The sequence below is a fragment of the Sarcophilus harrisii genome, chromosome 1 (genome assembly GCF_902635505.1).
Source record: "Sarcophilus harrisii chromosome 1, mSarHar1.11, whole genome shotgun sequence".
In the NCBI taxonomy this organism is placed as follows: domain Eukaryota; kingdom Metazoa; phylum Chordata; class Mammalia; order Dasyuromorphia; family Dasyuridae; genus Sarcophilus; species Sarcophilus harrisii.
Genome location: NC_045426.1, coordinates 25276761 through 25559288, shown reverse-complemented (window position 1 = coordinate 25559288; position 282528 = coordinate 25276761). Strand labels below are relative to the sequence as shown.

Genomic DNA, 282528 nt, shown 5'->3' with positions numbered 1-282528 from the left:
AACTTTTTATTTTTATGAAAGGTACCAACTCATTTCTTTTTATTTTCCTTTGGCTAGGGCTAGGGAACCGCCAGGGAGGAGAGTCCCTGTAATAATACCCATCTGCCACTGACGGTCTAAAAGTTGCTAAGGGCACTGAGAGGTTACATGATTTAGTGGGCTGGACTGTCACCCAGCTGATTGCATCAGAGCCACCACTTAGAACTCCAAGTTCTACTCTCTATATTGCCTTTAAATTTTTTTATGACAAGGAATAAACTAATTACTCTCACCAAAAATAGCTTAAGAACCAGACAAGAAGAAATATGACTGAGTTCTAACTAAGTAGGGACATCTGGGTTCTGTTTTAGGGCACTAAATTTGGAAGGTGTATATGAAATCACTTTCAGTCCTTTGGAAGGTAAAAACAGTAACATTTAGCACTTAATTACCAAGAATAATTAATTAAATATGAATTACCAATTTTAGGCCCTCCCTGCTCCCCAAATTGCGGTCTCTTCCCCAATCCCTTCCCAAAGGTGCCCTGGTCTCTGTAGTCACTAGGACAGGACATGGGATCCTTCCCACTTTGCCAGTTGTGACTATGCAAATAGTATTTGAAGCCTTGGATTCCACCTATAGTTTTATAGATGTCAGACAAAGCCCTCGATGTGGAGCTTGACATTTACCTCCCCCCACTAAGAAAAAGCAAATCCATCCAAGTAGCTGTCAGAGGGCTGGACAAGGAACCCAATGCTATCAAGTAACCTTGGCTACCCAAGGACTAGAGACGGCAGTCCAGCCCCCTGGAAGGAGGAGGAAGGGGGGGTGGGGGGTGAAAGAAACAGCATCTGGCTCCAGTTTGCTTTACCTCCACGAAGGACAAAAGATGACTCCCACAGCTGAAATGCTCCAGCCCGAGAGCGGGGCCAAGAATGCAAGGCTCTTAGTTAGACCTACCGGAAGGAGCTAAAGTGGACGACCTCATCAAGCTCCTCTACTTATTGGTTCCACATGTTGGAAATCGGGACATGACAGATCCACCAAAGTGAGATTTTTGCATAGTGATGAGAGCACCTGGGGAATGGCCCCATCGGGCATTTTCTTGGCCTTTTCCAGATTACTCTGCTAATGTGCAAACTCCAAAGCAATAAGTCTCCCTGGATTTTCAGAAGGACCACATTCAGCGGGGCCACGGATGCATGTAAGCCTAATGGAGTATGACATCTCGGCTCAGCCAGATACTAAATTAAAAGATTATTTCTCCTTGACACCAATTTTTAATTGTCACCCCCTCCCACTCTTGAATTATGGGAAAACACTGGTTTTGTTTTTCGGGGTTGGGTTTTATTTTTTATTTTTTTGCACGTGGCTCTTTTCATCTACACCTGCACGTATCATCTTTAATTATAAAGAAGAATGAGGTACATGTACCTTTACCAATTGTTTGGGCAGCCAAGGGTAAACACCTGCACCAAGGACTTTCCACAGCAGAGTGAAAGAGGTACCCCTTCTACCCCCGTGTTCTCCAACAGTCAGGATCTGATCCAGAAAATGCCCTTTGTGGAAGGAAGGCTGTTTATAGCAGGTGAGGAGGGAGGGTAAACATAAGGACATATCACTTTAAAGAGTCTTTCCCAAAGCCAGATAGATGTGAAGGGGGAAATCGCCACCAAAATGAGTTTGGGCTTCAGCTAAGAATTTTGCACTGGGGTCCTTTCCCTAGCGAGTTGCTTTGTTGTCATTGAGAAGTCCATCTGTAAACAAGTTTTCCCAAGTTTACCTATTAAATTAAGCAGACTCTGTGTGTGGGCTGACCTGGAGCACCGATTATAGGGGCAGAAGACCTCCTAGATGCTACCCTAGAAACTCTGAACAAGTCCCTCAGACTCTCCCTGCTGGGACTTCGGGTTCCGGTTGGTGAGTTTGGACCTTCCTTTGCCTAGTCCCTGGCCCGGCTCACCAATTCCCAGCCAACTCTAAGCAAATGCTGCATTCGTACCCTCCTTCCCAGCCTTCCAGCTCTAGCTCCCCACATAGATTGCATAGAACATAAGCTACTTGAGGGAAGGGATTGTCTTGCTTACTATTATTTGTACACTCAGCTCTTGGCCCCGGAAGAATAATCGCAAGGAGGATGGGTAGATATCATTCTAGCCCAGCTGTCTTTCTCTGTGGGGAGCAGAGTGGCCAGCCTCTGGTACCTGAGCCCTGATAAAAATCCGAGTCTTCTTTGGGGAAGGGAAAGGGATAAAGACTCTAGAGAGAATTTATCCACAACTCCCCTGAGTCTCGTCTGGGTAGCCCCAGATGGACACACATGGGAAAAACATATATCTATATAAGTATACACATAACGTGTACGGAAAAGGATGGGGATAGACAGGGATAGGGACACACATACACACACACACACACACACACACACACACACACACACACACCTAAGGAGACCTTCCGAACACTGATACCTTTGGCAGAGAAGAACACCTTTTTGAGTGAGTTAGGGAATGATTCAATCAATCAGCTCCAGTGATGTGCAAACAAGATTGTTTGCAACCCTGAGGTGAGAACATCTTTGATGGGGTCAAGAAAAGAAAAGCAAGACTGGCTCATCAAACAAGCCATCCAAGCCTCCAGCAGAGGCATTCACACCGTTCACCCCCAATGGGCTCCACTCCATCAATGGAGGGAGCTCCAGGTTTGGGAGCTGAGGATTCCTGTCTCCACAGCCTCTGAGAAGGCAGACAGACTGTACGTATTCCAGGGGTAGGGGAAAAATGAAGACAGAAAATGAAAGGTGGAAGATCAATTTGGAGAACCTATTACATATATAAAGTGTTCAATTTTCTGTGACCCCATTTGAAGTTTTCTTAGTAAACATAAAGAACTTGTTTGGCCATTTCCTTCTTCAGCTCATTTTATATTTGAGGAAACTGAGGCCGAATTAAGTGACTTGCCCAGTATCACCCAGCTCATGTACCACTCATGAAAAGGAAGAGTGAGGGCTAACAAATGGGCGCTGCTGAAGCTGCTATTGTATCCATAAAGTATTAGAAGAAACAAAAGAAAGCCTCTTGTGCATTGGGATCCTGGATAGAGGATTTGCAAGGGAAGATGTAGACAAGAGTTGCCTGGGAGAGCAGGGTTTGGATGTGTCACAATCTGGACTAGGGGAGAATACCCCCATGCATAGCACAAGTACTAGAGGATTGAATAATTAATAAGATCCCAACTCTATAAATTTTAAAATTTGAAAAGAGAGAATATGAAATAGGAACTAAGATCGGACTGTATCAGTACATTTCATCCCTGATCAGCATTTACTCTAGTTTTTTTTCTTTAATATCTTGCTTTCAATGAAGCCCAACGGGAGCAGTGGGAGGGAGAGCAGGGAATCTTTCCTTTTTGCCTTGGCACAGAGCAGCACCGAAGTAGTGCTGGGTGAAGAGTGAAGCAGTGAAGGGCACTGGTGCTGAACGCATGTTACTGCCCTGAAAGAAAATGTTTCCCTCCCATCTAGTCATATAACCATTGCTAATGCTCTCTGCCAACATTCTCTTTTGTCTCAGCTGAGAAGCCCTTAGATTGCAGCCATGGCATCCCTGATATGGTAGGTATACATGTTATTTCCTCCATTACAATGTGTGGTAAAAAACAAACAAATGAATGAATATAAGATATACTGAGAAGAATGCTCAGTTTAGCGCCTGCTAATGAATAAATTCTTGTGGATTGATTGCAAGTTTTTGTTGTTGTTGTTGCTGTTTTTTGAGGCAACTGGGGGATTAAGTGACTTGTCCAGGATCTGAGTGTCCTGAGTGCTTGAGACCAGATTTGAACTCATGTCCTCCTGACTTCAGGGCTGGTGCTCTAACCACTGCACCACCTAGCTGCCCCTGATTGCAGTTCTTTTAACCATACAATCCCTTCCCAAAATGTTACTTCAGGGAATTGAACACTCCTGGGGATTTCAATTACTTTTTTTTAAAATTATCTTTCTTGTCAACCATGGTCCTTGGATCCAATTCTAGGCTGTTCCATCTGCAGGCCCTGGGCACAGCTTCCCATTGGGCCAGGGCTGAAGGGCACATCCCCAACCAGGCCATTTTCAGATTTTCCCTTTGTTTTGGCTCTGGGAAAGCACTCTAGACTGTATTTTCCTTCTCGAGACTTCTATTTCCAATGCCGTAATGTTGACATGAAGCCTTCTGTTACGCTATTATGTTGTCTTTGACTTCTCAGCCTGAGCTGAAGAGAAAGGACGAAATCACCGAACAATTTGCGTTCATTAGGCCCTACTGTGAAAGAACATGACACTTCTAGGCATGGATTGCTTTTTAACATATCGCTGTGCTTGGCTTTTGCTGCTGAAAAGGCAAAGGCTAATTCAGTCTCACCTGCCCCTGCCTCTGAAGGGAGGTTTGTCAGGGCATCGGGGTCGGACACTAAGTACTTGTCAGGTGCTGGGATGACGGCTGCCTTGATGGATCGCTAGCAAAGCTGACTTCATTGGAGAGCCATGTCTCCGCAAATAGGTGGCTCTCCTTCCGGTGACTGGCAGACAGCAGGAGAGTGGAGTCAAAGGACCAAGAATGAGCAGGGGTCCCAGAGTTAGTGGGATGCTCCAGTTGGCTCTCAATGAAGCAGTGGGAAGTCGGAGCTGCACAGGGGGAAGGAAGTCACAGAATCCCTTATCCCTCTAGCTCTGGCAGAATACACAGAGTGGGTCTTGTTCTTGGTTAGAGACCCCTCAGGCAGCATTCAGTCTGGTCTTAAGATTCTGGATCTTAGCAGATGTTGATCCAGAAAGCTGGTCTGAAGCTGTCATGGCGGAAGTTGTTGAGCAATTAGGGAAGGGCCATTTCCCATCCTGTGTCTATTAGCCTTCTGCTTGAAGACAACAAAGGCAGAGCTCCTATGCTAAGATTAATTGGCAGTAAACAAACCAATCTGAAGGATGGGGCTGCAGAAGAGAGAGGGCTCCATTCATACAGGCTCAGAGCCTGGAAGACTTGGATTTGACTCATCACAAAAATGTGACCTTGGACAAGTCTATTAATTGACTTCTCTGAACCTCATTTTCATCATCTATAAAATGAGGATCTTGGGGTTTATGAGCTTGACTTATCAAGGTCTATGATCTTATAATCCTTGGGAGGCTGTGATTTCCAGTACTCCATGTCCTAGGTGTGAAGTTATTAGCCTGGGAAGGATGGTAACATATATTAGGAAAGACCAGCCCTGAAGCGTGAATGGATATCAAATGGTAGGGCTGGGGGTGTTTTATACCAAGGTAATGACATTCTAAAGTTTACACAAAACATACAATTACATGTGTAGTGGAGAATGGCCAATGGTACCCAGCCTTGATGAAGTGTGCAGTACTGAGTGTGAGGAAACTCCTCTCCCCCCTCCCTGGGTATTTTGTAGCATGGCCAGGTATCCCATGACTGCCTCCTCTGCCAGACATATGGTGAAGAAAGGCTCTTCGTCATTGGTTACCAAAAGACCTATCAAAGAGCAACATGAGCCTCTTTAGACTCTCCCCCCCTCAGAGGAATATGTTATATCTCAAGAATACCTGACACATTTTTTTGCCCCTTTATCATCTTCTGCCTTTAGGTGAAATATTGGATTTTGGAAAGATCAGAAGTCTAATGATGGGAGTCCATACTAGAGTCGACTAGCAGATTAGATGAGTAGAGTATCAGAGCATCTCTGGGCAGGCACAAGGGCCCATCCTAGTAATAGATCAATCCTGAAGCCAAGATGAGTGACGCCCCTCCCCAAACAGATATTTAAAATTTGAAAGTAAACTCTGTGGGGACAAATGCTTTGAGACTCCTCTCTTCACAGACCATGTGATAGGAGTCGGGGAGAAGGGATTCCGGGAACTGGTTTTATTTTCATTCTTGCCATATTTCCTCAGCAAATACCGTTCTGTAAAAGTAGATTGGTCTATGACCAATAAATTGTACTGAGGTGCTAATCACTGAGGGGAGAGGGCATCTCTCTGACATATGGAAAATATTAACTTTAGTGATTGATATTGAAGAAATTGCACTGCAATGGAAGATTTAAGCAATAAGCATTGGGAAATATACTTGAAAAGCCACAGCCTTGCTTAAAGGGACTCTATTCCAAGAAGTGTGAGTTAGAATAGGAATCTTGTCTTTTTAATGCTACACATATTTTTCTTTTATTGACAATTCCCAGGCAGTATCCTTTATACAAAGAAGTATTGTTAAACAAAACAAAACAGCACTTGGGCTATTTCTGACAATGAATACCTTCTTATGCATCCCTGAGTCACCATCTTTCTACCTCAGTTCATATAAGTCTTCCCAAATTTCTCTTAATTCATTATATTTGTCATTTCATCATTCAGTCAAAGTATGCACCCTAGTCCTAAGCAAACACATAAGAAAGGAGGTAGTAAGAGCTAGAAAGAAGCCTTCTGGCCACTAAATTTTACCTCTTCCACTAAAAAAAAAAAACCCACAAAAAAACAAGGTTAAGAGTAGATGAGTCACCCATGCTGTCATGATCAATTGTGGCAGATCTTGGACTGGAACCCAATTTTCTTGACATTGAGTTCCATGTTCTTTCTATTGCATCACTCTTCCTTATGTTAGTTTCAAATAAACAGATGTTCAATAAGGAGAGAGAGGGGAGGGAGGGGAAGGGATGGGGGAGAGACAGATACAGACACACACAGAGACCAAGACAGAGAATCATACAGAGAAAGGGGTGAAGGGAAGAAGGGAGAGAAAAAAAAAGACAGAGAGAGAGAGAGAGAGAGAGAGAGAGAGAGAGAGAGAGAGAGAGAGAAACATACAGAGAAAAAGACAGAGAGAGAATTGTACAAAGAAAGGGGTAAAGGGAAGAAGGGAGAGAGAAATACAAAGAGACAGAGACAGAGGCAGGGACAGAGAGACAGGAACAGAAAGGCAAAGACAAAGAGACAGACAGAGACAGAGGGAAAGAGAGATAGAGACAGAGACAAAGATACAAACAGAGAGACAGCAAGACCTTCCTTCCTACCCTCCACGTACCATCCCCAGACTAAAGGGCTTCTCAGATACAGATACAAGCTTGACAGTGGGTGCAGCATTGGACTTCAAGTCAGATAGATGTGAGGTCATATCCCATCTCAGACACTGACCCTGGCTGCATGGCATTTATCTTTCTGGACCTTGTATTTCTTACATACAAATCAAGAGACTTGGACTAGATACTCTCTGAGTTTCTTTCCAGCTCAAAATCTATAATCTTATGTCATCAATGGTCTTTCTTGGCCAAGCTCCTTGAAAAATCCATTTATAATTGGAGTTTCTGTATCTTCTCTTCTCACTCTCTTCTTAATTACCTGCAGTCTAACTTTCAGCCTCATCATTCAACTGAAACTATGCTCTCCAAAGTTACCAATTATCTTTTAACTGCAAAATCTAAGGGACTTTTTTCAGTCTTTACCCTTCTTGAATTCTTGCCAGGGATCCATCACTCTTCTTCCTGGGTTTTCTGGACACCTCTCTCTGCTGGTTTTCTCCTGTCTGTATGACTGCTCCTTCTCTGTCCCTTTTGCTGGATCTTTATCCCGGTGCCCTCTGATAACCATGGATGTGCCATAGCGCTCAGTCCTGAATCTCTTTTTTCTTCCCTCCATATTCTTTTATTGATCGTATCAGTTTCTGTAGATCTGATTCCTATACAGATGACTCTCAGAGCCATTCCTCTAACTCTAATCTCTCTTCTGACCTCCAATCTCATAGCTTCAACTGTCTATTGGATATCTCTAAATGGATGTCCTCTGGGCATTTTAAAGTCAACATATCCAAAACTACACTCATTTTCTTATCCACCATCACTCTCCTTTTTTTATTTTAACCATGTTACCATCATGGTGGTCTCTTTTGCAATAACAGGGGAGTCAAAAAAGGGGGTGAGTTGGAGTGGGGTGGAGACTCAACTCTCTCCTGGCTTCCTTTAGACCTCAGCTCAAATTCTACTTTCCCCAAGATTATCTCTAATTTATCCTGTCTATATCTTGTTTCACATAGTTGTTTTTTTTAAGTTATCCTCCCTTCTTCATTAGCTACTTGAGGAAGTATTATTTTTTTCCCTTTCTTTCTATCTCCAAAGTTTAACACTGTACCTGGTACACATCAGGCATTCAATAAATGCTTGTCAACTTTAACAGAGTTTCAGGTAACTGAACCCCCTGGTCCATTAAAACATAGATTCAGACACTGAAATCTCAGTGCCAAAAGGAAAACAAACCTTAAGCAAGATCACCCCTTCTTTGGTTTAATACTATGATGTTTCATTCTGTATTCATTCAGATTCTCCTGGAGCTCTGAATATAAATCAAAGTAACTGGGATTCCTTTCCATTTGAACCCCATCCTTGCTACTCACGGCCTGTGTCACTTTAAGTAAGTGACCTAGCCTCTGAGTCGACTTTTCCTCCTCCAAATTGAGAATTTGTGAGCAGATGACTCAAAGTCCACATTCCCATGATTCTTCTTAGTCCCAATCTATAACATAGGCCACTAGACCCACATGGCTCTGGAGGAGAAAGTGAGACCCGTGCCCTTGGACAGCCCTCCCTAACTTAAATCCAGTTTACTTGCCTTTCATAGCATCACCTCCCTGACATCCTGGTCCTCTTCAAGAACAAACAACAACTTATCTCCTGGGACCTAAATAGCCTTCAAATCCCAGACCTGGAAGGTCCTTTCAAGACCATCTCGTTAAATAACCCTTATTCTGAAGCACCAAATCTCCTTGCAATCTGGAAGTCCATTCTACAAAGCTGTGGAAGAAGCAACCTGAAATATGCTCTTAGCTTCACCTTTCCTTCCCTTACCTGCCCGGACTAGGACGGAGTAGAGGAGCCAATAAGTTCTCATTTGCTGATTGATTGCATTGGGTGAACATTAGATTACATTCAGATGCCCTGCAAACATGTCAACAGTTGGAAATACTTATTCTTTTCAATTAGGGCAGTTATTTTCTCCAATATTTCAACTAAAGTACACAACTCGTGTGGTATGGTTGAAAGCATGGGAGATTTGGAGTTGGGAAAGACTGGGATCTGAATTTCACTTATGACATGTATGAGCTGGGTGACCTTGGGCACTTATGTGAAAGCCTCAGTGTCCTCATCTATAAAACGAAGACAGTAGCAGTATTTACGTTGTAGGTTGTAGTGAATAACATATATGATAATGTATGTGTAAGTGGTTACAGAATATCTGTGAATGGTCCAAAGTCTCTCCAAAATATTTTGATTACAAATCAAAACAACATTCCCAGAATGTTGTTCCACACAGGGAAGTGCACAGATTCTTAAAATCATTTTATTTTTATATCATCTTCAGTTTCAAAGACAGGCTCCCCCACCTACCAGCAAACCTCCCATCATAACAAATAATTTTTTCATAGAGGGAGAAAAATCAATCAGTTCAGCAAAGCTAATCAACACCTGAACCAGGTCTGATAGTATTTGCGATGTTTCTCCCCCATAGACTTCTGAAAAGAAGGAAGGGAGATCCATTTCCTCATTTTATTTTCAGGATCAAGCTGCTTGGTCATCATATTATAGTACAACCAAGTTTATTTATTTTTTTATTATAGCTTTTTATTTACAAGACATATACATGGGTAATTTTTCAGCATTGACCCTTGCAAAACCTTCTGTTCCAACTTTTTCCCTCTTTCCCCCCACCCCCTCCCCTAGATGGCAGGTAGACCCATACATACTACAACCAAGTTTAGCTTTTTTGTTCCATTTCCATTCTTGTAGCTATCAAGTAAATTATTTTTCCCGGTTCTGCTTATTTCATTCAGAATCAGTTCATAGAATCTTTGTAATGCTTCTCTGAATTCCTTACCTCCCTCATTTATTATAAAAAACCATATTTCATCTTCTTCCCTCCCCAGTTTGTTAGCTATGATGCAATCAAAAGACATCTATTTATATATAATTTTTATTTTATATTTTAACATATATTATATACATGTATGTATTATGTGTATATAAAATAGCCATGTATGTATATAATAGCCATGATGCAATTAAAAGACATCTATTTATATATGATTTTTATTTTATATATTAACATATGTTATATATAATTATATATATATGTATTGTGTATATATAAAATAGATGTTCTTTGCATCATGGCTAACAATCTGGGCACAGGAAGGAGATAAAATATTGCTGTGCTATAATAAATGAAGAAGTTGAATATATATCTATATATAAATCCACTCTCCTGCTCTTGCCAACTCTTCTTCACACATCTTCACCAATATGGAGAGAGTGCCAAACCAATAAGCTTTGGGACTGGGGATACATATAGACAGAAATGATAGACAGATACAGAAATACATAGGCAGATTGGCCGACAGAGCACTAGATAGAGTTCCAGGCCTGGAGCCAGTAAGAGCTGAGTTAAAATCTGGTCTTATACTTACTAGCTGGGTGACCCTGGGCAAGTCACAACACAGTATAAAATGAACTGGAGAAGGAAATAGCAAACCACTCCAGTATTTTTGATAAGAAAATAACAAATGGGGACACAAGAAGTCAGAAACAATTAAAATGACCAAACAACCATATCACACACACATACATATGAATATGTATATTGTGGGTAGAAACACACATATGTGTATATAAATATAGTATATATGTGTGTGTGTGTGTGTGTGTGTGTGTGCGTGTGTAAACATATCAGTTTTTATCTTTACTCTCCTAAAATACAATTATTGGCAATCAAATAACTAATCATAGTGTTCCATGCTCTTCTTAGCCTAAATCCAGCAAATCAGTCAGAAAGAGAGAAAGAAATGGACCAGCCTGGCTAATCTGCCAACTATCCAATGGGTGACTGGGCAAGTCATGGAAAGCTAATGTTCCTAAGCTCAGTGTATTTTATGTTCTCTCCTCAATTCCTTCACTCGCCACGCTTTTCTCTCAAAATGGATTTCAAGCAAGCGTGCACTGTATTTATTCAGCACAGACTTTTGTGGGGCAGAGGAAAATAAAGAGCCTTAGGGGTATATATAGCCTATCATATGGTCTCATTTCTACTTGTGCTCATTTCCTACATTATCAGAGAAACAAATTCTGACCTAATGAGCAAGAGTAACTATTTTCACCCAGTGACACATCATTTGTCAAGCATATGGCTGTAATCTCATTAGCGTGATATATCTCCTGAGGTCTCCTATGGAGAAGAAATGTCATGTTTTCTATTTCTTTAGGCCATTCTGGTGTTGAAACCTGCTGTTAGGTCAAAGTATTAGGAATTCCCATTTTTCTATCGCTGCACCCAAGAATATCTGCAAACAGACAGTTTCTTAAATCCCCACTGTCCCATTTTAATTGGGGTAGAAAACCAACATCTTGCTTCAAGCGATGATAAAAACACAATATTCCAGTTCTCCTCTTTCGAATAGCCTAAGGTACAAACAACCCTAAATGCACAAAATATCTGGAAAAGGAAATATATACATACACACATATACAAAACGCACAAACACTCATACATACACATTTTGATCTTTTCCCTCCAAACTGCTAAATTGATGAATTTTCTGTCTCCTTCCATTTGTATTTTCTGACAAAGCTGCATAATCAATTACTTGAGATTTCCCTGATGTGTTTCTAAAGTTTAAAGCAAATATTCTGATATATTAGCTAGCCATCAAGCCAATAGAATGAATTTCACAAGCATCTCTCCCCAATCCTCAAATCCTTAGTTATTAGCATTTCATAAAAGCATTATTAAGTTGAAATATGGATGAGAGCAAAGTGCATCATATCCAATATCTCTCTTAGAACACCTGTACTTGGGCATTTCCAAGTGACTCTGGCATGCAGAGGGGGAGAACTCCCCTTGATCTGAACCCAGAGGAAGATCTCACAGGAAAGAGACTGGTAGCAGGCAGTGTAGTATCTTAGATGATCTTAATACCTTCTAGGTGGGCACAAGACAGGTGATGTTTTTGCTTGTTGTTCGTAAAGGATAAAAGCGCAGGTTTAGAGTTGGAAGGAAATTTACTACTTATAAAATCCAATTTTTTCACTTAAGTGATGAAAAATTTAAGACCTAGAGTTGGAAAGTCAGTCAATCAATAAACTTTTATTAAGTGCTTACTATATGTCAGGCACATTGCTGATTTTTGCTGGGAATACCAAGAAAGGAAAAAATTAAAATAAAACTATAGTCTCTGCTCTCAAGGAATATACATTCCTTTAAAAAATATTTTTAGTGATTTTTTTGCTTTTTTTTACATCACCAAAATTTCCCCCACTATTCTTTTCTCTCCTCTTCCAGACATCCATCTCATATAACAAAGAAAATGTTTAAAAACAAAAAAGAAATAGAAGAAAAAAATCACAAAACTGATCACACCTTTCAAAGGAATAGGAATAGTCTCCTGTTGCTTATTCTTCATAATTTTTCAGCCTTCATTTTCAATTGCCCTGTGGTTGTTGTTCTTAATGTTTCTTCATTGTCACTGTGCGCATCGTTTTCCTGGATTTCTTCCTAGGTTTTGCATCAGTTCAAATAAATCATCCCATGCTTATTGTGTTTGACATGTTTATTATTTCTTATAGCATAGCAATCCTTTGTGACATTCACGTGCTACCACGTGTTCCCCAGCAAATGGGCATCTCAGTCATTTTTCCTTGATCTCTTTCTGCTATCTCCTTCCACAGAACCTGGCAGAGATTCTCTCTCTTTATCAGACACATACTCTTTCCTCACCTCTAAACACCACTCAATGCAGGTGCAGCTTCTTCCATAAACATTTTATGACAGACTCCATCAGTAATAACCGTCGCTCTTGGACCCCAGATTTGTTTTGCAACTGCCTTTTGTACATTTGTGCATCACATTTATCTGTGCTAATGTTTTATTCACCTTCATGTACACTTCACGAGAGACTTTGCTCTCTTCCAGTCCTTTAGAATAATTCTCTACAAGTAAAATCTTAAGAAATGTTTGTTGAATGAATGAATGAACACTTTCAACATAGAATCATAAGTTTAAAGCTAGAAGAAACTTACAATTTATATAAACTTCCTCATTCTAAAGATAAAAATATTGAGTTTAGTTGTGATTCAACCAAGGTCCCATTAGAAGAGGGAAATGAAGATTGGGGGGAAGATGTTTGACTTGCTGGATCGCAAAAGGACCCAGCTTCAACTCTGAATTCTGTGTCTTTCTGTCCATGTCTTTATTTCTGTCTTTCCATCTCTTTTGTTGTTTTTCTGTCTCTCTGTGTCTTTCCATTTCTCTCTGTCTCTCTCTTTTCCACTTGCTAAATAGATATCAGGAATCATTTGGAAGGAAGAGATCAAACAACTGTTCTTGAGAAGAAATGGAAAGAGCAATTCACAGCTTCATTCACAAGAAGAGCTCCTTTATCTTCCTGTTTTTTGGACACAGCCGCTACCGTTTGTGAAATATGTAAGAGCTCTAAACTCCCCAAAACTGAATTAAAAGGAAAGAATGTAATTAAGATCTCATCTGTAGGGCTCGGGCCCCAATTATCTTCTCCAAAAGGAATGGAGGATCTTAGAAGTATAGATTTTGAGTTGACAGTGACTTTTAGAGGTTAATGACTCTGCCTCATGTTGCAGATGAGGAAAACAAGATCCAAAGATATTAAGTCACTTACTGAGGGTCACGTAGCTGGTGGTTGTTAAGGCTGGGGCTCGAATGCAGGCATTCCTAAGTCCAAAATGAGTATTTTGCTCACTGAGGCACATTACCTTACCGGACAAGGTGGAAGCTTGGGTCACTCTGCTAGGTTGCTTAGCTAATTCGCTTTTTTGTTCCATGGCCCAATTATCCAATATTATTATAGAAGAGTGGTAATGTAGGTAATATTCCTCCAGCATTTTCATATTTGCAAAGTACAGTCTTCACAACAATCTGGGAATAAAGTAATAAAAGCAATGTAGTCCCCATTGCTTAGATGACAAGACTGGGATTCATTCTGAGAGCTAATTTTTGTACAACAAAGGGAAATTTTAGGTGAGCTTAGAATGATTTCCACAGGTCTTAAGTGACAACACCTGGCTCTCTTTCCCTTTGGAAGATGAATAGAATTAAGACAACTCTGAGGTACCACTCTCCACCCCTCTGAGACTGGCTAGGATGAAAGGGAAAGATAGTGATGAATGGTGATGGGGATGTGGGAAAACTGAGACACTATTTCATTGTTGGAGTTAAGAACTGATCCAACCATTCTGGAGAATAATTTGGAACTATATGCAAAGGGCTATCAAGCTGTGCAGACCCTTTGATCCAGTAGTATTTTTGCTGAGCCAGTATCCCAAAAAGATCATAAAGAGGGAAAAGAACCTACGTGTGCAAATATGTTCGTAGCAGCCCTTTTGTAGTGGCAAGGGGCTGGAAACTGAGTGAAAGCCCATTAATTGGAGAATGGTTAAATAAGTTATGGGATATGAAGATTATGGAATACTATTGTTCTATAAGAAATGACCAGCAGGATGATTTCAGAAAAGCCTGGAGAGACTTACATGAACTGATACTGAGTGAAATGAGCAGAACCAGGAGAACATGGTACATAGTAACAGCAAGATTATGGGATGATCAATTCTGATGGACGTGGTCTTTTCAACAGCAAGGTAATTCAGGTAAGTTCCAATGGTCCAGTGATGGAGAGACCCCATTTGCATCCAGAGAGAGAAAGTGGAGACTGAGTGTGGATCACAGCAGTATGTTCATTTTTGTTGTTGTTTGTTGGATTTTATTTTTTCTCTTTTTTGACCTGATTTTTCTTGTGCAGCACAATAATTGTGGAAATAAAGTATAGAAGAACTGCACACATTTAACATCTATTGGATGACTTGCTGTCTAGGGGAGAGGGTGGAGGAGAACAAGGGAGAAGAAAAATTTAGAACACAAGGTTTTGCAAGGGTGAATGTTGAAAGTTACCTATGTGTGTGTTTTGAAAAATAAAAAAGCTTTATTTAAAAAGAAAGATGAATAGAAAATCTATCCAGAAGCAGGAAAATCTAAGAGGAAAAAGGAATTCTGGGCTAGGCAGAAAAGGAGTTCCTTTTTCTGATTAGATGTTATAAGTGCTTTAATTTACTCTCAAGGTCAGAGTCAGCAAAATGTGCTCATTTTAATTAACTGATGCCATTTCATTGTCATTCTTATAGTATCTATTGTTTGTTCCTGAAGGACCTTGCTAAAAAGGCACATGCTGTCTGGGTTCTCTCTCCCAGCTGCTCCAAGTCCATGTTGGCTCCTACCTGGGTCCCTTTCACTACAGGATCATAGAGTTAGAGGTGGAAGGGATGTTAGAGATCATCTGGTTCAGCCTCTCCATTTTACAAGTGAGGAAACTGAGACCTGGAGCATTAAGTGGCTTGCCTAAGGTCACACAGCTAGGATTGCACAGCTAGGATGTAAGCCCTAGATTATCTCTCATACTATACAAAAAGCTGTCAAACTAGCCAAATTAATCAGAGCCAAATTAAAGTGTAAATGGGGGGTGTTTAACAAATTTTTAAGAATGTGATAAAATATAAAATGAATTTTCAGATTTCTAAGTCAATATGCAGGCTGCAGGTATCCATTCTGATTTGAGTTTGAAATCACTATGAGACAGCATTTGTACTGCACCAGCATAATATGTTGTGGGACATTTAGGATCTTCTCCCATTTGGTAAAGCCCAGAGATGGAGGTCTATGAGACAGAGACAGAGACAAAGAGACAGAGAGGAAGAGAGAAACACATGCACATACAGAGAGAGAGAGAGAGAGACAGAGAGAGACAGAGAGAGAGAGAGAGAGAGAGAGAGAGAGAGAGAGAGAGAAAGAGAGAAGAGAGAGAGACAGACAGATACACACACACACAAAGAGAGAGAGAGAGAGAGAGAGAGAGAGAGAGAGAGAGAGAATAGTTAGTAGATAGAAAGATGACTAATGAATACAGAGATAGATAGGTAGATAAATAAATAATGAGTAAGTAGATAGATAATGAATAAAATAGAACAGATAGTAGGATTGATAGATAAATAATAAATAGGATAGATAGAAAGATGAAAGTGAGAGAAGGAAGAGGAAGGGAGGGAGGGAGAGAGAGAGGAAGAGGGAGGAAGGAGGAGAGGGAGGGGAAGGAGGAGAAAAATAGAGAAAGGGAATGACAAGAAACAGTGATAAAGATGATGGTGGTGAGACAAAAAAAATAAAATAAAAGCAGAGAGAAGGGGAGACGGAAACAGAGAGAAACATAGACCAAAAGAGAGACATAGAGACAGACAAAGACAGGGGAGAGGAGGGGAAAAGGGAACAAGACACAGATTCAGGGAAGACCAGAAAGATTAGCTTGAGAGGACAAATATTCTGACGTCACCCCACTTGGATATTCTATCTAGAGCATCTTCTCCAGATAGATTTGTTTAAAACCTCAAAGGCTTTTCTGTTTCCCTTTTTCTTGTCCATGTTTCTCATTTTTCATAGGTCCCCGAGGCATCTTGCTTACTTCTAAGACTGGTCTCCACTCTCTGAACTGATTCTCACAGGAGATGGCTTGAACTGAATGTCAGAGAAACAGTCTGGGAGCTAGAAGGGGCCTCACGGATTTATCTGGTAGATCCAGATTTGGGGGTTTTTTGAGGGGGATTTTTTAGAGGGAGAAAATTTTAAGGTCATATAGCCATGCCCAAGGTTATGTAGCTAGTTAGTCAATGGCAGAACTGGGAAAAGAAGCAGCCCAATATGGAGGCGAGAATTAACTGTAGAGTCAGAGAAACTTCACATCTCTGATGCTCACTTACCATCCCCATTGTTTGGGGAAAATCCCTTCTGGGACTTAGTTTCCCCTTTTGTAGAGTGAGGAATCGGCCCAGATGGCTTCTGGGACTTCCTCCATCCCCAGATTTATCTGCCCCCAAAGCTTTTGGTTTTCCTTCCCCACAATCATAGGGTGCTTCCATTGACCTCAGCCCTCTTCCTGTTTTCCTTTTAAATTCTCTACCACCTGGATATGCATCCTCATCTGACCCACCCTTCCTCTCCCATCCTTGCTCTTCCCGGGGTCCTCTCCTCATCAGGCCTTGGGCCCACAGTGGAAGCAACCTTTGTGGATATTGGTTTGTTGCTGTTTCCCTTGCCCTTCCCCACTCCCAGAGTTCCCTCTCTGGGTACTAACCTCTTCCCCTCCTTTGACTTTGGAATCTCATCCCCACACCCTTTTGGCTCATAAGGCTAGAATACTCCTCCAAAGGTCAATTGGGCCATCCATGGTCGGGCCCAAGCATCCGAACCACCCAGGTAGATGGGAACCATTGTGATTTTCAGAGACCCCCTGGGAACATGATGGTAGCCCCTCCCTGAGCAGTCCATTCCTGGAGCCCCTCTCCTGCTCGCTGTCAGGAAGTTTACTTTATATCTTACATAAGTCAGAGAGCTCATAATTGGCACTCACTCTTGTTATTCATCCCAGGTTCACCCAAACCTCGTTTCCTCTCCAGAAGCCGAGAAGTTGGCTCTCCCCGCCGCTCTGTGTCTGCTGCTCCGGGGAGCGAGGAATCTGGCACAGGAATTGATTCCGATCCTAGTATCGGAAGGGCTGCCAATCCGGAATGACCCCAATTCTAAATTACGCTAACAGCCCCGGAGAAGAGAGGGAGTTATCTCCAAGAAGCATCTTTCCCATGAGCACGGGGTGGGGAAATAACATGCTCATTTGCCTGACTGGAAAAGATAGTTGGCACTGGCTATTTGGTCTCTCTGGCAATAGCATTATGCTATAACTTCATTAAAAAAAAAAAAAAAAAAAAAAAAGACCAACTCAAGAGCCATTAGTCTCTGAGTTCCAGGACCTGTAGGGAGGCAGCCAGGTTCCCCATGGTTAGTGCTAGTAAAGGGCTGGCACAGCCAGGGAGCAGACAGGCCCACCCACAGCCAAGGCTCGGAGAGGGCAGCGGAGAGCCAAAGTGAACCCCACCGCCTGCAGGGGACCCTCTCGCTTCTCCATCACGAATGTCATCCTCCCAAGTCTGCTTCTACTCTCTGCCAGCTTTTTTTCCATTGAATCTTGTGTTGTGTGTTCAGGGAACAGGAATTAATTTTAATGAGCAAAACATTATTAGGAAGCTTAAGTTGTTGGAGAAACACCCTACTATACTATATTCCAAGGTGATTTTTAGCTTTACTGTCCCCTTTTATCTCCCCAGAGCATGGAATTTTTTTTGTTTTGTTTATTATAGTTTTTTATTTACAAGTTCTATGCATGGGTAATTTTACAGCATTGACAGCTGCCAAACCTTTTGTTCCAATTTTTCCCCTCCTTCCCCCCACCTCTCCCCCAGATGGCAGGATGATCAGTAGATGTTAAATATATTAAAGTATAAATTAAATACAATATAAGTATACATGTACAAACAGTTATTTGAGCATGGAAATTTTGAACAGAAAAGCAAGAGAAGAATAACAGATCCTGCATTATGGCTCAGCCTGGATATATCCTTTGATAGGGGGATAAATCTGTGATCTTATTAAGGAGGATACTCTCCTTTCCCCAGCATTGCAGATCAATTAGGGCCATTATTCTTCATTTCTTTGCATAGATAAAAGCAAAGGTGCATCTATCCAATATGTTTAATCAAAGACTCTTAATCTGAGATCCACAAACTTTGGATGGTTAATATTTTGATAATGACATTTCAGTGGAATTGGTTTCCTTCATAATCCTATGTATTTTATGTTATGCATTTAAAAACAATAGTGATCCACGGACTTGCAGAGGAGTCCATGACACAATAAAAATTGGAGAATGTTGGTGTAGGTTTTGTGGAACGAGAGCTGTCCAGCTTTTATCTATCATTTTTACTATGGGATGAGGCCGTATCTTATTTTCTGGTAAAATGGGTTCTTGGTGAGTTCTTCTAAGCTACTTCTCATCCCCATACTACTATTAAAAACATGCTACTGCTTATTTAGACAAACTCAGCATTTTTTGAGTACCCCTTCAGTCCAGCAGCAATTTTGATTCTTCTGAGACCATGGTGCTCCATGATATATATCCAAATAGCTTAAGCAGAATATTGGTTTTTAAAAGATGGACTTTTGTAGTGAAGAACAGATTGAGATCATCCCTAGCACCATATATTCTCTTTGACAAAATCTAGCTCACTGTTCTATCCAATTTGGGATCCAGATGACTCCTTCTGCAGTGTCTATTAGCATTAAACTAGCACTGGATTAACATAATTGATTGTCCATTCAGTGATCAGGCCATAATTTGGACAATATCCCTTTGTAATCCACTCGGTTTTTCCTGTGTAGATCACTAAGCTGATCACGATGGATTTCATCCTGTAGTTTTTCATGATTTGATGTAATTATTTTTTGGGAAGCTTCATCTTCTACAAGGAAATACTTTGCATTGAAATTTTTTAGCCATGATGACTGGAAATACCTTTAATGAGCATATATTACCTGTGCTGTGCCTCCATCAAAGCTTCGGTGAAGGAGTTTATCTTTGTGTTTTGTTTATATTTATCATGAAATCTCTTCTCAGCCCTTCAAGCATAATTGACCCAGCTATCAACCTTATCAGAAGTACTGTGACTTGTCAATAAAGCGTTGGACCTGGAGATGGGGGAATGAGCTTTGAATCCTGCCTCAGGTATACAATAACACGAGGATATAACAAGAAATTATATTTTAGGTTAGACAAAACCAGTTAAGTAGGGCAGTTGTACTGGGCGATGGAATGGTCAATTGACATGAGAAGACAAAAAGGAACAGGAATGGTGATAAAAAAAAAAAGAGAGAGAGAGAGAGAGAAAGCATGACCCATCATGTCAGTGATCCAAGACAATCCCCTAATAATCCCTATGGCTCTAACTATGATTAAGTGTCTTAACACTTTAGATACTCTGCTTTCTGCTCTGGAAAAATGGACATGTTACTTGTGCTATGGAGTGTAACTGCACTACCAGGATGCAAACCTTAAAGTGCTATATAAATGCAAATTATTATTATCATAATAAATGCTGAATGATATAATAGAAGGAACACACTGGCTTTGGCATCAGAGGCTCTGGGTTTCAATTCTACCTCTGACAACTATTTGTATGACCTTGACTTGCCATTTTTGTCCTCTGTACAAATAAAAGTGTTAGACTAAGTGGCCTCTAAGACCTCCCTTCTAGACCTAGATATGTGATCTTATGATCTCCACTCCTACCTTTTTTCCTAGTAAAGGGAATCTTAATTTGGGATCCCATTAATTGATTTAAAATTTTGTCAACTACATTTTAAAATCAAAAAAGCTCTATTTCAAAATTTCAAAAAAATTAAAGAAAATTTAAAATGTTTTCTGTCTTCCTATGTAGTTTATTTTATGCATCTAAAAATACTGTTTTGAAATAAAGTCCAAATATTTCTCCAGGCTGCTATTCCATGACACAAAAAAGGTCAAGAACTCCTGTCCTAGTCCATTCGTCTTTTTCTGGCTGTTCCCTACTCAATCTTGACCCAATGACCAGCCATAATTTATAAATTACTTACACCATTCTGCCAACATGACCCATATGGACTAATTGTTTTCTTGCGATCTCATTCCTTTATTTATACCACTGCTTGGAGTCGTTTCCCCCTACAGATCTGTCTGCCACCTTTCCTGATTCCTCTAGTGAAAAGCCATTTCTCCTTTCTGAATTTCTCAAACTACTCTCTTAAAACATAACTTATACATTTATATTATTGTGAATTATCTTATTATCTACACACTTATCATATTATGAATTACCTTATAATTATTTGTGTCTTTCTTTGTCTTGCTCTCCCTGGTAGACTATTAGCTCTTTGAGGGAAGGGATGGTCTCTTTTTAATCATGATAGAAAACATGGCACAATCAGCACACATACAACACATTTGTTTAACTGGATTAAATCACCAATTTTATAACTCCTATTTCTTGTTGCCAGCTTGCTCCAAAAACATTGTAACAATTAACAGTTCCACCAACAATAAAACAGAGTGTCCCATAGCCCCGCCAACCTTGAATTTTGTTGTTTTTAACTGGTTTGCTAGTTGGATGAGCATAAGGTGACATTTCCAAGTTGTCTTAATTTGCATTTCTCTGGTGATTGGAGTATGAACACATTTTTAAGTAAAATCTATTTTTAACCTTTTCATTCAGGCCTTTTATCAACTGTTCCATCCAGGTGAAAGTCCCATCTGGGGTACCTTTTGAATCATGGCATAAGGTGAGAGAGCCACCATCCTCTCCCCTTCCCATACTGCCTCTGCATCCTTGTATTGCAGTCTGGATGCCACATGGTAGGAACAGGCTGCAGAACAGAGAAACTAAGAGAGGGAAGGGCCTAGTGATCTCACTGTATAAGGATCACTTAAAGGAATGGAGAATGCCTTAGCCTGTCACTAAAGACAGAACAGTCATCTTTAAATCTTAGATTAGTTTTTCTTGACCCCAAAGGGCAGGTATAAAAGTGATGGGCAAAAATCACAAAGAGGCAAATTCAGATTCAAAAGGAGAATAGAATTCTAACCATTTAGAGCTGTCCAAAAGTATAATGGGAAGCCACGGGGTAGGAAAGGTCTAGGCGGAATGATATGTCATGCTGTATGTAGTATTCCACTCTACAGAGGTTTAGAAAAGCCAGGAAAAACCATAAACCAGCAGATCAGCTTTGAAATTTTATAATGAATTAATTATAGATTTGAAAAGAAAAGTGAATCCTACTTAATGATTCCTAGTGTCATATACAATCCCCTTTTCCTGTTACATAAATATATGTGTATATGTGCATACATATGTACATATACACATAAATCTATACATACACATATATAATATGTGTATATAAATATGGAAATACTCATTGTATTTGAGATTTGTTCATTCCAGAATAAAATAAAATAATTTTTTCCCAGTTTGTCTTCACCACAAAATGTTTCCCAGTAGCTTCCAAAATGCTTTGAGCTGATGTGAAACCATCCAAAGGAAACTTGTTAGGGAAAACTAGGAAGCTAGCTAATTCACCAAGGAAATGTTCACCACAGCAGCAATTTTGGCTTGTGACCTAATGGTACCTTGACAGCATCTTGATGAAGATCCATCCGAGAGAAGTACTTGTCCAGGAGTCCAGTCAAAAATGGATGGTTCTATAAGTCCCTGTTGCCCTTGCAACGTAATTTAGACCCATAATTGGGTCTGAAAGCCTATTTGACTTAAATCTTTTCAAAAGAAAATGTTCTTCACCTTAGTTGTTAGGAAACATGAATTAAATCAGCTTCACTCAAAAAATCCCCCCTTCCTTTATACTTTGCTGTTTAATTAGCAATGAATAACCTCAAAGAATTTCTCCTGACTACTACAGTGCTTGATGAAGACTGTTTTATTTTGGTGCCTGATTTTCTTAATTTCTTGCTGTTTTGCATCTGGCTTTGTTAGTCATTGGGTACAGGTTTAGGTTTTTTTTTTAATTATTTCTCCACTCAGCATAACAGGTGATTGGGGGAAAAAATCATAAAAACAAGCCTTAGGACAGCATATGCTGAAATTGGCAAGGTTTATTTTTCCTTAAGGGGAAACTATTGTTCTGCCCAATGAGGTGATTTGTCTTCTTCATTCTGAGTACAATTGAACAATGGGCTGACAAAGAACCTACATAACAAGCAATATTCTTCCTTAAAATATAGGGAGTTTCTTGGAATTTATGATAAGAGTTCATTACAGTGCCTGGTACCCAGTAGGCATTTAATGAATGTGCTGTTGGGTGATTGGTTGATGGATTCAAGTTCCCAATCAAATTTTTCTTCCTTACAGAAATGTATTCCAGAGTTGGGAGAGGTCCACAGGGATCTCCAGGCTGTTGCTACAGACGAATCCCCCAGAGAGTCTGAATTTCCATTCCTGTAAATATGAAAAGATCGGTTACCTATAGAAACATTTTCCCATTGGGTGATTGTGTGTGTGTGTGTGTGTGTGTGTGTGTGTGTGTATGTTCCAATTAGAACAACTTTGTGTGATGGTCATTGGTTAAAAGGAACATTCATTAACAATCAAGAATGGATTGAAGTGGGAAAGTCGGGGCTTTCATCTTAGGCAATTCTGATGATCAGCAGGATTTCTACAAAAAATTAAGTTGGTTAACGACTCGGTGGGAAGATTCATTGCCCTATGTGTGTCTGGAGCAGCCAGAAAGTCCTGTAATGAAAAGTCAGAGTAATTGATGAAGCTGCGGACCAAATGGATTCCCTTTGTAGCACCCATGGCCAAAAGCCCAATTGGGATCCGGCTTTCCTGTTCATCGGAGGCTCACCAGGCCGAGTTGGGAATACTGTAACTTTATCAAAATATCAGCCTCAGCTCCAGGAAAGACCTTTTCCTTGGGGACTGGAGCTTATTGACTTCTCAGAAAGGTAGACTATGTACTTTATTCATTTATTCAGCGACCTGGGACCTAAAAGAATCAGGGGATTTGCTTCCCTCTGCCCACAACTGAAAGATTTTGATTTGGTTCCTCTAAGCGCTTTCTCTGCTTTTGACCAAAAAGAATCAAAGCCCCTCAAAATGAGATAAATATAAGCCGGGGTCACCTATGAGCGGCCCAGGGACACTGACAGGAAGACAGTGCTAAATTGCGCTTGCCTGTCATCCTGAAAGAGGAAACGAACCTATCTCGTTTCCAAGGGGACGGACAGCCTTGTCTTAATAAGCCAGACGATGCTGTGCTATTGGGGTGAAAGAGCTAGGGGAGGAAAGGACGCCCGGGAGCTTGACTCCTGGAAGTCTGTTTTTCAGACGCTTATCTTTGAGGCTCTTGTTGGTGTTAATCACTTATGAAATGATTAGGAGACCATTTTTCACAGCCAGACTGACTCCAAGCAGCAGTGAAAAAGACCTCAGTTCTCTTTCCGAGTAATCTTGGGGTATCAGACTTCTCAATAAGCTAGGGAAGAATGGCCCAGTGAGCAAAATGCAGATTGTACGAATGTCGAATTAAATGGCTTCTATCCTGATGAAAAATTAAGCGCATACACACACACACACACACACACACACACACACAATATCATCTTTGGAGTCCTATCTATGTAAAAGTTCCTGTACTTCAACCATTCAGGCAATTAACCTGGAGATTTCTTTCTGTCTTAAAATCAACAAAACAACAACAACAAAACCTCAACTTTGAGTTATTTTTTTGTCTCCTAATTTCTCATCATGTGGGCGCAAAGTATGCTATATCATGTGTCTTTCTTGTGTGGACTCTGGCCTAAGGTACTTGTATTATTCTAACTGGGCCTGAGGCCAGAGTCCCAGAACCTTCTTTGTAGCTATTAAAACTTTGGTTGCATCTCAAATTTCTTCTTCTTCTTCTTCTCTTTCTCTCTCAGATGATCTTTGGCACAATTTCTACAGTCATGCAGCCGGCAAAAAGAATTTTCATAAAGTGTTAAAGCAACCATGAAAATAAACACTGGCCCGTATGGCTACGGCCCAAAAGGGCATCAGGCCGGGTCTAATGAGTGGCAGGCCCCAGACTTAATGAAAACCAGGGATCTAGTCTAGAGAAATATTGCTGATAGTCTGAATTTTATTTTGATTCCTTTTCTATTTGGTTTTCAGAAGATTTTGTCTTTTGTGGGAATCTTATCTTGAATTTCCTGCTCGACCTAGGAAAATGAGAAAAAGTAAAAGGAAATAGAATAGCTAAAAAGGAAAGCAAGTCCTCAAAGGCAAAAGCAAAACAGTTCCTGCCCTCAAGGAGCTTACCTTCTATCTGAAAAGAAAGTATATGTATGTAATTGTGAAGCTGTAAGCTAGGTAGTGCCTCAGTGGGGAGAGTGCCAGGCTTGGTGTCATTTTCCTGAGTTCTACTCCAGCCTCAGATGTGTGTGAACCTGGACAAGTCACTTAACCCTATTTGCCTCAGTTTCCTCATCTGTAAAATGAGCTGGAGAAGGAAATGCCCCACCACTCCAGTATCTTTGCTAAGAAAACCTAAAATGGGGTCACAAAAGAGTTGAATATATGAGTAAAAAAAAATAATGACTAAACAACTTAGTATGAAAAGAAGTTCAGACCATCCTTCTCTCAAGCCAGGGCTCTCTCTTGGACAGAAAATGTCATCTGCATCCAGGAAAAGAACTAAGGAGACTAAATGTATATCAACACATACTATGTTCACTTTTTTTTTCATTTTTTTCTCTTTCCTATGTTTTTTCCCTTTTGCTCTAATTTTTCTCTCCCAACATGATTCAGAAAGCAATGTGGATTTAAAAGAAATAAATTTACTAGGAAAAAAAGCAAGGGCTCTCTCATTGGATGCTTTCTCTGTCCCTTCCTCCATTTTCTCTCTCTCTCTCTCTCTCTCTCTCTCTCTCTCTCTCTCTCTCTCTCAGAGAAATAAATTTCTCTTTCTCTTTATTTCTCTATTTCTTTCTCTCTCTTTATTTCTCTTTCTCTCTGCCTCTCTCTCTCTTTCCCTCTGAATCTCTCTCATTCTCTCTCTCTCTGAATCTCTCTTTCTTTCTATTTCTCTCTCCAGCAAGTGCTCCTCATCCTGATATGTTTGTTTCTCTAATTATAATGATGATCTGTCTTTTCTTCTTTCCATTACCTTAAATAAGAACACAGTGACAAATGATCTCTACTTAGATGAAGCAGAGATCTGGCAATTTAACTGGCAGTCATCATTCCATACATGAAAGGTCAGGATGAAGTGGAGTGATTGCAGCCCCAAAGGCTATGGGAAGAAATATTACAGGGAGGAAGAATTTTGCTCCAGACCTGCGCTCAATTCCAAACAAACATTATTTTGTTCATTCGTCTCTCAATTGATAAGTACCTACTTTGTTGTCTCAGAAGTGAAGCTAGGAATACCTTTCTTTTTGTCTTTAACCTCCTTGGGAGATACACATTCAGTAATGGTAGCACTAGGTTGAAGATATAAATAGTTTCATGATTTTTTTTCCATAATTGTTTTTCAGAATGATTGGACTGATTCAAAGCTTCATCAACTATGTATTAATATATATTGTTCTGTAAGAAATGACCAACAGGATGATTTCAGAAAGGCCTGGAGAGACTTACATGAACTGATGCTGAGTGAAATGAGCAGGACCAGGAGATCATTATATACTTCAACAACAATACTAGATGATGACCAGTTCTGATGGACCAGGCCATCCTCAGCAATGAGATCAACCAAATCATTTCCAATGGAGCAGTAATGAACTGAACCAGCTATGCCCAGAAAAAAGAACTCTGGGAGATGACTAAAAACCATTACATTGAATTCCCAATCCCTATATTTATGCCCACCTGCATTTTTGAAAAAAATTTCTGAAATCATCCTGTATTTTTGAAAAAAGAACTCTGGGAGATGACTAAAAACCATTACATTGAATTCCCAATCCCTATATTTATGCACACCTGCATTTTGGATTTCCTTCACAAGCTAATTGTACAATATTTCAGAATCTGATTCTTTTTGTACAGCAAAATAACGTTTTGGTCAGGTATACTTATTGTGTATCTAATTTATATTTTAATATATTTAACATCTACTGGTCATCCTGCCATCTAGGGGAGGGGTGGGGGGGTAAGAGGTGAAAAATTGGAACAAGAGGTTTGGCAATTGTTAATGCTGTAAAGTTACCCATCCATATAACCTGTAAATAAAAGGCTATTAAATAAAAAAAAAAAACTATGTATTAATATAGAGGCAGTACTCCTCCAAGACCCTAGGACTTTAGGAGAACAGACTCTGTAAAAGTCCAAGACATGTTATTAAAATAAACTCAATTGGACTTCCATTGACTAAGACATAGTATAGTTAAGGCTTGTTCAAAATTTTTATCATATACTCAGAAACATATCAGGTGATACATGTGACAAATTGAGCATCAGTGTGTCTCAATTCACCTTGTCTGGTTTGGATTTTCTTTTCCTTGATGTCAGTCAATTAACAAGCAAGAATTTCTTGTACCCTGGGCACTGGGGCTGTCACTTAAGTAAACAGACAAAGGCTCCAAAGAACTTCGGGTCTAATGTGTCAGTCCCTACCCTCCGACTGCTAACATTCTAGCGGAGACACTTAAGCCCAATATTATGTCACAAACAGATTTGCATACCTAGCATTAGATCAGCAACCAAAGGTTTTTATTGTTTATTTTTTATATGTGGTATAGTCATTTTTTGCTCTGAATGAAATTTCTTATATTAGTCAATCAATCAATCCTTTAATCAAAGTGTTATTGAGCATCAATTTGCAACTTGCTCTAAGTATAAGAGAGGTAAAGATGAGGAAGGAAATACCATGATTATTACTCAGAAAATTGTTTAACTGACAATCTGGAAGAGGCACTGAAGACTCTCTTAATTAATCCTCAGATCCATTTACTTTATTGATCACTCATGTCATTATCAAATCTTTCATAGGAGTCGATGCCTTCCCAAAAAGAAAAAAAAAATCTCTAGATGGTTACAACCATTTAAAGAAATTTACATTAAAGTTACAAAACATTTCTTAGTTTCCTAAGCCACAGCAAAACACTAGATGATAAATATAATTAATTTATTAATTCCTTTATCTCCTAAAAGGATGCAGGGCCCAAGATTCCTTTCCAACCAGGTTTTATTGCTTAAACAAAGCTCTATAAAAAGGGGAGTTACTGAAAAATGAAGGGACAGTGGCCTAACTTGAAACTGCAGATGCAAATGAGAATTTATTAACAGTGCCCAAAAAAGAATCTGTTTGTGGAGCTAACACTTCTTCTTTGACACAATGCAGTAAACACAATATGGTGACACAAAGCACTTAAGTAAATACCAACTCTAATAATAACCGGGACTCTATTGGACAGTATTTTTTAACATGTATATGTTTACTGGGAAAGGTAGCCACCTGCTTCCAAATAATAACCTTTGATGCAGAGGAAACAGAGCGGGCTCCATTTTATTCCACAAACATTTAAGGGCCCACCCTGGACAAGGCATTATGAGAGACCCTCTAGAAACAGAGACAAAAATGAAAACAGTTCTTGTTCTCAAGGAGCTTAAATTCATTCTACTGAGGAAAACAACACAGAGAAATAAATGCTAAACATATACAAAGTAAGAAGGTCATTTCACGAAAAGGGAAATCAATCAATCAACAAGCCTTTATTAAACACTCACTAGGCTCTTGATCAGGAAGATCTCGTGGCAAAGGTGACACTGGAAAGAACAGAGTTAGAGACTCCAAGAGATGGAGGTGAGGAGAGAGTATTCCAGGACAAGGAGATGGACAGCTTGGGTAATGTATGGAAAGAGCATGAAGAAGCCCTCAGCCTCTTCTTAGAGAAAGCAATAATTTCATAAGTCCCCTTCAGAAGCCCCTGTGTTGATGGAGGGGTCCCCAGCTTCAAGAACTCTGTAAAATAGCAATCATCACCCAAATTCCCCCCACTAGAATCCTTTCCAATAAAAAGAATGGTTTGGGCAAGACAGAATGAGGGTTGAAAAGAGAACACCTTCCCTTCTCTTTCTTTCCTTCTACTCTGTCCAAAGTTACCAACGATCTCTTAGTTGATAAATCCAGTGATCTTTCCCCATTCATTCTCCTGGATCTCTCTGCAGTCTTTGACATTATTGAGCACTCTTGCCTCCTTGAAACTCTTTTCTCTCTGGGTTTTTGGGATACCTCTTTCCTGGTTCTCCTCCTTCCTCTCTGACCACTTCTTTTCCTTGTCTTTTGCTGGATCCTCTTCCAGACCCCACCATTTAATCATAAATGTCACTTTGTTTGGTGATGTCATCAGTTCCCATAGACTTAAATTTGATCTCTATGCTGATGATTTCCAAATCTGTCTTTCTTGCCCCCCAATCTCTCTGCTGACCTCTAATCTCATCTCCAACTGCCTCAACTTGAACTTGATGTCCAGTAGACATCTTAAACTCAATAGGTTCAAAATTGAATCCGTTATCTCTGTTCTCCTCCTAACTCCCTCATTGCTGTCAAGGGCAACGACCATCCTCCCAATGTGTGAGGCTCTAAACCTAGGCATCCCAGACTCTTAACTCTTTCACCACCCCTACACATGCCAGGTCATTTCACCTCACTACATCTCTCAGACTATCCCCCTTCTCTGACACTGCCATCATCCATGTGCTGATCATCATCACCTCACACCTGGATTAGTGCAGCTGTCTCCTGGGGGGTGGGTCTGCCTGCCCCAAGGCTCTCCCTACTCCCATCCATCTTCCATTCAGCCACCAAAGTGATTTTCCTAAAGTGCAGGTCAGACCATGCATCCCATTTACCCCTATTAATAAATCCCCTTCATTCTCTATTTCCTCCAGGATCAAATACAAAACTCTATTTGGCATTTAAAACCCTTCATAACTTAGCTTCCTCCTACCTTTCCAGTCTTCTTACACCTTCTTCCCTACCACATACTCTTTAATCCATGACACCCGTGATTCCTTGGCGTTCCATGAACAAGACACTGCTCCTCAGGCCTCAATTCCCCCTGCTGCCTTCCCCACACTCCTCTGAGAATCAACTAAAATTTCTATTTTCTACCTGAAGATTTTCCCAATCCCTCTTAATTCTGGTGCCTTTCTTCTGTTAGTCAGTCAATCAATAAGCTTTTTATTTATGTGTGAAAGGCACAGTGCTAGGCTCTTGATCAGGAAGGTCTCATGGAGATGACACTGGAGAGAATAGAGCTAGAGATTCCCAGAGATGGAGGGGAGCAGGGGGCATTCTAGGTCCAGGAGACGGAGAGCTTGTGCAGTGGATGGAGGAAGGAGAGAGGTCGTCAGCATGAAGACGCCCTTGGCGTCTTAGAGAAATATATGTATTGGAAATAGCTTGTTTGTATATATCTATTTGCTTGTTGTCTCCTCCGTTCTATTGTGAATTCCTTGAGAGCAGGAACTGTCTTTCGGCCCTTTTTAACTCTACCAATTAACAAAGTGTCTGACACATGATGCATGTTTAATTAAGTGGCACTTAATAAATGTTTATTGACTGTTATTCAATCTACCTCAATGAATATTTATTCAGTGCAAGGTCCAGGGCCCAGCATTGGACACATAAGGATGAGAAATATCTATTCTCTCACCTCAAGAAACTATCAATCTAATAGAGGAAATAAGAGGGCAGTAGGGATGATATAATATGTGACTAGCACAGCTCCCAGGCTACTCCTCCTAATGCACTGACGTACCAATGTCAGACTCCTGTAATAATCAGCCGAGAGATAGCAGAAACATTTCCTAAGATGATATAGTAAAAACAGTAATTACAAAACATCTACCCTTAAATCTAGCTCTGGGATCAAACCCAGGGAATAATGATAGTGAGGGAGGTGTTTCAAAGGCTGCCATAACTTCTGCTACTCCAGCACCTGGAGGCCCTGAATCTCTGGAGACTCCTTACACAGCCCTCCTTGTGTTCAGCTGAGAAACTTTGCCATGTGTGTCCCCAGGAGGTCCCCACACCTCCCTTCCTGGCCTCCTGGAGCCCCGCTCCTCAAAGATTCTTCCTCCCTCAAGGGACCATCTCTTCCTAACTGCCGATTGGTGTGTCTTTCACTGTGCTAATGGATGCCACGGTCATTTGGGATGAGGAAGATGGAAAAAAAATCACAAAATGCTCCTAAGCCTGGAATCTCTTGAATTTTGAAATCCATTAAGGGTTTTGCTATATAAAGTCAAATAAGACATAAATAAATATTAGAAACAACTTAAGTGAATATATGTGTGTGTGTGTGTGAATTTTATATGTTTACTGTTGTGTGGATGGGTATTTGTTTGGTTTCCACAGTTATGAAGGCTGAATTGGAGAAATGGGACTTGAACCTTCAGGGACGTGGGTTAGTGGCCAGAGTGAAGGTTATGGCCCCCAGCAGAACATAAGCTCCTTAGGGGCAGGCAGGGATTGGGTTTTGTGATAGGGAGCTGAGATGTGAAAAGAATTGTTTGTTCTTTCCACTGTTGAAGCCCCCTCAGTACATTCACATTCTTGTGCCCCTCTCAAGACACCACAAGATCCTGCTTGACCAGACCTTGCTCCCTCTCTGGAACTCGCCCGCTTTTGGTGCTGAAAAAATGCCTTTGTTTGGTGCTCAAGCTCTGATGTAAGAAAGAACCAGGAGTGGTGGGGACTCTGCTTTAGGGTCTACATAAACTTGCTGAGAACTTCTCACATTTGTACTCCCTTGCTGACGCCATTTTGGTCAACATTGGATATGTCCTTTCTCATGAGAAAGTAATAAGTTCCTTTTTGCCTCTCCTAGGGCAAGTCTCTGATTGATTAATTGAAAGGGAGTGGGGGCAGTGGTCCTTATCACACACCTGTGTCTCTGAGAGGCTGTACCATGAGCGACAGCCACACCTGGATGAGAGCATCTCAAGGTGGAGGGTCACCAACAGGCTTCACACCCATCACTGAGTCAAGGGGATGTCTGCCAAACATATGAAGACTAACAGGCAGATGAGAACAATTTGGAGGAGGCTAGCAAGAGTGATGTGGGGTGCTTAGGGTTCAATCAGACTCTGAAGATACTATATCCTGGTGACTTATTTCTTGCTACTGAACTCCCATGATCTGGAAGAGAGAATGAGGAGAAGGACTTTGTGCAATTCTGTCTTACTTAAAATCCAATTCACTCACAAGTCAAGATATCAATCACCGGTCCTCTTCAAAAATGAAGGATGAACAGCAATGAGTGTACAGGTGAGTACAGAAGTCTGAATTCCAACTGAACAGAGCTCATGAAAAAGCCATTCTGTTACCATAACCAAGTAAAACAACATCCCATCAAAAGAGTAACAGCCTCTCTTTTTTTCCTAACATGCAATTGGAAAATTCAAAACCTCTCAGGAGTTACAGAAAATGAATTTCACAAATGAATGGACACTCTAACTCCCCAAAGAAGAGTCAGAAAGGTTCCATTGATTTTTTTTTTAAACAACCGAGCGATTCGTCTCCCTTAACCATTTCTAACCGAAAGCTGATCTTTGACTAGGTATTTAAAGCCCAATAGGGTAAAAATTGTGACTATCGGACTTTCATGAAGACATATAAACAGCTAGAAAAGTGGATAAATCTGGGCGGTTTTATTATTATTATTATTATCAACCTATGGTGCTTTATAGAACCAGGACCCAGGATTAGCCTCCAATTCAGTGTACTATTAGTTGAGTGATTTCTGCATCAATGTCACAGAGATGGGAAAAGTAGACCTTCAGCGCAGTCTAAATAATCCTTCGCTAAGTGCACTTTTGAGAGGCGCCCATTGGGATCCCAGTTTCAAGAACTTCAGCTCTGAAGAGCAATTGATTGAAATAACAGGGAGAGGGGGGAGATGAGGCAATCAGAGCCCAAACCCAGATCCTTTGTCATGCGATGGTGACCACGGTAAACAGACACGAGATCTGGCATTCTCCTCGTGGGTGTGCATTATGAACCCGCTGCCAGCTGATGGATTAGAAGGGGCTGGGAGCACTGCTTCTGCTTGGGTTACCATGGTGATCTCAGGAGTCATAAAAACAGAGCTGTCTAAAGTCACACCTGCTAGCGCATGGGTATCAATACACAAATATAAGCTGGAGGGGTAAGTATATGTCATTTTATGCCAACTGAGGGCTCCGCGGCTTGGGGACAAGAACACCTCGGATTCAAATCCCACTTCTGACCCAAGCTGTGATCACAGCAAGGAACCACCATCCTGAGTCTATAAAGTGGGCTTAAGTGACATTTAAGTCTCCTATTGCACTAAATCTATGATCCTATGAATTAGGGGAGATGGCGGGAGTGGGGTTCCTGAACCTTGACTGTATTGGAATTCATGGGAATATTTATAGATAGTGAAATATAAAATAGACAGACCTGTCAGTTTGTATAAGTCGGTATTAATTGAAAAAGTGAGATGAGTCCTAGAGTCAAAGACTGTCTATTCCTGGGCAAATGATTTAATCTAGCTAGTTAAAATGGGTATTATTATAGCAATCATCTCCTAGGGTTGTTGTGAGGATTAATGAGGTAATGCAGATAAAGTGCTTTACAATTCTTAAAGAGCTATATAAATGCCACCTATTATTATTAGGGTTCTTGGATATTATTAGTTGTCCATTGGCTGAAACTGGGACTTTTGTTTATTTTGATTGTATCTCTGTATCACAGATGCCTCTTTCTCAAAAGGATTGATAAATTTCTGGCCCTCCATAAATGGGGAAAAGAGGGAGGAAGTGGGAAGGATTCCTGCTTTCAAATGTAAGTCTGAGTAGATAGAGCATCAATCCTGAAGCTCAGGAGGACCTGAGTTCAAATTTGACCTCAGACATAAATTTGAGGACTTCAGTATTGTGAAACTTAGTCATCCTTGGACATCCTTGGACAAGAATAATTTTAAGTGTGTATTGTAATTAATCACTGGAAGTGGAGCAAAGAGATCTGGACATAATTGCTAGCTCTAGTACTTACTAACTATACCACTTTCAGCAAGGCATTTAATGTGCCTCAGTTTTCCCACATGAAAAAATGAAAGAATTGAGCATCTGCACAGTTTCTCAATTTCTGTAATTGATGCTCTGTCATCTTGAAGCATCTCTTTTTAAAAAGAGAGGAAAAGATGCATTTCTGTATTTTATTTGAAAAAAGAATTACATGTGGTCTCTTGTTGTGGATCTGTGATGGGGAATTTCCAATGCATTCTGTCTCAGACCCTGCACGGTGACTTCTATGGACTCAGAGAAGTGTCTGGGGTACCAAGAGGTTAAAGTCACATGGTCAACATGGAGGAGAAGTGAGCCTTGATCCCAAATCTTCCAGTCTCTGAGCCCAGCTCTCTAGCTGCTTCTCAACAGGAACATTAGAATTCAGAACTTTAAAACCCAGACTCCGAGAGCACAGGGTCTTTAGCCTATAATGTCAGAGCTAAAAGACACCTTGGACCCTAGGAAGTTATCCCCTGTTGGGCTCCATTTTGAGAGAGCATAAACATCTCAAGATGTCAGCTAAATTCATTCAAAGACACTTCTATTAACAATACTTCAGGGTGTAATTTTCCCTGCTTATTACAACCAAGCTGATGGTCTTTGAAAAGCGTTGTGACAAAAAATATTCACTCTATGACCAAACTGGTCATGAGTCATTCAGAACTTAGCTGGGGCTGCTATTGAACCATAATCTATTATCTCACTGTTTTTTCAGTTTAGCTGAGACTGCTAGACCTAGTACCCTTCTGTAAGTGTTTGATACACTGAGTCATAGACTAGGACTTCCCTGGAGAATACCTGTACCTGACCACAGGCTAATCTTGGAGTTGGGAAGATCTGTCCCTGACGCAGACTAGCCATGATTCCTACAGTCAAGCTGAAAAGACCTGAGCATGTTTATAGGCTTGTGTGAAGGAGCCAGTAGAGAAGGGAGTCAACAAAATGCATGAGAGAAATGGGCTAAAACCCCAGATGGGCAAGTACCAGGGACTGTAAATATAGCTCTTTTTTGAGGGATGAAACAGGGAGGGAGGGCAATGCTGACTTAAGAATGGAGAAGGGAAATGAAAGAAGTTTCTGTTTGATGGCCTCAGTCATCTCTGGAAAATCCTATGTCATTTTTGGTGGATGTTTTGTCTTCTAACGGCTTCAACTTGCTGGGGAAAACATTTAAATGATGTTAGATAGTTAGGGAAAATTTTATTGGTCCAATGTCTTTGTATTATGCTGATGTTTTTAAAGGAAGAAAAGAGGTTCTGTTCCAAGACATCTCCAAATGTGATAATAGCTAACATTTATATAGTGCTTTCTATGTGCCAGGCATTTTACAATTGTTATCACATCTGATCCTCATAACAACCCGAGGATTGTTAGAATAGAAGAAAATAGAAGCTGTTATTATCTGCATTTTGAGGGGTGAGCATGAAGAATGAAGGTCAAGGGAACAGAGGCAAACAGAGATTCAATCGCTTGCCCAAAATCAAGCAGCCAGTACGTGAATGAGGTCAGATTGGGAGTCTTCCTGATGCTAACCCAGGTGCTCCAACCACTGCACCATCCGCCCGCTTATCTAGGTTGTATCTAGAACATGCATAAAAGAGATCGCCAGGACCAGAGAAAAAGCCATTTTTGCAGCCAGACTGGTATCACTGACCTAAAAAAAAATGGAGCTCTCCTTCTCCCATGTTGGTCCTTTTCTCCAGCTTGAATTCTAATTTCGCTCCCTTCCCCTCTTGGAAAAAAAAGTTTCCTTTCAAATACACTGTTGGGGCGTCCAACAGTGGATAACTTCCTAGGGTCCAAGGTGTCTTTTAGCTCTGACATTCCCACACCCCTTTACCTGAGGCCTTTCCAGATCCTTCTGCTTTTTTGGCCTGCCCCTCTCACCCCCCACTCTCTAGCCCCCTACCACATCACCATATATCTATTTAGTACCTAACATGTGCAAATTGTTTCCCTTCCCTGATAGACTCCAAGCTCCCTAAAGACAGGAATTGTTTTACTTTGGCACAATGTTCAGCCCATGGGACCAGAGGGGCTTAGGAGGTATTTTCTGGTTCATCGATTATTATCAAATATATTAATTATTTCATCCAAACAAGCCCATCCTCTTTAGTGGATTTTTGTCCAGCACCTCAACTTCCCCCGCCAGAATGAAAACTGGCTTGGGATAACAGATAGGAGGAGGTTAGTGCCCTTGACAGAGAGATTTTCCCAAAGGCCTTAGTGCTCAGCCTCTCTAAAAAGTGCTAAATCTCCAGTTATTTACTTTCAAGAACCGATGGAGGAAAAATTTCCATGATGTTGATCTCTTGATCAACCTGGAATCCACAAGATTCACAAATCTATGAATAGATTTCAGGGAATTGAATGGAGAAAAATTACATCTGGATTCTCATCAGCCTCTAAGTGAAACTCTTTTTTCCTCCATTATAGGAGGTCCCAAAAATCTCTTGTGTAGTCCCTATTAAAGCTTTAAAACTGCACTGAGACATTGGGGACATCCTATTTTTAAAGCATTAAATAGGAGAACCCCAAGATAGAGCATTGGTTAGAACCTAATGTCCATCTGAATCCCTCACATGGAAGTGACCCCTGGTTCTCCAGAGTTTCGCCATTAAAGTACAAACCCTTCAGATCCTGCCAGATGGGATGGGCCAAGGACGGACTAACTAGGTTTCTGTTTTTGTGAGCCTGCCCTAGTGAGATTTGAGGCTCATCATCAAAAGCCTGTCCACTGGGTGATGGATTTTCCTTGGCCACAGTAACCAATGAAGCCTGTGTACTGAGGCCCGTAATGACCACCATCTGCCTCGGAGCAGGGATTGCTCACCCCAGGCAAGATCACAGGGTTTTTGAAGGGCTGAATTATAGAGTGCATCCAAGTTGAGAGCAGCCCATTATCTATTTTTGTTTTCCATTTAATAACACGAGGGAAAAAAATCAGTCCAAGAAGAAGGTATCCCACTAGAAGGGTGGGAATCAAAGGTGAAAGAAATGAAATCATTTAAACATTTTTTTTTTTGCTCAGAAATATCCCAGCTAAGAAAAGGCCTGTGCTGACAAATGTAACATTAGCACATTGTATCAACATTCCATGTGCTCAGAAATCCAATTTATTTAGGCTGTAAAACCAGTATTAACCCTCTTCACACCAAGGAAACATGGTCTGGTTTCTATCACATGATTGAAAAGGCTCTATTAGGACCTGACATGGTGGGAGCTGGTGAAAAGTTCAGTGATTTTCTCCCTCCTCCTCCTCCTCCTCTCCCTAGTTACTGCCTAGCCTTCCCTCCACCCTTCCAGCCAACTCCCTTTTCTTTAACCGATTTGATTTTCCTTATATTCTCTGACCTTTTGTCAGTCCTACCTGTTGCAGACTTCTCCAGTTCCCCATCTCTCTGTTACAGCTTCCGTCCTTGTCACTGCTTAACCAACCAGTCCCAAAGTAAAAAGAACTGATTCTGCTGCTCAGGCTGATGTTGGCTGTTTCAGCTTCCACAGTCACTGAACATTTAAGCATCCTACTTTAAGCTTTCCGGCTTGAGAATTATCCAGGCCCTGGATCCATAATCCTCCTCCCCCCCATAAAGTACCAAAATGCAGATTCTCTGACTTCTAAAACATGGGCATTTTGACTTTGGATGGTTGGTTCAACATCTCAGTCACTGTTTGCTCATCTATAAAAAGCGGAGGCTAGATGACTTAATTTTTTATTATTTTTATTTTTAATAGTATTTTATTTTTCAAATACACATAATGAAAGTTTTCTACATTCATTTTATTTTATTTTGCTGAAGCAATTTTATTTTGCCCAGGGTCACACAGCTAGGCAGTGTTAAATGTCTGAGACCAGACTCGAATTCAGGTCCTCCTGACTCCAGGGCTGCTGCTCTGAATTTTATATTTTATATTTTATGTTTTTTATATTTTATTTTATATTTTATATTTTCTTGCTGACGCAAGTGACTTCAGCATTCATTTTAGTGAGACTGTGTGTTCCAGATTTTTCTTCCTCCTTCCTTACATCCCTCCTCCCCAAGACAACAAGCAATCTAATAAAGATTAAATATGTGCAGTTCTTTTTACCATATTTCCATATTTTAGACTAGACTTATTAAATAGATGGCATCCTCTAGCTTCAAAAAAATAGGGATTTTGTTTTTTGTCCACATCTTCTGTACTGAGCACAATCTGGCATTAGATAAATGATGGATTACTGGATTTTTTTTTGATGATTCCTAGACTATGTAGGGAGCCTGCGTGAGAAAGTGGGAAATACTCTGAATTTGGAGTCAGAGAAGCTGAGTTCAAATTCTACCATTTCTCTGGTCCTCCGGTTCCTTTTCTCTGAAATAGGCAGTTAGGGCTGGGTGGTCTCTGAGGTACTTTTTAGCTTTAAAGCAATCATTCTAGCAAAGTGGGATCAGGAAGCTGAGTGAAATCAGAGATCATTTTTATAGGTATAAGCAAGTATGAATGTAACGAATGAATCCATAAAAACCATCCTGTGTGATAGGCAGTGGTAAGTGTTGGGTTGCAAATCCAAGCACACAATGGATCCTGACCCCTGGAGTTTGGAGTCCAGGAGGAGGAAAACCACCATATGGGATGGCTAGATAGAAGTGGGGGGGGGGGTTAAGGATGACCAGGAAGTGACCCATCTCCAACGCTGCTCTCCCTCCCCCTCCCACAGTGCAAGCATTGCTCCCAAAGCCATCCTTTCCCTGTTACTGGATAATTACAGGAAATCCTGGCTCTGATGTCCTTGGGGGGTAGGGGGAAGGGAGGAGAATTTTGGAAAAAAAAAAAAGTCATGCTCTTTTGCTTCTGCCCCCTTTCTCTGCATCTGGCTCGGTGCCTTGAATTTGCATTCTCCCCTGCTCCTATTTCTGTAGTGACAGCTCCTTCCTCCCCCGGCCCAGGCCCCCGCCGCCCACCGCCACCCACCGCTCCTGGGATGGGCAATGGGCTTTCCTGCCGCAGCTGCTCCCTCCCCAGCCTTTCGAGGCGTCAGAGCTGGGAGCTTCCTAACTAATTAAAATCTCTTTGGGTCTTGCTGCTGTTGTTTCTCTCTCTGATTTTCTCTGCAGCCTTTCCCTTATCTCTAGTTCCCATCTGAAGATGGGACCTTTCTCTGAGCAGTCTCTCACCCACTCTTCTTACTAGGAGGAGAAAGTCCCTATGGGAAAATCTTAGCTTTTTGGCTTGGATTCAGATCCTGCCTTGGTCCCCTACTTCCTGTGTGACCATGGACAATCAATTAAAAAAAACAGTTATTAAGCACCTACTATGGGTGCTAGGGTACCCCAAAAATTCCTACTCTCAAGAACATGGATTCAAATCCCCGTTTTCATGTGGAAGCCATTTAATCTCTCTCATCCTGTTTTCTTATCTGTAAGATGGTTGGGCTAGATGTCCCCGAAGCTTCCATCCAGCTCCGAATTTATGATCTCATGATTTAGGGCCCTGTGGGAATAGATCTGACGCTCCCACATCAGACTTGGGTTTTTAGGGCACCCCGGTCTGCCTTGGGTAAATTTTTCTCTCCTTTTCTAGATGTCCCATTCTCAAAATGTAGGCTACAGTTAGGTCTGTTTTTAGGCAAAAAGAAGTGTACGAGAACCAGGCTTCAGGAAATGGGGGTAGGATGTGTGGGGTAGCAAGGGAGGAGCTCGATGGTGTTAGAAGCGACTGCTTTATTAGGAATAACCCATCAGTGACACAGCAAGGATCAAGCTGCTTCCAGGGACAAAATTAACTCCCTCTAACGTGATAGACTGGAAGCAAATCATATTTTGCTTTATTAGACTGAAGCAAACACAGTCTGTTTTCATTTTTCTTACTCTCTTTCGGCTCGGCTGAAATATGACAAGGCCCGGGAACAATGTGTCTCGGCCACGGCCCTCGTTTGGGCTCCCATTCACGACACAGCTGATATCCTGGGCACATCCATCAATATTATTGACTGGGCCAGATCTGGAGTCGAAACGATTTCAGCCATGTGATTTCGCTGCAGCCAGCCCCACAAAATGGTGGATTGGGGATAGGCTGTCTGAAGACTGTCTTTTCCAAGATTCGTTTGGGGAAAACATTCGGAATCTTAAAAATAGAACTCAGAGACTTCACAGCCAGGAAGATGCTTAATTAGATTCATATAGGAGTTACCAGCTGTTCGGCAGCCCAGCAGAAATATTTGAGGTCTCTTCTAGCTTTAGGCAGAAGTAGGAACAGCCCCTCCTTCCGCCTGCCTGAGCCCAACATGCTCCTTAGTCCATATGATTATTCTCTTTCTGAAGGTCAGACAGGGCCGGAGGTCCATCCTCAAAGCACTGGGCTCCCAGTTTCTTCATTCCTCTTCTCCTTTGTTCCTGCTGAACCCACCCAAGTCACACTGGACTCAGTCCAGCCCTCTAAGGTCTGGGTCCCCTTGCACCTAATCCCTCTCTGGCCCCTTCCCAGTCCTGTGGCTCAGACCGCCGCTATGTGGACAATCTTCAGGATTTCTTCTTAAATAAGGCTATTATGGTGTGGAAGAGCCCGGATGTACAACCTTCAGAGCATGGAGCATCTCTGGGGCTTCACAGCGCTGTACCGGCCAGGACCGCTAAATCAAGGCAGACCCACGAGCTTCGAGAGTCGACCAATCTAAGCTATACTTTACCCCCTCAAGTGTCCTATCGATTCTATTTTCTGGCTCCTTTGGGCTCCCATAATTAGTAGAGATGGGTCCAAGCTCTGGGTCCAGGGGAGCGGACCAATGAAAGCCTTGGCCTTGGATCATGTTCAATACCCTGGGCCCCCACGTCCCCACACGATGATATACTGTCTGCTTCAGAACACAGAGATACCCACTGTTTCCCACAAGCTTATTTCTGTGGTGACAAATAGTCACTCAATGTGGCGCTGAGCCTGAACCGAGTGTCCCTACAAAAGGCTCCAGTGAACAAATTCTCTCTTCTCCCTGGTGGCCAAGAAGACAGGAACTTCTAGGTTGGAGAAGGGAAAGGGAGCATAGAGGCCCCCAATACTCCCTGAGCTGCCTTAACTACCCACCCAGCCACCATGTACCCTTGGACATGTGTGTTCCCATTTCTTCTGTTTCTGCTGGGTTTGGTCTTTCCTGATCTTAGGTGAATTGGGATCAGAAATGGAACAGAACCGGTTCTGAGCTTGTGAGCTTTGAAAGACTGAAAAGGGGCGTCAGATGGTGAACAACTGGAGTCTGTTAGTAGCCACGGCAGCCAAGTCTACTGATTGAGGAGCCAGCCCGGAGGAGTGAAGGAAGAGCTTCTTCCAGGCAAGTAGTGAATCTACCCAATGGTCAAGACAAGGTGCCCCAGAAAGGAAGAGGCTCATCCCTTGGCTAGGCCAGACCAAGAAGTGAACTTGAAGGGGAAACATCTGGGTGTCCAGATAACACAATGGAGAGAACACCGATCCTGGAGTCAGGAAACCTGAGTTCAAATTCTATCCCCGGAACGCACTAGCTACTGTGTGACCCTGACAAGTCACTTAACTGCTGTCTGCCTCAGCTTTCTCATATATAAAATAGTCATCGTAATAACACCTGACTCAGATCATTACAAGTATTAAATAGAATAATTTATATAAATTGCTTTGCTTGCCCGAAGTACAACATATGTGTATGTAAAATAAAATAAATATATACATGCTATTATGAATATATTATACTATAACCACTTTAAATTGCCTGCCTTGAAGTACAATTTACAAATAAATGCAAATAAGTACAAAATATAAATATATGCATGCTATTATTAATACTACCACTGTATTATAACCACTTTAAGTTGCCTGCCTTGAAGTACAATGTATAAATAAGTACAAAATATAAATATATATGCTATTATTACTACTATTATACTATAGCTACTTTAAATTGCCTGCCTTGAATTGTAATATTTAAATAAGTACAAAATATAAATATATATGCTATTATTATACTCCTATATTAAAACCTTTATGTATATATCATATGTATGTGTACAAAATATAAAAATATACGTGCTATTATTACTATTATGCTCATAACCACTTGAAGTTGTTGGTCTTGAGGTACAATATATAAATAAGTGAAAATAAAATAAATATATGTGCTATTATTATTAATGCTATGATACTAAAATCACTACGTTTGGATCCCTTCTTTCTAGGGATTTAAGTGTATAGAGGGATTGAGTGTACTCCCTTTGAATGGACTTCAGTCCTTGCTATATTTTTTCATTCAGTTCTCCTTTGTAAAAGCTAAGTGATGTTTATTGGTGAAATGATATTAGGCATGAAGCTTCAATGGGGGCTTGGGAATGAGAATATACTGGAAGCCATCTCTCTAGCCCCTCAAAGTTACCCCCCCCCAGCACCCTCAGGGAGCAGTGGTTAGCTGTGCTCTAGTGGCCTCATCTACCAGTGAGGGGAGAACTGGGAGAGCTTACCTAGAGACCGGGGCTCCAGATCACTTTGGCCCACCTTCATACTTAGCTCCTCTGGTTTCAGGGTTTTTTTCCCCATAATCTTGGTCTGGTTATCTCTGCTCTTAAGTAGGAAGCATTATCAAACAAGTGAGCTTCAACAAGAAGAGTAATTGAGGTGGGGGGAGTCTCTAAAAATATCACACAGACTCTCCATCTCCCACACGCCTTCCTCCATACCCAGAGCCCGACTAGTTTACACCATGACAGATGATGTTCACCAGCACCAATAGACACCTGATGACACTAAGGGGCCCCCAGCTTCTCACTCTCTCTTGAAATACCATACTCTGTTGTTACCTAGATCAAGGATTCTTCGCTAGAGATTTGCAGACTTTTCCAAATGTTTTGATGATTATCACAGATATAATTGTTTCCCTTTTCAATGCTATATGTTTTGTTTTATGCATTTTGATACCTTATTGGGTATCAAAAGCTCCACTAAACTTCCAAAGGCAGCCAGGATGGAAGAGCTGAGTTCAAATGTGCCTCTGACATCTACTAGCTGTGTGATTCTGGACAATTCATTTAACCACTCTGCCTCAGTTTCCTAAAGTGTAAAATGGGAGAAACAGCTTCTACCTCGCTGTGTTGTTGTGAAGATAAAATGAAATGTTAGTAAAGTTCTTAGCACAATGCCCATCATACATTAAGCAGCTTAAAAAATGCTTGCTGCCTTCCACCTCCTCTCCTCAAAGGAGTCTAGGTTGCATATACACATACACATACACACACAAGGTCAAGAGTCTCTGGATTACAGAGAGAGAACTATGGAGACTGAATGTAAATCAACACATGTTATGTTCCCTTTTTTTCTTCTTTTTCTCTCATTTTTCCCTTTTGTTCTCAATTTTATCTCCCAACATGATTCATAAAGAAATGTGCATTTTAAAAATTAATATATGTGAATAATCAGAAAAGAATAAAACAATAAAAAAATGAATCTCTGAATTAGATGGACAGGCCTGTCAGACGATGAGGGACGGGTTGCCTTGAAAGGTGGTACCAAGTGATCATTCAATCCTCATCTCTTGTACCCACCTCCCCCCAAAGATTCTCAAAGTCAATATACATTGAAGTGTTCCTCCAGTGAGACTCTCACCTGATAGCATTTTTACAGACCAATCCCTTCTTCTCTGTGGCTCCTTTATTATTTCCTTGGACTCCTTTTCAAAATGATGGTTAATTTTTTAACAAGAAGATGTTCTCCACTAAATGCACCCCACTGCCCCCCCAGTCCAATGCAGTGCACATTTATTCATGACAGGAGCCAATTGGACTTGCTCAGTTTCAAACATGCTAGGCTGCTTTCTAAACCCAAAGGGAAGCTGTCCCAGGAACAGAAGCTGCCCGTGGTAATAATTCAGGTAGAGAAAAAATGATGGGGCTCCAGAATTTAGAGGATTCAAGAAAAACAGGCAGAAATAATGTGGGGGATGGGGGAGAGATATTATTGCAAGATTTTAGCAGCCAGCATTTGAATTTTCCTTAATTATTCCTAAAACTCAGGCCAAACTCTCTCAAACACAGATCTTTAACCTTCTGAATCAAAGACCTCTTTGCAATCTGGTGAGAATAAAATACCCAGAATTACAAAGGAAAGCAAAGGTTAATGAAAATAAAGAACTGATTTTTTCCCCCATCCAAGTGCACAGACTCCCAAAATCTATCCATGGACTCAGGGGTCTAGAGGAAGCAGAGCAGCCTCTGTCTTTTTCTGTTGAAATGTTTTTATTCCCCCTCCCACTTGCGCTGCTTCCAAACACTGGATCTGTTTGTGCTCATTTTGTGCTCAGTTCTGGGCAGTAAGTTTTAAAAGGGACTAATTGGAAAGCATCCAGAGGAGCTTGGTAAGGATGGTGAAGAGCTGGGAAATTAAATCACATAAGGATTATTTGAAGATGTTGATCATCATGGTTGGTGGGGGGGAGTGTGAGGGGGGAAGGCACAGGAGGAGAGAAAGTTAGGACTTCCACATGAACACCAATGAACAGATCTGGAGAGAAAAAAGCCCCTTTGGGAAAGATGGGGTACAATAATAATAATAACTAATATTTATTTATTATTCAATATATAATTTTAATCATTATGATATCCTTCAAAGTGCTATCCTGAAATATAAATGGTTTATTATAATAATAACTAACATTTATATATCACTTTAATCATTATGATACCTTTATAAAATGCTATTTATAAACATAGTTTGTTGTAATAACTAACATTTATTTATTATTATAGTAGCATTGTAAGGTTCATAATATTTTATTAAGGTTTGTACTCTTTTTTTTTTTTTTTGATCCTCACCGTAATGCGGGGAGCTAGGTAGTGTGATCCTCATTTTACCAATAAAGAAACTGCTTTGGTTAGGCAAGTTGCTCAGGGTCTCACCGCTAATCCACGTCTGAGGCAGAATTGGCCTTCCTGCGTCCAGATCCCTACCACGCCATCAGCTGCCGGGTGCCAAGACCACTTCCTAGCACCATAGGAAGAAAGAAGTTCATAGCAATAGTCCAAATCTGAGGAAGTCGGAGTGAATGGACACCCAAGGAGAGAGGCAGATTCTGGCAAAAAGATCCCTTGACTCATGCAACTTGTCTGCCTGCCAGCCAAAGTCCTCCTTCTCTTTGCTGCACTGACCTTGTCTTGCTTTGAACTCCATCTCCTTGGGAGCCAGACTGACTTCCTTTTTGCTTTTCTATCCTCAGCACCTTAGTACAATACCTGGCACCCGGCGGGCATTTTATAAATTCTTGCTGGACAGTTGGGCTTGGACTCTGGCCTCCAGTGCCTCCCCAGGACCCAAGGAGGAGGGTCAGGGGGCTAACACTGTAGAAGACCCCTCCCAATTCTCTCATTGCACAACAATTTCTACATCCCCTCCTTGAGTTCTGCAGAGGGGCCATCATTTCCATGACTGGGAATTCTGGAACAACATAATTCCCTTTCCTTTTCATTATTAAGATTTGACAGATGGAATTTGAGTTATAAGTGAGTCCACTGATAGGAAAGCTAGGAGACCATGTAGGTGACAAATCACAAAGCTCACTCTCAATGAAGTTTCCAAGCTCTTACCAGGACAGATTTTGAGAATGGCCACATCTAACCTCCGTCACCTAGAGGCTCTCTGGTCACTGGTCAGTTTTTCGTTTATCCGTTACTTGGGGGAGTCCATAAGCTATGCCATAGTAGTGAGTACCCAGCCAGGGGTCGGGAAGAACTGAGTTCAAATCTAGCTTCAGACACTTACTAGATGTGTGATCCCAGGCAAGTCAGTTTGCCTTAGGTTCATCATCTGTGAAATGGGGCCAAAAATAGCAGCCCTGCCGAGGTTGTGAGGATCAAATGAGATGCTTAACGCAGGGCCTGGCACGTAATAAATAAATATTAGTTATCCTCAACTATCATTATTATATATTATCTTATAGAAACTAAACCATTCCAACAGACTAAAGTGCTTTTGCACTGAGCATCCCTCATACAGGGATTGTCTGTGCTCAGTTGTCTGTACTCTCTCTCCCTTCAAATTATTTTATATTTGCGGGCCTTGTAACTAATGATATTGGCTCCTTGAAGGAGGGGCCTATTTCATTTTTGTCCTTGTACATGGTAATGCTTATAAGAAGCTTTTTGGTTGATTAACTGAGGGCAGAGATGACTTTTTGGTTTTGTTTTTTGCATCCTCAGGGCCCAGTACAATGTCTGGCACATAGAAAATATTAAATAAAGATTGGCTGAAATGGTTTGAATGGAGTGGAGTTGAATTGCACAGGGGGAATTAACAGACAAAAATCATAGTTTGTGTAAAAGGGAGGATTTGAATGTGACATTTTAACCGCATGCCACAGTAGGCTAAAGGGGAGTTCCAGTCCCTGAGATTTGGTACATTCTTTCTGCCTATTGGACTATGAATGACATGCTGCCACAAAAAGTGATAAATCAAGAGTTAAACCCCACAGTTGAGAGGTTTTAGGGCACCTTACCACCACCACGGCTCTTGATCAGGTGAGGAGAGAAGAGACCACAGGCCCAATATTTTTTGGGGGGAGTAGAAATGTGATCTAGGTCCAGCTTTGTGTGGGAAGGGCAATGTCTTTGTGTAGTCAGGGTATTGAAATTTTTAATTAATGAGCTAACTGAAACTAAACTGGGGCTACTGTGCAAACAGAAAGATGTAATTCAGCACTCATACAAATTGTTGGGAAGGTTGTCTTTGCCTAACATATCAGATTACAGGAGCCATGGAGGGCCAATTTAGTGACCATCTCAGCCCCTTCTAATCGGTCCAGAAGGGCCATAACAAAGGCAGATGGTTCTAGACGATGGCCTTCATGGTTCTGTAGCTGTGCTACCTAATTCTTCACTCTTTATGCAAACCTACCAGGAGAGGTAGAAACCGCTTCTGCCTGTTCTTTTTCAGAAGCTCCTGAAGAAGAAGATATAACTACCTGAATATTATGCTCCTAGAACGAGGTTAATTAAACAATTGTGGAGCCTATTAGAGCTAGAGAAACAATAGGGGAGAGGGCTGGCCTTGGTCAAAATCTACTTGTCAATCAAACAATTAATAAACACTAATTAGAAACTAACTACATGCCAGGCACTGTACTAAGTGCTGGGTATGCAAAAAGAGGCAAAATATAGCCCTCAAGGAACTTACGATCGAATGGGGAGGACATCAAGACCCTTCACCAGATTATAAATTGTAGAGAAGGCACTACATTGGTAGAAGAAATTTTCTCATTTAGAAGTTCTCCATATCTAGGAAATCACAAGTCTGGTCTCTTTTCTTGTGTTTATATAAAGGAACTTCTGTACTTATAAAATGCTTATTAAAAAAAAAAATTCTGATAGTCCAAGGGTGGGAGTTTAAGACTGAAATGTAGAAGAGGGCACAGTTGGACATATGTTTCTCTAAGAAATGCAAATCTTGTGAAATGACGAGCTTAGATAGCAAATGAGAAAAGGGGGCCATGAGTTACATTAAGGCTGAGAACTTCTCAGAGACTCTCCCTCCCTTTAGACCCAAGAAGACTCGGTCTTTGGATAGTAGAGATCTCAACCAACCAAAGCTCCATGTTTTCAAGTATCAACAAAGTCACCCAAAGTTGCAGAGGTAGTCAATTTTACCAGGCAAGTGGGAAGCCTATAAAATTCACAGATGTTCTTAAGTCTTTGAAAAATAAAAGCCGTAATACCTGGTGGTTTGGGAGCTTTGAGTTTGAGAGCACGGACCAGATGGCTGAGCTGATGGGGTGAATCAGCCTGGGGATGAGTGAGAGTAAAAGCTCTCTCACCATCTCTTACCTGTCATAATTGGACTCCTGCTCTTCAGAAGTGCTCAGGCCATGGGCAATGGGAGTGGTCCAAGCCTACTGTCCTCTGAGCTTCCAGAACCTCTCCTGGTCCCGTGACAAATGACTTGCAGATGGGCCAGAAGAACTCGGCTATTGTGCTTCTATTGTGTCAGAACCTGGTGCAGACACGGGGCCAAATATGTGTCCTCCACAATTTAGCGTAATTGGGAGGAGGATTATGTTTTCGGCATGGGGAACAGCCAGTGCAAAGTCACTGAGATAGGAAGTGGAGTGTGAGTCTAAGTAGGTCAGATTAACTAAACCGTAGAGGAAGGAGAGGAATGTAAACTAAGGTTAGAAATGGGGGTTGGGACCAGATTGTGGAAGCTTTCAAAAGCCACTGGAGATTATGGAGTAGGGGACATGACACGGTCAGACCCTGAATCTATGGGACAGCACACAGCTGACTCCATCTGCTCTCAGTGTCGATCATTTGCTTCCCAAGCTTCCCAGGGGAATAGACATTCAGTGTGGGTCTGGTCCCATCTATGGCCGCCATCTATCTGGAGAACTTGAAAGGCAGCAAGTGACTCAGTCATGGTCTGAGCAGAAAATGGGAAATAGTTTGGGTTTGAGTTAGGGGCTGAAACAAAAGTTTCCCATCTCTTGTCTTATAAAGTACTTACTAATGACTACGGCTAAATTATGGGGTATGAGGAAATTAGCTTTTTGGTGGGGAGGAAATCTTGATCCAGGAATAAATAGGATACTGATCCGCACCAGTCAGAGAAATAATTTCCAAACACAGTCTCATTTTCTTCAAGCCAGGTATAATTAAGAGAGAACAAGTTCCAAAAGTGACGGGGTGAAGGCTTCTCTTAATGTAACTTCCCTTTCCCCACCTGATCTCCTCTTGTGGCAGCCATGGGTAACAGCTTTGCTGTTGTGGCCCTAAAGGAAAAGAATGAAAGTGCTTTGCCTGGAGAAACAATGAGTGATTTAAGTACATTCTAAATACTTGAAAGACTCTAATGGAAAAGACTTGATCTGTGCTATTCCCCAAAATGGACTGGCTGTTTCATAAGCTAGTGTGTTCTTTATCATAGAGGATATTCACTGGGGAGCATTTGCTCCCTCTCCACAAGTAGAATGAGTTGCCTTGAGAGGGAGATCTTTTAGCCTTTTAGAAGCTCTGTAAGCAACGGTTGGATGACCACAGTCAGTTATGTTACAGTGAGGATTCCTTTCCAGTATGGGCTGAACTGGATGCCCATTGGGAGCCTTATGACTCTCGAGTTCTGTGGTTCTGTTTGGGGTGTTGTAGATGGGATTACTGCACTGGGCTAGACGCAGGGGTCCTCAAACTACGGCCCGCGGGCCAGATGCAGCAGCTGAGGACAATTATCCCCCTCACCCAGGGCTAGGAAGTTTCTTTATTTAAAGGCCCACAAAACAAAGTTTTTGTTTTTACTATAGTCTGGCCTTCCAACAGTCTGAGGGACAATGAACTGGCCCCCTATTTAAAAAGTTTGAGGACCCCTGGCGCCGCCACTAGAGGGTCACTCTGTATAACGTCTGAGGCCTCCTACAACATTTAGAATCTATGATTGTAGATACTTGTTAACTTTCTATCTTTTTTTAGGTCTGTGATCTAAAAAATATGAATACTCAGCCTTACATGACTTTTCATACTGTGCAATTCTTGGCTAGGTCCTATCTCAAAACTTCTGCAGAGGTTACCAACCTATAGTTTAAAAGGCAAGTCATAGATAAAATGTTCTCACCCAAACAAAGGTCTTCCCAAGCCACTTTTCATCCATAGTGCCAGTTCCCTGGAGTTTGAATAAAAAGGGTTTCATGGGGAGGATGTATCTTCTACAATTGAAAATAAGCCTTCCTGATGCTAATCTTGAGGATGTCAATGGTGGATGTCATCATTATATGGCCAAATGTACAATGGGGCTGCCATATGAAAGAATGTTCCAGGTCACTGATGATAGAGAAATGAACATCAAAACAACTCTGAAATTCCACCTCAGACCCAGAAAATAGGCAAAGGAGACCAAAGATGGGAATAGTTAGTGTGGAAAGAGCTGAGGAAATAAACCCAAACTCATTGGTAGAACTATGAACTGAGTAAGACTTTCTAGAAAGCATTTTGGAATTAGGCTTTTAAAAAGTGACTGAAATGTTCATACCTTTTGGCCCAGAGACCTCACTACTATGTACCTTAGAGAAGTGGAAAACAGAAATAAAATTCCCATGTATATCAAAGTTAATTAGGGAGTGGATAAGCAGATTGTGATATGGGAATAGAACAGAAAGTTATTTTACCATCAGAAATGATGAATATCAAGAATTCAGAGATACGTGGGAAATTTTATATGAAGCAAAATAAAGTGCACAGAACCAGAAAGGCAATATTCATGATTCTGATCCCATAAATCAGAAGAACAACAACAAAAGAAATTGAAAGGTATGTAATTATGCAGTGTGATACAGAGGAAAGAATGATCAATCTGGACTGTGGAGATCGCAGTTCAAACCCCTGCATACCTTGGGCATTTAACCTCCCTCACCTCAGTTTCCTCATCTGTAAAATGAGTAGATTAGATTAAATGAGATCCCTTCCAGCTCTGAATCAATGGTTCCATAAACAAGTTTAGCTCCCCCCCCAAAAAAAAAAAAATGAGTAGATGTGACTCTCTCTCTTCCTCTATGCCAAAGTGAAGGACTCTTGATATAAAACACTGTATATCCCATCAGATTTGACTAATATGTTGGCTAGTTTGACAAGCTGCTCTTTTGCTTTCTCTTTTTCCTTTTCTTTGTAACAAGGGACAGCTTCTTGAGTACAGATGGAGAAAAGGTACAATTAAGAAATGAAGGTGATATAAAAACAAAATACATAACTTAAAATCTTAAAAAGGAACATATGGTTACTAGTTATTTCCCATGGCAGATCTAAAGTCAAAAAGCAATTCTTAGACTGAAATGTTTATGTGAATAAATCAGTGAAATGATCAGACATTAGAAAACTTAAGTAAGGAGCCAAAGAACCATTTCCTCCTTCCCCCAAATAAGTGAACTATCCACTTATTGGCCATAGCCATTGTCTCAATAACCAGTGTAGATTTAAATAATGAGCTAGTGTAATTGCATGAAAGCAATATTTCCTGGTTTTTATGAATCAGTGATGTGTACGAGGGAGGAGGAAGTGATGAGAAATGCATGTACTCTTCTCTGCTCATCTCCGACTCCTAAGTGATTTTAGGAAAGTATTTGTGTTTCTGAGAGTTTAAATGAATAATCTGTGGCTATGATTTGACAGCTCTGGTGACAGAAAGGATATATATCATCCTTTGTTTCCTTAAAATGTTAAAAGAACAACTACTGTCATCAAATAATGAATCAGGGCTCACATTTGCAAGGTACAATCCTAAGGATTATGAGTAGAATAATCCCCCTAAATGTCACGATCCTTGTTGAGGAGGAATTTATCCTTCAAAAGCAGTAAAGTCTTTACAAAACTATGCAGAAAGGCCTTTTTAATAAAACCTATAGGAAAAGGTAAGAGTTTCTTCTTTTTTTTTTTAAAATCCTCACATGACTATTATTTTTGGAAACACCCATTTCTCTTTCTATTATGTAAATTCCCTCTTTCTGGTTTCTAAGCTCCCTGCCTTGCTAAAGACTAAGCCATTTGACCCACTAAAGAAAAGAATTAGTATTGAGCCATAATTAAGAGCCAGAAATTATGGATTTCCAGGAATATCCTCAGACATTTTTCCCTTAGAACTCATTCTAGCCTTACAGAAATAAGTCTGTTGTGAGTTACTATGTTATTGGAATGGGTTATGATCTTCACTCGCTACTAACTGTCCATTGTTTCTCTTTCATAGGTTGGACTTTTAAGATTTATGGGGAGTATTTACTATATATTTAAAAGTCTGTTTTCTTCACATTCACTGGCAATGGTAGAAGCCAGAGAAAATATTTCTTTGGGATTCACTTTACATATGTTATAGAATGTATAAAAAAAGATCAGAAGAGAAAATGGATTTTTTTTAAATGAAAGGTAAGGCTAAAAGGAAAGCATACATTGAAAAATGAACAGTTATATAGATGGCACATTGTGGTGTGTAGTGCACAGAAAGCTGGTCTCATGTTCAGATCAATAAGCAGTTATTAAGTATCTAGTATAGGCCAGGCAGGCCTAAGGAGAAAGGAGAAACTTGCTAAGGAGAAAACACAATACAAAACAAACAAGAAATCAGTCCTTGGTCTCAAGGAACTCACGGTTGAATATGGGAGAATAAAATGTAAAAAAATACATTTAAACATGATAAATACAGGATAAATTGGAGATAATCTCAGAGGAAAGTCATTAGAATTAAGGAGCACTGGGAAAGACATTTTGTGGAAGGCCGAATTTTAAATGAGACTTGAAGGAAGCCAGGGAAGCCAGGAATCAGGCATCAGGGTCCGGGCATGTGGACTAGGGACTGGGGAGCTGGTGAAAATGCTCTGGAGTATTTAGCCCAGTGCAGTAGATGCACAGAGCACCTAGCCTGGAGACAGGAAGACTTATTTTCATGAGTTCAAATCCAGCCTCAGACACTTCCTAGCTGTGTGACGTTGGGTAAGTCACTTAACCCTGTTTGCCTCAGTTTCCTCATCTGTAGAATGAGCTGGAGAGGAAATAACAAGTCACTGCAGGATCTTTGCCAAGAAAATGTCAAATGGGGTCACAGAAGAGACTGAAAACAGACAAACAGATCTGAAAATTATCTGAATAATGAGCTGAATTCATGGGAGCTGATGAGAAGACCAAGTGAAATGGTACAGAAGCAGAAAAGGAGGCTCAGGACAGAGTCTTGGGAGACACCTACCATTAACAGGAGTGACTTGGGTAAAGATCCAGCAAAAGAGACTCAGAAGTAACCACCAGACACGCACGAGAACTAGAAGACAACGTTGTCCTGAAGGAGGAAGGAGAGATCCACACTCCAAGGGCTGCAGAGAAGTGGAGGAGCCGAGATGGAGAAAAAGCCATTAGATTTGACTCATGAGAGCATCAGTAACTTTGGAGAAGTTCAGTGGCAAAGCCAGAAGCCAGAATGCAGAGAATTCAGAGAGAGAAAAAGAGGAAATTAGAAAGCCTTCTATATAAGCATTGGGTCAGATCCAGCCTCTACCATGGACTGGCCTTGAGATACTGGTCAAGTCACTTAACTTCTCACAGATCGCAGGCCAGTTTCTAATATTATAAATAGTAGAGGTGTCAACCTTCATCCTTAGGGAGAATTACCCTAAGAAATCCCCACACTGATGAAGTTTCAATCAAAATTCAAAGAGCATCTTGGTCTAGAAGAGTAATTCTCCAAATTGTGACAAAATCCAGATACAGCTATTTAGTTAATTAAGACCAAAACAACCCATTTTATTTAAATATCTAAGCAATTGAGGTAGATCATTTATTTTTAATATTCTCTATGGAAAGTTCTGTATTTCATTTTGCATGTCCCTCTATAGTTAGAGAGTCAACAAGCATTTATTAAGCACTTGCTAAGTGCCAGATACTGTGTTAAAAGCCAGGAACACAAAGCAAAGTATCTCCAAGTGAGAAGGAGTGCTAGCTATTATTATCATTACTTAGCCTCTTTTGCGTTTCCTTTTCCTTGTTTATAAAATGGAGATAGCTCTAACATTTACTTCAGAAGGTTGTCTGAAGACCAAAGGAGATAACCTATGTAAAATACTTTGCAGACCTTAAGGTACTTTATGAATTCTATTGATAACAATAAGAGTAATAATGTAAATGCAATCAAATAATATACTCTGGTGAAAGGTATTTTGAGCTAAATGGCAAATTGTTTCAGCTAAAGCAGAATTTTTAGCTCCAAGGATGAAAGATGTTACATAAACGTTATGATTACTATGATGAAGATTATTAAAAATGCCTGCAGGAAAGACACTCAGTACATTAACATGCAGCACCAAACTTGGATAAAATGAAGATAATAAGGATTACTGCAAGATACAGATCATACATTCTTAGCTGTGTTCAAGTTGATGGCGAGTCTGGAGTCCAGCTTTGGCAGATAAAATGAAGGGAGAATGGAAGATGTGAGAATAGACAGATAACAATATATGACAGGAAAACTCCGCGATTCAAGCTGAAAGAGAAAGCCTTTAAAATTCTCAGCTTTAACTAGAGACCAAAAGCAAACAAAAAACCCCTAGAATTAGCTTCAAAGAAAGTATAATAGAAGATTTGCAAATCAGAAATGTGGAGTGTCAATTTTTTAAAAGCCAGCTTTGTGTTTGTGGGACAACAAGATTGATTTCTAATTAAGGAAGGAAGAACAAAAGAATAAGTTGAAGGAGAAATACACAAATGGAAGGAAATAAGCTTTTCTGCCTGTCTAGTGAAGCTGAGAATTGATGGAGTGAGCCAAACACTGCCCTCTTGCAATTCCTTCGGTGCCCTGCCATCTCCCTTTGCTGAACCTTTGCCCTGTGGTCCTTCCCTTCTAGAATGCCTCACCCACTCATTTCCCCTTTTATTTTCCCTGGCTTCCTTCCGGACTGGATTCAGATGCTGTGAGAGCCCATTCCTGGCCCCTCGGATCTCAATGCCTTCTCAAGATTGCCTTCTCTCTGGTCTGTCTATAGTGTATAGATTATTTGTATGCTGTCTTCTCAATTTGAATGAGGGCAGCAGGGGATGTTTTTGCCTTTTTTGTGTCTTCAGCACTAAGCACGATAGCACACTGCTTGTCATGTATATGTGATTAATAAATTATCTGTTTATTATTATTAATTATCTATTCATCAGTGGGGGGAAGGTGAGGCAGTCAGGGTTAAGTGACTTGCCCAAGGTCACACTATTAGTGAGTGTGTCTTACTAGTATCAGTGTCTGAGGATGGATTTGAAGTCCTTACTCCAGGGGCAGTGCTCTACCCACTATGCCACCCAGCTGCCCTGTTATTCATCAGTCTTAACGAGGAAACAAATTAAGAGGCAAGGCTGTTATTCATGATCCAGATAAGCAGTGAGGAAGAAAACAGGAGCATTGCCTTTTATCAGGGAAGGACTTGAGGAGCTTTTAATCTAACCAATCATTTCACAGATGAGAACATTGATGTTTAAAGAGAGTAGATGATCTGTCCAAGGTCACATAGGAAGTGGGGAAGCTAGGATTTTAGCTGATTCCAAAGCCACAGCCCTTCCCACAATGCTACCCTCCCCTAGCACACAGAAGTTAAGAAGATTTGGGGGGGAGGGGCTGGGCTCATGGATGTAGGGTTAGGTGGGGTCTTAAAGGTCTTTTCTCTTAATTTGTTGTCGTCATTCATTTCATTCCTGTCTGACTCTCAGTGACCCCATTTGGAGTTTTCTTGGTAAAAATGCTAGAATGGTTTGCCATTTTCTTCACTTGCTTTACAGCTGAGGAAACTGAGGCAAACTAGGGTTAAGTGATTTGTCCAGAAACACAACGTTAGAAAATGCCTGAGGCAAGATTTAAACTCAGGTCTTCTTGATTCCAGGCCTGGAGGTCTATCTTCTGAAATCCACTCATCTTTCCTATTCACTCTCCACCTAGATTTCCTTTTAAAAAAAATTTTTTTTTAATTCAGTCTTCCAACATTTATAAGCTGCCTTCTATTTCCCCCATAAATTGAAAGGGAAAATTTTTTTTCTTCTTTTATTTTGTTTATAAATATGCACAGTTCAGCAAAAACAAATTCCCACATTGATCCTGTCTATGTCATTTCTGTTTTTTAAGTTCATTCTCATCTTGGCAGAAGGTGGGTGGTGTTTTCCTTTTTAGGACTTTGGGACTCAGTAGCTTTATTCCTATGTTGATCAGAGTTCCAGAGTTTCTTCAAAGTTGTTTTTCTTTGTAATATTGTCCTTAATGCTGTTGTATGAATTATTCTCCTTGCTCTGCTCACTTCCCTCTGCCTCAGCTCACAGATAATCCCATTTCAGGGGAGACACTGAGGCCTCAGGAGTTTGAATGCTTTCCCCAAGGTCACATAGGCGGTGACTGGGATTTCAAAGTGCTGGGAATTACAGAAAACCCAGATTTTCCTCTCTCCTCCCCATAGCTTTTTCTCTCTTCACTGAATCCTCTGGGCCTTCTGGCTCTTCTCCCCGAAGGACTTGTTGCAAAGTCCCAATTCAGGCCAATCTCTCAAGAGGCAGAAAAAGAGAATGATTCCAACTTCCTAAATCTTCTGCCAAGCCCTAATCTTTCTCCAGTAATCCGCAGCTCCCTGGTCGATAGTAGCTTGGGTGTTCTCTTCATGAAGGTTTGGAAAGTGGTCTCGATTACATAATGATGGGACAGTTTGGCTAGGTTGCCTGCAGGGATAGGAGTGCCCTCTGGGAAGAAGATAGTAATGTGGTAGTTAAAAGGTAGTGCTGGAAATAGCAATTGTAAAAAAAATTTCGAAGCAAGTTTCTCTGATGGAATATTATTGTTCTCTGGGAAATGATGAGGAGGATGCTCTTAACTTAATTTTTCTTGAGGGTTTTTAGGGTGGGAGATCTATGTTTTCTTTTACAACTTGACTTTTAGGGAAATGTTTTGCATAATTTTATATATGATTTTTTTAATTGTGGGTGGGGATAAGGGAGAGAACTTAGAACTCAAAATCTTTTTTTTTCTTTTTTTTTTTTTTATTTAATAGCCTTTTATTTACAGGTTATATGTATGGATAACTTTACAGCATTAACAATTTGCCAAACCCCTTGTTCCAATTCAAAAATCTTTTAAAAAATTAAAAAGAAATAATTGTTTCAAATGTATCTAGAAAAAAATTATTAAATAAATAAATGAAATAAAAGTTAGTGCTAGAGCCATGGGTCATTTTAATGCCTTAAATTCTGCCCTTTCCAGTCTTACTATGGCCTCAGCAGCTGACCTTCTTGGAGCCACTGTTGAGAGTTGGGTGAAAGGTGGATACTAAAGATGGATGAGCATCTCTGAAAAGCAAGCCCTCACACCAGAGGTACTAGTTCTCCCTGAACACTCCACACACCCTCGTAAAGCCATCTCAACAAGGTGGGCTAAACTGGGCTGAGGGTAACCAATAGGCCTCAAACCTAATGCTGAGTTCAGGGGAATGTCTATCTCAAGAATATGAAAACTTCCCCTCTCAAAATGAATGAATGAGAACAATTTGTTGCAATGACCACAAACACAGTTGCAACAGACATTTGGGGTGCTTGGAGCACAATCAGACCATTTCCAGATCATGCTGACTTTTGTCTTGCCACTGGACTTCAATGACTCTGGAAGAAAGAGTGAATTGATGACTTTGTGCAACTCTGTCTCACTTAAATCCAATTCAGGAACAAGTCAAGACATTAACTGGGATGTTATGGATCCCTTCAAAAACAAAGGATGAATAACAAGGATCATCTTAAAGCAAGAATTCTGGACTAATTTTTCCATACACCAATTGGGCAGTCTGATGAAGTCTACGAACCCCTGCTCAAAATAATGTTTTTTACATTACATAAAACAAACTACAGAAGATTACAAAAAGAAATCTATTGAAATTCTGTTATCAAATGATTTCATTTAAAGTTCACAGATCCCAGATTAAGAACTCTTGTTTAGACTTTGTGATACCAAGGAGACGAATGTTGGAGATGGTTGGAGATGGTGCTCTTAAAATCAAACTTTATAAAAACAGACCTAATAACAGAAATTGGGTCTCTATGAGGAGTTCTTTAGTTTATTTTCTCCTTTCTGCTTATTTTCCAAAGCATGGTGATGCAGAACCACAGATGTGGTCAGTTGAGAGATAATGCAAATTACTGGATGATCAGAGAAAGGAGAGACAAATAGTGGTGGTTGGTGGCTCCCTGCTGAGGGAGTATTGAGGCAGTCCTTTGTCATCTGCTTAATAATAATAGAGCTCTTCTATCTTCTCTGGGAATGGATCCAAGATCTGACAGAACCTCCTAAGTTTTGTCAAACTGGATGAGTACTACCCACTTCTGAGGATTTGCATGGGCACAGATGATACTGCCAGAGGCAACCTAGAAAACATGCTACAGATTACAGATTCTTGGTCAAGACACTGACGATTTGTAAGACACCGGTGGCATTTTAATCACTGCAGCCAAACAAAGTCAAAGGCTTTGAAGAGAAAGGCAGGTTTGAGAAGGGGACAATTGGTAGTAAATAGGGTGCCTGAGAACAGGATTTAGATAGTGGATTATGATTTAAAATGTAGCCATGATGGGCCCCTGGCCAGAGATGGAGTGTACCCAACAAGGATAGATGGGAATTTATTTGCCAGTTGTAGAGGTAATCAAAAGGATTTTAAAATGAGAAGTATAACCAGATGATGCTTGGAGGCAGATAACCAGCTGCCCAGCCTCCTAAAATCATCCCTAGGGCCCAGCTATACACTGGTGGTCAATCACTTCCCGGCTCTACCTCTTTCACTTACTCTCTCAGACAGTATATCCCTCAGTCTCTTGGTTTTATGCTTACCTACTGGTCACTTTTTCCTTCTCTTCACAGTGCATCATCACTCAAAACCCTTTCTGCAAGCATTATCATCTTAATATTTTAAGGATGGAATAAAAGTTAATAAAAGTAAAAGCATTATTTGCAAGAATCAACTGTATATTCCATGGACCCATATCATCCTAAAGACAAAAACTCTTTTAGACTAGAGTTTGTCTCCTCTCCCTTCCCAGACGCAACACCAGATAGGGGTTGAGAGCTAGTCTGGAAGTTCAGTGCCTTATTTTAGACTTCCTGTCTCCTCATGAAAGGAAGCCAGACACATGCAGTTTACTCACAACTAATTATCTAACTTGTGATTTGAGAATGTTGGAAGCTTTCAATGATTCTCATGTTTGCAGCAGCATGGAAAGTCAGAAACCCAAGATCATTTCCTGCTGTCCCAGGGTCTCTCGCCTACATGGTCTGCTTATGTCTATGTTGGTGCCCTCAATGTCCAGCAAAGAAACAAACTGTTTTGCCCTTTAAAAAAAGGATAAAAGGTGTCTCTAAACTTTGAGAATCCATGTGACATTATCTGGCTTTCACAAAAAAGCACGCTGACAATGGGGAAAGAGGAAGGGAAGAAACAAGCATGACCATGGCCACCATTATAGCCGCCTGCACATACATCCCTTTCACAATTTGCTTACAGTTCTCACCTCACATCACTGCTCTCCATCTGCTGTCCATGTTGGCCCAGAAGGCAAAGGAACAAATAAATGGTGCTATACCAGAGCATCAGCAAGAAAACCGGATTATCTCAACTACAAAATGGAGAAAGGATGGAAGGAAATTGTTTATGTATTATCTGCCAATTTAATGTAGGAAGAAAAATAGTTACAGAGATACCCAGAAACTCACAGCACACAAATCCAAGAAAAGAGCCAGCAATAAAACCATGGCCTCTGAGATCTACAGGCAGCTGTCTCAAGTCTCTGCAAAAGAGAAGGTAAATTAGAGACCCTAAGTTGTGGAGACAAAGATGACCTCAGGAGACTTGGTGAAATAACTCATGACTGCAGTATGGTTCTGGATGGGGAGCAAAATGGGGAGCAGAGCAGCACTGAACTACTCTTGTTAGTAAATCCAGGAGCCAGAAGAAAGAAGCATATGGCAAAGAGAATTTGGGCAACGAGCAATAGTGGCAAAAGCTGATATTGTCAATGAGCTATACCACAGAGCACCTGGACAGAAAGAGGAAACTCATGGTAGTTTGGGAGACTTATCCCAAGTCTGATACAGAGACACAATGTAGTAGAGTTGAGAACCTAAATCATATATATATATATATATATATATATATATATATATATATATATTCTAGAGCACTCTCCATTTCTCTCTCTCTCTCTCTCTCTCTCTCTCTCTCTCTCTCTCTCTCCCTCCCTCCCCCTTTCTTTCTCTCTATGTCTCTTTCTTCCCCTCTTTCTGTCTCTCCTTCTCTCTCTCCCTCTTTTTCTGACTCCCTCTCTCCTTCTCTCTGTTTCTCTCTCTCTTTTTCTGCCTCTCTTTCATTTCCCTGTCTCTCTCTCTTCCCTCTTCTATGCCTCTCTTTTTCTCCTGCCCTCCCTCTGTCAAAGCTGCTAATAATTTCTTGACTTGCCTTAATGATATTTCATGTTTCAAAATGGAAGAGAACCAAAGGAAGCTAATATTCTGGATCTGATTCTCACCAAACAGAAAGGAACTGCTATTTAGAGTAGTAGGATGGGAAGAAGTCTCTAATCCACCTTGGAATTTATAACATAAAAAAGAGGAAAGTCAAATACAACCCGAGGCACTCTATAGATTTTAGGAGAGCAGACTTTGAAGAGTTCAGAGTTCAGAGGAAAGATAGGTTGGATTCATGGATTAAAATTTTACATAGAAATCTAGCCCAGGAGGACTGAGAATCTCTCAAGAAGGAAATCCTGAAGACACAAGGGAAACAATTCTGTTGAGAAGGAAAAGACAAAGAAATAGATGGGGATGTGCAGGAAAATTATCCCCTGATGTAGACTGTAAAAGACATGTGTGGAAGATAGAAGCAAAGGATAGAAATGGAGAATAAATACAAAAATGTGTTGCCATCCTGTAAGAACAGTGTTTAGAAGTGTTATGTCAGATTGGGCCACACAAGAAGATGGTGGTTTGTTTTAGTTAGGTTTTGTGGGAGTTTAGCAATATTCAGGAAAAGAAGCATCTTAAAACAAGAAAAGGATGATTGTTTGGGATGAATGAGACAGTGATAACAGACAGAGAGGAAAATTTTAAGTAGCATTCACCTCATCTTTGACTTCAGTGAGAGAAAATGGACACAGGACTGGGAAGAAGAGTCAAAATAACAAACCTAATGTTGATATTTGGAGATAAACAGGGAGATTTAGAGCATCTCACTGCCTTCGATGGGTCCGAGTCACCAGGCTCTTCTGAAATTATGTCCTGAATTAATGAAAGCATATGTTCAGTACTACCAGTACCTCAAGAACAGGTAGATATGATCATGGACCCATTGGCGATGATCTTTGAAAGATAGTGGAGAATAAAAACAATACCGTTGGACTGAAGAAGGACAAATGGCCCCGGTTTCAAAAATGCATCTGTAAACGATAGGCCAGTGAGTTTAACTTGGAGTCTTAGCAGAATTCAATGATACATTTTTAAAGATATGGTGAAGGAACATATGGAAAGAGAAACTTGAAAGAATTTACAGTTTCCATAACCAGTCAATCCAAGTAAGATGGAAATATGGTTGCCATTGTCTCCGAGTGTGTGCCAGTTCCCTTGCCTTAGGGCGTATCTCCAAAATGTGTAGAGTTGCAAGCTGACGTATGACACTAGCTATGAACAGAGGCAGCCTGGGTCTAATTGCCCATTTCTGTTACTTTATACTCCACTATCTCTGAACCTCATTTCTCCCTCTCTGCTTCTGGCATCTTAGTAGCTGGGGAGATAAGGCAATGATTTTGCTATATTCCAGTGATTCCCTTCTCCTCTTCCTAGAGATTTGCTTTGAGATTTTTCAGCTTTTAAGTTAGTCATAACCTTGTTTCTGGGATGATCCCTTGGCATATAGCCTAGACCCTCATGGCACTAGCAAAATTATATAAGATGGGGCCCAACAGATATATGTCAGGAATGTTGCCAAGTAAGTGAGAGCTTTAGAGATTTACACACCCATTTCTTTAGGGGGTCAGGGGAGAGGGAAAGCTCCCATACTCCTTTGCAGGCAATTTTGGTTGTATTTGTATTGATCAGATCAAAGCTTTCTTAAAGAATAAAACCTTGGATTCTACAAGGAAGGTAAGTAACAAGGAAACAAGCATTTATTTGTAATGGACTAGACACTGACCTAAGAGCTTTACAAATATTACCTCAAAATAATCCTGAGAGGTAGGTAGTGTTATTATCCCCATTTTATAGAAACTAAGGCAAATAGAGGTTAAATGAATTGCCCAGGGTAACATAGCTAGTAAAGTGTCTGAGGTCAGATTTTGAACTCAGATCTTGCTGACTCTAGGCCCAACCTAGTTGTTTATAAGAGTATTAAAAGGGGGAAGCAATTCTTGAATAAGAAAGCTCACCTATAAATTAGGCAAGTTATTCAAATATTCTAGGATTCAATTAAAAAGAAATGGCTACCTTTTTGGTTCTTAGTCATCCCAATACAGTGTTATAAAACATGGAGAACTGATACCTTGAATCAGAAGGGAGGAATCCAATAAGCTGGTGACAGGTCAGAGATTTGGGATAAATAAGTGTAAAGCCTTCTGCTCGAGTCCAAAAAATTAATCTCAAGTCGTAAAGGGGAGAAACATGGCCAGGTCACAACTTGTCTGAGAAAGGAGTTTTAGTAGCTTGAAATAGTGCAATCACAAAAGAAGAGAAAAAAAAATCTCAAGTAATGTTAAATTACCTAGCAAGATAACAGCCTCCCAGTTCTCTGTCCTGATCAGGTCACATCTGGAGAATTGTGTTCAGCTTTTAGTGACATGTGAGCCCCAGAGCTACCAACAGAAAATAATTAAGATGGGGAAGGACCTCAAGGTCATGTCTGTTGGGATTGCTTGGATTGGAAGGAACAGAGGTTGCTTCTAGTCTAGAGGACTAGAGGACATCAGAGCTATCTTCAACTGTTTGAGAGGTTTTCATTGGGATAGAGGAGATTCCTTTTAATTCAGGAGGAAATAGAAACTGCTTGTTGGAACTTGGGCTGAAGTTATACCTTGTTCTGACAAGTTCTAACTTTTCTATTCTATCTCTTGGGTGGAAGAGGTGGATCATAAGATCATAGGACCATAGATTGAGTCCAGAATCTTTTAAATCAAGCCCAATCTTTCATATTTCAGAGGAGAAACTGAGGCCCAGAAAGATTATCATATTCCTAGCTAATAAAGGCATAATATAGAAAATGAATTCATGTCTTCCTGACTGCAATTCTATCACTCTATAAGGAGCAATGTTCTAGTACTTAGAGATATCCAAAAAAAAAAAAAAATGGAAAGGGCATCTTTGAGAGGCAGAGGGTTGCCTCTCCCTCCCTAGAAATCTTCTAGCAAAGATTGAGTGACCACTTTGCAAACACCAGTTCATTTGCCAGTGCCTCTCAATTTAAAATAAATTATTTTTATTTTTTTCTTGAATTGGTTCCCTCCTATTTTAAAATTAAAGTATTGGCACATATCTATCCCCTCCCAATTTTTTTTCAAAAGGGAGAAAATAACTCTTAAAACCTCACCTTTGAGAAACTCTTCCAGGACCCTCTTAGTGTTAGTATCTTCCCTGTGAAATTATATCCATCTTGTCATATATGTGATAGAACTGAAATGTATACCTATATGCACATATATATCCATATATGATCTCCATACATATAGGTCACACATATCTATATGTATAGAGATTATTTATATAAATAAATAGATATAGTTACATATAAATAGATAAGATTAGATAGATAGATAAATGATGGATTAGATAGATATAAAGATATGTATATATGGGGCAGTTAAATGGCCCAGTGGATAGAACGTTGGGTCCGAAGGAAGAAAGACCTAAATTCAAATCTAGCCTCAGACACTTGATGGCTAGGTGACCTTGGACAAGTCACTTAGCTCTGTTTATCTCAATTTCCTTATCTGTAAAATGAATTAAAGAAGGAAATGACAAATCATTTCAGTATATTTGCCAAGGGACCCCCAAAAAGGGTCACAGAGCTGGACAAGACTGAAAAGAACAATAGTAGCAGATAGACAAGAGTGACAGATCTCTCATTTGAAATTTGGCTCCCTTAATAGAGTGTGAGCTCCTTAAGAGTAGGAGCTATCTTTTGCTTTTCTTTGTACCCCAGTGTTTAACACAGTGCTTTGCATATAGTAGATATTTAATAAATGCTTGTAGACTTTTTGACAACACTCCCTTTAAAGAAATTAAATAAGTTAAAGTGAATTCATTTGGAATATTTTGTGACATCCTTTTCCTACCCCAGGGATCCCCCAAGCTGGGTCATAAATCACTGATTTATTGCTGTATGTTTAAAACATCCAAGTAAGAGCAAGGACACTGGCAGTAGGGGTTCCAATCCAAACAGGTTCCCAAACTAGGACTAACTAAAGCAGACTGCAGATGTCTGTCCGGCCAGGGAGCTACTCTTGAGGCAAGAATGGCTGGGGGGGTGGGGAAGGTGGGGGGATAGTTCTACACATTCTGGATCTTCAGATTCAAGATATCTCATGTGACAAAAAAAACCCCAACAACTGCTATACAGTAAGTGGAGCGTGACTTCAGACAGATTCGGCTGGTACAAACTTTCTTAAAATAAAGCAGAATGTGTGGCATTAAGTGTTCTCCTTTAAAAAGAGAGAGAGAGAGAGAAAGAGAGAAGGAATTCTAAAAATTCCCAAGCAGTTGGCTGAGCTGCATGGTCCAGGAAATCTACCAGCAAGCTTGCCTTGGAAAAAAAAAAGAAAAAAAGAAATAAAAGAAATAAAAAAGGAAAAAGAATGAGACCCCACAGCCCATTGTATGGAGGTCCAGAGCAGTCATTACTTGTTCTAAAAAAACACATTCAACAAGAGACTATCTTATTAGAAAATAGACGCCATGAAATAAATTTGTCTTGCCACATTTTGCACGCTCTTACAAGGCTTGCATTTAGTGAAAGGAGAGAAAAATGTAGCCCTTTAGGGAATGTTCACATAAACCTATGCCAGAAAAGCAATAAAAGCCACAGGGGACATTTTTTTTTTTTATTTTAAGATGCTGGTGGATCAGTGGGAGGACACAGGGACTCCTGTAAGCCAGAAATCTAGAAATAGCCATAGGGAGGGACGTCTTGGGTTTGCTGACCACTAGAAAATGGACCTGTGGCCGGTCCCAGCCTCATCATTTGGCATCATTTGTGTCCCTCCCTCCGAGAGGCAGCTCACTGTAGTAAAGAGGGTGTTCAACTTGGACTTTGGAAGACCTGGATTCAAATCCTACCTTATGCACTATCTGGTTATGCAAGTAACATAAACTCTCAGAGCCTTTTTCTTCATCTTAAAAATAAATACCAATAACGCCTCTTTCACAGGGTTGTGAGAGTCCAATGAGATAATATATGTAAAGTATTTTGCAAACTCTGAAGTGCTCTGTAAATGTCAGCTTTCGCTCCTGCCAGGTGGATGTTGGCTAGCCTGTGTGTTTGTTCAAGGCTCTATTTGAATGAAAAGGGAGCATGGCTTGAGATGGGCACCGGAGGAGTGGCCTCCAAACTACTTCAAGGAAACAAATTCCTGAAAATAAATGGTAAGGAGAACGTACATTGCCGGAATCAGATTTAGATGTGCGAATTTAAATACACACTGGGCTGGTGCCTCCATCTCATACTCCCCACAAAAAAAAGCACGTGTCTACATTCCCGAATCAAAGTGGGCATTACTTCATTGGAACTCTAGCTCCTTTACTGCTTTTTCCATTAAATGTGCGCTGAATCTTGCCTGAAGTCATGATTGCTGGATAATCTAAATTGGGCTAATTTTGGCTTCTCACTGGGAGTCTGAACGGATATTTTTTTTATGAGCTACAGTCAACAAGCAGACATTTTATGTCCCTCTCAGTATTGTTTTATTTATCTCATATAGATGTTCTGGCTGATGAAAAGACCCACATACATATATACATATAAGGGCAATTGTGTAAATACGTACATACATGCAAGTATATACAATTTAAATATATGTATGTACACATAGAGATCAATGTACGTGAGTATGTTTTGTTCATAGTAAGCTCTCGATAAAGGGCTAATAAATGAATGACCATGTTCAGATTTCTGCAAAATCTTACCTTCTCTAATAATCTTAACTTTTCCCTCTTCATTTTCTAAATTTTAGTGGCTTTCCTTTGTGGATTCTTTCCTGTTTAACCTGTAGTTTATCTGTATGTAATTTTGATGCTATCTTCCCCATTAGATTGTGGGCTCCTTGAGAAAAGGGACTGGTTTTTACCTCTCTTTGTACCCCCAAGTGCCTAGCACAATGTCTGGCATGTAATCGTGCTGAATAAATGTTTGTTGATTGATTAAAGTCTAATGTTTAATGTAGTGATGATAGGTCAGAGAAACAAAGTGGTGTAGAGACCTACGTCTGGGGGCAGAAAGACCTTGATCAATGAGCCCTGCTTCTGACATATCCTGGCTGTGCTTCTCAGACTAAGTTGAAAAGCCTCTCTCCCAGCACTCCAAGCAGCTCTCTAGGCTTCTAGGTTACACAGAGAGAGAGCTGACCTTCATCGGTGAATTTTCCTCAATAGAAGCTCTTAAAAGCAATGAAAACACAGGTCATATTCAAAGTCCCTGGCAACAATTTACATTTACGGAGTGCTATGCTGTAGGCAAAGGGCTACCTTCAAAATAATCCAGCAAGGACTCTGCCTAGATGAGGAAACTCATGTTCAGAGAGGTTATGGGGCTTGCCTCTGATTGCAGTTAGTGAATATTTGCTCTGAGGCTCCAGCCAGGTCTTCTGGATGCTTGCCTGTTGTCCATTCCCTTGGAACCAAGGGAAACGAGTGAGGGAGGAAGGGAGAAAGGAAAGAAGGGAGGGAGGAAGGAAAGAAGGGAAGAAAGGAAGAAAGGAGAGAAGGAGGAAAAAAGGGAGGAAGGGGGAGGGAAAGGGAGGAAGGAAGGAAGGAAGGAAGGAAGGAAGGAAGGAAGGAAGGAAGGAAGGAAGGAAGGATTGGAGGGAAAAAGAGAGGAAGGGAAAAAGGGAGGGAGGAAAAGGAAGAGAAGAAGAGAGGAAGAGAGGAAGGAAGGACGGAAGGAAGGAAGGAAGGATTGGAGGGAAAAAGAGAGGAAAGAAAAAAGGGAGAGAGGATGAGAAGAAGGAAGGAAGGAAGGAAGGAAAGAAGGAAGGAAGGAAGGATTGGAGGGAAAAAGAGAGGAAGGAAAGAAGGGAGGGAGGAAAAGGGAGAGAGGAAGAGAGGGAGGAAAGAAGGAAGGAAGGAAGGAAGGAAGGAAGGAAGAAAGGAAGGAAGAAAGGAAGGAAGAAAGGAAAGAAGGAAGGAAGGAAAGAAAGAAGGGAGGGAGGAAAAAGGAAAGAGGAAGAGAGGGAGGAAGGATGGAAGGAAGGAAGGAAGGATGGAAGGAAGGAAGGAAGGAAGGAAGGAAGGAAGGAAGGGAGGAGGAAGAAAGGGAGGGAGGAAAAGGGGAAGAGGAAGAGAAGGAAGGAAGGAAGGAAGGAAGGAAGGAAGGAAGGAAGGAAGGAAGGGAGGGAGGAAGAAAGGGAGGGAGGAAAAGGGGAAGAGGAAGAGAAGGAAGGAAGGAAGGAAGGAAGGAAGGAAGGAAGGAAGGAAGGAAGGAAGGGAGGAAGGAAGGGAGGGAGGAAGGGAGGAAGGAAGGGAGGGAGGAAAAGGGGAAGAGGAAGAGAAGGAAGGAAGGAAGGAAGGAAGGAAGGAAGGAAGGAAGGGAGGAAGAAAGGGAGGGAGGAAAAGGGGAAGAGGAAGAGAAGGAAGGAAGGAAGGAAGGAAGGAAGGAAGGAAGGAAGGAAGGAAGGAAGGAAGGAAGGAAGGAAGGAAGGAAGGAAGGAAGGGAGAGAGGAATTGCAGGCAGAAAAAAGCTGCCTGAATGTTTTAATCAGGAAGATCTTAGTTCAAATCCAACCTCAGATGCTTTTTAGCTGTGTGACCCTGAACAAGTCACTTAATTTCTGTCTACCTCAGTTTCCTCATCTGTAAAACGGAGGCAATAACGGCACAGGGTTGTTGCAAGGGTCAAAAAAGATAATTGCCAAGAGTTTAGCACGCGCTTGACACATAGTAGGTGCCACAGAAACCCTAGTCCTCGTCTTTATTCTCTCTGATGCTGGTGTCCAAGGGTCTCCGCAGACCCCCTGGCCCTCGGGTTTGCAGCCTTTAGCGCCTCGCTCTCTGGGGGCAGACCGACAGTGAGACCCCCGCGCCGGCGCCCCTTTCTCTCCCTCTGGGGCGGCCCCCACCCTCCCGGCGGATCTGCCTCCGCAGTGGCCCCCCCCATCTCGGCAGGACGAGCGGGGGTCTCGCCAGCTCGCGCTCTCCCCTTCTGGGGTCTGTCTCCGACCCAGCTCCCGGGGTCTCCTGCTCTGTTTGCAAACGACCGACTGGTCATTGCTGCCCTCTACTGGCGGTCACCGGGGACACAGAACTCGGGGCTTCTGCAACTGAAAACATCCTTAAAACGGGGCCGGGGTCATTTGGAGACCTCGGAGCGTAATCTCCGGTTTTACAGAGGAGGAAACTGAGGCACGGATATAAGTGAGCCACGTTGCATAGTTCTAAGAGTCCAGTATCATCCCCCGAACATTCTGCTGCGCGCGGACGACAGAGCGGGGAGCTCCGGGACGGGAGCAGTGATTCTTTTTTGTGCCCCCAGTGCCTAGGACAGTGCAGACCTCAGCCCGGGATGGAATGACTGAAGCAGCACAGTGTAAACCCCCTGAAGCCCTTGCTCTTAATCAGGCACCTCTCAGTGATGGAGCAGACACTCCCGGGGGGAGAACCACCAACAGGGACACCTGGGAGGCTTTGAGGGGAGGGGATCTGCCCGGGCTCCTCAGGCTGGACCCCAGCTGAGGGACAGCCTTTCTGCACTGGGCTTTCTCATCGGTAAAAAGGACCGGGAGCACGCGTTTCTTACTCACACTCTCCCAGCAGGTAAATATCGAGTCAGGAGTCCGAGTCCCGGACTGAATGAGCACATGCTCATAATTACCCGGAGGTATCTGAATATCAAGTGCAAGGAATGAACCGGATCCTCTGTGTTATAAGACATCTACTATGTTGTTTGTAAACAATAGCTGACACTTTATAATATAGAATGCTTTCTTTTACTACCGTTATCTTTTATCCTTAAAACAACCCTGGGAGGTAAATGCTATTGATAAAAGTAAGATTTTCTTAATCTTATACAGGGATTTTCTTACATCTAAATACAGCATTTAGGTTCGCTAGTTTTTATTTCTTATTGGTATATTTTATTTTAGCTGAATGTTAAGGAGTTTTGATCAGATGCCATGGTTTCTTTCTACCTTTAAATACCTCCAGCTAATTATGACCCAAGAATCGCTCCTTGTTTTTCTTCCTGGGCCTGAATCCTGGGTTTTCCACACCTTGTTGTATTCTTCCGCTCCTCTCACTGACCACTTCTTGATTTCTTTTGCAGGGTAATTAGCCGCAGCTTAGGTGGCTCAGTGATAAAAGAGATGAAGCCAATAGGATTAAGTGATTTGCCCAGAATCACCTAGCTAGTAAGTTTCTTTCTTTTTTTTCTTTGAGGCAATCTGGTTAAGTCTGCTTTGAACTCAGGTTCTCCTGAATTCAGGGCCAGTAAGCCCTGTGCCATCTAGCTGCCCCTCAGCTAATAAGTTGGATTTGAACTTAGGAAGATGAGGTTTTTGATTTCAAGCTCAGTGCTCTGTTCACTGAGCCGCTTAGCTGATACGTATATGCTCACATGTGTGTATGTATGCAAATATTGCCATAAACTAGAAATTTCATATCATATCAAAGAATGAAATTGATATGATATGTCTATCCATTGTAAAGTGGAATTCAACAGAAAAAAGTTTGGAGATGGGGGGGGAAATAGGGGAAAAGATAACGAATTCTGTTTTAGACCATTGAGTTGGAGATGCTCGGGGGCCACCTTGACAGAGAAATTTACCATGGGGATGATATAAGGCTGCAGCAGAGTTGAGGGCAAGGGTTGTACAACTGGGAGTGAGTTAGGGGCTGGAGTGCAGGCGAGTCCAACGTGCGGCCCACAACATTCCCAAGTCAGGCTGAACCAGATTAAAATGTGATTGAGAAATATTTAATACAATTTTTTAAAACCACAATAAAGCATTATACTATAACATTTTAAAACTAAGTTGATGCATGATCTTGAGGGATCCTCATTGGCCCCATTTCCATTTGAGTTTGATACATCTGGGATTTTCTGGGCAAAGATCTTGGAATAATTTGCCATCTTCTTGTCCAGTTCATTTTATAATTGAGGAAATTGAGGCAAACAGGGTTAAGTGCCTTGCCCAGGATTATACAGTTAGTATCTAAGGCTAGATTTGAATTCAGGGCCACTGTATCACTTAGCTGTAAATTACCCTGCAAAAAAAATCAAGAGGTGGTCAGGTTGGTAAGAAGAGCAGAAGGCTATATTGGGGTCAGGAAAACCCAGGAATCAGGTGCATGAAGAAAACAATGAGCGGTTCTTCGGTCATATTTAGCTTGAGGTATTTAAAGATATAAGGAAACCATGGGACCTGATCAAAACTCCTTAATGTTCAGCTAAAAAATAAAAACTAACAAATTTAAATATAGTCCCCTTTCAAAGAAAATCTTACTTTTATATAAGTGTCTTGGTTTGCTTTTATACAAAAGACCAGGGGTGACTCCAGAAAATGGCTCCAGAAAACCCCCTTCCCTTGGAGTGAGGGTTTGCTTACAGACTTCAGTTCCTGCATGACAATTTGATTTACCTGTTCTGTTGTGGCACTAGTACCCAGCTTACCCATATATTTGTCTGTATATCCATGGATAGTTGGAGTGATTTTAAATGTGAAGAACATAAGGGGGTCTTACTGATCCCTCACTATAGTAGTAAGGGGGATTAATAGAAGAGAATTCCATGAGATAGGATTCCATTGCTTTGTAAAGAACTGAGATCGTAGGCCAAACCAAATCTGCTTAAAATAGCTCTCCCTCTTTCTCCTCTTCTTCCTCCTCTTCATAGCTAATATTTATATAAGGTTTACAAAGTGCTTTACAAATATAATCTCATTTGATGCTCACAACGACCACAGAAAGAAGGTACAATTATTATTCTCACTTTACAGATGAGGAAACAGAGGCAGAGAGAGGTAAAGAGGTTTGTCCCTAGCAGGGTTGCTAGGATTTATTGTAGGATTTGAACTCAGACCCTCTGATTCCAAGTCTAACATTCTCTCTAGTATGGACACTGAGCTGCCTCCGATTACTTATTGAAATAAACAAGTGCCACCAGGCAAGAGAAATGGAACCCTGAGAAAGCCAAGGTAAGTCATGTTTTATCATGAGATCTGGACCGAAGCGCTCGAGCCCCATGACGTGTGTCAGGAGGAAAACGATGAAAGAGCCGAAGACATTGAGTATCATTTATCCCTCCAGAGTGTTCCTTTGGAAAGGCATGATTTAGGAGAGGGGGGAAATGAGCATGGTAAGTCAATTGATCATTATGCTACAATAACACGAAAGTCTGTGAATTCCAAGCAGATGTTCTATTTAAAGATCCCATTCTATGTGGTATAATCAATAACTGCCTCACAGAAAGGGTGTTGAAGTGAACAGAGATAACCGTGCACACAAAACATTCTTGGACGTACGCAAGGAAACTGTAATCAGTGCCTCTCACATAAAGTCTTAGAAATTCAATGAAAAAGCTGAAAGTGCATGTAATTAAAAGTGTGCATCACCATAGCAAGGCTGATAAAGTTAATTATACAGTAAGAAGAACATTTTTTTAATGCAAGGAATATGGTGGTAATCACAGTCAGCAGCCCAAAGGTCCAGCATGAGGAGCTGTGTACATTTTGCACACAGAGAAAGAGAGCAATTTTTAAAAACAGTGCATCCCTTTCAGCCCAAATTACCTAACTTAAAGAGAGAACAAAAATGCTTGAAAGGAAGGGGAGGCATGAACTGCCTGCAAGGATATCTAAATAAAACCAGGTTCAAGTGGAAATTGGCTTGTAACACTGATAAAGAAGGAACAAAACCCAATTTTTAAATAGGCCCCAGCATCAAGGACACTTGAACTGCAAAGAGCTTTATAACAGAATAGTGCATGCACTCATTTAACCCCTGGCCTTTTGGAATAAATACATTTTAATTTCCAAGGAACTATCTCAAAGAAAGAAGATACTGAGCATTTTTCTAGTACCTAAAATTTATTTCCTCTTAGAAGATGAAAAATGAATCCTTCACGTAGGCTTCTAGCTTTGAGAACAGTCATCAGTTAATCCATTCAATTCTATTTAATAGCTAGAATTACAAAATTGATCGGATGGACTGTTTTCTGGTCAATATCAGGACAGTCAATCATTTACGAGCCTTTATTTTGATCAATAAGACAACCCAGTCAGAATAGCTTTTCAAAATGCTATTGATTTCATAGCAATTAGTGGTAATAATAGCTAAAAAAACCCCAACAAGATTTGATCTGAAAAATGGTCTAAATGAGCAGCGTAGACGGACAGCAGGCATAATAGTTGTGATGATCAGCTTTGTCTCTGGAGTTTTTGTTGCTGGGGCTTCTTTGATTTAAGATGTTTGCAAAGTGTTAACTGGAGTTGAAAATCCATGGTATATACAAGGGTGTCTCAAAAGCTTTAAGCTTTAATAGTTCAAAATTATTCTAAGAGTTTTGGGACAGCTTTTATAACCTCCGCCTGAAAAAGACTAGAGAAAATTATAAAATACTCTGTATTCAGGTCTGTATAATACTTGTTGTTAGTCTAGGACTCAGAACCGTGAACTAAATCTTTTATAAAACTTTATTAGAATGAAGAGATTTAGCAAATAATTCTTCCTGGATGTCCAAATGAACACAAATGGAATGGTTTGTTTGTGGTGCCCCAATTGTAAGTCAGAATCATTGGAGGTGAAATTTATTACATTATCCAATATTTTGCTGCAGGGAAATTTCTTGATGTTTTATATGTATTTTTTGTGGTTGCTGCTGAATTCAATTTCTCTATCCCCCGCCATTATGAAGTAATACATGACCCTTTTATATAAATTATGCAACATGAACTTGTAATAAAGCATGATTTGATTGGGAGAAGACTCTTGGGAGCGGGGTGGGAGAACAGAGAGTCACTGGTTGGAATATGTATAAAGTCTTAGCTTATGAGTTACACGGTGGGGAAGAGTAGGATATGTTCATACATGTTTAGTCCTGTGGGGCAACTGAATGTATAACACACTGGTGTTTATAGCAGTATGCTGGGTATCATTTGGCAAACAACACTGCTGTTTCAAATTTCTTTTTCTCAAGCTTTTTATACATTGTAGATGTCGTGAATGATTTACATTCTCAGCATGTCCTGTGTGTCAGTCCCATAGATTGCTTGGATTATGTGTGTGGTGAGCTAACTTTTAAAACCCAGAAATGAAAATTTATTTCTCCGGTTTATAGGTTGTAAAATATTCAGGGGGCTCCTTACTTGTGTTAGCCTACTTACTGGCTCGGTTGATGGGTCTTATCACAGCCAGTGATATGGAGGAAATAATTCCATTCAACAGGTGGCTATTTTTGCTTAATAAATATATTCGGGATCGCCTCCAATCTTAATATATTGTTGGCTAGCCAAATCTACCCTTTGCTCTGAGATCTGCATCACTCGACAAAGAGCTCTCCTGCAAGAATTGGGATGTAGAAGATGAAGTTGGTGATTCTCACAATAAGGATGAGCCTTTGAGGTACACCTGGTGGGCCAGAGAAGGCAATCAGCATTTATTAGGCACTTGTTGTGTATGTTGGGTCTTATGCTCTGTACTGTGCATACAAATACAAGCAAAAGAGAAAGTCAGTCTGCCCTTGAGGGGGTTACATATAAAATATTTAAGAAGGAATGGAAAGATTAGGGTGGGGGTGTTGGTAGGAAAGTATCCTATGTCCACGCCTATCTTTAAAGTCTAGAAAATTAAGATCCAAAGGAAGGACATGAAATTGGCTGAACTGGCTCCCTATCCTGATAGAGGTCCCAGGAGGAAACCGGCATAGGGAGAAGGGGACTGGCCTGTGAAAAAGACTGGTTGGATGTTCCAGCTCAAGAAGATCCCAGGCTTTAAAAGAAAGTCTACAAGGAGACTGCATCTGAGGCAAGTTTTGAAGCTCAGAAATGGGATTTGAGTTGGGAGGGAAGAACAAGGAGGTGATGCCCCATTGAAAATAACTCACGGTCTTGAGTTATTTTCTTGAGAAGTCTTGAGAAGAGCTAAATGACCTTGCTCAGGTTTTTAAGTTGTCTAGAAGTCAAGATAAACTTTCATCTCCTGGATCAGATAGTTTTAGCCTGGGGTCCAGGTATAGATTTCAAGACATCCATAAACTTGGATGAGGAAAAAAATTGCATCTTTATTTTCACTAACCTTTGGTTTCTTTTGTAATTATATGCATTTTATTTTAGTCATTTAAAATTGTTCAGAGAAGGGATCTATGGGCCTCACAGACTGTCAAGGGGCTCCATAATACAGAAAATGTTAAGTGCTTCTGATGTAGACTTCAAGATAGAATCTTCTGCAAGAGGGCACCAAAATACATTGAAAGTATTAAACTTGAGGCGTGTTCTTGGTGTAGATGAGAAGCTCTGCAGGGTGGTTGTTTTAGAAAGGATCACAACTTGCACATACTAACTACAGCTGCTTTACTTGAGAGTAGGACAAAAGAGATGGGAAAAAACACATTAAAACAACACAATTGGACTGGAAGGAAATGGAGTAAGCCAAGTCCTAGTTAGCTGAGAAAAGTTTCCTTCCCACCACTGCCATTCACCTGGGTGAAATGAAAGATTTTATCAAGCCAATGGATCCAAATGGCATGGGCTTTCTTAATATGAAAAATAAATTTCCAGGGCAAAAACTAAATGGAAGATAGTTGTGAGTTTTCAAATAGTAGAAGTTACAAGAGATAAATATTTTGATAAGCAGTTGAATGACCGTGAAGGAATCTCGTGGAAATCCTTTAGAGAAATGACCAACAACTTTGTTGGGAAACTCCAAGGCAGAAAATCCTCAAGAAATTGTCAAATGGTCTTCTCAAAGTCTCTAATTTAGGAAAAGAAATAGGGACTGAAGTGTAAATTTGCTGGTAAAGGAGAATCTTTGCTGAGACACTCCTTCCAATACAGGTTGACATTGACTCTGAAACATCTACTCTTGGAGAATTACCTAGAGCTCTGAGAAGTGATGTGCTCTTCCCAGGGTCATACAGATAACTTGTCTCAAAGGTGAGATTTGAATCCAGGTCTCTCTGCTTTAAGGCTGGCTCTGGTCACTCTGCCATGCTACCTTCTCCATTCATCATAGAAAATGCAAGATGCTATTCAAAATCAAATTTTCCAGCTCACTTTTGGATTTCTATTATAACCTCGTGACAAATTTGAGGAACGACGGACACACTGCTTCTGGAATCGGGAAGGTCTGATTTCAAATCCTGCCTCCAATATTTACTTGCTACATGAACTAAAATAAGTTGCTTAGCCTCTTCCCACCTCAGTTCCCTTATCTATAAAAAGATGAGGGCATATTTAAAGGCTTCTAAAGTACCTTCCAGCTCTAAATCTTTGATTCTATTATCCTAACAAATCTGCATTCCTTTTTTTTTTTGTTTGTTTGTTTTTGCTGCGGCAAATGAGATTTAGTGACTTACCTAGGGTCACATAGCTAGGAAGTATTTGAACTCAGGTCCTTTTCAGGGCCGGCACTCTATCCACTGTGCCATCTAGCTGCCCCATCTCCATTCTATTTAATTAGCATTTAGTAAGCACCTTCTAGTGGCAAGGTAATTAGTTCTAGGAATAAAAAACCAAAGCAGCTCTTGCCCTCACAGCGCTTCACATTCAGCTCCAGAGACTATATCATGTACACAGATCAGGAAATATGGGTAGTCTGAATAGAAAGTACCACTAACAGCTGGCGGTGGAGATGAGGAAAGGACTTATTTAGGAGGTGCTGTTGGAACTGAGCTTTGAAGGAGGCTGGGAATTCTATGAGGCTAGATTGGGGAGACAGACTTTGAATGGCAGTAGGAGGTGGAATGTCAAGTTTGAGGAACAGCATACCAACCACACACAGAGTACGTGAAAGAGAGGAATGTGGAATAAATCTGGAAGGGTGAGTTGGAGCCAGATTGCATAGGCTTTGAAGTGAGGAGCAGGAGACTATTTTTATTTGAGAGGTAATAGGAAGCCACTAAAGGTTCTTGACCAGGGCTTTGGTCTGGGAAGCTTTGTGCCTTAGGAAAATGACTTTGGCAGATAAGTGGAGAAAGGAGAGAATGAAAACAAGAAGACAAAGAGGTCCCTGCCTGCAAAGAGCTCACCATTCAGTGGTGGAATATGATATATGAAAAACAGACAGACAGACAACAATTGAAAAGTTCATTGGGAGGAAGAGGAAGGAGATCATGAAGTCAAAGAAGAGCATCTGGGTAAGAAATTTTAAGATGTCTTTCTTGGGGTGCCCTCCTTTAAAGGAGGATCTTTTAGAAGATAGAAGGAGAGGTTTCACCAGTAGGCACAATTTAGATGATTTAAATGAGCATGGTTTTATTTAAAAGAAATAAAAAGATTTATTAGAACATAAAACTAGGATTCACATGAAAATAGGGAATGATGAAATGTTCTTGAAAATGAGGGAGGTTGAATTATATAGTCCCTTCTAACTTTGATTCTATATGAGATATGTACAAAAATACTATATAATTCATTTATTTTTAGAGAGGAAACAAACAAAAAGGAACCTTTTTTATTTTTTTTTTTTGACTTGGATTATTTGGTCTTTGATTTTTTTGCAGATGCCCTGGAGTCATCTTCCCTCCTTTCTTAGGAATAGAATTCCCCTTGATTCTAGTTTAACCAAATGTTGGCTTCCTCATCTAATTCAGTCACTCAAAATCTCATTCATCTATTTGAAAGCCAAGAACACCTACACCCCAATTCCCATGTGTGGGATGGTTGAGTCTCTACTGAAGTGACATGTTGGTCTTTAAAACTCATCCAAGCTCCTAGTCCCAAACCTCAGCTGGGCCTTCTTCAGCACCAGTTCAGTGAGTAGTCCCCTATGAGCCAAATACATCAGATGACAAAGGTCTCATTGCAAATTGTCCTAATGCAATCTGAAAGGCCAGTTCTAAGAATAAGGGTCAGTTCACACACAGACTTCCTTCGGCTTCTGGACTTCCCACAACCAAAGGGGCAGCCATCCCCTCCTGTCATGCTGATATGTTGGAAGCCTACTTTCTAATTTCCTTAAATAGAAATATGGCAGCATTTAATTAAAATTAGTGAATAAGGGAAGTGCCTGTAATCTAGCAAGACTGACTTCTTCACAAACACAGAGTATTCACGTCCAAATGAGCGCTGTCCATCACATGGAGATTATATGATGAGTCCAGAAATGCACATACCAGGCAATGGATCTTTTATAATGCTAATCACCAAGAAATAGCTTCCATTTCTTCACTGAAGCCTTCCCTAATCTCCTGCTACTGATACCAAAAGTGAGCTTTCTTTCCTCTAGGCTTAAATCATGTTGCCACTAGTTTTCCTATTACAAAGTTAACTGTAGGGATTGAGGACAGGACCTATGATTCACTGGTATAGGGGATTCCCTGGGGAGGAAACTCCCTCTACCAAAGCATCTTCTCTAAAACTTAGAATCACTGAGGGAATACCAAGAAATTGTGATATACTCAGGGTCACACAGTAAGTGTCAGGTGGGACCTGAACTCAGGTCTTTTTGGTTTCTACTTCACCATGCTTTGTCTCAGTCTCTTCTGAATCCCAATAATTTTAAATATGTCTGTCTGCCCATCTATCTCTTTTTATAATCCCTCTTATCTATCTAATCATATATCCAATATATCATCCATATCTATCTATTTATTTCTATCTTTCAGCCCATCTCTTTATCTATTTTCCTATTCATCCATCCATTTATTTCATTATCTTCCCTTTAATCCATCTATCCAGCTATATCTGTCTATCTAATATTTTGCTACTGGACCAAGATAGCTCTGAAGGAGAAGGAAAAAAAAAAGCTGGTGATTTTGCACAGCCCTTTATTGCTTAAATCCAATTCATTCACACGTCATGGCATCATCTCCCTGATGTCATGGTCCTCTTTGAGAACATAGGACAAGCAAGAATAAATATTTATCTCTTTATCTTTCTACTTATCCATCTATCCATTATCTATTTATCTCTTTAACTATCTACCTATTTCTTTTTCCAGCTCTTTCCAACTATCCATCCCTATCTATCTTTTATCCATCTATCCATCCACATTCATCTCTTTCTTTTTCTCTTTATCTTTCATCCATCAATTATCTATCTATCCATCCATCCATTTATCTATCATCTATCTCTCCATCCATCCAACAGCTTTCTATCTATCCATTTATCATCTATATCCATCCATCCATTTATCTATCATCTATCTCTTCACTTATCCATCTAACATCTACCTATGCATCCATCCATCATCTATCATCTATCTATTCATATGTATATGTCATCTATCACTCATATTCCTCACTACATTACCAGCTTCCTGAGTAACAAACCCAGATTTATTTGATTGCTCTTAGTAAACAACTTGCATACGGCAGGCACCCTCCAAAAAGTTTCACTGAATTGTTGACCTGAGAAAGAACTAATTCCAGGAATCTAGACGAGCTTGAGAACAGGAACTATCTTTTGTCTTTCTTTGTGTCCCTAGTAATTAGCATAGTGCCTGGCATATAGTTATAATAAATGCTTATGCTTATTAATTCACTGACTGACCTAATTATTGATAGTTAAATAAATTCCTATCAGGTAAACCACTAAAAACATATAGGAGGGATGTTTAGTCTCAGCAAAGAAATATGAATTTTTAAAGGTTAATTTTATTCATATGTATTAAGCACTCAATTTTCATGCAAGATTTTTTGGGGGAGGCAGGACTAGGAGGTCAGAAAATTTAGTTTCAAAGGCAATGAGTAAAGCGCCATCTGTTGGAATGACCTTTTTTGTTTGCTTGCTTAGTTCCTTTGCTTGGAAAGACAAAATCATGGATCTCTGAAGGGCTGTGAGCTCAGGCAGCAGATCAAACTATATTATAAAGCAATAATCATCAAAACTATCTGGTACTTGCTAAGAAATAAAGTGTGGTAGATCAGTGGAATAGATGGAATATAAAACACCATAACCTAGTGTTTGACAAACCCAAAGACTCCAGCTTTGGAGATAAGAACTCACTATTTGACAAAAACTGCTGGGAAAACTGAAAATCAATAGGACATAAAGTAATTATAGACCAACATATCAAAGTGTTTACCAAGATAAGATCAAAATGGGTGCATGATTTAGACATAAAGAATGACATCATAATCAAATTAAAAGAACAAGGAATAGTTTGCATGTCAGGTCTATGGGGAAGGGAAAAATTCATGACCAAACAATAGAGAGAGATTACAAAATGTACAATAGATAATTTTGATTATATTAAATTTAGAAGGTTTTGTACAAACAAAAACCAATGTAATCAAGATTAGAAGGAAAGCTGAAAGCTGGGAAAACAATTTTACAGCCAGTGTATCTGATAAAAGCCTCATTTCTCAAATATATAGAGAACTGAGTATTATAAGAATACAAGTCATTCCTCAATTGACAAATGGTCAAAGGTTATGAACAGGCAGTTTTCAGATGAAGAAGCCAAAGTTATCTAAAGGCAAATAAAGAATTTCTCTAAATCACTTTTGTTTAGAGAAATGCAAATTAAAATAACTCTGAGAACTACCTTACATCTATTAGTTGACTAATACGACAAAAAAAAAAAAAAAAAAAAAAAAAAAGGAAAGTGATAAATATTGGAGGGGATGTGGGAAAGCTGGGACACTGCTAGTAGAATTGCAAACTGATTCAACATTCTGGATAGTAATTTGGATCAATGCCCAAAGGGCAACCAAACTGTGTATATACACTTTGATCCAGCAAAAAACTTCTAGGTCTATATCCCAAAGAAATCAGAAAAAAGGGAAATGGACCTAAATAACAAAAATATTTATAACAGTTCTTTTCATAATGGCAAAATATTAAAAATTGAGGGGGTATCACATCAATTGAGCAATGACTTGTATTCTGTGATATATGAATGTAATGGAACAGTCAAATTTTAGAAAAATTTGAAAAGACTTTTTCAAACTGAAGCAAAGTAAAATGAGCAAAGCAGGAAAACATTGTACACAATATCGGCAACATTGTGTAATGAACAATTATGAGTGGCAACTCTTGTCAGCGATACAATGATCCAAGACGAGTACAAAAGAAAAATAGTATCCATATCCAGATAAAGAATTGGTGGAATCTGAATGCAGATTGAAGCCCATTTTTTAAACTTACTTTATAGTCCTCCTTTTTTTTTTCCCCTTTTGATCTGTTTCTTCTTTCACAACTGTGATCAATATGGAATTACATGATAGCACATATATAAACTATATGAAACTGCTTATCACCAAAGAAAAGGGAAAAAAGGGGGAAAGGGGAAAAAAAAAAATAATTTAAAATTCTTTTTAAAAAATATTTAAAATTGGGGTATCCATCAAGGGAGGGCAAGGGAAAGGAAGGAAAAAATTTTGGAAAAAAGAAAAGTTTTTCAAAGGGCAAAATTTAAAAATTACCCAAGGCATTGTTTAAAAATAAAAGTATAATAAAATTAAATTGGTTTTTTAAAAATTAAAAAGGGAAAAAGAAAAAATTTTTTCCTTGAATTGGAACTGTGGAGAAAATTTTAAATTAAATTTAATCCCTTTTTTCCCTTTGGGAGCTTTTTAAATAATAAAAAAAAGAAAAAAAAAAGGAAAACAAGGAAGGAAAGAAGGGAAAAGGGGAAGGGAAGGAAGGAAAGGAAAAAGGAAAAAGGAAAAAAAAGGAAAAGGAAAAGAAGGGGAAGGGGAGGGGAAGGAAGGGAAAAGGAAAAGAAAAGGGGAAAAAAAAAAAGAAGAAAAAAAAAGAAAAAAAAAAAGAAAAAGGAAAAAAGGGAAAAGAAAAGAAAAGAAGGAAGGAAAGAGGAAAAAAAAAAAAAAAAAAAAAAGGGGAAGGGGAAAAAAAGAAAAAGAAAAAGGAAAGGAAAAGGGAAGGAAGGAAAGGAAGGAAGGAAAGAAAGGAAAGGGAAAAGGAAAGGAAAGGAAAAGGAAAGGGGAAGGAAGGAAGAAAGAAAGGGGAAGGGGGAAGGAAGGAAAGGAAAGGAAGGAAAGGAAAAGGAAAGGAAGGGAAAAGGAAAGGAAAAAAGAAAAGAAGGAAGGAAGAGGAAAAAGGAAGAAAAAAGGAAGGGAAGGGAAGGGAAAAAAAAAAGAAAGAAAAAGAAGAAAAGAAAGGAAGGAAAGAAAGGAAAGGGGAAAGAAAAGAAAAGGAAGGAGAAAAGAAAGGAAGGAAAGGAAGGAAAGGAAAAGGAAGGAAAAGGAAGGAAGGAAGGAAAAGGAAGGAAGGGAAAGGAAAGGGAAGGAAGGAAGGAAAAAAGGAAAAAAAAGAAAGGAAGGAAAAAAGAAAAGAAAGAAAGAAGGAAAGGAAAGAAAAAAGAAAAGGAAGGAAGGAAGGAAGGAAGGAAGGAAGGAAGGAAGGAAGGAAAAGAAAAGAAAAGAAAAGAAAGAAGAGGAAGGAAGAAAGAAAGGAAGGAAGGAAAAGGAAAAAGGAAGAGGAAAAAAGGAAAAAGGAAAAAGAAAGAGGAAGAAAAGAAAAAGAAAGAAAGAAAAAAAGAAAGAAAAAAGAAAGAAAAAAAGAAAAAGAAAGAAAAGAAAGAAAAAAAAGAAAAGAAAGAAAAAGAAAAAGAAAGAAAAGAAAAGAAAAAGAAAGAAAAAAGAAAGAAAAAGAAAAGAAAGAAAGAAAGGAAAGAAGAGGAAAGGAAGGAAGGAAGGAAGGAAGGAAAAGGAAGGAAAGGAAAGGAAGGAAGGAAGGGGAGGGAGGGAAGGAGGGAGAAAAGGAAAGGAAGGAAGGGAGGAAGGAAGGAAGGAAGGGAGGAAGGAAGGAAGGAAGGAAGGGAAGGAAGGAAGGAAGGAAAAGGAAAGGAAGGAAGGAAAGGAAGGAAGGAAGGGAGGGAGGGAGGGAGGGAAGGAGGGAAAGGAAGGAAGGAAGGGAAGGGGAAGGAAGGAAGGAAGGGAAGGAAGGAAGGGGAAGGAAGGGGAAGGAAGGAAGGAAGGAAGGAAGGAAGGAAGGGAAGGGAGGGAGGGAGGGAGGGAGGGGGGGAAGGAGGGAAAGGGAGGGAAGGAAGGAAGGAAGGAAGGAAGGAGGGAAGGAAGGAAGGCAGGCTGAGGAACGGTTCATGTGGTATTAGCAGTCTGACAACTCCAGGAGAAAAGAAATGTCAGGATCAGAACAGAGGTCAGTACACTAGAGTCATTGATCTGACCAAGACTTGGGTACTGTCAGTCATGAGCACTTGTGGCGGCAGCTTCGGCTGCCGCAGGAAGTTGGGCAGCCCCCATCCCAGTGCCATGGGTAGTGTAGCCAAAAGCTACAGGCAAAGGATAAGGAGGGAGAGCGGGTGTGAGGCTCCTGCAGATGATCGCGGCCTAAGCAAAATCCAAGGGTTTCTAAAAATAAAGGCTACTCCCTCCCATCCCCTCGGACCATGGGCGGCAGCACCAGGGCGGGGAAGGAAGCTGGAAGCTCTTCCGAAGACTTCAGGCTCACGCGTCCAAACCCCATCATTCTGTGGATGCCCGCCCGGGGAAGGAGTGTGGAAAGCAGGATTCGAACCCGGGTCCCTCCCCCTCCCCTCCCCCCCGCATACAAGCTATGGTCCTATCGATGTGCCCCTCCCACTTCCTCCGCGTCCCTCAGTCTCCCCTTCTGGAAACTACGGGACAGGAAGCTAGATGCTACAAGGGATCGAGCCCCGGGCCTGGAAGTCCAGGTTCAGACACTCGCTGGCTGTGCGACCCTGGGCAAGCCACTTTTGCCTCAGTTTCCTCATCTGTCAAATGGGCTGGAGAAGGCCGACAACAAAGTAGGTGAGACCAGCCCCCCACCCCAGTTCCAAGCCTGGGCTGCGCTCCCGGTGACAATTCACCGCTTCCCGCTGGCCCCTCCCACTCTATGAAATGACGTCAGATTCCCACCTTCCCCGGGTGCCAGCTAGGCGGGGGAAGAGAGGGAGGGACGGCGGCTGCGGCGGCGGCCGCGCAGTCCCGGCGGGGCCCGGGAGGGGACGCTGCAGGCGGCCGGGCTGGAGCCGGAAGTCGGGGCGCGCGCGCCGCTTCCGTTTCCTCCGCCGGCTGTGGTCAGTGCGGGCCCCGGCCACCGCCGTGCTTGTCGTGACCGTGCTCCCGGAGCCTCCGCCGCCGCCGCCGCCGCGATGCCGCTGGAGAACCTGGAGGAGGAGGGCCTGCCCAAGAACCCGGACCTGCGCATCGCGCAGCTGCGCTTCCTGCTCAGCCTGCCCGAGCACCGCGGAGACGCGGCCGTGCGCGACGAGCTCATGGCGGCCGTGCGCGACAGCGGTGAGCAGGCCCCGGGCCGCCGTCCCAGGCGGGGATGGCCGCGGCCCGGCCCCCCCCCCCTGACCAGCAAGGGCCGCCCTGGGAAACACCGCTGAACGGGGGACACTGGGTCCCAGGGGAGGGAGGGCCCCCAGGACGGGGACGGGGGAGGGGCCAACCCGTCGACAACGGGGACACTAAAGTCCCAGGGGAGGGGGCCCCGGGACCCGGGGACGGGGAGGAGCCCGGCCTGACGAACGGGGACACTGGGTCCCGGGGAGGGGAGGGCGCCCCCGGGGAAGGGGACGGTGGGAGGAGCCGGCCCGTCTGACAGACGGGGACACTGGGTCCCGGGAGGGGGGGCGCCCCCGGGGAAGGGGACGGGGAGGGCCAGCCCGTCCGACAGACGGGGACACTTGGGGAGGGGGCAGGGGAGGGGGAGGCCGGCCCCCGGGAGGAACATCCCAAGGCAAGGGGACCAGGGGGGGAGGGCCCAGCCCGTCCCAGGCAGGGGACACTGGGCCCGGGGAGGGGCCCCCAGGGAAGGGGACGGTGGGAGGAGCCGGCCCGTCTGACAGACGGGGACACTGAGTCCCGGGAGGGAGGGGCCCCGGGGAAGGGGGGGGGAGGCCGGCCCGTCCTGACGGCAGGGACACTGGGTCCCAGGGGAGGGCCCAGGGGAAGGGGGTGGGAGGGAGCCGGCCCGTCGACAACAGGGACACTGGGTCCCGGGGGGCGGGCGGGCGGGCCGGGGCCCTCCTGCCCCGCTCTGGGCGCGATGGGGAGCCTCTCACTTCAGGCGGAGGCGCCCTTGGGTGGGCCCGATCGGGTCTCCCGTCCTCTCCTTGAGATATATTTATAATTACAGGCGCTCTGCAAGTCTCTCGACTGGCAGATGGATGCGGAGCTTTTGAGTAAAATGAAGAAGGCCAACGAGGAAGAGCTGAAGCGTTTGGATGATGAACTGGAAGACGCAGAAAAAAACTTGGGGGAGAGTGAGATCCGGGACGCGATGATGGCCAAGGCCGAGTATCTGTGTCGCATCGGGGATAAGGTCAGTGAAGAGGGGAGAAACTGGTGGTCACATGCAATAAGTCCGGGGTCCCAAGCCTGGGGCTCAATGTTCCTGTTTAACGTAAGGAGGGATCTATCCCAAAGCATTGGGAATATGAATGTTATTCACACACACACTCTCTCTGTCTGTCTCTCTCTCTCCTTTCTCTCTGTCCCTCCTTTCTCTCTCTCTCTCTCCTTTCTTTCTCTCTCTCCTTTCTCCTTTCTCTCTCTCTCCTTTCTCTCTCTCTCTTTCTCTCTCTCTCTCTCTCTCCTCCTTTCTCTCTCTCTCTCTCTCTCTCTCTCCTTTCTTTCTCTCTCTCTTTCTCCTTTCTCTCTCTCTCTGTCTCTCTCTCCTTTCTCTCTCTCTTCTCTCTCTCCTTTCTCTCTCTCTCTCTCTCTGTGTCTCTCTTTTCTCTTTCTCTCTCTCTCTCTTTCTCTCTGTCTCTCTCTTGTCTCTGTCTCTTCCATCTCTTTCTCTCTCTCCTTTCTCTCTCTCTCTCTCTCTCTCCTTTCTTTCTCTTTCTCTTTCTCCTTTCTCTCTCTCTCTGTCTCTCTCTCCTTTCTTTCTCTCTCTCTCTCTCTCTTTCTTCTTTCTCTCTCTCTCTCTGTCTCTCTCTCTCTCCTTCCTTTCTCTCTCTCTCCTTTCTCTCTCTCCTTTCTCTCTCTCTCCTTTCTTTCTCTCTCTCCCTTCTCTCTCTCTCTCTCTCTCCTCTCTCTCCTTTCTTTCTCTCTCTCTTTCTCCTTTCTCTCTCTGTCTCTCTGTCTCTCTTTCTCCTTTCTCTCTCTCTCTCTCTCTTTCTCTCTGTCTCTCTCTTGTCACTGTCTCTTCCATCTCTTTTCTCTCTCTTCTCTCTCTCTCTCTCTCTCTCTCTCTCCTTTCTCTCTCTCTCTCTCTCCCTTCTCTTTCTCTCTCTCCTTTCTCTCTCTCTCTCTCCCTTTCTTTCTCTCTCTCTTTCTCCTTTCTCTCTCTCTCTGTCTCTCTCTCTCCTTTCTTTCTCTCTTTCTCCTTTTTCTCTCTCTTCTCTCTCTCTCCTTTCTCCTTTCTCTCTCTCTCTGTCTCTCTCCTTTCCTTTTCTTTCTCTCTTTCTCCTTTCTCTCTCTCTCTGTCTCTCTCCTTTCTCCTTTCTCTCTCTCTCTGTCTCTCTCTCTCCTTTCTTTCTCTCTCTCTTTCTCCTTTCTCTCTCTCTCTGTCTCTCTCTCTCCTTTCTCTCTCTCTCTCGCTCTCTCTCTTTCTCTCTGTCTCTCTCTTGTCTCTGTCTCTTCCATCTCTTTTCTCTCTCTCTCTCTCTCTCTCTCTCTCTCTCTCTCTCTCTCATTCACCAAGTGTCTGTTTCAATCCAGTATGCTTTTTGGAATGAAATGAAGAAGACAGACATAACTCCCTAGCACATAGGAGTTTGGCAAGGAAGGGAAAGAAGTTTCATACAAGAAAACTTTGAGGAAATGGGAATATCTTTGAGTTTGGTTAAATTCCCCCCAAATTATTTTAACTGGGTACAACTTTACTTTGAGGTTTATTGTATTATTTAACAATTCTTACATGATGTTTCTAATATTGGATTTATCAGATTTGCCCTAACCTTTGGACGGGAGATGAATATGAAATAAGGACTTTGGAATATTGGCAAAAGTTAGCAAAATAAGTCATTAAGAGCCAAAATATTTCAAGTAATTGCAGAGGGAATAGGTTGTGAGTCAAGTATTGTCATGATACTTGTAGCAACTTCTGTTTAGAATTAGAAAGGCGGTTTTGGTGTCAGTTCAGTTAGCATTGGATCACTTTTAGAAGCTTTCATGAGTTCTTATTGTGATTCTCTTATGTCATACAATACTTGGTAGAAAATTGGAGGGAATCTTGAATATAGGAGAATAGAGTCCCGTTATTTATCTAGTTTTTTCTGTTTTAATTTACTGGGTAATTTTAAGGATTGCTTAAGTAGAATAATAGATGTGTGTATAAGGGCACATTTTGGGCATGGGATCAGATTTAGAGGTCAGCCAACTCATGAGGGTCAGAGCAGGGGCTCCAAATTTAGTCCTGGATTCCAAGTCCAAATGCTTCTCCAGCACTGCCTGATGATTCCTCTTGATGCATTCACAGTTTATACCAAGACTGTCAAGAAAGAATACAGGGAGTAAGTATTGTGTATAAGAGTCATTCAGTGGTTGGGACCGTGAGCAGCTCCATTTCGTAAAGAGAGGAGGGATAATCCCTATCTGTATCTCGTAGCTTTGTGTATGGCAATGGCATAAATGGTGGCATTATAGAACTAGACTGCTACTAAGAAGGTTGGCAAGGTAATCCCAGAAGTAACTTTAATGTCATGTGGGACATGGAGACGGAAAGGTTCGAGCTGCATCGCACTGGAGGCTCATATCGGCAACTTGATTCTTCTCTGGTAATCACATTGCATTAGCAGAGCATTTTTTGAAAGTCAGTTGTTTTGTAGCATTATTAAATAGTAGTGAAAGTAGGGGAAAAATCAATCAGAATGGTGCAAAAATTATTCTTTGAAGATGTGTTCAACTTAATTGGTTTCTTTTTTACTCTTTTAACACGTGCTTAGCCGGTGTTTGTTTTAACCTAAGTAATGGTCTTTTTGACAGGAAGGAGCTCTGACTGCCTTTCGCAAGACGTATGACAAAACTGTGGCTCTGGGTCACCGTTTGGATATTGTGTTCTACCTCCTACGAATTGGTTTGTTTTATATGGATAACGATCTCATCACACGAAACACCGAGAAGGCCAAAAGGTATCATTTAGACATGGGGGACCGTATTGTGTGGATTGTCCACCCAACCAGCAGCTATTCTCTCACAACTTGAGTGCAACAAGTGACATGTTTTTATAAGGGGAGGCAGGAGGTGAAATGATGGGATGGTAGAAGAACTTTCTGGAAACTTGCCCATTATCTTATACATAAAAGAAAATTTCAGTTTAAAAAAAAAACAGAAACTATTAACATACTTTTGCTAATAAGATTCTGACAGAAATTAGGAGGAATTTTATCTTTGTTATATAGTGTAAGAGTATATAGTTTTTCAAAAGTGTTCCCTTAATAAAATGAGATAAGATAATTTATAATTTTTAGCAACTATTGTGGAACTGTTAATTTGATTTTCTCTTTTTATGATCTCTAAGTGGATTATGATCTCTTAATATTTTTTCTTTTAAGTCTAATAGAAGAAGGAGGTGACTGGGACAGGAGAAATCGCCTAAAGGTCTATCAAGGTCTTTATTGTGTGGCTATTAGAGATTTTAAGCAGGCAGCTGAACTCTTTCTTGACACCGTTTCAACATTTACATCCTATGAACTGATGGATTACAAAACATTTGTCACATACACTGTCTATGTCAGCATGATTGCTTTAGAAAGACCTGATCTCAGGGAAAAGGTAAGTGAGAAAACCTGCTTTTAAAACTTTTTTCTTTTTTCCTCTTCAAATTTGAAAAAGCCGATGGTCAACAAAAACATTAGTTTGTTTTACTATTTTAGGTCATTAAAGGAGCAGAAATTCTGGAAGTCTTGCACAGCTTGCCCACAGTTCGACAGTACCTCTTTTCACTATATGAATGTCGTTATTCAGTCTTCTTCCAGTCATTGGGTAAGAATGTAGTTACTGATTTTGCTCATGTACCTTCATTCTGCTGCTAGTTAATTCCTATAAGCAGCTACTTTAAGGTGACAAACCTAAAGAAGCCTGCATTTTCAGATTTCTTTGTGCATCTTTATGGAATCTTGAGTAGTAGAGAGTGTGGAGCCCACAGAGTCGGGGAGCAACCTTACAAATCGATTATTAAGCAGTTTCTGGTGATAGTGCCTTTTGAGGGGAAGAAAAGGGAAATCCTTAACCTTGGTGAGGTGGGGTTCACTGAGCTCTGAAGTATTCTGAGAATAACTTTTTATGTTGCTGTGAAATGTCTTGGGTTTTAAATAATGTTCAAGAATCATACTGTAAAAATTATCCACCTATCTATTGTGTTCTGAGCCTTGGGTATAGTGTTCATGTGGTCCTTGGAGAGAAGAAACTCTTTGGATTTGAATAGTGTATTTTTAAACTTGTGGAAAAATTACTTTGTAATAGTGTTGAGTCGTTTTACTCCTTCCTCTTGCTGATGTCCATTCTGAGAGCTCATTACAATGTGTGGAGCTGTTTACTTTTTATATTGAGTAGTTCTGATATGATGGTCTTTTTTATTTCTCATTTCTGTTTTTATTATTTTGCTTCCTTCCTTGCTGTGGATGGACTGCCTCCTGTTTTGCTGTTTTTAAGCTGGGGTGGGCGTAGATCTCAAATAGCCAGTTTGTTAGACTTGTTCATAAAGTAACCAGGGCGCAAGTGAGAGCTAGGAGGAACTCTCTTGTGGGTAGAGCCTGTGAGTGACGGGGACGAGGATGGTGTGATATAAATTTTGTCCTCCCAATGGTGTTTTGTAGCTTGTTGGGTTCATCTTTCCCATCAGAGAAGTATTCCTGGGCTTCTTGTTAATGGGAGGTAGGAGGGGAGAATAGAGAGGGTCCCAAGCTTCCTGCGACTCTGCCAGGAATGGCGATCCTGGGGTAAGTGAAACTTCCTGGACCTCATTTTCTGTATTTATAAATGATCTCTAAGGTCCTTTTAGACCTAGAGATCTGAAACCTTTCCTGTTCTCTGGTTGTGAAGGATCCTTGCTGCCTGCTCCCATTGGCCAGTTACCAGGAACAGTGTCAGAGGATATCAGACCAGTTAGTGACTTGTTTGTGCCAAGTTACAAGATTCATCCCAAAGAGACTTATTTGATTTTGATCCACAAGGAAGAATTTCTTTTCATGTGCTGACTGCCAGATTCTTTAAATTATTTGCTCTTATTCTCACTAATTCAGCCTTCTGTTATTATGCTCCCTGCCCTCAGTTTCCATGGAGGTAAGAATCAGAAGCTGAATTGGAGAATTTGGAGTTGCTTAAGCTACCATAGAAACCAGTCTTTGAATGAGGTAAAAGTGTTAAATTAGAAAGAGATGTTCATATTCTTTTTCTTATCCGAGTAGTTGGAGGAGGCTCTTGTTAGTAAGATGGATTTAACTAATAGATGGGGAAACGGAGTCATGGGATCACGTAAACAGCAGCTTAGACAGGTGGACAAGAGGCTGAGTCTGAAATGAGTGTTTCTGAGCTACACACCCTCTGGGACCCACTGAAATCCATGTTTTACACACTTGGAGAATGTCGGTGTAACAGAATGAATGCAGGTTACGATTTTACATGTCTTCTCTTGCTCCATCACCAGACAGATCCCAAACTCATCAGAGGCGCGGCCTTTCCTTTCTTTCCATTTTAGATCAGGTTCTTGTTGGCCCATTTATTAGGGGACACAAATGGCCAGGAATTGTGTGCTTAAAATGCCTTCTTTGGTTTGTTGCAGCGATTGTTGAGCAGGAGATGAAAAAAGACTGGCTCTTTGCTCCTCATTATCGATACTACGTCCGAGAGATGAGAATCCACGCGTACAGTCAGCTCTTGGAATCCTACCGGTCGCTGACACTGGGCTACATGGCAGAAGCTTTTGGAGTCGGTGTGGAGTTCATAGATCAGTAAGACAAACTAATATTGTTCTTAGTGGAGGCCTCCTGCTGCAGATTAGTCAGAACCTCTTAAAAGCCATGCTTGTCCTTACGTCCTTTTGCTGCCACACTCCATTTTCTTGCCCCGATCCCAAATTTGGAGCAAAAAAAAAAAAAATTTGAATAATTTCTCTGGTATTTTAAAAAAATCTATCCAAAGAGCTCTACTAACATTTGCATCATGTAGAAGGAATCATATGCAAGGAAACTGAATTCTGGAGAGGTTTGGGCTTGCCTGGAATCACAGGATAGATGATTCAGATGATCAGCTCTCACAGCTCCCATCCTTTTGCTCCGTATGAAGTGATAGTGCTTCTCCCAGTTCTCTCCTGCCTTCTCTGCAGCACCCATTTAGCTGTAGAAATGCCAGCTGGGTAGCACAGTGGGCAGAGTGCTGGAGTGGGGGTAAGGTCTGCTTCAGAGCCTTTCTAGCAGTGTGTCCCTGTGTCAGCCTTAACATGGGGCTGTTGTGAGGGTCAGCCAGGAAGATACAAAAAAGTCTTTGTAAATATTAAAAGTTTTATACAGATGGAAACATAGTGTTAGTGCTAATCACAAGAAGTGGGCTTTTTTGTCTTAGCATAAGAGTAAGGCTGCCATGCCAGCTGGTGTGAAAAATGCCCAATGGGGTATTCTAACCCAGAGCTGCTACCTGAATAGGGAGGGAGTACTGCAGTCAGTGCCCAGACTGGCTGGGAGACAGGACGCCCTTCTTGGCGGCACACTGGCTCCGACACTTTAGATCCCTTGATTTTTTTATCTGTTGTAAGAAGGTCATATGAGCACTGCCTACTTTAAGGGCGTTTTGGAAATCAAATGAGATTGTGAATGTGAAATTTATTTATTTGTATTTCATATAACTCATTCTTGCATATCCTCCACAAATACTGATATCCTGATGCAGTTTGGAATTTTTGACTGTGGTTTTTGGGTTGATAGCAGGTTGCGGTATGGGGCCTACCTTGGGATTCAAAAGCTTTTTATTTCAATCTAGAAAGTATTGATTTTTCAATAGGAATGAAAATGAGACCAAATTCCTTATTGATGGTAAAGAGGAGACTGTTAACTCTTGGGTCAGTAGAGAAGAGACTGATGGTTGGCTGGATAGGAATTGTGGACAGGAAAGGAGAGAGGGGTTTTGTTTTTGTTTCTTAAGTTTTATCCGACTCTTCCTAGATGGTAACTGTTTTTGAAATTTTGCTTTACATTTGTGCTGGGTTCTTTAATTGTGGTGATAGTTAAATCTAGCCACAAGGAAAGTTCCATCATGTAACATTTCCCATGTGTTGTAATCATAGCATAGTATCTCTAAGTGGATTTTTCCATGCTGAGCTGACCTTTTGATTTAGCTAAAGTTTAAAGTGTATGACTCAAAATCACTTATCCAGAAAACTAATACAAGCAAGTATTTAGAGGGCAGTGCAGAATTATTAGTGCTAAATCTTTGTAATAGTTGAATAGTGTTTTAGGAATTAGATTTTTTTTTTTTTTTTAATGTAAAAATGGGCCAAACCATTAACAGTTAATTTCTTCTTTTTTTTTTTTTTTTTAAAAACATTCCCCCCACCTCCTTTGATGGTGATTGATTATAAAACAAATGCAGTATTTGATTCCTATGTGCAGATTTAGCCTAGCAGGAAAATTCCTACTTTTCTTTATCACAGACACATTTGTTTTTAATGTGTGAAATCACTGGGCCCAATTTTAATGTCAGGACTTTGCAAATAGCAAAAAGTTAAAAGTCCTGACTGTTGTGTAGGGTCTTGTGTGAGATAGGCCCTTGTATTATGAAAAGGTGTTACTAGAAAAGCAGCTGAACTGTGGTCCCAGTGGCCAGAAACCATACCCTTGTGTGGGTTAATTGTGGTGTGTTGCATAGATGAAGTGTTCAGATTTCTGCATGGTCTGGTCTTTTCCCTCAAATATTCCAAGTATAGGGATTATTAAGCTATTAATTTAGGCAGTACGAAAGTGAGTTGTTCTTAAATATTTTTTAAAGATAGTTTTTCTTGATGTTACAACTCCGAAATTAAATCAACAATATGTCATTTTAAACAAGCTTTGACAGTGCAGTAAGTTTTCTAAGAAATGTCAGCACTTTTATTAATACTTTGTTTCACCTCCATCAGGGAACTTTCCAGATTTATTGCAGCTGGAAGACTACACTGCAAAATAGATAAAGTAAATGAAATTGTGGAAACCAACAGGTAACGTGGCCTTCTGGTGTTCGGTTAAAATTATTAAATCAGCAAAATTTTAATGACAGAAAGCCGTTTTCGTGCTGTGATATAAGGAAATGGATGTTTTTGCTTTTGAACAGACCAGACAGCAAGAACTGGCAGTACCAGGAAACCATCAAGAAAGGAGATCTGCTGTTGAATAGAGTTCAGAAACTTTCCAGGGTGATTAACATGTAAGACTCCAGGAAAGCATCTACACAACAAAGGGATAGGAGATAGTTTATAAGGTTTGACAAATCTTCTGACTATCTTTTTGGAATGAAGGTGCCCTTTAATGATAAATACTTGGAAATTTTATAGTCCATTTCATTATGTAAACAATTCAGCTGTAAAAAAAAAAAAAATAAAGGATACATTTTTGGTTTCAGTATTATCTTTGAAGATTTGACTATTGCTATTTTGAAAGATACGTTTAAATTTAATATGCTAAATAGAACTTGCCCCTCCCCTGTTATTTAAGAAATTAAAAAAACTAAAAGCAAATGTGGCTGGTAACTCATTGCCAGTCAGTTTTTTAAACTAGAAGCGAGGGCACAGCCTGTGGCCATGGTCACAGTCAAGGTCTGCCCTCAGGATACCCAATGGATTCTGGCCTTCCAGGGAACATGTTGCTTTAGGTTTCTTCAATATTAGAGAGAAATGGCCTCTTAGAGGATAGTTACTATCCTCTAGCTGGCTGGTTTTGAGAAGCATACACTAAGGGGACCTCTTTGTTGGACAGCTGAGACTAATGGGGATTTGGGTGCTAGAAGGGATCCTTCATCTATCTAATCCTCATGAGCCCAGAGGGGAAGTGACCACCAGGGGGCAGAGCAGGCAGAGCTCAGATTCCTTCAGTCGATCCAATTCTGGTTCAAATTCTGGGGCTCCTCCCCGGCCTCTCTTGGCCTGAGACACCCAGCAGGCTTCAAGTAGCAAGGGCCACCGAATCCAGGGCTTGGTGTGCAGTCTGCTGCTGATAGTTTTTGGCTACTGGTGTAACACTGCTCAGGATCTATGCAAGTTATTGGTAAGAGACTATATTGTAAAACTACCTCTTGTGGGAAGGTATTGATCTTGTGGCAGTGAAAAAGGATGTGAACAGTGAAGTGACTTAGAAGTAGAATTCTGTCATCATATATGAGAGCAGATAATTTGGCAGTCCTGTCATTTCTATCTCAAGGGCTGAAGAGCAGCGTGGTATAAGGTGAGGAGGGCCCGGGCCACCCTGATTTTTCAGCATCTGTTAGAATCTTGCCATTAGGTATTGTATGGTTAAAAAAAAAAAAAACCCTCCTAAGTTTCCATTTGGTTTTGGGGTGCATTTAAACTTTTTTTCTGTTTTGAGAGAAGACAATACATTAAGTGGCATTAATCTAGAAAGTTCCTAGGGATGGAGAGAAAACTGTTCTATTTAGTTGGACTTGCTTGGGGCCTGCGATAAGACCGGTGATTTATTTGGGCCAAGCATCCTCTGCCAAAGGAATGGTGTGTTCCTTGAGGAGGCTTATAGCAGCTGAGACCAAGAACCAGGAGTCAAGAACCAGGATCCTTTCAGAGCTGTGAGCTGGGCCAGCTGCTGTTTCCATCTGCAGAAGGAGAGTGTCATCTGCATAGCAGCAGTACTGGAAGGACTGACTGCAAGACCATGTATAAGTGCTTTGCAAACCTTAGTGTGATGTTAGCGGGGGGACAGCTGTGAAGACTGGCACCGGAGAACGGGAAGATGAGCTGAGCTCAGCAGAAATAATAAAATCCTCACTCTCAAGGCCTGAAATCTGAAAGCAATCATAGGGATGGGGGGAAGTGAGGAGGGGGCACCAAGACTTAGAATAATTGTGCTGAAGCTAGAGGGCTACTCTAGTAGGCAACCAATATGTAGCCAGGGAGATTGACAGCCCTCTCCATAGTGAGGACATGAAAATACAACCAAAAGGTTGTACGTGTGGGGGCGTGTGGGCAGTAATTAGTCATATGATGTATCTGTACCAAATTGTGAAAAAACTTTTGTTTAGGGCCCATGTCTACTGTGGAATTGTGGACTCTAGGCAGTGAACCAGCTCAGAATGCTGTACTCTGTCTATCCAAATCAGCCATGGCTTAGCTTCGGGGCCAGGCGTGGAGCCCCCTTAGTGACCAGTATTTCCTGAAGCATCTATCACAAAAGAGGATGACTGCGGCAGGTAGGCATTCTCCTAGCAATTTAGCTGGGGAGCAAACAACTCAAGGAAATTTGCCTTTATTCCATCTGGGTGGGCTTATTAGGAGTCATACAACCTTTATCTCCTTACCTGTCTCCTTCCAGTGATGGGGTCTTCAGGCTACAAGCCAGTGACCTCCATAACCACTTCCTTTGGCTGCTCATGGAGCTGTCATTAATTTTAGTGGAGGCTGTGTCCTCCCTGCCACCCCACTAGCACTTTTCTCTCCAAAAACCAAGGTTAATACTATCTTTTCTCTATTAAATCCTTTTGGGATTCCCTATCCCCACCTGCAGCATCCTTCAAATAGACTTCTCCAGGGTCTGGATTCTGGTGTTTCCCCCTTTAGCGCCCACCCCCAATGCTATAAACTACCATTACTCTAGTCGATAACAAGGGACGTTTCCCTTAGTAGTCAGTCAGTGGGACTGACTGAAGCAGAAGAATCTTGAGCAGTATCTGAACACGGACTCTGCACTAAAGAAACCCTAACATCGCTGAGCCTTCCTTCCTAGACTATTCTGACAAGGAGTGACCAGGAGGTGAAGAGGAAGAGTGGCTTCAAAGCCAGCCTCCAGAGTGGGGCCCAGCACAAGCCCCCAGATAGTCCCTAGTTTGTAATTTCTTAAAGGCAACCGTAGGGCTTGCCCCTGGGGTAACACCACAGAACGTGGCTGCTCAGGGCCAGACCTTTTGCACGGACTGGCTGGCTTACACTGTCTTCTCACTAGATGGTGGTGTTCTCACCCTAGCAACCTTGGAAGACTGAAGTACACACTCCATCTTCTTAGGGCTCTACATCTATTTTCTCATTAATTAAAAGGAGCGCTTCCTAATATGAGGTACAGGCCAAAGTAATATATGAGCTTGATTTAAATTCATCTTTAATACTGTTAAGCTACAAGTGAGCATTTTCATTAAACTTCTGAAATGAAAAATGAAAATTACTTGATTTTTCTCAAATATTTTACTTTTCCTTCTTATTCAAAAAATCATAAATTAGAAATGAGGCTTCTGAGACAGAACCTCATGAATTGAAATGAAGAAAAAATAAGTAACTCTAAGATAATTTAGGTCCTACCTCCTAGAACAACAGCTTAAAAACCAAGTGCAGATCAACTTTAATCTTCAGGATTAAGAGATATTGACTATTTGAAAGCAGAAGTCACAATACACAGGATAAACATCAACATTATGCTAAAATCAAAGCCTTTTTAATGTATCACTACCACAGTATATAAAAATATACTTTGAAAATGTCATTAGAACTCCCAAACTCCCGTAGTATTTCTTGTTCACTGCGTAAAGGTGACAGACAAGGGCATAGATTTCTCATACTTGGGTACTCTCTTTATGGCGTGCAAAATTGAATGGGTCAGTGAGGAATAATAGCTGTAAAACGAATGCTACCTCTAGCCAGGGGTCCTCAAACTACAGCCCACAGGCCAGATGCAGCAGCTGAGGACATTTATCCCCTTCACCCAGGGCTATGAAGTTTATTTAAAGGCCCACAAAACAAAATTTTTCTTTTTACTATAATCCGGCCCTCCAACAGTCCGAGGGACAGTGAACTGGCCCCCTGTTTAAAAAGTTTGAGGGCCCCTATTTGTCTAGAGTCTAGACAAATGATTCTTATCGTCTTAAAAGGATAAACTTAACTGAGCAAGATTACTTTCCAACCGAGAATTATTTAATGTACTGATAACATGTGTTCTGAGTGCTCCTTTTCTTCTCAGACCCACATAGTGACTTATTACTGTTAGCAGTGTTCCCGCCCCACCTTTTTTTTTTTTTTAAAAAAGATCGTAGCTTATCTGGAAAACAAACTATTTTGAGATATTCCACACAGGATTTCAATCGTATCGGTGCTTTTTCAGATAAAAGACACGACTCCAGTCAAGAGGTTTTTAATGCATTGAGAGTTTTAAAGTATTATTTGAAATAGGGAGACCCAATTGACTCGCTTTTGAAAATCTTTTTTCATCATAGAAAAGTCAAGCTCTTTTCTGGCAATAACCGATCCTTGGTCAACTGAATTCTGTCTCAAATGTCCAACTGATATTTAGCTCCTTCCTTCCCATTTATCAAGCTTGAAAACTGAAAAAACAGTTGAAAATTGTCCTCAATGTATTTGCGACAGAATTTGGTTTCTGCTTTTAAGAATGGAGAAAAAGAAAAATCTCTCCTAGGTCCTTTTAGGTGATGTAAAGAGAAAAACTAACAACTACTGATGAAAACTTGTTTTTTAAAAAAACTCAACATATACTTCCCATTCCAACCAAATGTTTCAGGTTTGTATTGAGCCTGACTATGTGTAGCTGTCTCTGTGATTCCTGAATTCACAGAAGTGACAGTACTGATTTCATAATTTTAGATCGAATTTATTTACAGGAAGTCTGGGCAGGTAGATTTGAAGCCCTTAAGGAAGCCAAGGGCTGCCTGAGCCCAGTCTAACATGGAAACCTTTCTCTTTCTGTTGCACCCAAGTGTAAGCTCTAAGGAGAAAAAGGGAAGAGGAGTCTTGTATGAAGACCATTGTAAATATCTATATTTACAAATTTCACAAAAGTACAGAGCTAAATTTCTCAAGACTATCCCACTCCCCCCTGATGCTTTTGTAATATTGGGAGGGGGAAAAATATAAACTTTAGTCAGATAGTATATACTCAGGCAAAGCTTTTCAAATAAATAGATTTTTCTATATAAAAACGCCCCGAAAAGTATTCTGCAGGAAACTGAGGCACTGCTTTATCTTTGTGGTTGAGGCTGAAGAAAGCTCCATTCTGGGTTTAAAAGTGTGTGTGTGTAGGATTATAATGAAGCAAAAACATGTAAAAATGTATTTCATGTAACCAACCTTCGTTTATTGAGAAGTCCTCATTTTTATTGCCTGGTTTAGTAACAGGTTTGTTCCACAAACTAATTTTTCATAAAGCAAAGCACAACTTTTTCTTATAAATAGTATAAATTATTTTATTTACAGAAACTTGTTACAAAACAAATAGACTATATATTTCTTTTTTTTTAAATATCCAAAGTAATTTTCTATCCCATGACATTTGTTCATGTACTATACAGCAGCCAACCCAAAGTCCAGCTGAGATGCTCTTCATCTTGTGTACAAATTATCACACTAGTCACACACTTGACACCGGAGATTGCTTTTAGAACCAGGCTCAAAACAGAGCAAGATGCTTTCCAGGCCCTACATTCACATCGACAGCGCGTAGTGCTCATTTTAAATGATCTGAAAATGTAACGTGTTTTGCACAAAAGGTAAAAATGATTATTCTCTGCTAAATAGCAAACCTTCAACAATCATCTGTAGCCCAATTCTTTCCCCGGGGCAGGAGAGACAGTAGGGACGCTCCTTGGCAAGAGAACTCTTAGAGGAAGACAGTGGCCTTCAGTTACATTTCCCAGATCATGCTTTTTTGTTTTTTTTTCCTTCAATATTCTAAGAGGTACTTCTTTTTGTTAGATTTTTGGAGTACAAAATTTTTTACATATTCTATTTTAAACTCTGCATTTTATGAGTAAATTAACAAAATGATACACGTCTTGTAAAACTGCTGGCTGAAAAAAGATTACAACTCTTGGCATCGTGGGAAAATTTATCACCCACCAGGATTGTTTCAAACCAAAAAGTCTTATTTTAAAATACTTTATCCAATTACCAGCTTGGGTAATTTTTTTTTTTTTTACTCCTCCCCTCAATTTTTAGAAATGACATTAGGTGGAAAAAGCAAGCTCCAAAAAAAAAAAATAATAAAATAATAATAATAATAATAAAATAAAAATATATTCAACTTAACATTCAAGTCTTTTAAAGGAGAATCTGTCTACACAGTCCAAGCTTGAAACTAGTTATCAGGCACTTTTCAGTTTTTTTTCCATTAGTTTTAAACCACAACATACTAGTGGCTTGCACATGCAAGTGCGCACACACTTGCACACACGCATACACACATACACACGCACTCACTCACAAGGGCACACACAGACATCTGCACTGACAGGCATCTGCAAAACATGAACAAAGGAGAAGCAGTGTGTCACTTAACTAAATGTAGTCTTCCGGGGAATTAGGCAATTTAACAGAAGCAATGCCCAGTTAATCTCTATGAATCCACTCCCAAGACATTAAAAGGGACATAGACTTTCACGAAACAGAGGCATCCCTTAAATTGTAAAGTAGGCAAGTTCTAGGACTATTGGCTTGGCAGTGAACCACTTCAAATTATAAAAAGGTACTTACTTTTTTTTTTATTAATTAATAAATAAATACTAGATGATCTCAATTGTACCAAAACTGGATATAAGAAAAAAAGACCTGTGCAAAAATACATATTTAAATATGTACAATCAATTTTAACAAAATATGTTTTCTGAAATAGGGATACTTCAATATTTATAATAGAACAAGAAATTCCAAAATAAAGATACAAAAGTAGGTTTTGTATAATTCTTTGTTCATCATTGCAGCAATTTTTTTTTTAAATAGGTTAGTTAAGAAAACTGCAGGAGTTGTCATGAAATTCTATGGAAAGAATATAAAAATTGTCTTGGTTTTAAATTAATACCAAAATCTGTCTAGAAACAACCCCACCACTGCAAATTTGGTTTTGCAAGTTAATTTAATCCAAAAAGTACTTGTGCTACTATTTTAAATCACCTTAATTATTTATAAGTACTAAAATAATTGTAGGAGAAAATAAAAGTCCCAAGAAAAAAACAACCCACCGGTCTCCAATGCCAAAGCACTGTGTGAGTAGGTTGGTTTGTGGCAGGCAGGTTTCAAAATGGCTAATTTCCTAATCCGGTCGCTTTACGTAGGTACTACCAGGAGACATAATGAAAATGGAATTAAAAACCCCAATCGAAAAGAAATCCAAATGATCAACACTTGCTATTCTAAATATCTACATTATTCGGAATCAGCTCTGACGCCATCACGTAGCCTTTTTAGTTCTTTTTCTGGAGTAACATAATCTTGGACAAATTCTATCACTTAAAACTGACTCTTTATTGCCATCATGCACGCTCCGTTCTTAGCTCGGAAACGGAATCGACCCAAACCACAAATGCCCTCGTTACCCCCAGCACGGAGGGTGCTTGGAGCCAACAAAGGGACGTTTGGACACTGCCCCTCTTCCCCACCTATGGCTCACTGTTGGGAGGTCACAAAATCATAGATTTAGAGCTGGAAGGAACCGTGGAGGTCATCTAAGCATCCTATTGGTTTTTCCAAATAAAATAAGAAAATAGCCCTTCCACATGTCTGCACTCTTTATTAGCCTTCCTAGTTTGTCCTAAAAACATTTGGTGACTGATTGCATAATCAATGAAAAAGATCCCACCCCTTTCAAGAAAATGACTATTTTCCATACATTTCTCTCTAAAGTGTCTGCATAAAGGATCTTTGTTATTCCCTAACACCTGCTCAGGTCTGTGTCAAAGGAGTCTGGAGCAGTTTAATTCTCTAAGACCAATGACCCAAGCTTTTGCGCTATCATCAGTTGGCTTCAGGTTCCCTGAAATGGTAGTTTATGACAAAAGGGGTGGGGGGGTGGGGGGGAATGCCAGATGCAAAAGGGAGGTCTCTGAGTAGCAGGGGAGATCGGCCCTCTGAGAGACACAGGTAAACCCGCCCAGTGTAAGTGACCAGTGACTTGTCCAGCAATTACATTCTGACAACATTGAGCCCTTTAAAGGTTTCACTGGGGGAGGGATGGGGAATTAGGGTGGAAAATGTCCCGGATCAGAACACTTTCTCGGGAAGGTGAAAGAAAGCACAGATCCTTGAGAAATGAATGTGAATGAAAAGAAACACTCTTAAGTGCAGCATGGGAAATTTCCCATTCCATGCTGCACCCCCCCCCCAAACCCCCTCCACAAAAAAATAGAAAAAAAAAAACCCAACCAAATAATTATCTGTAGTGACATAAAGGGGATGGACCAAACAGGGTCAGGTCAAGCTGATGTTTAAAACTGATTTCTATTACAGTATTCAGGAGGTTGAGGATAACACAACTCACCTCCAAAAACATTAAAAAATATGAATGCTCATTTCTGTGGTATCCTATTAATTTCATCTTAAAAAGGCAATTTTTAGAAAATAGAACGAGGCTAGAAGGTATAATCAACCTACTTTGATATGCTGTTTCAATGTGAAGACTCTATGGAATACCCTTGGAAAAGAAATTACATTTCTTTGGAAATCTCGGCATAGGGTTTTTCCCCTACAGTGATTTTTTTTTTTTCATTTGGCTTTCCTCTATCAAAACTAGTTAGCATTTTTATATTCCTTTTCAGTTAACTCTTATTCAAAAAGCACATAGAATTGCTTGTGTACCATGAAAAGTATTCCTCCAAAATAGTTTATACTTGCTTTCTGGGCATTGATGGCTTAAAACAACTGCCTTTTTAAAAATTAGGAACTCCTGACGGTTCCTTATCCCAAATTACTTGCAAAAGGCTGGGCAAAAAGGAGGGCCTGTTCTGCCGAGTCGGGCTGGAGTCCGTTTTCTGGGGCCTGAACAACAGCGCCACATTCCCTAGTGGAGGGTCACTCCCTGCCCGTCCCGGGTGCTAGCCAGAGAAGGGGTGTCTAACTGCTTGGGGATGCCCCCGGGGGCTGGCAGGGGAAGAGATGGAGAAGGAAGTCTATGGGAAGGTTCTGCCCCAAGCATCTTTTTGCCCAGCCAATCTATCAAAGAGCGGTACTATGAGGTGTTCCTGCAAGTCAAAATCGCACAGATTTGTAGCAAGCAGTCCAGACCACTTTTAACACTGATAAAAGCAATTCTGTGGCTGAACTCGGATCCAGGGCCTATCAGGGGTGTTCACTGCTACAGCCATGGCTTCAGGGAATTCCTTTTTTTAAACGACCAAGAGTCCAGCAGATCTCTACACCTGAGGACCACAGGAAGCTGGGATAAACTCAAAGGCATCGTGGAGTCCAGAGTGCCAGGTGGAGGTTTTCTCACTATGGTAATTAGTCCGGCTGTCAGGGACGGGCCTTTGGCTTTGGAGAAAGAGAAGAGAGATACAAAGGGAAAGACGAGTTAGCCAATATGGAAGGGGCCTCCGCTACGTAACATGCTTCCTAAGGGGGTGGCCACAAAGATGGCAGCAACAGCCCTCCAAGCCACGTCATTTCCTGGGCCCGGCGACGCCTCAAGGCTTGCTGCCAGTGCTGGCTCCGACCTCGAGGAAGCTCCCCTGGGGCCCCTAGCTTCAGGTCTGGGTAACGAGAAGAACTTCATCTCTCTAAAGGCATTAGAGGTAGCGGACTCAGACTGAAGCAAGCCCAGAGGGGACAACGGGCAGGGGAAGGGGGAGGCTGGCACCCCACGGGCTGGGAACCGTGCTGTGGGACTGGCCTCGGGGCCCAAGAGCCAGGGCTCAGGGGGCGCCCCCAATCCCAGCCTTCCCTGCTTGGCACGAGCACTTCCCTCATGCTCGGGTTCCTGTGGCCGCGGCTCTGCTGTCCTTGTCCTAATTCAGCCCTGTGGGGAGGGGAGCTAAAGTGGCCCGCTTTGGGGAAAGCTCGCTCCAGTGTGGAACAAGAGTGAAATCACGCTCAGGAAGAAGGCAAGAAGTAGCATTCAGCAGCCCCGACGTCGGCCTCCTGCCTGCAGAAGCCAGAAGTGGCCTTTAGAAAAAAGAATGCCACGTTTGGGGCCTTTGCAGCGCGCCCCGGCCCTGGGCACAAGCTCCCATGGGGAGCTCGGATGCGGCTTGTCCCCTCAGTGGTCCCTGACCTCTGACCCTGCTGTCCCAGGGGGAGAGCCCCCAGCCTCTGGTTGTGGCTCCTTGTCTTGTACCCCGTAGTAATGGTGACCAAAAATGTCAGGACTGCCTTTTTTTGGCTCTTCCTCCTGCCTGGCCCTCTCCTCCAAAGACACCGAACAGTTCTCTGAGAGCAGAAGAGGAAATGGTCGGCCGGGGAAACCTAAGAGTAATTGAACTCCACCGTTTCCCGCTTTAGAATTCTGTGTGAGCTCCCAGAGTTCCCTGCTAAAGCTGGTGTGGGGGAAGATGGATCTAGGGCTGTCTGGTGGTCTCATTTAAAATATAAATGAACCCCGACCCCAGTCTGATTGCTAAGTGAACTGTCAAGGGAAGGGCCTAAATAAAGGGCCTCTGACTTTCGATTAGGGGAATGCTGATTTCTGAGTGAGGCTGAAAAGAGAAAGAGAAGGCAGAGGGTGACAGGAAGGAGTCGGGATGAGATGAGGGGCAGGGCTGCAGCTCTGGACCCCTGGGCCGCTTTTTATCAGAGGTCGCCCAATGTAGGCTTCTTTTTTTTAACTCATTAAATCAAGCACAAGTTAGCTCTGCTGCATGCTTGTCAGCGATCAGTCAGAAGGTACAGAATATCTAGTTGTAAATCTGGCTGGGGGAAAGAAACAAAAACCTTAAAAAAAAAAATCATCTGTAAAAATAAAATCATCGTTTGCTAATTGGATCTGCTTTCGGGTCATCAGTGTGTTTGGTGAGACGGACGATGGAACGGGGGCTGAGTTCTTCCTGAATAGTGGCAGAGGAGAAAGGCATGATTTCGACAGCTATTCCTCCCCAAAGTCTATTATGGCACGATTGCTTCCAGACCCTCACTCCCAACTGCCCCAGGGAGTAGCTCCCCTCCTGAGGACCGACCACCTTTCAAGTTTAGTAGTGATGAGGGGGACGGAAATCTAGGCCCAGTGCAGTGCTTCCAACAGTCCCGAATGGATTTGTCTTTTAAAGGCACCGTGATCTATACCAAGGGTTCTTAACCTGCAGTCTGTGGACTGCCTATTCGGATGACTGTACTCCGATACCATTGGTTTCCTCTGCAATCCCATGCATTTTATTTCCTGCATTTAAAAACATCGTTCTGAGAAGAAGTGCCCGGGCTGCCCCAGACACAAAAGCAAGGTCAAGAACCGCTGATGTACACCACGGCCTGCACTGCCGGTCGGCAGATGGACAAGGCGAGCGTGCTCCGCCGCGGGGCTTACCGGCGGTCCTCCCTTACCTGATGGAGAAGAGAGTTGTTGGCTAGCGCCTGCGTCCCCGGGATCGGGGCGGGGTGCTTGGTGTGGACGCTGTTCATGGATGGCAGCCTGGCCACCTTGCCAGCTTGGGCGCCGGGATGGACGGCGCCGGGGGAGCCCTTTCTCCTCTTCCCCAGGAGCTTGTCCAGGGGGGCGTGGGAGTGGGGGAAGCCGCCGTGTGAGTTGGCAGCCATCATCAGTTCACTGGACTGGTGGACGAAGGGGCCCAGGGAGAGGGTGGAATCGCTGCTGTTCACCATAACGCTCATCCTCTTGATGGACTCTGAGGGGCTCCCCGCCGGGGGGCCCCGGCCTGCCGGGAGGTGCCTGACGCCCACAGAGTTGGCCTGCTTAGTCAGACAGTTGGGGCCGAGGCCGTGGGACGGCGGGACCGGGGAAGGATAAGCAGCCCCACAGTTGGCAGAGTTCACCACACAGTTTTTCCTAAAAGAGTCTGTGGAATGAGGAGAAGAAGAGGAGGAAGAGGAGGAGGAAGATGAAGAAGAGGAGGAAGAGGAGGAAGAAGAGGAAGAGGAGGAGGAAGAGTGTGCAAACAGTGGGGAACTGTTTTTGCGTTTCTTTCCTGAGCTGCCACTGCTGCCGATATTGTTACAGTTAGTGCTGTTAGCAGGAGACTCCTTAGGCTTCAAAGACTTGTTGGATTTCAGTTTCTGAGGTTTCCCAGACGCTGGGGAAGGTACGGGGGCCAGCGCTGAAGGGGCTGAAGAGCACACCTGTCGGGCCTGTGCGGCGCTCGCGGGCTCCACGGCCCCCAGGGCGGCCAGGGGGGCGTTGAGCGTCGTTCCGTGGGCTGGTACAGATTTGCCATTCGGAGGGAGGCAGGAGGACGCAATCAACACTGGTGATGGCGAGACTGTGGAGGAAACAGAGCCCGGGGGGCTTATGCCATACGGTGACAGGGGCATGGAATTTGTCCGCTGGGGAACACGCGCAGATACCGAATTACTCGATGCTGGAGGGATTTTCCTAGAACGAGATAAAAGGCAGTAGCAGAGCAGTGTTCTTGAAAGACTGACTCCCAGCAAGCCCCCCTGAACACAGCACCCCTTCAAACTCTGAGCACAGAAGGGGACCTCGGGGGGCAGGGCCTACCACGGGGACCCCTGTCACCCTCCTGTGCTCAGGGTCCCGGAGCTCACAAATGCCCGAAATCTCCTGTCACTTCTGACTGGGGGCAGGAACATCAGCTGCGCCAATAACTCAGTACCAAGAAATGAAAGAGAAAGAGTCTCTCGGAGCCAAAGCACTTCGCACTTCAAGGCCCGCCCCCCTGCTCGCCGAGCGGCTGCAAGCCCTGCATCTTGGGGGGTCGGTTCCTGGGGCCGCACCCCCCCCAACCTTCTCTAAGAGGAAAAAGCAGGAAGTTTTTCCAGATGTTCTCCCCCTGCCAAGGTGAGTGATCCTGACTCGACACTGAGGCTGATTCTTCTTCTCTATGAGAAAAATGTCTGCCCCGAAGCCAGACTAACAGAAATGGAGGACACTGTGGCGGACTGAAGGCCCCACGAGGGGCAGATCCCCGCACTTAACCGCGCATCCTTTCTCTGGGCTCTGGGGCAGTAACTGACCCAGGTGGGAAACGGGCCTGCTTTGTGCGGGGAAACCTGCCGCCCGAGACCCAGTGAGCTGAGCCGGAAGTTTTGCTCCCAGCTGCCGAGGTTACTGGCGTAAAAAACAAACTCCCTCCTGGAAGCCCGTCGCCAAAGCAGAGGAGAACTGAGGGAGAAGGGGGCTAAGCCAGCTCCCCCCCACACCCTGGCTGCAGTCTCTTCTTTGGGCTCTGTGCAGTGCCCCAAAGAGGCCAGCAGGGGGCTCCAAAAGAGACACGCAGCTCTCCCAGGCTGCAGAGGAAAGGCCGGCGGAGCTGGCAGGGTCCCCACGGGGGTCCCAGCCCTTCCCACCAGAAGCCAAGTCGGGAGTCAGACCCCAGCTCGGTTCTGGCCTTCCCCTCTCCTGGGGAGCCCCCGGCCAGCCCCGCTACCTCCGGGCCCTGGCTTTTGGAGGAGCAGCAGGAGGTTCCCTCTGGAAGCACTAGCTTCCCTCTGAGCTTGGGCTTCCTCCTCCAGAACTGAAGGGATATCCCCCAATATCTGCTTTGCAAGAGAACCTGAGGACCAGGTTTCTGGGGGAGGTTTCCCCTGCTCTAGCCCTTAGCACAGTACGTGGCAGACAGGAAGGAGGTACTAAATAAAGGGCTTTTTGACTGACAGACCAAGGCACAAAATCACAGGACCCTGAGCTCCGAGGTTCCAAGTTTGCCTCCCACCCCACCTTCGGGAGTCACTGGCCCTCACTTTGTCCCTGCTCTACAGAATAAAGCCATTCTTGGGGCTTCTGTTCCGTCTCCCCCAGAGCCTTCTCCTCAGTCTCTGAAGATAGCCCCGGGAGAGGCTCGAGCAGGCTAACTCCATGAACATCGGAGGAAAGTCAGCATGTGTGGCCGCTCCCTGGGCCTCCCAGGAGCCCCTAGAGATTCCACTTGGCCCCAAAGGGAAAGGGCCGGCCCAGCAGGGGGTAGCTGCTTATTTCTTCAGAGTAAGCGATAAAGTCGACTTTCCCTTCCTGTCTCAGAGTAACGAGACGGAGCTGTCCTGCCAGTTTCTTTAAGGACTTACTGAAACCCCACTTTCTTACACGCCTGCACTTTCTGGAAAGAACATTTCTACCCAGACAGAACTAATGGGAAAGGAAACCATCTTCAGGTGGGAAAACCGGCATCCAGACTCACTACTGGCTAGAATTTCCAAGGTCTTTTCAAACTCCAAATCCTATGAGGGACCAATTGAAACGGGTAAAAATAAAACCAGGACCCTAAAACCCAGCTTAAAGTCTCAGTGGCTGGGGAGAATAAACAAGAAACCACGCCTGGGTGGATCTAAGTGTGTGATTGGGGGGGGGGGGGGGGGGGGGGGGGGGGGGGGGGGGGGGGGGGGGGGGCGGGGGGGGGCGGGAGGTGTGGAGACCCTCAGGACTTCCTCAATTAATTCCACTAATCCTAAATGAATTCTGTCAGCAATCCACAGGAGCGTGAGTCCTTAACATTAAGAAAGGGGAGCTGAATACTCAGCGGTCAGGTGGCCGTGGGTTTTCAAAATGACAGTTGGAGTGGTTTATTACCCAAAGTCTTTCCTGACTTTTTCTTTCTGACTTGTGCCTGCTAAGAGGCAAGATCTCTTAAGATTTAGGAGAGAAAACAACGCGAACCCTCAAGTAGTGAAACCGCTCACTTCTTCCTGGGCTCTGGGGGTTTCTCTTGGGGTGTGGGTGTGCAGCTGGAGCCAACGGCTCAACCACAGTCTCGGATTATCTGTGAGTTTCAGCACACCTCGGCAATCCCAACTTCCCCATGACACATAGTGAGGAGTGGATCACGGCCCCTTAAGAGAGATAATGAGTGGACTACAAGGGAACTACGACCCCTTAACACGGATAATGAGGGGTGGACTAGAGCTTCACGAGAATCTTCTTCTCTGGGACATATTAAACTTAAGAGCTGAATTTTTGTTTGAATGAAAACATGTAAATTAGATTCATGAGGGGAAAAAAAGGGAAATGAAAACAAAAAGAAACCCTCCCCCCTTGCCCTCCCAATCAATGGAAAGAAAAAGGCACTCACTTCCACATCTGGGAATTAAGATGCTTGTCCACCATAAAGTTAAGGGCACATCGGATATGGTTCCACCTCTTATCAAAAACGAAATAGCCCCTTCCAATCTGCCGACTGCCAAATGTGCAAAACTGAAAGAGAGAGAAGACAATGAATGCTTTCGGACGTCTCCAATACAGGCACATGGGTGCTCACTTTCCTTAGAAATGGAGCTAATCCTAAAGGACCGGTCTTCACTGCTATGGCTCATAGGCCGTCGGAGAACCAGAGCTGTCTCTTTCCCGCCACAGCGCTACGGAGGACAAGCTCCCAGCTAAGCGGCATAAGCAGTTCACCAGTGGGGAGCGTCCAGACCCCCGGCTTTTCTTCTGTGGTGGCCCGGGTCTGTCCCCCTGTACGGGGAAGGGGGGGGCGCCGGGCCCGCTTGGGCCGGGCCGGACCCAGAACTTACGGATGCCGGCTGAGGATGATGAGCTGAGTAATGACAATCCAGTTTTCCCACAGACTCCTCCTTTTCATCACCTTCTCCCTCGTCGCTGGATCCCCGAGATGCTGGCTCAGTGGAAGGCAGGGGAGGGTGTGGAGACTCGTTGGCGGCAGGAGAGTCGGAGGGGGCATTCCCGCCGGGCGGGGCCTGAAAGCCTGGAGGCCTGGAGGGGCAGACAAGGCAGGGAGGCTGCAGCTGGGGCCCGCGCCCCAAGGACACCACAGGCCTGGCTCCGGCACTGCCGGGAAGCCTCCGGAAGGCAAGGTCCGACCCGCCCCGAGGAAAGGCAAACCCAATCTGGGGGCCTCGAGGGCATCCAGAGCCTCCACATGGTCTGCCCTGCCACGGCTGGGTGTCCGCCTGCTCCGTGACCGGAATGCTTCCCTTCCCTTCCCTTCCCTTCCAGGGGCTCTGCTCGGGGCTGCCCCCCCAAGGGGTGCAGGGGCCTCCCGGCCTGTGTAGGCCCCTCTGCTAATTCCCACCATGAGGTGCCCATATCTGTGTGGGCCCGGACCTACGGGACTCCTCCACAGACACAGTCCGTGTTACCCATACACAGGCATCTGAGTCTGCACCTCCTGCAGAGCATCCCGGGCTCACTGCGGGTCCCAGCCCACCAGGCCCCCCGCGTCACCCCCTGGCGCACGGCAGCCCCACGGCCTCCACAGGACTCGGAGAGCTCTGAAGACAAGATGGACGGCACGGCTGGGGCCGCCTCCACTGCGTGCCCCCGGGCCTCATGGGCGGGGCTGGGCCTCTCACCCCCTTGGGGACAGTCCCTTGCGCTCTGGGGGAAACGCTTTCAATGGGGAAGGCTGCCTTTGGGGCCACCTGTGGAGCCATGTCTATGCTGCCTATGTCACTGCACCCGCACAGGTGAGCCAGGCTGGCTCTGTGGGTGGGGGGCCGCTTCCTGGCTCCTCCCATTCTCTCCCTAGGTCTGCCCGACACCACTGCAGGGATTTCCTCTCGCTGGCTCACTGACCGGCTTCAAGCCGTCCATCTCCACCAGGGTCCCCCAGGCCCGGACCACAAGCTCCCTGGGGCACCAGGCCTATGCCCAGAAGGGCCATCACCATCCTGACCTCTGAGGGGGGGCAAAGGAGCCCAGCACAAATGCCTGGGCCTGTCTCCCGCTCCCCAGGGCCCCATCCCACTGGTAGCTTGTCCCCCTTCAGACATCCTGCTACCCCCAAGTCCCTGAGACTCGGGCCTGCCCCCTGAGGGGTGCCCCACTGCCCTCTGCACCCTGCTGCCCAGCAGTGAGCCCGGCCCCACACCTGCCGCCCCCACCTGTTCTAGAGCCATCTCAGCCCTGCTTGCCCCTCTGGTGGTTTGTCCTGGTCGCTGGGCTTGCCCCGCTCGCCTGCCCTCCCTTTGCCCTACAATATGTGCCCACCCCGGGCTTCACACCAGACCAACCCCATCGTGGGTTCCTCCCTACACCTACAAGAGAATAATACCCACATTATCACTTGACAGGCCCTGGGGCTGTCCTCACAGCCGACCCCAAACTACCATGGCCCCCGGTCTTCGACCATCCCCCAGCAAGGGCTCCCTGGGCACAGACTCCCCTTAGGGCTGGGCTCCCACCCCTCTGCTCTGCTTTTTGCCCGTGTGCCCTAGGTGACCTCAGTGGGCTCGCCCTGTGCAGACCAACCTTCTCAGCCCTGCGCTCCCACGGCCTCCCCCTGCACTCCCTCTGGCTGCCCCCTCCTCTCCCTCCATCTCCCCAGGGACTCCATGGGGGATCCCGAGTCCAACCAGGAGCTCTGCCAGATTACTTCCAAACTGAGGCCTTCATTTTCCCGAACACCAGCCTCTGCCCGCGTGCAGATAGAGCTCTCCTCATCCCCTGGACCGACAGCTTACACCCGTTTGCTGCACCTGCTCCCCCATTCTTGCTCTATCTAACCAGTCCCTTTCTGCATCTCTCCCAGCTCATGCTCCTTCCCTGGAGCCTGGACCGTTACAAGAACCTTTCCCTCCTCCCTCTGACCCTGGCCCTGAGCATTTTCTGGTCTGGCTCCCACCTACCCATTTCCCATGACCCACCACCTTGCGCTCTCCATGCCAGACGAGATGGCCACTCCCCACAACCCTGCGTCAGCTGCCCCTGTGCCCTGGACGCCGCTTGCCAGCGCCAAGGAGCATGAGCGTGTTCAAGGACAGCAAGACAAGAGCAAGCGCCCCTCCTCCCCCCATGACTGGGCTAGGTCCCTTTCTAAAGCCTCATGGTCCCATCACTGCATCAGAAGGCAGAAGATGCAGCCACGTGTTCCCCCCCCCCCCCCCCCGACACAGGGAGATGGAGATGAGAACCGGGAGGCGCCTGCGCCAGGCGGCCGAGGACATTACTGACCTTGGAAGACTGGGGTTGTGAGGTCTGGGCTTATTGGGGACGAAAGGCTTGGACTCTGCAGGCGCCGCTCCGTGAGAGCTGGGGTGCGGTTCTGGAGCCGTTTTGGAAGGGGAGGCGTGCGGTTCCCTGAGAGGTGGCGTCTGCGGCGGCGGCGGCAGCTGCTCGGGGTGGCGGAGCAGCTCCTTTTCCCTGCTTTTGTTTTTGTGCTCGGCCAACAACACGTCGAAGCGTTTTCTGCGCCCCTGGACGGCCCTCCGCTGGGTTAAGGAATGTGTCTGCAAGCCAAACAGAAGAGAAGTTCTCCTGAGGTCCCGGCCAAGGCCCTGGGTGCCCCCCCTTGCGGCTCCCAGCCAGCGCCAGACTCTGGAGCCTGGATCCCGGAGCCTGGGGACCAGAATCCAAGGCCTGGACCCCACAGCCCAGAGCCCCAGGGCTGAAGGCCAGAACCTGGAGCCCAGAGCCCGGAAGCGGCACCTGCCGAGCTGCCATGGCCCCCAAGGACACACTTCTCCCTTCCTGCAGAAGGAAGACAATCCGAGGGCTGACCTTCCGTCGTGGGAACGTGCAGCCGGTGTGCCGCTGTGCGGGACGAGAGACAAGAGGGGCCGTGCCCCTGGCACGAGCCCAAAGCTTTCAGGCGCCTCGGGCCTGCCTCAGAAAAATGGGAAAAACACCTCGGTGGAGCCCAGTTGGGAGACACACGGGTGAGAGCCAGCCTCGGACTGGCCAGGCCAGGCACAGAATGCAGCCAGAAGGGCAGTGGGGAAGTGGGGACAAGGCCAAGGAGAGCACACGCCCCTCCCGGGGCCAGGCCGGCTGGCAAATGGGGCCCTGAGAAAGGGGCAGCAAAGCCCGGGGGTCCCTTCTCTGGAACAGGCTCCGGCGGGGGACGCTGGAGGCAGGGACAGGCCTGGCTGGGAGGCTCCGAGGGCCCAGACCGAGGGCTGCACAGGGTGCCAGCAGGGGCCCGGATGGCCCTGGCTCAGAGGCCCTCTCTGTTCAACCCCCCAAAGGCCAGCCCCTTTTCTGAAGGGCCTTTCCCCATGCCCAGCCACCTGGAGGGGATGGGCCAAGCCCCGAGAAGTTCCTCAGGTGCCCCGGAGCCCAGAGCACATCCCAACGTTCATTGGGAGCAGGAGGATGGACAAGGGCCCCTGAACAGCACTGGCCACAGCAGGCACGCCAGCCGGGGTCACCTTTCACGCAATCTCAGAACTGCCAGGATTCCAGGTGACAAGAAGGGGTCAGAGAAACAAATCCGTGGCAGGAACATGGAGGTCGGGGGGATGCGCCTGCCCCACTGCACCTGCAAAGCCCAGGAGGGAAGGAGCCCAGAGCCCCTCCAATGACGGACAGATGTCTGGCGGAAAAGGCCCAACGAGAGCGGTTCAGCAGGAGCCGCCGCGGACAGCAGAGTTCTCAGGGACCACCGAGTCCTTTGGAGAGCTGCAGTGACCCTCCCCGTCACGCCCCCCGACGCCCTCCAATAAGGAGGCAACCAAAGCCTCCCAAGGGGCCCACTCCACCTCTGGACAGAGCATGGGCGGCCACAAGGCTTTCCCTTTGTTCTACCCATCGTAAACGATAGCTGCGGCCCCTCTAAGTGGCTGCTCTGTGCCGGGAGCACGGCCAAGTGCCATCTTGGGGCAAGTGCAAGACCACAGCTCGTTTTACACCTGAGGAAGCTGAGACAGACAGTGGGAAAGTAACATGCCCAGTCACCCAGTTCACATCTGAGGCTGGATTTGAACTCGCATCTTCCCGACTCTGGGCTCTATTCACTGGGCCCCCTCGTTGCCTCTAGATGCCCCAAGACACTTGGCATCCAGCTTTCCTGTGCCCGCGTCAATGAGCATCATAGGGCATCCGCTGTTTTCCCCCAGCTCTGTACATCCTCCAAGTTACCTAGGCCCTCCCTAAAAGGGGGCACCTGGGACTGCCCAGGACACTTGGCCCCCCACTCCTGGAGGCCAGGCTCATCCGGCTGCTTTGCCCGCTGACCCCCGCCGAGCGGGAAGCTGCCATAACCAGACAACGCAGTCACGCCTTCGTGGGAGAGAGCTCTGGAGTCTCGTCCTGATCGCCTCCTAAACCTCACGTGGGCATTTGGGCCAGTCAAGACCTTCCCAGATCCGGCCTCTCTTCCACCCCAGCTTCAGGGAAGCAGCCACTCTCGGGAATCACCCGTTAGGAAGGGCGTGGAGAAGAAGGCGGACGTGTGAGTGGGCGACCTGGAGGACGCCTGGGTCGAGAACGGCCTCTCTTCCTCCTCAGGCCTTCCGGGGGCCCGACATCTTGAGAAGGCCTCAGCTGCGGGGGCCGATTCTGGAGATGTCCGTGTTTGCATCTTCCCAGCCGCTGACTCACAGAAACGGGCCCAGCGTCCCCCAAGGACTGGCCCGGCCCAGAACAGGTACCAAGCAAGTGCTGGTTGAGGGACTGAGACAAACGGCAAGTTCCCCCACGGCTCCGAGGGAGGTCTCCTCCGCCTCCTTTGGAGAGCATCCCTCCCTCAGCCTTGGTTCTGATCATTCAACCAGCCCCAAGTCCTGCAACTCCCCTCGCTGCCACCCACCCCATGACACTCGACAAAGTCGAGCCGCACTTCCCTCTGTGCCAGCGGAAGGCCCGTCAAAGGCGGGGAGAAACTTAGTCTGATGAGAGCCGTCCTGATGGAACCCAAGCAGGGTCTCTGAGAACTGGGTTTCCCTCTAAGCCTTTGCTAACTTTTTCTAAAATGTGCAAGTTCACTTTCTTTTCTTAAAAAGTCAAGATCAAAGGCTCATAGATGCAAAATTAGAATGGTCCTCAGAGGCCACTGAGTCCTATGCACCCATTTTATGGATGAGGAAAATGGAGGCCAGAGAGGGGAACCAGTCCCCTATCCAGATCCTTAGTTCCAGTCCTCCTCCCTCCAAGCCCAAGGCTCTCTCTCTGTACCACAGACCACACAAGGGCTCCATGTCTGAGCTCTGCAGTTGCCAGTGCCCATGCTTTGCCCTCAGGGAGCCGGTGTTCTGGGGCCAGAGAGTGCTCTGAATTTCCTCCCCTGCCTCAAGGGCACCCGGGTGCTTGTGTCCACAGCCTGCCTTCGCCGGGATCCGCCATTTTCTTCTGTCCTTCCTAGGCCCAAAGAGCTCTCCTTGCAGGGCACAAGGCGTCGGGCTAAGCCATAAGTCCCTCAAGTTCATCTCGCTCCCCTGAGCAGACTCCCGGGGAGAAGCTGCTCTTCTGCTTGCTGTCCCGTGTGGTCTCCCAACAGCATGAGCTCCTGGAGGGCGGGGGCCCAAGGCCCACCTTCACGCCTGTCACACAGGGCTCTCTCCGCCCCGGAGCTTTCACCAGGGCCCGGGAGGGGACGCAGAACCAAGAGCGCCCGGGGCCCTCCCCCATGGGACGGAGGAGGAAGGAGGGATCCAGTCCCGCAGGAAGGAAGGGGCCTGTCTTCTGGCCCAGCTCCCACCGGGCCCTCCTTAACGGGGCTGGGCCTGGTTTTTGTGGCTGATCCTCCACTGTCAGTCCTCGCTTTCAGCCTTGGACAGCTGGGAGTTCCTGGCTAATTCCTCTTTCCTCATGGAGATGGCTTCCTTTTGCGGCCTCATCGTTTACTGCTCAGAGATCCCAGTGCTCCCCAAGTCAGAGTCTGCACTTTGCAGGCCTCCCTCACGACCTCCTTGGCTCCCATTCCTGCTCCCATAACCTCTTTCCCCTTAGTTCGAGGGCCAGATCCACCGTCCATGTTGCCTGGGAGCTTCCTCTGCATCGGAAGGATGGCAGCGCCTCTAACGCGTGTGACCCGTCCACACCTGTCCAGGATCCCAGAGCGTCTCCCAAATGCAGCTAAGAGAGTCCTACAGGACAGACAAGCTGCTGTGGGCTCCAGACAGAACCATCTCTGCCCCCGGTGCTCACCATCAAACCCAGCTGCGAGCCAGAGGGGGAGACGGACGTTGGCCCGAACGTGAGGGAAGGACGGGCGGTACAAAGGCATCCTAGCTTGTCCGCCTTCTATGTCTCACACTCAAATGCCAAATGCCAAGTCATATTTACGAGGCAGGGACGGATTCGGCCAAAGTTTTTATTTGGAAATAGGAATTCCTAATCCGAACTGAATCATTTCCTAACCTTCACTGAAATCCAGCTGCAGCCCATTCAACCCTTGCAAAGATTGACTTGTTACATTCCTCCTAATTTCACCAGTCCCTGAGGTTGCACAGTCTTGGTTTCGGCGTCAGCCCCTCCCTCCATCTCATCTCGTCCCCCACGACCCGTCTCGTAGCGAGCGCTGGGAATCTTGTTTTCAGAACAGGGAAGGCCCCTTCACAGCCTCCCACCAGCCTCTCTCCCTTCTGTCTCCAGCCTTCCACACAACAGCCAAAGTCACCTTTCTGGGACACGGGTCTGACCATGGCCCCCGTCTGTGGGCCTCCCATCACCTGGGGAACAGAACAGACTTCCTGGGCTGGATCCTCAAGGCCATGATCTCCCTGTCCAGCCCTGTCTCAAGCTCCTGTCCTGGGGACCCACCATGTGCTAACTCCCCTCGCCAGCCCCATGCCCAGATACTCCCACTGTCTGACCCTCAGTCCCCCTCCTTCCACCATTCACAAACATTGCTTCCTGCATGGGCAAAGCAACCAGGCAGCTGGTAATCAAGTAGGGAGAGTGAGCCCCGAGAGGAGAGAAGGAAGGCAAGAGAAGGGAGACAGAAAAGGGGGGCCTGGTGGATGAGGGGACAGCGTGGCCAGGAAAGCTATGGGGAGACTGTGACTGGCTGGTAGAGCCATGGACAGAGACTCAAGTGGGAAGGAGGAACAAGTTTAGGTAGGAAGACAATAAACCTGATTTTAGACATGGAAGATGTCCTGTAACCCGCTGCAGAGGTGGGTGTGAGCTCAAGCCTGAGGGGGGGCCGGGGAGCTGGATGCCCGGGGGGCTGGGGGCCGAGGGGAAGAGAACCTTGGGGAGCACCCACCTGAAGGAATAAGGAAGAGGAGGACAAGTCAGCGGAGGAGACAGAGGAAGAGAATCAGAGCAGGGTGGAACCTCTGAACCTGCAAGGACAGGCCGAAGGAAGGGGCGGTCAACAGAGCCACGTCCAGAAGCAAAGTCAAGCAGGAGGAGGACAAAGATGGCCCTCTTGGCCGGCGGAGGAAAGCAGCTCAGTGGGGGGCCTGAGAAGAGAGAAGACGCCGAGAAATGGCTGGCACTGGGGATGGACCACGGAGAGGGTGACAACGATGACCCAGCAGCTGGAGGAGACTCAGGGCCAAGGAAAGGCTTTTTACGGAGGGCTGGGGAGACCCAGAGAGACCCCGAAAGCGGACTGTCGCCAAAGCGTGTTCCTGCAGGAGACGGGGTCACGGGCCAAACGCACATACTTCTGAGGGAGAGGGCGGCTGGCAAAAAAGTCCTGCAAATTCTAGGCCAAATTCTGCCAGGGGGAGCTACAGGAGAGGCCCGGGAAGGAGAAGTGGCCCAGTCTGCAGGGGAGAAGGGGGTTCTGGTGCACATGTAATGGACCGTGTGAGGCCCTGAAAGGCAGACGGTGGGGCAGAAGACGTAAGTCAGCAAACCAAGACGGAGCCAAAGAATCGGGGGCTTTTCCCAGAATCTGACTTCGGAACAGTTGCCAATGCAGCACCTGCTTGGGCAAGAGATGCCCAGAGTCAGCCCTCCCTGGGCTGATATTAGGGGCCTCGGGAAAAATGAAAGCTCGGTGACTGGCTCACGGCGCGTCCTCCCTGGGCTCCCAGAGACGGGGTTCCGCTACTTGGAGAGAGCGAGCACCGGGCACAGGCGGAGAAGTGTCCCTCTGACGGCCGCCATCCCGCCTTCTGTACCGCCTGTGAAAGAAGCCACAGGCCCCCAGCCAGGCGGGGGCCTTTCCTGGATACCCAGGGACTCGCTTTCAGGCTCAGCGGTCCCTGATACTTGGCCATCTTCTCTCCTTCGACAGCTGAAGCCACAGAGCAGGTGGTCATCCAGGAGGAAGCCGGCCTGACAGAGCCCTTTACAGCGTGTTCTAAGGTTAAAGAAGCATCAAGGCGGAGGGGGAGAGGGGGTCTCCTCCTGCTGGGCTCGGAGCCCAAGGCAAATGGGAAAGCGGGGAGAAAGGCGGCCGGACGCTTAAAGAATTCTCCTGGGAAGGCTCTGGGCGAGGGGCAGCTGGCTCCAAGGGCATCAGCGCGTGTCGGAGCATTCCCTTGGGTGCAGTGAGGGAGGCCGGAGAGTCCTTCACCCTAGTTCGAAGACATGAACCTCCCACTTTAACTTCTGCAAGAAGATCCCAACGCTCTGCAGGTGAGAGCCTGGGAGGGAGAGGAGGAGAGAGCGAGGGGCAGCTGCTCTCTCCTTCCTCCTGCTCGGCAGAGTGCTTGAGCCAGGCCCGGCGCTCCCCGAGCCAAGGCTCTCCAACCAAGGGGCGCAGGACAGCGGGGAGGGGAGGGGCCTCTCGGATTCTCGGCGCGGCGACAGCCCGAGGCGGGGGAGAGGGTGGCCTACCTTGCATGTCAAAGACCTAGTGCACGGCTTCTTGGTCTCCACATCAATGACACCACAATATATGTCAGGATCAAACTCTCTCTCTGTCAGGAAGACACAGACACATTGCAGTGAGCCCCGGGATGCTCCCAGATCGGGGATATTTCCCCTCAGTGACAAGACCACTGCCTGCCATTTAAGCTACAGATCCCTCTCTCGCTGCACAGGTAAGTCTTTTAGCTAATCAATCCACCATATTAATCTAAGGGAAAGAAGATGCGTCCCTTTGTTTTCTCCAAGACTCTTACCTCTTTGGGACTCAATTTCCTCATCTGTAAAATAATTGGGTTAGATTCATTGCCCTGGAAATCCCTTTCCCTCCACGATCCCCATGGAGGAAGGAGAAGGAAGCAGTCCTGCGTCAGTAAAATCTCAGTGTCTCTGCTGTCTCTCTACCTCACTGTGTCTCTGACTCTGTCTTTCTCCCCATCTTTCTCTTTCTCTGTCTCTCTCCTCTACTCTCTCTCTCCCTCCCTAATTCTATCTGTCCCCTTCCCTCCCTCCATCATCCCTTTCCCTCTCTCTCCCTCTCTGATGTTTTTGTCTCTCTCTCTCTCCCTCCCTATTTCTCTCCATCTCTCTCTCACTATTCAGTCTCTCCCTCCCTGTTTCTCTGATGTCTCTGTCTCTTTCTCTCTCAGTCTCTCTCTATCTCTCTCTCCCCCTCCCTGTATCATCTCTCTCTTTCTCTCTCCTGTTCCCCCCTTTCTCTCTCAAAGGAGAAGGAGCCACAGAGCAGCTTCTCCTCCTCACTGCACAAAGTCCTGAAAGCAATGGCACAGCCTTCCTCACCCAGGACACTTTTCGTGTTCTGTCACCTAAGAGAGGCCGTGGGGGCGCAGACGGCTAAAGGCCGCTGTGGCAGCCAGAGGCTGGGCGGGCGGCCCAAGCTGTGGGGTCAGCACTCCCTGGGGCAAAGCTCTCAGACTGTATGGGGGGAAGGGGAAGGGGGACTGCTCTGCATTAGTCGGGAAGTTTCTACAAAGGCGATTTCCTTCTGCTGTAGGAGTGCCAGGTCCAAACCAGAAAATCAAATCCCCCACGACCCGAAAGCCAGGGTTTCCCACAGAGCCCCGGGAATAGCCGCCACCCATGGAGGCACAGTGGGGCCGTGACAGGAAGGAAGGGGACTCCAAGGCACTCAGTGCCCCTCCTGACTGACGAAAAGGGAGGAGGGAGATAGCAGCAGGTACAACGTTACCTGATAATCTCTTATGTAGAAATTTCCTATTATTGGAATGATCTTCTGACTTCTTTTCCAAAATTGGAGGGGCAGGAAAAAGACCTTGACCGTTCAGTATGTGTCCAGGGGAAGGCAAGGGTGGCTTTGGTATCGAGGGACAATTAAGGCCAGTCTTGATGGAGGAACTCACAGTAGCAGAGCCAGCCGACCCGAGAGCAGTTTTCAGTAGTGCTCCGTCCATCTTTGGGTGAATCTTCTCCACCTTGACCGAAGGCGTCAAGCTACCAGTGATGGAAACAAAAAGGAAAACAGGCAGGGAGTGAGGGGGCTGCTCCGGGAGGGCCCAAGGGAAAGGGCTCTTGGGAGATGCAATCCCGGGGAGATGCCATCAGGAAACACACACTAGACCCAGCTGAATTCTGGGTAGAAAGCCCCCAGACCCAAAGCCATGTGGCATAGTGGGAGGCACAAGAGTGAGCCTCCAACACGTCCTTGGGGGGTGGTCCTGAGCAAGGCAAGTCCCAAAGCCCAAGGAGCTGCCCATCTCCACAGGGCAGGCTTCTGTGAGGGCAATTTGCAGATCAAAACCCCCAAATCTATAAAAAGCCAGCAAGACTTCCTGGACAATCCTTTTGGGAACAACTTTCTTAAAAACAAGGTTCTTCAAAAGATAATAATACAGAAAAGCCTCCCAAATTCAGCACAACTGGAAGAAAAAGCCATCTTAATTATAGAAGTTTGCAGCATCACAGCATAATAATTCAAACTAGGCTAAGAGGATGTTGCCAAGGGGAGAGGTCCTCTGGGAGACTGTTAATGAAGGAATAAAAATTATTTCAGATGAATGCATCCCTTGTACAGAAAATTATTCTGCTATGGTTTTTAAAAGCTTTGTTTCACACGTGTTTTTGACAAGAGGTTTACCGACAGGTGAATTTTAGCGCAGCTCTGAGCAAACGTCACCGTTCCAAGCCCAACGATGCGCTTTTATAGCTTGTGACCGCTCGAGCCCCTCGCTGGGCCGGCGCCCCGGACCCCACGTGGGAACCTCTCCAGACGGCCTGCCCGCAGGGGTGGGCAGTGCCTTGGGCCCCTCCTCCCTGCCCCCAGCCCCGCCGCTCTCGGTGTGTAGAGAACATACTCACATTTTTTCAGGGGCCGGCCTGCCGGGCGGGGGGTCGCCTGCGCTCCCGCCGAGCTGCGGCCTGTCTTTGGGAGGTTTCAGCAGCTTGGAGGTGGACGAGGCTGGGCCGACGACGCCTCCGCCAACTCGGCCGCCACCGCCGCCTTTGCTTTTTGTCAGGGAGAAGAAGGAGTACAGGGCAGAGGGCGGCGCTGTCAGGGGGGGCTTGTTGGAGGAGCCGTGTCTTCTTTCTGGAAGCAAAAACAGAGAGCCTGGCTCACTTGGGGTTTTCTCCCTCTTCCCAGCCCCCAGGAGCACCACCGCCCCCCGCCTGTGGCCCTGCGTGCCAATCCCAGGCGCAGAAGCTCCCGGTTCCTGCCAGGCCAAGCTCTCGTCGGAGCCAGGGTTGCCCATTTCTCTGCAGCGATGCAGTCGGCAGTCAGGGGGCTTAGAGCATCAGCTACCCTGAACCATCCTCTAAGAAAGCCATTGAAAGGAGGAGTTTGCCAATTCACAGCTCAGTTCGCCCTCCATCATCAGGGCCCGAGGCTCAGCCCGTTCTAGGCGAGTTCTGAGAGCTCAGCGGCCCAGAGTCACTCCCAGCAGCCCCTGCCAAATGCCCTCTCGTGGCAGGGGCTCTGAAGTCTTACTCCTCACAGGCTATTCCGTCCCCAATGCTCTGGGAGACACGGATGGGCCAGACAGACTGTGACCCACCCGGGACACAAAATTTCCCTTTGCCGACCATCCCACTCCCAAAGACCTGCCATCTCCACGGGGAAGTCGGAGACTTTAAAGAAATGGGTTTTGTCCTGAAAAGAAATGGCCCTCAAGGGTCAATCACTGTCACCCCAAGTTAAAACAACCTTCTGACCCTGATCAGCATCAAGTTCTATCTCACGGAGGGCCCTTATCACCTCCCATGAGACCCGGGGGCAATGCTGTTCTGAGAAATGACCGAGGCTGCTGTATTGCCAGCGCCAAGTAAAACCCTAAGGATGCTCCGGGTGTCCGGAAAGGGGAGAAAAGGAACGTGGATTATAAATCATGGGCTGAGTGACTCTAGGACTGAGGCTGAAGAAACCTGCTGCTCTATTTCTGGGGGGCTGGCATTTTCCAGCTGGCTCTCCTTATGGGACGAGGGTATTCCACTGATCTGGGTCCCACGTACTGGGGGGAGCATTCTCGACAGTCCCACGACAGGCCATTCTCTCCCTGCACGTGCCCTCCAATATTGTCACCAAAGCTCTTCTTCCCCAACCCTTACTGGCCAGAGAGCTTCCTTCCGATTCCAAACTTTAAAGTACCTAGCAGCATCAACTGTGGAACAGACCCAATGACCCAAACCCGCCCTTCTCCCTGCAAGGCAGGGCTACGTCACCTCCCCCCACTGAAGGATGCTGGGAGCCACCTGCCACAAGGAAGCACCGGCTCGAATGCCTCAGGCTCCCCAGATCGAGGCGATCCACAATGAACCAAAAAGCCTGTTTTCCAAAAAGGACGCGCCTCCTGCTCTTCACAAGCCAACAGGGAAGTGCTAGATTTCAACTTGGGTCAAGGCAAGGTAACCGTCCACCACCGACCCCCCCGATGGGGCTTCATTTCAGGGATGGCTTAAAACTGGCTTCCCGCCTAAGGAAGGGGGTTTCTTGCATCAGCGACAGAGACATTATGGGGAGGCCGGAGGCCCCGCATTAACACAGGCCAGGGGCTGCCTAACTGCAGGGTGGTTTGCTGGCCGGGGAGAGTCCCTCCCTCCAGGGCCTGGCACCAGGGAGGTGCCCACGGCTTGTGACCCCTTTGAGGGCAGAGGCAGCATGTGATGGGGCGGCCTTCCAAAGGGAGAGGAGCCCGCAGTCCTGAACTTGTTCTTAAAGAACCTTCCTAAACAGGTCATCCAGGGGCCCCCAAGGACCCGGGCCAAAGCCGGCAGCATCTGGATGCCCACGGCGCTGCCCTCACCAGTGCTGGACGCTGCTCACAAGTCAGCTGCAGCGTCACGGCTGGCTGTCAGAGCAGGCACCCTGCCCCTCGCTCCCCCGCCTCGCCCACAATCAGTCAGTCAATCAGCATCCATTCAGGGCCTGCCCGGTGCCAGGCGCAGCACCCTCAGGAGCCCGCCTTCCAAGGCACCCTGGGCCCAACCTGAAGGGATGAATAAGCCACCAGAAATGTGAGTGGGACCGGGAGGGGCTGGGCCCAGGCGGGGGAGGACAGCCCGCAGCTCCGCCGCAGGAGCCCTGGGCTGCTCCTCTGCCAAAGGTAACGCTCTCTGTGTTCTGTTGTTTCCACTTTCTGACTACTTCCCAGTCACAGCTGGTCTGGCTCAGGCCCCAGTGGGGAGGGCTGCCGGCGTGCAGCAGGAGGCTGGACACACTGACCCAGAACGCCCGGGTCTGAGGGGCTTCCCGAGGACTGCCCCCCCCCCAAGGACCCCACGGGCGACTGGTGGAGCACAAAGCTTGGAAGTGGTGGCCTGGCTAAGCCATGAACCTCAGTTTCCTTATCTGTACAATGGGGGGGAGGGGGTTTGTTGAGGACCAAATGAACCATTTATACACTTCTTTGCAAACCTAAAAAGCACCGTGTAAATGCTGGCCATCATCGTCATTACGAGTCAAAGGCAGGGACGTATTGGCCATTATTGGTGATTCAGCTCAGGCTCCTGGAAGTGGCCGTGGCCCTGTGGCCATGCTGGCAGTGGACACTCTCAGCTCTTACTGAAGCCTTTCGGTCTACATCTCCTTGTCTGACGCCCGCCGGGGTTCGAGCCCCGAGCACTCCCTCCCTCCTGTACCTCGATCACACCACCTCCAGCTTCGTCCGGGGCCTTTCTGCATGGATGTCTGACCTCCCCTGGGCGATAGTCCAGCTCACAGAGCTCTCAACACCCCCCCACACACACACAAAACCCTCCCCTCAGACATCGTCCCCGTTCTGTGTTTTCCATTCACTGCCCACCATTCGTCATGGACCCCTCTCCCATAATCAATAACTCCTCCTTCCTCTGGCTCCCTGAACACGGCACCTCCAGGTCCCCACCTTTCCCCCCAAACCGCGCTCCTCCGTGCTGCCCGGGCCCTCCGTCCCCCAGTGACTCCCACCATCCCGGTTGTCCGGCAGCCGCAGACCCCCATTTCTAACGACCTTCGAGGGGCCCGCACCCAGCTCCTTGCCACACAACATGCCCCTAGCTGAAATCACTGGCTTCCTTACCGGTCAGTGGGCATTCTGAGGATCCAGTAGTCAGCCGGACTAAAACCCTCCACATTCTCCGACACCTTCTCAACTTTCACAATTAATTTCCAAGATCGCTTAGATTCTCCTTCAAAATATTCCCTGTATTCAAAACTTCTCCATTCCCCTCATAACTGGCTCTCCCGCATCAATAGCCAATACTCTCTAGTTCTGGCCCTCGAGCCTGCTCTTGCCCAGACTACTGAGCTTGGATATGTGTGTGTACCTAAACATCAGCATGCACGTGCTGCTACAACAGCCGGCCAGACCCCCCTACAAAGGTACTTCACAGATTTTGTTTTGCTTTGCTTTTCTGTTTACAGGTTTTTAACAAAAAGGCGGGGAGTGCCCTTCCACCTGACTCTTCGGATGGCTGCCCCCTCACCCGCCACATTCCAGCCAAACGGGCTCCTGGGCCGTTCCCCCCCCCCAGGACATTCCAGCTCCTGCCCCCCGCCTTGGCAGGCTCACCCCCAAGCCCGAATGTATTTCTTCCTTACGTTCACTTCTTAAATCACTCTCTGGCTTATTTCAAGGCTCTGCTCAAGTGCCCCTTCCCCGCTTTATTTGTCGGTACGTATTTCTCCCCTCCCTGTGGGAGAACAGAAGCGCGCCGAGGCAGAACCGCCATTTTGATCCTGTGGATCCAGAGCCAAGCACAGCGCCTGACATCAAAGTGGGGGCTTAATAATGATTAATGGATTGGCTGGAATGGTGTCCACACCACTGGCTACCAGACCACTTTATTTACATGCATTAGTCTCTATTTTTTTTTTTTAATTTTTGCTGAATCTCCAAAACGGTTTCTCTTTATGTTTCTCTGAATTTTCCCCCTCAAACATCCTCTACAGAGAGGCAGTGTGGCACAGTGGGTAGAGAGCTGACCCAGAAACCACAAAGACCCCATACTCCAGTCTTACTTCTGATACCTAACTGCTGTGTGATCTTGGACAAGTCCCTGAAATACTCAACACTCTGGGCAATTTCCCAAAATTATAAATTATAGGGAAGCCACTGCCTTGCACTGGTAGAGGGACTTTCTTCAATAAGCAGCTTCCTGCAAACAAAGATATCAAAGATCTAGTCCCAGCCTTTGTGTTGCTATAAAATAACACTACATTCACATTCTACAATCACAGGGAAAACAGATATTTGGGTTGTTTTTTTTTTTCTTTTTAGCCTCTTATAATCATAAATCATTCTAAGAATAGGGTTTTTCCCCTTCTCCTCTCCTCCAATTGATCCCATTTCTACGCATGTGTTATGTACCAACAGAATGAAAGATTCACTGCTTTGGAACCCTAAGGACCTCCAAGTTAGAGGTCTATGATTCTCTCTCGCAGAAATTCCAACAAATGGCCATCCAGTCTCTTCCCAGCACCCGCAGGAACTATCTTCCGCCACGTCCCATTGCGTAATTCTCCTTGTTTTTGTTCTCACTGCCTCTAGTTCTACCCTGTAGGGCCAAGTGGAGGAAAAGCGATCCTTTCTCCCCATGACAGTACTTCTGATTTTTACAGGCCATAGTCACTTCCCCAGAAGCTGCCTCTTTTTCCAAACCGACATCCCTCACTCCATCTACTAACCCCCAGGTAGCATGGTTGTGCTCTTAAAGGTAATCCTGTTACAAAGCACGAGATGTAGTTGTACAACCCGCTGAAGAAGGCTGGCTCCTGCAGGTTGACCCGTTTTACTCATGTCCTTGCAGGGAGGGCATCCAGAGACTGACCGATGGCTTGGCCCACAGGGCATTCTCCATACAGGGTGTGTGAGCTTCTACAGACGCACATACACACAATCACACACACGCAGTTTTAATAACTATTTCAATAGTTTTCAAAAACTACGTATTTGCATGTTCTTCGTTTTACACAGCTCTGCAAGACGGGCAGAAGGGTCCACGACATAAACAAAGAGGAAGAACTCTTGGAGTGGGTCTCTCCACTAAACCGGCTGGCTCTTCCCCAACATTTGCTCAAAACAAAATTCCCTGCAACGCCACACTTCCAGGGACAGTCTAGGCCACAGGGATGACGGTCCATCATGCCGCTCACTCAGACACTAGAGTCACTCTCTGCTCCTTTGTTAAGGCACAACTCTGGGGGATTATCATTCTAGCTCCAGTGCCGCCCTGCCCTGTCAAACCAAGTCTTGGCTGGCTTTCTCAGCCTTCCTTGCCCACTCGCTGTCAGGCATCCTGCAGCCCCTCATCCCCATCTCTGCTGACATCCTGCAGGCCTTCGCAGTCTGTGATTCCATCAGAGGCCTTTGCGCGCCTCCAAGCTCTCGCCGGCCCCTCAGCCTTGTGACCACCTCAGTGTCCAGCTGCAGGCTCCCCGGGGAAGGGCCAGCTGGTCTTCTCAGAATATGGCACGGCGTCCACATCTAAAGGAGCCCCAGTCTCGCCAGCCTGGCAACCTTTTAGAGGAAACAATACCAAGAGCCCCTCTCTAAACACAAGTCACTTGAAATCCTCAATGATGACAGCAGGCCGACCCACTGAAATTCTCAAGGAACCTCTCAGGCTCACCGAGGCCCTCCATGCAAGCTCTGGCCCCATTCACAAGCCAGTGAAGAGCTGCACACTTTCTTCCCCCTCTCCAGTGGAGGGTTGTTGGGTCATAAATGGCATGGAAAGAAAGAAAAAGGCTGGGAGACATCCCCAGCAAGGATCTGGATAATTCATGGCCTGGCCAACAGGGAGATCCCAAGCTGGCTGCAGGATACATGCAGGGCTCAGGCAGGCTTGGGGCACAAGGATGGGAAGGGCAGACATGGCCGTCTGGGATGACCCCTCCCCATCCTTCTGAGGAAAATATCACAGACCACAACCATGTGACCCAAGAAATACCCTTTGGGGCCTACAGAACAGGACCCATGTGACTGGACAATCACTTCCTTTCCCGGCGTCCTTGAGGGAGAAATAAGGGCCTTGGACCAGAAAATGTCTGAAAGTCTTTTCAGCTTAAAATCCTACTATGTGAATGAACATTAGATCAGGTCTTATCTAACAGAGTATTTTAATAGGCCTTATTTTGGAGGTAAGACAGGCAGAAGAAGGGATGCTTGGGTCCTCCATTTCACTGGCATAGGGGACTCTTCCAGTGAGAAAAATTCCTCCCCTGGGAGGAAGAGTAGCAACTTGTCTATAATTTCAGAATCTTAGGGAGTCGTCTCTGGCACTGAGAGGCCAGGGTCACATGGCAGGGCCTTTTGCCAGGGCTGGCTCCTTTATCCTGCCTCCCTCTATGTTTCAAAAACTTTTGGAATGGATTTTGGTGAGAGTTACAAGCCAAATGAAAGAAGGTGGGGTTTATTTTTCTCAAGAAGCCCCAGCTAAGAAAGAGAACATTATGGAAGACCCATTCTGAAAACTGTCAAGGCTGGCAGAAAGGTCCTCCCCATCGGCTTAGGTAAAGAGAATGGCACAACGCAGAGAATGCTGGACCTACAGTCGGGACCCTTGGAGCCTTTCTAAGGCTCAGTCTCGGTTTTCTCAACTATATAATAAAGTTGACCTAAGGCTGCCTTCTAGCTTTAAACCTATGATTTATAACACCTTATGGCGCTAAATGTGTATGACCAACCGATTACTTGTGGCAGAAACATGGGGCATCCCTTCTTTTGGCTGGTCGCGTATGAATGGGACTGTCAGGTAAATAGGGGGTAGAGGTCAGAGGCAAGCCGGAGGTGAGTTTCTGCATGTGGTAGGTGCTAATGATATTAGAAAGCCAAACACTAATGCACTGCTGGTAAAACTGACAACTGAGCTAACCATTCTGGAGAGCAGTTTGGAAGTACTCCCAAAGAGCTATCAAACTGAGCATCTTTTGATCCAGCAATAACCATTACTGGCTCTGGATCCCAAAGAGATCACAAAAAGGGGAAAGGACCCACGTGTACAAAAATATTTACGGTAGCTCTTTTGGTGGTGGCAAAGAACTGGAAATCGAAGGGATGCTCACCAATTGGGAAATGGCTGAACAAGTTGTGGTATATATGAGTATTGCTGTGCTATAAGAAATCAGGAGCTGTCAGATTTCAGAAAAATTTTAAAAGATCTGTATGAACTAATGCTGAGCAAACCTAGGAGATGATTATACACAATGCAAATGTCAACCACGAATAACTTAGTTCTTTCTTCTCAACAATGGAAATGATCCAAGACAATTCAAAAAGACTAGTAATTAAAAAGTAAAATGCTATCCATCTCTAGAAAGAACCATGGAGTCTGAATGCAGGTCAAAGCATTTTGTGTTCGCCTTTTATTTTGTTTTGTTTCTTGCTATTGTTCTTTCACAACATGACTAATTTTGGGAGGGAGAAAAATTTGGGATTCAAAATCTTACAAAAATGAATGTTGAAAACTTTTCCATGTAAATTAGAAAAAATATGAAGTGAAATAAAAGAAAAAAAGCCAAATATTATTTTCAAAGATTTTAAAAATCTAGTTCTATATTAACTCCATTATTCCTTTCCCTCTGTCCATAAAATACTCTCTCCCAGTATAAATATTTGACAGTTATCTATACATACAAACAATGCCATATTCCCTCTCACATATGTGTGTGTTTGTATAAAAAGACCTGGCTTCAAATCCTGATTTGGACACGTAGTAGTTGTCTTCCAGTAGGGTCACTAAATCATTCAGGTGACCCTGATAGGTATGGATCATAAAGATCAGTGATCTGTGTACTTCTTATCAATGAAGTAACAAATCCTTAAAAACTAATTTATTATTAATATTTCTTCAAAACACAGGAAGAATCACTCAGCTAAGATCTGAAGTAGTTTTATAGAAAATGATCTCCACTGTTGGCAGAAGGGGGCTCCTATTTGTGGCCACTGAGATCATAGAACCATCAACTGAGAACAGAGGAAGAAAATGAGACCAGAGGTGTAAGCGTGTGGCCGGAGATCCCATGGGCGCCCCCTAAAAAACACACAAAAGGATGCTCATTCTGACTAAGTTTCTACCTTGATGCCTTGATTTTCCAGACATTAACTGAGTCACTTGTAAAAGCAACAACGTTGTGTAATACAGGGATCAAGCCTCATAAAACCTGTATTTAAAGTTACTGCTGAAGTTTTGGGCAATGCGAGAGTGATCCCTGCCAGGTCTAACAATTTTTGGTTAAAAATGAAGAAAACATTGTCAGTGAGTCAAAGCATACTACATAAGAACTTTAAAAATAATAATAATAAAAAGCAAGGGGTAGCTTATTGGTTAGCAGATTTACTGACATTCATCTCCTCCTCCCCTGCCTCTCTCAAACAAGGGACTGCCCCTAACGTTAAAAGAGGGTAATTATGAAGGAGCAAAGTGAGTGTTCCCCTTTCCTAACAAGCAACCAAAAGTCAAAGCAAAGAGTCATGGGTACTTTGGGGAAGCACCCAAACGACTATTTCTAAATACTCGCCCTGAAAAATTGTACCTAAGTTTTGACTCTCACTGCTTTACATACATAATATTTAAGATACATCTTTATAATACCGAATGTGTTCTTGTCAGGACCCAGACTCTCCAGGCCACAGAATAACCATCTTTCAAAAACACAGTGTAACTCACAGCGTACTTTCAATTTTACTACAACACCGGTATGGATAATTTTAGAAGGTATTTCTGTGGGTTATCCCTCTAGTGTCCCACAGTTCCCTTGGAGGCAAGTGTTATTATTGTTAGGAGATGATTTCAAACTGTGCTGAGTAGATTTACATAATACTAAAATAAACACAAATAACATACTTAAAAATCCAAGGAGCTCTGTACAAAGCACTCAATAGCTCTCCCACTAGAAATAACAATTACCACCAAAAAAAAAAAACCCAACAACCAGAAACAGCATTATCAATCCAGGTTTAAAATAATCACTCCAAGCTTACAGCAAGTATCCAGTTGATCCCATTTAGCCCAGAAAAAGGGCTTTTACAAGTAAAACTTAACTGGGAAGTGGGAAGGAGCACAGAGCTGTCTGTAAAAACTTGGCTCAAAGGTGACTGTAGGAGCCCAAATTGCCTAATCAGATTAGCAAGGTCCTGAATTTGGAACTTTACCACTGAAATAAATACTGCACTGAAATATTCTGAACTCTCTGGTGTTTCCAGGTCTTTGGGCACAGCACAGACAGCTGGATCCCATTCACACCAGCAGCATGAAAAGGCCACATTACCAGGGGAAAGATTTTGGTGGGGGAAGGGCAACTATGTGAATGGACTGTAAATAATGTGGCTAAGAAAGTCTCAGAGTTATGGCGACGTTGAAGAATGGGGCTGCCAAACAGTCTTCCCCAGGGGGCGGTTGTTCCCTAATTTTGCACTTTGGAGGGGAATCACAGCTGTAGGTTGGGAGGAACCTGGGGGATGCGGGAAGCATGCCGAAGGTTCCCTGAAATGCCCAGGTCGCCTCCCTGCCTTCTTGCTTTCTGTAATTACAGGAAAATTCCAACTGCCTAGAAAGGAAAATGAAGGGGTGGGGTGGGGAAACGGGACAGAGTCTGTGCTGAAAGGACTGCTGGGTCCTGCTCCGGCCCGTTCCCAAATGGCAGGCTGCTTGGGTAACGTCCTGGTCCTTTAAATCGGCTCTGGGTGCGCCCGGCGGGTCTCTGGAGGCGCACCTGCCGCCACTTAAAGCCAGGCTTTGTCTCCCCCGTGCCTGGCACACAGTGACCCAAGAGGGGCTGACCTCCACACCGCCATCCCCGGCTCTGACCCATTTGGCACCTCGATCCCAGGACTACATCCGGGTTTTAGCTCCCTTCCACTTTGGGAACAAACATAAAAGAAACAGGATCTCCTTCCTCCTCCCCACATCTCAGCAAAGCGCCCACACAGGCAGACCACGGTGGGGGGGACGAGGGCGTCAGGGCCCCCTCGGACACCAAGAGTTCCGTCCCTATCTGAACAGAACCACCCTGCTGTCATTTCCCCCCTGCGGCCTGCACCGGAGGGCCACGCTTGGAGTAATAATATCTGCACGGTTTGAGTGTCAACAGAGGAGGAGAAAAAACAACTTAAAAATCCCTACTCACTCTGCATTTATTATACAAAGACAGATGTCCCACAAAAGCAAGTTATTGTCACTTTGAGTTCGGCTTCCCCGTTTCCTGTACCGACCCCGGTCAGCTCAAGGATCAAAAATACCCCCAAAGAGTCATCAGACAAAAACGTTCTGAAGCCACCTTTTTGTTTCTGGTCACAATTTTCAAATCGAGCAGAACAAGGCCATCACTAAACTTTTAAAAGAAGTCTCACCCCCCTCCTCTCCCCCAAGCTCTGCTGCCACAAGCTCTGATCTCATTATAATTGGCATTATTGTTGCTTTCACACGGGTCTGGTAGGAGCTAAGAAACAACTGCAAAGGAGAATCGGAACTCGCCTTGGGGAAAAATGAAAGGGACTTGATAATTCAATTAAAGGAGCTATTTCTTTGGAAAGTCAGTCTTGGGCAGGCATCTCCAGCAGTGAGAGCTGCCATTCCAAGGAACAATGAAATGACAGCACCATCTGTTGAATCCCCTGCTTTGCGGCTGCGGTCAGATCCTTACTGCCATTTTTCACTAGTTTTGTGTCCTTTTTTTTTTTTAAAGTAGTGCAGCAGCCTCAGCAGCTCCCCAGCATATACTAAAAGGATGCCCATTTATCTCCCACTAACAATGCTTCGATGACTGCTTGGCAGGCAGGTCAATGTTTCTCCCCCATAAATATGGAGAATGTTTATTTTTAAATATTTTAAATGTATTTCCACGAACCCACTATGTCCAGACAGTGAGAGGCTAATATCCCAATAATAAATGTTGGAAATGACTGGAAGTAAACCAGCCCTAGCTGTACTGCGGTAGAAACATAATCTCTTAGAGAAAAATCATGTGAGAGAAATATCACCAGGACCCCTGAAGGTTAGAAATCTCCCTGTTCTCGCAAGCCTTTCAAACGGGGGAGCTAATGTTAAAAACTCAATTAAGTCATCCAGGCAGGCTGATTGTTTGGAATGACATGCAATCTGAAACCAATCAGAATCAAACAACTAAAGTGTCACCTCACTTCCTGTTGGGAGAAAAGTTTGCAGGTACCACGAGCATCAGCCTTGGGCACAAACACCAACAGGTCGACCAAGCTGCAGCGGGGGGGCCTGGCTGAGCGGCCGGACCGAGTCCTCCCTAACAAAACCCGATTGTCCCTTCCCAGTTCATTCTTTCTCACGCACTTAATCTGAGCCACCGGCTGCCCGGTGGGGCCGCTGCTCCCCAAGGCTCAGCCCACCGAGCTCTCGGCAAAGGGGGTCTGAGCTCTCGAGCGCCGGGCCAGGGAGTTTGAAAAACAGATTCCACAGGAAATCCTGAGAAGCGACAGGCCCGAGGCCACAGCTACCGCAAGGAAGATTAAGAAACAAAACATAACCGGGTTTAAAAAAAAGCAGCGTCGCAGTGTGACTCCATTTTTAGACAACGACGTAAACAATCCAGTCTCCAAAAGGGACATCCGTGTCGGAGGCTCGGGAGCAGCACTTTAGCGCAAACCTCAGCGTTCTGTCGGAGTTAATAGCAAACCCAGCTCCATCTGCTTCTGAACTTTGGCCAAATCACTCAGATGACATTTCAGGATGGCTTATGTGGGCCGACTGCAGCCGCTAATCCCTCGTCTCAGGATGATCCGCTGTGACCACCGCACGCCCGGCTCCCGGGCCTGCCCGGGCACCGAGGGCACCCCCGGCCAGCGCACACTCCCGCACACAAACACCCACGCCCTCCCCCGGCCCCGGGCCCCAGCTGCACAGACCTGCACCAACCTTCGGCAGCAGGCTCCATGCAGAGCCGGGCTCCGGGCCAAGTCTCGCCTCTGACAACGGCACGGGAAAACTTGGGCAGCGCGCTGTGCCCGCCACCCGGGCGAAGCGGGGGCTGCTCCGGGAGGGCTCCTGGTAGACTTCCATTCACCTCAGCCGGCCGGGTCTGCCCGCACGCTGGCTGCTAGAGGCCGGCATCCCCCCTCGCGTCTGCCCACCGCCTCCCAGGACGCTCCATGTTTGGGCTTATGTAACATTTGCTACTACTGTAAAGAGCACTTGAATTACAAAGGTCCTGGCAGATAAACAGAAAACAGGAGGTGGAGTCTAATTTTATCTAATATGGTCATACAAGGAGTCCTTGCTGATGTAAAGTAATCCTATTTGCACGGGGACTTGCCAGGACTCCAGAAGGTGGAATTGAAAACAATTTACTTTATTAATTACTTGCAGGCTGGCTTTTGTGAATGTTGTGAAAGTGCTGCAGAACACCGTAGGGAGGGCCTTCAAAAACTGCCCATCTTCGGGCCAAGTAGAACCTTTTGGATCTAGGGCTCGCCTGGGACTGTTTAGGACTTGGAAACTGGGGGCAAACCTTCCTCCCTCCTGTCTGCTACCTTTTGAAGGGCCGACTTCATTCTCCATGAACCGACTTCATTCTCCATGAACCGCAGTAGTGTTTTACAGACTTCACTGTCAATAATTTCATTATGCATGCAAAGAAAACAAATCCAGCCCAGTGCTCCACACACATTCTGGGAATAACGTGCACCTGCTTGACTTTTGTATTTTTCCAGCGGCAGAAAGCTGAACAGTGTCTAAAGTGTCAGTGCTCCCTAACCTCACTCTCAGGTGACTAGGGAAATTCTGGCAACCTCACTTTCATTTTTAGAACTCTTTTTTTCCCCTTCCAGAGGCCCATGGCAAATGTTCTCCAGCTCTTGCAGGAACCCCATTTTCTGCACGAACCCCATTTTCTGCACAGCATTTCTAACCTGTCTCCCTTCAGAATATTTATTCCCCCCCCCCCGCCCATTTTAATCACAAAACCAAATTTATCAGTCTAGAGACTGATTGCAAGGCATTGCATTCACCTTGGAATTTTACAATTTTTCAAAGCTTGGCCCCAGCACCACAAAGGCTCCCCTCCCAAATCCCATCGCCCGCTGGGAAGGACGTGCGTCAGCTTTCCAGAAAGAGCCTCAGAAGCAGGGCCAGAGAAAGGCAGGAGAAGAAGAGGCGAGAAAGGAAAGATGGCGCTGGAAGCCCTCCCCCTTGCACCTTCCTTAACGGCGCTCAGAAAACCTCCCCAGGGAGGGAAGAGACAAGCACACAGGAGGCAAGGCTTCTCCCGTGGCCTCCGACTCTGCCATCAGCAGCAGGTTTTCCTGCAGCAGAAGCTCCCTGAGGGCAGGGGCCCTGACTCTCTCCTGTGCCGAAGTGGGCGCTTCATTCCCAACCAGATCAATGAGCATGTCTAACACGGGTGGGAGGCCTGGTGGATGGGACTCGATGGAGCAAAGTTTTGAAAACTTAACACTGGAGCAGAGTTTCTAACTATTTTCCATCCCCAATGAGGCTTCCACAGAGACCGAGCAAAGAATCCTGGGGGTAGTGCCTGGGTCCTGGGCCCCTCTGGGGGCTGAAGTCGGGGACCTCTTCTCCTAACGAGTCAATGCACAAAAGGCATGTGGATGACAAGGGATACCAAGGGAACTGAAACAGCAAGATCTAAGGGGATAGAAAAGCACTTAAAAAAGAGGTCATGAACCCCGGCTTAACAACGTCCATGCAGAACGGCAATCGCCAAGATCCTGGCTCCATACAATGCCCACGTTTCCTTGTCCTTCTGCCGTGGCCAGCAGGATCTCTGAGGAGCAGTAGGAGTAAAGGGGGTTTAAAAAGGAAAGGGCCTAATAAAAGCAGACAACTTAGGAGCAGACCAGAAGTTCTGTTTGTCATGTTCTGATTTTACTACTTTTTGACTGGAACGGGGGACCTCCCTTTGTCTTCTGTGAAACCATCTGCCTGCCCCCAGTAGCTGGTGCTGATTTGAAAGCAAAGGACAACTGAAAAAATGGGTTGGAATTTTTAGAAATAATAAAAATAAAAGTAAAAACAAATAATAATTACAAGATGCTTTACAAATACCATTTCACCTGATCTTCGCAACTATCATGGGAGGAAGTTGCTACTATTATGTCCATTTTGTAGGTAAGGAAATTGAGGCAAAAAGAGCTTAAGAGACTGCCCGGAGTCATACAGCTCCTAAGAATCTGAGGCTGGATTTGAACTCAGGTCTTTCTGACTTCAGGCCCAGTGCTCTAACCACTGGGCTGTCAGCTGCTGCCAAGTCAACGCCTTACAAACATAGACACCTGCCACCTGTGGTTAGAATGACAAATACTCTATTTCACAGTCATGATTTGGGGTAGAAATGCTCCTTCCCTAGTGACTTCATGTTCTCTTCCTAGAGAAGGGAAGCACACACCTGGATACCCGTGAGCTCAGGCGCAGACCCTTACACAGAAGGCTCCGGCACAGTCTGGGCTCAGGCCAAAGAGACGGACCTAGGCCAGGCAGCTGTGGCCACCAGCAGGAGAGCCCCAGGGAGCCTGCAGCCCGCCTCACTCAGGCCCACTGTGGAAAGGAACACCTTGTTCCCTCTTCCCCAGCAGCTCCTCGTTCTGCCCTCTGAGGCCAGGATGAGCACATTGGGAAAACTCTGCCACGAACCGACCAGCCCAGAGGCCTGGATAGGGCTCGGACACAGACAGACAGACAGACAGAACATTCACACTCATCACTCACACACACAGACACCCTCACAACCTCTTGTCTGGGCTGGTTCCCGGGCCCCTGACCACCAGGACCCTCACCAGCTTCTGCCATGGCCTGGTGGCCAGACCCCCCAAGCCCCGCCAGCAGGCCTGGAGCCGGGCCTCTCAGGGACGCCCTCGGGGACTCCTGGCCACTGGAGCATGTGGATGATGCAGTTTTCACCCCCTGATTTCTTCTCCAATTATTCACATCCCAGCCTCGATCTGGTGCTGCTGAAGCTGATTTTCTGAACCACAACCCAAGGCCCAACAGCCCTCTTTACTCCGTCACCCCCATTCCCAGGCCGTCCCGTTGTCTATGACTCCCAATGGCCGATCAGCTGTTAGGTGCTTGTCCTGATGGTTGCTGACAAACACATGGAACAGCTCTCTCTGAGCTTATGCTTTAACTTTTACTTTTATTTGTATAATCTAAAATTTGTTTTCTAGGTAATTCTATGTATTTTATTTTATGCATCTGAAAGCGTCATTCTGAGAAGACTGCCAGAGACTAAAACAGAAAAGATTAAGAATCCCTAACCCACACCTACAGGTTGATCCACACCCAAGGCATTAACTAAAAAAAAAAATTACGATGTATAAGCTAGTCATGGTTTTGCCCTCCATGAACTTCTGGCTAGCTCACCTCTTAGAATCAAGCTGGGCAGATGCAAACAGGGGATTTCTCTCCCTTCTCCCCCCTTTTCCGTTTCATGAAAGCTCTGGCAGGTTCTCTCTAGCTAGAAGGCCTGGGACCCCGGGCCCCAAAACTGATGATAACAGGGCCAGCCTGCAGGGGCTATCCCAAGAATGGCCAAGAGGTGATGAATATTGGCTACGGAGCCCACCTGGGTCTGGTGGGCTGTAACAGAGAACACTAATTGTTTTCCCCTAAGTCATTTAACAGAAAAGATATGACTAGTAGTAATCAATCACCAAAAATAAATAGACAGATTAAATGTTTCTGCTCAGAATAATGTAAATGGAAATATATTAAATGTGTCCAAAGGCAGCTTAGCCCTGTGGAGAACACACTGAGACTCTGGGTATGTCATCTTTAACCTGCCTCAGTTTCCTCCTCTACAAAGTAAGACTATTAACAGCCCAAATCTCTAGGGCTATTGTGAGAACCATATGCAAGGAAATATTCCCAGTGCTTTGTTCAGACCTTAAAGTGCCCCATGAAAGCCAGCTATGATTATTATTATGCTTGTGGGCATTTACCTCCCTCCTCCCCACCCCACAATGTTGCTTGGGCTTCCTGAAAACTGCACCTGAATCCCATAAGAAATAATCTAATAGTTAAGCTATCACTTTGAAAGCCAAAAAAAAGAAAAAAAAAAAAAAAAAAAAAAGCGAGAGACACTTTTGGCCTTCAACAATCTGTGATAATTCTTTGGTTCAAGGCTGCTTCCTAACACACACTCTCACACTCACACTCCCCCCTCCCTCTCTCTCCCACCCCTCATATCTCTCTCTCTGTCTCTCTCCATCTCTCTCTGTCTCTTTCTTTCTCTCTTTCCCATCCCCTCAATCAATCACCCAACACATATTTCAGCCCTTCCTGGGGATCCGTTCCAAGAAGGAAGCAATCCTCCTTCCGAGGAGCTCCCATTCCCTGGCAGGGCCCACCAGGACAAAGCCGGCAGGAGGCGTGGGGAAGGGTTCTGAAGGCCGAAGCGCGACTGGGTCCCGCCTTAAGGGAAGCGCAGGCTGATTCACAGCTGTTAAAGCTGAGGCGGGAGGGCCGTGCCCACCCCCATTCTGATCTGGGGCACACAGGGAGCAACAACAACGTTGCTCGGTCTCAGCCCACTCAGAGACAAGGCCGGAGCAGAGGGCCAGGCGGCCAAGAGGTGAGTTGAGGCCCTGTGGAAGGCACTCACGGACCTGGGAGTGGGAGGTGGGGGTGAGCCTTGGAGAAAGAACTGATCCCAGAACCAGCACTGAGTGGGGCTCCCCGAGACCCCTGCAGGCCTGGCGAGACCAGCCAGGAGCTCCCCCCATCCAGGATGTCACCCCCGAAGGCCACCTGCTACTCCACAACTCACGGCTCCTGGAACCCCCCACAGGGCATGCAGGGGATACCACTAAAGAGCCGCAGCACTCCAGCCCTCCCTGGGAGGCCCCCATTCTGTCCCATCGAGTTCTCTCTGGGGAGCGCTGGGGGGGCCCAGCTCCTCAATGGGTTTGAACATTCTTCACCAGCTGCCCTTGAAAGGGGGAGAAACGATTGTTTCAACTTGTTTCAGTTGTGCTCCTGAAAACTCAGACCAGGTCTGCCTCAATTTCCTCAGCTACAAAACAGGGGCAGGAACAGCCCCTGCCTCCCAGCCTTGTTGTGAGGAACCAATGAGATAAACTTTGTAAAGCGCCGGAGCCAGTGCTGGCACACAGTAGGCATTTAATAAATGTTGTGTCCCTGGCTGGCACCATCTGTCCAAGTGCTGGGACTAACTCCAGAACATTTCCAAGCAGAGCTAACTTGATGTCTACGATCCACTTAACTGTTGCAACTGCTCACACGCAGGCAAATAAAACACCTCCTTGCAACCCCATTTGCCAAGTCTCGTACAGACCATGCAATGAGCTCAATATCCTGGTTGCTCAAGACACCTGGCGGTGAATCAGACAGCAGACCCGCCATCTTCCAGAAGACCACGTGGTTTTCACAGGCTCACCTTCGGAAAGAACGAAATTAACTCCAGAACCAAATTTCAAATCGCCTGGAAGGGAGGCTTCCACAAGCAGCCTCATGACGGCTGAAGTCTGCTCTTTCAAAGACCACCCCCCCCAAGTCATCTCTGGGTTCACAGAAAACACTGAATTCCTGAGCTCCGCAGCCCCAATTCACAATCCAGGAGGAGTCTGAGCGGTCCGGATCCATTCTGAGAGGCTGGTTCGAATGGCCGATCACCACTGCTCTTGGCACAGTCACCATTCCTAACAGTAACAACATACGACCTCAAGAAAAGCACTAGGAAAAACAAACCCACTGGAAGATTTCAATGTACCAATCACAGTTAAGTCTGTTAACACTTGTATTTTCACTGCTGCTTGTGCTTTCAGGAGTCCTAACTCGACAGTCCACCCTTTGAAATTTTTTTCTCAAGTAAATGTCTACAAAAGAAAGTTTATGATGCATGAAAATCTGGCCTCAGATCTTCTTCCCAAGCTTCTTCCGTGCCCTGTTGAATTCAGCCATCACTGACCCAACAGACTTACTAAAAGTGTCAACACTGGACACTTTAAAAGTAATAAAAGCATGGGCACCGACAGAGCTAGCATGTGAGCTGCAAACCATCAGTGCTGGGAGCTCACCTTTCCAGAAAACATTTTATTTTAATATCCAGTCTAGAAGGTATTTTGTGAGAAAAAAAAAATCACACACTACCTGTGTGTGTGTGTGTGTGTATGTGTGTGTGTGTGTATAGGGACAAAAATCACTTACTGTTCTATAAAACATAAACCAATTCATCAAAAAGAAGAAAATTATGTTTCCAGCCATGAATTGCCCATAATAGGGACACTTAATATATTTTCTTCACATTTCCATTAAGGGGTAAATTACACAAGGCTTATTCACTCGCCATTAAAGTATTTCAAGTGAGAAGGGTAGAATTGAGACCTACTGCTTGTATTCTAGAGTATTTCAAATAATGAAAATGATTGCATAAATTTTTTTCCCCTTCTTTTTAAACATCTGAAAAAAATATGGGATTTGCTAACATTTACCTCTATGGTTTCACATTTTTGAAGGCATTACAGTTACAATGTCCAGATATGATCCAGCTTGGAGGAAAATAAATGAATTTATTTTTTAAAAAAATTTAAGGCCGTGTGTAAACACAGACCAGGTCCAAGAAACTAGATAAGCAAAGTTTTCTCAACAGTTATCTAACCAAATTGGCGGATGTCACTGTATAAAGCAGTATTAAACACTCCCTCTCCTGGCCATGGACAAGAGCACATACTAGCAAGTTCTAATTATCAGACAGAAGTGAGTGTGTGTGTGTATATGAGAGAGAGAGAGAGAGAGAGAGAGAGAGAGAGAGAGAGAGAGAGAGAGAAAGAAACAGGAACAGAGAGATAGAGACAGAGAGAGAAAAAAGAGAAATAAATAACTGAGTCATCCTGGGGAAAAACTATAAGTCAGAAAAACATAAGAAAAATGTACTTTTAAAATCATCTTAAAGTCCGATAGACATGAGAGTAATTGTTACATGAATTGATAGACCATCCAATTATTTATTATTTCTTTAAAAGCTGAAGCAAAGCTAAATGATAATATCCAAGCATTTTCAAGTACAAGAACCTAAGTCAACAAATATTTTTGCTACTAAATGTCTATTGTTGCTACTAACTGTGCAGAGTGCTGTGGTGGGCAGTGGGGATAGAAAGACCAAAATGAATCAGTTCCTAATCTGGAGGAGCTGTTTTCTAACAGTAGGGAGTGAAAGAAGTGAGAAAAGTTTAGGATAAAGGGCTCTAGGAAGATATGAAGAGGAAGGAGGGGAAAAGTCTGAATCATAAGAGGCTTTGGTGTTTATTGCACCTGAAGCTTTAAGAAGAAAAAGGAAAAGAATTATTCTAAAGGATGAAACTGAAACATGAATAGTGAATGAGGCATGACACCTGTCAGGGACAGGAAGGACAGAGAGTTCTTTTGCTGAATCCTCTCAGCCTCAATCTGCTCACCTGTAAAATGGGAGTAACCATAAGGATCATAGGACATAACCTTTGTAAAGCTATCTACCAATGCAATTTGATGACAATGATCTCTTTCACCGTTTCGCTAGGACCTGCAAGTGTTCCCGGCTTCACATGGGAGAGAGACATCCCCTGAACGAATGGAAGGCACTTTACTGCCTGCTCCAAAGCAAAGCCGTCCCCAGCTGGCACACCGGCAGGATCTGGCCCAAAGCAGCTGCTCTGTCCATGCTCATTCCTCTCCCCTCCCAAGCCAGAGTGGCCAAAGCGCTGCCCTTGGTGCTGGAGGGCTCTGGATTCCAATCTCACCCAGGTCACTGAGTGCATAAGTGACATCATTTCCTCAGCTTTCTCAGCAGTAAAAGGAAGGTGAGGGGGGAGATTAAGCCAAGGCAAAGATCCTCTCTGGTTCCGATGGCTAGATTTGATCAGATCTGTCTTACTGAAATTTTAATTTCCAAATGCAGGCAGAGGAAGCTGGCGTTGGCAGGCCGGCTCCCCACATCACCGTGGTATTGGTCTGTCAGGATTCCTTCCCATTTAGAGCCAACTTAAAACGTGCTAAGTGGCCCCCCCAATTGAGGCCACCCACGATTCCATTTCTTTAATGCCATTAATGTCTAAATAACAAAAGCAAATATACAAACCAATACATGAGGAGCCAGAATGCTTAATCAGAGCTGTTGTAGCTAGGAATTAAAAGCATGTGTCCATCAGCAGTATTGCATAATATGCAGAGGAACGATGAGAAAAAAGGATTTTAATACTTGTATAGTATGTGGGGAGGGGAATAAAAATAAGTTCATATTGGCTGAGGCAGGCATAAATCACTGCCTATTGAGCTATTGAGATTTGCAGAAAATTTAATTAGCACTAATCACTTTGTGGTGAAAGTTAAATTAATTCATGGGATTCATTTTGCAATTTGATACCCAGGGATGCAAATTACTGATCAAACAGTCAACTTCCTATTTCCTTTGGAAGAAAAATAATGTTACCTGTGACATTTTTCATCTTGCATGTTGACATTTGTATGTATGTGAGAACTGTCTTAAAGCTCTGGGTTAGTGACTGAAATATTACTAATAATAACATTTTGGTGGTAAGTATACAATAAAACGGCTGGCCAACTTCCTCCCTGAAATAAAGATAACATTTCCATGGCTCTGAAATAACTCCGTAAGCTTCTGTGGTTACGCCAAAAGGAGTCATACATGTTCATAAGGTTAAACCAAAACAAGATCGGGCCTCTCTGAATGTCTCACTGTGGAAATGAGGGCTAAGCGAACTGTGAAAGTGGATAAAGAAGAGCATCTGCAGCAGAATGTCTAGCCCCCAGCTGCCTGCGCAAACACTCCTGCCTCTCCCCAAAGGAAGGAGCGGTTGGCCTGCCGGGGAGCTCCATGACAACAGGCAACGTTGCACCGCCAGGATCCGCTGGTAATTGGGGACGTCTGCACGTGCTTGTGGAGCTGCGTAAAGTGAAACAAGATGACCAGCAAGTGCTTCATTCTCAGAATGCTACAATCGGCCAATGGGCTGCTCAATGAATGAGAAGGAAAACCAATGTGTCCTCAAGAGACTGGCGTCCATTGGACGCTTTAAGGAAGGGGGGAAGCTGATTTTAGCAGCCAACATTTATGATGCTGAAAGAAAAATACTTAATTTCTTATTTAGTCTTCAAACCAAAGGAAGATGTTATTATCAAAAGGGCCTGAAATAACCAATTCCCAATAAATTAAAGGGGATCCTGTATTCACATTCCCCCAAAGACTTTTACAAACAGGAGACAGGACAAAAACAGCCACTTGCTGCTGAATATTCTTAAGAAGATTAAATTTAACTATCTGGTGGCAATTTTAAGATCATAAATACTGCACTTTCTGTGTTTCAAGGGTTATCTAGAATAGAAACTAAGATAGTAACCAAAATACCCCATTAGATTAAAATACATTTTGCTCTGACATATTCTGAAATGACTTAGTTTACAAGGTATGACTAATTTTTATTTATTCATCCTCTGGCAAAAATGGCATTTAAGAGAACATCTTCTGTGCTAGTCCTTTTAAACCACAGCAGCAGCAGCAGCCACCCCTTGACTATTGTGGTTGTTGTTGTAGATTTTCAAAGAAAACAAAATGACATCACCACGTTAGAATCGAGTTACTGTGTGTCCGATTGTGGCCGATCAGACCAATATGAGCTCGGGACGCTCCACCACAGGTCAGTTTTTAAGGCACCCCAAAACACCAAAGCATGGAGGGAGGGGAGATTCCATGTTATGTGAGCAACATAACATGGGGGGGAGGGGGGAACATTGCCATTTCCAAAACAAAAGCTCCAACACTGCACAGCGCCAGACCAGAGAAGTCAGGAAGTGAGGGAGCGGGACAGATGCATGAGGTACTCCTCTGAGCCTGAGAGAAAGCACCCCGTATCCAGGTGGGGCCAGTTCTGAGAACCCCAAAATCCCCTGGGGCAGAGACCTAGGCTGGTGAACCAGGAATTGCCTAGAGTGATGCTTTGAGATCCATTCTCCAAGGAAACCACCATCAGAGAGGGTAAGATTAGAAAAGGAATAGGAGAAAATCACAAGGAAAAAAAGACTGAAATGAGTCAAGATCTCAGGAAGAAGAAAATTCAAAGACCCTGAGTATAAGCAGATAAATCAAGAGAAAAGACATTCTGACAGCAAAACAAAATGTGGATTGTAGCTCTGGTAAATGAGTTCAGGCATATATGAATAAATGCTGCAAAATAAAGGAAAATGATGCAATTCTTATGAGACACAGAACCCTACACAGTATGAAGAAAATCTGAAACCATAAGGTGCTATTCCTGAAGGGTTTGAGAGAGAAAAGAGAATGATGAGAACAGAATGTACGTTCTGCCCAGCAAAAATAATGGGCAGGATGGAAAAACTGGAACATTCCAAGCCAATCCTCTCCAGCAAACAGAGAGAACAATAAATATACAGAAGTGAAAGGCATTCAAGAAGAAGAGAAGCAACAACAAGAACTTTCAAAGAAAAGATGCTCCCTCTGGTCATCATGATCTCAAAGGCAGGGAACAACCTAGGGATAGTAAGTCTCCCCGAAGAACACAACAGGTCAAAAACACCACAACGAAGAAAAGGTGGAAGAGACCTATCCATAACTTCTGAACATGAAGAAAACTATTCCAATGGAAAGCCTTCATAGATCACTCCCAGGGAAAAAACCACAACAGCAAACTCCAAGACAGGTGGTGATTAAACATAGCGAATTAATTTGGAAACAACAAACTTCAGGCCATCAGAACAAAGACTTTCAAATACAAATCTAAGTAAATTTTAAAAAAAGAAAAAAAAAAAAACCCAAGGCTCTTCCATATCCAAAAGAAAGAGGAGGGAGTGGACTAAAGAATGTTCTGAAGGGTGCTCAGGATGCAGCCCGGGGCAACCCTGGCTGCCAGATAACACAAGAGAGGGAGCTCCATGAAATAGCACAGTCAGCCACAGAGTGAGCAGAGACAGACCAGGGGGAAGGTGGACGTTGGGGAGACACAGTAGGGACAAAGCTCCTGGACCTCTATGGTACCTTGCCTCCGGGGGGCCCACGGCACCCTACCTCCTCTCTGACTCTATAGGAACTGGCACTGTTCTGGGAGTTGGAAACAATGGAAAAGGGAATCTGTGCAGCAAGACCTACAGAGCAGGAAGAACCTGAAATGGACATCTTGGAAGCTTGACTACAAGAAGAATTTAGAGAAAAGTGAGAGAATGGATAATGACAGAGGTCCTGAATCAGAGAGGGAGAGTGTTGAGTAGAGAGAAAAGGAGGGAAGATAAGGAAGAGAGAAATCATTTTAAAAGAGGGGGCAAAAAGCAAAATTTTAAATACTAATGAAAAAGTACTTAAAGGGGAAGAAAGCCAAAAATTACATGACAGGAGAAAAAAAAAGCAGGGAAGAGGGAGAATTATATAATTAAATCAATGCAAGAGGGAAAAAAAAGGAACAAATAAGCAAAACTGCAAAGAGAAAAGAGAGAGGATGGATCAGAAGGAAAAAGCCACTGGGTATAAGGCCATCTCTAAAGGAAAAAATAAAAAGATTAAGATAAAGTAAATGAAGGAAAATAGTACTATGTTTATAGCAGAAGAGGGGCTGGTGTGGTGGAAACAGAGCTATTAGAGACAGATGGAGGAAAATATAAACCTAACTTTAAATGTGAATGGGTTAAACAAACCAATAAAGAAAAAAGAGTAACAGGTTAGAGAAAAAAAAATTACCATCTGTGGCTTAAAAGAAACATAAATAAATAAACAAAATAAAGGCAACACAAAATGAAACTAAAGAAATGAAAATGAATTTACTAAATTGGAAATTTTTTTTTTAAATCTCCACAGAAATAACAAATAAAACTAAAAGACAGTTCTTTGAAAAGGCCAACAACATTGACAAACTTTAGATAATCTGATTAAGGAGCAGAAATCAAAAATTTTAAAATGGCAAATATAAAAGGTAAAATCATAGCCAACAAAAAGAACTAAAAAGAATAATAAGAACTTGTTATGCTAATAAAACTGAGAACACAAAGGAAATAGAAAAATAACTTCAAAAATACAGTTATCAGAAGACCACAGAGATCTTTAACTCAATATCAAAAAAAAAAAAGGAAGTAGGTCCAACTCTAAAGGAACTGTGATTTCACGTTTGTCAAAGAAAAAAACCTTCTGGTTCTGATGAATTTACAGGAGAATTCTCTCAAACTTTTAAATAGTTAGTATACACACTTTAAAAATATTCTCAAAAACCAAGGGAAAAAAGCACCCTACCAGAATCCTTTAGTGAAGAAAAATGGTTCTAATACCTAAACCAGAGAAAGGTAAAAGAAACCAAACTACAGGTCAAATATAATTAACATTTTAAACAGCTTATAGGTTACTACAGTGATTTATTCAAGAAACAATTCATTATGACCAAGTGGGATTTATACTATGGATGAAAACATGGTTCAACATTAGAAAAATTATCACCATAATCAATCAGATCAAAAATCAAAATATCTAAAATCACATGATCATCAACAGATGCAGAAAAAGCCTTTGGCAAAACACATTTTCATGCTAAGAAATCTACAAAATATAGCCAAGCTTCACATATAACAGGAATACAAGAGAACTCTCTCTAATGCAGAGCCAACGAAACACATACCCAGTGATTACAACAATGCTAAAGGAAAAAATGATTACCAAAAAGTTAAAGCTAAGTGTAACAAAATCATAAGGACCAAGGCCAACCCACTCCTTTGTGAAGGAGGAACAACCACAGGGGCTACCCAATGCACAGGTTTGGACTTCATCATTTGTGCTTTTTTTTCCCCTCTCTAAAAATACTATTTGTCAATTGGGAAGGCTTTGTGGAGGAGAGGGAAGGAGGTCTGAGACAACTATACTAGTGTAAGAAATAGAAAAATCAATCAAAACTTAATTTAAAAAGTTAAAATAAAACTCTGACAGCAATCACAGAAGAAAGAAGTAGAAGCCATATTGTTCCTTTTGGGAGGCCTGCAAGATCTGGGAGCTGGAATTTAGGGTTTAAGACATGATTGCCACCTTCACACAGGTTGATGGCACACAGACCTGTAGGTGGGACACTTCCTGAGGTGGCTCTGGCTTGACCAGAGCCCTGTGTGGGCCCAGCACTAAAATGCCCCTGGGCCGGGGCCATGGTGGACCTGGTGGGCTGTGGCAGGGGCTGAGAAGGCCCACAAGTCCAAATGACCCTCTCAGTTCCCAGGTGGGAGTGCTGCATACATGGGTCTGGATCTCCTCTGTCTCCGACTTCCTGACTGGGGTGGGGGGGCTATCAGGGCACAGGACCGCAGCTTGTGTGTCTCCGTCACCCCCACTCATTGGGTCCAGCACTAAGCACACAGCAATAGCTCAACCGATACCTCACTGACTGAGTGATGGATAAGATTCTGTCAGAAAAAAAGATGTTGCTATGGAAAAGCAAAATAATGGGACTTAAAGCCCCTGGAACAATAACACCAGAGTAATGGGGCCCACAGACTATCTTAATTCTAAATTTTCAATGATAATTCAGCCACCTTCTTTTCCCCCAAGGAAGCCCTCCTGTACCTTTCAAACGGAAATCTGCGGGAAAACAGGAGTCTGTGGATTAAATTCAATTTCTACTCCCTTTGGGCCTTGACCTCCATTAGGAATGAATACCCACCTCTCTCTAGATATGCTCTCTCTCCACACTGATGGGTAGATCCCACCCCCACCCCACACGTAAGCTCCTCAAGGCCAGTGATTTCCCTTTTCCATCTCCCTCGGGCCTAACGCAGAACCTGCTTTGTGGAAAGCTCTCCATCAAGGGCTGGTGACTAATATTTTTTAATGCTGCTTCTCAAAAATCCAACAGGACGTGCCCAGGGAAAACTGGAAAATCAGTTTCAAAGCTCAGGAAGGCCTGTTGGCTGATTGATGACCCAGGGGGACCTCCCAACTGCCGTGGGCCAGAAGCTGGGAAATGGTTCCAAATAATTATTACACTTGACTTTGGAGGTACCATTCTCTTCCTCAATAGACAACTGCTTTGGAAGGAATTGTGTGTCATATGCCGTAACAATTTTTCATTCATAGGAGCAGAACTATACAGCTGAGAGGGATTTCCCTTGTCCACACTACAAGAAAATAAACATTAAGAGGTTGTGACATAACATTTCACAAAAGGACACATTTTCACTGGAAGGTAAGAACATATATTTCCCTCCCATCAGCATGAATGCTTCTCAAAAGCAAGCAATAAAACCACCTATGGTAACAACATTTTTTAAAGTATGCACTTGTTTTGTTTTGGGGGAAAAATTGTGGGGAAGGGTCCTCAGCTTTAGCAGCCAAAGGGGCCCACACCACTAACGAGAAGAAGCCCCAGGTCTGGGGAAAGCGGGGGGAGAAAGGAGAGAGGCCGAGAGGAGGGACAGAGGGAGAGCTGGAGTGGGCCTAGACCTGAGATGTCCCAGGGACGGAGATCTCCCCTCTCCAAGCAGAAGGGCGCTCCCTCTGATGGCGAGTCTTGGAGTGTGCCCAGTTACGCCAGAGTCTCCCAGCCAGCCTGTCACAGACCCAGGTTTCCTGGCTTCAGTCCAGCTCGCCACCAAAACACGGTTCTAGTCTCGGAGGTTGCATGAGGGTTGGCAGGGAAGGAACCCTGGAAGGTCAAGGGTGAGGGGAGCCTGGGGAAGAGACCGACTTGAATGCAGTTGGGGAAGGTAAGGAAGGGGTGGGCGCAATCGGAAAGGGTCGGCAGCCTCTGGTGAAGGGGCTGAGCCCAAGGGGACGCGGCTCACTGGAGGCAGGGGCCGCGAGGGTGGGCAGAAGGAGGGTCTGGCCATGGCCCAGGGAGAAGGGGATGACCCGACTAGCATGCTGTCTTGTCTGAGGAGGCCTGGGCAAAGGCCTTGAGTTCCCACCCTGCGCCAGGCCCTGTGCTGATGGTTCTACGGTCTTGGTCAGGTTGTCGGCACCTGCTTTCCAATCTAGGTGAACGTCTGTGTGCAGCTTCATCATGACACTTCATTGTTACCATCTGCTCTGCTACCGATGTGCGAAGGGGATGTGCAAGGAAATGATTTACCCGTCCCCCTCCAGAGGAACGCTTTCCCCAGCTCCTGACCAGCATGATCCGGACTGCCACCTCTGGGTGGTCTCAGGGTGACTTAGAAAGCCACCAAGCTGTATTACGGATGGCGGACGCAGTGGCACCTGTTCTGTTCCACCCTTCCCAATTCTATGCTCATCCGGCTCAGGCTGCATCCCTTGAAGCCAGCAGCCACCACCTGGTCAGGTCCACACCGCCTATGCCCTATCGCTCCTGCCTAAACCACCGCGGTGCCCTGCCAGGCGCCCCCCCCCCCCGCTTGGTCCCCTGCAGACGTGGGGGTTCCTCAGCTCTGACCCCAGCTGCACTGCAATCCTCCCTCGGGCAACACCCGCGCTGGCCCCCACCCGGCAAATACCCACATGGGGTGTCCGAGCCCAAACGCGCCTCTCCCAGTCCAATCCCACCGGCCTGTGCCGGTCCAGCCTAGCAAACCCCACACCTGGCAACACAGTTTTCCTCTGCCATTGTTCAGATCGGGGTAATAATTCACACACGGCATCTGAGAATGTACCAAGCCTTTCTTCATAAGACTCCGGGGAGACGGCCAGCACGGGCACCGCCGGCCCCATTTTACAAGCGAGCAAACGAAGCTCAGAAAAAATGAAGTGATTTGGCCCCGCTCATGGGGATAGCTGGGGTCAGAGGCAAGGTTCTGGGCTCCAAGCTGAGGTATCACTGCACCATGAAGCTTAGTTAGCACAGGTAGGGCTGGGTGGTTGTTTTTTTTGTTTTGTTTTGTTTTTGTTTTGGGGGGGGGGGGGCAGTGTATGTGTGTGTGTATATATATATAAAAAACTTTAAACCACTACAGGACAGACTAATCTAATTCATCAAAACTGAGTGAAATGCAGATGAAAACAACCGTAGGGCCCCACCACTCACTGAGGAAATTGGCACCAAGGGCAAAAGATAGGAAAAAAAATCAACACTGGAAAGGCTGTGCAGAGACAGGAATGCTGGGATAGTTGGTCACACTGAACTGGCCCAGTCACTGCAGAAAGCAAAGTGAAATTATGCTTAAAAAAGGAAAAATGAGGGGCAGCTCGGTGGCGCAGTGGTTAGAGCAGCAGCCCTGCCATCAGGAGGACCCAAGTTCAAATCCAGCCTCACTTCCTGGCTGTGTGACCCTGGGCAAGTCATTTAACCCCCATTGCCTCAGCAAAATAAAAAAGTGACTCAAGCATCCATTCTCTGCTCCAGAGATTTCATAGCTAATAACATACTCCAGTGAGGTCAAAAACAGAAGAAAAAGTAAAGTGTCCCCTCTCCCCTCATATTTATGTATATACACATACGTGTGTGGGTGTGTCTGTATGCACATACTATTCTCAGCCACTAACTTATGGCAGCAAAAAACAAGAAATACTGTGGTAGGTGGGCTGTAATAGAATATTAGGGCCCCACAAATAATAGGTAGCCTTCATTTCCAAACATGTCTTCCTGTTTCCCTATCCAATGAGTCATCCCACGTAACTAACAATCCTTAAAAGCCGTTTGGCAGCAGGGGCCAATCTATCACCTGGAGGCGACTGTAACGTCCCCTTCCCCCCCCCCACCTCCATCCGGGACCATTCTCCTCAGGGAGCTTGGTCACCCTTCAGGAGCCTGTGGCAGCCAAAGGGAGAGGACAAAGCCAAGAGACACTGGAGCAGGGAGGCCAGGACCACGGCCAGTAGCAGGGGAGGGACCAGCCATGGGGAGGGAGGCAGGGCAGGTTGCTGGGGCTGCCGGGCCTGGAGTCCCAGGAAGCTGCATCTCCATGAGTTCAAATCCGGCCTCAGACACCGAGTGAGGGGTGACCCTGGCCAGGCATTTAACTCTGACTGTTTCCTCCTCTATAAAATGGGCAGCCACGCCAGAAGCTTTGCCAAGGAAACCTCACAAAGAGTCGGCCATGACTCAAGCAACTGAACAGCAACAGGAACCAAGGAAAGGGGGCGGATTCGGGAGAAAGGTGGTGAGTTTTTGCCTTGGACAAGCCATGCCTCTTCTGGCTCCCCTCGACAGAGGGGATCGATCACTTCCCTTTTAGGATCTTCACAGCACTGGGTCTGTGCCCCTCTTGAGATACTTATCAAGGATGTTCTAGACGGCAACATTTTGTGTATGTCTGCTTCCCTTGCTTGCTCTCTCTGTGATGTGCCTACCAAGTGATCTGCCAGGTGTGTGTCGGGTGGGTTTCCCAAAGAAAGTGTTCAGCAGGGACAATGGTCCAAGTGTACTTCATCTTAAAGAACAGAAATACATTCCTCAAATCCCCCCAAAACCTGCAACTTGTTTTTTTAATAAATTAAATTCCATTTAGGAAACATTCGCTATCTCCATATAAAATGATCCAAAAAAATTAATCTTTTTGCAGAATAAAAACAACTAGATTTTGACTATCACATTTCCCATAATTTTTTAAAACATCCTGTACAATTTGGTAAGCAGGAGGAAAAGTTCCTTCTTAAACTAGTTGTCCTGAGTAAGAAGTCTTGCTTATGCTCGCTAATGAGCCTGTAACTTGAACGTCAGAATCCTCTCCCACAATATGGATTCCAATCTAGCCATGCTTGCTTATTCTGTTACTAAACATGTTCTTCCACAAGGAAGAGGTAGGCTGCATATTCAACATCCTGGAGGATATTAGGTAACAAGTGGGCCATCTGGGTGCCTAGGGTGAAAGAACAACAGAAGCAAAGAAGAAAGAATTAGGAAATAAGCTTTTGCAATCTGGTCTTCCAGGGGAATGTCCTGTTTGATTTCCTGGATGGTCTATCTGCAGCTTTATATCAACACACTTCATTGTCCTTGTTTGTTACCCAATGTGCAAAAGGGATGCGCTGCCAGAAATAGCTCACCATCTCACCAGCCCTTGGAGGAAGGCTTTTTCCTTCTGGGGCAGTCATCTCTTTAGTCTATACCAATGAGGTTAAGCTCAAACAAATAAATCCCTGCAGGCCACCAACCCACTAGCTGTAGAGGGCCATAGAGAGTGGGGGAAACTCTGGTGAGGGAGGAGACCCTTCAGCCCAGAGGGAACCTGCTGACAATGTCTGGGTCAGCTCCCCATCTCCCCTAAGGGCTCTCAGCCTTCCTGAGAAGTCAGGGGACGTGACAACCTGTGTTGTGATTGAAGCAGAAGGATATCAGGTGGCAAAGAGTCATCTACACACAATAGCAAGTTGTTCATGTGGTCCCACCTGCGCAATGTTGCTTTGGTTACATAAGGGTATTAGGGTATATGAGGCTGCGAGAATTTAGAATAAACAGACTCCATGTTTGACCATCCACAGGAGTCTCATCTCATCACTCCTCCACCAAGACCAAGGACTCGGGCTGTACCGAGGTCCTTCAGAGATCTGGTCCAGACACAGCAACTAGCCTGCATAATACTCCTAGGGGGGAACCACTTGTTCTTATCTCCAGTTAGGCTCACAAATAGAACATGACAAAGGAAAGGGAGCAGCCCAAATTTAGTGAAGTGACTGTGACTATCCACCTTGTCTGAACTAGAGGCCAATTCGCACTCTCTTCAAGAAAGGGTGAGCTGCTCAATGGCTTCCATGGTCTGGGATGCACTGCAGCCTGCTCACTCCAGCCTCCCACTAGCCTGTCAGTGAGCCCCATTCCAACTCCCGAGGACCAGCACTCGCGACTCCCTGCCGTGCACCATCAGTCCAAGGCGAGCTCGGACTCTCTCAGCCTGGACGACCTTCCTCCTTGAGACCTGATCCCCTAGGGCCTCACAGTGGAGCCCCCACAACCCACGGCTCCACAGGTCCAGATGCTTTGTTTTCCCACCTTTATTCTCTTCCTCAGCACACTTGCCATCTTTTTGGCAGAGCAATGGGCTTGCTGACAAAAACCCTTCCAGGTCTGTCCCATCTTTGTTCCTTCTTGTCCACCCACCAGCTTAGGCCCCTCGGATGCCCGTGTTTAGTGGTGACGACCACTGGGTTTTCTTTGTTTTCTTCTTCTTTGTCACTTCCTCAGGTGACGCCACCCTCTCCTCGCTGTGAGTCACCACCAAATTTACATTCTGAACCGGTATTGCCCATGGCCACCATCTTTCTCTATGTGGCAAATCAGTCAAGCATTTCCTCAGCACTCTTGTTACCTGGGTCTCAATGTAGAATTTATCTGCATCATGTGACCTTCTGTGTAAAACTGATGTGCTCTGTGTCAGTGTCCTGTCCTCCATCTGTTTCTCCTTTTTGATGCTGTATCTTGCAGTTATTTGGCTATGGGCACCTATATATTGTTTTATTATTAGCCAAGTCTGAACTTCATTCTAGCACATGAGGGGGCAGATCCCAGGCAGGCAGCTGACCAGGGAACACCGATGCTCACTTGGTGATGAGTCCTCTCCTTTCATATAAAATGAACCCAAGTTCACTTTTGTGACATTAAAACCATGGGATCTGGATCTGGAGATGGAAGGGACCTAGGGCCATTTAGTCCAATTCCTTCTCTTTCACAGTTAAGGAAACTGAGGCCCAGGGAAAGGAAGGAATTGAGTTTGGCTCTTTTGGCCTTCAGGCCGGTAGACACAGGGCCTGAATTCCATCTCAAACCTTCAGATTCTTTTCTTAGAAAATTTATTTATAATGAATAGACTTGTAGAAGATACAGCAGGCTCCCAGTTTTGGCTTTTCTCATCTGTGCCTCCTGGAACAGTGTGTGTGTGTATGTGTGTGTGTGTACACACACACACACACACAAGCCTTTCCTGGGCTTGTTGAAACATCCACAAATAGAAGTCTTCATTTTTTGGTAGAATTTCACTACCTCTGCACAATAGGCCTTGGTGCCAAAGCTATATTTATGATGTTCCAATGGTCTTTTTTGCAGATGTATATCAGAAGCACGGCAATACAAGATGAAGTTGCAGGCAAGAGCATCCCTTTTTGCTTTCAGATGCAAAAGAAAACCAACTCTGCCAATTCATTTATTTGCCACACCTGAAAGCCAGTCCTTCAATGTATCTTATTTAAGATTTTTGTATCAATATTCATTAGGGAAACTGGTCTATAATTTTCTTTCTCTGTTTTGACCCTACCTGGTTTAGGCATCAGCACCATATCTGTGTCATAAAAGGAATTTGGTAGGATTCCTTCTTTCCCTATTTTTCCAAATAGTTTGCATAGTATTAGAATTAATTGTTCTTTAAATGCTTGGCAGAATTCGCTTGTAAATTCATCTGGCCCTGGAGATTCTTTTCTTATAGAGTTGATTAACAGCCTGTTCAATTTCTCATCCTCCAATTTATCAACAACTTTCTTTTGTCTTCTGGTTTCAATCACAATGAACCTCAAGACTAATAAGGCAACTCCTCAAGCAAAATGTCCCCTTTGGATCACTGGATGAATGATTCCCCATTTAAGGGGCATAAAGGCAGGTATATTAGAAACCATAATCCCCAGCCTCAGGCCCCCCGTCCCACCACTCAGACCCTGTCCCTGAAGAAATGAAAAGGGGCCACGGAGAGCAGAAGGCCATTTTGCCTTGTGCTTTGTTCGTGGGTTGCCATGGCCAAAGAATTCATCACCATGTGGCCAGTCTGCTGGGGACGAGCCACTCTAGACTCGACCAGGCAGGTCATCCAAAGTAGACACAATTTGGCCCAGGCCTGTCTCTGAAGCCTTCTGGGCAAGGTGAACCCGGTCTCATCTTCAAGAACCCAGCCATCCCTTCCTCCACTCCACAATGAAGTATGAGAGCAAGACTGTGCAGAAAAGATCCCCGATCAACCAAAACCCAAACTTCACAAAAGTGTTGTTTAAAAAAATTAAATAAGTGTTTGGATGTGTCTACCAAAGCTCCTACCACACAATGAGCGTTGACCGGTACTTATGAATTCTAAACATAATCTACTTTGTGAAATAAAAAGTATTATGATGCACCATGTTGCTGTCATCTTAGGCTTAATCCTGCTTTACCTTCCCCCTTTAAAGATGATTTTAAATGGATGCACACTTACCATAATGTGATTGAAATGCCTGTGGTTTAACGACCTGATTACAGTGGTTACATATCACCAAATAGAAATCATCATGGGCTGGACAGAGACCAAATATTGGCATATCTGCAACAAAGAAACAAAGCACAGCTTACTCTACAGGTAACAAAAATCACTAGAGTCTAGTCATGCGAATATGTGGAGTGCCAAGAAAGCCTTTGGAGCTCCTGGAATTCTCAAAGAATTCAAAAATTGTTTTAGCTTAAAATTTTGCAACCACATTAAACGCATCATAACTTAGAAAGATGCCGTCATTTAATGGTTTAATTTGTTTAACTGAGCATTCTATGCTTGCCATCTGCTACCTGAGATCCTCCTAAAGGAATCCTTACTAAAGAGTCAGAGCTCATGCAAATTTTATGAATAAATCTGCAAGCTTTCCAGAATTGTTTACATACACAATTGTCTTTGATATTCTTTTTCAAGGCAATTTTAATCTCGTAATTAAAACAAAACAAAACATATCAAGTCAGTGGTAAAAAGATTCCTGCATTAAATATATATACATATATATATATATATATATCACATACACACATATCTATCATAGATTATTTAAGAAAATACATGCAATTTGCTTTTAATAATAATCAGACTTATTTAAATATAACCTAAACTACATGAATATTTGCAAGTGAAATTGCCATTTCCCTTGTTTAAATGTCTAGTTCACAATCTAATTCTGAAAATGTTATTAACCACAACAGAATAATTCCCAATCTTCTTCCCCCCTAACATTTCCAGGGATTTAAAGTATTTTGCAAGGCCGTTTTAGGATGTTAAAACTATGACACTGGAAAACTTATCTAATTTAATTGCAACAACTGAATATTCAACATGCTTTGATGATATAAACATTTTAGAAAACTAAAACTACAAATAAAAGGAAAAACAGCAAATTCTCAAGTTCGATGGAAACTTTCCCTTAATCTAGAATGTAGTGTCATAGGTTTTATTTTAAGGCCAAAACAAGTAATCATTCTCCAAACTCTAGTTTTCTTAAGACTAAATCCCAATATTATCATTTAAATATTCTTTAAACACCAATATGCAGATAAATCGAAGTAGGATAAACTGAATCACATGTGCCATTAGGAATTATCTAAACACTTATTACTAGAACAAAGCCTGAATTTAGCTTTTATGTGTGTAAATAAGACTATGCAATAATTTTGTTCTAATTAGGGGACTGAAATATCCAAGGTTCTAGAGGTGGAAGAAAGGGCCCCACGTGGCTTCTAGCAATCCTGATCCTGCGTCATGTAAGACATGACAACGCCACTGAAACCACCTAGGATACAGCAAGAGGGGGAAGCAAAGTGGCACGAGTTCAAATCCTCCTCTAAAACTCATTATCTGTACAACCTTGCGCAAGCCACAGTTTCCTCTTTTGTAAAATCAGGGGGTGGTCTAAATCCTATTTCAGATCTATAAACTCCATAACGATCACATTTCTAGTTGACTACTGACTGCGAATAAAAATAAAGACAAAACAAAGTATTTTTTTTTAAATGAGTGCACGATTTCACAACATCACCGAAGAGTTCAAAGTCTGTTAGGAACACGATGATGAACACTTAATAAATTCTTTTCCATAAGACTACTATCAAAACACTAGATTTTAATTCCCAAGAGAGACGATATAAAAATCAACCTTCCCCTGGCTTGAACATTTTAAGAAAGCTCAATTTACAAGAAATATACAGAAAACCCCAAAAAATTATTTAAAATAACCAGCAGCAAGACTTGAGGCTTGTCCAGTTCAGTCTGAAGCATCTATAAGCATCAGAGACAAAGTTCAGGACAAATGAGTTTTATAAATAGCAATCAAAAGAGCAGCAGGTGAATGGCCTGGATTCTTTCTAGGCCATTCAGGCCTGTGTGCTAGTTTTCATAACTTTGTGATGCTGAATTAGAATCAATACTGCTCAACACCCCATGAATTTGCATTCTTCTGATGTCTGAGTCACCCCTTATTTTATAAAGTGGGGGTTTTTGAGGATGAAAAGTGACACTGAAGACCCGGGATTCAATCTGCTACGGAAAAAACGTAGCGTGCCAAGAGCATCTCAAGTTCTTTTTTCCGGAGCATTTGACTTTTCTTGTGACATAAGCTAATGGCTACCATTAAGGAAAATAATAAAGAAAAGAACCAAATGAATTTAAATCTCTGTGACTCTTCAAAAAATGTTAATGACAATACTTTTCAAGTTTTGTTATTTTTCGGGAACACTGTGTGTGTGTGTGTGTGTGTGTGTGTGTGTACAAATACATATGTATATATAATAGGATCTAATTAAATGTATATTCTTTTAATTGTTTTCCCTTATGTGCACATCTTTACTAAATAAACTATGGTGTATGTAGAAATCTTATGTAACTTCCTGTGAAATTTTGTGTTAAAGTTTTTTTTCTTTTTAGCAGCCTAGAAAATACAAGATAAAGTCTCTTAGTTAAGCTGGTTTAAACCCATACATATATTCTGTGTATATACATGCACGCATTTTCTGTACTGTAACATTCCAAAGAGCTTAGCAACTGTCAAAGATAGTATGGAATGTTGTGGCAACAGAAAGAAATGGGATGTGTGTGTGTGTGTGTGTGTATGTGTATGCTCATGGTTGTTTTTACATATTTCTTAAGGCTAACATTCTGTCCAGTTACAAATGAATAGCTGGGACCCACCCAAGTATAGGGAAGGCAGCTGATTCTGGGCTTTTTAAAAATCAAAATAAGAAAAACCTAGGGAACTTTAGCTAAATTCAAAAATAAGTGAAGAGTTTCTGCAGGCAAGAACTCAATGAAAATTCCCAATGTGTGGTTTTTGAGGAAATTAAATTAAAAATTTTTAAGACAAAACTTTTACAATTCATTTTGAACTTCTGAAAAACACATTTCATGGACTTCAATGTTCTCTGATCCCTGAACCGAGCTTTTCTCCTTTGTCTTGTCTTCCGATCTGCCAGTGGTTCCATTCCCGCACCCAGTAACTTTAGGCCAAAAGATTGGGGGCGTTAGGTTTTCTCCAACCTCTCTGTGATCTGAGGACTGGCTGTCTCCACTGAGGTCCTGGCCCCAGACCTCTCCGTGGGTGGAGGTGACCCCGCATGCTCAAAGGCCCGGCTGGCCAGGCTTTGAGGGTGGGCCCGGCCACAAATTGCAGGTCTGGCCTCCAGAGGCCGGCCTCCCTCGGTCTGCAGAGGCTCCCCACCAGACCGGCTGTGGGGACTCGGCCTCTGGGAGAGGAGTCAAGGGAGGGGCAGGGCCGCTGGCCAGGGGCAGGATGTGGCCGGCCTTGGGGCGCATGCAGGGCGCAGTCCTGAGCAGGGGCCCTGGGTGCCCGGCAGCTGAAGGCTGGTTTCCTGTAACCCTATCCCGACCCGGCGAGTGCCATCCCTCGGCACGCTGCACATGATCGGTCCCAGGATTAGTTTGGCCATTCAAAACCACAAAGTAGGAGTGTGAGTGGGTGCTCACCCAGTGAGTCATGACACTGGCAGCTCAGGAGCTGTCAAGAAGAAGACTCCCCTGGACTCCGGGGCTGTCACCCCGTGACGTCCCTGGGGACCCACCTCAGCTCTCCGAGGAAGTCACCAAAGCCATGTCTGAAAAGAGATCCTGGTTTTGGGAAGCAAAGCCCTCAGCCCAAAGTAAGGAGAGGCACTTAACTCATTTCCATCTAAATAGCTCAGAGTTTTAGGCTGTGTCAGGATTGTGGTTCAGAGAAGGAAACTCTGGACTGGGGCTAAGAATCCTGGGTTTAGGCAAGGACCCCACCCCAGGCTCAGGGGCTTCTATTCGGAGAAAGGAGAGGCTTGGATGGAATTGGGCTTTGCAAGCCCCCTTTTAGCTCCAAAGCTGTCATCCAAAGCTTGACACAGACTCAGGAGAAATGTAAGAGGGAAGTGGGGAGGCAAACAGAACATATCAAATTAAATTAATTCATCTTTCAAATTTTCAAAATCATAATGTATCTTCTAAAAGGACAATTTTCTGGATCAAAGTACCACCAGCCCAAATGTAGAAATCGCCATAGTATCATGCAAGGATGGAAAAGCAATATTTTAAAAGAGTTCATGTAAGATGTTTATACATGTAGAACCTCCATCAGTTTGTCTGGGGAAAGGGGAGGCAAAGGAGATCATTTGGAATTCAAAATCTTATTGAAAAATGGATGCTGAAATTATTTTTACATGTAACTGGAAAAATAATGCAGTTAAAATAAATAAAATTAATGTAAGAGATGTTATTGTGTTTCACATATAAGCTGTACTGCAGAGACGTTTGTAAGCTCAACTTTTATAGTTTCTTAAATGACCTTTGGGCAGCACTGATCATTAAAAAAACAGCAACTGTGAAACCCCAGCGTTCCCATCTCTTTCTGAGGATTCTGGTGTTCTTATGTGAGATTTGTTTAAATCTCGGTGTCTGTGCGCACGTGAAGGCATTTAGACAGTCCTGGGGCTATGATGCTATGGCTATAAAGTTAAAAAGGCCTCGCTCCACCCCCCCATCCACAAGATGAACTTCAGCACTGGGACTCTGAACAGCAGGCTCCCTGTGGGGGTCCCGAACACACGGGGGCAAGGGAGCCCCCTCCCTCCCCTGGCTCAGCACACAGAGGCCCCACGTGTGAAGCGGGACATTTCCCAGACTGGAACAATCACTGTCTTCTCAGCCCCTTCGCAATCTGGGGCTTGGGGGGGAGGGGAGGGGAAGAGACAACACAGGCGGGCTAAAGGCAACCCCTCCCAGCCCCCAAGGCCTCCCTCCCTCTGGGCTCCCATGGGGACGGGAAGCTAAAACTTCTTGGCACTGCATCTGGGACACCATGCCCGGGGTGACTGAGCCTCGAGGCTGACCCCCAAGCACTAGGCCAGAGGGCTGCACTAGACAAAGTCTCAGGGTCCCATCCTTGTCATCACCCTCCTCCAAAGCAAACTTCCTTCAGGCGTGCTCTCCCCAAGGGGAAGGGGTTAAGGACAGGGTGGGCCAGCCAGACTGGGCCTGGCTAATGTGCCTTCACCATCACAACCCGTGCCCTTTAGGGGAATCGGACCACAAACACTCCCTCCCTCTTTCCTCTTCTCCTTCCCCCTTTCCCTTCCCTCCTTTCTCTCTCCTTCTTCCCTCTCTTTCCTTTTCTCCTTCCCTCTACCCTCCCTTTCTCCTTCCCTTCCTCTCTCTCCTCCTTCCCCTTCTCCTCTTTCTCTTCCCTCTTTCCTCTCCTCCCTCCTTCTCTCCTTCCCCCTCACACCTATGAGGATACAATCAGACCCTGACGATGCTCTGCAGGAGGGCACAGGGCAGTGTTCCCAGCTTCTCCAGCCAGCCTCCAGCAGGGTGCCCCCAGACCTGACCCTCGGGCTCTCGGAAGAATGCTGCATAAAGCCCGCCACAAGCCTGGTAAGCAGGGCCTGGCTAGACCCTCCAGCATGAGACTGAACAGTGAATGAGGGTTAGCATATTTACAGCTTTCAGCATCCAGAGTAAGTCAGAGGACCTGAGTTCAAATCCTACTCCATTCATGTTATTACTGTGGGTTCCAGGCTTCAAATGCTTCATGAATAAAAGGAAAATGCAGATCCTTTGATCCAGAAGTGTCTCTACTAGGCCTGTATCCCAAAAAGATCAAAAAAAAAAAAAAAGGAAAAGGACCCACATGTGCAAAAGTTTGTGGCAGCTCTTTTTGTGCGGGCAAGAAACTGAACACTGAGTGGATGCCCATCAGCTGGGGAATGGCTGAACAAGTTGTGGTAGACGAATGTTATGTAATATCACTGTTCTATAAGAAATGATCAGCAGGATGAGTTCAGAGAGGCCTGGAGAGACCGACATGAACATGAACTGAAGCTGAGTGAAGTGAGCAGAACCAAGAGAATAAGATATATGGCAACAAGGTTATGTGATGATCAGTTCTGATGGACGGGATCTTTTCAACAATGAAGTGATTCAGGTCAGTTCCAACGATCTTGTGATGGAGAGAGCCATCTACACCCAGAGAGAGAACTAAGGGAACTGAAGGGGACCAAAGCATACACTTTCACCTTTTGCTGCTGCTGCTGTTTCTTGTCTGCTTTTTTCCCTCCTCATTTTTCCCCTTTTGGATTGGCTTTTTTCTTGTGCAATATGATAAATCTGAAAACATGTTTAAAAGAACCGGAGGGAAAAATTACGAGGAAAGAACTGAATTGTCTGATCTCTAGGGGAGCTGAGAACTCTAGATGATTCTCCTCAGGACAACCCTTAATTACGCTGCCGCAGGAATAAAAACTGAATGGGCTTGTTTCCCCAGATTATGATCCACGGGCGCAAGGCCACAGGGGTTGGTTAGCACAGACACTCGCGTGTAAATCCTGAAGGAGCACACTGGGCGGTGCCCCGCAGCGTCACCCATCCGGCCCCCTAAGGCGCGGAGAGCAAAGCCAGACCCCAAGAGCCGGAGAGGATCCAGCCGGACAAAGCGGGAAAAGACCTGCAGCGACGGCCCAGGCTTTTCTCCAAAGTGAGGCTGCGGAGTCCCGCACAGACGGACCCTGATGTCACTGTTCCCGCGCATTCACAGGACGGGAAGCCTCGGACCAGGGCCAACAGAACCAAAGCTGCCCCGAGGGTCTGAGGCGTGATGGCCGACCTCCCTCTGGCCTCACCCGTGCGGGGCCCTCCGCCCAACGCTCACAGCGTTCACTTCATTTGGCCCTCGCCGCAGGCGCTATAACATCCCCATTTCACAGATGAGGACACCGAGGCGGACAGAGGCGAAGGGACTGCCCGCCCCCTCCCCTCCCCCCCCCCAGTCACAGAACTAGGAAGTGAGAGGCTGAGTCCGGCCTTCCGGCCTGGCTCCCCATGAAGGAGAAGCAGGGATGTGGGGGGGAAACCAGATCTCATTAATAAAATAAAGCTGGGGGGGGGTCCCTTATGTTCAATTACGGGTACTCTCGGTAAGGGGGAGGGGGATTTTCCTCACCTACCCCCCCCATGAGCGGCTGAGACCCCGCGGTGCCCAGGAGGGCACAGCCGCCCCACGGGCCGCCGCCAAGGTCTCTCCCACCCGGACGCCAAGGTCAGTAGTGATTGGCCGGCTTAAACAGCTGCGGGGGAGGAGCCTCGGGCAAGCCCTGACGCGGGCGATCCGTCGCGCAGCAGCGCCCCCCACTGGAACGGAGGAGACCGGCGCAATCTCGCGGGCTGACGGGCACCTCTGGGTGGCCGGGCCCCGCGGAGGCCCCAGCTGGCGGCGGGCGGCACTTCACTGACCAAGGCAAGCTGCAAGACCCGGCAGAGGCTCCCGGGAGGACCAGACCCGGACGGATGTTGTCTGAGGGGGCCCCGGGAGGTGCGGACGCAGATAAGAACTCGGGCTTCCCCTCCTCCCATACAAACACCTCAGCGGGGCCACCCCCCTCCCCTTGCCCCTCCCCCTTGCCCCTCCCCCCCTGCTGGGACACGCCCCGAGGAGCCCCGAGGGACGACGGGACCACGTCTGGCCCATGCGGAGGAAGCCCGCGCCGGGAGAGCCGCTGCGGCCCAGGCCCCGCCCGTGAGTAGGCCCTGTGCGCAGAGCGGTGCTCCTGCGGGAGACCCCGGCGTGTCCGACCGTCCGGCCCGCGGGACATTGTGCTCAACACCCGCGGCTCCAGAGAACCCGGGCCTGCCCGAGGGCCCTGCGAAACCGAGGGAACGGCGGCATCCTGGGAACGCGCGGAAAGGCCCCGTGCTCGGGGGTCCCAGATCCCCCAGGGGGCGCTGCTGCCCGGGGGGCGCCCGCCAGACCTTTCGCTGGCCAGGGGCCGCCTGGGCCTAGAGCCGCGTGCCGTGGGGGAGGCGCCTTATCAGTTACTTCCGGTGGAGCGCCGCAGCAGCGCGTGGATGCGGCGGTTCCGAGGCGCGAAGTCGTGGGGCCGGCCCAGGGGTGAATGGTTAGACTGCATGCCTACAAACCAGAAGCTCACGGCGTACACAGGGGCAGACCAAAGGCCACTTTAAAGGGGGCGTCAGAGAAGAGTTTCCACCCGAAGAAAGATGTTTTCCCGAGCCTCGGAAGATTCCGGGGCATGCACTGGAGTCTACTTTTCCGTTGCTGTTTTCGGATGGCTTCTGAAATTAGAGCCCTTTTACTTTCAGTTAGGGTAGCGCCCCAGAGCGCCTTTTCTCGGGTAATTATCCTATTTGTGCAGACTTCCTTTCCCAGCTGTTTTCTGCAGGGCAAGTATGAAGGGGAAGCAGCGCGGACCGGGGGAGGGGACATCCTGGGGGCCAGAACTCTGTTCAGACCCTGCTTCTCACCCGTTCTGGCAGGAGGTCCCGGGGGATTCCCTCTAGAGAATACACCCACGCTGGATCTGCCCTGGGGGGCGTTCCCCTCATTTCTCCAAGGGACAAAATTAGAAATTAACCTGTCCCCTGTCCCCCAAAAAAGCATGAAAAGGGACTCACCACCTCTCTTAGTGCGCTAGAGCACCCTCCCCAACTTCAGCTGGGTGTGGTTCCCGGCCGCTGACAAACACAACTTCGAGTTGTTTTTTGAAAGCTTGTTGGCACTCTCATTAAGCTCTTTCCTGAAGTATATGGCACAGTAGCCAGAGCATAATTTGTCAAGCAAGTTTCAAGTTATTTCCCCTCTCTTCGGGCTTTTCTGAATCTTCACAAGCGACCCGGATGATTTCAATAATTAAGCACAGGCCAGGATGTCCCTTGAGCTGGTCACAAACAAGGAGGACCTCCCGGACATGTCATGTGCTCGCCCAGCATGACTGGAGCTGCCAACTGAAATTAACCCAAATACAGGATGTCCCAAAAGTCTTGGTGCCGTCCTAAGAGCGTTAGACTGCACCAATACTAATGGGACGCTCTGCATGTCCCTTTTTTTTTAAGTACCCAGAAATCTGGCTGCCCCATTAGCACTGGCAGAGTTTATGAGGCCCGGTTAGAAACCCTTTACCTTCTGATGAGTGCTCATGCAAAAACTATGGCAGCAGATCAGTGCTGCCCTGATGAGTCATCGGCGCTACGCTGGATTAGTAAGTGCTGCTCTAATACTTAGGTTACTGGGTGAAAATAGTCACATAGGAAATGACCTGGGGGCTGGGGGAAATCACACATAATCGCCATGGATCCAACCGAAGGCCCAAACACTGGCAGCCATTTCTTGAAAAATGATGCCATGAAAAAGGGCATTTTTCTGCTTTCAGTGGCAGCCGGTAAGCGATCCAAAACCACAGCAAAGCAATCTCTTCGGATGACCCAAAAACAGCCAGAAGCCGGACCCTTCTCCAAGGCCTTTTGTCTGGTTCTTTTTGGCCAACAAAACGTCTCCCCCATTAAAGAAAAGCAGCCGGGGCAACCCCGGCTTATTCCTTCCACACTTATCACTAACGGCATCACCATATCGCTGCGAACAGTTGGTTAATTAATTTGTACCCCTTCTTCTGGCAGGCTGCCTCTGCACAGCAGAGCAAAAATAATTACATTAGGCTCAAGCAGTCCCAGCCTCTCCCTCTCTTTCAAAATTTCTTGTTGTCAGTTGCTTGTTTTTTTTTTTTTAAATGGGTGTCAGATCCATAGAACATTACAAATTAGATTAAGATCATTCAAAAATGATAATGTTTCAGCTCTTTAATTTAGCATGAAAGCACTACTGGAAGGAGTACTGCATTGGGGGGAGGTGACCAGCCAGCTCCAGGGCCAGAAGATGAGATAAGAGGGCTCTCCTCATCCACTCAAGCTTCACCTTCTCCCCCATCAATCTCCACCAAGCCAAACTACTCAAGGGTGACAATGCACAAAGCAGCCCCCAGCTGAGAGGGAGTGGGAGGGCGGAGGGCCCAGCCTCAGGCAAAGCAGCCTCTCCTCAGGAAGACCCACCCCGTGGTGATTAAAGACAGGCCCCATTTGCAAAAGCTTCACAAAATATGTCATTTCATGGGACCCAGGCAGCAGTTCCTCAACACCATGAAATCCAGCACAAGGAGTCTGTGTTGGACACTTGCTAGGCAGGAGAATTTCCCCTCTGTCTCTGTGCTGGTCCCGAGGCACCAGGGCTTGCAGAAGACTCTGTGGTTCTCTAGGCACTAATGAATCCAAGCAACCCAAGTGGTTTGTCATTTCCCGGCTCCTTTTACAAACCAGAAGACTGAGGCAAGTTGGGTCACTCAGCCAAGGTCCCATGCCAGATTCAAACTCCAGAAGAGCCTTCCAGACCTTATGCTCAGCGCTCTAACCACGGCGCCACCCAGCTGCCCAGGGAGGGCAATTGTACCTAATGAAGAGGTGCCCCAAGCTAATCTGGGCATGGGGAGAAAAATGGGCAGCGCCCTCACCCAGCTTGCCAACTCTTCCTGCCTCCCCCCCAAAGCCACTCTAGCCTATTTTCCCTCCTTCCCACTGTGACCTCTCAGAACTAATAATTAGAGCACCATGATCTCTCCATCCCCACGGCTCTCCAACCTATTTTCTCACAGTCCCCTTCCTTTCCAAGTGCTCTCAGTTAAATAAAAAACAACAATGCAAAGGAACGAGGCGGTTCTCTCTCCCAATTCCTTGTCTTCCCAGAAACAGTGGGAGCCAGAGGCAAGGCTCACTCACGGGCCAGAAGGGGACGTGGGAGGTGGGAAGACATGACGAGAGCAAGATGTAGGGGTCAAGCTTCTCCTCTCCTCCAGAAGCCAAATCTCTCTCTACGAACGCAAACGCAGCTCTGGTGACTAGCTGCAAGGAAATTAAAATAACTCATGAACTCGAAAACAATGACGCAGCATCATTAGTTTTCACATGTAAAATGTGACTGGCGAATCGAGCCAGCAACTTCCAATTGCCTTTTAAAAACTGCAGGTTGTAGCCGAGAATCTACACATTGCAGGCCTACCAAAATGTACAGATCTGACGGAAATGAACCCATCCTCCATCCACTAATCCATAAGTAATGAAAGCAATTTAATCAGCCTCATTACTCGATCAGGACCAACCAAGGAGCGTGCAGTTTTCATGGCAGATAGTCACATATTTATTTCCTGTAATGATCCTGAAAGATCTATCTTTTACTGACAGTGGGTGGAAGAGAAGGAAACTGCTGTAGCAGAAATAAGTTTTTTAGGTAGAGAACAATGATCTGGAGTTATTTTTATGATCCGATCCTTCGACAATCTGAAATCCTGTTACGAGATGTACCACTTACTCATCCCCCGGCTTTCTGGAAGAGTCATCTTTCTTTAGAGTAGTTAGGGCTTGGAGAGGATTTGGAAAACAGAATTTTCTCTGGCATGAGTTAAATTATGGGTGAGGCTGTGTAAAGATTAGAGTTGGCTAATTTCCTTAATGTTGGATATCACTGGAGGAGAGCTGCAGGATGAATTTACAATCCATTTTCAGAAATCCGGGCCTAGGGGAAGGCAGGCCTTTCTGGCTCACTCCAGCAGGGCACAGGGAGAGGTTTGTTTACAAACACTTTGTAAACACCTTCCACATTCAAAGCCAGAGATAGGTCTGGCAGACACCAAGACAGACACAAACAGGACTGCAGAACAGTATCAGGAGCTCAGGGACCTTTCCTGGTGCCCCCAGAGTCTGGGGTCTTCCCATCCAAGGTTTCCTTGTGTCTGTATACTCCAATCTTCTCCCCCTATGAAGGGAAGCTCCCTGAGGGGAGGGGCTGCTTGACTACCTTAGATCCTACAGATTTATGTTTAGTGGCAACTTACACCTCCTGGCTAATTATTAACCTGCCAGAAGGGGAGTCATCAAAGGCTTTGTGGAGGAGGTGGCAAGGAACACCCATTTTTAAGGCAGAGAATGATAGAGATGGGTAGTGACCACCGGGCATCCCCAGCTGTGCCCTCCTCGGGCATCTGCATCTGCTGATTCTTTCTCGGAGTGCGTGGCCGCCACACTTTTCCCTAGTCCTGGCAACTCAGAGCAGACCTGGGCCCGGCCTCCATCTGGGAGCCAGAAGGCAGAGACTCAAACGCCTGGGTCCGACTGCAGTTTAATCAGAAGCAGCCCTGCTCCTCCAAAATAAGGTTCGGTGCCGAGGCAGAGGAAATGTCGAAAAGGCATTTATGACCCTGGCAAAAACTTGGGCCCAGCGCAGTGTGGAGGGGGACGTCTACACCTCCATCGTCCACATGGTGCTACAGACAGGAAGTCCCTCTCTTGCAACAAACTCACGGTGCTCCCAAACTGCTTCATGTGGGCTTGTTTTGAAATCAGAAAGTCCTTTCTCATAGAAACAGCATTAAAAATGGTAGTTAGAGGGCCACAGCTGCCCATAGTCAGTGGGAGAATGCCTGGGCCCTGGGACCCGGGATCCGCAGTGTAGAGCCCCTCGGCTTGGCCCCGGGCCCCACGTGCTCCCCAGCTCCAGGCTCTCCCATGCCCGATGGGTGTGGTGTCTTCCCCCACAAGAGGGACAAGCGGCCTTTGTTACTTGTACAGCCAGGGGTTAGCACAGGCTAACAGCAGACACTTAATAAATGTTCATTAACCGAGCTGGAAGGGCCCTTAGGACTTGTGAGGCAGGGCAGTATGGGAGAAAGAGCCCAGGCTCTCCAATAAAAGGTCCTGGATTCATACTTAATGCCGACCTTCCCTGGGGGAAGCTTAGGACACCTTCCAGCTCTCAATCTCCAAAGTCGGACCCGTCTCCATTCCCCGTTACAGAACTGGGGCCACAGGGGGTGCCCGGACCAAAGCCTCAGCTAATTACGGTTCACTGTCCCACTTGGGTTGGTCTGGGCCTACAATGAATTACCCCATTCACATCTGGAATGCCTACATTCGAGGTCAGAGAAAAAAGACAACCTTCAGAAAAGAAGCATGGCGGTGAGAGAGACGGAGATGCCCAGTGGAGCCGGCCTCCCAGTACCTGGAGAGAGGAAGCCCCAAGGAAAGGGGGGCTGGGGTCCAAGTGCTTTGGCAGGAGCTGCTGCCAGTGCAGGTCTCGAGGGTTCTGGCCGTGGGGCCCCGGATCCCTCCCCCAACCTCTCTCCTCCTGCGTTAGCTCAGAGAACTGGCGTGGACCGAACCGGAGAGTGGACGGAAAGGGCCCCACTGGCCTCCAAGGGCCGTGGAAAGGTCCCATCGACGTTGACTTGTGTGAAGATTCCAGAAGGGCCTGGGGGGCTGACAGCAGCAGTCCTTTAGGGTGTCCCCTTCCACTTCTTAAGTGCCCCCCTCCACTGACACCATCCTGAGCAGTGACACGGGGGAGGCACTTGGGGGCTCCCTAACAGGGCAGAGGATCCCAGAAAAGCTCACCGGTGGCCTGGAAGGGAAGGCCGTGCAGCCAGGGACCCAGGACAGAACGAGGGCCAAGGCAACGATGGCACCCTCCCCAAGCAGTGGGCGAGACAAAGCTGGGGGGCCCCAACACCGACGGATGCACCAGCATTCACAAAGCCTTGGGACGGGCCAGAGAACTGGGCTGAATCAGATCGGACAGAACCGGAGAGGGACAAAGCAACAAACCAAGTTTTCTGCTCAGGTGAAAAAGCCTGATTTCCCCCAGAAGGCTGAGCCCTTTCAGGACTAAGGAGAGCCGACTCCTCTGAATTAGGTCCCCAGCCAGGGACCCTCAGCTAAGGCCAGGCCCAGAGCCACTGGGCTGGAGGGGTGCCCGCCGGCCTGCCCCGGTCTCCCCCAGCCCCGGCCTGCTGCAGTAAAGCAGCATTCAGAAGCCAGGCTAGAGGCTGAGCAGGCGATCAGGTGGAAGAGACCCCCACCACCACAGCTGGAGCGCACAAAGCACCCCCCACCCCCGCTGTCCCACTCCCACCAAGGGTGACAGCCAGGGCATCCGACCAGGCCCCGCACTGTGGGCTCCCTCTCACTGGGGGTCTCCAAGTAGAAGCCAGAGGACCCCTTTGGGGGGAGGTTGCTTGGGCCAAAGCCCTGGGTCAGGCAGCTGCCAGGCTGCCCCAGAGTCTGGGGTTCTGGGAGTCACTGGGTAAGGGGTCTCAGCAGAGAAGGGGAACAAACAGGACAGGCAGGTGGGCAAGAGTGAAGGGGAATGGAAGAGCCAGGGGTGGGGGATACTTCCTCAGGAGGACCGCCAGGTGGTGCCAGTGCCCCCACCCGGGGGGAGGGGCGGCTTTATGGGGCCAAAGCCAATTTTCCAAGCTGAGGCGGATCCGCCCTGATCATCCACTTCTCACTAATTAACCCCGCTCCAGCTGACAAACTGCAGGACTTAAGGAAGGGGCACGAGGAGCTCAGGACGGGCCCGACCGGCAGGGGGCGCCCCAATGCCGCCCCCTCTTTGCCCCAGAGGGGGAGCAGGGCCGGGCCACCTTGGCCTCCCGTGAGGCAGGCCCCGCAGCCCGGACGGTCCTGCACAATGTCATAAGAAGCCGGGACCCCGCCTCCCCCCCACAGAAAGGCGCCCCTCTCCCCAGCCCCAACAGGGACATTTGTGTCCAGACAGAGGGATAATTCCGGCTAAGTCCTTCCCTCGGAAGATGTAAGAGGCCGCTCGCTCACAGAGGGATTCTATTACAAGATGTTTTCATCAGACAAATAAAGACTTGAGTAATGAAGCCAAACCAACCACTTGCGAGACACATTCCCTGCATGCTCCCTAATTACCTTTTCACAGAACTGACAGCATTTAAAATTTCCTGGGGACTTGGTATAAAAATAAAAACCTGATACCTTTAAAAATGGAGAGCGAGGGCTGCTCCACCAAAGCCTCAGCCAAGCCGGGGAGCACAGGCCCGACCCCCGAGCTCTCCCGAGGGAGCGGGGACCGCCGGGAAGCCAGCTCTCTCCCCGGCAAAGGACGCCGGCGGCGGGCGGCCCCAGGCCCCTTCCCTGCCCACAGGGAGCAGGGTAGCCGGCAGGGAGGACGAGGAGGCCTTGACCAGGACACAACCAGGAAGCATCTGAGGACCAGAGCAGGCTTTGGTTTTTTAATTATTTCTTGTCGCTGTTGCTCTTTACTTTTTCAGAATTTCTTCCAGTATTTCCCATTCTCACACTATCCCAAGGATTCATCTCATAGCAAAATATTTTAAGAAAAAGCAAAAAAACAAAAGCTTAAAACTTATTTAAAAAAGAAATTGAGAAAGTCAATCAATAGATCACAGAATCTAGAGACTTGAGCGGCATTCACTTCTGACTGCTGGGTGGCCAGTCTTTCCATGGTCGACGCTGTAACTGTCCCCTCCGCTCCCCCACCCGGTGCTTCTTGGCGGGCATCATACTCCATGCCATCCGCGCTTTGGACTTTGTACAGCCACCCCCTGATCAACGACCCTGTCTGTTTCCTATTCTTTGCTGCCACCGTAAATATTTTGGTAAAAACTTCCTTCTCCTTAATGATACCTTAATAACCCTAGGATTAGAATATTTGATTCAAAGAATTGCCTTTCAGAATGAATGGATATACTAGGAGCAGCTGGGTGGTACAGTGGGCAGAGCGCCAGCCCTGTAGTCAGGAAGACCTGAGTTCAAATCTATCTCAGACACTTAACACTGCCTGGCTGTGTGACCCCAATTGCTTTAGAAAAAAAAAAAAAAGATAAATAAATAACGAAACAGCCGTGCTATTTCCCAGCTCCGCCAACAATGCACCGGTGTGTCTGTCCTCCCCCAGTTCCTCCAACATAGACAATCCTCACCTTTTGCTATCTTTGCCAAGTTAACAAGTGTGAGAGGAAACCTGAGGATTTCTCCCATTAGGAGAGCTTTGGAAAACTAGGGGGTCTTAAACTTGTGTGACGGTAAAAGCTCCGGAGCCCTTTCCACAGCACTGCTCTTACGTGCAGCAAACACACACAATCACAAAGGGAGCCAACCACACAGACATGCAGTCGCAGACTGGACCACGGAAATCCAATCGAGTAGTTATCGTCACTTCCCAGCAGTGGTAAGTGTAAACGATATTTTCGGAGATGTGCAATAGCTACTACATGATATGAAAAGATCTGTAATTTCTCTCGATGGCAAAGCCACAGATACCGTTTGCCACCTACACGTGGAAACAAAGGAAATGCTAAATCTCAGGGAGCCGTCGATGGAAACAAAGATGTCAAACAAAGATGTCACTTTTCCCTCACCTAACTTTCTAGGTCTCCTGAAATCTCTCCAGAAAAATCTTGGCAGGGGGTGGAGGGAGAAGGGGGCAATGGTCCCCAGGTTAAGAAGCCTGCCCCAGACTGGGCTGTTTTTGGATAAAGTGGGAAGGCTTCCAAGTCTGACACTGGTGATAGACACCAAGCACCAGCCTGGGGGTGTCTGTCCCCCAGGTAATAGTCATTTGGCCCCAGCGACCCTTTAAACAACAGAACAGGAGGCTCTGAGAGGCCCCAGTGCACTGAGCACTCAGGCTGGCCCCCGCGCCTAGGCCTCTGGCTTGGGGATGGCAGGATGGAGCACAGGAGCGTTAGGACCGTTTACAACTAATCATGGTGCTCCTGCTTTTTAAAGGGACAAGAAAACTTTGTCCTGTATTTCCCAGCCCGTCCCCTGGGCCAGCAGGAGAGAGGAGGTCTAAGAGCAGCAGCAGCACGGAAGAGCTCTCCCAGAGGAGCGAGCCAAGGGACTTCACGTGGTCTCCATCTGGAACACTCCAGGACTGACGTCAGGTCCACAAGCATTTAACGAGACCTACTAGGAGAGCCAGAGGTGGGGCCGAGTCCCAGGGGAGAATCGCCACGCCAGCCTCGGGACACTCACAGACCCGGGTCAGACCTGGCAGAAGGCACTGGCATCCGGCAGAAGCTGGGACTTTAGCCGGATTGGGAGGAAGCCGGAGAGCTGGAGCTCAACCACCAGCATCTACTGCGGAGGACAGAAGCTCAATGAACGCTCGGACTAAACTCTCTGAACCATGTCACTATCTCCCTAGATACTCAACACCTTCCATGCAAAGGGGAGTCCAGAGAGAAAGATGCTGGGAAACCCGACCATGGACAGGAAGGAGCCCCAGAGACCACTTGGTCCAAGCCAGCCACTCCTGTGGGGAGCCGGCCTCCAGCCTCGCTCCCCAAGGGCAACATGGACTCTGCCTCCAAAAGCTCCAGCCCCTGGTCCTAGCTCTTCCCTCTCTTAAGGGTCAGTCCTTGAACCAGCAAAATCTCAAACCCATCAGTCACAAGTTTTTATAAACCACCTACTACGTGCTAATAAGCAATGGGGAAAGTGAGAGCGCTCCTTCTCCCCAAGAGCTCACCCCCTTCCAAGTGAGACCAAGTCCCCAGGGATGTTCGGGGCTACCAAACATGTGGCTGGGTGGGCCTCGGGAGAAGGGACAGGAACGTCTTGGGCTAAGCCGTGGAGCGGACCAAGGACTCCAAGGAGGCTGCGTCCGTGGCACCTTCAGCCCGCCCACTTGGGACAATTCCAGGCCACAGGATCCTGACTGCTGTTATTCCAAAATGGCTTCCCTATTTAACTCTGCGTTTCTCTCATTCTGTGAAAGGGTCCATGGGCTTGCCCAGACTTCCCAGGAAGGTTAAGGCTCTCTGTGCCCACGGGTGCCCACCATTAGACAGGCGACTTCCTCGGGACAGGAAGCTCTTTTCCCGATGCTCAGTGGCAGTCTTAGAAATGCCTAAGACAGAGAGACGAAGGGACTCGGACCCGGCCACGCAGCCAGGAGCAGTAAGACGTCCTCCCAGAGCTGAGTTGCCCCACACAGTGTCTCTCCACGCCCTTCCCACAACAGGGTCTGCTCCAATTCTCAGATGAAGAAATTGAAACTATTTCTAGTCATATGAAAAGATGCCCCAAGTCATTATTAATCAGAGAAATGCAAATTAAGACAACTCTAAGATACCACTACACACCTGTCAGATTGGCTAAGATGACAGGAAAAAATAATGATGATTGATTGTTGGAGGAGATGCGGGAAAACTGGGACATTGATTCATTGTTGGTGGAGTTGTGAACGAATCCAACCATTTTGGAGAGTAGTTTGGAACTATGCTCAAAAAGTTATCAAACTGTGCATACCCTTTGATCCAGCAGTGTTACTACTGGGATTATATCCCAAAGAGATCATAAAGAAGGGAAAGGGACCTGTATGTGCATGAATGTTTGTGGCAGCCCTTTTTGTAGTGGCTAAAAACTGGAAACTGAATGGATGTCCATCAGTTGGAGAATGGCTGAATAAATTGTGGTATATGAATATTATGGAATATTACTGTTCTGTAAGAAATGACCAACAGGATGATTTCAGAAAGGCCTGGAGAGACTTACACGAACTGATGCTGAGTGAAATGAGCAGGACCAGGAGATCATTATATACTTCAACAACAATACTAGATGATGACCAGTTCTGATGGACCAGGCCATCCTCAGCAACGAGATCAACTAAATCATTTCCAATGGAGCACTAATGAACTGAACCAGCTACGCCCAGAGAAAGAACTCTGGGAGATGACTAAAAACCATTACATTGAATTCCCAATCCCTATATTTATGCCCACCTGCATCTTTGATTTCCTTCACAAGCTAATTGTACAATAATTCAGAGTCTGATTCTTTTTGTACAGCAAAATAACGTTTTGGTCATGTATACTTATTGTGTATCTAAGTTATATTTTAATGTACTTAACATCTACTGGTCATCCTGCCAGGGGGGGGGGGGGGGGGAGGGGGTAAGAGGTGAAAAATTGGAACAAGAGGTTTGGAAATTGTCAGTGCTGTAAAGTTACCCATGCATATATCCTGTAAATAAAAGGCTATTAAATAAAAATAAAAAAATAAAAAAAACAACAACAGGATCTGCTCAGCCCCGCAGGACTCCGACACCTGCCTTGCCCCAGACACCTCCCCCTCCCCATAATGGGGGCCAGGGCAGAAGGAAGGGACTAAGGCTTGGGCCAGGCCAACAGCAAGGTTTCCTTCTAGAATAGAGTGGGCAGGCACAGGGCATTGGGAACCCTGGCAGACATCACCAAGGAGCCCAGAAGTCGCCATGCAGGGGCTATTTCAGCAACCACTCGTCCAAGGGCGATCAGAACCGGCAGCAAAGGTGAAGCCCACATCCATGAGCAGGAGCGCTCTGCAATCTCAAGGGCTCCAGGCCAGAAAGACCAGAACTGGCACTGGCCCATCCCCTTCAGATGTCACTCAGTCCAATCAGCATTTACTGAGCTCCACCTGCGAGCCAGGCCCCAGGGGAGCAAAGCCCCAAAGGGCACCGGCCCCTGCCCTCAGAGGGCTCATCTTCTGGAGCAAAGACGCCATTATCTGAGGAGGTGGCAGCGGCAGCTGGAGTGCCCGAGGCAGCACGATGATCTGGCACCTCTGGCCTCCTTGACACGCCCGGGTCTCGCTAGCCCGCCCTTAGCACCCAGGAACAATGGGCCTCCTTTCTGTATTAAGCGCCTACTAGGCGCCGAGTGCTGGGTCAAACCCTGGCCTGGGGTGCAAGCTAACTTGCAAAAGGGCATTAAGGGGGGCAGTGGCCACGAGAAGCGGAGAGCTGGAGCCCCGACGGCAGGGACTTCTGGCTGTGACCATGGGGGCCACAATCTGCATGAGGGGATGGCCACGTCCAGCAGGAGATAAATGCAGCCACAGGAAAGCCATGGCCCAAGCTTCTCTCCACCCAGGATCGTGCTCTACAAGCTTCCAAGTTCCTGCAGCAATTCATCGAGACACTTTCTGGCTCCCATCGGCTCCGCCTGGGGAGTGGATCCCCCACTTCTCTCCAACAGGGGCAGAAATCAGCCAAGGACATGGACACTCACCATGGCCACAAGCAGGCCCAGCCAACATAATGGAGCAGTTAAGATTTGTGCTTTCAATCAATCTGAAAAGCCTGCAGCTCACTTGTGATGTCCAATTCTTCCCGTCTGCCACCCCTCCAGACTGATGTCTACACTAGCGGTCATCTAAAGAACCGTCCCAAGGCATCGAAGAGCTCCAGGGTGCCCAGCGATCCCGGGCTCCGGGGCAGCGAATAGAGCTCTGGGGCCCGGGTAGGCAAGACTCGAGTTCAAGTCCAGCCTCAGACTCTTAAGAGCCACCAGGCAAGTCACCTCATCTGGGCCCATTTCCTCAACTGTAAAATGGGTGTGATGACAGCACCCACCTCAAAGGGCTGCAGTGAAGATCCAATAGGATAATGTTTGTAAAGTGCTTAGCACCGGGTGCTGTGTAAAAGCCATCATTACTCCCCAAGTCGGTGACCGAGAACATCGACACTATTGTTCCCATCACCGAATACTCCTTTCTGTACCATTCTAAGTGGATCAGTCTCATGCAGCGCAGATTCTAAATGGATCCACTCCTTATATCAGCTTAGGTTTTAATCCATAGGCTTTGTGGCCCCCTCCCCACCCACGCACTTCTGCTATTCAAACACTAGCTGACCAAAGGTACTGCCCAGAGCTCCAAGAGTACCCCCCGGAACCTACAGAAAACACCTATCCGACGCACAGAACAAGCATCCTGCACGCAAGAGCAACCTGCACAATCACATCAGAATGCCGACAAACCGATCCGAGGCAATCGGTCCCTGCTACACAGCAGGCACTTGACAAATGTCCACTGATTGACGGTCTACAACTGTCCCAGATGTGGAATTTTAAAAACTAATTTATCTGTTCATGTGACAAAATCTTCCTCCAGCTAAAACACTGACATCGGTATTCCTTTTTTTCAGCAACAGAAAAGGCCAGTAGCTTTTTTCTGCCTCCCCCCTAAATTGACTTTCACATTGTGGGGTTAAAAAGCCCAAACTATGGATAGATATGTTGACCCCATTATTTCTGCTACTATCACACAAATAAATTTTAGGACCTTAATGATCTCCTGGCACACTTATGAGTCACATGACCTGCACTTTTCTCTTTTGTAATTACTGATGAAGAAAAATGTATGGCTTTGAATTTTTTTTTGAACTAGATGATTTTCACTTGCCAGCAATGCAGCATAAATCGATGCCAGGGCTCACAACTCCATTAATCCCCCCAAAAGGATATTTCAAATGATTTGTTTTTACCTGCTGTGTTGGCAGAACTATCAGTGTGAGCACATGAATGAGATTCATTGCTTATTATTAATTAACACTAGACACATCTTATTTTCAGCAGCACCCATGACAATCCATTTTTATGGAAGGCTATTGTCTAACACCCGGGCAAACACAAGCTCTTCGGATGGCGCACGGTATTCGCGCAACTATTGACAGTCAATAGTTGAGAAATGATCCAAAGTCAAGCTGGTCAAGAGTGACTAAAACAGTCCCCGAGTTCGGAGAGAAAACGGTGTCCATGGCAGAAGGCGGCTGTTTGGGACACCCAGGAAGAAGGCCCCAGGGCCGTGAGACCTCTCCAAGACCCCAGGAAATACCAAGAAAGACTAATTTGCTACTAAAAATTACTTTTGCGTGGGTAGCAATTCCAAAATCAAACCCACATTTCTTCACAAGATAGCTCACAGTTCTTACCGACAAGAGATGCAGAGGAAATGATGTAATAGAGAAATACAAAAGCATTTTAAAACACTAGTGCCGCAACATATAATGCAGTGAAAGCCAAGAGTCATGGTCACCGAGACGGCCAGCATCGGCCTTTTCCCTCCTGGTCATTCCCAAAATGCGCGCTGCAGGCAAACAATCGCCTTCCACATTTACTGCTCACAACCCAAATCGAACACTTTGGGCACAAAGTAGCCAAAAAGGAAGAGACCCGCGGATAACAGCAAGCGGCCTGTGGGGAGATGCCCAAATGGGGAGACCCAGGCCCCCAGCACACCCAGAGCTGCCGGCCCGTCCAGAGGCACCAGAAGCTGTACTGGGTGGAGGCCATTCAGTCTGGCCACTGGGGGGTTCCACATGGGAGTAAAAGAAGAGGATCTTCGTTCCACTGCGCCCATGGAAGCTTGGGAACTTCCAAGGTCTCAAAGCAGAGAAAGAAGGAAGCAGGCGTTGGAGAGCAAGGGATGCCTTAAAGCTAGGGAGAGAAGGTTCCCACCTAGCCCGGGACAAGACAAGGCCCCAAAGTGTGCGAGGCCCGATGATGGGGAGGAGGCTGGCAGCCATCAGTCACGGCGACTCGACTGTGGTAGGGGAACAAACCCCTTGGGTCTTAAGCACCTGTTTTCTTAAATGTGATTAAATGAGCAGTTTACAGGACTGCAAGTATCAATGGGATGCAATAATAAAACAAGTAAAAAATAACGAACGCAGCAGCCGCGTGACCGAGTGCCTGCCTAGCCATACGTTACTGCCCTAGGTGTGTGTCCTCAGAATCACAGGCAGAACTGGGCCTCCCAAGAAGCAATCTAAGCCAGAAAAGGCACCTTCATCCTGAATTACAAAAACAAATTTATGTGGTGGCTTACAAAAAACCCAAAAAACCTTTGGTCCCTATTGCTGCTGTTCAGGGATAGCTGGCTCTTCGTGACCCCATTGGGGTTTTCTTGGCAGAAATGCTGGGCTGCTTGGCCATTTCCTTCATTTTACAGATGGGGAAATTGAGGCAACAGGGTGACGTGACTTGCCCAGGGCCACACTACCAGGAAGTGGCTGAGGCCAAAGCTGAACTCCTAAAAATAAGTCTCTCTGACTCCAAGTCCAGAGCTCTAAGCACCAGGCCACCTAGCTGCCCAGCACTGATGCTCTCAGGACCGCACACTGGGAAATGTAAATCTACTCTGGCTTTCCCAGAGACATTCTCGTCATGTATGTGAATCTAATCTGGTTTTCCACATGTTCTTTAGCATGCATGTAAATCTACTCTGGCTTTCCCACAGAGAAATATGTTCTCTTGTCATGCATGTAAATCTACTCTGGTTTTCCACATGTTCTTTTAGCATGTATGTAAATCTATTGTGGCTTTCCCAAAGAGATATATGTTCTCTTGCCATGTATGTAAATCTACTCTGGTTTTCCCACAGAGACGTATGTTCTCTTGTCATGTGCTATGTTCAGGATCACAGGTACCCAACCTTTAGAGCAATGACCACGATGGATCCTCTTACTTCTACATGAACTTAAATCGCACACCTGTAGGGCCCTGGTGAAGTGTACCTGAAACCATTTTAAATATCAATACAGTAATCTGTCCTGACAACTGCAGAGTGCCAGGAGAGGGTGCCTTGGGCAGCGGCAGAGGTGCTTTCAGGAGGAGAAGGGGCCAGGCTCTCTGGCCTCTGGTGCTGGCCACAGGCCCACAGGGATGCCACCAGGTCCCAGGTATATCTGGAGAGCACTGTTCTAAGGATGAGCTGCTCTATGCTGGGAGCACTCCTCCCGTGGGCCTGGCCAGGGCCTAAGAAAACAACACCATTAATAGACCCACATGGAATGCTAAAACTATCCCATTCTAAAGCTGGGCCCAAAGCAGAGAAAGGAACCAGGGTGCTGGGATGGCATCTTCGGGTGCCCTTTCTGGAGCATCCCGGCTCACTTTTACTTCCTTCGGTCACCACAAAATCACAGAAGGACGTTTTACCTTTTCTCCCTGAGACAGAAAAGCATCTGCAAGAAGCAGCCTGAAGAAAGCTCAAACCCCCCAAATGCAAATTAAATAACTCCCTTTAGGTCAGAACACAAGCTGAAGAGGAAATGAGAAGGGCAACTTCCCATTTCCAACAGAGCTAATAAAAAAAAAAAAAATAGAGGGGGACCTGAAATTCCAGTCTGTGAATTCAAAGAAACAGGGGAGGCTGGACATGGGCCAGGGCAAAGCAGGGCCGCAAGAGCAGGGACGTGCGGGACGGGACCGCCAAGGAGGTTGAAATGGCTGCGGCAGCTGGCCCAGGCCCGGGGAGGCAGACCTCAGCTTAGCCCCATTGTACAGAAAAGGAAATGGAGGCACAGAGCCGCGACTTGCCCAGCATCCCAGCTAGGGTCTGTGGTAGAATTTGAACTCAGGTCTTGACTCCAGAACCAGCCTTCTATCCACTCTGCCTGAAATCTGACTTGATTCATAAAAGCAAAAATATGAACAACAGTCCCAGAGAACAGCTAATGCCGCTACTTCCCCCTTCTTTATGGAGAAGGTTGGCTATGGGGCATCTTTCTTTACATCTCTTCAGGTGTTTTTGGTCAGTGATTGTTCTTTGTTTAAAAGGGTTGATGGAAGGAGAAAGGGAAAGAAGATATTTATAGAAATTGCTGTTTTTCAGTCATGTCTGACTCTTTGTGACCCCATTTGGGGTTTTTTTTGGGTAAAAAATACATCTCCTTCTCCAGTTCATTTTACAAATGAGCAAATGGAGACAAACAGGGTTAAGTGACTTGCCTAGAACCTGATTTGAACTCATCTTTCTGACTCTGGATCTGGTGCCCTACTCACTGTCCCACCGACCTTCCCATTTGTAGAAATTTAAAGAAATTACTGGAATATAAAAAGGAAGTGCATTATTACAATCTTTTTTGAGAAATGAACATCCAAGCTGATGGTTTATACTGTATCATTAGCCCAATAAGAAAATATTTCATCAACACAATTCATGTTTATATCCCAGTAAAGAGCAATATTTCAAATAGTTCTTCCCATACAAGCCCGAGTGGGCTTCAAGACGCGGATTTTTCCACACAGGTCGGGGGCCTAGTACCCATCCAAGCTTCCTGGATGAGGAAGGGAGAGGGTATTTTCTGTTAGCATGTGCTCCTTATTGATAAACCCTAGCTTATGGTTTTTCTCCGGACTATACTTTCTGTGAAGGAGAAAAAAGTTAACAAGAGACTTTTATAATAAAGAGAAAAACCACAATCTACTTTTGTATTCTGAGAAGCTAAAATCATCCCTCTCTTTCCTCTTGTGCTCATCTGCAGTAATCCCTGCTATATGGTAGGAATAAAAATGGAACCCCCTGCCTTGCTTCTCTCGCATACAGTGACTGACACTCCCAACTGGGAAAATCGGCTAAATTCAAAACCTGACTTTTTTCATTTAACTTCCATCAAAAAATAGCCCAATAATCACACTGGTTACATTTCGTTTTGGAGGACTACTGTAAATTTTGAACATCAATGGGATTAGAAGTAATCTACTGCTAAAATGCTATTTAAGGGAAGAAATTCCACTTCTCCCTTTCTTTTTAGAAATCCTTTCCAAATGCTATAAATCCTGAATGATTTTGTGTGCCATCTACTGACACAGTAGCTTTCATTGATTCATTTTTAAAAATCAACTACTTTTTGTGCATCCTGTTACCTCTAGCTTCTTTTTCATGTTAAGAGGGCAAGGGTTGAAGGGTATGTGTGACACTTCCCTAGTCCCACCCTGGAATATTGTGGTGAACTGGGTGGGTTTGGTTTTTTTCTCTCTTCATTCTTTGTTGTAAAGATTGGCTTTGTAGGAAAGGAGGGGTGTGTTGGGAAATAAAGGCAGATATCAAAACAAAATACATCAATAACAAATTATTTTGACAAACCCACATTGGGTTACCCCTTCCCCTAGCACTAGGTGGGTTAAACAAATAAAAACCCAAAAAACTCTAGATTTAAAACTTACTTTTGCCACTTACTATGGTGAGATTTTGGACAATGACAATCTTCCTGAGACTCAATTTCCCTATCTGTAGAATGAAGGGACTGTATCAGAGAATCTTTCAAGTTAACTTCCATCTCCCAGTCTAATTATAACACATCTGAAAAGGTGGCAAGCACAGCTCAGAGCAAAAAGAAGCTGCAGCATCTCTACTTTTTAAAATTAAAAAAAATCATCAGGTACTATATCTCCAGGATGGGGTTCACAAACTGGAACCCCCGGGAACAAGTGACAAAACACCACCATCCTCTGAGTATTGTGCTGGCCACAGGAGGTTGAAGAATCGGACCGTGGAGGTGAGCACCCCTGGCAGATTGAACCAGGGAGACCCCCGGCAAAAAGCATCATGGAGAAGGGGCCCCCTCCCAGCTCAGGGCTCTGCAGGCCCTTTCAGTCCCTTACCCAGAACACAGACCGGCCCTCGGAAAAAAGCGTCCACAGTGGGCCGAAGGGCCCAACCTCCTTTAAAACTTCATAAGGCAAAAGGCCGAAAAACTCAAAACACAAACCCTTATTCTTGCTACACAGGAGCAGAGAGCAATCCCAGTGACTACGAAGGGCAAAAGCCGCTCACTGGACTCCACACAGGTTCTACGGGAGGTTTGGCGGGCTGGATGGTCCAAATCCAAAGAATTATCCTCCCCAGGCGGGAGGGATAAATGCTCCTACTGAAGTCTGATGTAGATGGGAAGTCAATGCTCTTTTAAGCAGCTATATCCTCATGTCCTCTAGGAATGCCCTGATGGGCAGGTGGGCATAGAGGGAAGCTAGGATCCAGAGCTGCCCACTCAGACAACAGCAGTAACTACCCACTGTCTAGGGCCGGGACTGCTACAGGGGTGGGCACCTGAGACAAGAGAGCTAACCCGAAGCCCTCCTAAAAAAAATAAACTTGTTTAAAAACTCTAAATCAGTGTATCTCTAAGATCAAAGCTGGGGTGGAGGGGAGGAAGGAGAGGCAGGGAGGAAGAGGGGAAGAAAAGAAGGAGGGAGAGGGAGGAGAGAGAAAAAGGGAGGGAGGGAGGGAAGAGAGAAAGGAGGGAGAGAAGAAGTGAGGAAGGGGGAGAGAGACAGAGAAAGAGAAAGAAGGAGAATGAAAAACAAAGGGAGGGAAGGAGAGAGAGAGAGGATAGAGACAGAAGAGACAGCCTCAGAGTCAGCTCAGTTTTGTCCTCAGTCTATCAGTGAACGAGCACTTTTTAAGCACCTACTATGTTCCAGGCACCAGGGACACAGAGAAAGGTAAAAGAAAGCCCTCGTTCTTGGGGAGCTCACAGTGTACTGAGGGAGGCCGTAACGTGCAACAAGGCCTAAGCTGCCCATCAGGATGACTGGGGAACTCCTGCCAAGAAGCTTGCCAGGCCCCTACGGTACCACGTGGAAGGCAGCGACAGGTGCTAGGAGCACAGGAATGACCAAGGCCGCCCGTGGCCTTCCAGGAGCGCACTTCCTCTCTGACTGCATCCAGCTGTGACCCCCTCCAGATGTGCCTTCTCCATGCTGCCCACCCACCTATAGATTCCCTGGTTTTTTTTAGCTCTTTCCACCTGCCTAGAGAGTTCCACTAACTGGCCCTTATGTTTTCCCCTTGGCTCAATTCTGTCCCTATTAATTTGTGACAGGCAGATTAAAAGGTAATTTCTCCCTTAGTCACTATCCTTCTGCCTCAATCCTATAGGAGAGCCTGCGCTCACTTGTGGACGAGACAGAAGCCAGGGAGGCAAAGGGGAACCCCCAAAGGTCGAAGAGGGCCCCCACCCCTGGGAAGCGATGAGACACCTTTTCTCTGACCTAAGCAGGATGGAAAAAGGCTATGGGCCACCTCACCCTTTCTGTTCTTTCCAAAACAGAGAAATGAGTTAAAAGCTGGACTTCCCAATCAAAGGAAAAGCATCAAAGTAACTGTTAAGCTGTCATTCAGAGATCTGTGCAGACTCCTGGAGCTCCCCAAGAACCCCAGGATGGAAGGAGAACCAACATTAGATGTGGAACTGCTGAATCAGCCCTTACTCCTTACACCTGGCCAATCTCAGCCAGATGACTGAGCCTCTGGCTCCCCAGGGAGGGCCCAGGACCAGGATTCAAAAGTCACTGGGAAGTGTTTAGTAAAACAAATAAAAATACAACAGGTCATGGATAATGCTAATGTGTGGTTTTCTAAATCAACATGCAGCCAGGAGGGATCCTCACTTACGGTTTAGCTCTGCTTTTTGGAATGATCATCCCAAAGGTCCCCTCCCCATAAAGCTATTGTACAATGAGCCAGTGGGATTGTGGCTAAGCAAACTTCTGGTTCTAATATTCTGAGATTAACGTTCTTTCTACTAACTGTATATGAAGACAACTTGGGTCAAAATCAATATTTCATCCCCCTTTTAAAAAAAAAATGTTCAAGAAAATTTTTTGGTAATCCATTCATTTAAAAAACAATGTTATCAAGGTAATTTCTACAGAAATTATTACTGCCATGATTATACTAAAGATTACACTACAAAATAAATCTGAACATGGCAAAAGGAACAGAATTGTCATTTCCCCCCCCAATTCAATTGATAACTACAGCTTACACCAGACTATCTGTGTGAAGTTGGGGATGCAGGTGGGAGGCAAAAAAAAAAAAAAAAAAAAAAGGTTCCTGTAAATTAATAAAACCAAACTTGGATACTAGTGGAAGTTAACTTTTAACCTCTTTCCCTGGCAAAACTCTTAGTGAACCCAACGGGGATCATCTCCTGTCTTCTGTTCACATGTGGCCTCTGAGAATATGTCATTTAGTTATTTTTAAAGATCTTTAAGGAAATCCCACCTTTCTATCCAGATGACACACAAAATCCCAGAACAAATTCTGTTTCTTCTATGAAATCTTACCTGACTTGTTTACCTTTTACAAGAATCCTTTCCTGAGCTTTCTAAAAGCTAGTATTTTCTCTCTGCTGATTCTCCCTAATATCTCTAATATTTAGCTTGTTTTTTGTTTTTTTCCTGTTGTCTCTCTCATGCAATTATGAGCTCCTTCCCCTTTCTTTTTATTCCCAGGGCTTCACACTTCTGCCACACAGTAGATGTTTACTTAAATGCTCATCTATCTTGCACTTTTTCTGGACTCTCACATACTAACTACACACTAACATTTCATTGGTCTCTTCTCAACTAGATTACAAATTCTTGGAGAGCATTTGGGTGTTCTAAGTCTTTATCCTTTAAAGCAGCTAACACAGAGGTAAGCAATAGGAGAGCATGACTTCTGGATACTTAATGATTGACTCTGATGCAGGCCTGGAAATTTAAAAAAAAAAAAAAAATTTCCAATACAGAAAACTGATGTCGTCAGAGAATAGAGTGTTCTAGTTAATTCAATATTCTTCTTAAGCGAGTTAAGGTATAGATGTCATAGGATTATCAGTTTTCAAAGAACTACAATGCACTCAACATAACTAAGCAGAACACAAATGATCTCTGAAATTCAGAACACAAACTGGGTCTCTTTCTAAACATCTCATCGTAACTAGCACAAGTTAGCCGTGTATTAGCAACTTGCAGAAGACTCGATAATCGAGTATTGGAATGACAGGAAGCATAATGGAGTTTGCTCTACTCTGTTCTAGAAATGAGTCATTTCTCAATGCTCTATTAGTGAAGAATAAGTAGAAGAAAAAAAGACAATCCAATATTGGAATAAAGACATACATAGAGGTGAGAGCATGCAGAGTTATACCTGAGAAAGGTGGTATAAAACCTTAGGTTTTCAGCTCATTTGCAGTGGAATAGCTACAATTTACAGGGTAATGCATTACAATTCAATCTGAAAAGCATTCATTGAGTGCCGACTATATACCAGCTCCTGGAGATACAAAAACAAACCAACTCCTGAAAATCAAAATTTCAAGGACAAGGTCAAGAATTCAGGAATCAAGAGAAGACATTAAAACTGAGACCTTCCAGTTGAATCCCAAAGAGATATAGCTGAGCTGATATCCAGGAAAAGCTAACACACATTCTATAAAGAGGTATTACTACTATCAGCACAGAGGGTTAGGTAAGATTACAGATCTTTCCTAAGAATGCATATACACAGCTAGGATGTCCTCTAGTGTTTCCTAAACATCTACCCATTTTCAAGGATCTATCTCCAGGGAATATTCACCACAAGATTTTAATATTTTTAACGCTGAGGCGGGCTGCCAATTCAGCACCAAAACCGGACTAACAACTGATTTATCCTATTGCAACATCTCTGACAAGGGCTGGGCTTCCTTCTCTCCTTTTTAATAGCAATTCACATTTCAGAATCAATTCATTTGCTCTGTGATACACTCCAATTGGAAAATCTCTATTGCCACCGGTAGCCCTCGGTCACTGTGTGCCAAGAAGCTCCACAAGTGGTCAATCCAAAGGCCCAAACAGCAGGACAAATAAAAGCTCAAAGTAAGAGACAACAGCCTCCCCCCTCCCCCCAGCCTTTAAAAATGGCATATACTCATAGTAGTCCCTAAGCACAGGGATCTGGGACCTGAGAGAGGAAAGAAAAAAATATATAAAATAAAAAAAATAATAAAAAGCTAAGGCACACAGCCAAAAGAATAGGCTCCAGGGTGAAAAACCATAAAACTTATCTGCTCTGGAATTGTGCTGGGAAAAAGAAACCACAGAGTTCAGGGACTCAACCCTCCTGGGCATCTTCCCTCAAACATCACCATCTCCTCTGTTAGATTAGGAACTCGGAGTGAGCTAGCGCCTAGAACCACTGCACAAGCTCAGGAGGGGCTTACTCTGGAGCCCTCCTTCTGCTGGATGTCCAACACAGAGAAATATCCCTTTCAGCACAAAAGCAGAGCCTTCAACTTGGCGCCCTGGCTCCTTGGGATTCACAGCACCTGCTCAGCTGAAGAGCCCTTCTGCCCAAGAGCAGACCACCAAACAGCCAATGGCTCGGAGGCAACCAGATTCAAGCCTCCTCCTTGACACTAAATATAGATTTCGGTAGATGCAAGAATGACAAATGGTACCCAAACTTGCGCAGATAAATCCAACAAGTTTCAATTCGGGTTTTTGACAAGTTTCACCAAGCTGGCTTAGAAATTATTTCGGAAAAAAATTCTGCCCCAACAGACCGACTTCTGCTTGGCTGCTCGGGGCGTGCGGATCGGCGAGGGTCCTGCCCAACGGGACTGGGGGGAATGCCCGCCACCCCCTAAGGAAGACCCTCCTTCCGAGGGCCTGGGCCGCCCAAATCTGCCCCGCTCCTGAGCAAGCGCCTCCCTACAAATTCGGGGACGTCGAGTCTCTGGACAGGCAGTCCTCAAGGGCTAATCATGCTCTTAAGCCCGTCGGGTAGGAGGATGCTCTCAAGTTGGAGGAAGTACCTCTGAAACCGGAGTTTTAAATCGCCCTGGCTCCGCCCCCTTCCCCACCCCCACCCCAGCCCCCCAGTCCCGGCGAGCTCCCCAAGCAGCAGCGCCGCGGGGGAGGGGGCCGGCCCGGCGGCCAGGTGAGCCGGGCGAAGTTCTGCCCCCGAGCCCGTCCCGAGCAGTTCAGGCTGGGAAGAACTCACCTTCTCGGCACAGCCGCATAACTTCGCGGTTTTTCCCAAACTCCTTCAAACTTTCCTCCGATTCCGCTCCTAGGAGAGAGAAAAACACGGCGCTCAGGGCGGCCGGCCGGCGGCGGGGCGCGCGCGAGCCGGTGCCCGGGCAGGGCCGGGCGGGGGGGCGGGGGGGGGGGGGCTCGCTCACCGTCTTTCCCAGGAAGTTTCGCGGCTTCTACCCAGTGGTTCCACGGCTGTCCGACCATCGCCTCCGGACTGGGCAGAGACCTGCGCTCCCCGACGGTCGCCATTGTGGCTGCGGAGGCGGAGGCGCCGCCGCTCTCGGGCAGCCGGAGCCGCGGCGGGGGCTGCTGCTGGGGCGGCCGCGGCGGGGGCTGCTGCTGCGGCTGCTGCTGCTGCTGCTGGTGGTGGTGGTGCTGCTGCCTGGCGGCCGCCGCTGCTCCTCCCGCCGCCGCCGCCGCCGCCGCCGCCGCTCTGCGCGGCTCCCCTCTGACGTCATCCGCGGCCCTCTCCGACATTCTTTCCGCTGCTACAATGTAACAAAAAAGGGGGAAAGAGTCGCGGGGCTTCTTAAGGAGGCGCTGCCGAGTTGGGGCGGCGTGCGCGGCCCGGGGCCAGGCGGGGCGCGCTGACAGCTGCCCCGAGGGCCGCTCGCCCGCCCCTTCTCGAGCCCCCGGGGCGGCGGCTGCTCCGGGGAGCGAGCGGGGCACAAAGTCCGGGAAGGGCGGCCCTCCCCCCGCTCCCGCTCCCGCGCCTCGCCGCTCCCGATCCCGCCCCCGCCCGGCCTTTGCTTTCAGTTTCGGATCAACCTGCCCGAGAGCAGCCGCCGGGGCCGGGCCGCCCGCCTCCGCCGCCGGGCCCGCGCTCCGCGGCCGGCCGGGCCCCGATGCCGCCCGCCCCGGCCCCGCGGCCCGCCCCCTCCCCAGCCCCGCTCCCTCCCTCCGAGGCTCGCCTGGCGGCCGCTGCGCTCATCCCCGGGCTGGGCCCCGGGCCCTGCCTTCCGTCGGTCCGGTGGGCCGGCCGGCCGGCGCCGCTCGCCCGCCCGCTGCCGGCTCCCTTAAGCAGAGGCACCTCCCGCCGCCGCCGCCGCCGCCGCCGCCGCCTCCTCCCCTCCCCGCCCCGCTCCGCTCGGGCGAAGTTTGCGCGTCAAGCCCCCGGAGTGGAGGGCGAAGTAGGGAAGCGAGGCTCGGCGGGGCCATCCGTCCGCCCCGCCCGCCCGCCGGCCGCCAGCGGGGTCACCCCCGCGCGTGCCGCTCCGGGCCCTTTAAACCCGGCCCGTCCCGGGGGGCGGGGGGCGGGGGAGGAGGAAGCCCCGGGGGTCGCTCTGGGGCCGCCCAGAGGGGCCGTCTGCGCTAGCCGAGCCGAGCCCGGCCGGCGGGCGGCCCAGCTGTCAAAAGTGAGGATGGGGAAGCCCCGGCAACTCGCTCGGGGCGCCGGGAGTTACCGGCCGAGGGGGCCGAGAAATCCGCACATCCAAAGAGGAGCCCCGGGTACATGCCTGCGCGTCTGCTGGTCCCATGCGAGCAATCGACACGTTAGCTTGTGTCTTTGCAGGGGCACGGGCACCGGGGCTGCGGTGCCGCGCTTAACCCCTTCCGGGCCCGCCGAGCCGGCTCGGGGCCCGCTCCTCCGGGACGCGGGGGGCCGCCCGCGGGGCCCGCTAGCGACTGGAAGCGGCCCGGCCGCACTGCCTGGGCCGGGCTTTCCTTCCTTTAAGGAGCGAGTCAAACTTTAATTCTTGCCGGCAAGTGCCGGGTGAATTAATCGTTCCTCCTACCCTAGGATTGAGTCCTGGAAAGCCTTCCTGAGATTTTTTGGAGGTTCCTGGCTTGGCCTGGCCTACTCTGGCTGACCTCTTCACTCTGGGCCTCAGTTTCCCCATCTGTAAGCCGTAGACGCTGACTTCGGGGCCTTTTCAGCTCGAAATCCTATGCTCCTAAAAAACCTAGGCCCAGTAAGATTAAGTGAATTTTCCGAAGTCACATCGGAACTTCCCCAGTGTGACCCAAGGGTCTTAGGTGTGTCTTGGCCACATCCGCGTTTTTGCTCATAATCTCACGTTTGGCTCGAAATTTCCACCTTCTGCGAGGCACGGAAGTGTTTGGGCACATCCAGGGAGTTAATGTGAAAAGACAGTCATCCCATTTGGAGAGACTAAATAAGAGATTTAGTTCAAAAACAATGATTCCATTCAAGTAGTATTATCAACAGTGACCCTTAAGATAGCTTAACACTTTCAAAAAGAAGAAACATTAACGGGGGCATTTTAGCAGCGACCCAGATTTTAACTGAAGGGCTTCCCCGAAGAGCAGTCGTTTTAGGTCCAAACACCAGACTCTGGCAGGGTATTTTGTTTTTCGACCAAAAATGTAGATGGGAGCAAGGTGTTAATGGTAGATAAATGGTCGGATGTTTTTCACTTTTTTTAGACTGCTTGCAAATGACTGAATTCAAGAAAATGAAATTATTGCACTTTTTCTCGTTCTCAAATAAGTCCTAAAAAACAAAAAGCCAAATAGAAATAAACTGGTGGTTGGGGGGGGGGGGGGAGGAGCAGGAGAAGATCATTTAAAGAAAGCAAAACAAGTTCCTCCTCCAGAACCCAGAGTAGAAGTTAGCCGGTGGACAGGTCGGGCAGCTAGGTGGCGCCACAGTGCACAGAGCGCAGGGCCGGGAGTCAGGGGCATGCACCATCTCTCTCAGTTCAAATCTGGCTTCAGATGCTATACTGTGACCCTGGGAAACTCACTTAACCCTGTTTCCTCGTCTATAAAACGAGCTGGACAGGGCAACGGAAACCCCCCTGAATATCCTTCCCAAGAAAAGGGGGTGACCACTTCCTGAACCAGCAGAATCCAGAGGAGCCTCAGAATCTGCCGGGCCAGAAGCCATTCCCATTGTGCCAACATGGGTTCAGGAATCTGTGTCTATGCACGGCACCAACTATGGATTATGCTCAGCATCAGATCTAGGCTGCTGGCCTGACAGGGAGCCACAATCATTGTGGGCAGGTGCCCAGGCCCTGCTGGCCTCCCCACTCCTGTGGGTCAGTGCCAGGAAACTGACTAAAACTCCCCAGAGGCATCCCCCCAAAGCAAAGCCACGTACTCCAGCACCTGCCATCCAGGAAATCCCGCCATCAAATTCCCGACAGGTGGCAATCCCCTACACTTCTGTGGATGTGTAGATTTGGGAGGGAGAGCAGGATTTTGAACTACTGTGATCATTATAAACATCTTTAATTAAACTCAAATGTGTTTCCCTCTAATTTCCTCCCAGGGGCCTTAGGTCTTCTGTACACAGTTACTCAGAATAAACCTAATCTCTTTTATACAAGAAACTCTAAAATGCCCTTATTGTATGATTCCCCTCATACAATAAAGGAGCTACATTTGTTCCTGAGTGACAATTCTTTTTAAAATCAGTCAAAAAAGAAACCATATAAATGCAAACTTTCATTATTACTGTGGTCTAAAATATAAGTGCAAATTCTGAAATGCTGCCTAAGGGCCAGATTGGATACCCCAACTGTTTACAAGCAAAGCCAAAGGACTGGAAGCAGCAATTTTTTTTTCCCCTAAATACTTTCTCACACATATTTTTCCTTATTCTTCTATTTCCATTTTAGATTTAAACATATCGATACTTTTCCACTTGTACATTTAATAACATTATCAAAAATTCAACTCAAATTTAATCTGGAGCTACCTTCAAATACCGTTTACATTATACTTAATGTCAAAGAATTGTGATAAATGCCTTAAATACTTTCACAGACAAGACAGTGAAGTGGAAAAAATAAGCAAAGTCGGCGTGTTCAGATTCTATATTATAGTAAGATATAAACAGTAGACACTATTTAGCCGATTTTCTGTTTTCCATATTTAGATGTGAGAGTCAAAGATCCAGGAATCATCCCCTAACTAGTCTCTCAATGTCAACTTAAAGGAATATAAGTAATTTGTCCTGATTCCTCATTGGTTACTCTTCTTGTCCAAAAATATTGTAAAGTTAAGGCCAATGTACAAGATAGAGCATTAAGCATAGCGACAGTTTTGCCACCCTTCCCTTAAAAATAATAAGCTTCACCTCATCCTAATTTGGTGACTTCAAAAGGGAACCAGCACTTGATTGATTTTTTCATTGTTCCTGCCACAGAACTCTGTCATTCCTTGCATATAGTAGAGTTACTAAATCCCGGATGAGAAGGTTTGTAATGTGCAGACTTTGTTTCAGATTATCCACAGAAGCTAGTTGGATGCTGGCGGATGTATAATTGGGAGTTTTAGTTTTAGAGCATTTTACACAGAACGCATGGTAGAAACAGTACAGTAGCCATTCAATAAAAACTTTGTGGAAATGAACACTTAGGTCTGCCCTCAAGCCTGGAAGGAGACCTGATGAGCCCATTACCTAGAAGGGAATCCATGCCAAGGGACAGGCTTTGCAGTACATAATCACTTTTCTTCTTCATTTAACTCAATTTCCTGTCACGCAGTTGTATGCCCACAAGGCACGAACGGGTTGATGACCACTGATATGATTTCATTCTCATTCTCAAAGTTCTCACAGAGTGTGGACATTAATCCAAAGATGAGTTTATCTTCTGACTATGCCCATTATAATGCCCATTATAATGAGATCAAGAAATCTGTACCGAGACTCATTCCAAGGAGTCCTCTGAAAATAACTGCCATGGTCACTGCCGACCACGAGTCATCTTTTGCATCTAAATACTGTCAGATTCTGAGCCTTTTAGTTCTTCTGAGGATCTACTGAAAATACAGTCTGACCTCAGCAGCCACATTTAGGGATGCTCACATTTGGAGCCAAGACTCACACATCTCTCTTTACCAAGAGAATTTAACAAAGACATTTGGTAAATGAACCTCTAACATAACGTTATAGGTTCATTAACCAAATGTCTTTGTTCAGAGAGCAAAGGTGCAGTAAGAGGCAAAAATTTCTTTATAACCAATATAGGGCCAGAAATGGGTAAGACCTTCCAAGGAATCGATACCTGAAAATATCTTTGAGAGGAAAATCTGACCCACATTCAACCTCTTCATGTGTATGTGGATAACATGCATCCAACTGGTGTGTTACAAGTTTGGTGATGATATTGGACTCCCTTTGCCAAATCAACCTAAAGAACCTGAGGCCTTAAGGAAATGATACCCATAGGACAGCTGGAGTTCTGGCCTCTGGCTAAGTTGGAATCCAAGGCTGCCCTTTCTTGTCTTCTCTCCTAACCATTGGGCTTACCATCCAGATCATCAGTTTGGGCTGCAGGCTGGCCTTCGTGACACCATGCTCCCCTCCAGGGAAATCTCTGTGCCCACATTTGTTCCAAGGAGAGGGAGATGAGGGGCAGCAGCAAAATGAATTCATCAGCTCTGTGGCCAGGAGAGCTGACTATAAGGCACCAGGTTAGGAGTAATGAGGTCAGCTGAGAAACTGGGGACTTCAAATGGAAGGATAATTATCTTCCTCTTGGCCCGACCTGAACAGATGTACATTTTTCCAAATGAACAAACTACCAATCATTCAAATCCTTCCCTTTTTTCTTTTTCTTGATCATTCGTACCCAGCTTCCCAATAATTTCCCCACACACAATAATTTCAGTATTAAGAAGTTGTGTGCAGAATTTAGAAAAGGAGCTAACTAATTTAAAGAAGCAAAAAAAAAAAAAAAAAAAAACAATAAAGGCTCTTCAGCCCCTGTATAAATATTCAAATAGTTTTAGGGAATTACAGTAATAGGTATACAGACCTTTCTGAAATGAAAAGAGGATGATAGAGAGTAGAAGAACAGAAGGAAGGATTCAAATTAAAACGACGCATATACCCGCTCTCTCCCTTCTTTCCGTGTGAGGTCTTAGGCAAGTGACTTCACTTTGGGGTCTTGGTTTGCTCATCTATAAAAAATAAGGATGTCGGCCTAGATAACCTCTGAGATCTCTTCTGGCTGGAAATCTATGGGCCTCTTACTGCGCTTGATTTCAAACTCATTTGCCCAGCAGAGAAAAAGGTTTTAGAATGGGAGAACTGAAAAAAAACTTGTTAGGTTAGGAAAACAAGTATCTATTTATGGGCCTAATGCAATTAATGTCAGTGAAAATGTAAATCTGGATTTTAAGAATGCTTTAACACATTTTTCTTATAATGAAGTATAATTATAAATACATGTATGAATACAATACAAAAATATAAGTATAATGAAAAACTAAACTAAAACCCTATGAAACAGCTTTTATTCAAGCAAAGTCCCTTGGCCCTGGTACTGATCCATCCGAGCACAGCAAGCTGGATACCTCTCACAATTTAAAAGTCTCCCAGGGCAATCACTCCACAAGCAGCCTACAGCTGGGGTCTACATCAGCCACAGCAGAGCTGGACTACAATAGGGAGTGAGCAAAAGCAGAGGAATCCTTCTTCCTTTTCAAAGTGAAGGATTGGCTTCAAACCAGGATTTTGAACAGGGTCAATGTTTGTCTTGGGCCCCTAGGCAGCTAGCCTACAGCACTATAGTGCACAGAGTCCCGAGTTCAAAATTAGCTTCAGACACTTAGTAGCTGTGTGACTGGCAACTCATTTCACCGTCTGCCTCAGTTTCCTCATCTATAAAATGTTCTGGAGAAGGAAATGGCAAACTTCCCCAGTATCTGTGCCAAGAAAAGCCCAAATGGGGAAGGCAAAGAATCAGACATGACTGAAAAAAAGACTGAACAACTCCATCTTTTAGTGGCCTTCATCCAGTGCTCTCCCCATCACATCTTACAGCGTAAATGTGAACTACCCCCACAAAGTTGTTCATGCTCCAAAATCTCTGCCCTCCTTCACCTAAACCCCTGCCTTTTCTAGTGCTGCTCCCAGGACAAACTGCCAACCTTTCAGTGTAGCAGAAATCAGGTGTTAGGAGGAAAACCACCAAATCAGACTTAGTCATACTAATGTGTAAATGATTGATGGCATCAATTCTTCCAGAGACAATTGCATTTTAAATAAGATGTTTATCAGTCTACTGAGGACTATTAATTCCTAACAGGTAGAATTCATCCAGTGGCACAAAGTAAACTTTTAAAAAACAACCACCAAGTAGTATAAGAGAAACTATTTACTAATGACATCTTGCCCAAAGTTGGCACTGGGAAATTATTTCTCCCAAGTTGTTGCTGTGTTTAAAAGGTCCTTTTAAAAACTTCCATTCTGAATCCAGTAAAAACTCCACAGGAAGCAGAAGGGGAGATTTAGTGGAGAGGGGGTAAAGAGAATGAAGTGCCCAGACCACTGTTTGTAGCCCATGTCCTATTCCAGACTGAATGTCTACCCACTTAATTTTATCTCAGTTATTAGCAAGGTTTGTTTTTAAGTTACAATTTTTATTTAATTTTATTATACTTAGCATACTCCTTTTTACTTTTAGAAATGAAAATAAAATACAGTGAAATGAGGAGGGATCATATGGGAGTTTGATCCCTAAACTGAAATAACTGGAAAGCCTCTGGGACAGCCCACCAGGATCATGAGCTACCATTCTAGGATCACTTTCTACTCCATGAAATTCAGGATTGAACTGGGATTATCCATATCTGATCCTTAAAATCCTTGGAAAAGATCTACAAGATCCCATTAGCTCCAAAATTTTATTACTGGGTGATTCTATCTGGATCTATCTAGATTTAAAATAAAACAAAACAAACAAACAAAAATCAAGAAATTAGAACCTTTCACTGACCCCCTGCGGCAGGCCTACAGGATCATTCCTGGTCCTTTAATGATTTGACTCCAGGCTCTGCTTCCCATTCTTTCCTTCCTTCCCTACACAATTTTCCTGTGCTCTTCAACTCAAGTTCTCTGTTCTCTAGGACTCCTTCATCAATTTCCTTCTGCTATCCCCAGGACCTGGCATTGTTGTCCTGCCTCCCTTCCCTAAGTCTCACCTGCCCTCCACACAGTGCCCAAGTGGGCATTTAATAAGCAAATTGCTGGGCAAAGAATCCTTATTCAACCTTTCTACCTCCCAGCACTGACCACAGTACCCGGCTCATAACCTGCATTTCATCCACATCTGGTAAAGTGAAGACACTTCTTGAATGTTCAGCTTCTTAACTCCATCTATAGATGGAATCTTCCCTTTCCCCTCAACTATTTCTTATGGATCTCTCCTACCCCAATGCCTCTTAAATGGAGGCTCTCTGTCCACTGCTTACTTGGTCACCTCAAGCTGGCTGCATATCTACAGTGCCCTAGCAGTCAATTCCAAGGTCAAAATGGAGAATTCACAATTTCCTAGTCGCTTTCTTTTTTCTTACTGAAACTCAAATTCTACCTTGTATAAAATAATATTTCTTGAGTTTGGTTCTGGGGGGAGAAATCTATTTTGTAAGTTCATCATTTGATCTGAGGACCAAACTTCATTGCTTAGAACAATTTACTTCTGACTGAGACTGCCAACCTGAAGGCCTGATGTCTAGAGGCTCACAGGCCATAAATTGCCTAGCTGGACCACCTGAAAGCATCCACATCTGCACTTCCTTTTCATAGCCTCTGTTCTATCCCTTTTTTTTTTTTTTTTTTTTTAATTCTGTACTCTTTTAATCTGTAAGTCCCCTCAAGTTCTTTGGGGAGAAGGCTCAGAATAAATCACAAATTCCAATTCTTCAAGGACATTTTCACTCTCTCTGCCATTAATTAGAAACATTCTTCATACAAAACATGCTCTATATCACTATTAATCAGAGAAATGCAAAATAAGACAACCCTTAGGTAACCACTTCACACCTCTCAGATTGGCTAAAATGACAAGGAAAAGATAATGATGAATGTTGGAGGGGATGTGGGAAAACTGGGACACTAATACATTGTTGGTTGAGTTGTGAACTGATCCAACCCTTCTAGGGAGCAATTTGGAACTATACCCAAAGGGCTATCAAACTGTGCATACCCTTTGACCCAGCAATGTCTCTACTGGGCCTGTATCCCAAAGAAATCATAAAGGAGAGAAAAAGGGATCCTCATGTGAAAAAAAAAAAATGTTTATAACAGCCCTTTTTATAATGGAAAGAAACTAGAAACTGAGTGGATGCCAATCAGCTGGAGAATGGCTCAACAAGTTATGGTCTATGAATGGTATGGAATATTATTGTTCTGTAAGAAATAATCAGCAGGATGAGTTCAGAAAGGCCTGGAGAGACTTCCCATGGACTGATGCTGAGGGAACTAGAACCAAGAGAACAGTATATATAGCAACAGCAAGTTTATACAATGATCAATTCTGATGGACGTGGCTCTTTTCAATAATGAAATGATTCAGGCTAGTTTCAATGATCTTGTGATGGAGAGAGCCATCTGCATCCAGAAGGAGGATCATGGGGACTGAATGTGGATCACAATTTTTACTTTTTTTGTTGTTGTTTGCTTGCATTTTTTTCCTTTGGCATTTTTTCCCCTTTTTGGTCTGAGTTTTCTTGTGTAGCATGATAAATGTGGAAATACATACAGAAGAACTGCACAAGTTAAAACAAATATTGGATGACTTGTCTAAAGGAAGGGGTGAGGGAAAGGGAGGGAGAAAAAACTTTGAAACATAAAATTTTGCAAAAGTTTATGTTGAAAACTAACTATGCTTATATTTTGAAAATAAAAAATGTTTTAAAAAAGAATTCTTCATACAAAGAAAAGAGAAATATTTAAAAGTGAAGGAAGAAAGAAGAAAGCCAGTTTCAATTTCACAGATGTTACAGCTTGATAGCGATAACCTGACAAAACTTTATAATTCCTTATACCTTGTCATTTTTCTCAATTTGGAAACCGCAAAAATTTTCTATGTGTATATTACATATCATAGGAAAAACCAGCTTAATATCCCAAATATCTCCCTTGCTACTATTTTGTCCAAAATTTCATCAAGAAAGATTCATTGCTTTGAACTCTTTTCCTATCCATCTTTAAAAGTCAATAATTTAGGGATAATATAATCCATTAATTCACACTAACGTGTTAGTGACTTATAGGATAAGCTTTCATCCTGTAAGTATGGATGAAAGCATTGGGTACGTGGAGATGAAGTAACAATGGACAGAGAACTGAAGAGGGAGAAAGACACTGGCGGACATCACAATTTTGCTTGGGGCCACTGGCTCCCAAACAGCCAATTCCTGATGAAAAGAAAAACCAGAAGAGTCTCAGTTCATCCATGATGATGAAGCTCTTTTGGCACCAATTGAGGAACACAGAGTTCATCTCTGAATTAACACTGTTCCACACCCACAGGGTTAGCAAATTTTGGAGTTCTCGATACTGTTTATTGGACGATAATAATAATTCACATTGGATATCATCTTTTTAAGATGGAGAAAATGCTTTACAGATGGGGAAAGGAAGGCTCCACGTAGTCACGTGACTTTTGCAAGGTCACACAACTGGTAAATGAAAGAGCTGGCACTTGAATCCCTGCCCATCAAATATCAGAATTTTTGACACTTTACCATTGCTAATATTAGTGAAAAGTGATGGAATGCTGAGCTCCAAATTTTCAGTGGCATTAATACTATTTTTGAAAATTGGGATTCTGGGTTAAAATAAATTCATAAATGAGTAGCCTGCCTGGTAAGCAAAATTTAAATTCTAAGTGTTAGCAGCACTGTAGTTATCCAATTCCTATTTATGGGTAATTACCCATTACCTTTTCTTTATAGTGATGTTAAAATTTTTGATTGACTTATCAATTGATCATCACCTTTATAGGTAGCTGAACACTTCTGTTTAGATCTGGAGAAAAAATGACTAGTACCATAAAGCTAGTCAGAAATTACAATTTTATTAGCTACCAGATGTTCCAAAATTAAAATAATTGCTTTGAAATGTCAAACTGTTAAAAGCACTTTACCAATTTTATACCAAATGCAATTTGATTTTTACAATTATCTTAATTGGATATATTTATAGTAAACTGAGAACTAGTTAATATTCAATGTGTATATCAAGCAACTCTCCAGGGGATTAAAATCATTGTAAGTAATTGGCCACTAATGAGTTTTCACTTAATTTAAAAGGACTCTTCAGATCATTTTTTCCTATGAAACCAAATAGTGAGAAATACAGATTTTTAAAAACTAAGATTGTTATTTACAGAATCCCCTCTGTCCTTCACCACTTAGCAATTCACAAGCAATCATTTTCCAAACAAAACAAAATCTCAGCTATCCATGCTTTTGCAAAATCACTAGGAAAACTGGAAGTCCCTTTTTCTATAACATACACACAAAAGAAAATTGAAGTGAAACGTTACAATTAAAATGAATCTTTTTGGGCGGTAGTGGTGGTGGAAGTAATGCAAGAATCAATTAAAGTTGGGATTAAAAACAACTAAGATGGCTGTCAGGCTAGAAACAGGACCTACTGCAGAGAGAGAGAGATTTCAGTGCCACCAATGACAGCACCCCAGGGCCGACGCTGGCTGCTAAAGTACAAGATTCTAGCATTGCCAGACACATGGAAAACAGATCTCTTTCAGGGAGTCTGCTATTCAGGGGATTTTCTTCCTATAATTTGCAGAGTTTAAACACCAGAATGAAGCCACAGTTACACTCCTTTTTTTCTCCTGATAAACACCTAAATAATAAGTCAGAAATTCCTATATAACAAGTCACTTCTTCAAAAAACTGTGAATAAAATTCCATGCCAATCTGTTCTGTATTTGAAATAATCTGTTTTGACTACCAAGCTTATTTCTAGATTTAAAAAAAAAAAAAAACCAACAACCCTGTGGGTTTATTTTGCTCACCAAATGCTTGCTATTCAACACTACTTAAAATCTTTCCTATAATCCTTAGAATTCTAGATGTCTTTTTCTCCTCAGAATCCCAATTCTATACCATTCCTCCACAACTTTTCTTCTTTAAAAAAAAAAAAAAGCTTAAAAAATTGCCTGATTTCCAGTTATGTGCTCAACTTTCTTGCCTAAAATTCAATGAAAATGCTATCTCCTTTAATCTATCTGAAATGAGTTAAAATTCATTTATGTATGTTTCTCAGCACCCTAAAAACTTCTCTATGCCGAGTCACCAAAACTAAAGAACAAATTATAGATGATCAATAAACAAGACAAGCTACAATTCAAAATAAATACTCCTCCTACTGGTTATAATTTCTTCAATGATGACCAGAGATTGGGTGACATCAAAAACAGATTTCTTCTTTTGCCCAATTTCAGTAGATTAGCCTCTTTTCCATGTTTAACGATTGGAGTATCCCAGTCCTTTCTCTCAATGTAAAAAAATCTCAGATGCCATCAAAACTTATCCAAGATAGGTTCCTGTCTGAAAAATAATTCACCATTATACTAACTGCTCACCTACTTTATGGAAACACTACTTTTAGAGAATTGTCAAAGCCATTAAAAAAAAGAAATACAAAAAAAAAAAAAAAAAACCATGAACTGATGTATTTAGAAATGGAAGTAAGGAACTTTTCTTATTATGAGCTAGTCAGGAAAAAATAAGATTAATAAAAAAGAAGGTAATTTAGGCTTTTAGTATACATACATACATACACATTATAAGCAAAACAAAGTCTTCAAATATAAAAGATTCTTAATATAAAACACTCCACTCATAAAATTTTACTTAATATTGAAAATCCTTTAAATATTCTTCATTTCTGTACTATAACCAGTTACGAGATAAAAAAAAAAAGATACAAAGGGGAGAAAAGGAATGAAGGAAGAGACACACATACACAATTGGGTGTTCTCAAAAGTTCTGATAGACAACTAACTTATTTTCAAATATAGGTTTGAATATATACTAATGTCACTTTTTGGTTCTAGGGCAAACATTGTACATTTTGTTATAAATGTTTTAATCCTTAAAATGTGTAGACGTATGTATCTTGAAATTCTTTTCCCCCTTCATTTTCAACATCCTGCTCTGCAAAGCGGTTACTGTCTCATTTCATTTTACAGAGAAAATGGCCTATTTTCATGGATTAACAAGCCTATCATGTCTTTTTATAATATTACTGTCAAAGACTTTGGAAGGCGTATTGAAAATTCAGAAGCACAGGCATGAATGAAACCATCTCTTGATCTTTATTCGCCCTATTAGCTAGATGAAATTAAACTGAGGGCTCAGGGGTTGAAGGTTCTCATCCGTGATTTAGTGTAGAAAAGGGGGAAAAATCATCTTGGTACAGTTAATTTGCTTCTGTTTTACAGAATGACTAATTATGTCAACTTCCTATCTCAAGAAAGTGGTCCTTTTAAAAACTGTATGCTTTGGCAGAACACACACACATACATATATGTGTGTACACATGTGCTGGAATTAGAACCACATGAGCACAGACCTCAGCACACAAACGCCTTTAAGGCGCCACATCCATAGGTGCTGACTTTACCTGGGTGTCCTACAGCCCCACCTCCAAGAGCATCCTCATGGCTATGAGCAACATTAATTACATACAAGGTAACTGCCGGACCCAGGCATACAAAGTTAGCCAAATGGACTTTCTTCCAATGGGCCAATCAATATTTATGAAGAGCCTACTACGTGCAGGGTGCTGTGCTAAGCTGCAAGTATACAAAGGAAGGTAAAGGAGCGGTTCTTGCCTGCCCTCAAGGAGCTCACAGTCTCCTAAAGGGGACAATCTTTGATAACTATGGACGACCAGCCATAGAGAGCATTCACTGTAAGGCTCTGGAAGGAAAGGCTTCCCTACAGGTGGGACTTGAGTTGGGTGGGTCTGGGAGGAATCCAGGAGGCAAAGTTGAGGGAGGAGAGAATCGGGGGCTTGCCAGACAGCCAGGGAAATTGCTAGCAATCTCCCGAGAGACGGAGGGGTCTACTGGAGACCAGTGTGTTTGGATGGTCCAGTTTTAAGGCTGGGAGAGCATCTAGTTTAAGCTGACTGTCCTCTTCTCTTGTTTCTTGTTTCTTGTTTATTTCAAGAAGAAATAAAACCTCACATCAACCCCAGATCAAATCTTGTTTTTGCCACTGTGGCTATGGGAAAGCCACTTAACACCCATAGGCAAAACAGACCGGATCACAAGGATCGGACACACAAGCCAAGTGCTCCAAAGGTGACCCGAACCAGATTAGGCTGCGATTCCGACAGAGCTGGCAAAATGAACAAAAATGCATCAGAATGTAGCTAATGCTCACATGTGGTTTTCTAAGTCAGCATGCTGCTTGCGAGATCTTTGGGATTTAGGCCCCGTTTCTATTTGTGTTTAACAACACTGGTCTCGGTGACTTGTAAGGAAGCTTATAGGTCCAAACTTTGAGACTATGTAACCCTCACATTTGACAAGTGGGCCTTGGTCCAAGATACTGACAAAAAGAAATGAGCTTGAAATTGAACCCGTCCCAGAGCAAACGGCTAACTTGGGGCTGAGCCAGGCCTAGAACTGGACCCAACCTTGCCTTTGCAGTCCAGTCTCCTTTCCGTGAAGCTTTGCTTAATATGTTTCCTTGGAAATATCAAGAATTTTTATCTCAATCTTTGTTTTTTTACTTCTTTATGTTCTATTCTTCTGGAGAACAAAAATAAGACGCTTGACATCCCCTTTGTCTCCTCTCACTCTCATAAACTGCCAATTCTCTTCCCCAGACCCTTCCAAAAAGTGGCCTGTCATGGCAGCCCAGTTGGGGGATTCACTCTCTGCCTCTACTTTCCTTCTTTGAGGAACTTTGTGAAAATCCCAGAGATCATTTGAAATACCTGAGAACAAGGGGAAAGAGCCAAGTGGTGGCTGTGGGGAGGGGGGAGCAACCTCCTGCTGGGCCAGGCCACTCTTGGCTAATTGGGAGGTGGAACAAGAGACCCTGGGGCTTTCTGGCCATTGCACAAGGCTAAAATGAGCAGCACCTATAATCTTCCCAACAGCTTCCAGAGTGAAACAAACCCGGCCTCTCCAGGCGGTTTCTCTCTCCTGCTCCATAAACTTTCCCAAGGCCACCTAAGAATCAACCTACAAAAGTCCCTGGACCAGCACCGGCCTCCTCCCAGCTCCCAAATCCTCCCAGGCCCCGCTCAGTGCCCTATTCTTTCCCATTACCCCAGACTGATGGATCATCAGTCTTTCCCCCTTATTGCAAAGCTCATCTAAGAGCAGGCAAGGCCCCAGAGCCCAGGTCCCACATACAAACCCCGTCCGTGGCACTAAATGTCACCAGATTCCCATTGGGCCAGTGACTCCCAACCACCCCACTTTAGACTCCACAGGTGACCAAACTTCACTCTGCCAGGCGTATACTTCCTACATATGGTGGGTTCTTGAGCTAAATTAGTCTAATGATAGGGCCGTGTGGTCCGGCACCCTCATTTTAGAGGTAATAACTCAGGTACCCACAGGAAGTAGCAAAACTGGGGCCTCCGAGTGCCAGTTATGGATTCTTTCCCTACTTCTGTGCTACCAGGGGGCACCCATGGGTAACAAGGAGACATCAAGCTGGCCCCTTTGGGGGTCCGCTTCTATAAACTACAGCCAGAGAAATACACAGGTGAGTGACATGACGCTGGCCAAATGTAGAGTCAGAGAACCTGGGTACAAATCCCCGCTCAGCATCCTGCTCCCCGTGTGACTTCTTTGGGAGGTTAACCCACACCCTTTCTTCTGGCTCCGAATTTATGGTCCGATGCACTAACCCACAATTACTCCAAGCAGAAAGCCGGTTTTGCTAGGACGTGAGCCCCTCTCCTGGCAGTTCTGTGTCTGGTCTAGACCAATGCCACTTTTAAAAATGTAAATGAAAGGCTAGGTGACAAAGGTGACAAAGAAAAAACCTAATCTATCAGGCTCCAGACTCCTTCCTTAGCAGGAGGGCCCTCAGCTTATCTGGGAGAAGGAGGAGAAGATGCTAAAACCTGCCAAGGCTAAAGTATGTTCTCCCCTTGGAACACAGCACCACAGGTACCCCTTAAAACCAATAATTGTCTCCATCATTAAGAGAAGGGGGGTCCTGTTAGAATAAGTGACTCATTCAGACGTTCCTAGCCAGCTCTGAAAAGGCATCTAGTTCAACTCTTTCCTCATCTTAGAGAGGAAGAGAATCAGGGAAATTAAGTAGTTTGTCTACACAAGCAGCACATAGAAAGGTGGATTTGAACCCAGGCCCATTTGAAGAACTGATTTCTTCTTACTTCCTCAAACCCTCCAATCCAAAGGTCCCTCTCCATCTTCTATATAACTTATGGTCTGAACCACTATACCTTGCACAGAGTGGGCACAAACTAATCTTCAAGGGTCTATCGATTAAAGGGGCATAGTTAAGCTTTACTATTGCCCTGGGGGCTCTATGTGGATTAATTCAAAAATAAATGTCATAAAAATGTCAATTCTCTGAAATATCAACACTTACATAAAATTCTCCTTTTTGGGCAGTTTTTGTTAAATAGAGCTTCTAAGTGGCCATAATAATTATGTTCCTCCAGAAAATGAGGTTACTCTTTAACCTTTCTTTATTGGGTTATAAAAATTATTTGCAATTGGATGTTGTAGTAGTTATGCCAAATATAGACAAGGTACTCAAACACACATGAGAAACGCCAGCTAAAACTGGGCTGGATTTTACATTACATTTACAGAAGGTCTTTTCACTTTATAAAAGAACTCTCTGAATGATTGCCCCTAGTGAGTTTAAGAGTTTATTTATAGGGAGAAGAGAAAATTAAAGCTAAGGGCCACCACTAAATGAACATCAGTTGTCAGTGAGAAAATAATTTCCATTCACAAAAACATAATTTATACCCGGGGTTTCAGGAACGCATCAATTATAGAAATTGAAGAGTCTGTGGAGCCTGTCCATCCTTTTGCTGGTGGTGAGTTACAGAGCGGTATCTTGAGATTAGGCTTCTATTCTCTCTGTTCTGTAGGTTTAGCCACATGGGACCCCCTCGAGCTATGGTAGCATTATTTGTACTCAAACACTAACTCGCTATCCCTGGGCTCCTGGAGTATTTCTTTATGCTTTGTTAGCTAGCACACAACCCCCCTACAAGCTGAAAGAGAAATGTAAAACCTTTTGTTTCTTCCCATTCTTTCCCTTTCTCTGACTCAGTTTCTGTCTACCCAAGACTTTGTTGAATCCTGTCATAGTATGTGTATGAGATTCATTTGGTAATATTTAACATTTATCACATATGGTAATTTCTTTCACACAATCTGCACACTAATTTAATAATGTAAATATCCCAGCGGCTGCTCATTTAAATAATATCCCAAAAAGTCCTTCCTTCTCTATAATGCTTGTAAAAATAAACACTGACTTGGTGCCAATTAATTCTCACAGAATTAGAGTACATATGTATTCCGGCTTTCTTTTCCCTTTTCGATAGTAGTGTCTAGTGGGTTGGGGATTTTCAACAGCAATTTTACTGTTAATTTTCATGTCTTCCTCCACAGTAGGAAACAAGGTTAATGCACACTCTTGAGAGGCCGAGAACACAGCCACATCAAGGATAAAATACTCCAGGATCAGGAAATGGACCGTTTTGGAATCACTGAAACAAATTCGGGGCTCGCTTTCCTTTTGAAACAGTTGTGTATATTCTAGTATATAAAGCAATATAGCTTATGGCAATGCAATGGAAAACATGAAAACTCAAAACACAACTTTTAATAATGCTGAAATCTATTCAAAATATTCCACAGTGTGATTTTCCATTCTGTGCAGAATTGAACTGCTGAATATCTTTAAGGAAACCAGGTGGGAATGGGTATGCTTTTAAGTGCCTTTTTCTGCCAAAATATTTCTTGTTGATCACAACTTCATAGAAATATAAGGCATTCTATCAGCAAATGCTTGAAGCATTTTATCAAAAAACAACAGGCTAGGAATACTAAGTTCTTAGAAACTATACTGGATTTCTCATTTCTTAAAGTCTAGAAGACTGAGTCTACTATTTTAAAAATTAAAGGAGACAGTCACCTTAGTGTCAAACAGAACACTTAAGATAGAAGTTACATACAGAAAACATACTTTATGGTTTCTGTATAGATCAGAATTATATCAGCTGATTAGATGTTATTTACAAACCACAGTTATGGGGTTTGTAAGCTTATCCAACAGTAGATGGGTGTTGGGGGTTTTTAAAGACAAAAGTGGGCCCCAAATTTGTTTCCAAAACTGTCCATTTCCTGACCCTTGAGTATTTTATCTTTGGTGTGGCTCTGTTCAGCCCTTTCAAGAGTGTGCATTAACCTTGTTTCCTACCGTGGAGGGAGACATGCAAATTAACAGTAAAACTGCTTAGTTTCCACAATTCGAACCTTTTTCTGAATAAATTAGTAATAAATGGTTGTAATATGTCAGTAATGGATATGAGACAACACAGGTATACACACACATGGCTTAATTCGCACTTAGAAGCTTTTGTAAAGCCAAAGAGTTATTTTCAGCAGGGCAAAAGACGATCTCGTGGCATTGATTAAAAATTAACAATCCTTGAGAACACCTTGAGAACGTGACTTCCTAACCTCCTCTATCTCCTCTACAATGCTGGCTCACTACACATCCATGACCGCCTGGAAATCGAGGTTAGCAGCCTGAACCCCAGGCTAAGTAAGGATGGCACTGCTTTCCAAATACCTTCCTGTTCATTCCCTTTTCCAGTGATGCAATTTGACCTACATTTTCAATGCCCACTGAAACAGAAAGTGGGAGGGGGAGAGGAGAGAGGGGAGTTTTTTTGTTTTTTTTTTTCTTTCCCTCTTCTCCCACCCTCTGATTAACTAGGACAGCAAATGCAGCTGAAGAGACTGCTACTGGGCAGAAGCACAGGAAAAAATCACGCCAATAGGAAATTCCACAGGAGGGCATTTGGAAACACAGCGTTCTTGTGACCCTGTGAACAAACTGTCAGGACTTCACAAATGGAGCTGCATGTCATGCCAGATACAGTTTTATACAGTATATGTTCAGAACTGCAGGGGGCCATCCTTTTTTTTTTTTTTTTTTTTGACCTGGACTTCTCATTATGAAGGATGCTTCAACTTGAATCACAAACATTTGTCCTTGCCACCATGCTAAGAAGGTTAGTTAGGACCTTTCTCTTGCTTGATTTAATTCACTACCAACCATATCTCCCATAAAGGAATACTCTGCTTACCTTTTAAAAATAACTTCACACTGTGTATATGTCTTAAATCATAAGGGGAGGGGGGGAGGTTTGGTTAAGATAATTTTATCAGGTTTGCTATTTTGTGGAGATTATACTGAATATGGATTTATCATTCATTTTTTATAATATAACCTCAAGCTCTCAGGAACATTAGAATTTATTATATTTTGCATTGTTAGAAATAATTAGCAAATAACTTGTTAATAGATATATTAGATCTAATGGAATACCAGTTCTCTCTTATGCCCTGCCAATGGGATCATGATTAATTATTTGAGCTATACTAGAAAGCAGTTTCCAAAATAGTAGATTATCCCCAAATATTTGTATCTGTCTTTAAATAAAAGGAAAATTCTTTGAAGATGGGAGGGGAATTATATAAATTTTGTGTTTGTGTTCTCTTCATAGTAGGCATGTAATAAGTTTGTTTTTTAGATTTTTTTATTTTTAGAGCAGTTTCTGCCTTCCTAGCTATAGTTTTGTTAGCAAAATTAAAGAAATGGCTCTGTGGTGTGGATAAGAGCAGCTTTAGAAAGAGGAAGACCTTATTTGGTTCAAGACTGCTTCTGACTGTTTATCATGTTAGTCAACGAACATTTATTTATTAAGTGCTGTGTACTAGACTCTGTGCTAAGCTTATGTACGCAAAGAAGGGAGGAAAAAAAACAACAAGGAAAAAAACAACAACGAAAAACAAACAAAAGAAAGCGTATCAGTCCCTGCCCTCATGGGGCTTACCTTCAGAGACAATAAATAACTAAATACATACAAGATACCAAGAGAGTAGATGACAGGGAATCTGAGAAGGAAAGGCCACAGCTGCTGGGGGGTACAGGACGGGCCTCCAGTGCCAAGTCCAGAAAGAAGTCAGAAAGGACCAAGTACAGAAAGGGGAGACCATCAGGGGCAGAGGTATGGAGAGGGTCCCCTCCAAGGAACAGCCAACGGGCCAGCAAGTGATCCCTTAACCTCTCTGGCCTAATACACACAGATCTGCCTCAGCAGACAGGGAGTGAGGGTGGATACAAAGCTGGTCAGGGTCAAGAACAGGTCCCGCTTCTGACAGACCCCGGGACAGAGAGTCGGGGCCCCTCTGCGACACACAGAGACGCTGGGTCCCTGCCCAGCTGCTTAGGCTCTTAGTGCCATTCTCCATCTGCATTTCACTAGAGCCTCGTGTCTGAACAGAGAGAAAAAATTCCCTCCTATGGTCACTCTCTATGTCACTGAAGTCCCAAGTCCAGTGTCATCTCCTAAACGACAATTATACAATGTAAAAATACAATCACACAACTTCTGCCCACCCCACAATTGTGAGCAGTCCCTTCGTTGCTACGGCATTTTGTTTTGGTTTTTTTGGTCTTGGAATCCCTAGTGTCTCACACCCAACAACACTCAACAAATATTTGGTGAAATGAAGTGGGGGATCAAAGCTGAAATTTAATCCTCTCATTTTATAGAGAAGGAAACTGAGGCTATGAGAAGTTAAGTGGTTTGACAATGATCACAGAAGGAAGTAGGCTTGAAGCTCCATTCTTAGGACTACAAACCCAGTGTTTTTTCCACAGAGTTATAGTATTAGAGGAAGAAGAAGTTTCAAGGGGTTGGAGGAGCAGATTGTCATATTCTGAACACGTGGTGATGGGAAGGTAAAAGGAAAGGGGCTATAAGTATTAAGAAATAGCAGAGGGAGAAGAAAACTGGGTCCAGCGATGGCTTATTTGTTTTTAAAGGAAAAAGGCATCCTAGATAATCAACTGAAATATTATTTGAAATTATTAACAACTTTAGCAAAGTTGCAGGTTTAGAAAGCAAACCCCCAAAATCATTACCTGTTCTATGTACTACCAACAAACTCAGGAGAAAGAGCTAGAAAGAGGAATTCCATTTATAATAAGTATATACACTATAAAATACTTGGGAGTCTTATCTGCCCAGGGATTAGATGAACATATACAAACCCAGAAATACCACCATCTGTATGCCCAAAAAAAAAAAAAAAAAGAAAGAAAAAGGAAAAGAAACTACTTCACAAAAATATTTACAGCGGCTCTTTTTATGGTGAAAAGGAATTAGAAATCAAGGGAATGTCCATCACTTGGGGAATGACTGGACAGAGTACGGTATAAGATTATGACAGAATGCTTTTGTGTATAACAAATGATGAGTGGGATGGTTTTAGAAAAATATGGCAATACCAATACATACTGATGCAGAGTGAAGGGAACAGAACCAGATCATTGTACATAGTAACAGCAATATTATAATGATGATCATCTGTGAAATACCTAGCTGTTGGGATCAAGACACAATATAATTCCAATGCTCCAAAAGAACAAACAACCCATAATGAAAAGACTATCCACCTCTAGAGAGAGAAGAGATAAATTCTAAATATAGATCAAAGCATACTTTTATACTTTTTAAATTGTTTTATTTTGTTTGTGTTTTCTGTTATTGTTCATTCATTTCTCAGTTATGTCTGACCCCTTTTAGGGCTTTCTTGGCAAAGATACTGGAGATGATTTCACATTTCCTTCTCCAGCTCATTTTAAAGATGAGGAAACTGAGGAAAACGGGGTTAAATGACTTTCCCAGACCAAATTTGAACTCGGGAACATGAGTTGAGGCCCTATTCTCTATCCATTGTGACATCTAGCTGCCCCTGTTTACTTTTGCATCATGGCTAATATGGAAGTATATTTTTCATGACTCCACATGTATTACTTATCAAATCTCTTTACTCGTTCCTTTTCCTGCCCACAAACATTGCTCAGGTCTCTCTCTCTCTCTCTCTCTCTCTCTCTCTCTCTCTCTCTCTCTCTCTCTCTTTTTTTTTTTTTTTTAAATGATAGGAAATGACTGATGAACAAGGTCCAGGAGTTAAGATAATAAAATGGACACAAGGATTCAAGAAGGGTAACATCTGTCACTTCTCTTTCCTCACTGGATACAATTGTCTTTTCTGGCCCACACCTTGCTTGTTGTCCCTTTCTCCTGATTTAATTCAGCAGACATTTTAGTGCTTATTCCTTGCCTGATTGTGTACAGCCTACCTAACATTACCTGTCTTTTGTTAATATTATTCCCTAGGCCTGGCAGGAATGGCCTCTCCCGCACCAGTCTGCTCCAGCCTCCATAAGGTTTCTGATATTTATCTTCAGGCTTGTTTTATGGGTCAGGTATCTCTGAAGGTTTGCATGTGGCCCTAAGGCCATGGGCTGCTGATAGTCTCCCTCTCAGCCTTCTGGCAGGCTGGAACTAACTGCATTAGACTCATTTACAATTCCCATCTCCCACCCACCTCGGGGGTCTCCCCCAGCTTTCCTCTGCTCCAGCCTTCGTCTAGGTGGCGGCCACCCCCTCTCATGCATCCTCCCTGCTCCTGGATCCTCCAGAAGCTTGCTACCTCTATGATCTCCCTCCTCCTCCTCCCCCTCCTCAGTCTCCCTTATCTCTGGCTTCTTCCCTGAGCCAGCAGCTAAGTATTTCAGATGATCATCATTATGACATTGTGGTTACTGTGTACAATGACCCTTCACTCTGCAGCAGTTTGCACGGGTATGGCCCCTTTTTCAAAGAGCCTTTGTGCGTCCAGATTGGGACCACTTGCTTTCCCTCCTGCACCTCCCCTAGTCCCTGGTAAGACCCCACTGGAGACTCACCATTTAACCCAAACTTCTCTCCCCCATGGTCAATCAGCCTTTTCTAGGTCTTTATCCTCCATTGCTGATGACCCTGTATCCGGCAGCCTCTGTTTCTATGGCATCACTTTTTCCTTGTTCCCCTCCAGCCTGACTCCTGTCTCCTGAGCATCATCCATTTCCAGCCTATTAACTCAAGGTACTTCCCAAGGAGCAGCCCTGACCTACTTTTCTCTCATGTCTCTATAGCTAAAGGTATGCTGGTAAATGTTTAACAATCGGCTGTCTAACGAGGAAAAAACTTTTCATGGTAAACATTTAAGTTTAATCAGCATTGTTGCCCACCAGCCACCAGGCCAATGCATGTACCTCCGGTTCCCCTTAAGACACACACCCCCACCCCCAACCCCCTCCCATACATCCACTTTTAGAAGCTTAATCAAATCAAGTCTATCATTACTCCTAGAAAGTGTGTGTCAGTCTACTCTCTTAGAGCTCTGCTCACCAAGCCATTAACTTTCCAGAGCAAACTATCCTTCCGTCTAAGTCTCACCTATTAGAATAAACTACTTGAGAACAGGGCCATCTTTATTTTGTATACCCTGTGTTTAAAAAAGTGCTGTCATATAGTAAGTACTTAATACATGCTTATTCATTCATTCTATAGCTCTGTAATGTTTTTTAAGAACTTTAGATTAATTCAGGAAGTATTTAATAAGCATTTGAGCTCTCTCCTTCTGAATATAATGGGCATTAAACTCTGCACACCCAGAAAAGAATTCACCTTTCCTCCCAATTCTTCCACCTTCCTAACTTCCCTATTTCTGTTGAGGGCACTCTCCTTCTAGTCCACGTAAGTTCATAACTTTAGAGTCACCATCCAGTCCTCCTTCATTAGCTCCTCAAATCCAGTCTGACACCTACACCACATCCCTGCCCTGTTTCCTCAGCATGGCCTCATACCATTTCCAACTCCACAGCAAACTTGGATCCCATCCCCTGGCTAGCTTTTGGCCTAATCCGGTTTCCAAGTACAAATACTTATAGCAGACACACCCCCCATTTCTTCTTTTATTTAAGGTCAACACCCATAGTCCCTTCAACCCACCTTCACTGAGCATGAAATTGAGGCATTTCCCCAATCCCCAAGCAATTTTTGGAGCTTCTCCAGCTTCCCAGGGTCCTTTAGAACTGAACAAAATATTTCAAATGTCACCCAAAGTCAGAGTAGGGTAAGACTTTTATCCCTTTTCCTGGAAACAATGATTCCAAACTGCATTAGTTTTTTTGACTTATACTGAATTCAACTTAGTTAGTTGAGGGTCTACCCTGGGTAACTAAAGCAGCCAATCTGGATGTGAAGATCAGGGAACGGAAGATAATAACAGAACTCTGGGGATCTGAGAATCTCACCAAAAGAGATAGAACATAGACCGGAGTGTAGTGGAGCTATATCTTGGTCAGGTGGATTGTTAAATTTTCAGTGTGAGCAGAAATCAGCAAGCTACAAATCAGGGCTTGGTTTATTGTCTGGATTTTTTAAAGTAACGGGGAAATGTTAATAATGCAGATTAAACTTAAAAAGGTGTATCACGAAAATTTCCCCCCCAGTGAGACAGCTGAAGGTTGTGGTAAGAACGATAAGTAGACAGATACGGAAGATGTGGCGTGGTTGAATGGACTGGACTTAGAAAGCAATGCGATGGGGGAAATGGTGAGGGATAACTGAGGACAACCCTGAGGAAGAGAACCTAGTGACGAAGGATAATAGACCCCTCAGAAAAATGGGGAAGTTGGCAAAAGGGTTGGGTTTTGGAGAGATTAGGGAGGAAGTGATGAGATCTTGTTGTGAGCAAACAGTGCGTTTGAGAGGCCTACAGGACATCCTGGCGGAGATATTCAGTGGCAATTGGTGCTGCAGATATGGGCCGCCACACTCAAGATGGCACTCATTGACACAGAGATAAGCCCTGGGGCCTGGAACAGGCTTGTAGTGGAACTCAAAAAGAGCTCGTCCAACTGAGCCGAAGCTATGGGCGTGTCCAGGGAATGTGTAGCCCTTCCTCCCAGAAATGCCATGTCTAGATAAGCCCCAGACTCCCTGGCTGTCTCTCTCTCCAGCTCTCCCCTTCCCAGTGAATGTCCCTGGGAAGCCACGCTTACAGGCGTATTCCAAGGATGCCCGTGGCCCAGGAGGCTGTGCTGGCCACCGACTTCACCAAAGGGACCTTAACCTGTGAGCAGAGCAGAGTCCTTGCCTTGCCGAGGCAATTCCACACTCGGAGGCCCTCCTGTGGCATCCCTGGACATATCTATTCTGCTCCTTTATCATCCTTTCCCCCTTCCTTACATGTTCTTCACTCCTGAGGCTTTTCCCTCAAGCAGTCTCTCTTCCCCCTCAAAACCCCATTTTAGATTTCTATGCTCAGAAATCCTAAATCATCTCCCTCAAAGTAGTCTTTTCAGGCTTCTGCTTCAGATAGTGTTCCCTGGGTTTGGGTCTCATTTCTCCAATCCTTCTCCCAGCCAGACACTGCACCACTTGCCTCCCCACTACTGCTGATACTCCTCTGTCCTTTCTGACTCATCACAAATTCATAAGTATCTATATATTCAGCTCCTATGATTAATGCTTATCTGAGCTCCAAGATGAAGTGGATACATAACAACTAGGAAGAGGAATCACTCAGGACACAGAGGGAACCCAGACCACTCCCACTGACCTTAAAGAGATTGCAGATGGTGCTTTAAAAAGGGGGGGGGGGGGAAGGAACTGCGGGCTGATCCCTGTAATAACAGACAATTCTATAAGTAAAAAAAACTTTGCAAAGTAGTGTTCTCTACATGCAGCATCTTATTTGATTGTCTTAGATGAGAAAAATAAGACTTGGTGGGAAAGGAGATGGAGCAGTTTAGGTCTGACTAACAACGAAACACCCAAGTGGAGTTCTCTCACTGATTCCCAGCCTTTCAGAGCACCGCTCTTTGCTGAACCATTTTGGAAAGTGTGGAATAGATACCTAGTGTTATTGATATGAAGATGATGTAACTGATCTCCTGACAGGGGGTCACAGTTCACGTTTTTGTAGTAATGATGATGGATTTGTACTGGGCTCTGCAGACTCACCCAATTTCTGCTGTGATTAATGCCCGCATCTGCAAGATGGCTGGGACAGGAGGGGAGGTTTCCCTTTCTGCAAAACTAATTGGCCCATACTAGGATCAGAGGCTGTATTTCTTCCAAAGCTGTCTAGGAGGATGACATCTTGTCCTTTCTGCCGCATCTGCTTTTTTAATGTATTTCTAAGGTTTGACATCTATAAACATAGTGACAGCCTGCCCGAAGGCACGTGTAAGAATTTTTTAAAGGGGTCGTCCAACTTTAACACTGTTCTTTCTGCATGGGATCACTCACATGGATGGGGAAGTGGCCAAAATGAAATCAGTTAATGAATAACCATTCCCATATCTTCCACTGATGTAGCTGATAGTGTTATTTGCTACTCTTCCCAATATCTGATGTTTGCTCCCTTTTCTGGGTGTGTGGGGAAGGGAGGCGGCAATCAAGGCTAAGTGACTTGCCCAGAATCACGCAGCTAGGAAATGGCCGGGCTGGGGGCTCCATTCACAGTGTCACCAAGCGGCCTCTCCGTAGCTGATGTCCATACCATGAAACTATCCTGAAGGCAAGGCTTTCTTAGAAGTCAGAGCCAGCCTCTCAAATGCCATCCTTCTCAACTGGGGGCTTTGGGAATCAGCCCCCTCCTCCCTTGCCTCAGTCACTCTCCTAATTATTCAGACAGACAGACAGAGCTTCACTGAGTAATTCCTTCCCACTCTGCAGCACATGGAGCCACTTGAGATTACTTCCAAACTGGTCTGCAGGTGACAGGCCCTCCCCCTCCCCCCAAGGCCCTGACGATCCCACCAGCAGTGGAAATCTGAAGAGATGTCCCTTCCTGCTAGGGCTTTTCTCTCCCAATAGCTATGGCCCCATCAGCCTTGTGCACAAGCATCCCCCCTAACCCAAGAAGCCTCCTCTCTGCCCGGAACGGAGGCCTGCTTCTGCTCCTCCCCTCCCTGGTGTCTCAGAGATGAGGATCCACTCCCAGAGGGAGGGAGGAGGAGGAAGGAGGGAATAAGCATTCATACAGTGTCAACTCTGTGCCAGGCGCCCGCGCTGTGAGACCTTTTCAAATACTAGCTTATTTGATTCTTGTTGATCTTTACAACCATCTGGAAAGTGGGTGCCATTATTACCCTCAATTTAGTTCTGGAAAGTGGGGCACATGGTGGGTACTAGCCCAGAGCTCCTCAGGGCCCACGACCAACCAACCTGGAAGCCAAGTTTTCCTAACTCCAGGCCTGGCATGCCATCCCCCGTGGCCGAAATAAGAGCAGGTCCTCAGGTATCACCCTCCAACTACCTAGGATTGATCCTCCTTTCCTCATTTTGTTCCAGGATAATCTTTCTACTCGGCTAAGGCAACAGATGAGGAGGATGAAAAAGATGAATCCTGGCTGCGGGTTTGTCTGCCTCTTCTCAACAGATTGGACCAGATTAACCCTTTTCCTTTCCCCCCCTGAAGAGCAGAGGCCTAAGCTTAGATCATAATCTGCTCTGAGCTCCTTTTCTGAAGCTCTCTGGGCTGCCCTGCCCGGCCTGGGGGGCAGGTGTTACTTGGAGTCACCTATGAAATGCCCCTGGTATGCCTGTCTGGGGGCAAGATGTTCTCTCCCCGGCCCTCCTGCCCAGCCCGCTCTCCGACCGTCTCCTTTTTTCTTTTGTGTGACTGTGTGTGTGCACTTACATGAAGTCTCTGTGTGTACGTGGCTCTCTGATTAAGAGCTGCAATGAGGAACTCTGCCGAGCTGATGCTAATGCCTGCATCTTATGTCAATAAGTAGGGTATTCCAAATATATCTGTGACTTGCAGGCGTTCTAGAGCTGCCAGCTAAAAATCACAAAGAAACACAGAGATAAAGAAAAGGAGGCAGATTCTGCAGATTACAGACACTGTGCTATATAACTTCCTATTTAATGTTATTCAAATTCCAAGCCAGATCTCTTCTCACACCTCCATGCAGAACCTTTTCTCAGAAGTGTGAAGCCATCAACAATCCAGGACCAGCAATCTGCATCGAAATAATGCTATTTCCATTTTGTTTCCTCTTACTGCCACTCATTATTAATCCTTATGTCCAGTTTTCAAACATCAAAACTGTTCTCAAATTATTCTTCTCTCACCAAATTAGCCAATCTAGACTTTGAGTTTGTCTGGATGGCCCAATTTTAATATTTCTTAAAATCCCAAGTCCAATTCTATTTTTACAAGCTTCATTCATGCTAAGATGTTTTCAGAGTATAGGTCTATAATATTCTGTTTTCATTATTAAGTATAGTGTTGCTGTGAGGATCAAATGAAATAGAACATGGAAAAGAGCTTTATAAACCTTCAAGTGCTAAATAAATGTCAGTTATTAAAATAGCAATTACTATGTCATTCAAGGCTTAAAAAATGAATGTTTGGTCTTTCAAATATCTTGCTACACATGAAAACCTTGGGTTGAATTTTTTTAGACTCTTTAAGATGAAAATTCATCATTTTCAAATAAAATTACATCTCATAAAAATAAAGGATAGAATGAGTTCCTTCCGTAGAAACAGTGTCTCGAAGATATCAGATGCAGTTATAAGCCCAAGACGCCACAGATAAAATAGACTTGTGTTCTTTCCACTCTAAATGGTAGCCTATAAAAACTTTCCACCATTCCCACAGCTGATTAATACCTGACCCCAGATCTCCGGAAAGCAAGTCAATGTTTGTTGGCTGTTAGCTGTAGGAAAATAGGAATGAGATACACAGAAAGCTACTGACCACAACACACTATTAATGGTTTGTTTACACATACTGATTTCTCATTTGTAAGCTTTAAAGGCAGTATCTGAATACTGGATCATGGGTTCATTGCAAGTGAGTCTTATTTCATCATCTATGATAGTTGGATGGATATAAATCATTTTCCTATGTTGAAAAATCTTAATAGGAAATCTCTGCAATCAAAAACATCTTTACTAGCTTCAACAAGCTAGTAAATATAAACAAGTGCTTCATTTTAAACTGCCTAATGTAATGGTGAAATGCTCTCCCTTCTGACATCCAGTCCAAAAAGAATAACAACAACAATAATCATGTTAGCATTTCTACAGCACTTTAAAAGTTTTCAGATGCTTTCCATATCTCATGTCATTAAATCCTTACAACCCTGAGAGATGATACCATTATTATGGCCATTTGACTGATGGAAAGTTAAATGACTTGCCTGATGCACGATTCAAAGTCAGGCCTTCCCATCTCTGAATCTAGCACTCTAGCCACTGTTTTCCATTCCAGCCCCAATAACCAGTTTTTTTTCTCTCTCTTTTTTTAAAGCCCTAAATTGTATCTATCAGGACCCAACAGGTTCCTGTAGCTAGAACACATAACACCACCCAATGGTCACAGCAAATCTGAAAGCACTATGAGACAAAGCAGCAAAACTCAAGTGTACATCTAGTCTAACTTAATTAGCGTACTGGGGTGCACACCGCACTGTGACCCTGACAGACTGGGATGAGTAACAAAACATTCAATTTTTAGCCTGAAAGAGTTCAACTTAATTTGAAGAGGTAAAAGTTTCTTTGCAAAAGCGGTTAATGACCACAGTCACTATAATAGACCATGGAAGTGCCTTCCTTGACCTCCAGCTTGGTCCCATTCCCCTCCTGGAAGCCTCCAACCCCAGGACTGTGCTCACAGCCAGCCCTTCATTTCCCATCATCCTCACACCAGGGTCTCCTCATCATCCACGTCTGGGCCCAGAGGCATCCTGGGGCCTGGGGGGTCCTAATCAGCAGAACCTTCCCCTTTGGGATTATCTTTCTTCTCTTCTGTGTTTATCTTGTGCAGGACAGCCCCAAAGTGACTAAGCTTTAATAGTTTATAATTGCCCCAAGATTTGGGGGACACCCTCCATTCTCTTCTATTTACCATCCTCCACCCCCATAGGGTAAGCCAGTCCACTGAGACACGATCCTGAGGGAGGGACAGGAAGTTGAGTAAAACCATAGTCTCAGACCATGATGGAGACTGTCCAGGACCCTAAGCCCAGGAGCCCTCCCGACACCCTACTTACTGAGTGAGCCCCAATGGCTCAGAGTCACTATGAATAGCAACTGTTTCAGTTTGCCAAAACCCTCCCACACTGAGATAGAGAGACAGATAGATAGATAGAATATGTTTATATTTTATATATTTAAAAATATATTTTTGATATAGATAAGAGGCCATTCTTTGCCTCATTTGTTTCCTAGCCTTAATCACTGAAGGAGAGCTGCCTGGGACGGACCTGAGCATTAGAAGGCCATGGTCTCCCACTGCGTCTGGGCCATCTCCAGACGTCCTGATCTATATCTGGCCACTGGACCCAGATGGCCTCCTTCCTTTAAATCCACTTCACTTACTAGTCCCAACATCACCTCCCTGATGTCATGGTTCTCTTTGGGAATGAAGGAGAAACAACAACAATAATCACTGCCTCCATTGGAGCCCCCAGCCCATCCAGTCAGTCAGCCATGGAGCCACAGAGAAGGTGCTTTCCATCAGTCTCAGCCTTGTCAGGTGGTTCTAGGATAAAGGCAGTGAGGGCTTTTCTGGTGGAAACGTCCCGACGTGGGACCCCCGGCTTCTGCTTGCAGCTGGGGCCCTCCAGCAGAGGGGAGAGCTCCTTGAGGGCAGACATCTTGGTCTCCTGTTGCTACCCCTAGCACTTCACACAAGGCCCCGCACACAGCAAGCCCTTAATAAATGCCTGCTGGCCGGACTCTCACAGACTTTCTGTATTAGAAGGAGAAGCCGAGATGAAGACGGTTGGTCTTCATTACCTAACTGATGCTGCTGGCTACCTCCCAAAGCATGGTCACAACCTTGCCTTCTTTCTCTAAACCTTCCCATCCGGGGCCGGGAGAGTGGACATAAGAAAGGCTGACGATACGCTTGTCCTTGGTACTGTTAAGAGTTGATAATGTGCAGTTGTCCATGGGAGCCTGAAGACCTCCCTCCCAGTGTGAACTCTGCTTGGTGTGCAGCAGCCAGATCTCAGGGAACCGAGTCTGGGAGCTGGGTTCCCATCCAGCTCTCCTTCCTATGCCTGTGCTCTTTACCCTGGGTCTGCTTCCTCCCTGGAAAAAGAGGGGGCCGGCCTCAATGAGGTCCAGGTTCCTTTCAGCTCTGGGTCCAGCATCTTCATCTCCTACTCCTCTCTAGGCCTGAGCACGTCAAAGTCACAAAGCTCATTCTGGGCTTCCTCAGAGATAAAACAGAGATAACCACACTCCTAGCCTTGGTTCTCTCTTAGGAGATACTGTTGTGGGGAACAATTCTGAGAGCTAGAAATATAAAGGATCAGTATTATTTTAAAGCAGGAGAATGGCAAGGTGTAGGAGCACCATGACAGCAGAAGAAGGCAGAGAAAGAACAGTGTTGGCATGAAAAGTTGAGGAACCCAGTCTGGCCCTTGGTTTTACCACCCAATGAGCAGTGAGACCTTAAGCCAGTCACATATTTGGTCCTCAATTTTCTCCTCCGTATCTGTGGGGCCAGATGAATGAGGCTCAAGGGTTGTTCCCAGCTTTCCCCTTCTCTTGTTCCAATAACAAAAGGCAAATGGGACCTGGTGCACACAACAAACATCACACTGATGGGCTCCTTGATGGGCACCCAGTTACCTGCCTCCATGGCACTGCCATGATCTCCACTTTGAACCATTAAGAAACAATTCAATTTTCAGCAAATTCTGTTTTTAAAAGTCCTAGTGGAACCAATAATGAATTTAAAATCAGCAATTCTGGGTTCTGGCTTTGTTCCTCAGCCTCCTTGGGTCTGTTTCCTCATCGGCACAATACAGGGGACTGGACAGGATGATTTCCAAGGTCTCCTCTAGATCTCGAATCCTAGAGTATTTATCAAAAAGTTACATTTTTAAGCCCATGTTTCAGTTGATGACATGGAATACCGGGACAAGCCCAGCACCGGGAACTCCAGCACCCCTGATGTCGGCTGTTCACCCTCACAGTGTGATGACCTCCTTGGGACTTGCTTGCCCCAAGTACAAGGCTACAGGGTCTTAAACTTCCCTTCCAAACATGTACCATCTTTTAAGTGAAGTTCTTTCTGGTCCTCCTGGCTGCTGCTCTTAAGCCATCTTCAAATTAACTCATTTTTATTCTGCATATGCTGAAAGACCAAGTAAAAGCAAATTCTCCGAGAGCAGGGACTGTTTAACTTCAGTCTTTTGCCTTTGTACACACAGCATCTAGAACAGCGGTCTAACCTAAGACTTAATATGGTGGCTAACATTTAGGTAAAAATAAACGATTAGCTGATTCTGTCTCTAAGAATCCTATTCTTCTATATGGAAGATCCACAGTGGTGTCAAAATCAAACAAAAAAAGGTGCCACTCATCTGCATGCAAGGATCCCTTTTGGCAAAATCAACTACTGATTTATATTTTATAATGGGATTTTACCTATGTTTTAATGAATTTTTATTTATTTTGTTAAATGTTTCCCAATTACATTAACCCATTACTGCCTTACATGAGAGCATTAGGCAAAGGCCATCTTCCCTCAAGATGGCAGATCAATGATCATCTTACTATGTATCACTTTTTAAAACTCAGTTCACAAAAGGGCACAATGAAAAGTGAGCTGGTCATCGGATAGCAACCCTAACTTCCCATTGAATAAGGGTTGTGTAAAATCTGGGCAGATACTGTTTAACTATTCCATGCCTCAGTCTCATTATCTTTAAAATGGGGATAAATGCTGGTATTCCCTGTCTCACAGGATTGTTTCTAGCAAAGCTCTTTGTACCAACAAAATGGACACAGAACTTAAAAGCTATTATACAGAACAAGACAGTCATAAATTTTCATGATAATGAGACAATTTTTTTTTCATGTCTACACAAGCACAGATTTAAAAAAAAAAACAAACCTCTCTATATCAGTGTATCCATCGGATGTGTGAGTATCTATCCATTGGACACAATTTCATGTGTCCATGAAAATTTTTTTTTTGGGGGGGAAGGAGCGTCTTCAGTTTCCACTCCACAGATCATCATGTGATAAACCAACAGATCCAATATTAGTTTTCAAGAGGACAAAACAAATGGCTGAGTTAAATAAGAGGAACTTTTCATTCATCGCGGCTAGTTAAATATTCTCACTATATGACAACTTTTAAATAAACCACTGCCAAAACTTAAAAAAAAAAAAAAAGTGCTAAAATAATCTCAGTGAAACTCAGCGAAAATCTTGAAAATAATTATAGTTAAACCACAAGAATGCAGGTGCATACTTGAGCTGAAGTTCAAGGCATTTAGTTCAAATCAGCAAAAATTACAAAATCCCTTTCATTTATTCAAGAACCAAAAGGGAATCTCCCTTTCATCCTTTCACAAATTTTGCCCCAAGTATTTGAACTTCTAACATATTTCAATTACAAACAAACCAAAAGCTAAACCCACAAAGAAACTCACCATGCAATAATGAGACAATTTTTTTTCATGTCTACACAAGCACATAATAAAAAAAAAAAAACTCTCTATATCAAAACATCATATAGGAATAAAAAAGATAAGAGGAAAAAAAGACTTTTTTCCATCATGCAAATATGTTTATAATTTTTTTCCTCTGAAAATTTCAAATTTTAAATTAATGAATAATGATCAGAAATAATGGGAAAAAACATTTGAAAGAGTACACAAGGAAGCATATTCCACTGCCAATTAGACCTAATAGACTGCAGCAAAGAATTTAGAAATCTCAGGAAATAAAGGCCACTAAAGAAGAAATCATCGAGTCCTAGCAATCATGCTAGAAAGAACCATAAGAATTCAGCTTTCCCATTTTACAGGTGAGGAAACTTGAGGCCCACAAATATTTTTAAAATGATGACATTTAAGTTTTAGGTACAGAGGTTTAAAATTTTGAAGATAGTTTTAACATGCTAAGAACTTTTTTCTTTAATCCTGTGTCTCTCCAATTCTAGAGCACTCATGCTGAAACATGCTCTTCATCTCAAGAGAGAGGACTCAGAATGAAGAATAAAACATATTCTTTTAATATGGCCAACATGGAAATGTGGTTTTTTGACTATACATGTTTTTCTTTTGTTCTCAATTTGGAGTTGAGGTAGAATGGCAAATAAGGAAAATTTACTCTGCCTAAAACAAACTCTAATTTAAGAAATACTTTGCATCTATACATGTCTGGTAGTTCATTCCTCATGTTCAAAACTATTAAACACAGAAAAACTCAAACCTTGTACTTCCAAACAATTTCTAATGTAATTTTCTTCTCAATTTTACATTAAAAAATCCAGTCCAAAAAAGAACCATCAAAACTATTACTGTATAACAAAAAATAATTAAGTGGTTTTATGAAAAGGGGAGGGGGGAAAAGAGAGAGAGGACAAAACATGATCACTTTTGTTCCCTAGTATCTGTATTCCATATACACAGTGGTTAAAAGAGATGGGGGAAGGGTAGAAGAGGTGAAACTTGGCCCCAAAGGAAGAGGACCTAGGAGGTTCAACTGCTGGATGAAATTACACACACACACACACACACACACACACACACACACACCCATGCCTCATTTAATCTCTAGAGGCTGTGGAACACAAGAGGCACCTTTGTGTATTTTATTTAACTAAACACATCCTGCAGAAAGGAAAGGAAAGCACAACTATTGAGATTTCTTGAAGGTAATAGCTTCACGTTACTATCATGAAGGGGCAGCCTCACTTTTCCCAAGGAGTATTATTAAAATAAGGCAAGAATATCAAATCTAAGAAATTTCCAAAGAAAATTATATTGATTTATGTTTTAACCTTAGGGAAAAAAAGGAAGAGAAAACATGGTCACACCTGGCTGGATAAAACTAGAGAAGCTTAAAAAATTACAAATGATACATATAATTCAGTTATGATATAATCAGTTCTAAGTAGAATTCAAGGTCGACTAACAGTCATGAACCAATACAGCTACTTAACCTTCAAGACGGCATTCTGGCAGGGTGGTCACCAAATGGGAGTCAAAACAAGATCTCACACTAACATGACACAGATCTGAGATTTTCAGAAGTGACAAATGTCAAGTGACTCTGTATATCTACCTGAACAATTATTTAGGTAAGGAACAAATCTACAGAATCGTCCCTATTCTTCCCGATTACAAAACATCCCAGGTCTGAGTTCCCAACATGTGTAGGCCTGTAGGCCTGCATGACACATAATAGTATTTGGACACAGCTCACCAGTCAAACTCCCCCTTGGGTGAAATGCCTCAGGAGTCTCACTGCTGAAAACAGGAACCATTTCTGATTCTCCTTTGAGGCTGTTAGCTCAAGATATGATACTACAAAGGATAAGAAGATAATCTGTTGGAAAGAATTCAATTTGTTCAATCAAAAAACATTTTCCTCATAGTTAACTACTCTATGTGTGTGTATATGCATATATACTTAAACATACAATGTACTTTGTATGTATATATGCATATATTTATTAATTTTACATTTATAAGTTATATGTACTTGCTGTCTCCCCCATTAGAATGTAATGTCATTGCAAGCAGAAATTTCATTTATTATGTTTCTAACTCCAATGCCTAACACAGTCCACAGCACTAAATTGTAACTTATCAACTACAGTGTATTATGGCAGGCAATGGGGATGCAAAAATAAAAGCCAATGAGCATTTATGAAGGCCCTTCTATATGCTTAATTACACTGTGCTAAGCTTTGGAGATACAATGAAAGGTGAGACTCCCCAAAAAATGACAGAATAAGAGACTTAAACGTTTAAGATACAGTTTCTAGGACATTGAGTTTTTAAGACTGAGCAAAGGATCTTAAAATCCAGAAGTGAAAAACCTAATGGAGTTTATGACCAATGTAACCCCTAAAGTCCTATGAAGGTCCAAGGTACTCTACTCGAGCCACCTTAGTAAATGCTGAAGGCAGAATCTCTTTTAGACTCCAGGTTAAGCCTCTATTCACTGTACCACCTAACTGCCTACACTTGAACATAAAATACTGATGAACACAGGTTGCCATTAGGATCGATTGATCACACAGAAAGAATTACATTCCAAAAAAAATTATTTTATATATTTTCTTACTTAATTTCATAATAATTTAAGAAAAGGGAAATTAATGAAGAAAGAGTTCCTTTGGGACAGAAATTTTCCTTTTGGTAATTAATAATGTGCCTTCCCCTCCCCCAGCAATAGGTTAAGAAAGGTTTACTGAATTCAACATTCATATTAATGAACATACATCTGAGATAATCCAATCAGATTAAATTGTGTGACCATAAAGCTTTAGGAATGGAAGAAGGTTAAAATAATGATGCTGAACGTAGCTACTTTGCTCAAGAGCTCATCAAGTGTTTGTTAAGTGTCTTGACAAATGAAGGTTCTTCAAATCACTCTAGTCCCTAGAGCTAAGCAAAACTAAATGACCTAACAATCTGGCCTGAATATCTACTGAGCATCTGATATAACTTCCCATGAATTTCACAAAGTCACAAACCTGGTAGGGCAAAAGAATATTTTCTTTTCTATTTCTCAGAAGTAAAACAAACCACCACCAAAAACTAAGCCTTAAGTTTTTTTCCAAAATCATCATTTCTAAGGGCAACATCTAAAACAATATCAACTTTACAAGTGTCTTTCTTACAATAGTCATTCCAATTAAAACATTAGTGAAATTTACCCTTTTGGAAAGATACAAAACATTAGATTTCTAATCTGTGATTGGAAGAGCTAAAATAATTCTAATTTGGGTCAGGATGTCCTCCTGGACTTAGTGAGCTGAATAAGGCTGGAGGACAAACAAGGAGGTCTGGATCAGGACTGGGATGTCCAGGATTTAGAATCAGGGGTTTCTGGATTCAAAATCTGTGCACTTTGGGGCAAATCATTTCTCCTTCTGAGGAATTAGTCGATGAAACGGATAAGAGGGGATGAACGTGGGCGCTCCTGTAGCCCGAACACAGCTTTGAAGTAATTCTTTTCAAGCCATCTCTTTTAGGATGGAAGGAGTCTGAGGACCCGGTTGGGGGGAACTCGTCTGGTTTCTCCATCCAACTCTTCGGGCCGCGCCAGGCATATAATGAGCGCTTACTAAGCAGTCGCTTACTGGTTGACGTAATTACTGATTGGCTCCAGCCCAATACGCAACACAAAAATAAATATAACGCCCCCCATCTAGGCAAGCTGCTCTGCTCCTGAGGCCGGATGGGCCGGTCGTAGAATTGCTCTAAAGCCTTTCTGAGCACTAAAGATGGGCCCTGATTCCCAGGGATGGACCCAAAGCGCCGAGACGCTATTTTCACAAAGCACAATCACGGGCACCGCTCTAAGGCAGACCAAGCGGTCTGCGGGGGCGGGAGCTGGAGAGGAGCGTGCCCATTGTGGGCCGGCTCTCCGGGGGCGCGTGGGGCGGGCGCGCGTGGGGCGGGCGCGCGTGGCTGCGGCGCAAGACTTCGCCAGGCGCCGCGCCGGCCACTGGAAGCCCACGAGGCGCGAGCGGCGCTCTGGCGGGGGCTTGGTGCTCCCGGCCCCCTCGGAGGGCGCTGACACGCTGCGCCGGCCGTCCCGGCGGGGAGGCAGGACGCGAGGAGCGCGCCGGGACCAGCAGCTAACAAGTATCGCCGAGGGCGGGGCGGGGTGAGGCGGAGCTGTCACGCGACCCCGAGGGTCCCCGTGGGCTCGGGATAGCTCCGGGGGCCGGGCCTCGCCCCCGGACGCAAGCCCCCCCGTTTCTGGCTTCCGAAGCCGGTGGGGGGGGGCGAGCCGGGGGCGCTGCCGCGGGCAGGGGCCCTCCGTCCCCTCCGGCGTCCCTTTAATAGAGGGCATGGCGAGGAGCAAAGATGACAGGTCGGAGCCCGGACTTCCAGTCCCGGGCGTGCACCCCCGCGCCCCGCAGCCGGTTCCCGCGCGAACTTCGCAGGTAGGGGAGGCTGGGGGCGGAGCGCCGCGGCCCCGCCCCCTCCCCCGGCGCGCGCACGCTTGCGCTACCCCCCCCGCCCCCCGCACGCCCGCAGCCCCCCGCGGTGACCTTCCCCTCTCCCCCCCTCCCCCACCCCATGCCCGGTCCCCGGAGAGATCTTCGGGGATCCGCGGCCCTGTATCCCCCCCGCTCGGGCCCGCGCCTCGTGTGCGCGCGCCGCCTCGCCCCTCCCGCCCGGCCCGGCCCCGCGGCGGCTCTCACCTGGCGGGCGGAAGCAGCGCGTCCTGCGGCGCGGGGCGGGGCCACAGGGCGGGGCCTCGGGGCCGGGCGCGCTCGGCCCGCCTCCCCTTGCGGCCCCGCCCCGGACCTCCCCGCCCCCAAGGGGGCGGGCCCGGGCACGCGCCCTCCATGGCTGTTTGCCCGGCTGCATTGTGGGAGTTTGGCCGGAGCCGCCGCCGTCGCCTCCGGACGCGGGTGAAGAGCGGCCGCTGCCCCGGGCGCCATGGGGGCCGTGACGGACGGTGAGGGGGCGCCGCCGGGGGGAGTGATCCCCGGGGCGGGATGGGATCGGGGAAAGGAGCGGCCCCGGACGTGGTGGGAGGGCGTCGCTGAGGGACTCGGGCCCTGCCCGCCCTCGCCGGCCCTTGGGTGCGCGGCGGATGAATGGAGAGGCGCAGCCGCGCCCCCGGCTGGGCCTCCGCCCGCGACTCGTGCGCGAGGGCTTCCCCGCTGGGCCGCGAGCGGCGGGGACTAAGCGCCGGCCGGGGAACCCCTCCGGTTCCGATCCCGCACGGCCGAGGGCCTCCCGGGCCGCGTCCTAAGCGTTCCGTGCTGGCGCCCGGCCGGCGCACGCACGCGCGGGCATCTGAGAGAGGCGGGCTGGGGCGGGCGGAAGTGGCCGCCAGCCCGGCCGGGAAAAGCGCTTAAACGCGCCCCCGCGGCCCTTGTTTGTGCCATTGGATAAGCTGCAGATGTGGTGGTTATCCTGTGCGTTGCCGCGGCCCGGCACTGGCGCGCGCGCGCGTGTGTGAGTAACGCACATATGCGCTGATCCGTGCGCACACCCAGAGCGGCGTCTGGGGCGGGCACTGACCGTCATCCCCGATGTCCGAGCTTGGGGGGCCCCGGGGAGCGATGCCCCAGTAAGGCTGGAGTGCACAGGCGAGCCCCGGCCTCATACACCTGCTGGACCTAGAGGGGGATTCTCAGCGGAGAAGCCGGACCGGTTTGGACAGGTGAGGAAACAGACAGACGGGGGAAGAAGGCACTTGTCCAGAATGCCCCTGGTCAGTGAACCCCGAAAGGCGTCATTTCTGGAGGTGGAATGGCGGTGGCCAATGCTTAGCGTCCTGTAGGCGTTCTGGTTTGCTTTGATGGCTAGGTGGCAACTTCTGCAAGTTGTGAGGTCTGAGAATTCTGTTCATGGGAGTCTGATTGTTGCGTTTTTTTAGATGTTGGTGAGTCTTTGGCCGTGTCTTTTCAGCAAGGGAAGGGCTTTACTCAGTATTTACACCCTTAGATATTGTTGCTTAATTGTTTTCCTGATCAGTCAGTTCTGGAAAGATGGAGGATTGAATTCCAGAAATCCTTGACTAAATTGGCTGTGGCAAAGAGCTTTCAAAGTGAGGATTCCAGTCAGTTTAACACCGTGCCATCTGTGTCCCATTTCTCAAGTAAGATTGTAAACCACTGTCAGAAGTTGCTGGAAAATCTGACAGTTGGACAAGGAAGTGTGGCTTACATCTTGACTGGGAGAAAATTAATCAGCGCCGAAAATAGTATCTTCTTGTCACATCTGTGCTGCACTCCACAGCCAAAGAATCCCAGGGTTCAAGGTATAGCTAAGAGTTATTTGAGTTTGGGGCTGGGAAGAGAAGGGAATTGAAGCTGATATAGCTTGATTTTCCATTTTTCCAAGTTGTTTCATTTAGGGTAAAGTGTGAGGTTTTTTTTTCCCCGCCCTAATGAAATCTTTTCTGTTTGGTCTCCTTTGGAAGACCAATCCTTACCTGTGCCATCAGTCTCATATTCCCTATTCTCCCACCTCCTTCATCTTCAGGAATTTATTCTTTCTTCGTTTCTTTTTCCTGCTTTCTTCATCTCTTTCTTCCCTCCTTCCATCTCTTTCTCTGATTTTTCTCCCTCATTGACTTGACATGCTCAGCTCCTTTAAAACAATGTAAATATACTTCATTTGACCCTGCTATCCATCCCAACAAGCTCTAGACCTGTATCTAGCCTCTTTTTCTTTTTCTTTCTCTTTTCTTTTTTGCTGAGGCAATTGAGGTTAAGTGACTTACCCAGGGTCACATAGGTAGGAAGTGTTAAGTGTCCCAGACCAGATTTGAACTTGAGTCCTCCTGACTTAAGGGCTTGGTGCTCTATTCATTGCATCACCTAACTGCTCCCTAACCAACTTTTCAAGATCATTCATTTATATTAGATTAGAATCCTATGTATTTGTTGCTTTTACTTTATTATCTCGGTCCCCTGTGATCGAAGGGAGAGACCCAGCATTATGCTGAGATTACAGGAATTGCTCATCTGCTAAATCCAGGAATCTCCTCAATTCTTATTTCATAGATCTAGAGCCAAAAGCTGTCTTTTGAGGTATCTGGTCTAGCTTCCTCATTTTACAGACAAGGAGCTCAGGAGCTAGGCTGGTTCAATGACTTGGCCACAGTTATTTAAATAGTGAGATGCAGGGTCTGGAGACTTTCACTTCAAAGCCAGGGTTCTTTCCACTCTACTTGGGGTTTGGGGCATGACTGACTAAACTCTCCTTCTGGACAATGTTGTGACAACTAGGTGGTGATGGAGTGTATAGAAAACCTGGGTGCAAATGTGACTTTTAACACTTTCCATTTCTGACCCCGAGCATGTCAGGTAACCTTTATCTGCTTCAGTTGTCTCCTGCTAATAAATTGGGATAACGCTAGCATTTATCTTCCAGGATTGCTCTAAGGATCAAAATGGGATAATAATTATAAAACACTTAGCATAATGTCATAGTAAGTACTAAGTAAATGTTAGTTATGATTTTTTCTTCTGCGTGGTTATTCCTCAGCTCTTTTTAAGAATCTTCATTCATTTCCTCCCTGCTAACCTGATTGTTTCTCAAGGTCCTGTCCTGTGCCTTCTTGTCCCTCTTTCAGTAATCATATCTGTTCTCAGATATTGGGGCTCAGTTATTGTCTCTATATAAATCACTCCTAAATCTACTTACCTAGGCCTAATCTCTACAGAGTGTACTTTAACATTACCAGATGCTTGCTAGATACCACAATCTAGGCCTCTTACTTGCAGCCCTTCTCGTCTTCAGATTTGCTGTCTAATTTTCCCAAAATCCCACTTTGATGTTCATCCCTAGCTTTTCATTAGCTCTCTAGTGTCAATGCTAGTACAGTAATTGTAGCCCTCTTTTATAAAGCACTGAAACCACTAAGGATCTTTCTCACCCTCATCTTGCAATGTAGGGTAGTAGGAATATTACTATCTCCATTTTACTTATGAGGTAACTAGGAAGTTTAAATTGTTTGGCCTTTGGTTTCATAGCCAATAAGTGTCAGATGAACCTAAATCTGACTCTAAGTCTACTACTTTATTCATTAGTGTTTTATCTCTTGGTCTTGGGATTAGAAATACTTTTGCCTGGGCACTGGAACTGTTCTGAAATGTGTGGGAAAGGATTTTTCAGGCAGGTTCTCTAGGAATCTGCCACTGTTTCAGTGAAGCAGGAACATCATAACTCGGAGGTAAAGCAACTACAAGAGAGAGGATCATTCTGTGTTCCTTTTAAGTTCAGTGACGCAGAGAAGAGAATTTGCCAGAAAGACCAGCTGAGGGTGCCAATGAAAAAGGAACGAGAGATTTGGGGATAATAACTTGAAGTTTATATTGAAAACATTTTACATCTTTTTTTCCCTCCCTTCTCTCCTGTGGTTTTCCCTCCCCCAATTTCTCTAGGCTCTTGTGTGAGCACACATACACACACACTGCCTCAGACTTCCAGAGGCACCCAATAACACCTATGCTTAGTTCTCTTGGTGGGACTCAAGGGTAACAGGTAACTGTCTTCATTCACCTATAGAACTTGGGGCACCTTAGTCTTATCTGTGTCTCATATTTCTCATTTGTAAAATGAGAGATTTGGACTCGACTGCTGTGACATCTTCCCAGTCTAGGCTAATACTGAAACAAGGATTTTCTAATTAATTCCTTATCAATATCTGCAAATTCTCCTCATTTCTTAGGGATTTTAGCCGAAGTAAGGTAATGCTCACAAATCTGTTTTTCATCATTGATCATTGGGTCATTTTAATATTCACTATTCTTTCTTTTAGATGAAGTTATCAGAAAGCGACTTTTAATTGATGGTGATGGTGCTGGTGATGATCGGAGAATCAACTTGTTAGTGAAGAGTTTCATTAAATGGTGCAATGCTGGATCTCAGGAAGAAGGGTGTGTCATTCTATTGTTATTATACCATATGATTGAGTCTGTAAATGTTTTGCTCATTCTCAATTTAAAATCAATGGAAACAGGTTAAATTCAGTCAACTTTTGATTTTTTCAGACATCAATTGCCTGTTTTATCTCAAATGAGACAAGGGTGGCATTAAGCTAGCATTCACAGTGTTTCATTTTGACTTGTTAAAAGAAGAAATTTTCTCACAATCAGGATTCTTCCAAAGTGGCATGGGCTTCATTCCCCCTTTGTGAGGTCTCAAAGCAAAGGTCAAACGATCTGCTTTGTAGAGGGTATTCATTTTGTGCAATAGGGGGGCTAACTGATAGCTTCTGAGAGCCCTTTCAGCTCTGGAATTCAGCGATTGCATACATTTTATACATTTAGTTCTTGGGGAAATGAAATTTATGAAAGGATGATTAAAAACTAAAATTGCTTATTTAGTTCCTTTCAAAGGCATGATATGGGAAGTTAATTTGAAGTGACTTTTTGGATTATTTTTATTTTCTAATTGGAATCTCATAAGTAAGAATCAAAAGCTGGCTACATATTCAAAGAAATGGAAACTTTAGAAAAATGTCTTGTAACATTTCAGTTAGCTTTCTGAATACACAAAGAACAAAACATAAGGTGAAGTAAATAGCAGCAATAAAGTTATACATTTAAATATTATTTAGGTGTTTGTATGAAATACATTTTGAAGCTGGTTTGTTTTAAAATTACTCAGTCAACCTAACTGAAAATTGGCACATAATTCTAGAGTTTATTAAAATGTAATATAATCTTAGCATATACTTTAACATATTTAACATGTATGGGACTACCTGCAATGTAGAGGAGGGAGTGGAGGGAAGGAGGGGAGAAGTTGAAACAGAAGTTTTTGCAAGGGTCAACATTAAAAAATTACCCAAGCATATGTTTTGTATATAAAAAGCTATTATTAAAAAAAAAAAAGTAATACAATCCAAAATTTAAATTTGAATAAAGCTCAAGAAAAGTATATATAGAAAAAGCAAAATATAAGTTCCTGTAAGCACATTTTAGATAATAATGAACTTAGGATCTAATATATTTTTATTGGTATGATGAAATATTTCCACTAATATACTTTATATTAGTAAGATTTTCATTACTGACAATTGTATGTTTTCTTAACACTTTTTCCATTTTAAGAATATTCATTTTTCCTTATTTTTAGTTATAGCCAGTACCAACGCATGCTAAGTACATTGTCTCAATGTGAATTTTCAATGGGAAAGACCCTGCTTGTATATGATATGAATCTGAGAGAAATGGAAAACTATGAAAAAATTTACAAAGACATAGGTAAGTACAATTAAAGTGACTTATATTTATTCTTATCAGTTTTAAAGTTTGGAGTTTTGGTTTGGTTTGGAAATGTTTTGATTCAAAAAAGATTCCCCCAAATAAGTTATTTTAGAAAATAGCTTCTTTAAAAAAAAAAAAAAAAAAAGTAATATTTTATTGGCAGTTGAAAATATATTTCAGATTAACCTAGCAAGAGTTTATTATTGACAAAGTTACAGCTGTCTTTTTAATTTTTTTAATTTTTACATAGAAAATAGCATAGCTGGAGCACACGAAAAAATTGCTGAGTGCAAAAAGCAGATCCTTCAAGCAAAACGAATACGGAAAAATCGCCAGGGTAAGAATTGTATGTGATATAATGTGCTCTGGGGTGAGACTGGAGTCTAAATTATGGTGAATTACCAAAAAAAGGAACCTTTGAATCTTAAAATTATCTTAATGTCAATAGCAAATTTATGCTGGCTGGAAGTATTTCTTTACCAGGTTCAAGTGGCATTTATAATCATTGTCTTTTATTCAATGGATTTTTTAAAATGCCTGCTACGTTCCTTGTTAAGATCCTTATGCAGAAATTGGCCTTTTTGCAAATAGAAGAGGGACCTGTACCGAGTACAAAGACAAACTTGACTCACAGCTTAAAGAGCAGGGATCTGGCCCTTTATACATATTGCCATATTGGCCCAAACCTAGGCTTCCCACAAGATAGACTGCAATGGTAAAGTGAAAAATCTTTGAATCAGATACTGTGAAATAACAGAAAATACTGCTTCAAAACAAATGGCTGTTCTGGAACTTTGCTGTTTGCTAATTTTCCTGCCAGCCAGACACTTTCACTCAATTCATCACCTTCCTTTAGGCAAGAAGAGAGAGGAAAAATGCTTGTCTCCTCTATGTGATTATAATTGGAGACTAGGGGGCCAAGCAAACAGGGAAAAAAAAAAAAAAAAATTGTTTTGATTATAGGTTGAACTCTTTTTTTTTTTATGTAATTCAGAGTTAGAAGAAGGGTAGCCTGTATTTGGATCGATAGATGGTATCTTTGTTGATTCTCACAGTCCTTCCTGAGAGAGCAAGAGCACAAGTACTAATGTCCCTATTTTACACAAGAGTTAAGTGATCTATGCAGGGTAAAGCCAAGCTTTTGGATAAGACTTTTTTTTTTTTTTTTTTTTTTTTTTTTTTTTGTACAAGCCAATATTTCCCAGAGGGAAAGTGTCTTTGATAAATAGCAATGGTTTTGTATCTTTCAGAATATGATGCTTTGGCAAAAGTCATACAGCACCATCCAGATAGGCATGAAACATTGAAGTAAGTTTAATATTTTACTTTCCCTCTAATTATATATGCTAAAAGATAATAGCCTTTTACAAAAAAATTAAAACTTAAAGCATTTGCAGTTCTGAAACATCTGTTTTTATTTAATATTCCTAAGTGTGTGGCACACATTTATAAATCTCTTGTACCAGATTAAACTGCTAGGAAAAATAAACCATCATTCTGAAATAATGAGAAAGAACAGGTTGGGTCCTTAATATAACATATAATTTCATTGCTTAGAATAGTTCTTGGTTAAAAATGTGTTTTAGCATTTTTAAGCTCTGTAAACAACTGTGTGAACTATTTGGGTATGGCAGCCTTATTATTTAGTATATTCTATTCTACTTGTCTCGGATACTATGCATGAGTAATTTAATTTTCTTTACAAAGTTTTGACTAACAAATAAAATACTTGATATTGACTTATTTTCAAAAGAAGCAAAATGTATATTTTTGTATTCTTTTTCAGGGAACTAGATGCTTTGGGGAAAGAATTACAACATCTTTCTCACATAAAAGAAAATGTTGAAGATAAGGTATGTTTAACTTACACATCTGTCAGTTATAAAGTGCTTAGTCAGTGCCAAGCTTTGTACCAAATCTTAGTAACAAAAGCAGTCCCTACCCTCACAAAGGTTATATTCCAAAAGGGGAGACAATAGGTAAATAACTATGTAGGTACAAAATGGATACAGAGTGGGGCAGCTAGTGGTGCAGTGGATAGAGCACCAGCCCTAAAGTCAGGAGGACCTGAGTTTAAATCTGATCTCTGACATTTAACACTTCGTAGCTGTGTGACCCTGGGCAAATCACTTAACCCCAATTGCTGGGGGAGGGGTGGGGGGGCGTAATACAGAGTAGGTGAGAGAGGTACAAGCTGCTGGGGGAGGGTGGCATCAGAAAGGTCTCCTATGGAAGGGGAAACTACACAAACTGAAGAGGGAGAACATTACAAGCCATGGGAATCGAAGGGCAAAAACAGAGAGAAGGTAGAACATCCTGTTTGAGGAAGCACAGATAGCAAGGGACCAGGATAGGAAATACTTTCAGTGCTGAGAAGAGCCTGAGCAAGGCAGCTGCTAGAGTTTGAGTAAGAGCACAGGCTGATGAGGCCTGCATCCTCCAGGGCAGGAAGAAACCCGAGAAGTGTGAAGGTAGAAGCAGTAAGGTTCTGTCAGCAGGAGTTTGTCTGCCTTTTGTTCAGGATCACCTGAAATTTAAACATTTTCTTTTCTTTTACATCAAGCTGGAACTAAGGCGAAAACAGTTCCATGTTCTTCTTAGCACTATCCATGAACTTCAGCAAACACTAGAAAGTAAGTACCTTCTACGAAAACTCATAGAATTTTTCTTTTAAGTCTTGCTATCCTGTATTTATAAGTGGATGAGATTCCCCAAAACGTTTGAAGATTCACTCTTTTGTCATTACTAGATTTGTATTAAGCCTTACATATGGATTTCTTCGTGCTCAACATTGGCACTAATTCTGTGTGTACTTCTCAATTTCAGATGATGAAAAACTCTCAGAAGTTGAAGAGTCTCAGGAAGCAGGCATGGAGACAGAGACTAAACCATAGGCAAACACAAGTCTCACCAGTATGAAGAGTCCTAAATACTTGTCTTAGTTTCCTTCCATATGTTAAAACGTTACTTTGGTGAAACTAACAGACTATGGATGATAAATTTTTATTGGGTTTGTTTTTTTTTTTTTCCAAATGTCCAACAAGGCAAAGAAACTATCTTAATGCAGTTTGTTTTTATGAAAATTTTTTATTCAGATGTTTTTAGTTTGTATTTTTTGTGCATATTTTGGTAATTGTTCAAATGATAAAATTGAAATTGATTCTCACAGGTTGTATTTTACAAGGAAGGACTTCTAGAATATACACAAGAACATATTCATATATATATATATGTGAATGTGTCTTTTTTGGATAGGGTCTCCTTCCCCCTCCTTGGACACCTACAATCTAGTAGCTAAGTCCTCGGGAGCTGCTCAAGAGACAGAGAAATGGCAGTTGGTCTTCATGTTGAAGGAGATTCTAACCAAATGGTCCTGACTACCAGATCTGTACATGACAATTTCTGTGTCACTGCTTCTCATATGGCAAGAAACACATGAGCAAATAATGAGTCAATTTCTAACCTAGAAAAATGAGTTGTAAACAAACATAGATATTAAGATTATAAAATATTTCTGAAAACAAATTGTTATACTGTGTTTGGTTCATGGAATCACGGCATCTTAAGAGTAGGATGTGACCAAGGATCCTTTCTGGCCTCTCCTTAGCAAGCAGCTGTTCGGCCTCCTAGGGGAACAAAACCTCAATATGTACATGGTGCATTGAATCCAAAAGGAACCCATTCATGGTTATCTTAGAATCCCAATGGAAAACTCCCTGCAACCATGCTTGGCACATAGTAGGCACTCTATAAAGAACAAACATTCTGGAATGGGCAAGTGAGAGAATGGAACAGCACCAGGACTTAGTTGCTATTTTCTAGCCAGAGGAAGTGATTGGGCTCCTGTCCCTGTATGTTTCTCAGCCCTCTTTTTTTTTTTTTTTTTTTTTTTTTAATTATAGTTTTTTATATAGTATGGGTAATTTTTCAACATTGACTCTGTTTCATCTTTTTCCCTCCACTCCCTCCCCTAGATGGCAGGTAGTCCCATATATATTAAATACAATATATGTATACATATTTATACAGTTATCTTGTTGCACAAGAAAGATCAAATTTAGAAAGAAGGTAAAAACCTGGGAAGAAAAGACAAAAATGCAAGCAAACAATAACAGAAAGAGTGGAAATGTTATGTTGTGGTCCACATTCATTTCCCAGTGTTCTTTCTCTGGGTGTAACTGGTTCTACTCTTTACTGATTTGGATCCTCTCATTGTTGAAGAGAGCCATGTCCATCAGAACTGATTCTCATATAGTATTGTTGTTGAAGTATATAATGATTTCCTGGTTCTGCTCATTTCACTCAGCATCAGTTCATGTAACTCTCTCCAAGCTTCTCTGTATTCAACCTGTTAGACATTTCTTACAGAATAATAATATTCCATAGCATTCATATACCATAACTTATTCAGCCAGTCTCCAATTGGTGGGCATCCATTCAATTTCCAGTTTCTAGCCACTACAAACAGGGCCGCCACAAACATTTTTGCACATGTGGGTCCCTTTCCCTTCTTTAAGATCTCTTTGGGATATAAGCCCAGTTAGTAACACTGCTGGATCAAAGGGTATGTGCAGTTTGATAACTTTTTGAGTATAGTTCCAAATCACTCTCCAGAATAGTTGGATCCATTCACAACTCCACCAGCAGTGCATAAGTGTCCCAGTTTTCCTATATCCCCTCCAATGTTTGTCATTTTATTTTTCTATCATATTAGCCAATCTGATAGGTGTGTAGTGGTATCTCAGAGTTGTATTAATTTTCATTTCTCTGATCTATAATGAATTGGAACACCTTTTCATGTGACTAGAAATAGTTTGTTTCTTCATCTGAAAATTGTTCATATCCTTTGATCATTTTGTCAGTTGGAGAATGGCTTGATTAATCTTTTAAATTTGAGTCAGTTCTCTGTATATTTTGGAGATGAGGCCTTTATCAGAACCTTAAGCTGTAAAAATGTTTTCCCAATTTATTGCTTCCCTTCTAATCCTGTCCGCATTAGTTTTATTTGTACAAAAGCTTTTTAACTTAATATAATCAAAATTTTCTATTTTGTGATCAATAATGACCTCTAGTTCTTTTCTCCACAGATCTGAGAGGTAAACTATCCTATGTTCTTCTAATTTATTTATAATCTCATTCTTTATGCCTAGATCGTGGACCATTTTGACCTTATCTTGGTGTGTCAGTAAGTGTGGGTCAATGCCTAGTTTTTGCCATACTAATTTCCATTTCCCCAGCAATTTTTGTTGTTATAATGAATGAATTCTTATCCCAAAGGCCGGGGTCTTTGGGTTTGTCAAACACTAGATTGCTATAGTTACTATTTTGTCCTTTGAACCTAACCTATTCCACTGATCAACTAGTCTATTTCTTAGCCAATACCAAATAGTTTTGGTGACCACTGCTTTGTAATAGTTTTAGATCTGATACAGCTAGGCTGCCTTCATTTGATTTTTTTTTTTATTAATTCCCTTGAAATACTTGACCTTTTGTTCTTCCAGATGAATTTTGTTATTTTTCCTGAGCAAGCAGCTCCCTAGTCCCTTTTCCTCCTTCACTGACTCCAAGGCTAGTGGGGAGGAGACAAATATCCAGGCAAGATACTGCCCTCCAGATGTTTATGTTCTTGGAGGTGTGAGGTAGTAAAGACATCTGCCAACTTCCCTTTCATTTGCTCCTCTCTCCCCCGCTCTCACTTTTACCCCCTCCCCATGTTCGAGGCTGGTGGGGGTAGAGGGAGTAACAGAATAATTCATCAACAATTAACAGGAAGAAAAGCACTTGGGGAGAGAAAAAAGTAACCTGCCCCTGAAGGAAGAAAAGATATGGGGTTTTCATTCATATAACCCCAAGCACATCTCTGGATGGATGGAATTTCAGGTCCATGTGGTGGCTGGTGCCCAAAATCTTAAATTTGATGTCCCTCCAATGCTGAGAGATCAGGCAGGGTGAGGGTAGAGAATGAAAGTGGCCAGGGAGCATCCTCCCTGATCTCTGGCCTACCAGCAGGAACATCTCACCTCACTGGGAGCCCCCTAGGTGGGGATGGGAAGAGGAAGGGAAAGGGAAAAAAAATCTTTGCTTTAAGAGAGACCTGCCTCGGGTCTCGGCAGACAATTCCCTTCCCCCCTTGTGCCAGAAAGCAAATGCCTAACCTGGCCCTTCCTGAGGAAGACATGGGCAAGGTCGTGGGGGACTGACCTGCCAACCTATATGGAGAGCGCCATCTGTTCCGTACCACAGGAAACCATGGGCTGCAATGGCCCTTGCCAGAGGCCACTCGGATCACTGGGCTGCCATGTCTGCCCACTGACCACCAGAACTATAGCCGGCGTCTCCCAGGACCATTGGGTTTCCCTCTGCTGGAGTCTGATTCTTCCCCCTGAGAAGAGGGTTCCTATGAGTCCTCCTGGGCTTGGTGGGTGCAGCAGAGGCGCCCCTCCCGCTCCTGCTGGTCCACCGTGGCCAAAGAGGTCAGAGGCTGCCACGGGGGTCCAAGGATTCTGGCCTGTCATGCCAGAGCTCGGTCTCCCCTTCCTGTCAATGGACTAGACTCCAGTGTAGGAGATTCTTCTTGCTGCTGGCGGCTGCCCAGAGATATCCTGATTTCTTTAATACACAAAGTGGACATCGAGATTAGCAGACACAGATTTAAAAAGAAAAAGAGCCAGGGGCTCTTCATGTGCAAATTCCCTTGGCAAATTAAAACCTAGTAGGGAAACTGAGTTTTGGGAAAATCATCTAGTGAAATTTAGGGGACATTCAGATAGCAGGCTGGTGGGTCTAAGCCACTTTAAAGCAATCCCCTTCCAGGTTCAGGTCTAGGGGATATCGCACGTTCACCTAAATCTCTGCAGGATGAGGAATTGGAAGGCAGTTTCCTCTAATCCTGGAACCCGGGGCTGACTCGGCTACAAACAGCACCTGGAGACATCACCAAAAGCCAATCTGGGCCCCTGGACCTTCCTCTACATTTAAACCCATCCCAGACTTAGCAAAATCCGGCTCCTCAGACCCTCCTATGTGACTTTTGCCCATTGTTCTGGACTGCAGCTGACTCAGACCAATCCCTGGAAGTTTATGGTAGAAATGGCCCAAAATGTGCCATTCGTGCTTCATTCAACAGGGGCAGCTAGGTGGCAGGGGCTAGAGTGCTGCCACATCTGGATTCAGGAAGATGGGATCAGTCAATCTTACCTCAGTTTCCTCAACTGAAAAATGGGAATAGAATAGCACTTGCCTCCCAGAGTAGTTGTGGACATCACGGGAGACAATGTCTTAAGTGCTTAGCCAAGTACTTGCGGAGGCGCTGTATAAATGTACTTATTCCACCCACCCAAGAGTTGGCAAATGAAAGTTTACTTAGTCAAAGCAAAAGAAGAATAATCCACAACATCTACATGGAGGACAAATGGCGTTTATTCCGCTAAAGGAAGTTTCTTTGCCAGAGGTGATGGTTTTCCCCAAATGGTATCTCCCATTGACACTTTGTTTTCAGGACCCGGAAGGGATGTTAAGAACCTGAGCCTTTAGCTTCCTGAGCCAGTCAGGTCCCGAGGGCAGCTTCAATTCCTTTTAAGGAAAAACTAACCTAACTTGCCTGGAGGAAAGGAGTTTGCATTTTACCTCCTCTACTAATCCCTGCTCTCCTTTTATGTCTCCCTAGGCCTTCTCCCAGCTGACCTCTGATCTTCCTTTGCCTAAAACTCCATTCTGTCTTTTTCTTTTTCCTCTGAAATGTGCTCAGTCTGAACTCAGTCCACAAGGCTACTAGATCTGCACTCGGGACCGCATTCAAATCCTGCTTCCTGGACTTAGCCCCTATTTGGCTTTGGGCAAGTCACATAAACTAATTCTGCCTCAGTTTCCTTGGACTCCATCATGCCTGAGATTTTTTTCATTTTAGGAGCCATGATCAGGGGAACCTTGATGTGATTCTCTTCCCTCAGCAGTCTAAGGGAAGAAGAAAGGTCTTGCCAAGGGGAAGAAAGCACTTTTTAGCCCATTTATACCAATAATGACCACACTACCCCACCCCTCCCCCTACCAATTTCTAGACTAGAGCAGGAAAATGTGATGAATCTGGAATCAAAGGAGTTTGGGTTGGAATACGAGCTCCGCTGCAGCCTGTGTGACCTTGCTAAAGCTCCTAGCTTACTAGACCTCTATTCGCTTATCAAATGAAAGGACTAGATCAGTAGTATCAAAGTCAAATGGAAGGTCACTAAATGTGTACCTAAGGATCCCTCGTAAGCCCCATCTTGACTTTGAAAACTACAATTTCACATTATCTTTGTTTTGTACTTTTATTTATTTTGTTGAAAATTTCCCAATTATATCTTTTTTTGTTTTTGCTGAGGTAGTTGGGGTTAAGTGACTTGCCCAGGGTCACACAACCAGGAAGTGTTAAATGTCTGAGACTAGATTGAACTGGGGTCCTCCTGACTTCAGGCCTGGTGCTCTATCCACTGCGCCACTTAGCTGTCCTTCCCCCAATTATATCTCAATCTGATTCTTCTTGCATTGGGGAGTGTCAAGAATTGAATGTCTGACCCTCTGGACTAGATAATCTAAGATCCTTTGCATTTCTCCTTCTACATGTATACAACTATAAGAAAAGTTATGAGTTTCTTAGAGGCCAACAGTGGACCAGCGAGGGCAGGTTACATGCCAGGTGACAAGGAGTTTACCTGGCAAAGTCTACCTGATAGATCCCTGAAACTCTCATTCTACTTTTGTATTTATTTATTTTATTCTGGACCTAAACATAAAATTATATTTTAATATACAAAAAGCAGATCATGCATGAAATAGCAAACCAGTATTATATAAGCTCATTTTTCCTTTTAAGCATATAATACAGTCAATGTGTACTTTGAAAGTTATCCTGATTGTATATGGTTCCTTCTATGCTTTATAAATATTTTAATGCCTTTTTTTTTCTTCCTTCCTTCCTTCCTTCCCTCTTTCCTTTCTTCCTTCTTTTCTTCTTTCCTTCTTTCCTTCCTTCTTTTCTTCTTTTCTTCCTTCCTTCCCTCTTTCCTTTCTTCCTTTTCTTCTTTCCTTCTTTCTTTCCTTTCTTCCTTCTTTTCTTCTTTCCTTCCTTCCTTCTTTCCTTCTTCCTCTCTTTCCTTTCTTCCTTCTTTTCTTCCTTCCTTCCCTCTTTCCTTTCTTCCTTCTTTTCTTTCCTTCTGTCTTTCCTTTCTTCCTTCTTTTCTTCCTTCCCTCTTTCCTTTCTTCCTTCTTTTCTTTCCTTCTGTCTTTCCTTCCTTCCTTCTTTTCTTCTTTCCTTCCTTCCTTCCTTCCTTCCTAACTTCCCCTTCCTTCCTTCTTTCCTTCCTTTCTTCCTTCCTTCCTTCCTTCTCACACTATCATATCCTCTCACTCTCCCCTCTTAAAATAAGAAAAGAAAAACAAAATTTGTAACACATATACATAGTCAGGGAAAATAAATTTTACATTGGTTGTGTCCAAAAGTGTATGTAACTCGGGGCAGGAGATAGAAAGAGGAAGCTCTTATATTGGGCAGAAACAGGATTATAGCCCCAACAAATTGTCGAATTATAACTTTGAAAACTGTTACATAGAAACATCATTCCACTTGGCAGTGAAGCCCTTTAAAGGCATATCTCACCTCACCTCATTCATGGGTTCTTTGAAAAAAAGTTATTAAGGAAAACAATGTTGCAGAATATTTTTCCATAGCACCAATGAGAAAATACATTTCTAAGCAGCTAAACTCTACTACAAAGCCTGCTGTTCAGTGGTCTTCCTGATTCCATTTGAAGTTTTATTGAAGTGATTTGCTATTTCCTTCTGCAGCTCATTTTATAATTGAGGAAACAGATAAATAGGGTTAAGTGACTTGTCCAGGGTCACATAGCTAGTAAATGTTAGAAGCTGAATTTGAACTTGGGGCTTTTTAATTACAGATTCAGTGCTCTATCTACTGAGCCTCCTACCTACCTACTATAAAGCCTAGAATCATCTTTTTCAGACTCAAGATAATGACCCGGCTGGAATTGTAATAGGGCCGAGTGGAGTGGGACTTCCAGGACACTGACTCAAAATATATAAACGTGATATATAAAGGCATCTGAAGGACCTTCTAAGTTTGTGGAGAGCAACCTCTGATCCCAGAGGGAAGAGAGAAGATAAAGATCCTTATGTGTCCCCCAATAAAGCTGCTGCTACTGCTAGCTAACATTTTATAGTGCTTACTTTGTGCTGAGCTAAGTGCTTTACAAATAGGATTCCATAACAAGCCTGGGGTACAGGCATTATTATTATCCCCATTTTACAGATGAGGAAGCTGAGGCAAATAGGAGTTGAATAACTTGCACAGGGTCACACAGCTAGTAAGTATATGAAGCTGCATTTAAACTGATTTTCCTGGCTCCAGGCACACTAATGTAGATGGTGTTTACTATGTGCTAGGCCCTGAGCTAAGTGCTTTACAAATATAATCCCATTTGGTCCTCAACAACCTGGGCTACAGATGCTATTATCCCCATTTTACAGATGAGGAAGCTGAGGCAGACAGGAGTTGAATAACTTGCACAGGGTCACACAGCTAGTAAGTGTATAAAGCTGCATTTAAATTTCAGTTTTCCTGACTACAGGCACACCACTGCCCCATCTAGCTGCCAAATCTATTTTAAGATATAGGTAGAGATGCCAACTTGCATGAGTTGTGAAAAAAAAAATCAATTGCTCACAATGAGGAAACCTAAATACCTACCCCTCTTTCCCTTTATTAAAATTTCCCTTCTCCTTTCTCTTTCTTTCCTTCCTTTTCCTTCCCCTTCTTTGCATAATTCCACTTTGCTTTCAACAATGGTTATATCAATTTGTAGCTCTACCCACATTATATTAATAATGTACTATTTTTTCTCTACCCCTTGAGCCACTGGCTATTCACATTTTTTTTTCATCTCTGACAATTTGCTGGGTGTGGAGTTTTTCTTAAAAAAAAAAAAAAGACTAAAGCAATAAGTCAATAAAGAGATCCATAACTTTCAAGGAGTTAGAAAACCAAACCAAACCAAAATCCTATTCTTTTAAACCTCAGAATATTTTGTTTTATTTTTCTTTCTCTTTGTGTTCTACAAGCAGTTATCATTTAACTTTGTACTTTATTATTTGTTAAAGGACCTGCTACTGATAAAGTTCAAAGGGAGCTATTACTTTTGCAGGGGCCTACTGGTAAATGTTTAATAATCAGCTCACTCTAGGGAAAACTATATGCAGGGTACACTTTAAGTTTAATCTGCATTATCACTGTGTTCTCGCTATAGTTTTCTTACTTGTAGACAGTTATCAAAAACAATGAATTAAATCAGGTTCTGATTTGTAGTATTAGGCAATAAAAACTCACCTGGAAATTTTTGATGATTGGCTCTGTTCAACTGGTTGGAGCTGGCTCTGGCACATCCCTGGTTCTATGATTACTTTTGCTCAATTAATCCAAATATGATTCATTTCACTCCATATTCCCCTAAGATCTTTTCAGATAACTGGAAAACTTGACCTACAGACCATAAAACCTTGCTGCAATAATTTTAACTCTTTCAACTCGGAACTTCCATCATGGTAGTTCATGAATCAAGGCATCAAGGCATCATGAATGGCTTCACTGCCATTACCCAGTATCTGTCCTTTCAGTAAATAAATACATTGATTTGGTCATTTACTTGGGAAATCTGGAGACTCCCTTCTCTGACCCATTATTTCTGGCAGGCTTGTTATTTTACTCCCTATTCACTTAATCTAAAATTCTCTATATTTAATCAACTAATCAACAGTATCAGGTAATGTTCTGCTAAGTGCCTGCTAAGTTCATCATTAGCTTTATAAAGACAGACATGAAATAGATCCTATCTATCTTTCAGATTTTTTTCAGAAGAGAAACCAGGTAAACATAGTACAATGGTGATGTAAAATAGGAACAATGGTAATTTTGTAGACAGACTCTAGCCTTTGAGGATTAGGACAATAGCTCTACAAATTACAGAATTGAGATTTTGTTCACAAAGTCACTTCAAAGTAATTGTCTAGGGTCTGCAAACTTAAAAAAAAATTTTTTTTTGATAACCTTATTTCAATTTAATTGATTTCCTTTATAAGCCTCTGTATTTTATTTTGTGCTTTTAAATGAAAAGGGTTCATAGGCTTCACCAGATTGATGAGGGGTCCTTGTTAGAAAAAAAAGTTAAGATGTCCTGCCCTACCATCTCCAAAAACTAATCTCTTTTTTGCAGTTTAGTTAAAATGTATTATGTATTGGTCATCCTGCCATCTAGGGGAGGGGGTGGGGGGAAGGAGGGGGAAAAAATGGAATAAAAGGTTGGCAATTGTCAATGCTGTAAAATTACCCATGCATAGAATTTGTAAATAAAAAGCTATTAAAATTTAAAAAATAAAAAAATAAAATGTATTAAATGTCTATTGGATCACATACAAACAAGATAATGATTTGAGCACTTTTTTATAGAGACCTTTAACTCTCCAATCCTCCTGAAGAGGAAAAAGGGAATCATATACCAAATGTAGAGCCATGACAGCTAAACCCATAGGACAAACAGAACCACGACAAGATAAATTTGTTTTGAATGAATCCCGAAAATTGTAATCCGTAAAGTGTTCATTCATCACTCCTCTAAAATGAGTTTCCATTTGCCCTTGATAAGACCACAAGAGAAAAACTGATTTGAAGGTTTGTCCCCCAGTACCTATCTAAGCTGAGAAAAGTGAGGGAAGGACTGAGTGTTTGATCTTCTGAGAGTCCTAGATTACAAAATTCCATAATTACAGAGATGCTGTTTAAACAGAGTTCTTTCTCTTCTTCCCTTCCTCCCTTGTCTTCTCTCCTCTCTCTCTCCCTCCCTCCTCTCTCTCTCTCTCTTACTGATAACCTTAAAGAGAACAATCTCAGTTGAACCATCAATAACTAAAGTCATTTTACAAGGGACTGAAAAATAAATAAAAGAAGAAATAAAAGAAATGAAAATAGACAACTTTTCTTGGGTTTTTTTTTTTTTTTTAATATATAAAGGATATATTGAGGAAATAGGGGCAAATGAGAATTATTTAAACATGGGGGAAAGATGGGTGTGTTTGTAGGCAGTAGGAAAGGAATAAATGGAAAGAAAAAGATCAGATTTAGAGGGAGGACAATTGTGGGGACAATCTTCTGCTAAAGAATGGAGGGGTTAAGATCCCCGTCAAGAGAAGAGTCATCTCTTCATTAGAATAAAGGATCAGAGGATGTGGGGTGATGTCAAGAAATCTTAAGATATAGAAGAGAAAACAATCTTCTGGCAAATGGTTTCTATTTTCTCTATAAAATATGAGGCAACCAATGCTGAGTGGGTGTGGGAAAGGAGTAGGGTGGAGAGAGACAGTGATAGATAATCAGTTGGGGAGGAGTGAAACGGATTGCCTCCTGGAGTGGGGCCCCATCTGACAATCATTATGTATGTGTGTTGTGGACATATTAACATAGGAAAGTGACTTCCTCCAGCATAGTTCAGCAACATTGAATAGGAACAGAGAAGACAAATAGTGAGAGTCAAAGGAGTTGTAGTCTGATAAGGCTTCGGGGACAAGGCAATTAAGGGCAGAGAATAGTGTAACAATGACCTGTTTAAGGCTCAGGTCTTGGAAGGGAGAAAAGTGAAATCAGCACAGGGCTAAAAGCTTTGGGGAATGGAAGGGTGACAGGATTGAAGGTCAGGGTAAAGGTGAGGAGTAAGGCGTAGGTTGAGGGTCAAATAATGGGGATTAAAAATTCTTGATCATTTGAGTGTTGGTAAATTTAAAGATATAATTTAATTTTCTGGAGATGAAGCAGAGTGAAGGAATTAGTTATTGGGGGGGTTGGGGGGGGGCATAAGAAACCAGGATTCTAAAGTGTCTGAGGGTCAGTAGATGTGCTATGGTCCAGGGTTAGAGTAGTGAGGAAGACTGAGCTCCTAGTGAGCTCCTTGAAGAAAGAGAAAGAAAGGAGGGATTGTGATCTAGGGACACTTTGGGGAAGGGGAACAAAAAATAACAGCCACCATCAGACTTTGGTTTAATGAACTAGAACCAGAAAATGTAGGCAGCAGAGGGAGATTTTGAAGATGCAAAGAGAGCAAAGAGTCTATTCCAAGCCCTATGTTTTGGGGTCATAAGAGAAGTTTCATACAGTACTGAGAAAAATTATTATAATGAACTCTATAAGCTTTTGAGGTCTGGGGACCTTTAGATAGAAATGAAGTGTTTCACCCAACATCCCACAGCTAGTTTCTGAGGCCAAGGACCTAATCACCAGGAATAATATTCTTTCTTTCTTTCTTTTTTTGCTGAGGCAACTGGGGTGACTTGCCCAGGGTTACACAGCTAGGTAGGAAGTATTAAGTGTCTTAGGTCACATTTGAACTCAGGTCCTGACTTCAGGGCTGGTGCTCTACCCACTGCGCCACCTAGCTACCCCCAATAATATTGTTTCAATGGGAAAATTGTTTCGATGTTTCCAAACAACTCATTTAGAAAATTTCCCTCCTTTTAAATGTTATGTTTTCTTTTTTATATGACTGTTGACTTCCTAATGATTTCAACCCATCTCCTTCCATCTTCCATCTCCCAATCAAACCCTTTCTTGTAACAAAAAAAAGTACATACACTTAGAACTTTTAGGACACAGGACCATAATCTGTGCATTATCTGCACACTTGTAGCATTGGAACCAAATAGCGTCCTTTAGTTTGAAATTGATTTTCTAGAGATGGAAAGATCCTTAAGGACAAAGTCAGAGTAAACTGATCCATGAGTGTTTGGGACATGGTTTTGCCCCTGTGAACAATGCAATAATAACACGCAGCCCAATAGCATCACCATTTCTGTTTATTTTGGTAGGTTAAGTGTATGGGTATTTTTGGTTTTTTGAGAATAAACTTTCAAAGTTAGTATAGACTTGTTTCCTCTAGGCTTTACTATATAGAAATTGTCTTCAGAAAGACTAGATTTGAAGTCTGAAGATTTGGGTTAAAGTGTTGTCTCCAACACTTTGCGTTTGTGTGTGTGTGTGTGTGTGTGTATGAAAAAGAGAGAGAGAGAGAGAGAGAGAGAGAGAGAGAGAGAAGTCATTGATATCCTTGGGCTTTTATTTCTTCACATATAAAAGGAGGATTTTGGACTAGATCTTCTCCAAGGCACATTCTAGGTCTGAAATATATGAACTCATGAATGATGGTTAGATCTGCCATCCTAAATAATTGGCCCAAAGAATATACAATGGAAACCTGCTAGAAGGTAGAATGTAAATTTCAGTTTCTATCTCCAGGTTTCTAAGTACTTTGGAGCTATAAGGTATCCTGATTTAAAAGGAGTGTGAGAGTGTGTATGTGTGTGTGTGTGTGTGAGAGAGAGAGAGAGAGAGAGAGGTAGACAGAGACAGAGAGACAGAGACAAGAGGGACAGAGACACACAGGGAGACAGAGATAGACAAAGAGACAAAGACAGAGAGACAGAAATTTAGAGACAGAGACAAATTCAGAGACAGAGATAAACACAAGAGACAGAGACAAAGAGACAGAAACAGAGAGTTAAGAGATTCAGAGAGAGAAAGAGAGAGGATAATGAAGGGTACAGAACAAAGCTAATTTCAAAAAGGTGGGGAAAGGCAACCTGGTATAGTGAATAAAGGATGGTCTTTGAGTTAGAAGGAGCTGGGTTCAAATTCTACCTCAGAACATACTGGCTATAGCATCACAGGTAAGTCAATTAATTTCTCAGTTCCCTAGGAAACTCTCTAAAATGATCAATAGAGAATATCATCTACGTTGATGAGAGTATCCACAAATACAAAGTATTTGTTGATCACAAGCAGCTAAGGGGATCTGAAAAGATACACTATTCCTAGAAGGCAGACACTGGAGTAGTTTGCCATTTCCTTCTGTACTTATTTTACAAATGAGGAAACTGAGGCAAACAGAGTGAAGTGACTTGCCCAAGATCATACAGCTACTAAGTGACTGAAGCCAGTTTTGAACTCAGGAAGGCCATGACTTCAGGTCTGGCTCTCTGTGCACTGTGGCACAGCTATATTACTTGGAATGGACTCAATAACAACAGCAAGTACATGGAAAACACACATTTTTCAACTTGTATTTCCTCATGGTTCTCTTGGAAACTCTTTGGAACTGCTTGGATGACTGAAGAATCTCATCTCCGAGAAATTCACACTGTTGGAGTTCTGCGTGTCTTTGGGCCAGGAGTTTCATGGATTTTTCTGTCACCGTTTCTATGAGATCATCCACCTAAATGGACAGATACAAAGAAATAAAACATAGACTTGAGTGCACCACAGACATGGAAGGGGAAGCTGCTTTTGGATCAAAAAAAAAAAAAATCTTATTTTTTTCTTTAAAAAGAAAAGAGAAAAAGCTCTTGTGCCTGCATTGATTTTTATTGGCTCTACTTTTTTTTTGGGGGGGGTGGGGGACTATTTTATTGGGGCTGGTTGTTTCAGTTGCCATGCCATTCAGGTGGTCCTTATATTTATGCAGCCTTAATTCTCATAATTAATATAATCCTGTATCCACATTTTCATTTTTAAATATTTGAATAGGAACTTTTGAAAAAGATTTTTGTGTCTAAGTTTTGAATAATCAAGGCATAACTTTTTTTATTAAAGTTTTTTTAATTTTCAAAGCATATGCATAGATAATTTTTGATATTCACCTTTGCAAAACCTTGTGTTCCAAATTTTTTCTCTCCTTTTCCCTCATCCCCTCCCCTAGACAGAAGCAATCCAATATATATTAAACATGTGCAATTCTTCTATACCTATTTCCACAATTATCATGTTGCACAAGAAAAATCAGATTAAAAAAGAGAAAAAAATCAAAAAGCAAGCAAATAACACTAAAAAAAGGGTGAAAACACTATGTTGTGATCTAACTCAGTCCCCGTGTCCTCTCTCTGAGTGCAGATGGCGCTCTCCAACACAAGACCATTGCAACTGAAGGCATATATTTTTTTAAAATACATTTTAAGACTGAACTACAATCTCCAATTTTGACAATCATGAAGAGCCACTTGGTAGGTGTGAATGGGCTGCAATCTTTTGAAATAATGATAATAATAAAAATAATAAAGATGATCATTATAATAACCAGCATTTGCATAGTCTTCTGATTTGCAAGTGCTTTATATATTCCCATTTGATTCTCACAACAATCCAGTGAAGAAGGGACTGAAATCTCCACTTTATAGATGACAAAACTGAGATATAAGAGAGCTTTAGTGGTGTGCCCAGGATCACACAGCTAGTAGGTGTTTGGAACAGGACTGGAAGTCATGTCTTCCCATATTCCAACCGCAGTGTTCTATGTTCAGAGAAATGGATGAGCAGAAGAGAAAATGAGCTGGACATATGTCACTTTTAAAGGATTCTAGATGGACAATCATGGGTGACTCTTTCAAGTTTGCATTACTGGAAAGATCTGTTCATACACTGATGAGACTACAGACCCATTTAATTATTTGGATATTAGAAGCCCAAGATTTGCCAATTAACAACATACAAATGGCTAAATATGTTTAATAATGATTCAAGCTTAAATTCATTCATTTCAGTGCATAACCTATGATAATGACTTCCTTCTCCCCACCCCCATCCCCTCTAAATCTTTATCAGGATTCTTAATCCATTCATTCTTTCTACTTGTTTCCCTCCTTAGAAATCCTATTTTCATTCAAGAATCAGTTTAATTCCTGCATTTTATTTAAGGCCTTTCCTGATTCCCCCTCGCTCTTAGTGTCCTTTCCTCCTCTCCAGTGACATTATAAGGGTGGTGGTGTAGTAATTAGTACTTTTTTAAAAAAATTAAAAAAAAAAAAAAAGACTTGAATTTGAATCCTACTTTGCCCCCTTACTACCTGAGTGACAATCTGGAATGACTTCATCTTTCTGGACCTGTTTGTTCACCTGAAAATTAAAAAGGTGAACTTGATGAATTCTAAGGTCCTTTCTAATGCAAAAATGTATGACTCTGTTTTTATAAATATCTCTTAAGTACACATATGTTATCCTCCTGATAAAATGGAATCCCTAAAGGCAGGGATTTCACTTTTGCTTTTGTATTCCTAATTCCTGGAAGAAGAGTCCTTGATACATCAATCACTTCATAAATGCTTGTTGCTTTTTTCTTGCTTAATTTTCATTCATTTTTCCTTATTTGATGGTGGGAAAGATATAATGGATTCTTGTTTCTTTTTCTTCCCACACTCCAGCACAGACACTTTGCACAATTTTATAAATGTCTTTCCCGCCTTCTCTGTGTTCCTCACATTTATCCATTTTGATTTCCTTCTAATTAATATTAATATACAAAAAAAAGTTCTTTAAACATTCCCCTCTTGTTGTGTATCTATCACGTCTTTATTTTTTAGACTTCACGGACCATTTGCCTCTATCACTTAAAATACAAAAGCAAAGCAAAAAGCATAGTCTGCTACCTGCATCTGAAGTTTTCCTACTGTCAAATCAGAAGCACAAAGGATATTTTCCATGTTAGGTTTCTTTTTTCTAAGCACTGGGAAGTGCCGTCTCTTCTTTGATAAATAGGAGACCTGGTGAAAGAATTAAAAAAACCGATAAGGCAAGGAGAGCTACTAGGAGCTCCATTAATGCTTAAATAAGAATTTTCCCAAAGAACAATAACTCCTAAGACGTATTTGCTTATAAACTATGAACATCTGCCAGGTAAAAACATTTGGCTGACAGCCGTACATAGACATATTATTCTCCACGCCCCGTGGATATGCTTTGTGCAAAGAGCTTTCTTTGAAGAGATCTGTAGGATGCAGAGAAACGAGAGGGCCCTGACTCAGAAAGAATCTACAGCATCGAGAGAAAACAGGTCAAACATAAGTAGAAGGGGGAAAATTGCCTCTGGAACCACTGAGCGCAGTAAGTGATCTGAGCTTCCATGGACCAGTGCCTCCTAAAGCTCATTATTATTGGATCAAGCCATTAATTTGGGCGCACCGTTTGGCACATTCCTTTATTCTGATGGCTGAAGAGTCTGGGAACATGAAAAGAAAGCCCTGGGCTTTTTCTCCCCATGCATCATACTTCCTTCCCCACACCCTGGTTTGCTAGTTAAAGTACTTGCCCTATGAGATTGCCATGGGAAATCATTCCAAGGTCACGGCTCCTGGCTAATGAGCTCCGGTTTAATTTTCACTGTTCCTTCCTTATGCACTGACTAATCACATTGCACACCTTTGTATAAATCCCATACAAAGTTGGCTGTGCTATCTGCTCCCCACACCACCTCTATGGACTTGGTTGAATATGTTTACAAAGGGGGTCAGAGCAAATGTAGCAGAGAAAGAAAAATCCTGAACCTAAGAGAGCCCCCTGATCATAGAGATCTATTTGGAGACCTAATTCCTCCATGAACAATCAATCTACACACAGAGCAATGTAGAAAACTGAAGTGATTACCACATCTGGATAATTCAAGACAAATCCCACTGACCTAAAATATCCAGATGGGTGAGGCAGAATCGATTTGGACTGTGGAATCAATCCAGAAAATTGCCCCAGTTCTCCACTCCAATTCACATATACTTAGAAACCCATAGAGTTCCACAGTAGGAAATCTTCCATATGCAAATACAGAAAGGAACTGTGATTTCTTCAGCACAGGGAGTCTCAGCACTAAAACTCACTCTACTAACACACATGACAACCTTTCTATGACAGTAGATAAGTATTAGGTGATTGTTGGAGATAGAAAGAGATTATATGACTTGTCCAAGATCATACAGCATGAAAATGTGTTCCTTCTCCACCTCCTCAAGATGCCTCCACCCTGGACCTTGTTCTTTTGATTGAGTCTCTAGTTGGTACCATCATTTCATGATCACTTAGTCTCCCCTAACTCCTTCCTTCCCAACTCCTTGCTATGTTTTGTTTTTCTCTATTAGAAACTGAGGTTGGAGTCAGGAAGACCTGAATTCAAATGTGGCCTCAAATACCTAATTACTAGTTTTGTGAATAAGTCACTTTAAATATACGATCTAAAATATACTAACTAAATATATACTATCTAATAATACTGTCTAAATATACACTTTAGAATACTATCTGTATTAGTTTCCTCAACTGTAAGATGGTGATAATAATAGTACCTGTCTCCCATGGTTTTTATGAAGATCAAATGAGATAAATATTTGTAAAGCACTAATCATAGTATCTAGCACTCTGTAGATGCTTAATAAATGCCTGTTTCTTTTCTTTCCTCCTTGAGAAAACTGTCTTGTTTGTTACATTTGTAACTCTAATGCTTTCCTCAGTGCTTAACACATATCTGTGTCATCTATGTCAATCTTGCTTTCTCTTTCTTCCCTTCTATTTTTATGTATTTTTGTGTATATTTATCTATCTACCTACTTATCTTCTATCTATCTATCTGTCTGTCTGTCTGTCATGAAATATGAACCTGATTCCAGTTACAGTATTCTACCTACTATCCTAGGCTACCTCTGTGAAATCATTAAAATTACAGAATTATTGGAATTGGAAAGGATCTCAGAAGATAGCTTATCTAACCCACACTTGAACAAGAATCCCTTTGACAATATCCTGCTAATGACCAGTTTTGTCTTGATAACTTCCAGTATGGGGGGATTATGGTCCCCTAGACCCCACTAGGGGTCCTATAACTTCCCCCATTGCTCTTAGCTTTGCCTTCTTGGGACCAGTAAGAAAAAAAAAAAATCTAATCTCTCTTTCATGTGACAGACTTTTATACCTTGAAGGCAGCTCTCATATCTCTTTCCTTGAACCTTCCTCACCTGCAAGCTTCTCTTCTACAAGTAAAAAATCTCCTAGCTCCTTCCATCTATGTTTTACCACATCCATTTTCAAACATGCATGATATATACCATCTGAGCCATCATGGGTTAACATTACCAGTTCTTCTTTGATATTAATTTCTCCTGAAAGTCAGATAGAAGTATATTGTTGCTATTGGTCATCCTTCAGTTTCTTTTTTAAAACAAAAAAGCTTTTTATTTTCAAAACATAGCATGGCTAGTTTTCAGCATTCATCCTGGCAAAAAACCTTGTGTTCCAATTTTTTTCCCCTCCTTCCCTTCCCCCATCCCCTCCCCTAGATGGCAAGTAATCCAATATATATTAAACATGTGAAATTCTACTATATATATTTCCACAATTATACTACACAAGAAAAATCAGATCAAAAAGGAAAAAAAATGAGAAAGAAAACAAAATGCAAGCAAACAACAACAACAACAAAAGTGAAAATACTATGTTGTAGTCATCCTTCATTTTCAAAGTGGACCAGGATGAATTAGGGATTTAAGTAAGTGAGTGTTGCATAAAGCCATCATCCTCACTCTTTCTTTCCAGAGGTATAAAAGTCCAATGGCAAGACTACAGATAGTATCACTGGCCATGGTCTGGGACACAGTTGACCAAGGCATCTTCCATGTCTGACCAAGTTCCAGGCACTTCACAGTGCCTGCTTCCTCTGCCTAAATGGCAATTGGAAATTGTTCTCATCTACCTATTTCTCTGGGGGAAGTTTTTACAAGCTTGGGGTAGGCATCCTCCTAATTCATCAATGGTTTTGAGTCCTGTTAATTATCCTCAACCTTATTTAACCCTTCTGCTGACACAGTTGTAGCTGCTACACATGCTATAGCTTTTTAGAACCACAAGCTATACTACAGGTAAGAGATAGGTGACAGGTAGATATCAAAAATAGATGAACAGCACTGAAAGGGGCTCAACAAACCCTCACAACAGAAGTTCTTGCCTTCCCTGAATCTGCCATAAACTCCAAATGAGTAATTTTATTTAATTTCAATTTGAATTAGCACTGGATGTAAGGTGATTAGACCTATGAAGTCCTGTGAAATAAAACTGGGAGACGGGATTATTGGACTCAAAGTGAATCAATAGTTTGACATGGCAAACCAAAAAAAATAAAAAAATAAAAAGCCAATACTATCTTTGGCTTTATTTGGCACTTGAAATGGAATAATCTTTTAGTATTAAAGAAACTCTTGAAATGGCACATTAGATTGCTCCAGATTCAAAAGGCCTTTGGAAGCAATTTTATTATTTTTTTCATTTTCAACTTTTATTTTATTTAGTAACATTGATTAATTTCTGATTTTATTGAAGAATGTCTTGGGAGAAAGATGTGAAGAAGAACATGAGCTGAATAAATGGGAAAAGAACATTGTGTAAGTGGTTTGGAGAAGTCTGAACTCCTGAAAGAGATCAGAGTTTGAATTTGAAGAGGAGACATTTAAAGAAGTTTGGGAGAAATTGGAAAGAGAGAAATCTCAGACCCAGATACTGGTCTCAATTTTATTTCTGAGATGAAAGAGCAGAAGAATCATGGACATTTAGAGGGGTTATAAAAGTACAAAGGAAACCAAAGACTCAAAGGGAGAAAGGGAGAAAGTATGTTGGCAAAGTAAACAAGAAAAAAGCAAGTGTAACAATTAAAGGGTAAAACAAGTTGGTAGATTAAATTGATGGGTGGAGCACTGGAAGACTGAAGGGAAAGTGAGTTTAGTTGACATTCTGAGACCAAAGAAAGGAAATACAGTGATACTGTGAAGTTGTCAGGAAATGTGAATTGATTATTAAAGTTTTAATTAAGTGATTGTAGTTGAGAAGTGAACATGTATTATAATTGCATTATTTAATGATATTAAATGAACAAGTATTTATTTTTAAAACAAATCTAAAAAATGTCAACCAGTTGGAAAAGAGAAGGAAAATTTACAGTGATTTGCTTTGCTTCCAATATACGAGGTCATCAGTAACAAGTGATGGTCATCAATGTTCCAAGTATAGGTTTAGCTGGAGAAGAAGATGGAGACTTGAAGATTTCTAAAGGAAACAAAAGCAAAATTTCAACTTGGAAAAAAAAATAGGATGAGGGAAGAGAAAAGGCAATCTGAAGGGATTCGAATAGAAGGGATAGAAGTATTTTACATGCAGCAGAGAAGGAAGAAGGAAAGGACAGTGATGTTCTAATAAGAGTTTAAGGACAAATCAAAGGCTCTTCCTCAAGAGAAGGCAACCAGGTGCTCTGAGCAGGAAAAAGCTATTTGTGCTTTCAAGAAACATCTAGTAGAACCTCAGGAGCTCTATCATGTGAGGTATCATTCAGTATGCACCAGCCAAAAAGAAGAAAAGAAGTTGACTATTCTCTTCTCTGGCAAGTACGGATCTATCTGATGACCACAGCTGAGGTATTGTCTCTCTGGGATCATGTAGCTAAAGATAACAGAGAACATCTTGAGACTTATCAAGACTGATAAAATCACTTTAATTGGAGGAATCCTGTAAACACATGTGGTGCAGCCAGAAGAAACCTAAAAAAAGTATTGCCTAAGATCAAAACAACTTGGATAGAAATTGAAGACCATAGCAGAATAGGTTGTGATTTCCTCACTGTTGTCCATTACAAAAAAGGGACATAGGAAGAAAAAAATTAATTTGGGAACTAAACACCTGTATAAGATAAGGAGGTATCTGAGAATGAGATTTGACCATGACTTCTGGACCATGGTTTGAAAATTACAGAACAGTTAATCAGGAAAGGCTGGTAAGAATGTATTCACCAAGTGTGTTCCAGATTTAATTAAAAAGGCTTAGGGGCAGCTAGTTGGTGTAGTAGATACAGCACCAGCCCTGAAGTCAGAAGAACCTGAGTTCAAATTTGACCTCAGACACTTAACACTTCCTGGCTGTGTGACTCTGGGCAAGTCACTTAACCCCAATTGCCTCAGCAAAAACAATAAATAAATAACAATGTGTAAATTACTTAAAAAAAGGGCTTTAAACTAAAAATGATGGGAGGAGAAGATTCCTTGTGTATATATATATCCCAAGCTAAATACTGTCAGAGTAGCTACAATGAAGGAAAAGGAGTAGTTGTTGATTTGTGCATAGACCAAACCCAGGAAAGATATATATAGTAAAAATCCATGCCTTCAAATTACCATATAGAAATTCTCAAAGTTTTGGTAACAAGAAGGATGATCCAGAGGTGCACTGTTCTACATATTTTTGTAAATCTCTTTAATGTTTGGTTTAAAGTTGGATTCTCATGTCTGATTCTGCATTCAGTTTGTTTGGATGGAATATGAAGAATATTTGACATCACCCACATATGGAAGTAGAAAAGGGAGGAGTATTTATGAGCAAATAATATCTTAATATTCTTTGGAAAATAGTTTTGACCTCATGGATGAGGGAGAAGAAACAGGCATTTATGCCTGGTAATATGCTAAGTGTTTTACAAGTATTTATCTCATATGGTCTTCATAAAAACCATGGGAGTTTTTATGATGCAAGTGCAATTATTATCACTTGCTCACATAGCTAGTAATTAAGCAGTTGAGGTCACATTTGAATTCAGGTCTTCCTGGCTCAGTGGTCTACTACTGTGTCACCTAGCTGCCTCTAATCAAAAAAAAAAAAAAAAAAAAGGATATATCTTTCTTAGGGACGAGAGCACTCAGTGGAGATGTGATAGAAGTGAATTCTCAGCGGAGACATGATTACTATGTCAAATATTTGAAGTGCTGTATGAGGAGCAATTCAGTTTATTCAGTTTTGTTAGATTTGTTCTGTTTTTAAGTGGCAAAACCAGCAATAATGGGTGGAACTTATAAAAAAGCAAATTTAAACCTGATGTCACAAAAAATATTTCCAATAATCAGAGGTTTCCAAAAGATTAATGATATACCTTTACTGGTAAGAGGTTTTCCTTCAAAGTCAAAGGAGGAGCTGGATAATCATGTGTCAAGTAGAATATAATGAGGATTCCTTTCATTAATGACTTGGAACAGATAACTACTGAGGGATTTTCCAACTCTCAAATTCTGTTTAAGAATTCTATTTCATTCTATTTCAGGTGCAAATTATACTTCCAGATTCCTTGAAAGAAGGTTGAAAGAGTAAAAGAATAAAGGATTAAAATGGAAATAGATGGTTGGCAAGGCAAGGTAAGTATGAAAAGAGAAGTGGGGGAAAATGGAGGTTAAAATGGATTGGTAGAGTTGTCAGAGTGGACAGAAGTTTAGAGGGAAGGGAAGGGAGTTATCCTTGTGACAGGTTAGAAAGTTAGGTGAGGATATCAAATTATTAAGGTGATAATTACCTATAGAAATTATTAAAAGAACTTGAGATGCAGTAGAAATGACCACAAGTAGAAAACAATAACAGTAACAAAAAGGCTGAAAATTACAGATTATTGAAAAGCAGGGAAAATTCTGCAGTGACTCACATTGAATGAGCAGTGTTTATATTTCTGACTCAGTCAAGCGTCTGTTATTTTATTCTAAATGTAGATTAAGTTTCCTCCTGAAAGAGATAAAGGGACTCCATACTCCAAAGAGATTGAGAGGGGTTTAAAGTGGGGATTAAGTCAGAATAAAAAGGGATCTGGGGCAAACAAGAAGGCTTTTGATCTTTGTCAGTTTAGGAAATGGAAGAATGAGAGGAGAAAAAATATACTTAAAAACAGATTTAAGATTTTTCTTGAAAAGAGAGATAATTGGATGCTTTGAGGAGGCAAAAGATGATTGTGCTCCAAGGAATGATAAAGTTGAGCCAGAGATCGTGCCAAATGAGAGACCATCTAGTAAGGGTCAAAGAAGCGAATGAAATGAAGAATAATAGTTGTCGATGACTTTCTCTCACAGGGGCATTGTTGCCCTGAAAATGACAATGGACATTTTTGCAGTCTGTTGGGGGCATGTACCTAAAATATAACAGACAAACCACAAGGCTTATCAAAATGGATGGTTAGCATCTGCTTCTGGTGATTCATGTGGACACAAATGATACTCAGAAGGAACGTTAAAAATATTGCTAAATTGTATGAAGTCTTGTGTAAGCCAGTGAAAATTATATTGAGACAGATGGTTTTTTCCTCACTGTTGCCCATTGAAGGCAAAGAATGCAAAGGAGAAACACTTATTTGGAAATTGAACAGCTGGCTAAGAAGTTGCTTCCTGAGGATGGGTATTTGGGCTTTTGGACCATAGTTATACCATTGACATCATATATGTACTCCTAACAGAGGCTGATAAGAAAATATCTTTTGGTTGTCTGAAAAATCAAATGAAAAGGTTTTAAATGAAAATGGATGAATGAGACGAAAAACTTCCAACATGGATCCTAGCATATCTACACTGAAAGAAGAATCAAAATGGAGCCACTCAGATTTATAGGTGAAAGATCTAAGAAAGAACCCAATACTAAAACCCATGACCTCAAATGTCTATGCACAGATCTCTCAAATATAAGCACTAACTATCAGGTATGAAACCATGATACAATAGTGATGAGAGACTTCATTATCCAGATAGCTGCTAGAGCTCTCTGACAAAAGCCAATCAATTTTGACTTTCTTTAAGAACAATGTCTTTCTTCAGAATGGTGGATCCCAGCAAGGGGATATTCTATTCTTGATCTGATTTTTACTAGCAGAAACAAACTTGCTAAATAATGGAAGGGAAAGTTGAGAGCAAGTGACCACTCCTTTCAAGAGTCTAGCTTGGGTAAGAGAAAACCCAAAAGAGCAGAGGAAGGATTGGGCTTGTTTTGTTTGGTTCCAGAGGGCAGAACTAAAAAAAAGTGAGGAGGAAAATTTTAAAATAGTCAAATGTGGGTTTGATTTCCTGATAAATATCCCAATGATTAGAATTGCTGAAAAATGAAGTGAGCTGTGGGTTCTCCCTATTAGAAGTATTCAAGCAGAGACTGAACTCTTTTCTGGAGGGCTGGGGGTGGGGATTCGGTTTTTGGTGTGAGTTGGTCTAGATGGCCTTTATCATTATTTCCAACTCTGACTTCTGTGATCATGGCCTCATTTTACCTTTTGAAGTCCAGAAGGTAGGGAGGTCACCGAGAGCCGCTTTGTTGTCCTTCTGGCTCTAACAAGGGTATTTCCTCCAGTAATCTCTTCAGTTTCTGCTTCTACAACATCCAATTGAATAGTTGCTTTAAGAAAGGGAGAAAAAGTAGATAAGAATCACAAATATGAATGTTTTATTCATAGCAATATTTTTATCTATTCATTACTACATCCAGAAACCATGATCTAGTGAGAAGAATATAGGATTTGGTATCAGAGAACGAGAATTCAAATTGTGGCTCTGTAACTTTTTATGTAACCTTAGACACTTAAATCTAAGACATTTTAAGTCACAATTTTACTGGACCTCAGTGTCCCCCTTTATAAAATAGGTAGCTTAGATTTGATACTATCTCATGTCATGAATCTCTGGTTTTATTGATGTGGACAATTTTTTTTTTTTTATCACTGAAGATTATAACCTCTGCACACATTTGTAAATAATCTTTGTTTTTTGGCAAGACAATTGGGATTAAGTGACTTGCCTGGGGCCACACAGTTAGTAAACTTGAAGCGTCTGAGGTCATATTTAAACTCAGGTCCTCCAGACTTCTAGGCTGGATCTCTATCCATTGCACCATCTAGCTGCCCCTGCAGATAACCTTTGTGAGCTTCATAGGATGAGTTACTCTAAATTTGGAAAGCTTGGTCTTTCCATGATAAGTCAAGATAGTATATTACTAAGCCAGTGTCAAAAGCTTTTTTGCCTTCAAAAAACCCTCCAAAAACAAACAAATGAAAAAAAACCCCATGACCAACCTCTTCACCCTAGAGAAATATTTGAATAGGACTAGAAAGAGAAGATTAAGAAGCCTTATTGCTGGAAAAAAACACTTTGGAAATCATTAATGATCATCTTTTTGGTGGAGCTAGATTTTCCTGAATAAGCCTCTTCTTCTCTCCTATGCTCCTATTTTTTTTCGGGAGTGGGGGGGGGGGCCACCAAAGCCTCTGTGGAAACCAATTCACAGTAGAAGTGAGGTCATCTCTTCAAGACATAATTTTGAAGCCTAATCCTTAACTCTGTAAGTGAAGATGAAGAAAAGGCAATAACTTATCTTATGCAGGGAGGGTAAGAATATGTCTTGAGAGTTTCTAGTTGATTGAGATGGATTTTAGGCAGTAAATTGTTATTGATGCAGTAGGGAGAATGGTTTTGGTATTACTCACTGACATAGAACAAGAAATTAAAGCTAGTCAGGGTTTTGGAAGTGAGAGAAGAAATCAGCTCTCCCCTTGTTCCTGACCTCCTCACCTTTCCCTTGTTCCCTCTGTCTAGGTAAGTCAGATTAATAGCGTGTTTTCTTTGTTGTGATTTTTTCAATAGAAATGTATAGGTCAGTCCATGCTAGGTTATTATTACAAGATGCTTGGATGCCTGTGTTAGTGAATTCTTTTTTCCAGTAGAGTGGGTCTGTTTGAAAAAGTAATCAGTCAACTGAAAACACCAGATTTATTTATAAAACACAGATACACATAGATACTCACAGACACTGACATAGATATAGATAGTAAAACAGACAAGTAGGCAGAATTTCTAGTTTATTTTGTGTGGACTCTCTACATATACTAAAATACTATAAGGGATTTCCTTTCCTTCCTTCTTCCCTTCCTCTCTTCCTTCCCTCCCTTCCTCCCTCCCTCCTTCCTTCTCTCCCTCCTTCCTTCTCTCCCTCCTTCCTTCCTTCCTTCCTTCCTTCCTTCCTTCCTTCCTTCCTTCCTTCCTTCCTTCCTTCCTTCCTTCCTTCTTTCCTTCCTTCCTTCCTTCCTTCCACATAGGGGTCATCTAAGTCAGCCCCTTTCTTTTATAGATGAGGAGACTGAGGACCATTGAGTGAAAGAGACATTTGTAAAATTGTGTTAGTACAAAGTGAGCAGAGCAGGGATCTTTATCCTCTAATTCCAAATCCGCCATTCTTTCCACTTCATTTCCTAGCCTTACCTCCCTCCCTCCCCCTGTCCTCCCCTCTCTATACAAATGTCCATTTCATTAGTTACCATTTTGTGGAAGTTTTCCTATTTGGGGCTTGGCAAATAATCTTGGAGATGGCGGCTCCTTGGCAATTCTAGAAAGGAGGTTCTGCCTGTTTGAAAAGAGAGCTTCCTTGTGGTTTGAGGAGTAGCTCTTATTGGACTTTGCTACTTTGATTCTGTAGTGCTCAGGTAGTGTTCTCTTGAAAGCAGTCTTTATTTTCTTCATAAAATTTTTCTTCTGATTTTCTGGACTTTGTTGTGATTCTAGGTCACTCCCACTGGAAGATTCCTCTTTGGGAACCAGTAGATTTTGTTTAGCTAAGTTAGTAGACACAGCTCTATGCCACCTTAGTAAAGACAGAACTGTAATTAAGGTCCTTTAAACAAATAAAATTTGAAGTCACGAAAATAAACTTTCAAAGCTTGGTCACATCTACCCAGTACCCACACAAATGACCCACTGAATTAACTTAACAAGGAAAAAAAAGGTTAATTTAATCAGTCACTTGGACATATGTAAATAACCAGGTTATTGATTTGTTTTTTTCATTTTTAAAGCAAAGCAACTGTTTGGTATTATAAAGACCCAGGCATGTGGTCAGTCATTGGCAACCATTGAGGGCCTGCAGGACTCAGAAAAATAAAATGGTGGGACAGCAAGCTATTTAATATTTTATATGATGCTTTAAAGATAGCAAAATACTCATTTAATCCTCCCAAAAGAGTTAGAAAGGCTTGTAGGAAACAGCAGGGCTAACACCTTCATGTGCCTGAAGAGGAAACAGAGGTTCCCTGGGGGCAAATCTCCTACAAGCTAGTGATAATATTTCTGAGAATATATTTTTATTGATACGTTTTAAAAATATTACTTTAAAAATATTTCTCCATCCTCTCTCCTCCTTTCCTAAACTTAGTAGGAACAACAGCAGTCTGTGATAATGGGGGAAAAAGAAGGAATAAGCATTTACAAAGTGCCTCCTGTGTGCCAGATACTGTGTTAAGTGCTTTACAAATATTAATTTACAATATAACATAGCAGTAGCAATAGTAACTGACACATATAACACTTTCAAGTTTACAAAGCGCTAAGTATCATTTAGTCATTCATTCATTCAATAAGCATTTATAAAGTGCTTCTTCTCCCTCCTCCTCCCTCCATATCTTGGAGTTAACTAGTTAGATTCCTTTCTTAAAGACCATGCTTTAAATCTAAATCACTCTGGCTCTCATTGATTGGCCAACAAAAGATCCCAGCCCTAGACCATTGAATCTTTGGGTCAGGATTGTTTCAGAGTGTGTAAATAGCAATTATTTCTGTTTTGGGCAAAAATCCTGAGGGTCTTCACCTCCCAGAAATGACTACTTTTATATATATATATTTTGAATAGGTAAAGAAAAGCCATTCTTTGTCTTATTTCTTTCTTATCTAGCCTTAATCACTGAATGGATGTTGTCTCAGTCAAACTGAGATTTGTTAAAGATCTTAATTTATAAAGGCCAAAGTCTTCCACTGCATTTGGGGCCATCTCTATTCATTCTGATCTCTATCTGACTGCTGAACCCAAATGGCTCTCGAGGGGAAAGTGAGGCAGGTCACCTTGCATGGCCCTCCTTCACACAAATCCAACTCACTTGTATGTCATGGTATCACCTGCCTGATACCATGGTCATCTTTGAGAACAAACAACAACTATGTGTGAGCTAACAGAGACAAAAAAAAACAAAAAACAAACTGTGTCAGCCTTTAAGGAGCTTCCATTTTATTGGTCGGAACCAATGTGAAGACATTTGAGATACATACACCGACAGAGTAATGGAATCGATGCCTCACGTGTCTCTTATTGCTGCTAAAGGCTCAGTAACCAAAGTCCACTCATTTCAAATCCAATTCTTCCTACTTCTAATCTCCAGGATAAGGCCAGAGCCTTGGAGGCTTAGAGGTAAGGAGGCCCATTAAGACAAAATCATGGTAGTAGAGTTGACCTGGTAGCTTCATTTTATTCACAGATTCTGCTAATTCAACAAAGAATAATAAGTGTCATCAGCATGGGTGCTGCTTTTGAGCCAGAATAACAAGGGTTCAGATTCTGTCTTACATATAAGTACTAGCAACCTGACTTTCTGCAACCTACTGTCTCTATAATGTCATTGAGCCTCAGTTTCTTTATTGTAAAATGGGATGGTTGGACTTCAGCACCTTTAGGATTCTTTTCAGATCTAAATATATTACTCATTTTAGCTAGGTGAAAATGAAGCAGTTTAGGCGGCAGAATGAAGAGAGAGCTTGATTTGGGGTCTGGAAGACTTCAGTTCAAACCCTGCCTCAGGTACTTACTGGCTTGATGACTTTGATGTTTCCCAATATCAATTTATTTGTCTGTAAAATGGAGTTCATTGTACCCCCTATCATTTTGAGTATCAAATGAGATAATATACAATACGTTTTGCAAACCTTAATGCATGATAAAAATGCTAGCTATTATTATTATTTCAGCTAAGTCTTTAAATTTAAACTCAATTGCTCATGAGGTTTGGATCTGAATTGAGAACGTGAAAATAGCATTTAATGCCACTTAATGGCAAATGACATTTAAGAACAAGAGGACAGCTTCTGAGAGTGCCTCCTTTTGTCTTTCTAGAGGCCTGACAGACTGTCCCTGCGTTGTAAGGGTGGCCAGGGAAGTGAGGGACTGCATCGGTCACTGGCAACCTCTGTGTTTTTCAGTTCACAAAAGGAAAGGGGACCTCTTCTGAAATTGTTGCTTGAAGACCCAAGAGGGGAAAATTGGTGCCATCACTCTCCAAAAGCAATTTTAATGGTACTATTCTTAAATCTGCATTTCCTATTTTAATATCTTGCCTGGTAGTTAGCTTATTTTACTTGCGCTGATATTTGTCCCAAGGAGCACATTGCTACTTTTTTTTTAGCAAAGCAATGAAAACTGTAAAATATTTATGGACAAAACCCCATAAAAATTAATTGTTGTTTCCTTGGTACCCTAGCCCCCATGAACAGACCTTACTTATCTGAAATCACTCTCATGAAGGTTGCTAACAGGGTCAAGGAGCAGCCTCTGGAGATGAGGACACAGCAGGTAGTTTAACAAGACCAGACTGACTTTTCAAGTTCAAACCTGGTATTTGGGGAGAGCCTTGAAAGTGTTACCTGCATTATTTCAGGGGAGTAATTCTGTTTGGCATTCTCATTGGCTACTAATGATGCTCTTATTTGTCTTCCATGAGTTGGGATTTGGTAAGGAATGTTAATTGCAAGACAGAGTTTTAAAATGTTACATAGAGAGATGGTACAAGATGAGAAGTGGGTGCTACATATTTCAGCAAACACACACATACAGATAGAGAGAGAGAGAGAGACAGAGAAAAGGGGGGAGAGACAGAGACAGAAAGGAGAGAGAGAGAAAGGAGAGAGAGAGAGAGAAGAGAAGAGAGAGAAAGACGAGAGAGAGAGAGAGAAGAGAGAGAGAGAAGAGAGAGAGAGAGAGAGAGAGAGAGAGAGAGAGAGAGAGAGAATGCCAAACTTTTCAGAGAAATTGATGAAAAGGCATTTGACTATAGTGTCACACTGAATGGTATCTAATCTGATTTGCCGAAATGGTAAAAGTTTTTGTTTCAGAATCTTATGGATTACAAATCATTTCAATGCTAATGATTTGGTATTGAATGAATGCCAAAGGTTTTCCCTTCATTCCCAATTATAGAATGAAAACCAGAGTTTAGGGAAGACATGATGGAATTTTCCTTATACAACCTGCAACCCTATTTCAGATATAGATAGTTAGAGACTCATAGGTTTAGAACAGGAAGGGAACTGATTGATCATCTGACCTAACCCTGTCATGTTTAGAAACTGTGACATGAAACAGGTAGGTGTCTGTATCAGAATTTGAATTCATATCTTCTTAACTCCCAAATTGGGGTTGTTTCTTTCCTCTCCATGTCTCTCCCCCTTCTTTCCACACTTCCTTTGTCTCTCTGTCTCTCTCTCAATCTTTGTCTCTGTTTCTGTCTCTGTCTCTCTGTCTCTCAATCTTTGTCTTTCTCTGTCTCTGTCACTCTGTCTGTCTCTTTTGATCTTTATCCCTGTCTTTCACTCTGTGTCTCTCTCCTCATTGTATCCATGGAGAGCATACACATATGGGTGGGATCACAGATCCATTGGATTATTGGGGTTGGGCTATACTTCTTGAATATTAATTAGAATACATTTCTCTACCTTATTATTAAAGGGCTAACATATAATAAGCAGTTATGACGCTTTCAACAAACATGATTCATAATCTGTACCATATAAGCAAAAGGTCAAGAAAACACATTTGTTAGTTTTAAGAGAAAGGAATTCTAGTTACTCACCTTTCAATTCCTTTCCTTTTGAAGGGGCCATGTTTTCTTTTGGTTGGTAGAAAGCTCTTAGACTGTTGTCTTTTTCCACAAGTGATCTTAAAGGATTCAGGAAAGTGCCTTGGGAACGGATACATTGCTACTGAAATTATTCCATTTAAGATACACTAGCTTTCTGAGACATGTATTTATACACTCTTCAGCAGAGGGATGGAGAAGCCCATTTCATCTTCTGGCTTGTTTTTGTCCAAATAGTCTTTAGGAATTTCATAGACTTTCCTCTGGTTACTTTGCAGGCGTTTCATGCATTATTTCTGGGGAGGGAAGTATTTAACATTCCCACTGGCCATTGATGATGCACTTGTCAGAGACATGGAACATTCCTTGGTCTCTTCCTAAACACATGTGGCAAATTTTTCCAGAAATAAGAGGGTAGAAAAATGACGACCTCTTTGTTATGGCTTTCAAATTATTTCCATCTGAGTCAATATTAAAATATTTGCACAAAGTATTTATTTCTTATTGTCCCATCAGAATAATAATGTGGATATTGAATTCTTGAAGCAAAATGAATTATAAATTTCAGTGTAGGAAGTCAGGGAAGCATTTCTATTGGCTAAAATATAGCCAAAAATAATTTTTTTTGTTTTGTTTTGCTATTGATAAAAATACACAGAACGTGAATTTGATGAGTAGAGAACAATGACTTCACAGTTTCATTATGGAATAATCTCATGGATTTTCCATAAGGGACAAGGCTCTTGCACTTTCCCAGTTGCCAATGAAGTGAAGTAGGACTGTTGTGTGCTTGATCCTATGCCTTTTATTTTATTTATTAATGCTTTTTATTTTCAAAATATATGCATATTTAAGTTTCAATATTCACCCTTGCAAAACCTTGTGTTCCACATTTTTTTCCCCTCCCTCTCCCCCAACTCCCTCCCCTAGATGGCAAGTAATATGTTAAATATGTGCAATTATTCTCTACATATTTCCTCAATAATCTTGCTGCACAAGAAATATCAGACCAAAAAGAAAAAAAATGAGAAAGAAAACAAAATGCAAGTAAATAACAACCAAAAAATGAACATACCATGTTGTGATCCACACTAAGTTCCCTCTCTCTGGGTGCAGATGACTCTCTTCATCATAAGATCATTGGAACTGGCCTGAATTGTTTCATTGTTGAAAAGAGAAATCCCATGCTTTTTAGAAAATTATTTTCTTTTTCTTTCTTTCTTTTTCCTGAGGCATTTGGGGTTAAGTGACTTGCCCAGGGTCACACTGCTAGGAAGTGTTAAGTGTCTGAAATCAGATTTGAACTCAGGTCCTCCTGACGTTAGGGCTGGTGCTCTATCCACTGCACCATCTAGCTGCCCCCTAGAAAAATATTTTCGGTGATGTCTGATGCCTTCAGTGAAGGAGGATGAAAACAGCTTCAAGATCAACTTCTGGACTGATTGTAAATTATTTAACTTGAAAAGGCTACAAGCCAAGACTAAAGTGGAGGGAGAGGGAAAGTGTGACTTTTTGTTCACAAATGATTGTGCGCTTAGTGCAAGCTGTGAGTCTTAGTTGCAACAAGGTATGAATGGATTCTCTGTCACTTATGCTAATTTTGTCCTAACAATTAACATTGAGGAAACAGAGGTTCTCCATCACCCAGGACTGCATCATCCACACGTGGGACCATTGGTTACAGCAACTGAAGACATTCTGGATGCTGTGCCTAAGTTTGCTTACCTTGGCAGTGTACTTTCCAGAAATGATGGAACATCATAGAAGATGAAGTTGATGAACACATTGCCAGAGCTAGCTCAGTGTTTGGGAGGTTGCAAAAGAAAGTATGGGAGAAAAAAGCTATTAGAGTGATTAGCAAACCAAAGGTCTACAGAGTCATTGTGCTGAGATCATTGCTGTATGCTTAGGAAACCTGGACAATGCCCCTGTGCCATGCCAGGAGACTGCACTGCTTACATTTGAGTTATCTCGGTAAGATCTTGAAGATCACCTGGCAGGATCAGCTACCTGACACTGAGGTCCTTTCTTGAGCTGAACTGCCAAGCTTTGAGATTCTACTGCAGAGAATGCAGTTCTGATGGAGTGGTCACCTTGTTCCAATGCCAAATGTACTTTTGCCTAAAAGGTTATTTTACAGAGATCTCACACAAAATAGGTATCCTCCGGAGGTCAGAGGCAGCAATGACACTCTCAAGATCTCTCTGAAGAACTTTTGTATTAGTTGTGGGACATGGGAGATACTAATCCAGGAACCCACAGCATGACATGTCCATATCAAAGAAGGCACTGTGCTTTATGTGCTTAATTGTGGTAGCTAAAGGGAATGTGAGAGGGGCAAATTCAGAGACATTTCCTTCCCTAATAATCACAGGGACTATTTGGGCCTGACCTGGGGTAGAGCCTGCCAAGCTTGATCAGAGCCTTCAGATTGACCCCAACATTGTTGATATGGGCCAGAACTCTGAAACAAGGATTCTTACAAGATGTTAAGTCAGTAGAATTGATGAGACAATGGTTATCTAGCATGATGCTTAATAGTTCTCCAAGTTCAATATGATTGATTTAATCTTACAACAAATAATGGTTTCCTAGTGAAATAATGATTGGTTTATACTCAGTGTGGAGCATATAAGCTGGGATTCAGAGCCAGAGAAGACAACTGGACTGGAGGTGGGAGCTCATTCCTTAGAGCCAAGGACAGGAAATAATCTCCATCTTCATCAGCCTTGAGGTGGCTGGCCTGGAGTTCTGCATTTTCTCCACCGAAACCAAGTCCCCTCTGAAGGCCATGAGAAAGCTAGCTGAATACCTGGTGAAGGAGACAATAAAGACTTTTGGACTTTAACCCCTTGGCAATTCTTGTGGTGATTAATCTGCTGAAAAGAAGGCTGCTCCAGAGACCTCCAGAAAACCAACATTACACATTGTGACGTCATTTTGGGCCTCTGAACAAGGCAAAAGCCAACAAGAAGTTCTGTCTCAAATCCATTTGTATACTAAACTGGAATGGAAGTGGGAATTTCTAATCCTAAATCAGATAGATGTGTGGGCTAACAGCTGGGATCTTTCGTCTCAGACATGGAGGTTGAGAGGAAAAACCCTGAGATAGCTCTTTTTTGACTTTTGTTCCCTGGGTGTGATTTGGCTATTGTTGGTTACCACATTTAATCAGTCAGTAAACCTTTATTAAGTGCCTACTATGTACCAGGCCCCGTGCTAAGCACTCAGAACACAAAGTTAGACAAAAGATAGTTCCTGTGCTTATGATATGAAGGTGAGATGCTGCCAACTCATTCTGAAGACAGAAATTAGGAGTTGGGAGCTTTGCTCAGCAGAGACCCTGTGATGTGCAGAGAACATATCCGGTAGAACTCAGGGAAGCACAGGAGATTGGGAGTAAGGAGAGAGCAGCAGACATGTAGTAGTATCTGGGGGGGAGCAGCACACAGATGATGCCGATGTGTAGGATCAGGATGAGATGGCCCCAGACCTGCAGCTCCACAGGGAAGTAGGTGAAAATTCCTCCTCCACGAATAGGTTCTGGTTTCATGTTCTTCCTCCATGTACCCCTTGGTGCAATCCTGATGTAGGCTTACAAAGAAATAGATTTTAGCCCTCCCAATGCACATTTAAACTTTTCCTGCAGAATCCCCTGATGACACTATTCTTAAGTTTTTTGTTTGTTTGTTTGTTTGTTTTGCTGAGGCAATTGGGGTCAAGTGACTCGGCCAGAGTCACACAGCCAGGAAGTGTTTAAAACCAGATTTGAACTTGGGTCCTCCTGACTTTAGGACTGGTGCTCCATCCACTACAACTAGCTGCCCCTAAGTATTTACATTTTAAAACTGATCTGTTATCTCTGACAGCACAAAGTCACATCTGCCCCCAAACATATGGTGTTTGCTCTAGCCTAATCCTTGGGATATATCCCCATCTCTCACTCACATTTCTTAAATCAATACTACTCTGGAGAAATGCTGAATAGGTATCTATGACCACGGGGTGGCAGCAAACTCTTGGTTTTCTTTGCCCTTTATGGTTTGATTTCCTTGTGCTTGATTTATTGTGATAATTTCAAAAGCCAGCAATAATACCCAGATACATCATTATCCTGAATTCTGGTTCTGCTATTTCCTAAAAAGGCACTGGGGAAAGAATCAAAGAATTCAGAAATGTGGGGAAATGGTTTTTTTCCGGCTCGTCTGAATTCAAAGATTTTATGGACCAGAGGAAGGGGCTAGGAAGTCTAGAAATCATCCTTGGAACTAGAGCTCACTAGATCTAGGCTGAAGAAGAATGGACTTGTCTCCTGAGCATTCCTGTAGCATTTTCTTCTGTTTTGTTTAACATGGGGCAGTTGGGGTTTCCTTTAGAGATTTAATAATGATAATTTCCTTTAGCTATTTAATAGCTATATAATAACTAGAATTTATACATATATATCTATATGATATTATAATGTAACACATATGTATGTATATATGTATAAGTTTATACACAAACATGTACACACATATTTGCATCTCTCTGGCCATTTTTAATCATCTCTACTAGATTATAAGCACTAAGAAGATAGGCACTAGATTTTATTTTTGTAACAACTTAGCATCTGAGAAAATACACATAGTAGGTACTTTGATTTGCCTATCACAAGTCAGAATACATGTCATAAAGAAGCATCAGATAAATGTTGTTGTGTTTCAGTCAATTCAGTCATGTCTAATTCTTGTGACTGTTTGGGAAGAGACACTGGAGTGGTTTGCCATTTCCTTTTCAAGTTTATTTTATAGATGAGGAAATTGAGGGAACCAGGATTAAGTGACTTATCTAGAGTCACCTAGCTAGTAAGTGTCTGAGGTCAGATTTGAACTCATGAAGATCAAGGTTCCTGATTCCAAGCTCAGTGCTCTCTGCACTATGGTGCCCCAAAGCCGCTCCATCATCCGATGATAGGACCAGAAATTTAGAACAGGTTAGAGGTTCTCTCATTTTGTAGTTAATCCAGTTATAAGATCTTTGTAGATTTAAAACAAGAAGGGAAGGGGCAGCTAGGTGGCCCAGTGAATAGAGCACCAGCCCTGAAGTCAGGAGGACCTGAGTTCAAATCTGACCTCAGTTGCTTAACACTTCCTAGCTATGTGACCTTGGGCAAGTCACTTAACCCCAATTGCCTCAGAAAATAAATAAATAAATAAAATTGGAAGGGACATTGAAAGTCATCTATTCTAGTCCCTTTAGCTTTCCAGATGAGAAAACAGATTGAAGGAAGCTAAGTTATTTGCCTCAAGTGAGTAGTTATCAGTGGTGGGATTTGAACTCAGGCCTTCTGGCTCTAGATTAGGAGTCTGTCCCCTTTTCTGGCACATGGATCCCTTTGGACTATTGAAGTCTTTGGATGCCTTCTCAGAAGAATGCTTTTTAAAATGCATAGCATTGTAAAGGAAACCAAAGGTTCATGAAAATTTTGTTGAGTCCTTTCAAACTCTTCATGATCCCATTTGGGGTTCTTTTGGCAAAGGTTCTGGAGTGGTTTGCACTTTCCTTCTTCAGCTCATTTTACAGATACAGAAACTGAGGCAAACAGGGTAAAATGCTTTATTCAGGGTCCCACAGCTAGTAAGTACTCTGAGCCTAGATTTGAACTAGGGCTTTCTGACTTCAGGTCTGGTGCTCTGTCAATCCTCCCACCTAGGTGCCCATGAAAATAGAGATGTGATTTCTTTTTCTCCCATCCAACTTCATGAAACCCTTAAAATCTATCCTCAGCCTCTGAACTATGATCCACCCTGGTTAAGAATCCTGCCTTTGGAGTCAATTCTCTTTCCATCATCTCTCAAACTAGTGAGATGAGGTCACTTAGACCTGACCCAGAGCTTGCCCATTTGGCTAGATAGTGATGGTATTCTGTACCAATGCTCTGGCTTTTTTAGCTTGCAAACAATGAGAGATGCAGGGAAGAGATCAGATTTCTATAGAAGCAACACCTGTTACCAACACAAGCTTTCCTGGCAGCCAACCAACTTGGCCATTAGGATGGAAGCAGATTCGTGTCTTGGGGGGGCAGGTTAGTCCATAATTCTCTTTTTAAAAATTACTTTTATGCAGAAGTGTGCTGCTGAAAAGTGGTCGATAAATTAAATCCAGGAAAATCTAATCATCGGTTTGATATCCTGGAGGGACTTCCCTTTTAAACTAAAGTCTCTTGTCAAGTGAAGAATGGTCCCAGTGAGCTGATCATCCCCTGAGAATTTCCCCACTAATTCTCGTCTTCCAAACTTTCCCGAGGAATCATCAGTCAGAGACGTTTTTGTAGGGCACTAAGTGAATCTGTCATTTTGTCCTGCTGAGTGCCAAAAAAACAAGTCCCTCTGGCTCTTTTTCTCTCTCTTGAGAAATGAGGGTGTCACTTTTCAAGCAGCAGTCAGAGATTACTTTGCAAGTGCTATGCTATGGCAAAGTTTACAGAGAGCACCTAGAAACCAGAATGTTTCCCACAGAAACAATTTCTTAAGCTCCCAGAGGAGTATATGCCATTTGCTGAGCGTCAGCTCAAGGCCAGGATTGCCCCTGGAAAAGATACCATCCCTAAAATGACTCTTGCTTATTTTCTTTATTTACTGGTTACAGTCCCAGGTCAGTATCTCTAATTTTTTTTTCTGTTTCCGATGCCTTTGGAATAAATTTAATCCTAATCTGGGTCTTAGTTTTTAGTTAAAATTAGGAGCACTGATCTGGAAAATGACCTCCAAGTGTGTTCATCTTTGCATCCCCAGTGCCCCAAGAAATTAGCTTGCTTTGGAGTCCAGGAACAATATAACACACCTCAGGTCCATGGGGTCTTTTATGAAGTTTATATCAGATGAAAATTATTAATAAAATTCCTATAATCTTGTCAGAAAAATCTGTAACATTCAATCAGAGATTTGGCTCTGCTCTAAATAATAATATTTGTTTAGCTCTAGTTAGCCCCTGACCTCAATTTGTTTGAGGCAAAATAGAGGATGCAGTAAATGTTTAGGGGAAAGGATTAAGCTCAGTGTTTTATAGTGATTGCAGCAGCAGCCTGAGTTCAAATCAGGTCTTAGATCCTGTTTACTACAGTTTCCTCACTTCTTAAAAGCCCTCTTCAGTTGTAATTTTTGTTTATTTAGTGGCACCATATAGTAAACACTTAATCAAGATTTATTTCCTGACATACAGAAGAGAGATGGTATTTAAGGTCAACACATAAGGAGAAAATGCTATATATATAATATTTATATTATAAAATAAATATATACATTATATATATTAATATATTTATATATATATATATATATATATATATATAATATTTTAAAAATGGCATTTCTTAAATCACCCGGAAATGACTGTATAGTATCTTGTAACAATTTCAGAGAGGATGGAGATCTCTTTGGGAAAAGATACTCTGTATCAGGAAGCAGTTGGACATGCTCTATGGAAACAATTGAATGGAAATTTTCTTTTCACTACACCCATTAAAGGTATTAATCAGGAGACTAGTAGAACTACTACTTGACTAGAAGAAAAAAACAAACAAACAAAACAAAAAACCTAAATGAAGCCGATAGGAAAACTGATTAGTAGGGAAAATGCTCTCATCATTATCATAATAATAACAATAATAATAGCTAGCATTTATATAGCACATTAAGATCCTCAAAGTGCATTACACATGTAATTGCATCTGATCTTCATAATAATCCAGTGAGATAGCTGTTACTACCTCCCCCTTTTTACAGATGAGAAAACTGAGTGAGGTTGTTACTTGTCCAATGCTCTCTGCCTGTCTGTGTCTCTGTTTCTGTTTCTCACTTTTTCTTTCCCAATCTATCCTTCTGTCTGTTTGGCTATCTTATCTATGTTTGTCTGTCTATCTATCTATCTATTTATCTATCTATCTATCTTTTCCTCTCTAACTTTTCATTATTATGGCATCTAGTTATTTTGTATGTAAGGGTTTTATGTATGTGGGATTATGGTCCAATGTGATTGCACTATCTCATGTTAATATTTTTTTCTTCCTGGTTCTCCATGAAAAAAGAAAGGACATAAAGAAATTAGAAGGAACACCATGAATTACTTCTAAGAATGCTAGAAAAGTCAATTAAGTGTCATTTATTAGTTTTATCAGCCCAAGAAGATTGAACAGCCTATTTATTTAATAACAAAATGAAGAGTGGGCAGCAATGCTAGGTGGTGCAATAGATAGAGCACCAGCTCTGAAGTCAGGTGGACCTGAGTTCAAATCTGGTCTCAAGACACTCAAGCACTTCCTAGCTGTGTGACCTTGGGCAAGTGGTTTAACCCCAATTGCCTCAGCAAAAAAAAAAAAAAAAAAAATGAAAGGACATTTGAGGTTCTCAAAAGCTATGTTCCAGTGTGCCCTGAATTGTGCTAGGTTTGAAACTAAATTTTGGATGTAAATTTTTGTAGCTAAAAAAGGAAATTTTTGAGTAGGTTTGTTTAGTATAGTAACTTAAGTCTAACATATGTAATATGATAAGCATAGCACCTACAAACAAAATTTGTTTGGTTCCTATAGAAACTCTTCTCAAATTACATCAGTCTTTGAATTTTCAAAGAGCTCAACAAAGTGACTGCTTCAATTAGGCGGTGGGTAAGCTCATGGTTCAGCCTTCCAACTCTCCCTTGGTGCTGACAAGTTACATTTTTAGTATGTTCTTATTGCTCAAGGAAAGAACAAAGTGCCAGGCTTCAAAAAAAAAAAAAAAAAAGGCTTAAGAATCATTCTTCTAGAATCATATACTATTAGAGGCATGTTGTCTCTAAAGGAAAGGCAGATGAGGAAGATTAATTTCAAAGAGAGCACTGGCCTGGGACCCCCGAGAAGGGTGGGGTCCCCAGAACGGCCATGTGTCTCCTTGGTCTGGGGGGGGTGTTAAAGAGACACTTCCTCTAGTGTCTTGGAGTCCCTGCCTGAGAGCAGGGCTTTCTAGTGATGAAAAAAGATTAGAAATGCATTGAGATGCAAAGGAAGGGCCTTAGTGTCTTAAAAGGATTTGGACAGAGGGAGTTTCCTCAAGTAAAGAATCTGCTCCAGGAAAGATTTTAGAGGCAGGGGAGTGTCTAGATTGTGGACAGGTAAAAAAAACTTTTAGTTTTCCAAATCCTTGCAGCCTCTCTCCTATCTCTTAGAGACAGAGAGCCAACAAAAGAGGCCTTTTGTCAAACTGCAGCAATTCCTCAAGAATTGTGCCAGAGCTTAGAGCTCCCACCGATGACCCAAGCCCGACCCGAGGGCGTTGGGCGTCCACTGCAAGATTAGGAAAGAAAAAAGTCTTTTACCTTATCCAGAGTTCCGGATTGCCTGGTCAGAATAGAGGCCTTTTTCACCTGAAAGTCAAATAGGGTGAGACGGAACGCAGATATTCTCCCCACTATCTTTAGAGAGAGAGAAGAAAGAAAGAACACAGATTCTTCCCAGAAGAATATTGCCTGAACAGCTCAAAACCCAGATTGGTTCTGAGTGCCCCAAAAAGGTTGGGGTTCGGTTTGGTTGCCAAATTATCTAGCTTCCGGTGTTCGTTTCGTCAGGGAACCAAATGTTGAGGTCAGGAACCGAATGTTGAGGTGTAGACCACATGTTGAGGTCTACATTTGGGGTACCTAAATGAAATTAGGGTTTAGTTAAGGTCTAGTGGCAGGTTTGGGGTACAGGGAGTCAAACAGAGTTCCCCTGCAACCCCCTTAGATTCGGCGCAAGGATACGGCGGTATATGAGGTCTAGAAGCGGCGCGGATTCCCAATAAAAGCATTTATTAGCCCAGAGAGCTAGATTAATAAAAGAGGTTTATTATTGAGTTTAGAAGTAGGAGATAGGTGAAGGTAGAGATAAGGAGGGAACTGGACAGAGGGTCCAGTGGGTCCTCACATGGCGACCATGTTTGGAATCTCTGCAAAGAGGGGTTCCCAGTGTGGTCCTTTTAAGTCGCAGACTTAGCTCGAGGGGCTTTGGGATGTAGCCCCAAACTTGGCTCAGATCCGGGAGGGGCTGGGACAGGTCCGGATCTTCTATTGGAATTCAAAGGGACTAGGATTTGTGAGTCAAAGGGTAATTTACATTAGCTAGGGGGGGGTTGGGAATCAAAGATTGGAATCTTTCCCGCATCATATACATATAAATAAAATTCAACATACTACTTTATATAAAATAAAATTCCATATAAAATTAGTCTTCATTTCATATCATTTGCTTTTGCAAAAGTACGTGATAAATTCTAATGTTATCTCTGCTTTCTTCTTTATATATTCTGGCCTCTGGTTATAGGAAGTTTTTATTTATAATTTCTTTAAATATTAATACACAGGCTTATATATATTAATATATAGGCTTTTATTATTTTTAAAATCATTTATTTGAGAAGTCCACTGATTTTTTTTTTTTTTTTTTTTGCTGAGGCAATTGGGGTTAAGTGACTTGCCTAGGTTCACACAGCTAGGAAGTGTTAAGTGTCTGAGAACAGATTTGAATTCAGGTCCTCCTGACTTTAGGGCTGGTTCTCTAACCACTGCACACCTAGTTTCCCCAAGTTCATTGATTCTTAAATGATTTCTCCTACACCTGTTTTTTCAGCTGAGTTGTTTTTGATATCAGATTTTTATATTTTCCCAATCTTTTTAAGTTGTTCCAAAATTTCTTTCAGTCTTAGGGAGCTAATGATTTCTGTTTGGTTCTTTTAAGTTTTTAGGGAGTCCATTTCTTGTGCAAATTTTACTACTTTCTCTTTTAAGCTACTTGCTCTCCTTCTAAATCTTTCCTCATAAATTTTATCTCATTTTAAAACTCATTTCTTTTGTCATTTTTCAGTTATTCAGTCATGTATGACTCTTTGTGAACCTATGGATCAAAGCATACCAAGCCCTTTTATCCTTTGCTATTTCTTGAAGTTTGTTTAAATTCATCTTTGTTGTTTCCACAAAACTATCTATCCATGTCATCCTTGGTCATCCCCTTTTCTTTTTGTCTTCATTCTTTCCCAACTTCAGTGTCTTTTTCAATGAATTCCATCTTCTCATTATATGGCCAAAGTACTTAAGCTTCAGCTTCAATATTTTACCTTATGGTGAATAGCATGAGTTAATTTCTTTAAGTATTAGTTGATTTGTTCTCCTCTTTGTTCAAGGGACTCTCAAAAGTCTTCTATATCTATATATCCCATGGTAATTGTAGCCTTTTTTGTGTGTGGAGAAGAAGAAGGTTAAAAATACATAGCAGAGAACAAAAGAAAACCACCAATGAAACAAAGAAAATCTGGGAAGCTTTGAAAACAATGCACAGTATTTATTGTATAAGTTTTTTTTTTATTATAGCTTTTTATTTACAAAACATGTATAGGCAATTTTTCAACATTGACTCTTGCAAAACCCTCTGTTCCAAATTTTCCCCTCTTCCCCCTCCTCCCCCCCACCCCAAGATGGCAGGTAGTCCAATACATGTTAAACATGTTAAAGTATATGTTATATGAAAAGATGTTCCAAGTCATTATTAATCAGAGAAATGCAAATTAAGACAACTCTAAGATACCACTACACACCTGTCAGATTGGCTAAGATGACAGGAAAAAATAATGATGATTGTTGGAGGGGATGCGGGAAATCTGGGACATTGATGCATTGTTGGTGGGATTGTGAACGAATCCAACCATTTTGGAGAGTAGTTTGGAACTATGCTCAAAAAGTTATCAAACTGTGCATACCCTTTGATCCAGCAGTGTTACTACTGGGATTATATCCCAAAGAGATTATAAAGAAGGGAAAGGGACCTGTATGTGCACGAATGTTTGTGGCAGCCCTTTTTGTAGTGGCTAAAAACTGGAAACTGAATGGATGTCCATCAGTTGGAGAATGGCTGAATAAATTGTGGTATATGAATATTATGGAATATTACTGTTCTGTAAGAAATGACCAACAGGATGATTTCAGAAAGGCCTGGAGAGACTTACACGAACTGATGCTGAGTGAAATGAGCAGGACCAGGAGATCATTATATACTTCAACAACAATACTATATGATGACCAGTTCTGATGGACCAGGCCATCCTCAGCAACGAGATCAACCAAATCATTTCCAATGGAGCAGTAATGAACTGAACCAGCTATACCCAGAAAAAAGAACTCTGGGAGATGACTAAAAACCATTACATTGAATTCCCAATCCCTATATTTATGCACACCTCCATTTTTGATTTCCTTCACAAGCTAAGTGTACAATATTTCAGAGTCTGATTCTTTTTGTACAGCAAAATAACGTTTTGGTCAGGTATACTTATTGTGTATCCAATTTATATTTTAATATATTTAACATCTACTGGTCATCCTGCCATCTAGGGGAGGGGGTGGGGGGGGTAAGAGGTGAAAAATTGGAACAAGAGGTTTGGCAATTGTTAATGCTGTAAAGTTACCCATGCATATATCCTGTAAATAAAAGGCTATTAAATAAAAAAAAAAAATAAAGTATATGTTAAATCCAATAGATGTATACATATTTATACAGTTATCTAAAAATTATCAAAAAATCCAAAGAAGAAAATTTTTTTTTACCTTTTCTTGCTATTATCTGGGATTTTGTATTCAGTCAGGTATACCTTTTTTTTTTTTTTTTTTTAACTTCTTTCCTTAGCTATTTGTAAAGCCTCATCAGACAGATATTTTGCTTTCTTACTCTTCTTTTTTTGGGGAATGTGTTTTGTTGCTACCTCCTATATAATATTGCAATCTTCTGTGCATAGTTTTTCAGGCACTCTATTCAAGCTACATCTAATTCCTTAAATACATTTATCACCTTCACTTTATATTCATAAAGGTCATACCTATATGATCTGCATTTTCCTTAACTTATTCAATTTAAATCTGAATTTTGCAACAAAACATTTATGATCTCAGCCACAATCATTTCCAAGTCTTGTTTTAATTGACTGCTTTTCCATTTTTAATTGCAAAGTGTATAATGAACTTGATTTTGATATTGACCATCTGGTAATGTCTGTGTGTGGAGTTGCTTTTTGAGTTGTGTTTATTATGGCCAGCAAATTATATTGGCAAAACTCTATTAATCTCTGCTCTACTTCATTTTGTATTCCAAAGTCAAACTTGCTTATTATTACAACTACCTTTTGATTTCCTAATTTTGGATTCCATTCCTTTATGATGAATGTGACATCTTTTTTGGATGTTATTTCTATTTTTGTTTTGTTTTCATTATAATCAATGCTGTTTATTTTCTTTTTTTTAAAATAACTTTTTATTGACAGAGCCCATACCAGGGTAATTTTTTACAACATTATCCCTTGTACTCACTTCTGTTCTGATTTTTCCCCTCCCTCCCTCCACCCCCTCCCCCAGATGGCAAGCAGTCTATACATGTTAAATATGGCACAATATATCCTAGATACAATATATGTGTGCAGAACCGAACAGTTCTCTCGTTGCACAGGGAGAATTGGATTCAGAAGGTAGAAATAACCCGGGAAGAAAAACAAAAAATGCAAACAGTTTACATTCATTTCCCAGTGTTCTTTCTTTGGGTGTAGCTGCTTCTGTCCATCATTGATCAATTGAAACTGAGTTAGGTCTCTTTGTCAAAGAAATCCACTTCCATCAGAATACATCCTCATACAGTATCATTGTTGAAGTATATAAAGATCTCCTGGTTCTGCTCATTTCACTTAATTGCTGTTTATTTTTAAAACATATGCAAAGGTAATTTTCAATATTCACTTCTATAAAACCTTGTGTTCCAAATTTTTTTTCCTTCCTTTCCCCTCACCCCCTCCCTAGATGGCAAGTAATTCAAGATATTCAATACGTTTAATTTTTCTATACATATTTCCACAATTATTGGATGTTATTTCTAGATAGTCTTCATAGAATTGATCAATTTTGACCTCTTTGGTATCAGCTTGCTTTGCTTTTGAACAGCTGTCATCCAGTTATTTTTGAGCTTATACTTCACTATTGCTTTTTTCACCTTTTTATTAATGATGAGGGCTATTCTATTTCTTTTCAGAAATTCTTGCCCACAGTAGTATATGTAGCATTCATTTCAATTAAACTCACCCATTCCCACCAATTTAATTAAGTTCACTGACCCATTAGATGTCAATGTTTGCTTCTTCTATCTCCTGCTTGATCCAGCTTATCTTGGTTCATAGATTTTACCTTTCAGGTTCCTATGCAATATTGATCTTTATGGGATTAGACTTTTCCTGTTGTCATCTGCAGTTGAGCTTCCTTTGAGCTTTGGACCAATCATTTCATTAGTACAGGAGCTACTTATTGTCCTCTGCTCTTTCCCAGTAGTGTATTGGCTGCCTTCTAACTTGAGGGACTCATTCTTTGATGCTCTTTTGTCATTTTAGTACTGTCCATGGGGTTTTCTTGGCAAAGATACTGGAGTAGTTTGTCATTTCCTTCTCCAGTGGATCATTTTTTTTTCAGAACTCTTCACTATGAGCTATCTATCTTGAATAACCTTACAGACCATACATCAAAATATTAGGAGACACCTTGTTTTCCAGAGCTAAGGCCCAGCAAGCAAGCTGTGTCTTGAGCTTGGAATAACAACAATCCTTTGCACTTACTCTGAAGCAAAATGTATTGCACCAGGTGTTCTCTAAGGAATTTATGATTTTTGTATTAATTTAGATTTGTTAAAACTTTCCTATTTCTCGGGAACATGAGAGCCAGAAGTAGTTGATATGCTGCAACAGAAAATTATCAATTAAATCTCCTGTTATGATGAACAGTCCTGTTCTTAATTTCAAAATGAACTGAACTCAATGCAGTACTGCTATTTCCATCACACTGAACCTTACTGTACCTTACTGAATCACAAGGCTCAACAACCCTTAACATTTGAGACAATCATTTTAGGACCTGTTCCCACAGGACCCAAGAATACTTATGTTGTCCCTAAAGTACCTGCCATGGGAATTGTTTACTCAAGACCTAAGAATGAGTGTATTGTGGTCTTGCTTTTTGTTTTTATCCTAAGCAAACCACAAACTCTCCTTCACAGGACTTCAGTTCGCAAACCAATTTTTTCACTTTGAAATTAAATTTCTATTTGATTCCTGACTCCCTTTCTCTAGACTGCTTTGTTTGGCTCTAGCCATCCAGAGGTTAGAGACCAGTTCTGGTCTGGTTGAATCATAGTCCATAATTTCATTAACCTAAGGACATTCCTCTACCATAAAAAGGCAGTGATCCATTTGTTCCAGGTATTCATGTAGTCCTTGTAGAAAATACATACATCTCTCTTGATATTTGTTTTGCAATGTTTGTGTGTTTGTTTTGTGTGTGAGTGTGTATGAGAGTGTGTGTGTGTGTGTGTGTGTGTGTGTGTGTGTGTGTGTAGGGGGAGTTTGTTCCTTTCTCTAACTTTAGTCCTTATTTAAAGGAATTTTTAAAGGAATTGAGCTAAATTTTAAACCTAATCCTCCCCTAATCCCAGACCAAGGTGATATAAGGAGAAATATGCTCCTGATTTATTAAGGAAATGTTAGTATGTTTATTTTTGCTATATTCTTGAACTAGATATCTCTTTCTAAAAGTCAGTTGATGTTAAGTAGTTAAATGGAACTGAAGTACAATGAGGTCCTAACAATGAGAGGAACAAAACTAATAGTACTTGAAGAAATAGCCGAGGAAAAAGAGGTACAAATCTCCAGAGTACCCTGGTGTTCCAAAAAGTAATATATCGGGCCCACCTTGAGAGGCTAGGAACAAAGAACACAAATTACATGCAATTGAATTCAAAAATTTAGCTCGGTTCCTTCATAGTGTTTGGTTTACTAAGTTCATAACCAAAAGTGGTATTGATGCCACATGAGTTTTTCTGTTGCTTTAGGGTCCCCAAATTTGCCTTTTGCTCCTTTGGGCATCAATACCATGCTGACTGTAAAACCCGGGTTGGATTTTGATTCCTAGATTCCTGTTGCTAATTTGCCCAAAGTTGGAGACTTCATTCCTTGTGCTCAGAATGAAAAAAAAAATGAACCAAAAATGCAAAGGAAACCCCATTTCTCAGTGGGCCAGATGGCATGGTCTCTCAGTGGGCACCAGAACAGCCAAAAACAAATGAGGCAAAAAGCAGCAAAGAGGAAATGGCTGAAGTTGGAAGCCCTTTTTGAATGCCTCTACAGCCAATTGGAGAGTCTCCTATTCATTCCTTGGGTAATCAACTGGAACCAGTTAGAGAAAGTCGACAAGCTCCAGGCTCTCCAGTGTACTTCTATCCCACTTCATCATAACTCTCTCAGGAGTAGGCATAACTAATTCTCTACACCATCAGACACATTCTGCTGATATGTTGGACCCTGATATTTGTTGTTGTTCAGTCATGTTAAACAATTCATGATGCCTTTTGAGGCTTTCTTGGCAAAGATACTGTAATGATTTGCCATTTCCTTCTCCAGCTCATTTTACAGATGAGGAAACTGAGGCAAACAGAGATTAAGTGACTGGCCCAGGGTCATACAGCTAATAAATGTCTGAGGAGGGATTTGAACTCAGGAACACCAGAAAAACCTGAAGTCAAAAAGACCTCAGGCCTGATGTTTTATCCACTGTGTTACCTCGTTGCTTCCAGACCTCCATCACACACATAATTTAAATGTGTGCATAATACATATCCAATGTATCACTTTTTTGTTTCTCCTTTCCTTGTTTTGCATGGCTTCCTATGAGCTTTTTGAGTCCTTTGAACTCTTCATATGCATCATTCTTTACAGTATAGTGCTATCTCATTGCATTTACTTACTCTAGTTCATCCAACCAGTTCTCAAACTTTGGACACATATTTTATTTCCAGATCTTTAGTATCACAAATAAGACTGCTCTGAATATTTTGGAATATGTAGTGTTTTTCCTTACTGTCACTTAATTCCCTGGGGTATTGTCCTTTTAGTGGAACTACAAGGGATGAAATGAGGGGCTTAATTCTACCTTTTTTCCAGCTGGACAATTTGACAGTTCTATAGTGAATTTCCTCATCTATTTTTTTATGAGGCATTAAAAATTTTGTTCTAATTTGATCTTCTGCTCCGGTATGGCAATTATATTAATCTATTCTTAAAGCAAAAACAAAATAGGTTAATATGGAAAACTATCTGGGCATTCAGTCCAAGTAGTTTAATAAAACCTTTACTATTTATACCTTAGGCAGTGTGCCATCTTGCCCAATTAAATGATATCCGTCATTCTACAGAACAACTGACTCTCTTTCATGCTCTGACTTTGGTTCCCCTCCCCTCAATCTTTGTGTATGATACTGATGGGTTTCTCTCATTCTTTTTATTTGGTTTCAGTAACTTAATTAGAGAAAATATAGAGTCGAGACAAAGCAAACTTTATGGGAGAGATATAATAGGAACATGGAGTTTCTTTCTGTGTAAGTTCATGTACTCGGGGGAAAAAAATCAACCCCTTTCTTTTTGAGGATTTTATTATGTTTGAGGTAATTGGGCTTTACTGAAACATCAAGGTATTCCCAAGTTTCTCGGCTCATAAGAATGCATTTCAGAAAACCTAAGCAGATTTCTTTTATATAGGCTTGACAGCCAAGAGATTTTCATCAAAGATAGAAAAAAGTCACTATTATTGTGGAACAACTCTAAAGGGGCAGAGGGGAGGGAGGGAAAGGAGGAAACTTTGAACTAGAGAGCAGTCTGAATTATAAAAATATTTTAAAAGACATTCTGTGATAGAATAGAATTTTGAAGCTTGATGAGACCCTGGGGGTCTTTGGTTCTAGCCTTTCATTTTACAGGTAAGGAAGCTTAGTCCCAGAGAAGTCATGTTGTATTGCTTTCAAGCATATAAATTTTACTATCGTCCAACAATGAGATGATGACATTGCCCTCAGAATTTTCCAGTGATGAATGTTTTAGACCCAGAATTCTTGGGAAGGACTGACTGAAGATTTCTGAGAGTGCTTTGTGGAAACTTCTGGAAGAAAAATACTGGAAAAGGAGAAGACAGATCTTCCATATTGATATTCTATAGCTTTCTCTGAAATGAGCATAAATCCATAGACCAGGATATACACTTGACATTGGGAAGTTTACATGACACCAAGATGAAAGGCAGATTCTGAACTCTCCAACTCTCAAACAGATATTCCTTTTTTTTTTTTTTTTGGGGGGGGGGAAGAGAGGGAGGACACTATTTTTCTCATGGATCTCTGCAAAGAAATCCCAGAAGCCTTCACATAATTTCTTAGGAATTCTAGTTCTAAAACATCTGAGGCTAGTGGTGATCAATTCAGGTTATATATTACATTGCATTACTAAGTATTGCAACTGAGTCCTATTGGATTTTTTAAAATTGGTTTGGATTAGATAAGACTCATTCATAATTGGCACTTGTCTGCAAATGGCTATAGCTCAGAAGTGATTGTAAATATTGGTTTTCTCAGGCAGAATATGAACTCTTTGGGAAAGGGAAAGAATTTATTTTTTTATTTTATCTTTTTATCTATGGTATATAACAATGCTTTGTGCATAATAGACATTTAATATATGTTTTTGAATCGAATTAAATTGAGTAACCATCTATTCCCAACCTCAATCTTGGACTCTGTTCCTTTATTCTGGATTCTGATAGGTGAGCATTCACCTTATCTAGTCTCGGACTAGATTTCCACACCACTTTCTAGCCATTTCCACACCATGTTCACCCTCAGTGCTCCCTTTTAAGGTTTTCTTGGCAAGAAGTGGTTTGCCATTTCCTTCTCCAGCTCATTTTACAGATATAGCTCTCATTATTATTATTATCACTAATCTTATAGAATGAGGATGAATTACCTACTGAATTATTAAGGAAGGGGAGAAATCAACATTAAGGTAGAGTGTCATTAATAGCACTCCGTTTCATATATCCTATAAAGGATAATAAGTATGAAGCGTACAGAGAAGAAAGACTTAAATTAATTCATGTGAACTATAAGAAGAAATTAGAAATGATACAGCCACTAGATATAATGATGGAAAAGGAAAAAAAAAAAACAACTTTCATGGCTTTTTATTGCCTCCAGGATCAGTTGTAAAATCCTGTTTGGATCTTAAATCGCTCTACACCTTTGGCCCCTTCTTACTTTTCATTCTTCTTATCATCATCTTCATCATCTCTTGTCCACATGGCTTACCATTCAGCGAAAGTGACCTCATTGCTGTTGCTTGATAAACACACATCATCTCCAGAAGCTGTGCATTTTCACTGGCAATCTCCCAGGCTTAGCAATCTCTTTCACTCTTCATCTCTATCTCCCAACTTCCTTGGCTTTCTATAATTTGGCTTTCTACAAGCCTTTCCCTTTTCTCTTATTGCATTCCTTCTCTTAACTCCAATTTACCCTGCATGTATCTCTTGCTTGTTTATTTATTGACGTGTTGGATTCCCATTACACTATGACTTTCTTGAGAGCAAGGTTAACCTTTGTTTTTCTCTATATCCACAGTGCTTAGCACAGTGATTGGTACCCAGTAGATTCTTCATAAATGCTAGTTAATGGATTCATTCAAAGAATGCCCAGAATACAAGTTGATTACTATGAAATAATAACAACTAAATTTGTCTTTAAAGGAAATTTGAGAAAGCACTACTCCATATTTTTTTGATATGTGTGTTGGTAGCTGATCATGGTCATTATAATAATACTATCTAGCATTTATGTAGTGCTCTAAGGTTCCCAAAGCGCTTTACAAATTTTATTTTCAACTGCTCTTTTTTTGAGCTTCAAGTAATGTCTCTCTAGAATTACAAATTTGGCATAAAAACCACATTTACCTTTAGCCACATCCTTGATAATTTATACACTTTGATGACATTCTCTGACCCCTGCTAGAATGAAATCCTGATTTCACATAATATTCCCAAGGAGGGAGACAGTAAGGGAAAGGAAAAAGTATATATTAAACACTTACTATGTGTTAAGCATTGTTTTAAGCTCTTTACAAATATTATCTCAGAGGCAGCTAGGTGGTGTAGTAGATAGAGCACCAGCTCTGAAGTCAGGAGGGCCCGAGTTCAAATCTTGCCTCAGACACTTAACATTTCCTAACTATGTGACCCTGGGCAAATCACTTAATCCCAATTGTCTCAGGGGAAAAAAAACCAAAAAAACAAATATTATCTCATTTGATCCTCACAATAACCCTGGCAGGTAGGTTACTATTATTATTTCCATTTTATGGCTGAGAAAACTGAGGTGGACACAACCCCTGGGTTAAGTGATATGCCCAGGGTCATGTGTAAGTGTTGAGGGAGGGCATATATATATTTTTTTTAACATTAATTTTTTTTTAATCTACAAAGCATAAACTTGGGTAATTTTTCCAACACTGACCCTTGAGAAACCTTTTGTTCCAAATTTTCACCTCCTTCCCTCCACCCTTCCCGTAGCTGTTAGGTAGTCCAATACATGTTAAATATGTTAAAGTATATGTTAAATATTAGATATGTATACATATTTATACAATTATCTTGCTGCACAAGAAAAATCAGATCAAGAAGGAAGGAAAAGAAAAACAGAAAGAAAACAAAATGCAAGCAAATAACAATATAGAGAGTGAGAATGCTATGTTGTGTTCCACACTCTGTTCCCATGGTTCTATCTCTAGGCATGATAGTTCTCTTCATCACTGAACAAGTAGAACTGGTTTGAATTCTCTCATTGTTGAAGAGAGCCACGTCCATCAGAATTGATCGATATAGTCTTCTTGTTGCTGTGTATAATGATCTCCTGGTCCTGCTCATTTCACTCAGCATCAGTTCATGTAAGTCTCTCCAGGCCTCTCTGAAATCATCCTGCTGGTTGCTTCTTACAGAACAATTTCTGTTGTTCATCTTCATATACCATAACTCATTCAGCCATTCTCCAACTGATGGGCATCCACTCAGTTTCCAGTTTCTAGCCACTACAAAGAGGGCTGCCACAAACATTTTTGCACATGTGGGTCACTCTTGAGAGGGCATATTTGAACTCATCTTTCTTACTCTTGTATGAGTTTGTCCAGTGTGTTACCTTGCTGCCTTTAGTCTATATAACATTGCCTATAATGTTGGGACTTTAGCTGATCTGTATGTTGATTTTTGCCTTCCTATTGGACTTTGTCAAAAGATGACTCTCTGGAATGGGGAGAATGAAGAAGTATTTTAGCTACCTCACTTATTTTTTCAAAGTGGGGACTCAGAAATATGGATTATATACTATATGCTAGGTGACTTTGTTGATGTGCTGGTTGGTTTTGCTGCACTGCTTTTTTATCTTTAAAAAAAAATTCTACAAAGTCTGGTTCTCAGGATAGGAAGCTAGAAAGGATATATTGGAAAAAAGAATCTAAAACCAAAGAATGTCAACAAATTAAAAAAAGAAAGAAAATGAACCTTCTTTTTCCAGAGACCCTTTAGAGCATTTTGCAGTCTTTATTAGTGTACTGGTTCTCTTTATTGAACTGCTTTTCTCTCTATTTTTAAAAATTCTACAAAGTGTGGCTTGCTTGGAAGGGAAAGGATATATATATTTTTTTATTTAATAGCCTTTTATTTACAGGATATATACATGGGTAACTTTACAGCATTAACAATTGCCAAACCTCTTGTTCCAATTTTTCACCTCTTACCCCCCCACCCCCTCCCCTAGATGGCAGGATGACCAGTAGATGTTAAATATATTAAAATATAAATTAGATACACAATAAGTATACATGACCAAAACGTTATTTTGCTGTACAAAAAGAATCAGACTCTGAAATATTGTACACTTAGCTTGTGAAGGAAATCAAAAATTCAGGTGTGCATAGATATAGGGATTGGGAATTCAATGTAATGGTTTTTAGTCATCTCCCAGAGTTCTTTCTCTGGGCGTAGCTGGTTCAGTTCATTACTGCTCCATTGGAAATGATTTGGTTGATCTCGTTGCTGAGGATGGCCTGGTCCATCAGAACTGGTCATCATATAGTATTGTTGTTGAAGTATATAATGATCTCCTGGTCCTGCTCATTTCACTCAGCATCAGTTCGTGTAAGTCTCTCCAGGCCTTTCTGAAATCATCCTGTTGGTCATTTCTTACAGAACAGTAATATTCCATAATATTCATATACCACAATTTATTCAGCCATTCTCCAACTGATGGACATCCATTCAGTTTCCAGTTTCTAGCCACTACAAAAAGGGCTGCCACAAACATTCGTGCACATACAGGTCCCTGGGAAAGGATATATTTGGAAATGAAAAGTTGGGATGTAAGATCAGTTTTGAAAAAGTAGTGCACAATTTCTCAATGGCCTTTGCCATTGAGTTCTGAGTCCAGGTCATTCTCCATTTGAAGTAGCTGTCCATTGTACTAAAGAGCCAACTTTCTGGTCCACATCAGAGTTTGGCAATAATTATTCCTCAATCCCTGTGTATTTGAAACAGTAGAGAGAGAGCTTGGTGATACCAAAGCAACTCCTGTAACAGCATCCCTGATTGTCTCATGTATTTCAGAAGTTTAGAACAGTATGCTTCCTCTTCACTCTTTAAATCTCTTGACTTCCATAACTACAATCATAGGCAAGTATCCTCTGGTTATCCGCTCTGACTCTAATAATGATAACAACTCATCTTTACGAACTTTTAAAGTTTACAAAGAGCATTTTAAATGTTGTGTCTAGTTAAGAGGAAACAGATGGTTTTTAGGGTAATCTCTATAGCTTCAACCTCCAGGACCTGTTAAAATACAGTAATCCTAAATCCCGTGAGTAGAATACTATTGATTCTAAACTCAACATCCTTTCCACTAAAGTTACAATTTAAGATCCTTGAGAATTGGGATTGTTTTATTCCTTTATTTGGATACTTATTATTTAGAACAAAGTTTCTTAAACTATGGATTGTGACTTCATACAGGATTGCATAACTGATGTGGGGATCATGAAATTTTAATTTATTATCAGTAAATGGTTGATTTGTTTATCCATTTTATTTATCTATATACCCAGGGTCACATAAAATTTCTAGATAAAAAGGGTTGTGAGTAGGAAAAGTTTAAGAAGCCCTAGCCTAGAACAAAGTAGGTAGTTAATAAATGCCTATCAATTGACAGATATGTTACTATATGTATGTCTGTATCCCTTTATTATTATTAATGATCCTCTTTCAACATTGAGTTTAGATTTACTTTGTATACTTCATTTTTTTGTTTGTTATCTGTGTATATATTGTTTTCCCCAGTACTCTGAGGGCAGATAGTGTTTTATTTTTTCATCTTTGTATTACCAGGTCCTAATAGTAAGTAGCGCCTGACATATTGTAGACACTAGACAAATTCTCTGT

The 282528-nt window shown here is 43.4% G+C and overlaps 4 protein-coding genes across 10 annotated transcripts; 2 read left to right on the top strand and 2 right to left on the bottom strand.

The window, feature by feature from the left end:
- Window positions 1–82324: 82324 nt before the first annotated feature.
- On the top strand, window positions 82325–91830 carry PSMD6 (proteasome 26S subunit, non-ATPase 6). Its single transcript, XM_031953598.1, is given in 8 exon segments — window positions 82325–82639; window positions 83344–83615; window positions 86225–86370; window positions 86794–87013; window positions 87115–87223; window positions 89022–89190; window positions 91350–91427; window positions 91541–91830. Coding segments are annotated over 8 exon segments (1293 nt in total). The 5' UTR covers window positions 82325–82437; the 3' UTR covers window positions 91638–91830.
- A 4652-nt stretch (window positions 91831–96482) lies between these two features.
- On the bottom strand, window positions 96483–220493 carry ATXN7 (ataxin 7). 5 transcript variants are annotated; one of them, XM_031953551.1, is made up of 12 exons: window positions 220310–220493; window positions 182402–182743; window positions 182221–182289; window positions 151180–151284; window positions 118033–118261; window positions 116906–117168; window positions 115666–115748; window positions 109162–109436; window positions 106764–106962; window positions 106322–106443; window positions 102666–103671; window positions 96483–100667 (listed from the first exon to the last, which is right to left on the bottom strand). In XM_031953551.1, exons 1-12 carry the CDS (start codon window positions 220476–220478, stop codon window positions 100650–100652), a joined length of 2880 nt encoding a protein of 959 aa, XP_031809411.1. In that variant the 5' UTR covers window positions 220479–220493; the 3' UTR covers window positions 96483–100649. The 5 variants fall into 5 exon arrangements, with proteins under 5 accessions (XP_031809411.1, XP_031809405.1, XP_031809415.1 ...); XM_031953545.1 differs by having other exon boundaries at window positions 96483–98479; XM_031953555.1 differs by lacking the exons at window positions 182221–182289; window positions 182402–182743; window positions 220310–220493 and adding an exon at window positions 161806–163279 and having other exon boundaries at window positions 96483–98479.
- THOC7 (THO complex 7) lies at window positions 219822–229369 on the top strand. 3 transcript variants are annotated; one of them, XM_031953588.1, is made up of 8 exons: window positions 219822–220048; window positions 224392–224509; window positions 225714–225841; window positions 226095–226181; window positions 227095–227152; window positions 227631–227697; window positions 228408–228477; window positions 228671–228758. In XM_031953588.1, exons 3-8 carry the CDS (start codon window positions 225733–225735, stop codon window positions 228736–228738), a joined length of 459 nt encoding a protein of 152 aa, XP_031809448.1. In that variant the 5' UTR covers window positions 219822–220048; window positions 224392–224509; window positions 225714–225732; the 3' UTR covers window positions 228739–228758. The 3 variants fall into 3 exon arrangements, with proteins under 3 accessions (XP_031809448.1, XP_031809434.1, XP_031809441.1); XM_031953574.1 differs by lacking the exon at window positions 219822–220048 and adding an exon at window positions 220414–220569 and having other exon boundaries at window positions 228671–229369; XM_031953581.1 differs by lacking the exon at window positions 219822–220048 and adding an exon at window positions 221037–221283.
- Window positions 229370–241947: 12578 nt separating this feature from the next.
- C1H3orf49 (chromosome 1 C3orf49 homolog) lies at window positions 241948–259286 on the bottom strand. Its single transcript, XM_012543553.1, has 5 exons — window positions 259162–259286; window positions 254815–255137; window positions 252778–252902; window positions 244349–244462; window positions 241948–242145 (listed from the first exon to the last, which is right to left on the bottom strand). Exons 1-5 carry the CDS (start codon window positions 259284–259286, stop codon window positions 241948–241950), a joined length of 885 nt encoding a protein of 294 aa, XP_012399007.1.
- Window positions 259287–282528: the final 23242 nt, after the last annotated feature.

Bases quoted from the DNA above. Each gene is read 5' to 3' on its own strand.
- ATXN7 (XM_031953545.1), bottom strand. From the start codon at position 220,478: ATGCAGCCGGGCAAACAGCCATGGAGGGCGCGTGCCCGGGCCCGCCCC. The intron at 106,963-109,161 runs GTCAGTAATGTC...CTGCCCCTCCAG, and splicing joins CACAACCCCAGTCTTCCAAG to GCCTCCAGGCTTTCAGGCCC. The intron at 103,672-106,321 runs GTGAGTGCCTTT...ATCTCGTTCTAG, and splicing joins CTTAATTCCCAGATGTGGAA to GAAAATCCCTCCAGCATCGA.
- THOC7 (XM_031953574.1), top strand. The intron at 224,510-225,713 runs GTGTGTCATTCT...CCTTATTTTTAG, and splicing joins GCTGGATCTCAGGAAGAAGG to TTATAGCCAGTACCAACGCA. The intron at 227,153-227,630 runs GTAAGTTTAATA...ATTCTTTTTCAG, and splicing joins GATAGGCATGAAACATTGAA to GGAACTAGATGCTTTGGGGA.
- C1H3orf49 (XM_012543553.1), bottom strand. From the start codon at position 259,286: ATGTATCCGTTCCCAAGGCACTTTCCTGAATCCTTTAAGATCACTTGT. The intron at 255,138-259,161 runs GTGAGTAACTAG...GTCTTTACTAAG, and splicing joins AAAAGGAAAGGAATTGAAAG to GTGGCATAGAGCTGTGTCTA. The intron at 252,903-254,814 runs GTAACTAATGAA...CCTTTCTTAAAG, and splicing joins AGGAAAACTTCCACAAAATG to CAACTATTCAATTGGATGTT.